Here is a 288358-nt window from a genome sequence, read left to right on the forward strand (position 1 = left end):
GACACATATAGATGTCCTGAATAAAGTATCTGTGAGTGTGATCATGATGCTGTTGTTTAAGGATGAACAGCAGCAGGTCTCCGTGGCTCAGTCTACCTGAACTGTGTGTGTTCATGCTGTTGTGTAGCTAAAGCTCTGCCACCTGCTTCTCTCTCCGGCACGGTGCCATCTGAGAGGTGACTCAGTGTGTCCAGGCCACGGCTGGGTAAGCAGCGCTCGCCATTAACACATTAAACACACACTGAGACACATAAACACAATTGATTTGCATGTACCTGGGTATTGTACCCGTGTGAGCAAACACACCAGAGTGCCATTAAAGGTTCCACTACGTCTGCTGACGAAAACATGTGCTAATCTCTTCAGAATGACTCAGTCGGACGGTTAAAAGCTCCTGCGTTTCCTCTGACATCATTTAGTTGTCCATCATTTAGTTAGTCCCCTCCTCCATATGCTCATTATTACATCTTTGGACATCTGAAGGTCAAATCCTGCTCCATGACTGTATCTGTCTGGTGCAATTTTACGATGCCCTCACCAGCAGTTAAAAAGAAAAAGTTCCCCCCTCTGCTCCTGTCCTCAGCAGTGATTTATGTGGCCCTGCAGAGTCTCTTCCCACATAATTTATCATACGCATAAGTGAATAATAAAAAGACATTTTGGGGTTGATTCCACTGTGGAAAGACCAACCTGAACATTACCTGCTGTTCTTTTCCTGAGAACAAAACATAACAAACTGTTCTGTGGATTTTTTTCAGAACAGTCTATGAAACATTTTGGGCTGTTTTGATGTGTTGTATTATTGAAGGAGGAAATCTCACTCCATGTAGGGAAACCCTGTCATGTGGTTATTGATAAGAGTGTTTTCCAATGAAACCACAGCAATAGAAAAAGAGAGAAAGTCAATGTCTGAGGATAAAAATGGCAAAGAGAGCATGTATTGGTGAGTTTGAGTGATGAACTGAAAATCTGATAGAAGGTGACATGATGGACAGATGACAAAGCTTTTAAGGTTTGAAGATCAATTTGAGGTGCAGATCAGCACTGTGTCAAGGTATTCTCGTCAAAAAATCTGTTCATCAGTTGATTTAGGGTTTAGAACATTTGGATATGACTAGTCCATTTCCATACTCAATTATATTTGATAAGTTGTTGAATACCAAATTAAGACACCAAGACCATTAGGAATACCAAAGAAAAATCCATGCTGTCATTTGGTTTAAAAAATGAATGACATTTTTGAGATTTCTGTGTTTTCGGCGATTGGATGGCAAGCACTTCTGTACTTCAACCTGCTGAGAAACTCCCTTATTGTCAATATACCTAGAAAAGCTGCACATCTTCTGAATGCTCTTTCATGAGGCTGTGATTATCCTGGAGGTCACAGCAGCTCATTTTATACAGAGGTCAAGTTTTTAAAAAAAATGCTCTCACTTCACTGAAATGCTAGCAACCTGGTCTCACAGAAATCGGTGAAATAGCCACGGATTTTCTTAACTCAAAATCCGTGGAATAGCCACGGAATCACTCAAATTTCCGTGAAATTGACACGGATTTCGCTACAATGCAAGTTTATGACAGTCATATCCCAACGTGGTATTTTTTCCTATTGGTTTGTGTCCAGGTCACGTGACTTTCAAGGTTCTGGCGGTCGGAACGAAAAACATGGCGGACAGTTATCAAATTTTTAGTGAAAAAATCAATATTTTGACTTTGTTTCTGCATAAAAATGGATTTTGATTACATGTCTAGCGAGAAATATATGTTTTATTTTCTAAATATTCACTCAGTGAATGTACATAATCACTTTGTGGCGAAGATCTCGCCAGAAAAAGACGATCCGCTGTGTTGAATGCTACTATGGGGGCTAACATCATCACACATGAATAAAATTGGGCTCATTGAATCCACAAGGGTCTCAGCTTTCCAGTGATACTCAGTTGATGCAATTCACTGTTTAGGGACCCCAGTATGCAGAAATATTCATATGCAATAGGACAAAATAACACATTTGTATAAAAACAGCACTTTCCCCCCCAAACTGCATGTCATCAGAATACGGTAAACTGAAACCTACCATGCTAGCTTACCTTCCTAAAATATAGCTTTATAAGTTTTAAGTGTTATTTCTCGCCCTTCCAGACAAGATTCCTTAGAAATAGTCATTTCATATGATACCAATATCTCATCTGGAGCCACAAAACTGAGTCTGCTACAGCCTCTGAAAGAAAGAAATCTGCAAAAACTCCTTTGGGGTTAACAAAGTAGGTTTATTTGCCAGAAATTAGGTAAAAAATCAGAAAAAACTGTCATATGAACATTTTCTGATTCTTCAAATGTTCATATGAACATTTTCTGTTAAGTCTTCAAGGGGGCCATGTAAGAAAATGCTTACATAGTTTACAAAAGATGATGAGAAGTAACTTAATTCATTGTTTAGGTTGGACCCCAATTTAATCCAGACCGGCGGCCCTGATTCATCCCTACATCACCACCTCTTCACTTTCAGAGCTGCTGATCGTTCCTTTCCCTCTTCATCTTCATGTAAACAGGAGAACTAATCCAGGATTACTCCGTCTCTGTCCTCCTCCTGTCTCCTCTATCCACTCTTTGTCTGAATATACTGAGGCCATTCGTAGTGAGCCAATGCGGGGCCAAACACAATAAGGGTATGAGTAATTTTATAAACAGAGCAGCTCTGGTTCAGAAGGCTAAAATTCTGGAAATCAGTTGTTCACAGTGGGAACATGTGCTGAAAGGACACACAAGGAATGGAGCGGATGAAAGAGGCTGATGGTTCTGATTGCAAACAAGACTTTAAAACTGAAATCAGTTTGAGTTTTTAATGTTCTGCTTACATCACCGTGTCACAGCTCTCCTTTTTAGGATAAATAGCAAATTATCAGAGGGAACAGAACTTTTAGATTTGATGACATGTGACAAGTTGTGGTTAGTTTAAGAAATTTCCAGTGACTGATGGAAACATCAGTGTGGGTTTTTTTTCAGACGGGTGGATTGTTGTGGTTATGATGTAAGTGCTAAATGTTGCACGGTTACATACTCCACCTGTGCTGCGTAAGCCTGTGACAAAGACTTGTTTCCCCAAACAGAACAGGAAGTGACATCAGCACGCTGTGTAGAGCTTGTGTAGAAAAACTGAAACCTGTCTGCAGAAACTAGAATCAACAATACATTTCATTTATATTTATTACATGGCAGATATGATGCATTCTTATCATACACACATTTTTTCTCTTACTTTTAGGTTTATTTAGATGTAGATTATTTAGGTGTCATGACCCAGTTACTGAAGATCATCCACAATTTTATATAGAAACTGTTTTCTAAGAGTCATTTTAGGTTTTTCAAATAATCTTTGATGCTTTAAGCACCGAGCGAAGTGTTATCTAGTTCCATTATGTCTGAGAGAAGGCCGACATCTCCAGCACTTAGTGACTGACATCAAACAAATCTAGATTGATAAATAGCACTATAGGTAAGAGGAAATATGTGTATTATTTTTTTTTGGCACTGGTCTGTTCTGTTAAGATTCCATCCAGCCACCAGAATAAATGTTGACATTATACGCTTCTGCAAAGCACAGATAATACTGAATCTCAAACATGTTGAATATATCATATCTGAACTGCTGCAACCCATTCACACTGCACTGGTGATAGCTGTACTAAAGATGTTTTAAAGACTTTGAAAACACTTGGTTGAGCTAAGGTAAAAAGAAATGCAATTAGACATAAAAAACAAACAGTACTTGTGGACAAAACAGCATATGAACTCCCAGTTTAAAGACCAATGTTTGTTGGTTCCTTCCTCCAAAACAACAGTGGGCAGACAACAAAGAAAAGTCTCACAAACATACACTACAAACTGAATGAACCAAATATTCAATATTTTGACTGACGTTTGTGTCAAGCGATAAACTTTGAAACAATGCTCCTGCAGTTGTGGCTGTGGCTCAATTGGCAGAGCGGTCGCCCACTGATGGAAGGTCGGTAGTTCGATCCCTGACTGTGGAAACCTGTATGTTGAAGTATCCTTGGGCAAGATACTGAATCCCAAAAGGGCTCCTGATGCTGCGTTCATTGGTGAATGAATGAATTCCCGATGGTGGCAGCTGGCACCGTTAAGGATAGCCTTGGCCTCTAGTGTGAATGTATGTGTGAATGGGTGAATGAGTGCAGTCCATTTACCAGTTGCCTCTTGCTTTCTGTGAAACCTGAGAAGTGTCAGGATATTATTATTTGACAAAGCCTCATAAATGTATTTCACTGTTAACACCCTGTAGCTCCCATCACCTCCTATTTAATATCTGTTAAGTGTTAGTTAATATTGTCTGTCTGTGTCAGCAGCACTCTTCCTCAACCTGCAGGGACAAACACACAACACCAAAGTACACACACACGCACACGCACACGCACGCACGCACACACACACACCAAACTCATTATTACTTGACAGGTTTTAAACAAATTCAGAAATATTCAAATTATCTCTAATTAAACTGAATCAGCCTCCAGTCTTTAATGTACCAGATTTTTACTATTCCAAATACTCTTCCAATTTGATAATGCTGTGGTGTCTCGATCTCACCTCTATGTTAGTTCAAACATGGCTGACGGCTCTCTAGATAATTAACTTAAATTTAGCTGTGGTAAAAGAACATTAATGCTGCCTGGGAACAGCAATGATGCAAATTTTGGTGCAGGTGAAAACGGCTCTTAAATTTATTATTTTTTATCTTGAGTTAAAACTTAAACAAACAGAACTTCAGTACAATTTATTTCAGCTGCCATCAACAGAAATTTAAACTATAATATACACATAAAAAAGAAGACAGTGTTTTTCAAGTGAAAAAAATTATGAAGAAATATGAAGCACACAGTTGGAGGATCTTTGGGACCATCAGGTTGATCTGATTAATACCTTCCTCCTGTTACTTATCTATTTACTTTATTTATTTACATTGTTATTATCAATTATTTTAAATATTTTCCCCCTCTTTTCATCTGTAACTTCAGAAAGTATGTTGTGTACCCTCTGGGATGTGTGGAAGGTTATTTCAGGTTGAAACAGTTAAACATGTTGGGAAATTGGTGGATTTCTTACTTACGTTTATATCTGTACAGTTTGTTATTTGAATACATTTAAAGAAAGAAATATTGTGTTTATTAAGTGTACAACAGGACTAAAAGTTGCAATTGTTTTTTTTTCTCTCCAAATTGTGCATCTCTGTCTGCACTTTTATCCGAACAGGAAGTCAAACAGAAAAGTCCTGAGACTCCAAAACTCTTCAGCACATTAAACATAGAAATCCTCAAACAATCAGGTGTTTGTGGGTTCCTGTGTGAAACCAACAGACAGACGTCACCTTGGTTTCATTCTTTTTTGTGATGGTTGTAAAAAATCCCCACAGAAACATCTCATTCAAGATTCTTATGAATATGAAATAAGAAGATCTGGAAACACATGCAGGAAGTAACTCGAAGCGACAAACTCTAAAAAATCAGTTAATTAATTTATCTTCCATCAGTCTGTGCAGTGAAACAGATGATCGGTTTTGAAATATAAAAAAAACTCCTAAGTTGCTCTGCAGGTTCAGTTTGCACACAAACTGATAACATGGACACTCGAGATCTCTGTGAGAACATTAGGTGATTAATGTGTAAATGTGTAGAGGATGGAAAGATGAAAATAAGAAACTTATCTGAAAATGTAATTAATTATCATTCATATTGGTAGTAGTGAATAAAAAGGACTATTAGAAAATTTAATATGAAACTACAGACTCTTCATAAAACTTTGTTGCCAGTTGCCACTATTTAAAAATAATAATTTGATGTCGTCCCACAACAAAAATAGCTCATAATAGTTTCATTTAAGAGCTGATATCTAGCCATTTTTCATGGTTTTCTTGATAATAACCAAAATGATTATCAAGAAAACCATGTCTTACATTTTATTTGAGAATCATATATAATTTTAATAAGCTATAAATTTAATAGCATGTACATGATGTTCTATTAGCAAGGTAAATCTACACCACAGTAAACATTATTTAATTATGTGTATGGATTCTACCATCTTTTTTATTTGCTCAGCTGTGATGTAAACTCTCATAAACTTAATGGCAAGAAAATGGACTTAAAATTTATAGTGAGTTGTTGATCTCATGCCAGCTAACTGAAGGCATATCATATGAATATGACTCAGCTCAATTTTACTGTGTTTAAGATTATTCCTGACATTTAATAGCTTTTACTCATATGCAGCTGGTGCCTCGAAAGTCATAAAAAGGGGAAAAAATGTCTGAATATCATGAATCATTGTGTTAAAGAGCTGATATTTCACCCAGATAACCATTTTTGGATTCGGAAACATTATTTCAAAGTTAAACAATTGCTTCAGAGCAGACTCAGTGTTAAAAATGTAAATAAAATTAATTCTTTATGGTTGATCGTGCAAACACTACATGTAATCTTAATTCCACAGCAGCTCAGTCAGCGAGTCGAAGTGTTAAACAGACGAACACGAGCTGATTCAGCCTCAGTGAGAAAGAAGAAGTTGTCTGTGAATAAACAGAACCTGCCGCAGAGAAAGGTGCTTATTAGTGTGTGAGCTGCCAACTTGGAAGAAGCTGCTGTGTGTTTTGTCCAAACTCTCTGCCAGCATCCCGGAGTGATGTGACAGCAGGCCGAGCAGCACAAAACACAATGTTTTGTTCTTCAAACACGTCTGAACGGCGCCGACAGAAAATGTTTCCTTTCATTTAAAATGCTGAACTACAATTTATGTATCTCTTACACACAGCTCTGAGTTTAATCAGCATGTTTACGTGGTGAGATTTACAGTTTTGGTGCCTTTTTTTAGGACTCATTGTTTGTATGAAGCAGTTGTTTAGTGGCTGGAGTCTGGTTCTTATTGGCTCCAAACACTAAAGAATCTCTGAAATCCGTCCAATTAGGTCACTCTGCAGCTGAACTGAAAAGGCTGCACTGAGCACGTTTACCCTGTATGCTGTCAGCCGATCATAGTGTCAGTGTCTAGCATCATGTGTTTATATTTTCTTTTCCATCCATTTTCCTCACTCGTGAACAAGACCCCAAGATACTTGAACTCCTTCGCTTGAGGTAGTACCTCTCTCTCCACCCAGAGGGGGCAGTCACCCGTTTTCCGGCAGAGAACCATGGCCTCAGACTTGGAGGTGCTGACTCTCATCCCTACCGCTTCGCACTCAGCTGCAAACCGCCCCAATGAGTGCCGGAGGTCCCGGCTTGATGAGGCCAAAAGAACCACATCATCTGCTAAATGCAGAGATTCAATTCTAAGGCCACGAAACCAGATCCCTTCCACCCCCCGGCTGCGTCTTGAGATCTTGTCCATGAAGACCACGAACAGAATCGGAGACAAGGGGCAACCCTGGCGGAGGCCAACACCCACCGGGAACGTGTTTGACGTTGTGCCGAGTATGCGGACACAGCTCTAACTTTGGTTATATAGAGACCGGATAGCTCGTAGCAACGAGCCCGGTACCCCATATTCCCGCAGTACCCCTCACAAGACTCCCCGAGGGACACTGTCGTAGGCCTTCTCCAAGTCCACAAAACACATGTAGACTGGATGAGCAAACTCCCATGACCCCTCCAGAAGTCGCGCAAGGATAAAGAGCTTGTCTGTTGTTCCACGGCTAGGACAGAAGCCGAATTGTTCCTCCTGAATCTGAGGTTTCGACAATCGGCCGGAGCCTCCTTGCGAGCACCCTGGAGTAGAATTTTCCAGGGAGGCTGAGAAGTGTGATTCCACGGTAATTGGAACACACCCTCCGGTCCCCTTTTTAAAAATGGGAACCACCACCCCGGTCTGCCACTCCACTGGCACTGACCCAGACCTCCATGCGACACTGAAGAGGCGTGTCAACCATGACAGCCCAACAGTGTCCAGAGCCTTCAGCATCTCAGGGCTAATCTCATCCAACCCTGGCGCCTTGCCACCGGGCAGCTTTTTGACTACCTCTGCGATTTCTGCCAGGGATACTGATGAGTCTTCCCCTGAGTCTTCAGACTCTGCTTCCTCCACAGAGGACGTGTTGGCTGGATTAAGGGGTTCCTCAAAGTGCTCTTTCCACCGTCTGACGACATCCACAGGTCGGGTCAGCAGGTCTCCGCCCCTGCTGAACACAGCTACACAGGCCAAGCCCTGCTTTCCCTTCCTTAGTCACCCGATGGTTTTCCAGAACCTCTTTGAGGCTGACCGAAAGTCCTCCTCCATGGCCCCTGAATTCCTCCCATACCCGAGTTTTTGCTTCAGCAACTGCCGCAGCTGCAGCCCTTCGGGCCGAACAGTACCTGTCTGCTGCGTCCAGAGACCCCTCAGCCAGCCAAGACCGAAAGGCCTCCTTCTTCAGCTTGACGGCCTCCCTCTGCCCTGGTGTCCACCTGCGTGTTCTTGGGTTGCCGCCACGACAGGCACCGACGGCCTTCAGGCAACAGCTCCTACCAGCTGCATCAACAATTGAGGCTTTGAACATGGCCCATTCGGACTCCATGTCCCCAGCCTCACCTGGGATGCTGGAGAAATTCTTCCGGAGGTGTGAGTTGAAGACCCTGCAGACAGGAGCCTCCGCTAGACGTTCCCAGTTCACCCTCACTACACATTTGGGTTTGCCAAGTCTGTCCAGCAGCCTCCCCCGCCACCTGATCCAACTCACCACCAGATGGTGATCAGTTGACAGCTCTGCTTCTCTCTTCCAGTGTGTGAGTATCCAGAACATGCGCCCGTAGATCTGATGATACGATAATAAAATGGATCATCGATCTTTGGCCTAGAATGCTCTGGTACCAGGTACACTTATGAGCAACTCTATGTTCGAACATGGTGTTCGTTATGGACAAACCGTGACCAATAACAAAACACGACTCGGGTTCAGATCAGGCAGGCCGTTCCTCCCAATCATCCCCTCCAGGCACCATCATCGCTACCCACGTGAGCGTTGAAGTCTCCCAGAAGAACTATAGAGTCCCCAGGCGGTACCCCTTCCAGGACACCACCCAGAGACTCCAAGAAGGCCGGGTACTCCGAACTTTCTCTCCGAACGTTCGGTGCATAAGCATAGACAACAGACCTTCTACTTGCGACTTGTAGCCGCAAGGAGGCGACCCTCTCGTTCCTCGGGGAGAACTCCAACACATCGGCGCTCAGCCGGGGGCTTGTGAGAGTCTGGCTCCAGGAGGGGGCCCCGGTTTACCCGTGCCGGGCGAGGTACACCAATGTTCTTGGATCCACTTTATAGGGGTCTTTTGAATCGCTCTTAGTCTGGCCCCTCACCTGGGACCACTTTGCCATGGGAGACCCTACCAGGAGCTACTGCTCCCGACAACACAGCTCCCAGGATCACTGGAGCACACAAACCCCTCCATAAGGTTGCGATTTCTTTTACTAAGATTATATATTAGTTATTTAGCATTCCAAAAATGAGTTAGTTTGGTCAAGCGAAGATAAGAGTAATCTTAAAGAGCAAGTCTGTTATTAGGTTTTTATATTATTTCAACATTCCTTACAGTATGCATTCAAACCCAAACAAACACATTTTGCTATTTTCCTAACCAGCCCTTCTGAAAAATGTTTCCCATGTGACCTGATGATGCCGTTGCTCCATATACATCTTATCCATAACCAGTGTTTCTTACAGACGGCGGACGGTTTGGAGAAGCTCAGCAATGTAGTGGTGTGGACACCACATTAGTTTGGATCTGAGGCCGAAAGTCTCACAACAACAGAAACAAACCAACAGATGGAGGCAGCAGTGGTCCAACAGCATCCTGTGTTCTGTGAGGTAAAATTAATGTTTGTGTTAAAGGAGTCTGGTGGCTTTGAAGAAAGTGGCAACAAAAAATATTTTATCCACCAAAATTTCTTTTTTATATTAAATGTAGACTTTAAAACTTTTTTCACCTCTTTACCTTGTCATCAGACAGCTCTTTCTGATTTGGAACTGAAGTCCTTTGCTGTTCTCTTCTAAGCCACCAGACTCCATTGAAAAAAAAACAAAAATTTTACCTCACAGAACACAGGAGTTGCTGACTACTGGAATCCTAAAGGGGCAGAGAAGTGGTGGAAACTCTTGTGACACATACAGCAAATTATTCTCAGTGTGCTTCAGGGTATGTCACTAATTTCAAAATCTATTGAAATGAGCTTCAATGTTACTGGTCTTTAGTCAATTAGAAAATTGGGAAAATCTGATCAAATGACCGCTGTGTAGCAGTTATATCAGTATGTGTGGCAGTTATATCAGTATATCAGTTTTTCAGGGCATAAACCAATTATCTGTTGATCTTCTGAAAATCTGTTGATGATCTGAAAAAAATCAGAGTCAAACAACAATAAAAGCATAGCCTTCAGTGCTGATAAAAAAAAAAGAAAGTTAAAACATTTTTAGTAGATTATCAGAGTGATTACACTAAAAGTCATGGCAAATTATCCAATAAATATGAGATATTTCAGTCTGGACCAAAGTGGTGGATCCTTCCTCAGGGACACAAATGATAAAAACAATTTGAGCAAAACAGTAAAAAGAGAGAATAAAACAAAACTATGAATAGAAAATTAAAAAAAACTTATTTTTTTCAGAGTGTATTTGATATTTAGTGTGTGAACTGAAATATATGGCACATTTATAGATAATAAAACTCTTAATTTATCTTCAATCTGACTATTTGAATTTCTAGAAATCTGACCCAAGTAAACTTGTTTTATTTGTGAGGTTTAAAAGCTCTTGCTCCTGCTCATCTGTAAATCAAGTAGACATATCAAAATACAATAGATTTTACTGTTTTAAAAGAGTAATACTGATATTTAATAGCTTTTATTAAATATGCAGCCCATGCCCATCACTATAAAAGTCCTAAAAAGGGTTAAAATAGTAAAATGTGGGAAAGAAAACCTCTGAATATGAGTCCCTGTGGTAAAGAGCTGTGTGTCATTTATTTTGATGGATTAGAACTTCGATGTATGAAAAAACAAAGTTTAAAGATCAACTTTTAGGGTTGTAACAACAATAAACCTCTTTACTGTCAGGGCTTCACATAAAGTTAAAACACAGAATAAGTTTGTTTCTGATCACTTTTCATAACATCTTTATTGAATTTGTGTCTCAGTTTTAAACATATTTACAGATACTTTAATTTTATTTATTTTTTTAGTTCAGTAAAAATACAAATACAGAACACTCAGTTTTTCAAAATCAGTGTCGCTCCGCGGCAACTCGATGTCCGCCCAGGTGCCTCCGCCCGGGCTCCCTCCCCCCGTCAGATATAAGTGGTGATGATGTCAGCGTGATGTTAGAGAGCAGGGAACAATTCGGAGAGCAAAGACTGTACTGCATTAATGTAATGTTGAGACTGATGACAGAGAAGATGCACGATGGAGAGAAATATCCTGTATGTACATTATGAGAGCTTCCTCAAAACTCTAAACCAAAATTTGATTTGTTGTTGTTTTATTTATTTAAAATTAATCACAGATCAACCTGAACACTGGCCAGAAGTTTGGTCAAAGCTGTTTGGCTTCAAACCCAAATAATAATAATAATAATAATAATAATAATAATAATAATAACAACTTAAATATTAAGATACTGTTTTCAAAAAAGTCTTAAAGCAGCAGACAACAAAAATATTTAAAGTAGATATAATTTTGTATCTTTAGCTTATTATTTCTTATTTTTGTTCTACATTATTGCAGATATTAGATATATGTATAGTTTTTTTTTGTATTCTGATTCTATACTATTGTCATCCAATCCAATAAAAACACCAAAACCAACAAGTTTGAGTCCCTCAAAACTGTATCCATTTCCCAACTGTGTCTGTGGCTCACAGCACAAAACCAATTAATAATAATAATAATAATAATAATTCAAAAATTCATGTTAAACTCAAGAACTAAATGGGACAAACAAACAAAAACAGATGGGAACTGCAGCAGTTTGAAGCAAACAGGAGGAAATAATACGTCTGAGGACTATTTTCAGCGGCGGATTAACACACATTTGGGGCTCTACAGGATGCTGTATGAGTTCATGATGATGAAGAATATGTTGACCATTATTAATAGTTTTTGGACAGCAACATGACTCAGAGGTACAGATGAAGAAAATGTCATTTGGATCAATTAATATTGGTTTTGGTCTTTTAATTGGGATTATTTGACAATAAGAAAAAGAAAAATATATCTCCAGCTTCACGCTCTAAATGCTCTAAAAGTTTTTACTAGGCTGTGGAACACATTGTGCTCCGCTTGCAAAGAGCAGCTTTTTGACCCAAACTGCTTTCAATTTTGTCAATAACTCTGTTTAGATTCACAAAAAAATCTGTTTTTTGCACTTATTCTGAAAAAACAAAGACAATATTCCTTCTAAATGTTTGCATGGCTAATTAAAATGAATATACGACTATTATTCCTGTTAACCTGCAGCTGTGCAAACTGATTTATGTTAAATTTAAGGCTGTGTTTGACGTTCGTCAAAATATGGAGAAAAAATTGAGCTGCTGCTAGAGCTGATTGTGCTGTTTTGCTTCTTTGCATCAAAATAAAACATTTCAACGTTTTCTACACAGCCTCCCTCTTCCATTCTTTCAACTGTTTAATTAGTGTGTACAATGCACAGAGCTGACCATAAACAGACAATAGTGTTGCAAACTGCAGTAAAACCTCAGACGCAGTTTCTGCATGTTCAAAAAAATCCTCCTAAAAACTGAATAACATCAGCACACCCCACATGTATTTATGGGTAATTGCAACATTTTGCCTAATCTATCAACTTCTACATGATTTTATTGACAGACGAGCAGCTGGATGACAAATGTAGATATTTACTACTGAATATGATAATAAGTTTTAAGAGAGCTTTGGTCATGTGTCCGGGCAGTAAACAAACCTTTTTTTCTATCATTTTGCACTCTGAGCAGTTTGCAGACTGTCCTCGAGTATCTGCACATCAGAGAGGACAGACGATGTTTGTGCAAACAGAAACAACAGGAACAGCCGTGTGTCATCAGGATGTATTACAGAACACAAAAGCAAAGGACGTGAAAAAAAGCACAGTATCGGCCAAGGCCTCACACATCTGACAATAAGGCTTGAAAAAGAATCAAAACAGACACACAAACAAAAACTTCTTGGTTTTAGTGCAATTCCTACTCTTCAGCTTTAACGCCTGCATGAAAATAAATCATCTTTAGTAGTCGAATCTGCTCATTTCCTGTCTTCTTCTAAACCGAGACGATGATACGCAGAGTGGACACACATACAGGCTTTTATGAGCTCACGGAAAATATCCAAATATTCAAAATGCACTCTTTCTCAAAATCACACACAGACATTGCACGAGTCACTGAGCCCATCATTCAGCCTGTCATTTGTAGTTTTACAAGGGACATTTTAAAAAAGCAAAAACATCACGGTGGAATCTTTACCAACATGTGTGGTAGAACATACAGTTCTAATTTAAAAAACAAAAAACAAAATAAAAAGCATTTGGCTGATGGAGGATGTATATTTTGACAAACAGCAAAAACACAAAGTGGTTTGAGTGAAAGTTTGACTTCTGAAAAGACACTTGTTTTATCATTGGGTTATTTAACCTCAACAAAACTCCTCCGTCTTCTCCTCTGCTGCCATTTTATCTCCCTCCTCCTAAATTAAAAAAAAAAGTAACCCCTTTATCTGCTTCTGCTGTCATATTTTAAATCTGCATCATTAGTTTTTACTTTAAAAAAAATCTTTTAAAAACAAACTTTTTATACAAACTTTTCAAGCAGCACGTCTGACTCTTCTGCAGCTTCAGTAAAATATATTTCTTACACCTTTATTGTCTGTCTCTGACATATTTAGTAGCATTTTTGTAGCGTTTGTGTGGACAGATTTATTTAGAGAATGTGGCCTCAGAAAGTCACAGAATAAGATATAGAGTGGATTATATTAAGTGTAAAAACCTTCAAGTCCGTGTTCATTCAGTTAATCTCTCTGGGCTGTTTCACAGTCGAGTTGTTTTCTTTGTTTGCCAAAAAATATATATTTAATAACAGAATGTATCATCTATTACTGGGCGACTAGAGCAGTAAAGTAAGTGTGTGTGTAAGTGTGTGTGTGTGTGTGTGTGTGTGTGTGTGACTGAGCAGACGCGTGGTGTGTGTGGTGGCTCTGACTTCACTCAGTGAGGCCACGCTCCTGATATATCACAGCATACGGAGCAAACTTACTTTTCTGACTATCAAACTTTTACAGAGAAGAGAAAATACATAAATACTCAGCAAAGGAAAATGAAACAAGTTAAAAAAAAGACTGATTTGCTCTAATTCAGGATTCTCCCAAGCCTCAGATTTTGAAGTTTATTTCATGATATGTCGGCTTTTTAAGGTTGTTTACTATAAATTAAACAGGTGAATGTCTGTATATTTGAGGTTAAAAACAATATTTCAATATTTTTATGCAAAATAGTTTGGATGAATAAGAGATTATGCAAACTATCCAGACTATTTCTAGACTTTATTGTGAAGGTTGAAGTTAAAAGCAGAAAACCTCTTTTGTGACGTTTTGATGTTTAGTTAAAGATATGTCAGCTTTTTAAGGGTGTGCATTTTAAACGGGTGAATGTCTGTATATTTGAAAGTTAAAAACAATATTTATGCATATTTATTAATACTTATCCATAATTTATGCAAAAATAGTGATCAAGAGATTATCCAAATTATCCAGACTATTTTTAGATTTTTTTATCATGGACATTGAGAGGATAAAATGAAAGCAAGAGGAAAAGAAGTGAGAAATGTGAGATAAATGCAGAAAATAAGATGAGGGATTGTAGAAAAATAAGTGGAGAATTTAAACATGATGAGTTCATGCATCTTATAGTTTGCTGGTCCAAACTGGAGATATTTGGGCTGAACAGAGTGAAAGTTTTATGGGAGCTCAGCAGGGAGACTTCATTTATTTAGCTCTTTCTTTCAGTGCTTCACTTCTATTTTCCCCTACTTCATATTTTTTCCCATTCAAAGTGCACAAATAAATGATTTACAGCAGGTCGTACAACCACACACGCGCACACACACACACACAGCATTGTTGGGTTCAAGCCTGAAAATGATTTATGAAAAAGATGGGAAACAAGAGGATGTGTATTGGAGATTAAAAAAGCAGCATCCAAACGAGTAGCAGCAGAAGTTTTACGGGTTCTGGCTCGTTGACGTCTCTAACTGGAGGAGAGAAACTGGAAAGATGTGGAGGTGGGGAGGGCCTGCTGCTGTCCCCGTGTCCTTACTGTTCCACTTACGATGGTCCGCTTTGCTGAAAAAGGAGGATTAAAGGAGGAGGAGGAGGATCCACAAACCTGCCCTCGTACGTGATGATGTGACGAGCTGCGAACAGTTCCAGGTCAAAGTTCATCTGATGAAGATTAAACAGGAAGTGGAATGGGGGGCGGGGTTTAGGGGAGAAGCAAAGGGCTTTGATTCAACCCTGTGTCCCCTTTAACGATTTGTCCAAACAGAAGAAGAAAAAAAAACCCCACACCTTATCAACAGACCCTGCAAAGTCCTCAAGTCTGCCTGGAACAAAAAAAAAAAAAAAGACACTTCTGTCTGTCAGTACAGTGTTCTTCACAGAAAGCCCCATAATGCACTCTGAGTGCCTCAGCTTGAGTCTGTATGGGAGGAAAAGTTTGGTCAAATCTCAAATAAACACTAAAAACAATAACAAAATAAATCAAGCCTCCGGTTCCGGAGCTCGGTCCTTCAGAGTCACTGTGAGGCTGAGCAGTGCACCCACCGTCTTTCTGATTCAAGCAGAAAAACAGAGAGATCAACAGAGTAAAACAAAGAAGAAGAAGACTCTCAGCCGTCCTCTGCCTCCTCTGGTTGATGTCTGCAGTCCAAAAGCAGTCAAAAGTCTGTAGAGCTGAATGTAAGTTTGTCCAGTGTTTGTTTGGTGGGTGGGTGGGTTTTTTTTGGGGCAGGTAGGCAGGTAGGCGGGCGTACAGGTGGTGCCCCCTGGTGCTGTGGTGGAGGAAGATGACCCTGTCCATCTACAGCTGAGCCGGCTCGCTGCCGGGCAGCGTGATGTTGCCCAGGTGGAGGACAGGAAGTGGGTGAGCCTCCGTGTTGAAGACCCAACTCTCAAACGGCATCAGGTCGTCGCTGGAGAACAACAGGTACAGATACCTGAGGGGGGGAGAGGTGGAGGTTCAAAGAGGGAGGAATAAAGGGGTAAGGATGAGGAGGAAAGTGAAGAAGAAGAAGGAAGTGAATAAACAGAAAATAATTTGTTCACCCTATGAAAGTGTTTTCTTTTAAAAATGTAGAATGCAGAGAGAAACTTTAAAAACAGGCATTATCCTTACATTTCCTGACAGTCCTTGAACGGATCATGTGTTTTTAATGATTTTGTTAAAATAAGTAACGTGTGATATTTATGTCAAATTCACTTCATTGTACATGACTCAATTAAAACGTGTCCAAAAAGAAAGCGTTTGGAATTACTAGATCCTGTTAAAAACATTAAATTCTGCTCCTCAGTAAATCTGTTTACACAGAGCTGAGAGGAGAGGAGAGGCTGGAAACATGTTAATAGTTCAATATGTGGAGACCCAATTTCTTTTTTCCCACATTCATGACACTTCATGATAACTTATATATAATTCATATATAATTTATATGACATAACTTTATATGACATATGTTTTCTTGACCATTATAAGACTGTAATCATGCATTATACTGTTTTTTTCCTGCTAAAAATTCTGCAAAAGAACTACCTGTTGTGTGAACAGACTTCAGTGTATATCAAAAATCAATAAAGTTCAGATTAAGACCTTCAATTTAAAACCTACTCTCTTTTTTGTGCTTCTGAATTCTGATTAAAATAAAAATGTGACAAACACACACACGCTGCTGAAGTAATTAAGCTTCACAAGTGTTTGGATGCTCCGTCTTTGTGCAGATCTGCGTGACTTCCAGCCAATCAGCAGCCTGTTACTGTATTGCTTAAATGTGATTGGCTGGCAGCCAGCGGGGGCAAAGACACAGATAGGCACTAAAGGCTGCAGAACACAGAGGCATTCAAATGTCAGCGTCTCAGCGAGCGTCCAGCCAGTGTGGCGAGTGACCTTTAATGACTTCATACACCAAAGACAGATTTGACTGCGTCTGACGCTCTGTGGGTTTTAATTTCAGACACATTTAAGTTTAAAAACGGAGGGCAGATAAGCAGCTTCCTGCTAACAGAAGGGCAGGCAGAGCAGCCAGTAAAACCTCCGTTTGCTCTGTTTTATGATTATGTTTGACACGTCACACTGTTTGATCGTCAGGAACAACTGTGACTTCCATCTGAACTGCCTGGAGGAGAAACATTCACAGAGCTGCCAGCAGGGGGAGCCAGAGAGCCACATTACAGGGTCACAGACTGCAGTTTCCCCCTCACCCATCACTAAAGATGATGCACCACATTCACCAATACGGCCTTTTGTATTAATCAGCATTTAAAACACATGTGGAAAGACGAAGGAATGGAAAGATAACAACAGATCAGTCGGTGTTTTAACTTTCAGCATGAAGAGAAATGCTGATGTGCAGCAACTGTACAGAAAGCGAGGCTTATGTGGTCACATGACTGGCTCTTTAATCCTAACATATAAGCAAAAATTGAAGATGTATTTGCCAATAATATCATTTATAAATCTTCTTTGAATAATACCTTTTTGGAGACCTTAAATTTAAATAATTTGAAAGTTTTCACAGGATCAAAAAGTGTCATTTATGATCCATCATTTGTTCTGGAGAAGCTTTTTCTTATATAGGTATGATGCTGTATGTAAACAAAAGCTTGTGCAAGTCATCAGTTAATAAAAATCACCCCAAAACATGGGGTAACATGATGCTGGCAGTAAGGCTGGACCAACTGACCACTGAGCCCAACATTATGATTTAAAAGCCTCCTGTCTCAGTCCTGACAATTGTTACTATAACACACAGAGTTGGAAGTTAAAGGTTTATGTCTGGTGGTATTAACGCATATTTTTGTGCATTGGCTCTCATAACCAGTCGGGTGGTGGGTGCATATTATCAATAATAGAAAGAATAAGTAGCTTACAGAGAGACCAGGCAAGGAGGTGATGATGGGCTTCAATGTGTAAAAATTAAATATAGTAATTGATCCCCAATGTACAGCACTGTGCAAAAGTGGAAAAATGCTGTAAAATAAGAATGCTTTCAAAAAATGAAATGTGAATAATTTATTTTTTTATCAATTAACAAAATGAAAAATGAGTGAACAGAAAAAAATCTTAATCAAATCAATATTTGTTGTGAACATCCTTTGCCTTCAAACCAGCACCAATTCTTCAAGGCTTTTGCACAGCTTGCACACTTTCTTTTATAGTTTTATATGCATGTACACTACATGAATATAAAACTATAAAAGAAAGTATATAAACAACAACTATACCATCGTCCATTGCAATGTTTGCCGGATGTCACATTTAACTCTATATCTGTCCTGTCAAGATAAAATACTGAAGATTCTTATGTTTCTACTTTTAGTCAGGTTTTCTTTTTTTTCTTCAAGGAATACTAATTATGTATTATTACATATTAGTTATTAGTTAGATATAGATATTTCTCTGTAATAGTTTTCCTTGTTGGTGGCAAAATCTGCCACTCCCACACTGGATTAAAACTAGAGCAAGGCTGACAATGACACCATTTCTAAATAATGGCAAAATAATAGCAGTCCAATGTGACTAACCAGATTAATCCAGGTTTTTAGTATATTTTTTATTGCTACATGGCAAACAAGGTACCAGTAGGTGCAGTAGATTCTCAGAAAACCAACAAGACCCAGCATTCATGATATGCACGCTCTTAAGGCTGTGCAATTGGGCAATTAGTTGAAAGGGGTGTGTTCAAAAAAATAGCAGTGTCTACCGTTGACTTTAAAAACTCAAAACTATTTTGTACAAACTTTTTTTTTCTATGATTTAGCAATCCTGTGATCACTAAACTAATATTTAGTTGTATGACCACAGTTTTTTATAACTGCTTCACATCTGTGTGGCATGGAGTCAACCAACTTGTGGCACCTTTCAGCTGTTATTCCACTCCAAGATTCTCTAACAACATTCCACAATTCATTTATATTTTTTGGTTTTGCTTCAGAAACAGCATTTTTGATGTCACCCCACAAGTTCTCAATTGCTTCATCGTTAAATAGAGGCCACCTGATTCACACCTGTTTTTTCACAAAATTGATGACCTCACTGATTGAATGCCACACTGCTATTTTTTTTAACACACCCCTTTCAACTAATTGCCAAATTGCACAGCCTTAAGAGCTGCATATCACGAATGCTGGGTCATGTTGGTTTTCTGAGAATCTTCTGCTGTTAACTTGTTTGCCATGTAGCAATAAAAAAATTACTAAAAACATGGATTAATCTGGTTAGTCACATTGGACTGCTATTATTTTGCCATTATTTAGAAATGGTGTCATTATAACATAGTTTATAAATAAAATCTTCTTTTCATTACACCTTGTATGTACAATGTATAATAATGTAAAATAATGACAAATTTTCTTAAAGAAAATTATTAGTTTAACAAACCCGCCGTCATCTCTATGAAAAATCAGTGCACGATCCACACAGAAATAAGAGCATTTTCATTCCAGCTCCAAAATTCACTTCAGCTACCATATCCGTAATCTGTGAATTTTCTTCCTCTAAAACTCTAATATTGGTTGGACTCTAATTAAAAGTGATTCCACACACGGGGGATTCACAGGAAGCCAAGAGTGCATGTAATCAAGCGTTACTGATTTAATTTTATCTCACTGATATCAGCCTCATTCTTTAATGTTTTCTCTCCTCGCGAGCAAACCAAACATTTCCTACTGCTGCTACTTCTCATTACAATCATTAACACGGGCTGGATATCATTGTGGAGCAGACACAGCGAATGTAATCCATATTTTACATCAAAAATACGGCCACAAAACAAGAAAATTGTCGTTTTTCTGCCTTTGTTTGAGAGCAGATCATTTGTACATACTGCAGGGTGTGAGCTGGAGTGAGATAAAGAGCTGCAGGTGAGAAACTGAACACGTGCAACTCCTCAGCAACAGAACAGCTGTTTATGTGTGGAAAACTACTTGTGCCATGTGCAGCATGACATCCAACCAGGTTGCTCATGTAAGGATGAAAAAGCACCAATTACTGACTGATAAATATATGTGTCGGTGACGTAAACACTTTTACTGCTCTACTGTTGTATTTCTGACAAAGTCGCTGCTGACAGAGTGTTTTTGTGGTTTTAAATCGCACTTTTTTATTTAACTTTTATTAAGCAGGTAATCGTATTGAGACACAGGGTCACATTCTCAAAATAGACCTGTTCATGACACACAGAGATGACTCCCGCACAAGAGACATAGATTTATGCAACAATAACGAAATTTAAACAAAACGAACCGCTGCAATAAATAGATGTGCAAAGTTTTTCCTGTTTTGACATACAGTAATATAACACAAAGTTACGACATAATAGTACATTTATACATTTTAAAGAATTTTAGAACAATAAAACTCTAAATATGAACACAAACGGACTACTGCAGACGTTTTCTCCGGAAGGGGTAAATCAAGCGGGAAAGCTTTAGTTTCCTGCTTCCAGTTTAAAGTAAGAAATGTGGAGTAAGAAAAGGACTTTCTACCTTTAATTCTGTATGGACTGAAGGGACAGAAAAAATCAAAAGCTTTAGGAGTGTAGGCTTGCTAATACCTTCAGTAATCACTGATTCGACTGAAATCTTACAGACAATAACTTTAACCATGAGTAGATTTTGTGTTTCAGGCTTGCTTTAAAGTTGGAAGTCCTTTTACCTTCCATAACTTGTTTAAAAAACCTCTATTGAACGTCTGTGACTGACATGCTGCAGCTTTTATCTTTCCGTAAAAAAAAAATCTGCTGACTTATTTAAAACAATTCCACAAAATATGACCAACTAATTGTCGCAATCACTTTCCTCTGACACATCCTTTCAATCAGCCGAACCCTCCACACACCCACCCACCAAATAAAAAGTGATTAATTAATTATCTAAATGACTGATGGGTCATAAATCAGGCCAATTAATCAACCTATTACTGCAAAGTGTTGGAGCACTTACTTGAGCGTCTCGGCCAAGAAGAAGCTCTGCTGCACGTCGTCGTAGGTCGGGTTGGACGAGTAGACGTCCTTCACCCCTGAGAAGCCTCCGCTCACCCTGCAGTATTTATCGATGGCCTGGAGGGCGCGTGGAGGGAGGGAAGGAGGCAAGGGAAGGAAGGGGAGAGGAAGGAAAAGGGAAGGGTAGAAGACAGAAAATGGTGGGATAAAAATTGACAAAAATATAAAAAAGAAGGCAGAAAAGGAGGAAAATGGTAATAGAATGACAGAAAAAACAAGAGAAGAGGGGCAAAGAGAAAAGGTGGGGGTGGGAAGGAGAGCACAATTTTAATAAGCTTACAAAAGCATGCTATAATTAATTTCTTTGCTTGTGACAGATTAGAGCGAGTCCTGGGGAGACCCATACAGGAAACAGCAGCTGCAGAAAAAGAAGATTACCACAAACGCCTACCCTGCATTTTAACATTTTATTCTTTTAAAATGTTCTTTTCTACAAGAGCAGCTTTATAATAAAGGAACACACTGTTTTATGTAAAAAAAGTAAAAGTTGTCCTTTGTGGATGTTGCTCAGGGGTCAATTTTACAATCTAATCAGGTCGATTTCCATTTAACAGCATGCGTACAGTTGTTACAATGTTTCTTTCATGTGTCTTTTGATTTCCCTTTGATAAAGAAAACATGTAATCTGTGCATGCATGAAGGGTTTAAAGCTACAGTCACAATCTGATTTCTTTAGATGCCAGATTTTCTTTAAATCCCAACAAAAAGACACATGGTGTCCAGTCCTTTTCAGGACAAATTTAAGCCACTTTCGTAGGTGGTTTTGATTGGGGATGTAAAATCCCTCTCTGTGCGTTCCCTCTGGCTTTCGAGGGTTTATCTCCGATCCGCCGCACACGACAGATGTGATGTCAAATGTTTCCACCACAACAAAAACAACAAATATGGAGGACGGCCAGTTAGAAAACAGCAGAGCCCGGACTATTTAAACAGATAAAGCTGCAGTGACAGCAAATGTAGACAAGCACAAACCTTATTTAACATCTACAATAACATAAATGAATGTAGATATTGATTTGTAATGTCCCTGATAAATTGAGCAAAAATATGTATGATTTTTTTCATTCTATTATCAAAAAAGCATTTTCTAACGCTAGCTTAGCAGCACTCCAAATAAAAGATTTATTCATTAACTAATAAATCATTAAACTGCAGTGCGGATGATTTCTATTTTTTAAGATTTAGCACCATGCTATATAATGGAAGGTATTTTATGTAACTTTTCCACATTAAAATCTTTGAAAACGACATAATATTTGTTATGTATTTTGTTGAGTGTTCACTTACTTTATCCCAAAAGTTTCTAATAATTTTCAAACCAGAATAATCTGCAATTTTAATCAAATTAAGAGTGTTTTCTTTGGATGCCTTCTTTTTTGTGCTATGCTTTTCAAATCTTGTTTGTTTTTAACTTTAGATTTTATTTGAATGAAGGATTTTAGTCACAGAACGTCTGGATCTCAAGTTATCAGAGGAACAAGATGAGCTAAAGTTAGCCAAGCCACCAAACAGCTTGGAGAATAACAGATTTTTTTAAGTGAAACTTTTCATTTTTCACCCCTGAAACGCTCATATTCCAGCCATTTTACTGGTTTTAATCACTAGATCTGTCCCTTTTAGGGAAGAGGAGACTAAAATCTCCTGAACATCTGGATCTTGACTTATCAGAGAAACAAGCTGAGCACACATCAGCAGCATCAGAGAAAACACAGATTTTTTTAAGGCCATTAGTGTTTAAACTGGTTTTAAATTTTGGATCTGTTTGTTTGGAGAGGAGGAGACCTCTGAGGATAACTCAGCTCCCGGTAAAAACCTGGACACTGAAGGAATCCAAACCAGAGAAGCTGACTGTGATGACAGCAGAAAATGACATATTGTACATTGAAGCAGAGTGCATTGATTTTCTATCACATTCTAACATCCAACAAAACCAGATGATCCAGATAATAAAACAGATCATCCTATAGTAATTATGCTATTTATTTCCCCAGAAATCTGAGGTCCAGCAAACCCAATAAAATGTCTTCATATATATTGGCAGTTTCGTCCCCTCAGACCCACATCATGAGGACGCCCCACGGCTAAATGTCAAGAGCTGTTGGATCCTTTAGTTGCGAGGTCTTAATTGTGAGCAGTTGCCTCGCCTGCCTGCACACACGCTCACACGAGTCGGCAATAGCTCATTAAAAATGCAGCGATCGTGCAGCTGGTGACACAGACGGGACGCCATTACCTGTGTGCTCTATTGATTTGCTATGAGGACTTGTTACAGTGAAATTGGTGTCTCCATAAAAATTGTGGCTGCATTACACTCCCCACCCATACCTTATCGACTCTCACTATTAACGCATGTAATGGAAAGCATTATCTGTGTCCTTGTCTTTCAGTGTCTCACACACACACAAACTCAGACGCAGTTGCACACACACAGACACACACACAACACTCAACACACGTCTTCTCCCTCCGCCCCGTCCTCGATTGACCATTTTTGCTGTCAGCAGATTTCTGTCGCAAGGAGTTTGGGCCGTAATTCATGTTATTCATGGACTGCTGCGCCCGATGTGCGTTTGCCCTTCTGGATTTAGACTGCAGTGTCCCGCAAAACACACACCAAGTCTGTCCTTCATTATGTCTGGGCAGTTAAAAGACACAAAACACACAATCAAACAAACACTGACAACTTCAGATATTCTTCAGGTGTTACAGTATACCTATACATGTAACACACACACACACACACACAATGACCATCTGTGTAAATAAATTATCTGATAAAAAGTCTACCTGTAGGAGGAGGAGAAGGAGGAGCAGTGTGTCTGCAGCTGCTAAGTGAGGACACATTTCAAACTCCAGCTGGGCTTCACTTTAACACACTGACACACACATGGGTAAAACTGCACGCACACACACACACACACACACACACACACACACACACACACACACACACACACACACACACACACACACACACACACACACACACACACACACACACACACACACACACACACACACACACACACACACACACACACACACACACACACACACACACACACGCTACTGTGAAAAGAGGAAGCGTGACAAACAGAGGCAGGTTTAGTGGAGCAGATGGATGCAGTTTGGGTGCACGGGGAGTGTGTGTGTGTGTGTCTGTCTGTGTGTGTGTGAAGGGTGAGGAGACCAGTAGAGGGAGAGAGGACACTGAGCTTCGTGTGAACATGTAGAAAGCCTCAGGGCGTTGTGTGAGAAAAAAAGTTGTATGTGAGTGAAAGAAACAAGTAAGAAACATAAAAAGACATGAAAATTATACAAAAAGCTACGTTTTTAGAGATGGAAAAGTGCAAAAGAGGCAGAAGAAAAAGCAGGAAGCATAAAATAAGAGCATCCAAGATAGCCCAAATCCATGCTAAATACTTTTGAGTATGCCTACTATTGATGAAGACTATTTTGCCACAAAGAAATGCAAATTGAGGAGCTGTTCGGAATAAGAAAAAATGTTCATACTGTATACATTTAGTACAGTATGAAATATGGAATTTGGACAAAGCAATAGAGATTCATACACGTTTCCACCCACAGTGCTTTAGACTACATGTAGTTATAATGTATGTTGTTGTTTTTACAACATGTTGGACTTGAGCAGTCAAGTTTCATTAAAAAACAGCTGCTGCATTAGGTAACCACACTGGCATTTACAGGGTTAAAAGTCCAAAAATTAATGGCTATTTGGTAGTTATATTCAGGACTGAAGTCGGGTAAATTTAAAATTTAAATATAATTTAATTCAGCAAAATTGAAAAATAATATCTATACATGAGTTGTATAAATATATAAAAGCAGTTCTTTTGATGCAAACATTTTGTCCTATAAGAACATCAGAGCAACTTTTTGAAAGTGAGGCACAAAGGCTGAATCAGTCTCTAAACAGCCACTACAAAACTAAATAAAATCAGTCCAACATATATGCTCCGTTGTGTGCATTAGTATGCATGTATATATAAAATATTAAATAATGAAAGCGAGGCAGAGACAAGCCCTTCAGCAGTAGCTCTCTTTAGTGTCACTCATCCTCAGCACAATCACACATCATAAACACACTCTGCCAAAGTATTTGCTTTCCACACGAGTACTTACTCCCACTCAGAAAAACAAAGAGAAGTAGTTTCACTGCTTCAAAATGGAGGAAAAATAGGTGGCAAGAAGATTGGCAGGAGAAAAAGGGAAAAGAGAGAGTATGAAAAGAGTGGGAGAGGAAAAAAAGAAAGTGTGATGAACAGGGCGGTCGGAGAAGACACGAAGATGAGCTCTTTAATCCTGTCAGGAGAGGAGCAGCCGAGTGCTTTCATTTCTGTTCTACTTTCTTATTAAAACACAAAAGGAAAGAATAAATAACTAATAAAACCTGAAAGACCCACAAGCTCTCACGAAACACACACAGAAAACTAAAGTGTTTCTGTACATTAGTGGCCACTTGCAGCAGCATCATTCCTGCTGTCTGCAGCTCAGTGACACCTGCACTAAATCTGGTTTTCACCAGCTCAAATGAAGCCTAAAACAGTTCCCTGCCACAGGTGTCACAGCCACAGAGAGGAAATGCCACAAAAAACACCTTTTCATTTCGCTGGAGATAAATGTAGACTCGCAATTACACACAGTCTGATCTTGTGACTGAAAAGTCGATATTAAATCATAGTTTCAAACTGCAGCTCCCCGCACTGTTTAAATACTTTCACTCTCCACGAACACAAAACATAGAAAATAAATATAATCGGGAGCTTTGACATTTACTAATTTCAAACCACAGCATCCACATCAAATAAAGAAGTCATTATTTTATATCAACTAAGATATTAAATTATGTTTATTTCTAATAAGAAAGCTCAGTCTAACAGCTCCTTTTAAATATTTTTCTACCACTAACATTGCTTCAGGCGAAGAGAATGAACCTGATATTAGTGCCGTCTGCTAATAATCTTTTATTTAATCTCTGACTGTGCTTTTCGAACATCAGTTCATACCACAACGAAAACTGAATGTCTTTGTATTTTTAAGATCAGCACCAAATATATCCTTAACAGCACCATATCCTGTTCTTTCCAACCCCATTCACCTGATTTATGCAAGTGTATTACCTGCGTTGGACCTCAGTTTAAATGTACTGCACTTATATAGCTTTTCTAGTCTTTTGCAACCAGTCAAAGGGTTAGGGTTACACAGTCTGTAACACTACAGACTGCGCTCATTCAACACAGTCACGCACACATTCATACTGGTAGCAGAGGCTACCCTAAACCTGTCACCATCAGGAATTCATTCACGCACAGATGAACGCAGCATCAGGAGCAGTTTGGGCTTCAGCATCTTGCCCAAGGATGGTTTGACACGTAGGCTGCCATGGTCAGGGATCGAACCACCCACCCTCCATCAGGTGGCGACCGCTCTGCCAACTGATCCACAGCTGGAAGCAGATTCTCACACTTCACTTTCAAACTAATTTATATCTGATAACATCCTGGCATGAATAGAGGAACAACTGCTTTAGTACCTTTTCAGTTTTTGGCAGCCCACCACACAACACGACATGTTCAATACAGTGATTAAAGATGATGATGATTTTTTTTAAGCAGACTTCTGATTCCTTCTGCAACCGACGTATTGGTGCGTAATTGTGTGTTACGTTAGCGTGCTACTTTATGTTTGCTTTTAAGTTGATTATTTACCATTTATAATGTGTGTTTTCATGGGTGCTGCCATTGTTGTGTGATGTCAGATAACTCCGTCATGAAGTCAGGGTGAATGGATTTACCTCGAGTTCATGACGAAGGGACTCTGACTTTGGGCGCTGTTCCATTTTTTATGTTTGAAGTTAAGAAAACAGACGAGCCAATCAAACTGAAGCATCAGCTCTGTCCAGGGTCCTACCACTGCTGCTCTTCTCCATAAACTCTAATGCAATAATGTCAGATTTGCTTTATTTTTAAGCTGGTTTTGCTGATTTTTCGCTTGTCATGGTTCAAACATTTTGTCTGATGCACAACTAATAATGACACTCATTACCCAGAGAGGTTGGAAGGAGATATACGTTTCTTCTGATCAGAAGGGAGCATAAAACCTGTGGTGCTAATATTAGCACAGTACAGAACATTTATCATTAACTAGCACTTCATTGCTGCCATACCAACTGAAGGTATAGTGAATATACACACAAGCTGCTTCTGCCTTTTAATGATCCCAGCAGTGAATAAAATAAAAGATCCCTACAGAGAAGAACTCGTTTGCTAAAGACTGTAATAATTTTCTTTAAATAGAAACGGCACCATGTTCGCCGAATACACAAGACTCCATTGACAAAAATAGTAATTTTATGGTGTCGTAGAACACATTTCAAGTCGACAGAAAGAAAATAAAAACTCATGAGGGGGGAAATAGATGTCTCATGCCGTGCAGAGGTCTATCTATAGTCATTAAACTCAAAATGAATATTGGATTTATTTAAAGATTTTATTATTTACCTGTGCTGCCTCCCAGCCCCACTGCCGATATTTGGGGTCGTGGGTGAACCTCCACATGTACCAGTATGTCTCGATGACCTCCGGCCGCAGGATGTAGTATTTCTCGTTCTGCCGCACGGCCACCGCCTCCAGGCCGCTGTCGAACTTAAAGGCCTCCGGGCCGAGCTTCAACACTAGAGGGAAGAAGAGGAAGAAGAAAAACAGGGAAATGGAGGGGGACAGAGGAGATGGTGACACAGAAAAGAAAAAATAAATGGATGGAGAAGAGAGGAGGACAAATTTGAAGAATCAAAAAGAAGATGGCAGGGAAATGCAAATAAGGTAAAGAAGAAAGAAAAAGAGGGAAGATAAAATAAATAGATATGGGGAGAATAGAAAAAAGGATACATTTGAAGAATTTGAGAGGAGATGAGGGAATTGAAAATGGTGAGGAAGGAAAAACAGAAAAAACAAGAAGGAAAGAGTTGAAATTAAAACAAGGAAAGAAACCAAAAATAAAACAAAGTAGAAATGAGTGAAAGATGAAAAAGGGTGAGTAAATGATTGGAGAAACAGGGAAAGAAGAAAACAGGAGAGGAGATAAACATTATCTTTACTTGATATAAATTCATGCCTGATAAAGCCTCAGATCTGTTGATTTTACTGGATTTACAACCACTATTTCCCCTGCCAATTAAGTGTGATGGGCATTAAGGCTGTGGAAAATTACTGAGGAGTTGATGGGATGCTGACAGGAGTGTATTTGTAAGGATTTACACACACACACACACACACACACACACACACACACACAATTAACAACTAACAGGCCCACCTAGACAGCCTGACCACTGCTATAAAACTCCCCACTACCTAACTAGAAACCTCTCTCTCTCAACCCCTCTCTCCCTTCCTCTCCATCCCTCTCTCTATCTCCCCCCACCTCCTCTCATTCTCTCTCTTCCCCTCCCCCCCTTTCCTCCTGCCCTCTGTCTCACACGCTCGCACTCTCCATCTTCATTTGTTGCCAAGGCAACGTCTCCTCTTTTCTCAGAGCAACGACACAATATCTATCCACACACACTTACACATACAATCATGATGCAAGATCAGACGCTGGTGTTTCGTTGCTGACAACTATTGATCATCGTCGAGGAGCAGGTTTTTTTTTTAAAGGTTTCCTTCTATTAGATGATAAATTTACGCTTCCAGCGACTGAAAATATAATAAATAAAAACGTGACCGATCAACCTACCAGTCTTTAAAGATATATATAAATAATTCCCGATACAGATTCACTGGATTTATGGTGCTTTAGGGTGAATAATTGCTTGCAATCCTTCACAGTGGACCACTTACAGGCTATTTTTTTAATAAAATGAAGCAAATACAAATGTAAGTCTTGTTTGAAGCCTTGAGGTCATACATGTGCATTTATAGAACATGATACTGTAACAATAAAAGAAAAATTATCAAAATTAAGAACTAAAAAAACATAATACAACCCAGATACCAAATAAGAAAACCGAATGCATTAAATCCTGAATTCAAAAGACGGCAGGTATGACTGTCAACAGCATCAAAGATAAAGATGCTGCTTTTTGATTATGTAAACTGTTTTTCATACTGTTTTTTTGTGTAATGCACAGCGGCAGCCACCAGAGTTCAGTCTACAGGCAGTTTAGCTGAGAAACACAGCGACTTACAGGACTATTAAAACTAAAACAGATGCAATGAAGCATGTTTTAATTCTCTTAATCGCAACAAGCCGTTTCAGGGTTTTTCCCCGCTTTTTTACATTCTACTCACTGTGTTCTCTTAATTATATAAGTCTTGCAGCTCTATGGAATCAGCACAATCATGGCTGAAACATGTCTTTTGTGCAGTTCTGCCTGACTATCAGTGAATATTTGTCTCGAGACTGTTCGTCTCAGCAGAATCAATCATGGCTTCACAGTGTCACACAATTTTATATTTTTAACAATATTTAGTTATTTCATTTTTGGTATTAAATGAGACATGTAGAATTCTGAGATTTTGACAGAAATATCACAATTTTAAGCTTTGTTTTGGGTAATTGCAAAGAGTTAAATGTCATTATATACACATAAGTGTCTTTATGCAGTTTTCAATTCAATATATGTCAAAGGATCATCAAATGATCACATTCTGTTTGGAATCAGGGCTGTAATAATGGTTTCAATGTAATAAACACCATTGAAAAAAATTTAAAGTTATATTCAGATTGCTGCTATTAGTTTATTCACAATAAAAGTAAACGTGTGTGTGTGTGTGTGTGTGCCCCTGCTCACCTGTCCTGTCGTAGGACTCGTGGCAGGTGTGTGCGATCTCAGCTCCCAGCTGCAGGTAGTGTCCCGCCTTGTCGTCGGGCGAGCCGTCAGCGCCCAATGCGAACATGCCTCCGGCGAAGCACGCCAGGTGGCCCATCTTCCTCTCCAGGTGGCCGTTCTTCCACTCACCAATGAACGTCAGGCCGCCGTTGGACTTGCGAATCAGGTGGCGCTCAATTGCCTGGAGGGTTGGGAGTGTGTGTGTGTGTGTGTGTGTGTGTGTGTGTGTGTGGTAAATTATTAGGTGTTGTGTTTTGTGGTAGGTTTTCAGTGATAATGTGAACAGAGGATGAAAATGTATAACGAAGCGTACATATATGTGTGTGTGAGTGTATTTGCATGCAGGTAGTGATTAAAACAGAGCATTAGGATGTGTGAAATGTATATGTTGGGTGAGAATGTTGAGATAAGGTCAGAAAAGGAAAGGCAATGACACAGTATTCAGTGCATGTGGATGGAGGTTATGAATGGAATATTAAGTGATTGTGTGTGTTTGGGGGTGAAGAGGGTCAAAAAGAAGACAACAGAAGAAAAGTGGTGAGAGCAGAATTTAAAATCCAGCCACATCCGTCACCCTGTGCTCCGCAGCATCTGTTCTGCTCACTCTCTTGCACCCTTAATGATTGACAGACATCTTCATCAGCTAAAGACCACGAACATCTGCTTCCTGCTAAATTCAGTCCTCTCACATTATTTGAAACAAAAGGATATCTCACTCTTGGAAAGATTGGGACTGAAGACTGTGAGCAGAGAGTGAGTTTAGTGTTTTTAATTCGATGATAGGGATATTGCGGTTCTGAAACCGAGTCAGAAAAGCCATAAAAAACATCCAAGGATCTTGCATTTGTGGTCTTGTGAATGCAGCAGCTGCAGAGACATATTCTAGACACAAATGCAACAATCACTTGGTGCACAGACGTCGTGGGCGGAGAGAGACCTTGGGACGAGTGGTAAGAAGACAGGAGGGGGGTCACAGTGCTGGTGAGCAACAGGTGGTGTAACAGCAGCCACATTACTGCTAAAGAAAGCAGCTATAACCTGATATAAAACTGCTGAAAGTATCCGTCCATATTATTTGTCTTTGTTTTGTTTATATGACACAATCAGCTCCTGCAGACGTAGTTAATGACCTTGCCCACTCCGTTATTGTGCCTTTTCATACTGCTTTTCTGCAAAAGTACCATAACGAGCTCTGCCGTCATTTCGCCTTAAGACATACTGATTCTGCAACAGCGTAATAATTGGTGAATCTGTGAATTAACATTGCGATGTGGCATTACAGAACAAGGTGAGAGGAGACGGCAGCACTGTGTAACAGAGCAGCAGCAGTATGTGAACAATGAGCGGCGACAGGGACGAGTGCATTCCAAACAATAATGGTGGTAGAACTGCACATCGTGTTGTTTCTCTCTGTACAGATTCTACATACAAAGCAAAGAGGTCTGAACCAAACAGCCTTGACAACTGGAAAAAAATTAAATAAATAAAATTAGAGCTGTTATTGTTCAAGCTGCTGCAGGTTGAACCATGACTACACGTCTGAAACATTAGTTCAGATATTTTGGTGATGCTGGGCCTGGTTTATGTTTTTTATTTATTTATGTCCATTAACAAAGATACACAATGAAAAACAATTACTTTAACTGTATATTTAGTGAAATCAAATGTTGTCCTGTATAACCAACATATACAGTACTGCGCAAAGGTTTTAGGCAGGTGTGAAAAAAATGCTGTAAAATAAGAATGCTTTCAAAAATAGTGTTAATAGTTTATTTTTTATCAATTAAAAAAATGCAAAGTGAGTGAACTGAAGTAAATCTTAATCTATATCAATATTTGGTGCAACCAACCTTTGCCTTTAAACCAGCATCTATTCTGGCATTTTTTCACACCTGCTTAAGACTTTTGCACAGTACTGTACATATAAACGTAAAAATAAAGCATGCATATTTGTTGAATGAAGAATCAAATGATAAGTTTTACTGTGATGGTTTATCTCTCTCTGCAGCAGAATTTTAAACTCGTGGTTCAAAGGATAAATGGCTGCAAATACATTGTTGTTGTTTGTTTCCCTCAGATTATGCACACTGTACTGAAACAAAGTGTCTTTTGTTTAGCAGCTGGCATCTGTGGAAATAAATGTGCAAAGAACTGCAGACTGATTGTACCTCGATGGCGTCATCGTAGGTCTTGCGAGCCTCTGTGTCCGTCTTGTCTGACATGAGCCACGCCTTCAGCAGGTACTCGTAAAAACTGTCCCCAAGTCCTCCGACTGATGTGTGGTCTGTGGAGAGAAAATGAGGGAAAAAGAAAAAGGGTTAAAAAGAGGAAGGAAGGATAAACAGCAAGAGACGGAGAAATAAGAAAGCCTTTGTGAATTATTCATTCTTCGACTTTGCCTGAAAGTCGTTGGCAGTGAGCAACATATGGCATCAAAAGCATCTATGGAAACCCTGCGTGCTCTTTCTTCTCTACTCCCACAATATATTGGCATCGTTTTTCACACTCATTCCCCGCTTTTTGTTTACCGTTTCCCTGATGGGCTCACATTTCACTGTCCCCAATCGTCTTCTTGAAAGTTGACACAGCTTTCATGGCTGTCCTAATTTGCAGGACAGCACATAGAGAAGATGGGACGCAGCCAGTGCTCGTTCTGATCGCACTATGAAAATAACTTATGTCCTCCGGAGGGAGTTTGGAGCCCACTTGATCTCATTTTTAATGGCACTCTGGTCTTTTTCCGGGGCAATTTCACTGACCTATAAAATATTATTGAGAATATTAGCAAAGGAAATCCATCTGTCAATCTAAGACTTGCAACCGTGTGCCATTATGACAGTAGATACTGTGAATTCTTAACTTTTCTGAAATGACTGGAAAACCTTATCTTCTTCACAGTTTGATTTGGTTATTTTGGTTTTGTGCAGGACAACTAAACCATTTACAACATTACAATTGCCTTCCTGTTGGTTTTGCAGTTAATCAGAGTAGATTTAAATTTAGCAAATTAAGTAAATAGGTGGTAAAATGTTTCAATTTCAGGAAGGATATTTACTTTTACACTCCTTTTTGCCAGAAGTGGAAGAATACCCACCTTTTTTGTGAATCATGCCATGTGACATCTCAAATGTTATGTTTAATCAGGCCAACAGCTGAAACATCTGCAGCTATTCATTTTATTAGCATATATGACAAAGAAAAGCATCAAATTCTCTCGTTTTGTCAGTCAAAAGTTGAATATTTGCCTCTAAAATGTAGTGGGGTTGAACTGTAAAGTTAGACAAAATGGAAATACTGAAGTAGCTCAAACTTGTACTAAAGTACAGTACTTGACTAAATATAATTAGTTACATTCCACCATGGTTTATAAACTGCTAAGTAATTTAATCGATCACAAAACTGTATATCATATTTGACTGTTTACTGTTTATTATTAGTATTGTATTATTGTAGAGTAGAAGTATAAAGTAGAAGAAGTGGCATTATTCAAGTTAAAACTGTACAGTACTTGAGTAAATGTACTCAGTTACTTTCCTCCACTGCCTGTTGCAGCATCATGATCTTAAAAGTCCAGCTGAGGAAGCAGTCCCTGATGAAAACAGGTTCATTTAGCTCCGACTTTACTGTGTGAAACTGCAATATTCCTCATCTTCAATGAATAATTATCTCTTCAGCCCCATAAAATCATATTCATAATCATATTCGATATCTGATGCAGATGCTTTTGTGTGTCATCTAAAGAGCTTTTTTGTGAATGTGATTAACAGGCCTGTAGGTAAATGGAGAGATATGCAAAGACGGGGAGCGATAAAGATGAAGAAGCGATGAATTATTCATCTTTTGTCACAGAGAGAGAGAGCAAGAAACATCACAAACAACCTTGGAGTCATTACTGAGGCCAGAGTGAGCTGTGTGTGTGTGTGTGTGTGTGTGTGTGTGTGTGTGTTTATGCCTTTCAGTGTGCATGTGGGTGACTGAGTTTACACAGAAAATGGCAGGTAGTGATTGAGCACTTGTGTGCAGGAAACACCGAGAAGCTTGGCACTGATAGGCACAGATTAACTCACATTTGGAAACTTAATTTATTAATAAATGAGTTGAAATCCTCTTGAAAGATGTCAATTTTGGGGGAATAAAATCGTTTAGGTGAGCCAACTAAGATGCAATTATGACGGCAATGGCAAGGCTTTTATTTAATGTTTTTTAGGACTCATATAACTGGCATTTTGCTGCAATAGATATTGTATTTTTCATGTTTTATGCAGAGCGTTCATGCATCATCAGCAGCACTAAAGCACTCACAATGACTAACACTTTCTCCGGGGTGTTATTTGGCAGTTAACGATGCATGTGTACGAAATGAAATTATTTTTCAAATGCGTAAAAAAAAATGTCATTAATTCCCTCCTGATCCAAAAAGGGGAAAAAAACCCAGACTTTTTCTTCTTACACTATTCTACCTTGGGTGGAAGATAAGCAGCAGGCCCAGATGAATGCTGGTATATTTTGTATTCATCTTGAGTATTTCTGCTCTGCCAGCATCTGGCAGGTCACCAGCCCTCTTCTGGTGGCTGTGTTTTTATGCCAAATTATCATACTTGGTTGGTGAAGTACTGAAAGTGGCATTTGGGTATTTTTTTAGTCTGGTTATAACAGCACTGCACCTCAGTTACATTATGGAGCTCCGATGAGTGTTTAATCAGCTACTGAATCTTAAAAAAAAGAAAGAAATCCAGTGTACAAAAAAAAAAAAAGAGCATCTGACTGTCTGTTGAGTCGACAGACTGTATATAAAGATGGATAACATGGCAGCTCCCAACTAGTGAGGCGGTCTTTTAAAGTTTCCTGGAAGGGGCAAGTGTCAAAATTATTTAACCTATCCACTGGGGTACCTCAAGGGTCAGTACTAGCTCCCTTCTCTTGTGAATCTACACCACTGCACTTGGCACAATCATTTGCAATCATGGCTTCTTATACCATTGTTATGCCGATGATACCCAGCTGTTCCTGCCCTTCCCACCAAATGACCTCACAGTCTCGGGAACAGCTCGTACTGGCTCCTCCGCCACTGAAAGGCTCTACGTCCCAAACCAGACTCTTCTCCCCTGTAGTGCCCCGGTGATGGAACAACCTTCCAAACTCCATATGATCTGCTAAATCCCTCTCAATTTTCAAAAAGAGGCTGAAGACCAAGCTCTTTACTGATCACCTACACACAGAATCAACACACAGCACACACAGAAAAAAGCAAAACAAAACAAAACAAAAAAACCTGTACTTGCATCCCAAAAACACTTACGTCCTCAAAGCACTTACGTCCTAACAGGACTCATCGTAATATATGCCACTTATTCTTGCATATTCTTGTATTGTTTCTTGACTTCATCCTTGCTTGTGTTGTATGATTTCTCAAATGCACATCGCTTTGGATAAAAGCGTCTGCTAAAGGACATTGTAGATTGTAGATAAGATTATAATGCAAGTACACTCTTTAAAAGAACGGAATTTTAATTCACAGATTAATTTGAAAAAAACTATTACATTTCCTCAATGAATAAAAAGAACAGGGCAGCAATTATATTTAATTTTGTTTGTGTCTTGGTCTTATAACAATGGGTAAAATCTGCTTTTTGTCAAACATCATGTGACATTATTAAGGAAACAAATCAACATTTAATGTCTTCTTTATTTTATGTTTATCAAGTTTGTTTGTTTGTTTATTTATTAGTTTTTGTTTTTTGCCTTTCGTGAAATAAAAGAAACGAACTATAATGGACAATTACACGGACAATTCTATTATGGAAACGGATTTTCTTCCTCCATATGATGGACTAGATGATGATGAACTTGGAGCAGACGCCGAGATTGAAAACACAGGATCGCAAAGTGTGGATTACAATCATGTGGCAATGAACTATGAAGAGCTGAACCTGAAAACATTCATCTTCTCAGAACAGAAACTCTATGAACCCGAGAGCAACATTGATCCAGAGAACAACTTCTTCAACAGCACCAAGAGCTATTGTGAGTATTTTACAGACGAACAGTTCAAAAGTAATGTATCAATGAATGGTAAGCTTTCACTGATTCATTTCAACGCTAGAAGCCTGCACAGGAACTTTGAAAAAATCAAGGACTGTTTGAAACAGTTTAACAGGTTCAGTGTCATCGCAGTATCTGAATCATGGCTGACGTATGAGAAGGAGTCTGATGTCGAGCTAGAGGACTATGAATTATTCACTACCAATCGAATTTAAAAAAAAAAGTGTAGAAAATATTATGGAAATAGTTACAGTAGAAATTAACATTGATAGATATAAGAGTATAATTATAAGTTGTGCATATAGAACACCGGGGTCCTGCCCTGACACATTCAATGATAAAATGGGAGATATATATGACAAGAATGTAGAGAAAAAGAAGATATTTGTTTGTGGGGACTTTAACATAAATCTCCTGAATACAAATGAGCACAGAGAGACCAGAGACTTTTTGGATTCAATCTTCTGCTTAGGTTTATTTCCTACCATCCTTAAACCTACTTCTTTCTGTATATCTTTACCAACGACATCGGTAGTAAAGTTGTAAGTGGGATACTTGTGAATGACATCATGGATCATTTTCCTGTTTTTTCAATTTTACAGAATGCAAACTGGACAAAAACGCAAACTGGAAGTACCAAATGGATTCGCAATAGATCTCCTGAAAACTCTGGGGGGCCTCAAAAGTGATTTATCTAAACGAAATTGGAACTTGGAATTTTTTTCATGCTATTATATGATAAACATTGTCCTCTGCAACGACAGAAAAAACTTTAAATATGAAGAGAAGCTGTGGATTACAAAAGGCTTAGACAATGCCTGTAAAAATAAAAATGTACTGTATAAACAAATTTTTAAAACGTAGAACTAAGGAAGCAGAAATTATTTATAAAAAATTACAAAAATAAATTAACTACAATTATGACATCCAATAAGAATATTCTGAATACAGTGGAAACTGAACTTCAAAAAAAATAAAAATATGGTTTGATGTGAACAAGTTATTTCTGAACATAAGCAAAACTAAACGTATTATTTTTGGAAATCGTTCAATTAATCAAAGAGTGCAAATTACCATTGATAATGTGGAAGTGGAAAGAGTTTTTGATAATAAGTTCCTTGGAGCGGTTATTGACCATAAGCTGTGCTGGAAGCCACATATCAACTTCTTAAAGAATAAAATATCAAAAACTATGGCAATTCTACATAAATGTAAAAATATCTTAACAACAAACTCATTAGAAATTTTGTATCAATCCCTAATAAAACCATATATAACTTATTGCATAAAAGTGTGGCGACACACATTCAAGTGAATCACCAAACCAATTTTTCTACTTCAAAAAAAAGCAATGCGACTTATAAACAAAGTCGATTATAAGCATCCAACCAATCAATTATTAATTAATCTAAATTAACTCAAATTCAAAGAACTGGTGGATTTCAAAACAACACAGTTTATGTTCAAAATTAACAACAACATGCTGACTGACTGTATTCGGAAAATATTCAATCTAAGACAAAGCCATTATCATTTCAGAGGGGTGTGTATATTCATAAAGTTAAAAACCAGAACTAACACCAAATCACGATGCACAACGGTAACAGCTGTTAATTTATGGAACAAATTGGAGAAAGACTTAATATACCATTAACTTATTTTAAAAAATACTTAAAAACAGGATGATTAATTTATATAAGTTAGAGCAATGAGTGGTGACACGTGCTATGCGGCTACTATTTTTGTCTTGTTTTCTCTTTTGTGACTGCTTATCTCTTTTATTAATAAATAACAGATTGTATATTTCAAATTTTCAAATTAACTTGAGTTGTAACAGGGTAGGCGTAATAGGCTATGCTTCAGCCTACACCTTTTTGGTCCAAATGTCTATTATCAATTTTCTTTCTCCGTTTACTTTGTTCAATGTTTTTTTCTGGTTTGTTACTTCTCTTTTAATGACATGTATTGACCGATATAAATGGAAACGAAAAACATGAAAACACAACAAGGTCAGACACAATGATACTGGTCATAAAACTGATAAGTTCATATTATTAGTATTGTGACAGGCTGAGGTGCCTCCTTGTTTTTTCCATCTGCTAATAAACAACAGAAAATGTTTAACAGCTGGGTGGTTTAATGGTCTATCAAAACCAATAACTACATTTCTTTTAAGCTGACGAACCAAAACACAGAGTCTTTTCCACAAAAGTGGATAGAGACGTGAGGCGTCAGCAGTAAGAAAGAGAAAACTGTGACAGAATGCCAGCAAGCATTTTGTCACAAAGTCAGTTTGAGGTGTACTATATTTTTGTAAGTTCGGCTAAATCATTTTGAAAGGATGCAATGTTCAGAGGCCTTCCCTTAGAATGTTTCCTGGACTAGGTAGGAAACCAAACAGCTGGATGATAGAAGCACTGTGCTGAATGTCAATATCATCTCTTCGACTACAGCTAATGTTCATTCCCAGCAGCCTGAGCCCCATGTATCTACATTTTTATTTATATTCAAAATGTTCATGTAGGTGATATTGTAGTGAACTTTGAAGAAACTTTAAAAACCATGAGTTCCTGCAGATAACAGACGAACAAAAGTTTAAAAAGTAAACTAGTTTTAGAGGGGTGAAGCTCTCGTCAGAGGACAGAGCTCCTCTCTCTTTGGATTGGGATTGGAAGTCAATACCCTTCTGTTCATGCACAGAATAATTCATTAGCAGCAGAAAGCCAGAGTGACAGTAAATCCCCTGTAATACAGTAGGAATTATTTCACTGTAACACAGCCGTGATTTAACGATAGTTTTAACCATGAAGACCTTGAAATGTGCGACTGGCATCCAACCTACAGATTGTATCAGGGAGGTCAAAAATAAAAAGGTCAGGGCAAGAAAAGAATGTTTAATGTTATTTTTTTCACTTTTTCACAAGATAAAAGAACATAAAAGAATGTTAGTTGTATTCAAGGATTACCTTAAACCCCTGAACCCCAACAAGTAGGGTGTTTTTTTGGTCTTTTTCCGTTTTACTCACTGTGGCCTTGTATTTCACTGTGAAATATATAAAATATCCATAAAATCTAAAAGTCCTGCAGCTCTATGGAATCAGCACAATCATGGCTAGAAGTGAGAACAACTCAGAATTTTCTTTTGTGCAGAATAACACAATTATAATGACATAAAACATAAAAAGATGATAAATAATACAATTGAAATATTTTTTTAAAATTGGGGAAAAAATGGAATTTATATATACAACACTTTCCTGGGGTCCAGAGGGTTAAAATTGCATTTGCGTCTTTTGGTTTGTGTTTTGCAATATCTCACAAATAATTATTTATTTTTTTCAAGTGGCTGACTTTGTTTTTATTTACTTGGTTTAATAATTATTACTTCTTTTTTTTTTAACCATGATATTATGTATGTTTTAATAAATATTTTTGAATAGTAGTATAGTTTTCCAGAGCTTTAACAACACCAGTAAAAAAAGTCTGAGATAATACATGCTACAATTTCCTAAAAATGGTTGACTCTGTGCTCAATCTTTTGTGAGAGGTACTTTTACATTTCAGCCTGTAAATAAGCAGCTTCATATCTAGGTTAGAGGCTCTGAATCATTTCTTGCTGTGCTCATCTTGCATTGTTTCCCCTCTCTCTCTTTCATGTTTGCAGATTTCTTTTTACTGACTGAGCTGTAATTTGATTTTTTTTACAATAAAATATGTGAAAACACATCTGAGGTGATTGCACATGAAAGAAAACCCACTTGTTTCAAACATTGGCCCTGATGCATCACAGGGAGCGCCACAAAAAATATAAAAGTGAAAAAAACGCATTGGACCAGAAAAAAAGATAATAAACCACCCATTGCTCCGACTGCCTTTTCACATAAGAGAGATTTTGAATGTAAAGAGGGAAAACGCAGATTAAAATACAAATAGGAAACACAAAAAGTTCCATTCAAATTCTGTCTGGTCTTTTTTTGTGATTTTCCTCTCATCCTTCTACCTTTTTCTGTTTCACCATCACCTCCCACACTCTTTCAACTCAACATCCACCCACACACGCTCCCTCAACTGCTCTCCTCTCCATCATTTTCTGCCAACCAAACAGGTCCAGTTCATGCAGGCAGCACCTGTCAATCAAAGGCCGGGTGTGCTGAGAAGGCGTGCACTTAAACCTTCAGACACAGTTGCATGTACACGAGCGGACGTCTTCACAAAGCTTCAAACACACGCTGGTTTAAAACACAGGTCGAGGGCACAGGCTGCTGATGTAATACTAATAACCTGTGTGTGTGTGTGTGTGTGTGTGTGTGTGTGTGTTATGGAGGGCGACAGTGAAAGTCGTTGCTATGCAGTAGCAAACCCGATGAATAACACAACAGTAAAGGTCAGCCATGTTTTAGTTCTTGTTCATGCATCACATCAGTCGTTCAGACTGACAACAAATGATTATTTACAAATTCTGTTCAGTCAGCGTCTACTCAGACGCTATTTTCTAAAAAAATATTTCAGAGCAAATCGGAAAAATAAATATATTTTTCCACTGTTTTCAACAATTGATTAAAACTTATTTTGTTTTTTTTATTGAATATGATGTTTTGCATTGTCATTAAGATTGTGGGTGTGGCTGTGACAGTAACCACATCGGTCATGTGACACTGCGGTGATGAGGTCATCACCGCATTTCTTTTGGATGAATGCTGATTTTTTTTTTTAACCAAAATATTGCATTTTCATCTATATATTTTTTTCAATCACCCATCTATTCTTCTCTCCCATTATTAGATTTTTTTTTGCATAATTCTTTTCGCCCTTAATCACCCATTAGAGGCTTTGTAAATTACTGTAAAAAAAATACAATTAAAAAAGATTTGATCGTTTTTTTTTTAAATAAAATGTTTTGGCGTCATTTCTTTTTCACCCCTTCACTGTTGTTTTTGTCACCCAATAAATTCTTTAATGCAACAATTTTATTTTCACCCATCTATTTAAATCACCCATTATTTTATTCCTTTAGTTTTATGTTTTTGTCCCACCTGTCCCTTTAGGGGTTCCATAGATCAATTAAAAACACTCAAATCAAATTTAGAGTTTTGTTTTTTAAGAGTTATTTATGGAGTTTAGTTTTTCTCACTTATTATTTCTCCGACAATATTATTATTTTTTCACCCTTCTGGCTTTTATCCCCATCTATTCTTCTCTCCTATTTTTTAAAATTATTTATATATTTCCTCCCCCATGTCCCCTTTGGTGCTCTGTAGAATAATAAAAAAAGTTTTTTTTTCAATAATATTTTTAGGCATGATTTTTTTTTGCCTTTCTATTTTTTCTCCCTTGTTATTTTTTTCTCAACCTTCGAGCTTCTCTCCCTCATCTATTTTTTTCAAACCCATTTCTTAACCCACTATTTTATTTCCACACATCTACTCTCCTTCTCTCCCATTATTTCTTTCTTCATTCTTCCATTTTCATAAATATATATATTTTTTTGCATTATTTTTTCGTTCTTCTATTTTTCTTCCCCATTATTTTTTTTTTCAACCTTCTCTCCCTCATCTACTTTTTCCATCCATCTATTTTTTTTCTGTTTTGAGAAATAATCAAGGAATTTTCATCTGGCCCACTATAAGTGAACGAGGCCGTACATTAGCGAATTTTTAAAAAATCTACAAAAACAAATATTACAATTGAGATTTATTTCTGTTTCAGTAACAATTAATGTTGCTTTTAGAAATCCAGAGTGTTTAACAGAGTGTCTTGTGTGTGTGTGTGTGTGTGTGTGTGTGTGTGTGTGTGTGTGTGTGAGAGAGCAAAGAAGAATGTTGGTGAGTAGGTTAAAAAGAGGGAGTGGGTGGTGTGTGTGTGTAGGCAGAGGAGTGTGTGGTAATAAGGCTGTCAGTCACAGCAGGAACTCATTAAGACAGAGGAGCTCAGCCTCATTCCTCATTAGTGTGGCTTAACTACTGTCTTCACACCTACACTCCACAATAACACACACATACACAAACTCATACACAGCGGTACATTTGCACACACTCGACACATGCTTCCCCCCTTCAAACACTTCGCACACTGTCTCAGGCACACATTCACATATATTTCTCACCCAATATTTACAACTATTCACAATTTAAATGTGCATAATTCAAACACACACATCAGAACCAGGGAGTAAGACAGTTATTTGCATGTGACAGGCAGTGAAAATGGAAAAAATGCACTGCTAATTTTATATTTTTACTGGACTTTTTAAGAAGATGACAAAACCTTTGCAGCAGCTGATACAGTAGAAACACTCCAGCCACAAACAGATTTTGTGTTATGGTGTTTTTTATGTCAATTTTGTGCCCAGATGTCAGCGCACATAAATCTAACATGAGACAGACAAGCTGCCTCTCTCTAGTGCTGGAAGCTCAGTCTAAATGGAGCTGAAGTGAAATGGATGTCCCTGTTTTAATCTGCAGTTACAGGTGTTCAAAAATATGCAAATAACAAACCCACAACAAGTTTTAAACATTCTGTATTTATCTGAAAAAGGGGCTTTAAATGCACAGTCATTTTCTGCCTTACTGACTCTGTGAAAGATAATCTCTGCATCACGTCGGCGCCTTGAGCAGCGACTGAAGAAGATCTTTGTTGTTGATTTGTTGAGGTGTGTTTTGTTAATTAAAAACATTTCTAACAAGAATAATGATGTAGCGATGTGTGTCTGAAAGTGTCAACAAATCTCAAAACAACGTTGAACATGCAAACATACAGAGCCGTGTGTAGATGGGTGAAAAAAATTGAATGAGGGAGGGAATGAGCAGCAGCGTTTTGAGGTTCATGTCTGCCATGCAATGCACGCCGCCTCTCCGGCAGTGTTTGGCTGCGAGCCAGAGCATAATGCCGCCCCTCAGAGCTTTCTGCTCCAGTGGACTCACAGGCTGAACAGAAGGCCGGCGGATCATCTACAGCAGCCGTGACGGAGCAGTGATCTCCTGTGCATCAACCTTTCTGTTGATGCAGATTTATAAATTAAGTAGTTAGACTAAGTAGTAAACTAACAAAGTGGAGTACTGAACTCCTGGATACAACCTAGATTTTTCCACAGCTCCATTATCAGCAACTGATATGCTCCATGCTCTTATTTCTTCATCTCATACTGTGAATTTTTGCACCGAATAGAATAATAAAAAATCATTGGACTCAGTGTGTAAGGCTACTGTTTTTGGTTTGTATGACAGATTTAACAAAAAAAAAAACTAAAAATATGGTCTTGGTGTTCAAAGGTCGTTGAGCAGATTTTTGCAAAAAAAAAAAAAAAAAAAAAATTAAGCTAAATTTTACCCCCAGAATGCATTGCAAAGAGTCCTCAAGCTATTGGCTCACAACAATCCACAGTGGACAAGGTTACAGTTCATGATTGCTTCATAGCTACATAAATTAACTGCAAATGCGGTGAAATTAAGAAAAGTTTTCTAATCATCAGAAGCACCTTTTTGCCTTATCATTTGTTATTTTTGCAAGGATTTATCAACATTCAAGGGCATTTTTGCTGCGAGCCCCTTTGGGTTTCACATTAATTACATTCCTTTCACCCAGCTCTCTCCCTCCTCCCTCCTCCTGCACCATGCAGCCTCCTCATGCAGAGCTCAGGGGGGCTCCACCGCAGCTCAGGCTGGTTCTGGAGCATCTATGGGCTTTAATTAAACCAGTGCTGCTTTGCTGTAATCAACAGAGCAGGTGAGGGCAACAAGGTGGGATGGCAGCTAATTAATGAGACCGTATACACATTTGTAAGGTGGTATTTGTGTTTGTAAGACTCAAACACACAGTAGGCTCCACCGGGCTAGTCGGTGTTACTGGTGTTTGGGTACACAACGATTACATTGTGTGGTTTATAGATATTATTTTATTTTATTGACTTATCTCATTGTATTTATGTTGTAACATTTTGCATTATTTATTTTTTCATTTTCCCGTCATATTTATCCCTCTTTTAGAGATTATATTTATTTTGGTCTTTTATCAGTGTCACTAGTCTTTTATTTACTTTTATTGTTATTATAATTTATATTGTTTTGTCTTTTTATCTAATTTGCAATTTTTATTTCACTTGGTTTTACTATAATTACTCTTCTTATAGCTAGGGAGGGTTTCTCTTCTTTAATTTTAAATTTTTATTTATTTATTATTATTATTACATTTGAATCATTTCTTTTTATTTTGTGAATTGGTCTCTAGTTTTTTTCTATTCTTCTATTCTTTTCTATGATTTTTATGGTCTTTGGTTGTTCTGTCTTGTTTTTGGTGGATCATGGTCATCTATGAAGCGCTTTGAACTGCACTAACCCATATGACATGTGCTACACAAATAAAGTTCGATTGATTCATTGATTGGATACTTAGGTCAATAGATGCAACAATTATAAACTGAAAGTGTCTGCTCCAGGAGCATCATCACAGAGCATTCCCAGTAGTAAATCCATGGCTGACATTGCAATGTAAGATTACTGGAATGTCTGAAGTAATATGTCCTTTATATTTGTGGGTTTGGGTACATTTTATGAACCTAAAAACATCAGGTTATTGTCTCACGGAGACCTCTGTACGGTCAACACCAGGCAGAGCTTCGGAAAGCTGGGGCCAAGTGTCAGATCTGTACAGAACACCGGAACAAAAACACCAGGGGCCTCATGTATCAACGCTGCGTACGCACAAAAACATGTATGAAAAGTGAACTTGCCGTGAGAATATGCGGACCACTGCGCAATCTTTCGAGGTGCCGTGAGCATGCGTGGTGGCACCACAAACTTTTGTCTGGCGGAAACTACTGTCTTTTATGCTCTATTTAAAACGTGTATCATATCTAAACTCAAACTACAATGATAAATGCAGTTTACCATCCCCATGATGGTTTAATATGGAGATATTAAAGCTGCAGGACCAAAGCGATCTATGACGCACAGATCCCTCTCTACTAGGAGAAAAAGCGTGTGTGAGATGAAAGCTACGCACTCTTTGATACATGAGGCCCCATCACATTCCTGTCAGTATGATCATAACTTACAGGTGCATCTCAATAAGTTAGAATATCATGGAAAAGAAAAGAATTCCAGTAGTTATAATAGCCCCAACCACGTATTGAGTGCATATAGATGTGCATACTTTTCAGAGGCCAACATTTCCATATTAAACAGACTTTTTAAAATTGGTCTTTTGTAATATTAAAATTTTATGAGACACTGAATTTTAGGTCTTCATAAAGTGTAAGCCATAATCATTATAATTATAAGAAATTAAATAAATTAAGACATGAAATGTTTCATTCTGTGTGGAATGGATCTATATAATGTGTTATTTCCACTTTTGGAATTGAATTACTGACATGAATAAACTTTTCTGTGGTATTCTAATTTATTGGGATGCACCTGTACAAAAATTACTACTAATATTCATTTGGCAAATACAGCATGATGCACTGTGCTTCAATTGCACTCTCCGGCTAAGGATGAGCACTGATTCACCACATGAGAGAACACTGGTGTTAACCGATGGAAAAACTTCCTCACCGCTGCATCCCTCATACACACACACAAAGACCTGAGCCATGTGCACACACACAGAAAAAAAACACAAAACATCCGTCATCACCTGCCCAGCCTTGCAGCTCGCCAGCTAACTATCCATCTGTTGATGCACTCATCCGTCCATCAATCAATCCACCCTCCCTCAGTTCGTCTTCCGTCCATTTATTTTCTCTGCGTTTGGCCCAAAGTCTGTAACTTTAAAAGTGCATCAGACCGGCTGCCAACCCACCTTTCCATCCATTAATGAGCCCCTCCATTTATCCATCCATCCATGAGTGCTCACCATTTGTTTTGTCGACAAGTAAAATAAATAAAACGTTTCATCTCACTAGACCACGGCAGTCATTAAAAAAAAAAAAGACAGTATTTTGAGAGTGGTACCATCTTCTGTTTAGTTTTGGTCCATAAATGTGCACTGTCTATTTCCCATTTACTTGGGAGAGTTGTGAAATTGAATAGACCCAATATGAGTCTCTCTTGTGCAGCAAGTCATTCCCCTGGACAAATGAAAACAACACATTATATTCAATTTTAAATAGATTTCATCTTTTCATTTCCTTTCACTGAACTAAGCAGCACTGAGCAGATACTCATATCTGATTGACGGGGGAAAAAATTACTTTCGAAGGAAAGTGCGCATGCACAAAAAATAATATTTTAATATCCACAATGCTTTAATATTCTGTTGGAATGTTGAGATAACAAATCTCTACACATCTGTCACCCAGCATCTTAGTCGCTGTTAAACGCTTAGTCAGGTTTAAAAAGTCTCCCTACTGAGATGTTGCAAAATAAACAAGAAGAAATATTAAATACTCCCTTGAGAATGCTTGGATGATCAGTGAGCACCAAGACCCAGTCGCCACTTACTCACACAGGACAGAGCCAAAAGCAGAGACCAAGAACCCAATTAGAAGTAGCAAACTCAAATGGCCAAAGTCAAGCGAAGCAGAAGCATGGCAAACACTGGACATCAACCTGATCAAGACTCTGGAGGAATCATTGCGAGGAGGGGTGGAAACCAAGCTCAATCAGGGACATCCTATACCAGGTCTGCAAGGACAGGTTTGGCGAGGTGACCTCCAACCAGAGGACCACCCAAAGAGAGAAGGGAAGGAGAGAAAAGGAGATTGACCATCTAGTGCGAAGGTGCTGGAAACTCAGTAAGAACTGGAGGAAGGCAACATTGGCTGAGAAAGAGGGCCTGAAAATCCTGTGGGAGGATGTGAGGCAAAGACTGTCCAGGCTTCGCAGAGCTGAAAGTATCCGCTAGCGTAGCAAACGGAAACAAAAAGAACGAGCCAGCTTCTTCAAAATGGTGTTGACAGCTGCTGGAGGAGAAGAAGAGTGGGAAGCTTGAAACCACCAGGGAGCAACTGGAGCAGCATGTCAAAGAGCAATACAATGATCCAGTAAGAACCGTCCCATTAGGAACACCAGGGCATGTACCTCGGCCTGCACCTCCAACAGCTTAATTCAGTACCATGCCCCTTGAAGCTCAGTGAAGTCAGGCAGGTGGTGAGGAAGGCAAGGTCCTCATCAACACCAGGCCCCAACGGAGTCCCCTACAAGCTATATAAGAACTGCCCCAAGGTGCTAGAGGTACTATGGTACCTTATGAGAGCTGCCTGGCAAAAGCAACTGCATCATTCCATCTGAATGGCAAAGGGCTGTAGCGGTCTTCATCCCAAAGGAAGCAAACTCCAAAGGCATCAGCCAGTTCAGAAACATCGCCCTGCTAAATGTAGAAGGAAAAATCTTCTTCTCTGTGCAGGCCAAAAGGATGACCACCTACCTGCTGGTGAACGGCTTCATAGACACCAATTGCCAGAAGGCGGGTGTACCAGGCTTTCCAGGGTGCGTTGACCAAGCTACAATAATCTGGGACCAGATCCAGAAGGCCAAGCAGGAGAAGACAGACCTCCACATCGTTTGGCTCGATCTTGTGACACATATGGATCATCCCACACCAGCTGATCAACTATGCCATGGAGTTCTTCCACATGCCCTCCTGCATCAAGAACATGGTTGCATCCTACTTCAGTGACATGCAGATGTGCTTTGCCCTCCAAGATTTCACCACCAGCTGGCAGCAGCTAGAGGTAGGAATTGCTATGGGGTGTGCCATCTCTCCCATCCTGGGATCAAGCTACCAACCGGGCAGAGACTACCCCCACTGAGGACATATGTGGACGGTGTCATCAGCCACCTTCAGACAGCAGCAAGTACATCAAGACTGCTGAAAAGGATGGATGAGCTGATGTTGTGGGCTTGGATGAGGATCAAGCCAGAAAAATCACGGAGCCTGTCTCTCAGAAGAAGAGTCAGAAATGACAGCACCATCTTCATCGTAGGGGGTGAGAAAATCCCACTCCTTTCTGAGCAACCCATTAAAAGCCTGTGGAGGCAGTACACCGCAGAACTTTTGGAAAAACAGATGGGGAGAACCGTGTTGAAACAGCTCTCAGAAGGCCTGGCAAAGATCGACCAAAGCCTACTCCCCGCGGAAGTATAAGGTCTGGTGCTACCTATTTACACTCTATCGGAGGGTGATGTGGCCGCTGAAAATGAGTGATATCCCCTCGTCCACTGCAAGTAAGATGGATAGAAAAGCCAACTCATTCATCAGAAAGTGGTTGGGGCTACTATGGTGCCTCTCAGAAACAGGCCTCTTCGGAAGGAACACCCTCCAGCTGCTGCTGCAATCCATCAGTTTCAGCTATAAGCAGGAAAAGATCAGGCTTATTCTTGAGTTGAGAGAGTCCACTGACCTGACCATTAGGAACGTGAACATCAAGATTACGACAGGCCAGAAGTGGAACGCTCAAACTGAGGTTGAGGTCGAGCAGCATGAAGAGATCGTCGGCAGGGTCCAGGCAGGAAGAGGAGGCCTAGGGTGGGGAGAAGTGCCACGGTTCTGGTCCAAGGCCGATCGCAAAGAGAGGAAGGAGATGGTGGTGGCGGAGGTGACGAGGATGGAGGAAGAGCGCTACAAGATCAAGGCCGCATCACAGGGCCGACAAGGAAGCTGGAAAACCTGGGAGGGAGTCATCAACCGAAATATCAGTTGGACAGACCTCTGGAAAATCCTGCAAGCAAGGCTCAGCTTCCTCATCCGCTCAACATATGACACCCTTCCATGTCCTCGGAACCTTCACCAGTGGTTCAGGAGTGAGGAATGCTGCACGCGCCATGACCAGGTCCTGAGGAAGCTGGCAGAGATGCCGGAGTGCTGTCGACAGGGCAGCAAGAGGGTACCATCAGCAGAGAACTATGGTTTCGTCACAGAAGGTGGGGGGAGAAGAAACATCAGGTCAAAAGAAACAGCTAGGCTGTTTTCCCCCGATCAGGAGTGGAACATGAGAGTGGACCTCGACAGGCATCTACGTTTCCTGGTCGAGATAACTATTACATCTCTCCATCCTGACATATTGGTGTGGTCCACTAAGGAAAAAATTCTGTGCTGCTCATTGAGCTCACGATACCAGCGGAAGAGGGGATCGAGGGTGCCTACGAGCAAAAAAAGGCCAAGTACTCTGACAGCTGAGTGCCGGATGGCTGGCTGGAAGACGACCATCTATCAAGTGGAAGTCGGATGCTGAGGCTACGTGGGGCTGTCAACCAAACACCTTCTGAGGGACGCAGGAGTGACCGGAGGGAACCTAAAGAAGGCAATCAAAGAGTTGGCAGAGGAGGCTGAGAAGGGGAGCTTTTGGCTCTGGCTGAGGAGGAAGGACAAGAGCTGGCGAAAGAACAACTAAACCCAACAACAGCCGCAGGAGGGGAACACATATCAGCTGCAGGGGGTGACAGGGAAACGTCCCTGTCACTGCTCCGCCACCAGGAGATGTTCCAGGATTAAAGGAGCGAAACATTGGTGATTGGTGGTTCCTGGCTGAAGACCCTTGCAGCTGACCCTTGGGCACCAGAGGAGGTGCAACCGGAATGTGTGGAAAGAAAATGAAAGAAAAGAAAGAAATGCGATGTGTGGAAAGAAAATGTAAAATATTCTGTATAAATGTTTGGAGGATAACTCAAAGGAGTGTCAGTTCAGCAACACTCTGAAAAATCTCCAAGATGTAACATTATTAAAGGTAATTTTCTTCACAATTTCTTTGGAATAAGACTTTTGACCCGGCCTCGTCATTACCGACATTTTGAGATCATACTGTATCATAACCTTTATTTCGAATCCTATATTATTCTCAAATGCTATGGTGGCACATCCTGTGACACTATACTATTATGTCTGACGATATAAATGTTTCATGCGTTTTCATTTTTTGCTTACTTTGTGCTTCTGACCACAGTTACTCTGGGTGTTTGTCCGTTTCCAAGCATCAAGCCGAGTGAAATGCTATTTTTTTGTTGGTGGAGCAATCAACTCGTGGTGTTAGACCCCCTTTAATAATACACTTGTTGTGCATTACTTTAAGCAGAAATGACAGGTTTCAGGGTCAGAATAGTGTGTTACTGCATGTCTAACTTTACTTAGTGAGCTGTTAATTTCCCCGGGCAGAAGGCCAAAACTTAATCAATATACTGGGAATGCCGTGTTCCCTCTCTTATCTTCTTCTACTTGCTTCAATTTGTTCTCATTAAAGACGATCCATTCTGCTCCTTCTCTTTCCTTCACTTTGTGTTAATTTCTCCTGTTTCTCTTCATATAGCAGCACATCTGAGTACAAGCTCACTTAAAGCTGACAAGAAAAATCTTCTCCCAGCTGGCTGCTTGTAAATCAATGATCCAGGAGGTTCAAATGTGTGATAGTTTCACAAAATGTGCTATTTAGGCTACATTTTCATTTACTTTTAACCACAAAAGAGCAGAAACATGTATGTAAAAGCTTTTGGAATTAAACTCGGGACTTGTATCAAGACTATAATGTGAAGCAGCGACTTAACGCCAAAGTGACTGCAAGATAAAATGTTGTGATGCCGTTTTAGGTCTACTTACGTTGACCCCAGCGACCCGTACGAGGGTTCAGGTAGTTTGGGTAGAGCCCGTTGGGTCGGTCCATTTTGGCAAGCAGCTTCCGGATGTGCATCACCTGAGATCAACACAAGAGTTTCAATCATAAAAAGATAATATTTTTACTGAAAAAAAGGAAATAAAGTCATCATATTTTCACACCAGACAAGTCTATTTCATGATATTAATATTGTTTATGTCTTCCTCAATTGATTTAAACATTTTTTTTAATCAAACTGTAATATTTCAATACACAGAATATCACTTTTTCTTTGTTTTTATGCAATGTTCTGCTATTCAAAGTAAACCAAAATGCATCAAATTCAGAATGAGTGTATATATTTACAAAAAGTTTATCATTGTGAACAGCAGATATCTTGTCTTTGAACTGTATTAAATTTAAATTGATGTTGAAGGGGATTTAAAAACAATTCTATTCTGTTTTTATTACTTCTTTTTTTTTTTTACAGCAACCCAACTTTTATTGAAATTCGGGTTTTACAAGATATTTAAACTCTATCACAATTTTTTTTTTTTTTTTTAACTTTATTTTTATTCAACAAGAAAGAACATGGTACAAAACATTCCTTGACAACAGCACAGAGTACACATGGCAGTGCGAAATAAAACTAAATAAAAGACAGAAGACATACTGGGTTACAGCAAGCTGAATAATAATGAATACAGTATAATTAAATAAATAAATGAAAGAATATTGGACAGTCAGGACAGTACAGCACAGTGTGAGATCCCTTCAGCTAGAGAAATACCTTGCAATAGGTAGCCACCTCCTCTTAAAGATATCTGACCGTAATTGTAACTGAGCAGTCAAAGCCTCCATTCCATAAACCTCCCTCAACTTCTGTTTCCACTGTGCCACTGTAGGTGGCCGTGGATTCCTCCATTTTATTGTCACCATTTTTCTAGCAGTCATCAAAAGTATGTGTAACAAGTACTTTTGGTCCTTGGTGTAAGTGTCGCCAGGAATTAGGTCAAAGAGAAACTGACTTGGGCTAAACAGTAAATCAATCCCCAATACTGTATCGATCTCGGTCTTTACCCCCTCCCAAAAAGGAAGCACCTTTGGGCAATCCCAAAATATGTGTGAGTGGTCGCCAACCATCCCACATTCTCTCCAGCAGTATAATGCAGCTGGCTCATCTACAAATTTGGAAACCACCAAAGGTGTCTTAAAGAATCTTGTCTTCATTTTCCAGTCAAACTCTTTCCACATGTTACTATTTATACCCTTATGACATCCAGTGCATATTGTTTCCCACTCCCCATCCTCAATTGTAATATTTAACTCCAGTTCCCATTTATTTTTTAAATAAAGAGTATTATCCGATGTGTCTAATAACAAGTTTCTGTATATGTGGGAGACATGTTTTTTGTTTGGTACTTGATGTCTAATTATATTGATAAAGTACATTTCTGTGTGTGACGGGGCACCTTTAATTGTATTCCAATCTGCCTGATTTGTGATGTAATGCCTAATCTGAAAATACCTGAACATATCACTTTGAGGTAAAAAGAATTTGTCTTGGAGATATGAGAATGGCTGTAGAACATTATCACAGAACAACTGGTCAATAACTCTCAAGCTCAAGATACTAGACCATAGTCGTTAAGATTTTGTAAAAGAGCTGGGATTGATTGGACGGGATTTTCAATAAATAATAATATGTCGTCAGCGTATAGAGCTATTTTATGTTGGTGCCCACCCTCATCTCTTATCCCTTGTATAAGGGGGTTGGATCTAATCAATTCCGCAAGGGGCTCAATGCTGAGAGCAAACAGGGCCGGCGAAAGTGCGTCCCCCTGCCTTGTCCCCCGTCCCACATCAAAGAGATCGGAGCATTGACCATTAACTCTGACTCTAGAACGCGGGTTCATATAAAACACTCCAATCCAATGCAGAAAGGTTTCGTTAAAGCCCATACGAGCCAGCGTTTGCTCCAAAAATGTCCAGTCCAGCCTATCGAATGCTTTTTCGGCATCGAGGCTGAGGAGCATTGATGGGGTCTTTCTATTAGAAGCAATAGATTGTAGATTTAAGGCTAACATTATTAGTGCCCTGCCGTCCGGAAATGAACCCTGTTTGGTCCGAGTTCACTAATCTTTGAATGCATTTCTGTATTCTATTAGCCAAGATGGAAGTCAAGATTTTTAAATCCTGACAAAGCAAACTTATTGGCCGGTATCCCATACATTGAGTGGGGTCCTTTCCCTCTTTGTGTATAACCGAAATAATTGCCTCTGACCAGGTTTTTGGGGGATCCCTTTCATCCAGAGCATAATTATATACACGACATAAAATTGGGGCTAGCTCGTCAACAAAAAATTTATAGTATTCCCCAGAGTATCCATCGACACCCGGGGATTTATTGTTCTTTAACTTAGTAATACTATCTCTAACTTCCTGTATAGTTATGGGGGAGCTTAGCATCCCAGCCTCATCTTGTGATAACCTATTCAGTTGTATCATATCCAAAAGTTTTGTTATTTTCTCCTTCTTCCCTAATAATTCTTGACCTTCATACAATTTTTTATAGTATGCAGCAAACGCCTCTGCAATTTCTTTCGGTTGAGAGGTAATTTTATTTGTGTCAGGATGTTTAATTTTGGGTACAACACGGTTTGATTGAGCCTTCCGTAACTGAAATGCCAATAATCTACTTGCTTTGTTACCCATTTCATAATATTTCCTTTTCACAAATCTGAGCATTCCCTCTGCTTTATATGTGAGTAGGTCATCTAATTTTTGTCTCTCCTGTTTTAGCAATTCCAGTATATTCCCCCTTCTTGATATTTTGTGTTCCCTTTCTAACCTCCTAATTTTAGTCTCCAATTCTTGTCTCCTGGCTTCTCTTTGTTTTTTAATCCTTGATGTAATTTCAATGATATGTCCCCTCATAACAGCTTTGGCACCATCCCATAAAATAGACAGAGTAACATCTCCGCTGTCATTTATAACCATATATTCTTTTAACCTGTCACAAAGTTCCTGTTGGATTAGGGGGTCATTCAATATTGAGACATTAAGTCTCCAATATTTGAATGTTTTTTCCCGACCTAAATTTATTTTTCATTTTAATGGGGCCATGATCCGACAAGGTTATAGGTTCTATCTTGCACTCTGTCACTCTGTCATCTAATCTGGAGTAACTCCCGTGAACCTGGGACCTATATGTATAATCTTTGTCTCTGGGATGATGATAACGCCATACATCAATCAAGCCCAACTCATCCATCATTCCCCGAACAGTTACTGATTTTCTAGTTCGAGGTCCCTTCTCAACAGGTAGTCGGTCCATATTCTGATTTAGTACACAATTATAGTCTCCTCCAACCACTATGATTCCCTCCCCTTCGTCTGCCAATTTGGATGCTATTTTCTTTAAAAAATTTGGACAGTCCTCATTTGGTGCATACAGGTTCAGGAATGTAAACCTGTTGTCCCCAATCGTACCTATCACCATGATATATCTGCCATCCTTATCTTCGAGTACCTTTTCATTGTTAAAAAAGACATTCCTTCCAAAAAGAATAGCAACCCCTCGTTTTCTCCCTCTTTCATAAGATGCGCTGTATATTTGTTCCACCCAATCCCTCTTTAATTTAAGATGTTCTGCCTCAGACAAGTGTGTCTCTTGTAACATTGCAATAGAGCAGTGTAGAGCTTTAAGTTGATTGAGTATTTTCTTTCTTTTAACCGGACTTCCCAGACCCTTTATGTTGTAACTAACCACAGTCAACCAATCCATAGGACACTATTTTTAATCTTCGCTGTCATAATGCCTTGCATTCAGTTCAAAAGTCCCAGATGCACTGTCACCATTTGTAAAAGTCTTATCAATTGTCAAGGAAGTAACATATGAAAAAACAGAAACTATGAACAATTTCCAACAAAGAACATCAGAAAACAAACACATCAAACTGGCTTCCAAGTCCTCAACTGGCCTAACTCCAGGAGTGACCAGTCCCCGTGTGGAACTGGGCGGAGGGTGGCGGAGTCCCTCCGGGATAATGTCACATTGTGCAGCAGTCCCACGCCGTCGGGTAAACTGCTGCGGCCTTATAATGGCTGAGTGTAAATCACTCATATTGAGTCAAGAGCAGCTGATGCCACCACCCAAAACGATTAAATAATATGCTATTGTTATATTCTAGCTCGGCATAATATAGAGAGAAACAAATATATAAGAAGAATAGTAATATAAACTTAAAATAAGTCTAAAACATATATGTACCCCAACAACACCACTGTAATGGGAGGTTAAGGAGAACATTAAACTTTTTTTTTTTTTTTTTTTTAAACTTAAGTCCATCAAACAAAATATAATTCACAGCTGTACAAAGCTGTCTAATGTAAGGGAAAAAGAAACCCTTTACTTCCCGCATCACATGCCCAGATATTTCAGGGGAAGAAAAACCTGTAGTCTTCTTCTGTAAACATGCCGACTTTCCGTCCGCCTCGTTTGCCGTCCCGTCTCTCCCACCTGTGCCTGGTCAGCTCCCGTTCCACTTTATCCCGCTCGTCAACTCGGACCTGGATCTTTAAGTCCCTCAGTACCGGGATTGCATCCATCACCGTTTGAAAAGTTTTTTCCTCCGAGTCCACCGTCATCCTCAGCCGAGCCGGGTACATGCACTTAGCTTTAATATTTTTATCCTTCAGCTGTTTAACAACATATCTGACCTGAGCACGTTTCCTCTGCAACTCCGGTGAGTAGTCATTATCGAAGTAAATCTGCCTCTCATCCATCTTGACTATGCGCTGTTTCCAGGCTCGCTGCAGGATCTGTTCCTTCACCGCGTAGTCCACGAACGCAATCACGATGGAGCGAGGGGGATCATTACCTTTCGGTTTCGACATAGGCACTCTGTGCGCCCGTTCAATCCTGATGTCATCCTCCGTTAGCGGCCAGTCTGTCAGCACCTTCGGCAGTAGTTTTTTAATGAAGGCCACCATGTCACCTCCCTCGCTTCCTTCAGGGACCTGATACAGCCTTAAGTTTCGCCTTCTCGCCCGGTTCTGAAGATCCTCACACCGTTCCATAAGTTCCGCCTCACGCTGCAGTAGGAAGCCAATGGCTTTCCCGTGAGCCGCGGTCGACTCCTCCGTGGTTGTTATACGCTCCTCCGCGTCAACGACCCTCTTCTCAAGTTTCGTGAGTTGTGCACTTAAACCTCCAACTGATGTTTCAAGTCTTGTGAATGATTCCTTGGTTTGGCCTTTAAATTCCTTTACATCCATTCTCATCTGTAAAATGTCCTCCTGATATCTCGGTTGGATTGGACGATAGCTTGCAGCATCTCATCCATATTTTTGGCCGCTGCTTGAGCACCTTTGCTAGTGCTAGCTGTGTCAGGCTTAGCAGGCTTGTTAGCGTCAGCTGTTTCTACTGACTTCTCCTCCCCTTCTTTGTTTCTTAATTGATATCTGGAGAGTCTATCGGTAGCGTTTGTCTTTGTGGTGTCGTTGGGCATGTTTTTTGCCGGGTTTAGTTCAAATGTCGTTTGTTAGGGTGGTTAATCAGCAGAGCTCAAACTTTTGCGTCCTACATGAACATGGCGCCGCCGGAAGTCCACAATTTTTATTAAGGCATTTATTACTGCCATGAAACCTATCCCCTCAGCAGTATTTATATTGCATATTTGACTGAAATACAGGTTTATTTACAAACACTGATAAAGAAGACTTGCAGACATGCTGCACACCGGACACAACCACAACATGATTAAACCAGCGTTACCTTCTGGTAGTAGGCGGGGTTTCCTGTCAGGTAGGTGAGGTGAACGAACTCCATGTGCAGAGTCCCAAACTCAGCCAGGATGCTGCTGCCTGCTGACGCCCAGCCCCAGTTACGACCAACGCCACTGGAAGAGGAAGAAGCTGTCAGTCAACCTTCTTTATATACAGTTATAAAATATATATATATCACTGTCTGTGATCAGGACCCTGAAAAGGGTCTCTCTATGCTAAAAAAAAAAAAAAACCTCACTAATATGAGGTTGTAGCATCTATAATGAAGAAGAAAAAGACTAAAATCTTGATGATTGCAACTTTAAGTATGCCTATAGAAAACATGATTTATGTAAATAATAAGGTTTGGACAGGTATTTGCATATCCCTGCAGGGCAGGCTAAATAAGGCTTAAAATGCAAAAGTAATTGTCTCTAAATGTAAGACATTTTCTCAAGCTGAACTCCCCCATATTTATAATAAAAAAAAACTCCAACAGAACATATACTTAAAAATATAGCGAAACACCACACACACACACACACACACACACTCACAGTGTGTTAGTGTAGGATTTATTGCAGCCTGTTCAACAGGTTCACCACCAGTTCAGGAGTTAGTCTTGGTCACATTTACACAGGACCATATGTGTCACAGAAGGCATCTGGAACCGCTTCAATTTTACATGAGAGCATGTAAAATTAATGGGTTGCAACTCGTGTGTGTGTTTGGCTGTGTGTGAGGAGGAAGTGTGTGTTTGTCTGAAGCAGGAAAAGAGACACTGTGTTATATATGTGTGTATTTTGTATGTGTGTAGATTGAGTTTCGCTGTGTACAATTATTCCTGTGGGGGATTAGTGGATGTATAGACATGTGTAGCTGTGTTTTTTACTCTGTGTGTATGTGTGTATGTGTGTTTGTCTGGTGGGAGATGGAGACAAAACATTAAGTGTCGGCTCTCTAACAAATTGAAATTACCTTCTAGAAGAGGAGATACTCTCTACACACACATCCTTAACAATACAATGCATATAGCAGGATGCTGGTAGCCAGGGCTCTTAGCAACAAAATGGCCTGTAGGTTAATATGGCAATTCTACTTTATTTTATTGTTTCACTCAATGAATAAGTAAATTGATAGCACAGAGAGAGAGAGTTGTGGAGGGTGGAGGGAGGTAGTAAGAGCACACACTCACACACTCTTTAGAGGTACAATGATATGAAAAAAAGGCAACAAAACCAATCAGAGGAGCAGAAAAGGATGTAAATGTCATGGTAATACCACTGTTACAAGCTTAACAGCCACTCCATCTTTCTATGCGTTTAATTTAACACTTTTTGTTTTTTGCTTTTGCTACCTTTTAAAACAAAAATTCACCCTGAAATCTATTTTGATTCATTCCAACTGATTCTTTTCAGGTTAAAGTTAAGTAAAGTCATGTTAGAATAACAAAAGGGCACCAGAATTCTGTAAAAATAATGATGAACGAGTAGGTATAGTTCATACAAACCCACACAGTCCTGTGAAGAGGTCTAATGAGGCAACAACATTAAAAACACCAGTGTGGGCGGACTGAATTATAAAACCAAAAGACATTTTAAACAGAGTTGTTAAATGGGCAGTATACAAAAACCAAGATGCATTTGTTCAAGTGCCAAGTGACTGTAAGGCAAAAATATTGTATGAAAATCTTCTTAATGATACATAAACCCAGCTGCTTGTTAACACCGGAGTGGGAGGAACATAAGAAAACTTTGCAGTGAAAACAATCATGATTTTTTTTGTGTGGGGCAGCTGTGGCTCAGTTGATGAGCGATAACCCACTGATCGGAAGGTTGGTGGTTCGATCCCTGACTGTGGCAGCCTACATGTCGAAGTATCCTTGGGCAAGATACTGAACCCCAAAAATGGCTCCCGATGCTGCATTCATCAGTGTATTAATGAATTCCCAATGGTGGCAGGTGGCACCAGTGTGGTAGCCTCAACCACCAGTATGAATGTGTGTGTGAACGGGTGAATGTGCGCAGTCTGTAGTGTAAAGCGCTTTGGATAAAATCGCTATATAAGTGCAGTCCATTTACCATTTTACCATTTACATTTGAATATCCTAGCTGACTCTAAGGCAGCAACAACCAATATGTTTATATTATCAATGGATTACATGATTACTTGCATGTAATGAGTTGCTGAAACTAAAATACCCACACACAGAAGAGCACATTTATTGTAGTTAAACATAGTTTTAATCCACTTCTTTACAGTCATTTCTTTCCTTGAGTATTTCCAGTGTATGCCACTTTATAATTCTGCTCCACTATAATTTGGAGGCAAATATTTTACGTTTTACTCCACTACCATTAATACAAAAACTAAATCAACTAATAAATCCTCACCTGATGTATTAAAGACTGAAGTTACCCAAAAGTGTATAAAGTTAAATGAATTACATATTTACCAGCTGGCTGGGTGGATGGATAGATGGATGGATGGATGGAAGGAAGAAAGGAAAAAAGGATGGATGGATGGAAGAAAAGAAAAAAGGATGGATGGATGGAAGAAAAGAAAAAAGGATGGATGGATGGAAGAAAGGAAAAAAGGATGGATGGATGGATGGATGGATTGATAGAAGGAAAAAAGGATGGAGGGATGGATGGATGGATATAGATAGATAGATAGATAGATAGATAGATAGATAGATAGATAGATAGATAGATAGATAGATAGATAGATAGATAGATAGATAGATAGATAGATAGATAGATAGATAGATAGATAGATAGATAGATAGATAGATAGATAGATAGATAGATAGATAGATAGATAGATAGATAGATAGATAGATAGATAGACAGATAGATAGATAGATAGACAGACAGACAGACAGACAGACAGACAGACAGACAGACAGACAGACAGACAGACAGACAGACAGACAGACAGACAGGTCGATAGAGGCCCAATCACAGTTGCGTTTTTTTATATTTTTATGCTTCCTGCCTTTCCTTGGTGACCCTGTGATTTAATACCACAATGCTATGAATTCTGGGTAATTCCCTCAGGCAAAGTCTGCAGAATTGAGGACTTAGAGAAAGTGTGCATAAATGGCTCAAAATGACAGCCTTCAAGCTCCTGACGATTTAATGGTGGGACAATCCTAAAACCGTGGACTATGCAGGAATGTGTCTCAAAGTTGTAGCCGGCTGAAAAATCTTTAGGTAAAGGGTAAAGCTGAAATTGACACAGCATTCAGGCTGCTCGGTCGACTGTCATTGATCTTGAGTGGCACATCTCACCTCATATGAGTAAAGGGGATGGTTTTCACTAACCTCTTCAGGTTGACCATGGCCCAGGGGATTCCTGTCGGGGTGTTGAAGGCTGGAAGCAGCTTCTCGGCGAGCTGGACCGCCTTGAGCTTGAAAACCTGGAGAGAGAGGAAGAAAGAGTTAACTTTAAGACTGGTTAATTCTCCCGTTTCTCACGTTCACCTGAAATATTCTGCCACCCATCAACCTTCCCTGCTTAAAATTCTTCTCGCAGCTGACAGTTACAAGCATAAAACAACTGCCAACCACCAAAACAAATGCAGGATGAAGGCAAAGGAGCCCAAGTGAGATGTCAGGAGACAAACGATTGCTAAATGATGGCCACAAAGTGTCAGAGCTGAAAAGATTTATGGAAAAGACTGGCAGTCTAATATATGCAAAACTTCCCTTCAAACCACGCTGCAGTAATATGAAATGTTGCAAGAATACCACTGAGATGTCTAGAAGAAAAGCTTGGAGGTCAAACCGCAGCGAACGAGCAGAGAGAGATACCAAAGTACACAGTCAGAGTTGAGTTTCTATTATCGTGACTGGCGTCTAATTTATACAGACTGATGGAGAGGAATGGACATGTGTTCGTTTTGAGATTACACAAGTTCTTGCACTTGTTTGACAGATGAAGGCTCAGAAAAATCGGGTGAGGCCTTGTTCTTTTCTCAGAGTGCCAATCAAAGAGATAAAAGGAAAACTAAGGTTATTCTGCTGCTGAACAGCATACGAACATATGCTGAACGCTAAAAATGAAACTGTGGATGGTGTAAAGCTGCTTAGAAGACAGACAACTTATGATAAAATCCAAAAAAATAGCAAATAAACAAAAGATTATGAGTGAGTGACTGAGTTTCATTCTTCCAAATGTTGATAGAACCCATTTTTGTTTTGTTCATGGTTAACAAAACTCACATGAACACTGTACAGGATTTTTACCACAGTTTTTCATGCACAGAGAGCAGATAGAAACCACTCCTTTGCTTGAAAATACTCAGTTTAATAACAATATGTGTAAGTCAAGCTGAATTTTCATTTCAGGGACACCTGTGGAGAGCGGAATGAACCCACTGAAGTATCTGTACAAAGGTGTCACATTTATGTCCAAACAAAATATGAGCGCTTATTTAAAAAATCTAATTATTCACAGCTTGAGTTGCAAACCTAGATGAAAGTAAACTAGACGTTCACAGCGGGACATGGGCTGTTCGAGCTCGATCTGCTTTTAGACAGCTGAAGAGCACACAGATGAAAAATAGGCCTTCATAACCCATATAAGGAAAATAATAAAATCTTAAACCAACTAAAACAAGAACTAAAGGTGGTGCAGAGAGAAAGAAACTGAGCTGATAAAGACATACAGCAAACTGACATCATAATAAAAAAATGTAGTTGCTATAGTGTTTCTCAAATACCACCTGATGCTTCTTTCCTTTTGTCCAGTATTAATATATAAAATGTAATTTTGCGTATCCATTCCGACATCAAGGCAAACATAATGCTTAAAGTTGAAGTTCAACTTGACTCTTTGTAGATTATGATCACACACAAAAATAGCCAATAGTAAAATACAATAAACTTAAAGTCAGTCGCTATAGTGTTTCCCTAATAGATATGTAAACGTACGACTTGATGCTTCATTTTCTTTTCTCCAGTTTTATATTTTGAGATATAGAATGTAAGCAAATTATCTTTAGTGCACTGCAGTTCACCAGATTATGATCAAACACATAATTGTCTGCCAGTGTTTTTGTCAATTTATGCTAAGCTGCATTAGTGCTTTATAAAAAATTAAAAATTTAGATGCACAAACGACATGAATGCACAAAAACCATGTGTGCAACTTTTTCCACATGTAACTGGTATTTATAAATATGCAGGTGAACAGGTTTCTTTTTTTTCCTCCCCGGTAGGTTTATATTTTGGACGGTCAGAGGACTAAAGGTGTTGTATCCTTTGCAAACTGTAAAGCCCCTCAAAGAGGATTTGTGAAAAAAAAAAAAAAAAAAAATTGAAAATTCAAGGTGAGAGATGTTTCTTTAAAATAAAACATTGTTTTCAGTTTGTTTCAAGTCTGATTTGGCTGGCTGCACAGCATTCAGTCAAATGTCAAAGGTGCATTTATACACTTTATTTTAATTTATTATTAAGTAATGTATCTTTTTTAAATTTCAATTTGAGCTGACAACGCTTTTGATGATCATTTAATTTGATTCCTGAATTGTGAAGCACTTTCTAAAGTCAGTTTGAACACGAGGGCTTTATATAAATCAATCTTTGATCATCCTGCTGTTTAAGAATAATAATTCTACTAATAATGATGGTTTGCAGAAACGTGATGCATTAGTGTTACAGATGGCACAATAAGCCACAGCTGTGTTTGATGACACCTGGCACTGTTGCAAAATCTCAAACATAGTCGATGAAATGGCACTTTTATTTGCTGTATTTCTCACTGGCAGGTCAAATGAGTGGTGGAGTGACACAACTTTTTATCTGAAAACAGAGGTTAAGAGTGAGGCTCATACAGGTGAGCTCAGTTACATAAATAACTGATTTATAAAACAGAATCAGCAGAAAATAAGGTGGTTTAGACCTGAATCTGAGTTATGTGTTACTCTTTTACTAACTTACAAAAAAACAAAAACATTGTGTGTGTAAGCTGGTTGAAGGATAATGACAATTGTTTTTAGAAATCCAGTTTTACTGCAGAATGTTCAGGAGACGGCAGCCTTGATACCAGACTGCCAGCAGAGGTGTATCAAAGAGCCCTTTACACTTTCCAACCTGTCTCAACGATGAGCTAAATTTTGATCCAGGCTGTCAGAAAAGTCGAGAAGAAAAAACACTGACAAGCAAATACTTCCTGACTGTCAGTCCCTGCCTTCTTAAGATGTTCAATTTCCAGTCTTTGCGATGTATATTTTACTCCTGAAGGACAGTTGTGGGATAAATGCACAAAGAGGGAGTTGTACGACTTGCAGACAGCAGTCAGGCAAAGCAGGGCCACAGAGAGAAGCACTTCAGCGCGGGGCAGACGGAGGCTGATTCATCAACACAATCTGTCAGGGCTGAGCAGTTTTATAGAGAGACCAGATCTATGGAAAATTCCTGCTGTCTCGCAAAGTGAGAGGGAGCAATAACACATGCTGGTGTTTGCAGAATACTTAAGCAGCCAGTGGGACATCTTACTGACGACTTGGAGGTCAAACTGTGGAGTTAAACATGGGAGGAGTACAGACAGACAAGGGGAGACACACCTGCCTATGAGGACGATATGAGAGGAGATTAGTGAGGAGAAAGAAATGAATGCTTTCTTTCTACACTATTTTATATTTGTGCGTAAAAAAAACCATAGAAGCTGAAACACTGAAAATTCTAAAATAACATGCAAAAATTAGAAGGTGCTATGAGAACAGACTTGACGAACATAAATGTCATAATCACCACAAAATAATTATCTCCTTTTGCTGATATTCTGAAAAAAATAGTAAAAATTTGAGCTACATTTGTAAGTAGATCTGGAGTCCTGAGGGATGTTTTTAAGACTGCACCTTCCTCCAAAACACCTGTCACACATTCAGGAGATCTTTTCAAAACATAAACGCTTGCAAGGCTTTTTAATATATAAGTTATCCTTGACAGCAGCAGAACATCACGATCAGTTTGGGCACAACCGTAGCTGACGCTGACAGATGGTTTGTTAGACAGAACCGTCTGAGAAGCCGCCACTGGGAACTGTTGGAAAAGGGCAGGCACTTTTTTAAAATAGTTGGCAGGTGATTGGATGAGCCATCTGTCAGTCTACGTCACCGTCGCCCCGTGTCGCTGCTAAACCACGCCTGAAGCTGCCAGGAGCTCTTCATACAACACTGATCAGCTGTTCAGACACGTTTACTTAAACCTGACAAGATGGATTTGAGTGATGTTGTGATAACATATACACTCACCAGCCACTTTATTGGGTACAACTGTTCAACTACAAATTAATGCAAATATCAAAACAGCCAATCAGATGGCAGCACATCAATGCATTTAGGCATGTAGACATGGTGAAGACAAGCTGCTGAAGTGTTTCACAAACTGCTGATCTAACAACCATCTCTGGGGTTTACAGAGAACGGTGTGAAAAAGAGAAAAATATCTTCTCACAACAACACACAACACGTCTAACCTTGAAGCAGACGAAGACCACAATGCCACTTTATTAAGTACACCTAATAAAGTGGCCGGTGAGTGTATTTGTTCACTGATATTATTGGATGATACCAGACATTCAAAGTGATATTAGTATCCATCAGTATAGACTTATATTCTGTCCAATTTGTGCCAATATGCAAACTTTTGTTAAAACATTATATATAACGCTGAATACAATGTTTGGGGTCATTTAGAATTAGTGTTAACTATCTATATTATCTATTCTATATTTTCTCAGCGCATCATTTCTAGAATTGGTTGACAATTTAATACATTGTATGTATCGTATATATAACGGTATAACAATGCATAATAATGATTTCAGATTTCAATAATCCCAGAAGGGTAATTTAGTTCCATAGTTTACATTTGTGATACATATACTTTAATAAAGTTATTTGATTAACAAAGAAGACTTCAGAGTACCTTTTGATATCGGCTTATATTTTGTCTGGTCTGCAAACTTTTTTTTTAAACAATATATAATGCAGAATACAATAATTTTATACACGTCTTGAAATGGTGTTGACTATCTATTTCATCTGTTGTTTATTTTTCATTTCCCAAGTTATCATTACTAGAATTGGTATAATTGTATTGTAATGTTAAATTCTATTTAATAAAGTTATTTGTTTAAGAAAGCAGCCTTTGGAGTACATTTACAGTGCCTTGCAAAAGTATTCATACCCCTTGGAATTTTCACCCTTTTGTTGCTTTTACACATTAAATCATGGTTGATATAATTTGGCCTTTTTAAAAAGAATTTGCAAAAAAACCCTCTTTAATATCAAAGTGAAGAAAGATTTTTACAAAATAATGTCAATTAATTAAAAATCTATAAGGTAAAATAAATGAGTGCATAAGTATTCATACCCTTTAAAGTAACTGAACTAATTCAACAAAGTTCCAGCTAGTTGATGCAGCAGAGTCTCAGTTAGTGTAATGGAGATCACCTGAGTACAGTTGATGTGTGTCAAGTGATTATAGTATAAAAAAAACATGTGTCTGGGAGGTCCAGTCTCTGGTTCATCACTAATCCTGCTACAATAGTACCATGAAGACAAAAGAACACTCCTAGCAACTCAGAGAAAAGATCATTGAACAGTGGAAGTCAGGAGATGACTACAAAAAAAAAATTAAACTCATTGGACATCACAAAGAGTTCTGTTAAACCATCTTTAAGAAATGGAAGCAGTATGTCACTTGTTTAAATCTGCCTAGAGATGGCTGTCCTCACAATCTGAGTGACCTGACAAGAAGAAGACTGGTCCAGCAGCCTTCCAGGACCTGCTGCTGAGGAGCATCCTCAGACCATGATGCTGCCACCACCATGCTTCACACTGGAGATGGTGCGTTTGTGGTGATGTGCAATGTTTGGTGTTCGCCAAACATAGTGTCTAGTCTGATAGCCAGAAAGGTCAGTTTTTGTCTCATCAAACCATAGAACCTTCTTCCAGTTGACCCTGGAGTCTCCCACATGCATTTGGGTGAATTCCAGGTGAGATTTGATGAGCTTTTTTTCTCTCCTGCACATCTCCGACTGGTGAAGAACCAGGCAACAGTTGTTGTATGTGCAGTCTCTCCCATCTGAGCCACCGAAGCCTATAATTCCTGCAGAGTGGTCCTAGGTGTCTTGGTGACCAACCTCTCCAGTCTTCTTCTTGTCAGGTCACTCAGATTGTGAGGACGGCCAGCTCTAGGCAGATTTAAACAAGTGCCATACTGCTTCCATTCCTTAATGCTGGTTTAACTGAACTCTTTGTGATGTCCAGTAAGTTTTTTTTTTTTTTTGTAGTCATCTCCTGACTTCCACTGTTCAATGATCTTTTCTCTGAGTTGATAGGAGTGTTCTTTTGTCTTCATGGTACTATTGTGGCAGGAATAGTGATGAACCAGGGACTGGACCTCCAAGACACATGTTTTTTTATACTATAATCACTTGACACACATCAACTGTACTCAGGTGATCTCCATTACACTAACTGTGACTCTGCTGCATCAACTAGCTGGAACTCTGTTGAATTAGTTCAGTTACTTTAAAGGGTATGAATACTTATGCACTCATTTATTTTACCTTATAGATTTTTAATTCATTTATCCTATTTTGTAAAAATCTGTTTTCACTTTGATGTGAAAGAGGTTTTTTTTGCAAATTCTTTTTAGAAAGGCCAAATTATATCCACCATGATTTAATGTGTAAAAGCAACAAAAGGGTGAAACATCCAAGGGGTATGAATACTTTTGCAAGCCACTGTACATTGTCATATTGGTGCACAATCCACATTTAAAAGGTTTTCATTCCATCTTAAAATTCTGCTGCCATAATAGCTATTGCTAAAATTTCCCCCTTAATATGGGGTTTCAGATCAACCTAAAATCATATTTGTCAGGTTTTGCTTGTAATATTGCAAGAATCCAGCTACCATGAAAGGTGAAGTTCAACTGGGGCCGAATCAAAAAGCATCCAAAAACGTCAAACTTCAGCTCAGACTATGTCGGGATTTAAAGAAGGAATCTATTTGTTATTATTGTGTGTGTGTGTGTGTGTGTGTGTGTGTGTGTGTGTGTGTGTATGTGTGTCTGTGTGTGTGTGTGTGTGTGTGTGTGTGTGTCCGTAGGGATCTCTGTGTGTGTACTCATGTCCGCCCCGTCACCATAAACCCCTCCATTGATTCGTGGCCTGTCTGCTGGCCGCTCTGAAGCCCTTAACAAACTCCATTGCGTTTTATTGGCAATCCTGCTGCTGATGTCATCAAGCGGGGACAGGATCCAAACGACCCATCAGAGGAGCCGGCCAGCCGCCTTCACAGGTAAAACTCTACAGTTTATGATAATCATCTTCCTCTGCTGCTTTCATCCACAGACAGGGTCAGAAAAAAGGAAAACCACAAGGTCTTCTAAAGAAGCCCTGTGTTATTGTTGCTTGTTAAAGGAAGTAAACCTGCTGAGACTGAGAGGAAGATAGAGCGGCTGCTTAATTAGTGCCTCAACATTTTCCTTATCTTGTTTAGATTACTGTGGAGCATTATTACACTTGAGACACAAGTAGTGCTCTGACTGTTTTCACTTGTGTAGCTGTATTCAGTGTTTAGCATCTGCTGTGAAGAGTCTCAGAGGACAGGCAACAATATGCTGCAAGCTTAGCCACAGAAATGTAGCCATTGTTTATGCAAAAAAAAATGTGATTATGTGATTTAATATAATTTTAGATGAGTACATATGCATATATGTGCATCATGTGTACCAAACACAAACAAACACTTTCTGCAGCACACAGTAACTGTCAAGTTATAATCTTTGATCAAACATCTTTTTAATTTATATCAATCAAAAATGTGTTTTTTGATTATATTTCGTAAAAGTATGCTTTTGGGGGGTTTGATATAAGTTATAAGCAAGAGAACTTGCCTGTTTTTGTCAGTTTGACTATATTATTTAGAAAAATAGTATGGTTTGTTTGGGTTTAGATACAATTTTTCATTTGAGAACTTGACTTTCTTTTGTCCGTTTTTATATATTATATTGGGAAAAAATACCCAGCTATGATATCTGTTCTACATGTGAGTATTTCACTGACCTTTTTTCCCCGAAAAATATGTATGTGTGAACCATAATCCTTTTCACTTCAGTAAAAACCATTAACATTCAAGCATGATGAGGCTTTTTGTTTCACATTGTCATACAAATTAAATAAATATCTTTTTCTGTATAGAGTCATATTATTTATTTTTATGAACCATACTATTTATTTAGCAGTGTGTTATTATTGAAATTCAATAATAGCAGAATAGTATTTTTTTATTACACTTTTTTAACTATCAATAGGGCTGACTATTTAATATACATTAAAGGTTTTTTTATATATCAAACACACATGCAAAATGAACTTTGAATCTGATCACTACCTTATTCTATAATTTTCACAGTAACCTAATAATCTGCACCACCCAAAAAAAGAGTTTCATCCAAAGTGTGTTGGAGATACAATAGACATGAGGAACACACACAAACATGCAAAACAGAAATATATAAGTTATATAATTTTTGATAATAAATTGTGTTTGGCGGACATTTTTCACTGTGCTCCTAAACATTTTTATTTAGGAGGACAAGGACTTGTTGCTAATGAAAAGTTAGCGTTTTATCAAATAGAGCAAAAACTGTGCACTTAATTGATAAAACTGCTAAAAAATTGAGAAAACAAGGCTTGTCTCATATGTTTTATTATTCAACCTCAAGCTGCTATAAAACTCATATTCTGGTTGGAGCTACAGGTTTTTAGCAGAAATAATACAATAAAGGCTTCAATGTTCGACCTGGGCTATCATCAAACAGGCACTGTATTTCCCAGAGTATATCCTCATTTTGCATTCTTCATATCGAATGAAAGTTATTCAGCCTTTTACTTTGACATTCTGTCCTTTTCTACCAATGACGACTGAATTGCAAGACTGTTAAATTATTAACAAAACAAAGTGAAGTTTGTGTCCTGTTCCTCCTTGACACATCTCCAAATCCTTGCAGTGATATAACCACAGGGCCCATGTGCATCTATCCTGTTGACATCATATTTGCTGTAGCAAGAAGACAAGATTGCAATATTGAGAGCTTTGAGGGTAAAAAAAAAACTCCTCGGGGAGGATGAGCCCAGACAGTTAGCTGTCTGGCGTTCCCCGACTTGTTTCTATCATTCTCCCTCTAGGTCTGACAGCTTTAGTGTTCAGCCTTTTAAAATGCATTACAGCACACTTCAAAATCGATCACTGAAGGATGTGCTCTCTCAGTGACACACACGCAACACACACACGCAACACACACACGCAACACACACACACACACACACACACACACACACACACACACACACACACACACACACACACACACACACACACACGCATAAAGATGTAGGAAACAGGACAAGGTTAGGCAAAACATTCTGTCTGAAAGAGCACACACTAACATCACATGGCTGCGATGACATCATTTAGAGCAAGACCGATACATCGGCCAATCATAGATACATCAGTATAACTCTTGTCTAACATGCACCAATACAAAAACTTTTTACAAAATACATAAACAACACATTAAGGTTGGGCACGATGATAGATAAAAGTAAATTCAAATGCTTTAGATTTGTAGATGTGACAGCCCCAGAGTGCAGCTTTAGCGGCTCTCACAAAATATGTCTGTGCACCATTAAATAAAACAGAATTGATACTTTTTAAGCACTTAATAAATGCCTCTGAAACACACACCTAGGTGTGGATGGGGGATTGGCCTTTCAAATCACAATGTTGTGCTCAGTGCTTAATGACATTTTGGTTATCGTTGAATATTGGAAACTGGTATCAGTCTCAAAAAGCCCATATCGTCAATTTTAATTTTTCACAGACTTACTCAGAGATCAGTGACGAGAACATTTTTTTTTACATTATAAATTATAGATCCCCTCCAGACTAAGACATACAAATATTCAGTTTGTAACAATAACCAATGTTTTTTTTCTGCACAACCTAAGTATAATTTCCTCTATTCTACCTAATTAAAAATTCCAGAATATGCTTAGGCAAAATGTGTTTATTTACAAAGTTTTCCTGCAAAACAAAAGACGTCTCCTACCTCACTTCAACCCCCTGTCTCAGTGTATGCGCACTGGCTAGTTGTGATTTCACAGATAATAATTTTTCGACCCGCCCCTTAAAATCAAACTATTCAGCAGTTAAATGTGAAAAAAGCATTCTTGTGTCAAACTCTGCACATGCATCATTCTGCATGGTGAAGCTCACGCATCAAACAGGAGGAACACGAGGAAAACAGTTTTTGTCTTACATTCCGGTAGCCACTGAAGCCTGATACTTATACACACATCTCTATTCATTCTTCTCTGCTTCTCTTCCTCCGTTTCTCTTCTGCCTGTTTCCACTTATCTCTCTCTTCTTCTGCATTCACCCATTAGCAGTGTATTATCTCTCTTTCAACACTCTGCACAGCCCATTTCTCTTTCCTTACAAATCTATTCTGCATTCTCTCCCTTTTTTCGGGATTAGCAGTGCCCCGAGGTTGCTTGGTTGTTTGTTTCAAAGGGCAAAATTCCCAGACAGCAGATTTAGAGTGCAGCAGGGAAGGGGGACAGGGTTAGAGGGGGACACAGGCTGGTTTGTGGCCCTCATGGGAGAGAATGACGTTAACGCAGCCGGGGCATGAGGTTTGACTCCCAACTGGGACCTGCCGCGCTAAAACATGCGTGCAATGGTCCCGTAAGGAGCTTTTGGATGGAATCGTCTGCCAAATGACACATCAATGTTACGTTCCCAGGGACGGGGAGAGCTGTAATCCGCCACTCAAACACGTTCTAAACTCAGCCAGTGATCCAGTTATTACACATGAGGATATCATTTGTAAGCTGTGAGCAGCTGGGGGAAGCGGAAATCGCTGTAAAGCAGAGAACGCTCGGGTAGATTTGAGAGTCTAGACAGGAAAACAAAACAAACAGTGTGTACAAGTACAAAAGTCACAAATAGGGATAACAAAAACACACTGATAATAAACTGTGCTGTATCCTGAACTGAAAATGCAAATGCAGCGGAAAGACACACAAGTGGAAGAACAGACAACATTTTCAAATAAACGACTCCGTATAAAAAATGACGAGGCATCTCCACTTCCGCTCACTGTACAACATTGAGGCCTAAATATCCAGATACAAACGCTGCCATCTTTTTCTGGTGATGTCACTGAGTCTGCGCAGTAGTGACAAAGGGTGAAGCAGCGGTATCGAGCTCCTGCCCAAACATCTGCCTGACCAACCACGAGTCAATTACATCTGCCAATCATGACGTTTCACAACTGTTCAGAATCAAATAACTAATTATTTAAAACTGCACCAGGGTTGGAAATTTTCCTAATTCACCAGTCACTGTGGCTGACTGAGTCGGAAGGCTGCTTGTTTCTCTTGGACACTGTAACAGGGACACACGGGGGCGGGGTCACACAACTCAATCCTCCAGATGCCCATGGCTAACTTTTTAGCAAATAGGTAAGGCATTCATTGCAGTGGTGAAGAGGCCTGCAGATAAATCTATACAGGAGGAAACTCAGACCATTGAGTCTAACATCAAAAAGGCAAGCCAGATAATGTGCGGAGTGTAGCCACTTTGGATTCCAGTAAGAAAAGCAACATTGTGGGGACTAAAAATCTTATTAACATTGCATGGCAAATGTTTTTAAGTGGTAGAATGAAAAGTATTCAAAAATGGCAAAAATAGCCCTAAACTCCAAAGGGTTAATAAATTGAGGTTATATTAATTATTCCAATCACTATCTTGGTCTCTCCTGATTGAAAAACCCTCCATAACAAATACACTGTGTGAAAAGAACTAAGACTAATAATAAAAAATGACTTAATACGATTTTTCACACTGCAAAGAAGCATCAGTTAATACAAACAACACACTGCACGCACACACACACACACACACAAGCAGACACACACAGTCTCTGGTGTAAGCACTGGGCCACTGTTGACATGTAATGGAGCCTCCTAAAGGGATTAAGGGGTAGACTGTGAAATGTGCTGAATGCGCCTGCTTGGTAAGAAGGGCCCGCAGGGCCAGCAGGAGAGACGGGATTAAGTCACCCGCTGTGTTTGTGTGTGTGTGTGTGTGTGTGTGTGTGTGTGGTTACTGTGTGTCATTTCCATACTTTGTCATGCCACTTCGCCATCAGCTGATCCTTTTGCTCATATTGTTTAGCATCCTGTGGGGCTGCATCAAAGGCAGGAGGCACAAAGACGAGCTGCCATCAAATTAGCTGTATGATTCCAGCATTTGTTGCCTTCACACCGTATCACGCTGACTGCTGTCAGCGCTGACAGATACTTTGCACCGAGCATTAATGGAAATGCTGGTGAAGTCTCCAAAAGGATAGCACTAATGAGTAATTCTGCCTTCAGCGTCCAAACTCTGAAATAAAATGTGTCTCATAGTTCTGCTGTGGAAGTCCCACCTGATGTGCTTATGCTGCATTAGTCCTCTAGACTATCCTTGAATATTACTGTCTCCCCCCCCACCAATCGGAGGATGGCTGAAAATAGAACAAAGCTGTAACTTTTTCCAGGCAAGAAAACATTAAGTAAAATTATAATGTTAGACATCCACCACAGTGAAATGCAGGATTTATAGAATACTTGCAACTGGATGTTTGGATAACATGGTGTTACGTTTAAGTCAAAGGCAAAATGGTTGGGATTTTCCAAAAAAAAAAAAAAAACAATTCATAGAATATATACAGAAAAAATAATCCCTCTATCATCACTTATAACACACTAGAAGTGGACGCATGGTGAAAGGGCTGGACTCTACATTTGAGTAGCGACCAGGTGCCAGATAGTAAACTTGCATCCAAGAGTTAACTATGAAAATGATAGGCGCAGCATTGGAAAAACAAAAGTGAAACTCGTTGCAAAAGGAGAGTGAACCCGCTGGGGAGCAAAGTGTTATTGAGCTGGGGAGGAGGAGCCAACTTTAAATGATGTGTTCACAAACTGCAACGGGAAAATCATACTTATTGTGCCTTGAAGTTTCAAGTTCAGGTTTATTTATATTTGTGATATGTAGGTTAACCCAGGGTCACCATTACAATAGAAAGAGGAGTGGGTCAGCTCAGCAGCATTCAACGGTTTTAGAAACACATTTAGCATGGATGGACAAATGAATGAATGGATGAATGAATGAATGAATGAATGAATGAATGGACGAATAAATGAATATACAGAAATACCCCTCCTCCATATTGCTACTCATTGTTGTTTCTAGTATTGATACTAGCATTATTATTATTATTATTGTCTTTGCTGCCATCATTCTTTCCATTATCCTCGCAAAGAAAGCACATCATCTTCTCCTCTCTCGTTTAATTATCATTATTAGTATTATTGTTACTCATGCATGCTCTTTAAAAAATATATATATTATTATATTATTATATACGCACACGCACATGCACACGGGTACCATTATTGTCATTGTTTAATATTCACTCCCTGTCTGTCTATGTCACTGTATTGCATTTTTGCACTATTTGTCTGTCTGTCCATATCACTGTATTGTACTATTGCACAATAAAAAAAAAGAAAATGAAAAAAAAAAAAAGTACAGAAGCTATTTAAAAGAATAACACATGTATAATCAGATTTTCCACCCAAGCCGTACATGAATTAACAGGGAAGAAAATCAACTGTGGCTGGTTTGTGTTCAGTTACTTTTTCTGTACCAGTCCTGTCTGCAGGTTGGTAATAAATAAAATAAAAAAGACAAAACATACAATTTTCAAAAAAAAAAAAAAAAAGAAGAAACACATTGAGCATATATATAAATATCAAAAATACCTATTTTCTCTATACCTGTATTGCTATTTCTTAGTCTAGATTGTTAAAGTTTAAGCTGCAGCGATGTCTGCCTTCTCTCGATTATGAGACACATTGTAGTTGAGCTTTTCATTTTTTTGGTTCTTTGTTCAACACAAGCAAAGTGCAATTTAGTTTCATCGTATTTGACGAAAGGCAGATATCTACGACACTTGACAAACCAAAACAATTTAGATAAATAGCAGTACAGGTAAGTGAAAATACGCATTTTAGATTTGGTAGTAAACTATCCCTCTAACATTAGTGTCATAGTTTTTTTAGTACTTCCTCTAGTGGAAGTTGAGTGATTCTTGATTAACTGAAAAGTAGAACTTCTCATATGAACTCCTGCATATATCTGCATGCGCTCACTATTAATCCACACAGAGAAATCTTTTACCACTCTCCATCATTCTCGTCTTTCCCTCATTAACTTAATTCACTCCCCCTTCTTTTTTTCCTGTATTCAGTACATGGACCATTTACCCACATCTTTCTGCTTGTCATCTCCATTACAAAAATCTCTCACTCTTTTTCTGTCCTCTTCCCTCTCTACATCCATTTCTGTCTCTTCTCCACACCTCTCTGACTTGATCTCATTTGCAATGTCTTTTAACCTTGTCGCCCTTCCAACTCCTCTCCCGGTGTTACTTTTGCATCGCGGTTGAATCAAATTATTGCATTTTTTGGTAAGATGGGTACCTTGTAATTTCCCCCAGGCATGGTGAGTCATTTGTTTGCAGAGTGGAATTCATAAAGCTGTGGTGAAATTAAAATTTCTCTCCTGCTTTTTACACCGTCTTGGTTTTCCCTCATTCTGTTGCTCTGTGTGTGTGTGTGTGTGTGTGGGTGTGTGTGTGTGTGTGCCTGCCTGCTGGCACAGCAGCAGCTAGTTACTGAGCATGTCATCACAGCAACATCTGCAAAGGGGAAAAGGACTCCCAGGGGAGGCCAAACGACTGTTGCTAGAAACAATTGGGGTGGCCTCAATATGTGCTGCTCTCTTACTTGCAGGAGAGTCAAAGCATGAAGGTTTCCATATTTAAAGCTGCTGGCTCCTTTACAAAAACCCTGCACAAATTGTATTTATATCGTCAATTCACCTGTTTAGCATCATCCTTATGGATGGATACATATGCTATGTTCATCATCGCAACTATTCTCCACACTGCACCTGAACAGCAAATGTAACCACAATCAGAAAACTCTAGTTATACTCAATGAGGAAGTTATAATATGATTCACAGAAAGCAGAATGTGGGTAGAGAGCCTGTTTCATGCTTCTTGCCCTCAGCATGGAACAATATGGACAGTAGGGTTGGGTACCAAACTTTTAAGGTAACCAACCTTTTAAAGTACCAATTCACGTTGAAACAATCAGTACCTAATTGCTGTAGATGAGCTCATGTGGTTCGAAGACTAATTGTTTTTGTTTTTTACAATAATTGGAAATAAAATTTATGTTAAAAGTTATCTATCACATTTTTGTTATACAGAGAGCGTAGAGTAATGAAAAAAGCTACTGAAAGCTACTGGTATCGGTTCAAATGTGGATTGAACCCAACCCTATTGGACAGGGTCGCACAGACCGCGCTATAGTGACTGGCTAGCTACAGGATCCGAAACTGCACATAAGCCGATTCAAAACCAGACTACAGAGGAGAAGAGGTCTGTTCTTGGAGTCGCTCTGACAGCAAGTAGTATGAACGAGCAGACGTCTGTGGGGAATGTGCATGCCACCTGCACCTTTGCTGCCCGCAAGATGCATGAAACAGGTATAAGGCTGCAATTAGTCACATCTCTCAAGTGGCATTCTTCTTCCCTCCGTTTTGCAAGGTCACTACTATATCGAATTAGTATCACCCAAGACCATTTTGATTGGTTTAAAGAAATAACGACAAGCCGTAGCATCATTCCGGTGGAGCCAGGCCGTTGTTGAGTGCTGACACAGACCTTTGGAGGCAGGTCTTGATGTGCAGGACTACAGGCCCTTACACAGCAATTCATACCAGCAACGATGCAAATTTGCGAAAGTTGCCACTTTTATTCAGGGTCGATTTTTTTGTTACGTAATATTGGCTTTCTATGTGACAGTACTCATGACAAAAATAGCTGTTCAAAAAATATATTGAAGTACAAATTCATTGCACAAAAAAAAAAAAATGCCCCCGATGGGTAAAGGCCTCGAATATGTCCTAACATATTCCCAGTGTCAGAGAGCAATACAAAAGTCCTTCTTTCCCCGAGAATAAACAAAATTCTTCTTTCTACTATTGTACATCAGCTGCTCCAACCTGTATGTTCAAAACTAGTGAATGAGTAAACATTTTGACTTCACTTACACGGCTGCAAGATTGAGAGTGGAAAGCCTCAAGCAGCTGTTAGGACACATAATAACTTTATAAATATTTTACATTTCTTTGACTTGCTTTGAATTCTCCAGTGAAAACCTTGGCACATTCTCCTCCTCACAAGTTTGCACTGTCTCAATTTTTTTTTTTGCGATGCATCCCAGATTCCTTTCTAATTCGTAGTGAAGCCAATCCCAGCCTTTCCTTTTATCCCATGTGTGTCTTCCATCTGGGCAGCAGCGGAGTGGCAGTCAGTCAGAGGGAGTGAGATGCCCTGAATTTGTTTGACGGGTTCAGTGTTTGACAAAAAAATATGAGGGAATCAAATGCTCCCTGGAGAGATCAAACAGACCGCCAGTGTACGTAGTGCAGCCTGCAGTCTTATCAATCTCTGGACAACAGCCGACTAAGCTCCATATCACAGTGCAGACAGACAGAGTGAGAGGGGGGGGGAGGTGTGGGGTCATGAAAGACTTACAGGGACAGAAGTGAGAGGATGAAGGAGCAAGACTGACAAGACTCTGAGGGAAGGAGGGAGACAGAGGGAGGCTTCAAATCACGATTTTTGAAGGTGTGTAAACTGACCCGTTTGTTGCCGTTCAACACAACATTTTTTGTCTCAATCTCCACATCTCATTTTACTCCAAAGTCCCCAAACTAACTTTCCTTATCCTTCACCCATCCCCATCATTATCTCCGTCCCCTCTGTCTCTCTCTACCACCCTCCTCTTCATTTGATGTCCCATTTCTGTCATCCTCCTATCTCTTTATCTGCTTCCATCCCTCCCTCCGTTCCACAGGACGGTTGTGCTGTAGCGTTTCCGCCCACAGAGTGCAGCTTTTCTTTTCCGACGCTCTCATCTCATTATCCGACATTACAGGGCTCGGCTTGCTCCCCTGACCTTCTCCCTGCTCTGCACAATCTGCTGTTCCTCACTCAAATCATCCCTGTGGTTCCAGTCACTCTGCTTTTTCTTGTTTGAAGGAACAAGGATAAAAAGTCCTGCAGTTTTATTTCCCCCTCCTCACATGCATAATGCATGTTAGAAAAACAAAAACTTTAAACCAGAAGTGTGCAAACTTAGGCCCAAATGGAGAAAAAAGTAGTTCTTTGTTCACTTGAATCTGCAGTAAGATCATTTTATCTCTATCAAGTTTATTCACTAGTGAATATCACTCCTAATGAACTGTCAGGGCAGGTTTTTCGGTCTTGTAGTGGAAATTCAAAGTACCTCACTGAGTCATCTTGAACCTCAGCCTGCTCTGGATCAGTGTCATAATCCTTTTAGCACGGCGCCTCATGTCGGGGAAATCTGGACTTTTGTTTATAAGCTCCATCTGAAAGTTGTCCTTTATAGGTCCGCCACAATAACTACAATATCTGTTTATCAAGATTGGATAAAATTATTGAGGTCATGTCAATTTATGTTATGATAAAGTTGTGTTACACACGAATGTCACCAACATTTTCCTTTTTTGGTTGTGCTGCTTTTGTCCTCTCCTCTACTTCTGTCCTCTCAACACAATTAAAACTTTATTGCTCTTTTAAAAGGTTGTAATTGCATTACTATGCTATTATTTCATCATCATCTCAGTGGCATTAAACTGTCTTAAAAAGACAATAATATCATTTATAACACTTATTTCTGGGAGATCTCATCCAACAAAATGTGGTTATTATGACAGGCCTAGTCCTGTTTTACCCACATCAAAAGCCTTGCGAAGAGATTAATGTCCTTCTTTATGGCAGTGCTGGTTGAATTCCTTGATTAAAGACATGAGCAAAGTCTAATATTTTGGTATTCTTTGGTGTTATGGAAACCTGGAGATAATTTCCCTCAGAGTTGTGAAGTGTGCACAATCACCATCACTGATCTGCCTCACAGAGTCGAAGCTTCACAACAAATAAGTTTGTGAGCTACAACACAAGTCCTCTTCTCCTTCCAAGCTCTTGTTCAGTGTGTTCAGATGGCCAGTGAGATCAACTGAAGAAGTGAAGTCGGCCAGACACTCAGGGTTTCTCAATTTGAACGAACAAGTCAGCACATAGGAAAAACTGACTGAGGAGCACTTCCAACAATAGGTGACAGACACCAGAGTGATATATGTACTGTTGACGAAAATCAACCTTGTTGACACTGTTGACAGCTCACCTGCCTGTTTAGAGGACACTCTGCAGTCTTTTAAGTTTTACCCTCATATCTGCTGTAACAACCTGAGAATATTGTGTCTGGCTGCAAGTTGAACACCGAGCAAATGTTGCAATACTGTGACTACAACTGCAAAGTTACTGCATTCATAAAAAAGATGTGATAATTAGCTGCAATTATTGGTGAAACAAACTCGAGAAAAAAAAGAACCCGCACATTTAATCTTTCTTTCTTGCAAGTTTCTCCACCTGCCAGTAAAAGTAGCTGATGTTTTTTTAGATTCATCAGGTGTGACAGGCTCTTATCGGCTACTTTGAATGTAAATGGAGAGCAAAATAGCTCCCAGACACAAGGGTGTGATTAAAAACACAAAAGACACCAACAAGTCCAGGAAAACCTCAAAATGTCAAAATATGGATCATTGTGGAGCATTTTCTGCTCTTTCATGTTCTCAACCTCTTGAAATATACATGTATTATCCAGAGATACTTGCAATATGTGCAACGTTTGGAAAATCAATTGAAATACTAAGGTTGCTTCTCTAAGATGTGCTAATTCCTTAGATGTTCTGTACTTTGACCAAGTGGAAAAATAGATAACTGGCTGCTCTGTATAATCAACTGCAGATCAAAAATCTGTCAGCTGCTCTTGAAAAATGGAGGAAAATAAGGATAAACAGAACGGCAATGGAGGCAAGCCACAAAAAAATGACAAGGAAGGAAAAAAACTTTATTCTAGTTAAATAAAACACTGAAGGAAGACCTACATGCAGAGTGGTTTTAAATATTTCTCTCACTATTTCTTCTTGTATTTTTTGGATCCTTTGATTATCTTCCTGTTTACACGGTAAAAAGTGGACTGTGAGTCACACAGAAAATGTTTTCCCCAATCCATTAATACTTAGTTTTGCTGTCTACATTGACAAACAGCAGTAATTATCTAAAAATGACCAACCAGCTCTGACTAAACCCTTCTGTAGTGCATCTGCATATTTTACAAAAATACTAATTAGCAGGAAAAACAACACAAAAAACTGCCAGGTTCTGAGAGTCGGTAAAAAGTGGGTAAAAATACAAAGGAGAGTGTCAATAAGTGGTGAAGAAAAAAGCAGCGAGGAGGTAAAAGGACAAGCAGTAATGGAGTTCTCAAGGAAAAGACGGACAGAGTAGGATAGTAACAAAACAAGACAGAGCTAAAGTGAAAAATGAAAGGAAGGTCAAGTGAAAGAGAGAAAAGGAAATTTAAAGAAAAAGGATGAAAATGGGAGGTAAGGGAAAAGGTAGGGGCGGAGAGTGGGCTTTTAGAAAGGAGGAGGATGTAAACTTGACGCAGTAATTAGGAGAAAAGAGGAGAAAAATATATTAGGGACAAAAATCAGAAATCTGACAGAAAGATGGATCGAAGTAAGGAGAAAGTCTAAAAAGCATTGGAGGTAATAAAATGAGGAAGACGATGAGGAGAAAAAGACGGGGAATTAACAGAGAGAAAAATAGAGGCAAAGGGCAGATGACAATGGAGAAGAGAATGAGGAGAAGACACAATAGAAAATGAAGGGCAGAAGAAGACAAAGCAGCAGAGGAGAATGAAAAAAAGAGGATTAAATAGAAAAAGGAGAAAAGAAGAGGAGGAGAGCTGAGAAACACAAGATAATACGCACAGATGGAGGGAAAGGAAGGAGGAGAGGACACGATACACAAAAAAAAATCATGAGGAGAACAAAAGAAGAAGAGTGGAATATAGAAGATAATTAACAGCCTGGAGACGAGAGAAAAGCAGGTGATCAGTGCAGACAGGTGGCCCGGAGGGCCGAACACAAGACAAAGTGTGAAGAGCGAGGAGAAGGTGGTGAGGACATCAGAGAAAGAGGTAGAAACAGAAGAAGAGAGTAAAGGAATAAAGCCGGGGACAGACAAAGAAGTAAACACAATCCATCACTGCTACTGCGCCTCCACTCCACCAGACCAACACCTCCTCCTCCTGAATGCTGATCTCCGACTCTCTCTTTCTCTCTCAGAAACTCTCTTTTCTCTTCATTCTTCTACGTTTACTTCTGTCCCCACTCTCTCCTTCTCCTTGTATTTGGTCTTACATCATTCTCCTTCTGTTGTTTGTGCTTTATCCTGTTGGTCTTATAACAAGATTGTTGCCTTGGAAATCTTTTATCACTTCCATTGTTTTGTCATTAAGAGCAACAATAACAGAGGCGTTTATAGGTCAGAACATAGGGCTCCAGCCCAGTGAGCCCTTTTGAAGCTCTTTTGAAACTCAATTGCTTATGCATGGTGTCTTCATAAGTCTTCATAAAGAGCTTGTTGCTGTTGTTTTATTATTTGGAAATCTGATTACAAAGACTGAGACTGGTCCTGCGTTCCAAGCTTCCGATTTCTAGTCCACTTCCATATACAGAGACAAAATTTAGCAATTTCATTGAAATTAGGTTACAAAACCAATAATCTAGATTTAGGGCAAAAAACGTCCTGTTTAGGCATTATAAAAGACAATTTGACAAGTAAAAACATGCATGTAAATGCCAGGAGTGAAGTAGTTACAAGATGACGTGACTAGTAGAGGTGATATCGTTACATAAAAACGTGATGCATGGATGTTCTGTGATGTTTAAATCACATTATTTACTTTTGTTTTCACATGGGACACGAAGTTCTCCTGGGTGAAAGTCCCCGAGCGCAACTCTCGAGGACAGTCTCAAATGTAAATACAGGTGCATCTTAATACATTAGAATATCATGGAAAAGTAAATTTCCAGTAGTTCAAGTCAAATAGCCCCAACCAAGTATTGAGTGCATATAGATGGACATACATTTCCATATCAAATATACTTTTTAAAATTCGTTTTAGTTTTTTGAGACACTGTATTTTAGGTCTTCATTAAATGTAAGCCATAATCATTATAATTAGAAGAAATTAAATAAATTAAGACATGAAATGTTTAATTCTGTGTGCAATGGATCTATATAATGTGCCATTTCACATTTTTGAATTGAATTACTGACATAAATAAACTTTTCTATGATATTCTAATTTATTGAGATGCACCTGTATGGGTTGTATTTTGCTGCCAGTACAAATGATCTTTGGGGTCATTTTTGCGAGGAGACCAGTCTCTAGAAAGCACAGAGCATGGATGGATAAGATTTGATTCATGCCAATGCCATTACTGATTCTGCTTATCAGTCTGATTCTTTGTTGATTCCTGGTCAACTTTCTGCATTGAAGGAAAGTCGACCTACAGAGGCTCTCAGGTCGAAAATCTGCAAAACGTGAATTTGTGGGGCTAAAGTTATTATTTCAGTATATTCATCCTTGGGAATGGATGTGCTGCTCAGTTTGGAAGTGGAAGTGTCAAATGCACAACATCTCTGAGATTCAAGCCCATGTTGCAAAGAACGATGTTTTTGCAAAGAACTGTGTTTTTGCAAATTGCTGTGGTTTCCACATTTACTTGAAATTACATTTTTAAAGACATTACAAACTGCACTGCTGTCATTTTTCTGTATGAAATGAATGTGTTGGAACATTTCTCTGTGCAACAACTCCTTCTTGTTGCAAGTTTCCAGTAAGGAAGACAGTTTAATTTCATCAGTTTGCAATGCACAACTGTCAGAAAAACATGCCAGCATTGATGAAAAGGAACTGATAAGCCCGGGGACATATAATTCCATTTGTTTGGACAATTTGGAGCCAGTTGTCAACTGAAAAACAGGCAAATGGTTGTGTTGCAGTGTCTCTCCCTGGCTGCAGCCCATGTGCATGCAAGATAAACCCCCTACTATTATCAAGTTTTAGGAGTAACCGATTCGGTGTTTGTGCATGTGAACTTTGGCAACTTCCAATTCTGGTTCACATAATAGTCTGCAAAACAAAAAAATTTATGAAAAATATTTCAAAGTGTATGTTCTCACAGAAGTATATGAAAGATGATGATGGTGAATGAAAAAGAACACATAAAAAATAAAATATATATATATATATATATATATACGGTATATACACACACAGAAGCAGTTGAAAATGTGTACGTTTTTGAGAGATGTTAGAGCTACAGCAAATTATCGTTACCTTGGGAATTTTCAAATAGCTTTTTTCGTTTCCGTTTACTTTGCGTCCCATCTATATTTACATCTGTTTCCTTCTGTTCTGTATCTTTCAATCTTATTTCCTTCTTAACTTCTGTTTTACTTCTCTCTTCATTTGCTTTTCATGCCATCTGTCTCATATTGTTCCCTGTTTCCTGTCTTCTTGTGCCCTGATGTCTTAATACAGGTCTTCTTCTCTTGTTTTCTCTCTCCACAGTATCCCTAACAACATGCTAACTTCCAGTTGGGAAAGAAGCTGATAAACTCCCAGTCCATGGGGAGTATAGGCTTCATATTCACACAGTTACACACACTTTCCCCCGGGGAGTTGCCCGGTAACAATCACTTATTCTGTGGCTGGTTGACTGAGGCAGTTGAAGGGTTAAGTGCCTTGCTCAAGGACCTGTCCAGCTAGAGTGACGAATGACTCTCACTGGCTTTTCTCCCCCCATGGCCATTCATCATCCTCATTCTCCCCTCCCATCTCTTTATCTGTAAGCATCACCTTCACACACCCTCGGCTCATCCTCGCTGTTGTTCCTCTATCCTCTCCTCCGCTCCCTTCATCACTGTCTCTCCTCGGAGCCCTCCCATGCTCCATCTCCCTCCTTCCCCACCACCCACTGCTTCTATTATTGCTGGAGTGGGCTCTGATGAATGACTGAGTTTGATTTTTTTTGAGGGAGGAGGTGGAATCGAGTGAGGGGGAATCGGAGGGAGAATAAGAGTGACTTTAACTTTTTACCTGTGACGCACTTTAGCGTATGTTGTTATTCAAAGTGATTTAAAATCAGTTTCAAAAATTCAACCCACAACATTTGCATTGCCAAGTGTGCTCGGGCAAAGTTTAATGGGTGTTTTCAACATTAAGGGCGTTATTCGTGGGAGGGAGCCAAACTTTGAGGTGATTAGATCAGCTTTTCACTGATTTTTAATGCTTTTAACAACTGATGGATGACTAACAAGTTATATTACCTGACGAGGCGAACATTTATTAAGCTCAAATCAATCTAAAACAACAAAAGCTTTTCTCAGTACAAAGAACACAGCTTGATAAAATCAAACTGTAAATAAATAATTAGTTTATTTTCTTCTTTTCCACAGAACCCCCCCCCTCCCCGAATAGTTATACAACTGTCAAAACAAGACCAAGTCTCTTTTGAACTGTCTGACAGGCCTACATCATTATTTATTCCTCTCTTAATCACAAAAAACCTTTTCACTTTGATTGTCACAATGTGCTTGTTTCCAAGGAAACACTGTTCAAGTCTGCAATTTCTAATTAGATTTTTTTTTTTTTTATTTAATAAGTCATGACTGGCAAGAAAATACCTGCTATTATATATTCTGCTTCACTAGTGTAAAATTAAGCTGAATAACCACTAATGAGTTCCTTTCAACACCAAAGACAAACACATTCCTCAACTTTAAATGCAGTGTTGAGTCAAAGGTGCAATAAAAGTAGCAATAAACAAGTTTTTGTTTTAAAAAAACACAATTACTGATGTTTATCTTCAATGCACCTGACCTACAAACAGGGATGCACTGATATTTATACTGATACCTGGGCTTTGGCTACCAGCGTACTATTGAAAAAGCTGTATATCTCACTGTGTGGAAGTGAGTAACATCATTCTTCTATGTTATTCTTATATATATATATATATATATATATATATATATATATATATATAAATTCACTGGAGCGTTAATAATTAGTAAAATAATCAATTCTGCACAAGCAACTTGGTAAAATGAACTGGATTCCAGCTGTCTGAGTCAGTATCAGTCCGATATCTCATATCAGTATCAGTCCTACAAATCCTTCTCTCTCCTGCCCGGTTAGTGTCAGAATCATCAAACTGCACTGACAAAATGTTAAAAGTTGACTCAAGTCTCCTTGACTGATGACTGTAATCAACTTTTAACCCGGGTTCAGACTAAAAACCCTCAAAGATTTGAAATCCAGTTGCATCACACACATCAGGAGAATCTTCACTCCAATCTCAAACATGCACATACTACAAAATCTGAAAGTAATGATGCATCACACACTACACGATATTATTAAGATGCTAGAGAAAGCAATGCACCACCTCACGGGATCTCACGGATCTAAACAAGACTGACGCAATGCAACAACATCCAAAAAACAAAGCAGAAGGCAGTTCGGACGACGCGTTGTCTATTCTTCAACAGAACTGGAGGTGAGTGTTTAACTGTATGTTGTAATCACTGTCAACAATAATACATTAACATTAGCCAGAAGTTGACAGAGCATGTTTATCGCTGTTGGAAACGTGGTTTCTCTCTGAAAATGAATGACGTATCATCCAGATTTTAAATCCTAAATATCAAACATGTTTGATTATAAAGTAAATAAGTGTAAGATTGGATCTGAAAACCAATCATACCAGACAATCTGGGCCGAACATCAGTTCCAACCAAGTTTCCAGACGAGAGATTTCTCAGTGGATTGTGTGGAGGGTGATCGGGGTTAAATTTGCCTGTAACTCCTTTAGTGGGTAGCCCTAATAAATATCACTTTAAAAATCAGTGCACACCAACACACCCACTGTTTTTTCACATTGCTAATATAAATACTGTGAACTTGCACATTCCTGTTTGCACAGCTCCTTCCCTCATTTAAACAACTCCATATCTGTACATGTTTATCATTTTATTCACTTTTTCTATTCTTCATATTTTTCTATTTAAACTGCTGATTTCTGACTGAAGTGCTAGCCTTAATGATTAAGGCAATATAATATATACACTATATAGATAAAGGCTTAATCTATATGTGGATTTTAGTACTTTATTTGTTCTTATGTACCAATACACCACTGCAAATTTCTTGTATGTGAAAACCAACTTGGCAACAAAAAGGATTCTGATTCTGACAGTGATTCACTCGATCACAACACCGCATGTTTCCAGTATTTTAAGGATGCGCTACAAGGCATGTTTCACAGATATGGTAACCAGAACTAAGACACAAAGGACAGGATCTGGTTTCACACAGCTGACATTGAAAATCAGTAAACATGTTTTTAGGCAGTGTTTTAAGTAAAATTCTACTACTCTGTTGCAAAAAAAAAAGCGTACAATAACAATGTGGAGCACAGTGGACGTGGGTGTTGTGCTGAACACATATTTGATGTATTTGCTGCCATTAGAGAGGGAGCACTGCTTGGCAGGCCATGAAAGCTGGAGTGGATAGGATGGACAGAGAGAGGTAAACAGAAAGAGAGTGGTACATTCCACTCGAACACTCCCGAACCAAGAGCCAACATCTGCCTGCTGGCCTTAATGGGAAAGGAGGAGAGGACGGAAGAAAAAGCCTCCTTGCTGCTCTTTCTGCATCCCTTCTTCCCTCCAGCTCAGGTAATACACACACACACACACACACACACAAATCAGTGCTCACTTCTTGTCCGGAGAGGTAATATGCAGCCAGCAATCCTCCAATGAAACGGATGTTGACCTCAAACACAGAAACCTCGGCATTCTGGGAAAACAAGACCACAGACAAAAGACAAAAAAATTGTTATTCATTGTGTTGGTTTTATACCACTCTCTCTGGGAAGTTTTAATTTCCCATGAAGAAAAAAAAAGGGATTAGCAGATTTCGTATGAGCTCCTTGTGGGTTTCTGTAGTACCTGCACAGATTATGTTTGGTTTCATCTCTTTTCTGACAGTGATTGTGTCAACTGGTTTGTAAAACCTGCCAAAACAAATCAGGAACCCACAGGTAGAGACAGGGAAGACTGGCATTCTTAAAGAAAAAACTGAATAATTACAGGTTTCACACACCTTCACACCTTATCATTTAATCAAAACGTTATAAAAGGCAGATTTACACGAGGAAAAGACACAAAGTAACCTGTGCTACAATGGTCTGTCACTCAGGCAAACAACAGTATTTGTGTTTTAGGAAAGAGACAAAACATTGATTGCATTCTTTGTATCCATTTTAATATTCAGGGAGAAGAGTACTGAGTACTATATCTTTAGGGTGGGTAAGTAATTGGGGTTTCACAATTTAAATTCTGAATCAAATTGATTGAAATGAGATTGCAATTTCAATTTTCAAAATCAAAAGCAGGATAGAAAAAAAACTGACAATTTTACTTTTATGACCATACGGCACACAGACCTGATAGTATATTCCAGAGACATGTTAATGATATCACACCTGATAGAATATAGCCTTTCTTTTAAAAGAATAATTTAAAAACTGTGAATCAAAGTTGCCAGGTCATAAAACCAATGATCTGTTGATCTTTACGAATGAAGACTTCATAGTCTCAGTGATGAAAAAAAAAGTTTAGAATGGAAATTGAACAGAATAGTAACCTTTAAATCCAAAGTCTTATCAAATGATGGATTTGGGAAATCGTGATACCCCTATTAAGTTAATCTGCTTAGTGGTGATATAAAAAAATAAACACAATGGCAGACAGAGAGACTTTAACTCTGATAAACACTTGCAGCATGGTCTCCATCGCTGTTCAGCCAAGTAGGAGGTTGATTGTGAATATTTTAAATCTCCATTGGAAATGCTATTTGTATTCCGAAGCAGAAACTCTAAATAAAGTGATTCTTGGGTCACTTGTGTCAATCAACAAATATGTAACCTCCAGACAGATTGACGTAGAAGTGTGTGAGAGCTTCAGAGCTCTTTAGACTTTAAACTAAAGCCAAACATTTACTACAAGTAAACTGTGTGTGGATAAACACTGCACACAACGTCTATGCATATTTCTTCCACTAATTAAGCTCAGAGTTGTCACCATGGCTATTATTCTGTAGCTTGGGGTGCTCAGAGGGAGGGGAGAGAGTTTGCTGTTGTTCAACCCCAATTTTCTTGTTTGCAGAGCATGGCTTAATTGGGGATAAATCACAACAAAATCCTCTATTTTCCACTCTGATGTACCCCAAAGAATAATCACCCAGTCTTCTTCTAGTGTAGTCAGCTTCCACAGAAACCACAGCAGCCTCGGTGGTCTCGGGTCAGCGTTTTATTGAAGACAACTTTATGCAAAAACTGGAGTAAAGTAAGTAATTTAGTAAAGTAAGAAATGTCTCTGTGATGGACAAGTGCCTCAGTGGCATGTCAACCCTGATGCAGGAAGAGTACACCTTTCAGCAGTGTGGATTTAAATGCTGAGAGCTGCTTGCAAATTACACTGTGACCCTGCTCTGATATTTTCACTCAAGAAATGAAAACATACAAGAGATGACGACTTTACCTGCGCCTCTCTCTAAAGGGCGGGCTGAATGACCTCGATTCACAGTAAATGCACTCCACGAGGGAGGGAAGGAGGGAGAGAGAGAGGAATGGAGGAGGAGAACAGGAGGAGTATTTGAATTTTCAAAAATGTGGCTTTAACATGTTGGAAAAAATTACCATGATTGCGGTTTTTGTACTAATTTGTGCTCTCCTGTTACTGGATGAGGTCTTTCGTCTTTAGTCAGAAGCAGGTGACCACAGACAACATTCATAACCTGTTTCGATGCTCAATCATAACATCCTCTAGTTTCAGGTCAGCAGTCAAATCACTGTCCATTTGCCCTCAACTTCCAGATCACTCAATCCCTTAGGTCTTTCTGCTTCTTGTCTTCTTTTTCAGTTTCTTAAGCTAAAGACAGAGATATTCCTGCTGTCAACTACAAGTACTAATGATGGCTGCCTTGTGCATCTTTGGCTGTGCATGTCGAGTATGTGTAGGAGTAGAGCTCAACATTTTCATGATTTAAGCTTGATGCTAAGTAACATATCGTCTACGCCATGATCTCAGAAATAAGAAAATAGTAACCACCTGGATTGTTGCCATGTTTATTAACATCCTGCAGATGTGTTATTTCTATACCACAGATTATAAGGAATGACCAATGCATCTCCACTTCCTCCCACTGTACAACATCAAGGCCTAAATATCCAGATACAGTTGCTGCCATCTTGTTCTGGTGACATCAGCCTGCACAGTTCTGACAAAGAGTAGCTGCGGTATCAAGTTCCCACCAAAACAGACACCCATCTGTTAATCATGACCTTCGTCTTATTGAATCAAATAACTAATTAAAACCAAACTTGAACAAATATCAGCATAATAAAAACGACCTACAATGTCAGAAACCATCTTTGGGGAAAAATGTATTTGACCTCATGTCCTGGGGGGTTTATAACCTATACTGCAGCCTGCCACCAGGGGGCGATCTACATGTTTTGGCCTCACTAGTATTGAGCTGTCATGTCATCTATCTTGATAACAATCTATGGCCTATACGGTCTAAATTTTCTGATGTGCCCTTTAGTGAAAAAAACCTCCAGTAATGCGCATTGGCGGTAATAAACTGTCATTTTGCGGGGGAACAGTTTGTGTTTTTGGTACCCCTTCTTCCACAGGACTATTAATTTTCACCACAGCATTATGTCTAGGGACAGAGCTATGTGAATCATGCGTAGGTTTCTGTAGTTGATTTTAGCCTCTTGGTCGTACCAAATCCGACTCTCTCCTGAAACAAAGGGGACATTTCTATCAGCGTCTTCACAAACCGGTTTCACTCCAGTGTCAGCACCAGACAGCAGGAGCATAGGGACACCTTCAATCGACCTTGAGTTAAAGTGGTTTAGCACACTGTCAGAATGTGTGATAATGCACCCGCGTCACCTGCAGCTGGGTCCCCCCTCAGATCCCATGTGTGCAGTTGTTCTGGCAGTAGAGAGTGTCTTATCCTGACTGTAAAAGGAATGAGGTGAAGAATGGCTCTCATCTCCACAGCTCCACCTAGGTTATTTTCTTCCTGAGTAGATTCCACTTTGTCCAAGACCCCTGAGAGCGTACCTCTACTGCTCTTGTTTTTTGTTTCTTTCTCAAGGTTTCCCCTCTGTTTTATAATCTCTTTCTTATCTGCATACTTTATGCATTTGCTAAGAGGTCAAATACAAATGCATCGAGCTTGCATAGAGCCAGTCTCAAAGTCCCACTGCAGACTGTTCTCTCTTTAAATTGAAACAGTGGAGCAAAATTAGCATATGTAGCGATTGTCTCATTTTCTCAATAATTAACCCCATTTGTTTCACACTAAATTATAGAAATATTGTAGAAATGAATCAAATAAAACACAATAATGAACTTATTATAGTAAGATATTAATATTGTGATTTGAGACGAGAAATAATATTGGATTTTGGATATCGTAATATCATAAGTGTTTGTGGTTTTAAAGGCTGAAATACAGTAAAGTGATGTCATTTTCTGAACTTAACACACTTTTCAATTATTTACCTTATTTATATATATATATACACATACACATACACAAACTTATAATAGTCAACCCTACAATAACGTAACATTATTATTATCAATGTATTTGGTCAAAAATATCATGATATTTGATTTTCTCCATGTCTCCCAGCCCTATGAGGCAGCAACAGACAATTTTCAGCTACCATTCATCATTGAACAAGCCACCATACAATTCAACTAGTATTCAACTTCAGTTCAAGCGTTTCCTTGAAACCAACATGTCAATATAATTAAACTATAATGGAAGGAGTCCCTCTGTGTCCTTCGGTTTTCTCGACAACTATTCACCCAATCAACTTCACACTTGATGGGTGTGTTGCTGAGAACCTGAGGAAGTGCAATGCCAAGTGGAAGCTCTTGAGCTCTAATGGACATATTTATTAGTAGCGCACAATGTACAAACTATGAAGTGTGTACATATTAATAGAAGAACCCTAGAAACTGTTAACACAACCGAATGACATGCTGTGTACAGCTCACTCTGCGTAGCTTGCTAGAGTTAATTCAAGAACAAAGTAACCAGAGAGAACAGAGGTGTTACATTGTAGCAAATTCAAACATTTCAAGCATCAGCGAGGCTATTGGAAAAATTATTTTGTTCCCACTAGGGATGTTAATAATTAACCATGTAAGCATTAACCAAAATTACAAAGTTTGATTTAGTATTTATCAGTTAAACATCAATATTTTTTAATAAAATTGTCCAAGAAAGCAATTAAAGAAAAGTTTGTTGCATGGCAAAAGAAAGACATGCTATACAGTCAAAATGCATACATACTATAGTGGGTGAGAGAGAGCTGGCTCTCAACAGCGATATGAGGTCATGGTGCTTGGTGAGGCTGGTCACTCTAACAGGCTTTAACTCTGCAACACAGGTACTGTGTTGACACACCACATGGCTCAGACATACTTTTGTTCCAGTGCTGTCCAGTAACTTCTAACTGCTATGCAGATGGAAATGGGTGATCTGGATAGGTCTGGGGTTTCACACCATGACAAGCTGTTGCTATTACTTAGAAGAAAAAAAAAGATTCTGTGGTCCATTTTAATCTGGTTGGTTAAGGGCTATTGGCCGGTTAACGAGGAACGAGGTCAGTAAAAGACGTGTACACTCTTGAATTGCTCGGGGACACATCTATGTCATGGCCGATGTATCGCTCAGGAGCCAGAGAAGTGTAGTGTGAAGCTGTTTGGACGAGTGATCCTCGAGAAAGCTTCCAGCAGCAGTACTGCAGCACTGGAGGCCAAGCAATTTGTTTCTATTAAATATCGAATGATGAAAATGGGAACATCTTGTTTTTTTGTTGATTTAAAAAAAAAATGCAACAGCACATGAGGAGGCAAAGAGCAGAACAACAGGGGCAGCTCGTCATGGGGAGGATGTCGTGTTGAACTGAGTGATGAAGGGATGGGAAGGTCTCGTCGTAAAGCTCAAGGCCGGCTTTATTTGGCAGCATCCATCTATCTAACTCCCGCTCTGCCAGTCATCCTCACTCATTAGATATTTACTACTGGAGCCCAGTGAGGAGTGGAGCCATAAAACAGCCCCTCATTTAAAAAACACCTGCAGTGAACACAGATAGGACAACTAAGAATCATATAGGCTGGGAGATGAAGCATGACAACGACACAAGAAGAGACGTTTTGATTGAAATGAATTGTTTTGTTCTGCAACTACAAAATAAGACAGCGGAGTGATTTCACTCTCTGATCTCCGATCATAAGATAGCTCTTAATGACATACTGTGCTCGCTCTCCTCTGAGAATTACATCCACTTCCTTCACCTTTTCTACTTTCTCTATTAATATCCACCACGTACCAGAATAAACAGAAACCTGTCAACACATCTTATGAGCCATTTTCTTTTTGTGCAGTTTCCTGTCACAGATAATCACTGTTGTTTATTTCAATTGGGCCCTGTCACTACTGTAAAAGTACCTTTCACAGAAATATTTTGATTAATGTATGGTCAACATCATTTTGCTGCTCAATCAATTGAAGCTTTTCCTCTTATAACTCATCTTGCTAAGCAAAAGATACATTTCAAAACATTGTTCCAACAAACCAGAAATATAACAGCGGCAATTGTGATAGTCAATTCATTTCGTTTTGAGTGAGTTTTAAAGAATATATGCTACAATGCTCTGATCCCAGCTTCTCAAAAGTTCATATTTGCTGGTTTTCACAGTTATCTTTAATAATAAGTGAGAAATCTTTGGGTATTGAACAGTTGTCAGACATTGGAAGCCATCACCGTGACCATTTTCTGACATTTTGGAGGCCAAATGATTGAGGAAATAACAAAAAGATTAATAGGTGATGAACATTTATATTTCCCAACTGCTGAAATTATTAGAACATTTATTTTAAAATGTCAGGTTTATGCTCTGTCCCATAATTTAACACCATTAAGCGGCAGAGAGAGAACAAAAACATGAAGCTGATGTTCGTGTCCTTGTTCTCTATCAATAGCTTTGTCTCAATCACACTGTTCCTGACTTAACAGGAAGATAATAGAACTGATTAATATTAAATTATCATGTGAGGTAAAATGAGTTTTACTATCTTCTCTTCAGTGATTGATGTGTGTTTTCTCTGTGTTCTTTCAGAGGTTGCAAACACCTTCATCATCCATCCTTCATGCAAAAGTATTAATCTATTTTCTTTGCATATAGGCCTTACACAGTAATTGCAATATGGACTTACTGAGCTTGATAATTTAACATTTACATAAGAATGTCACCAACATTTAAACCAACATGATGCAATAAAAAAAGAAAGAATTTTAAATAATAAAAAAAAGATTGAATTGGCAGTACATTGCCTGTTAATGACTCAGTATACCCCTGTGCAAAATGCAAAATATTTAATTAAATGCAATTTTAATTTGCTAAAAGAGCCTGAGCATTCATTTTATTTATTTTTTTATTTTTTTATTTTTTTTAAATTTTATGCTATTTTTTTGTCAGAATTACCAAGTCCATTGCTCTTTGTGGGTACATGCATTACAATGATATTTTATTATCATTATATCATCTTAAAATCTTTATTTACATAAAATTGTCAATAACATTGTCTATTTTTATATGCCATCCAACAAAAAGTACCTATCATGGCAGGCCTGCTTGTATCTGTGTTGCATTTTCCCAGCAGAAAAAGAATATTTTCAACACAAGCGATGCAAATATGTGACATGATTTCTTTGTTTGAATTCACAGTGTGTGGTGTGTATCTGTGTGTGCAGCATGTAGCCTTAACACAAGGCTGGGCTCAAATATTTTACTAGAGCGTGACACAAAAATGTGATAGTCCTTGAAGTTTGAAGGCAAACAAGTGAAAAACATGTCACCCGGGCGACTCGGCTAAAATATTAAATTTTTGCAATGACTTGTCATTCCAGGTGACAAGATAAAGGAACACACAGAGCTGAGGAGCGCACTGTCAATGCCTTACACCCTCAGCTAAAGGCTCAGGGGGAAATGGGAAAGGATGGGAGAGTGGGTGTCTAATCATGACAAACATGACGGCTCTCAGCGTGTAGGACTAAGAAAGTGCTGCAATGTCATGGAAAATAAACAGCAGAATGTTACTCATGAAACCATCTTCTATGCCTCTCATGTGTGAAAGAACTCAGGGTCACATGTAATGTTCAAATGCTGATGTTTTCACCATGTAACCTGCAATTAAGACATTCAAATGAGGAACTTTTGCTCTTTTATGACCAAATCTAGTTAATCAAACTGGGCTCGAACATACTTTTTGACACCTAGCATTAATTTATCTCTCCATTTCTGCCTCATCTTCTCTGATAAAATCTTCAATTTAACCAGCGGTATCAATGCGTCAGGTAACCGACTCCATTAATTTGGTGGATCTTTGAGCCTGGCGATGGATGCAGACCTCATCCATCATGTGAGGGCAGGCTGCAGTGCGGGGGCTCCACCAGGACAGAGACTCCAACAATGACTCACTGCTTGGCTCAACATGACATGGCAGCTATTTAATCATTCATTAGTGGTGTGACTGCTGGATGTGCTGGTGGCAGGTGGGTGGCTGAATTGGGATGTGTGGAGGGAGGGTGTGACACACACAATAAAAACATGCATACGTTTGTTAAAGGCATATCAAAGCCATGAAAGTATGATTTTAAGACAGGACTACTTGTCATGAACAGGACTAATAGACGATAGGGATGACTCCATACTAGAAATTTAGTAGTATATCAGTGAATTTCCATAGCTAGTACAAAACAAAACAATAAATCCCATTTTAAGACAACAAACTCTGGCAGTCCGTAAGAATAAAATAGAAAGTTTTATGAATTGTGGATGTCAGGAGGATTTCATCGAACCTTAGTTGAGCAGAGAGTCCGGTGCACCTAATGTTTATGAGAAAAATGTGGAAAAGGAAGGAAAGGAAAAAGAAAATCTCCATTGGGTAGCTGGGAATAAATTTCTTACTCTTGTGATCCAAAATGTTGTAAATTTTTTGTCAATACTTTTCTGATAAATTAAACAACTTCTGATCAACCCAAATATTATCAGACTAAACCCCGCCTAAATCGAGAACGGATACATATAATTTATTGTTCTGAACCAATACAGATAACTGTGTACACGCTCATCTCTACTTAGCTACTAACAAGATCTGCAACCTAAATGACAGAAGAGGTTGTGTCAGCACCACCCATAACGATGCACGAGAGCGGAGGGGAGCATTCGGAAAATGGCACACACTCTTTTAACCTTACCAGACAGTTTAAAGAGTTGGAAACAAAATGTACGTAAATCCTGGAAGTGAAGGAGTTACGAGGACGTGACTATTGAAAGTGACATAGTTACATGACTGGTAAATGGAGTGCACTTATATAGCGCTTTTATCCAAAGCTCTTTACACTACACACTAGGCTCATTCACCCATTCACACACACATTCATACTGGTGGCCGAGGCCGCTCTACCAACTGAGCCACAGCCACCCCAAACAAGTCACAAACCCTGTTGTTCTCGGTGAAAGTTCGACATCTGTTCGACTTCAAATCAGCACAATTATAGTTTATTACAACTTCATTTAAACTGGTTGTTGTAACATTTGGGCTCCAGCAGCAAGGGCTCATCACTATCAAGAAATCAGACGGGTAAAGAAAGACAAACGTTATTTTGTGTAGTTTTTCTGAACAAAGCGTGATTATTACAGATATTAAATCCAAGAAAGTGGGTTGGGTTAACTGGTAACATGATTAATTACTGCACATAAAACAGTGTTTCTATTTTTCCATGAGTCCCTGCTGGAGTGACATGTTCTCTGATCTCAGCTGAGGACAAAGTTAACTTGATGTCAAAACGACAATAATAAGAGGGAGGAATTATCCTTGAGAGGAGGCGGGACAGTGTAAACCCGACAGTACTACTCATTCAAAAGACATGCACATTTAATCCAAAGTCAGTCCTGATCTTCAAATATTTTTATAATAAAGTGAAAAACGTCTTCAGTATAAAAGGTCAAACTGGCTCTAACACACCCACACACACCCACACACACAGACACACACACAGAGCAGCAGTTAAGGTCAGTGTAACGTTAGCTACTTGCAGAGTGATTAAACTTGACTAAGAGTGATGTCTTTAATCTCCTACATGGAAATCCAGGCCATGCCCTTATTCCAGCCTCACAGCTCTAACTACAGAGCCTGGGTGTGGCTGCACGCTCTGGGTTGAACAAATCTTTGATTTTCACAAGAGCCAAGCTTAATAACACTTTTGCTGCCAATTACAGTGCCAGGCCACTGCTGATCTGAAAAGTATTGCTTCCTATGAGCCGGGGAATTACCTGTTTTGTAAAAGGCCTGAGTGAAAAAGCCAAAGTAATGCCACGGCCATACTGCTGAGACTCAGCCAAAGCTAGCTTAACATTTCATGAATGTTACAGTAGCTGGAAGCTGATGCCTGAATCCTGTACCTAATGCATGCAGGTATAAAAGGCATCAAACCAAGCCGTTAATGAAAACATAGCGACACACCTCCCTCCTTCTCTTGCTCGTTAACAGCAGCTTCAAGCCTCATCCTCTCCTCTTCTCCTCCCTCTAATCTCTCCTCTTCATTCCCTCTCCTGTGGAACTGGAGGGCTTCTCTCTCTTTCCTCTCCTGCCTCTGATTTTTATTACTTAATTCAAACACATTTGCTATTTTTTTCCTCATCGTCTCATATTCCTGTCATTGTTATTGCATTTGTAATGCTCTTAATATTTCTCCACCTTTTTCATAAGGTGCAAATCTCATATTGTTTGTCGCTGAGGCAAGTTTTATTACAGCAGCTGCTCCATCAGGAAATTCTGATATCGCAATGCTAGAAAAATCTTTTCGTTGTACAATTTTAACAAGAATACTTTGATTTAATGACTCAAACCTTCACAATTACAGGTATATGTGTTGTAGTTGTATTCTTATCTTCCACCGTGTCAGGAGGAACTCATAGAACATTTAAGGGTTGACCCAAATCTGATGTAACAAGTATCCAGTACAGATAATGTGCTTCTTTTTTTTTTTTTTTACATGTACGAGCATCATCAGAGTAAAACTAGTGATGAAACTAAATCCTCACTGGGCAGCTGAATATTTTAAATAATACTCTTATTGTTGTGATTAAAATGTTGAACTGAAGCTCAATTCTGAGTCAGATCTTATAATTTTCTAATAAATAATACATTGTATTTTTTTTAATCTGCATCTTATCTCTTTTCATTTTCTACTTAAATATACCTAAATATTCCTTTGAACTTCATAAGAACCACATGGAAAATTGAAATCTTATACAGCCTGGATTACAAAGAAGTTGGGACGCTGAGTAAAATAAAATAAAAAGAATAAACAGAATGCATCAAATACAAAAATGAGGGCATAGATTTACAAAAAAAAAAAAAAAACTTTCCTAGCTTGGGAATTAAAGAAATTGCTGATTGCATTGTCTTTTGTCCATTTATGTCCAGTTTGTGTCTGTAACACCTGTGTTGTCATGAGTTTATTAACTGGTGGGAACATTTCCTTCACTTTTTGTCAATAAAGGGAGCAAAGCAAAAAATCCTTGGGTTCAAAGGTTCAATTGACTCTCTCTCTCTCGTTCACCTAGACTCCGACCCAAATCATCTTTCTTTCCTTCTTTCTTATAGCTTTCTTTACTGCCCATTTGTGTCGCCCTCAACCTGTCGTCACAGCTTCTCTCTCTCTCTCTCTCTCTCTCTCTCTCTCTCTCTCTCTCTCTCCCTCTCTCCCTCTCTCCCTCTCTCCCTCTCTCCCTCCCTCCCTCCCTCCACACCTCTCTTGCTGCCTCCTCTGTTCTTTACGCTCCGTATTTCCCTCTAAGCCCTTCTCCTCTTTCTCTCTCTCCCTCCTCCGTTCTCCATTCTCAACTCCTCCCTGTATCCCTCTTTCCCCTGCTCAACCACAGTGATCCTGAGGTTAATTAGCCCTCCAAGTGTCAGACTGTTAGATCCTGCTGCCTACCTGCTAGCTGCCCTGTGATTGCCTCAGTAGGGGGACTAACAAGCTCAGGAGTAAGAAAAAAAAAGGAGGGAGAGCAAGGAGAAAGCATGGACAGAATAATGATTTTGTTTTGGGTGGGTTTAGAAGAGACACGTGTGACAGAAGGGGAAGAAGCGAGGGATGACAGTTTAGCCATAATGAGGAAGCAGAGAGACAGGGGAGGAAAAAGACAAGAGGTAATGTAGAACAAAAGAGAAGGGGGTGTGTAGAAGAGGTGTGAGAGCAATGTCAGGGGGATGGATAAATGAAAGGAAGCTGGTAAGTTGTGAATGAATGTGAGGAAACCAGTTGGAGGATAGAAAGAATAAAAAAAATGACGAGAGAAAGAAAAGGTGAAAAATGTATAATTTGGCATAAAGTTGGAAATGCAAATTAGTTTTAAAGCTCTCACTTCATTTTCAGTTCAATGGGGCGTTATCAATGACATAGATTAAAATTCAGAAAGTAATTATAGCAATGAAACATGATGCTGAGCGTCCAGTAACCAGGTCGGCCTGGTGTGGATGGCCAATCACACTTAGTGCAAAAATAACACCTGGGTGATAGAAAAATGCAACACAGTGTAACTTTTAAGCCCATCTGAAGAACAGCATACACATCTTTCTTCTCCAAAATAATAGTAAGTGTATGTGATTGTTTTCTTTTAGATTAGATTACATTTTCCTTTATTAGTCCCAGAACCGGGAAATTTCCAGTGTTACAGCAGCAAAGTGGATAGCAAGACTGATAGGAGTTTCAATAAAAATAACTATAAATAGTAAACAAGCAGTATAAACTACACATATAAAAAGGTATTAGCAAATAAACAAATAAAAAAAAAATAAAAAAGTATAACCAATTTACAATTTAAACATAACAAAAGGATTAACAATTTAGAGTGTGTGTGGTCTACTGGGAGCAGTGCTCATTGTAAAGTCTGACTGCTGCAGGAAAGAAGGACCTGCGATAGCGCTCCTTTACACACTTGAGAAAATATATCGTCCAGTTCATTCAATACTAATGTGATATGGCTTCGACAGAAAGTTCCACATCAACTGCAGCCGTCTTGGTTGTATTTGAAAATGCCTCAGCGGAGTTCCACTTTATTGTTTTAGTTTCAGACATGCCCCACATTAGATGAAATGGTCGCGATTGCCTCATCGGATCTCAAGTTACAAGCAGACGTGTCTGCCAGAGCAAATAAAACATGAGCTTTCCCAGACTTTCCCAAACACATATTTCCCAGGACAAGGACAGTGACGGAGTGATAATGAGGAAGAGAGATAGTGAGGGGATTGAAGATAGAGGGCAATAAATAAATGGAAAGGAAAAGAGTGAGAATTATGGAGGAAAAGGGGATAAAGGAAAAAACGGGAGGATGGACAGAGGGTGAAAATGATAAAAGAAGTTACAAGCAAGGCAGATGATGGATAGAGGGACAGATAAAAAATAGTGATTGTCAAATGTAATGAAAGACCGGGGATAGGAGGCAATAAACGGGTCATGTCCAGAGACTACAGAGAGGTTATAAAAGAAAACAGAGGGAGAGAGAGAGAGACAGTAAAATAGAGAAGAAAAAAAGAAGATGATAAAATAGTAATGTAGGATGGAAGATACGAGGTTGTAGGAGCATGCAGGGACCACAGTAAAAACATAACAGAAGGGAAAAGGGATTTGACGGAGGTGATTGACAGAAGAACAGAAGATGGTAATGGGAAAGGAGGAGTGGAGGAGACAAATAATTGAGGAAAGCTGCAGATCTGATCAACAAGTGAGATGGAAAAGAGAGGAGGATGTTAAGAGTGTGAAAGATGATAGGGGGGGCTAATACTGGAAATATGAATATATTCTATCATACTTAGTTGTAGCAACATGTCACACACAAGGAATCATGCAACCTTGTTAAAAAATGACTTAAATGTAGAAATGAAGGCAGTTTAGTTTTTTTTTGAGTCAAAATAAAGTTATATTTTGACCCATTCAACATTTGCAAAAAAATGATGTACAAAGTGTAAATTAGGAGAAGTGTTTGTATTTTGAAATTGTTTTGATACAATTTGACTGAATCCTACTAAATGCAACTTGAGCAACACCTGCTTATACCATCTCAGGTCTAATGGTTCTCGAAGGCACTTTTCAAGAAAATGACATCAACAGTATAAACTCTGAGTTACTGTTACATAATTATTTGTCTCTCAATGGATGCTCAGGGCTAATCTATCAGCCATGGCTCTCATCAGAGAGGGTAAAGTGATTGGCCAAATGAAGCATTTAGCTATTGACCTTGATGAGAAATGATAATTTGTAATTTCTAAGGTCTTTCTTGTCGTGTTCACAGCAGGAGAAGGTAATGGAACCATAAAGTGTTTAATCCCACATCGCAATAATGCCAAATAACTAACACTGAGGTCACAGTGTGAATCTGTGTCCTCTCATAAACCTTTGTGCAGTTTGTTCAGAGTGAAAAAACATCAACAAATACAACATCAAGCGTAAAGAATTCCTGAGCATGCATGCTCCATACATTTCATGCGTATTAAGAAATTTAGCTACACACCACTCCGAAGTCCAGATTCTGCTCGATCCACTCCTGCCCGTCCTTGAACTCCTCGTGCAGTCCCATGATGTAGAGGGTGTCTAAGGCATCCACAATGGTCGCCCCGAGTTGGGAATTTCCTGCACAAGACACACGGTGAAACAAACAGGATAATGAGATTCATTTGTCCAGTCACGCACTAACTAATTCGCTTCATATAAAACCTTGCACCTCCGGGAATTATGAGTAGAAAACTAATCACGGAACACAAAGGGCCTAATATGTGAAGGCGAAACGAGCGCATTTGTTGCACTGAAAAAATAAGAAAATACTGAATTGTAGTTTATGCAATTGAACCGTTGCTGCAAACATGGGAAGAAACATGCAGAAAGAGATGAAAATCATGCTCAGACAATCACTGAGAGAACCAATTAATATGTTAAATCCAGATGAGTCACAACATATAACGAATAAAGCCATTTCGTCCAAGCAACAAAATCTGTGTAATGTTCTCCCCCGACCAGTATTGGGCGCTGTGACATCAGGGCAAAGCTGATTTCTGAATCCTGTACTCTCTCAAATATAATTTCTGTATATTCTTTCTCCCCCTTCCTCTGTGGCTTCACTCATGAGGCTCAACAGAGGAGAAGAAAAACATGCTGGTGTGGATGCTTCATTAAGTTACAGCTGACCAGAAAATCACCCCTCTCCGCCTCCCAACCCTCCACCCAGAGCTCTCAGTATAACAGAGGGCCGGCAGAGAGCTGCTGAACAAACAGACCGTTTGTGTCGAGAACCAGAAAGAGAATATATTGGCAGATGAAAGTAAAGAGGATAAAGCAAAGAAAATGAAGAGCAGGCTAATAAAGTTACTTGTTGATCTGATATGACTCCTTGTGAACGGTAAATAGTTAAATAGTTAAATTTCTTTTGATAAACTATATATTATTACCTTGATAATAGCAGCAGAATATTTGTTTTTTATTAAATCATTTCACATTTTCAAAATTACTGCTGCTGTTCTTTAGAATTTATTTTGAACGATGATGTTGACCGTGGCTCAGCATCTAACAGAGCTTTGAAATGATCAAACCTTTCAGCTTTCTCTGGTGATACTGTGAATGTAACATGAATAAACATTTATAAAATACTTATAAATATTTACACCTAAAAAAATAGCATAAAAGTGTCTGCGCTTTTCAAACAACGTGACAATATCATAACATAATATGCCACTCCACTAGAAACAACGCAAAATGCATCGTAAATTATTAGTTAGTTTAAATCACCTTAACAACAGCAGAGGGAAGAAACAATTATCAGTCAACCCTTTAATCATCAACAACTGATCTGATGCCTAATCAGCCCTAGCCTCATGACCAGAGATAGTGGTTAAAGAAAGGACAGTGACAACAGTTAGCCTATACTGCTAACTATAATTTTAGTTATTCATTGGGCAATTTATCAAATCCTCTCTACTCCTACCCTAGTATTTTGTCTAGTCTAATTGATATCTGGATCCTCAAAGACACCCCAGAGGAGCATGTGTACAGGAGAATACTGAAATCTATAATTAATCATATGATTAGTATGCAAAAGATTCCTAAATTTCCCAGAGAGCTCTCCACTCGTCCATTTCTCCGAAGCGATACCTCTTGGTGTGAACTCAATCTGGAAATTCAAGAGGCTGCAAAATACAGTAAAAATGGACATGCATGCAGCTGTTGCTAAGTTGCCCCTGAGCGAAGCCCTCATCAGAGCCCTGCAGGTTTGAATCTTTCAGATCAAGATTTAAATTAATATTTGAACAGCCTTTATATGATGTAGCCGACCTGCATCTGTGACCAGCGGGAATTCAAATATCTTTGTGCCTCATCTCATCTACATCCCAGTGATTACAGTAGTCTTTAAATGACACAATTAGGTCAGTGCCTTGCAACAGAGATCCTAAACCAAGCTAATTAGTGCACGGATAAATCAAAGGTGTCATATTATCATATAATTAAAATCTGTTATGGAAATTACTGATAAAAACTGTTGTGATTCTGTTCCAGTTTAAAAGCCAGATATCTCAGAAATATTAGTTATTTTGTGCACCACTGAAATCAAACATTACTCATTGTCCCTTTAAGTAAGTTGCAACTCTGTTGGCTCCAAGCATTGCTGTATTTTCACTCTTCATACTGTTCCTAAGTGTAATATTACTACAGCAGAGCTCAGCAACTCTCTGCCTTCAGCTTTGGGACTGTTATCTCCTAATAATGCACAGCCATCAATGTTGAGCTTTTAAAATACTACAGGCTTTGAATGTATAGTCAGAATCACATCCCCTCAGGGTCAGGGATTTGATTGGGGATGATATTAACAATCAGAGATTCAGTGAGTCCTTGTTCTTTACCCTGAGCAGCTTTTTAAACCCATCAAGTTTTCTTCTTTCATCTAGTTGTAGTGATGCCTGATAGCTGGATAAAGTTTATTAATGTATCTCTTTGTGCTATTTGTGCAGTCACTGTTGCCCTTTCTCTCACAAGTGATTAATTGGACCTGTACGTTTTCATTTCCACATAGACTAAACACTCATGATGCAGATGTGACAATCAAGGATGTTACTTGTATTTACAGAAGACAACTGTGAATGTTAGATTGTGCTGCACCACCCAACAGTCTACTTCTAACAGCAGGGGATTATTTATGATGGAGTAAGAACTTTGTCTGACAAAAGGCACATATGATAAAATTACTTAAAATACAACACATTTTACAGTTGGGCTGCCAGTCAGAACTGTATTTTGTTGTAAATGGGTTCAGTGTTTCCACAATATACATTTTGCATTTTGATTATTATTGCTGCGACTTCAGAACTTTACCTCAATGGTAGTGGACTGTATCTCCACTGTGGGTTTGAGCAGTTACAGCACATCAATCAGTCACAAAGTCATCAGAAAAAAACCCCAAATAAACAGCAGCGCAGGTACCTGACTTGGTGGGTGCCAACTGTGGTGAAGTGAAGAAATAATGCACATCAGTGTTTATTATTTGCTATGGTGTCTCTTACTTGGTCAAAAAGCAGTTAGCCACCAGCTAAGCACACAGTTGTGCAGCAGGGAATTATGTTTATATTCTGTTTGTTTGAATGTTTGTGTGATCATCCGCTAAACAATGGACAGTCTACTGGCTTTGAGTCGCATGGTGGCCTCTAAGCCACTGCATCATAAATCACACTTGCTGCAACGTCACAATGCACAAATACACAGAAATAAAAACACAAAAATACATACATACTTACACTCATTATAAAAGTACTTAAATTCCCGTTGACTGTGAGACAGTAATTAGTCAAATAAAAATTAAATACAGCAGTAAAATACAGTTTTACAGAAAGAAGTACAAACATAGCACCGCAACATTAACATTGTCTTTTAAACTGTATTTTAAAAGACAATGTTAATGTTGCGGTGCTATGTTTGTACTTCTTTCCCCTGAAGCAGTTAGCCGCCAGCTAACGGCACTGTTTTGCTCCAAGGGGGAAAAGTTTTGTTTTCATCAGATCAGGTTTTGACAGGTGCCTTTACTCTGTATGTCTTCATTACTTCCTTTTTGAGGTCTCTTTGCTTGTACCCATGATTGTGCTATTGCAGTGAGAAACAAGGTCACCGTGAATAAAATGTGACAGGAGCAAAAAGAAGGGCCTGAAACTGCTCGGGGCATTAATGACCTAATCTCCTCTTTAATATGTAAACAATGCATCAAGATTAGGGGTGTGACGAGATCTCGCGAGAATAAACTCAACGATATTTCTCATCACGTTAAAAATCTGTCTCGCGAGATTTGTGAGCTGTAAGAGTAAGAACTAACCGAAGCGGCACAGTCCTCCTGCAGCAGTCTCTCCCAGCTGCAGAGCCGAAGTCTGCAAATTGCTAATAGGCTAACAGTTAGCTCTGTAGCAGTACAGTGTGTATGTGCTGCTGCTGCAGGAGGTGTTCACTTGGCAATCTCTGTTTGTTTACAACGAGCACCGGACACTTCGTGTAGTTTACGTTGCCAGTTAATTCAAGATCGCTATGTTTATGATCAGCAGAGATGCTGTGCATAATTAGCCATGCTGCTATGTTTTGATCAGCTGCTGATGTTGTGCACAGTAAGCGAAGGCGGCCACAGTTGCTACTCCTGTGTTTAATCCATCGCTTATGTGATCACGGCCGAAACTGTTGCTAAGCGATTACGAACGATTGAAAACCATACGTCACCTCCGGAGTCTTGTAAATCCCTCTGGGAGCCTTTTTGTCATGGAGTTATGCAGAGTGAGTGGACATTTGAGAGGGCGTGGCCTGAGACTTTACCGGTGGCCACTCTTCCCCCTAAAGGAAGCACGGCTTATATTGTTTGCACTTGAAAAAAAAAGAAAGAGATATTTAATTTTATTTATCATATTTTAACTTTTATAAATTTTAATTTTAGATTCAATTTGTGGAAGAAGTGTATTAAAAGCTCATGCCTACATCATGCATGTAAAGAGTTACAATAAAACATTTCAAAATGCATGTGCAACTCGGTTAAATAAAAGTGTGTTGGTCCAGTCATATATTGTGTCATTGTAATTTTCTTAAAGTCTCGTCTTGCTCTCGTGAACCCAATATTGTGTCTCGTCTTGTGAGCTGAGTGTATCGTCACACCCCTAATCAAGATGTTTCAATGTCTCATCAGATGATCTCCACCCCCCTCTAGCACTGCTCACTGTGTTTGGTTCAGTCCAAAGCATGTTCATTCACAGCATATAACCATGGTAAAAGTCAGTGGTGTTGCCCTTTAAATCCTTCCCCATTTCATATCAGCTACAGCGCGTGCTGTTGGAATTCCTGAGCCTCCCCGCCATCCCTTCTTATCTTTGACTCCATTCAAAAAGAGAGCGCCCGGCTTCATGCGGGAGCCGCAGCGTTATTATCATTATAGACAGGAACCTCTAAATCACTCTAAAAATACACCGCAGTCGGGCAGGCCAGGCTGATAGCAAGATGCCCTGGCCGCCTGCCGGATCTTGACAGATTGGCCTGACTGTTGGTGGAGCGGGGCCCCCTCTGCTGCACCGCGCAGCCCCCATCTCCCTCCCTTCTGTCACTTTCATCACCTGCAGGTACGCTGTAGGCAGTCGAAGCAATGTGACACCATTGAGGCAAAGATAGAGGCCTGTCAAAGTTCTCGAGTCAGAGAATTTTCCATTGATGTCAAGGTTTTGTGTAACAGCTCCGGAATGCAGTGGCTCCTGTTTGTTCACAACAATAACACAGAGAAAGAAAATGTGATATTGACATTGAGTTCTTTACCCATGTTTTCCTTTTAAAATACCAAGACGCGCATTCTAAATTGCTCGACCCTTTTCAGCACATCTCTGAGCTCTTTTAGTGCATTCATGCAAGAAAAACTACAAACAAAATCACCAGACACAACTTTGTCCTGTTCTGTCTTGTTAGGGCTGAGATCTGAGACTGCATTCACTATAATCTAAGCCTGTATCATCTTATCACTCATTGTGGACAGTAACAGTAACATTATTTAAAATCTCCATCTGATAGAATGCACAGCATAGTATAATTAGGGCAAGTATCATTCTCCTCATTGCTGTGCTTTTATTAACTGTAAAACTCCATCTGCATTACACTGTACATTGTACAGTTGAATATATAATTAAGTTTTGAAGGTGTGTTAAAAGTCTTCCATTTATAACGTCACACAGTCTGCGTTTGAATAATGTTTTAAATCTGTGATATTTAGAAATGTTGTGTTTACTTACCTGTTGATGAAATACTTCCAGCAAACCTGATTTGAAAGACCAAAATTATGACTAATAGCTTTCCATATCAGCAGGGGCAGAGCTAGATGTAAACATTCAAGGCCAAGCCCAAAGCTAGAGGAGTCTGGGGGGTATACTCCCCTGGGGAGATTTTGCACTATTTTTTAAGCCATTTGAGATAATAGAATCATAAAAATCTGATAATCATTTGGGAAAAACATGATAGTTGCCAAGGGTGACAAACAAATCATCATGTAGAGCCTTTATCCTATTCTGTATCTATTTGTTCTCCAAGAGTCCTCATCGTTCCAAAACCAGAACACAAAAAAGACGATGAATCATTTTGACTTTTGGCACGAAAAGAGGCAAAAAACTGTCTGATAGTACTGTAGGAATTTGGCGTAAAACAGCATTACAAATCTGGAAAGCCAGTACTATGCTGGAATAGAGTTCATAAAATAAATGTTTAGTTGGCAAATGTGCTACATTTGAACCCATCCCATAATAATCTGGGCTGTTCTGATTGCAAATCAGAGAGTAAATCCTAGAGTAAATCTTCTCACTTCTTTTATAGTCTGGATCAGGCCAAAAGATCAACATTAACCCAGTTATATTGATGTCTTTAGGGAATGTAGTAGTAGTAATACATTTAATTTAAATTTTAAACAAAACAAAAGCAAGAACATGTCGAGAAAATTTGTACTAAAAAACAGCTTCAACAACTAAGGACGATAAAAACTAAGAACAGTAAGAACAATATCTGTAACAATAGCATATATGTAAAAACCACTAAGTACTTGTAGTAGTAGATTTGATAGTATTAACATAGAACAACCCCCACATACCAATGTTAGGGTGAACCTTCAGTAGGAGATATTTCCTCGTTAATAGAACTTTTGCTCCATTTATTTGCAGGTCCAGTCAGAGAGAAGGAGGGGAATTGACACAAAGTAAAAGGTATTTTTAAAACCTTAAAAAGATTCAAGGCTTTTAAGAAAACATTTGGTATTAGAGGAACCCAGCCAATCCAACACCTGTCTATCATGCACTAGAAGCACAATTTGGAGCATATTATTTTATAAAAAACATAACCAGAAAGTTATGCAATGTCCTCATAAATATTCTTTGTTCAGCCCAGTCTCCTATCTATCAGTAACATCTTCTCCTCTGACACCTGGCTCTCATTTATTTATCGCCCTCCCCAATTTGTAATTTCAGCTGTGACTTCAAAGCAAAAGGGAATCTTAATTTGCAGTTTACTTGACTTTTTCCCCCGACTCTGATGTGGGATGTGTTTGGCCAACCTTGAGAAGTTCGACTCACTTTCATGTTTGGTTATAACCTTGTGATCATACCTGAACAGTCTCTCCTCTCCATCCCCCTTTCTGCTCCATCACACCCTCCATCTTTTCAATTGTCCCTCCTTCTTCTACATAACCATCTGTTTGTTCTCATTCATCACTGCTTTGCTGTTTTCTTCCTAATCTTCCTGTAATTCTCCATTCAAAACCTGATGCATGGATATTCCTTTCACTGCACTTCTCTGTTGCCGAGCATTCTCTGCGCACCTCTCATTTCCCCTGTTTATCTGCCTGGACCCTGTCTCTGCCTGTCTTCAGTCCTCATATCTGGCCTCGTATTGTTCCACTGTTCTTCTTGTCAACACAACACTGCCTGTTGCTGTCGGCTCCCACCATCTGCCCTGCATCTGAATGCTGTGCGGCCATTTTATACAACGCCAACTGCATCAAATGAAGCCGATTTGGCACTTCCAAAAGGTGGGTTTGGGGGTTGCCAGACATTGCTTATCTGAGACAAATTGGCCAGGATGAGGATTATTTATTTGCGGAATTATAGACACAGCCTCATGCATACACACACATACAACCCAACTCTCTTCCTCTTAACTTAGATACATGTTCATGCCTTTTCCTTTGATTGAATTTACACCACACACCTTCTTACTACCTCTCCGACTTCCTCTCACCATCTATCACAATCTCACCCACATCTCTCTCTCTCTCCCCTTCTTCTACCATCTCCCTCTCTCTCTCTCAAACAGTCCCGCTCCCTGTGCCAGTTTCATTAGACAACAGGTTTCAGAGCTCTCTGCTATGAATTCACACGAGGCAGGAAAACGTGATGTCATTATTCAGTCTCCATTCTCTCTGTCTTGTAAACTGTCAGCTGTGGGAGAGTGGGAGATGATGGAGAGCTCAGGTGTGTGTGTGTGTGTGTTCTTGCACTTCCTACATAGTGAGGACGGAAACGCATTTTAAACCAACAGAGTGAGGACATTTTGGCTTTCCTCACTTCTTTAAAGGCTTGTTTAAGAGTTCAGAGTTTGTTTTAGGGTTAAGGTTACAATTAGTTGTGATGGTGAATGTTAGGTTAAGGGCTAGTGTAAGGGGCTAGGGATTTCACTATTCCAATGACAATGTGTGTATGTGTGTGTGTGTGTGTGTGTGTGTGTGTGTGTGTGTGTGTGTGTGTGTGTGTGTGTGTGCATGTTGAAGAATTTCAAACAAAATGCATTTCAAACTAATGGGATTGGAAGAAAGTGTAAAGGAAACATGAGGAGTTTTTGTAGTTCAGACAGTTCTGTTTAGTGTGCACTTCTTGCCTCTTTTTTAGCCTGTGTTCATGTGTGTGAACATGTGAGAGAAAGAGTGGGTTTCTCAGCAGGATCTGATTCAGATACTGGCTGGAGAGAACTGGACTGAGCTCCAGTGTTATTGCATTTACTATAACTCCCTCGCTCGTACTCACTTCGCACCTTTCTAGTAGCCTCTCTGATTCTGCTTTCGACCTCCTCCTCCATCCCATTCAGTCTGTAGTCTTTACTGTTTAGCTCCTGCTGATGCCACAACCTTCTGCACTGGCTTCCCCTCTTCCTTCTGCCCACTTTCTGTAACATCCTCCACAACTGTGACCTTTAAAGCTCAGCAGGGACTGAGTGGAGAAGAGTACAATCTTCTTTATAATAGTTTATTTGGAAATATGGACCAATTTACAAGCAATATAAGGTTTTCATTGTAACACGGTGAGGTCTATGCATATCCAGAACAACCAGGACATTGTTTTCTTTTGCACAAGATGCTGCAGCTGATATTTTTTAAATGCAATTCATTTTCAAATATATTTCCTTTCATCATATTGCAAAACTGTCACAAATCGATATTTCATAAACCAGGCAAGTAAACCAAAATACTGAAAATACTGCCATATGTTGACTATTGCTATAAGATATACTACAGTATATTGCTATTAATACGCTTTTTTATTTAACTGCATACTATGTTCCCCAAGGAAAAAACTTTGTTTTGAAATAAAGGCTGTTCATCTTACTACAATGACATTTTATTACAGCAAACTGTGATTGTTAAGCAACGAGACTGGTCAGCACATTCAATCATACATGTTACCTGGACCTAACAAACTGAAATGAACTGTTTGCACAACCCTAACAGTGAAAAATATTATAAAAACAGAATGCATCCAATTCAGAAGTCAAAGTTTTATGATTTTAAAAATTAAATATAATTAAGCTTTGCGCAGCTTTCAATTAAATGTATGTAAAAAAGGATTAAGAAATTATTGCATTCTGTGTTATAAACATCCCAAGGTTGTTTTATTGTCTATATAGACCAACTTCACTGATGCAAACATGTGAACAAAGTAACTTCTTTTAGTTAGTTTTTTTGCAATATTAAAAACTTGACATCCATGTATCAATACAATAATGCCAAACAAATTACCACAATATTATGCTGTAGTAGACACAACTTGGTAAATTATAAAATGCATTTTTTTGTAATTCTGGTGAAATGGCCCTTTCAATTCATACACAATATTTTTTTTATCAGAAATTCTTCATATTTGCTTATAAAAAAAGTGGCCATTAACATTCTCTGTACCAACATCAGCTCAGCTGCAACACATTAAGTAAACTATGTAATGATTTAAAAAACAAAACCACCTAAAATACAGATATAAAACAACTTTGCTTTCAGAAAAAGATGGTTAAATTATCAATAGTCATAAGAACAACTTTTTATATATAATAATATGACAATAACAATTATCTTGAAGATTACTTAGTATTTTGTATTCAGCCCTGACCTTTCAGGCTTCGTTCGACTGTGTTAGCCAGTGTCAGATTAAAGACAAGTAACACTTGCTGTCACAGACCGTTGCACAATTTTATAAAATTTGTATTGCATCTTCTCCGCCTCTGTTGCTCCAGGTCCACCATGGCATTTCAGCCTGTTTGTAATGAGCCCAGCAGCGATAAACAAAGCCAGCCCCAGGGTGAATCAGTCCAGTCTGGCTGGCACTGGACAACTGGTTACCAACTTATTTGGCAACGTACTGAAACATCTGCTGTGTTCTGTTTTCTGCCTCAGAGGGTTACTGGTCAGACTGGGCCTTCCGCTAAACATGAGCTCCCTGACTAAACCTCAGCCTGAATGCCCGTCTCCAGGCCTGGTGCCAGAAAGCCAGAGTCTGAACTGGTTTTACTATAGCGTCATTTGATGACATTCACTTATCTGCACAAGGAACAGGAAACTAATAAGTTCCTTGGAAACTGTGACATGTGTAGCTTGTTTTAAAGGAATATGCAAATAATATGTTTATATATAAAAATTCAGAGTTGAAGCATCAAAGGATCACTTAAACTTTGGTCTGAATTTCAGTGCCACATTTGGTAGGACGCTATTATATACAATGTGTCCAAAGTGTGCCAACGCTACAGGCCAAGCTGGGATTAGACTGAATCACACAGCACGAATCCACAGGCTGTATGCTCTGTGGGTAAATCCCTGTAATACTCGTACAATATTCCTACAGGGATGCATATAGTGCATCTTCTATAGCAATGCATGTATTCACTGTAGAGTCTACTGTGAATACATGGTTGTAATAAACGTGGTGGCACTGTTATCTTCTGGGTTTTTGCCTGGTTAATTTTGGACGGAACAGCTGCTCAAATAGATAGAGTCAATGAGTGCATCACTTCAGCTTTTTTTAATCATTTCCTTGATTTCCTTGGCACTTTAATGCTGAAATGCGCCCAAATGAACATGAAGATTTTTTTAAGCGCAGAAAAACATCCAACAAAACAAATTCTGTAAATATGAATCCAAACACATTTTAGGGATCACTTGAGATGAGACAGTTGAACAAAAGTCAAATAATGGAAAATGAGAAATGTTTTCCTATTATTCCTTGCTGCTCCCTGTGACATCAAATAAGCACTCAAATTGTTCAACACAGTGTGAAACAATATTGTATATGGAGATTTCAACCAGCTACAGTTATGTTGTCATCAACTGAAAAACATGTATTGCTTCAAGGCAATAATCTCCCACAAGGACACAGTGAAAATACAAACTTGACAAAGAATATTTTTCATTATGCACTCCATCTCTTTACTTCTTCATGAGAAAGAAACCCAATAAGCCATCTTAAGTTATCCATCTGCCCAACTATGACAGAGAATATGTGGGCTTTGAGCTGGTAACTGGAGAAGTAATTGGCCCTCTCGTTTCCTTTTGTACACTGTGTTACTGCGATCTAGGTCTTTGAAATGTCCAATTTGTGCTCCCCTCACATGCAGCGGGTCTGTTTAGATGAAAATATATAGTGCAAGAGGTTAAAAGTAGGTCTGTGTCGCTGACAGATTAATAGAAAAAGAGTACCTAGATCAAAGTAATTTGGGAGAAACAGTGAAAGCTGTTCAGAATGCAAATTGGAAGTGATGGAGTGGAGGGGAGGAGGTGGGTTTTAATGCCCTCACCAGCTTAACTAGAAGAAGGTCAGCTAATAATTCAAAATCCAACAGTAATATACACATGGTCGTCTGACTGGCATATTCAGAACTCTGATTACATAAATTGATCATAGCCAATTACATAAAAAATGTTAAAAAAAAAACTAAGCTACAAAATGGATGCTGATCAGTCTATCCAATAAAAGGACAGAAGGACATGTTCTTCTTCATCCCAATTCCTCCAATGTTAATAATTAATAATAATAATTTACTTGTGTAACTGATGGTAAACAGTTCACTGTAGGCAATAAAACTACTTAACTAAGCTTAGGGTAAAAGAACACAGTTTGGCTTAAAAACAACTACTTCTGCACTAAACTACTGGATGCAGTTATGCAGGTAAACTCCAATTAAACACATTGACCCTCATTTATCAAACGAGTGTAGAAACGAGCATATATTTCGTCTTACGACAGGGTTCATGTTTTTATCAAACGTTCGTATCTCGCCAATCACAGTGTAACAATGGTCGGCTGTTGATTGAGAGTTTACGACACAGAAGGATGCAATACGGCCAAAAAGAGTATTTTTTTCTTTTCTTTTTTTAAAGTCAGCTTTATTAGCAGAGTGCACCGTCACAAATAACAGGAGCGAAATAGACATTTTACAGAAATACGCAGCGACAAAGGTTTATGAAATAAAAGTAATTATAGTCATTAACTCAAAGACGCTCACTGAATATTTTACATTTGGAGCACAGACTTGAATTTTCCACAGCTTTTTGGTTGCAGCCAGGAGGTAAAATTTTTTTAAAGTAAGTTTAAAATCCAAAAGAAGAGGAATTTCTCAGAGGCAAAAGTGAAACGCTGACATCCAACAGGTGCAACAGAACAAACAGGTGTTTTTTTTTGCAGCATAAAAAGTGAAAAAGGTAAAATGCGTAGAAATGATCGTACGCCCACTTTACACTGACTTTCTGGCGTACTTTCGTATGATAAATGAAGGCCATTGACTTGTTTTCACACGGGACATGAACACTGGTCTACAGGGTCAAAGTCCAGGGTTTGTTTGACCCATTCACCACACCATCTCCTGCATTTTCTTGTAAACTATAGTGAATTTGAACCACAATGTTCTATATTCATAACATATTTAATTTATAGATTGTTATGTGACATTTTGAGTAGAGAAAAAAAGTTAATTGCATCAAACAGCAATTTGACTGTATTTACCATATCAGGAATAATAGAAATATTGTAAAAATATATAATTATGATACTGATTCAAACCATATCAGTATATTGGAACATCATGGACGCTGCAAAGAAGATGTTGTTGTATTTCCATTCATGTCAGTTGTATATGCACAAATGAACAAAAGTCCATCTGCGGCATGCTTCTGTCCCAACTATGTGTTGTATATTATTGCTCAGGAAACTCATTTTCCGATTATTCCTACACCACATGAATGCAGATCTGCTACAAAACGTAATGAGTTCTTTCTTGACCAATGCTCCACCTTTCCACCAAGTTTCATAAAAATAAAACCAGTTCTTTTTCCATCGTCCTGCTGATGGATAAATGTCACAAATTATTTCTGTATGTCCACAACAGCCAGATGCTGCCACCTACTAAAAGAAGGAAATGCAGAAGGAGTGTTGCTATTAAAATTATTTTTAAAAATACTGTATAGGTAGGTAGGTAGGTAGGTACGTAGGTATAGGTAACACAAGTCACAGAACTCTGCAAGTATATACCGAGGCATGTAATTAAAACAATTAAAGCATTCAAGAAATATGTCACTTAGCCCTGCTCTTGAATTTCCACATTAACATGGAGGTGAAAAGGGGAACTTCTTTTTCACAGCTTCCCACTGCCACCGCAGCATGGCCCAGCCACCCTGAGCCTATAACAGGCTAGTTATATTAATATTAATAGAAACCCTAAAAGTCTCAAGAGTTTGGTAGAGCTGCATTGTGGGTAATGGTTCTAAAGTAACTCATCCAATTATTCAGTGCCACTATTTTGTAGACTGCAGCTTTTATCATTATCTGATCACATAGATGGAAGATAATAAAAAAAAAAAACTAAAGCCTATGGGTATGAACTTACAAGGTAATGTTTTTCATAAAACGTCCCCCTTTTTTCTCTCCTCTGTTTGAAGGGCTTATGCACATTCCTGCTGGACTCAGCAGCAGGCAAATCCTCCTGTTTCCCTCCTGTCCAATTTGGCACCGGCAGCCTGCTGAAAGTTTAATCTAAAAGGAAAGACGGGAGTAAGGGAGGGCCAAGTTGGAGAGTTCTAGAGGAATTTTTGACGTCTTGTTGGGACCTGAATTCAATTCTCTCCTTAGTCCTTTTTTTAACAGCAAATGTGTCTACCAAAGTCTGCAGAAATAGAAATAATGTAGAAGCCTAACCCATCAGAATTGGAAATAAACCAATTACAGCTAACAGAAGCAGATCAGGCCTGAACTCGGCCTCAGAGAGTTCTGATGGCATGGGGAAAATACTATAAAAAGAGACATGTTTGTTTCAGGTGATTCAGGCCTTACTTGTTTTATGGTACGTCACATTTAAAAACTGTCTATGTATTTAAACTTTCATTGAATACTTTATACTTTTCATTATTCTATAATACTTACATCTAGCTGAACCCTGCAATACAGGGCCAATGCTTATTCTAAATGGACATCAACTATGGATTTTGTCTTCTTACATGGGATCTGAATCCTGTTTTTATCCTTTAGCCATTTCAACATCAGTACACAACCCTGAGTTATTAACGTTTTATGTATGTGGCATTCAAATGCATATTTATGACAATTTTTAGGGTTTTCAGTGTTGATCAATTGGATATATTAAAAGTCAACTGTAGATAAAGTTTCCAACGAGCTCAAAAAGTAATCATTATTTAGCCAGCTAGGTACAGAAGATAAAATCTGAAAAGTCAATTTTGCAGAGTAGGGCTGGGCAATATAGTGATATAAAAGATATATCAATATATTTTTAATTGTGATATGGAATTAGATCATATCGCATGTATCAATATAGTTCTTTCTTTCTTATATAAATGCTGCCCTTATTAGGGTTTGTCATATTTAGTTCTTTTGTAATGTTCGTTATTCTTTTCTCATATAAATATATTTATTTCGGGAAAATATTTTTTTTCTTTTATTTAAGATATTTTTCATTTAAATGTCCACTTTATGGAGCTTTGATTTGAAAAAAGGTACTCCTGTTGTTATACAGTATTTATGTTCACTTATATAAACGGTTTAAAAAAAAAACTACTTGTGACATGTCATATTTGACTTTGACTTCGACTGAACATTTGCTCTCACTTTGCGATAAAAACATTGGGATATATGAATTTTTGGTCCATATCGTCCTACGATATGGTCCTACTTCAGAGGTATTCGCAATCTGTACAACATCCTCCATCCTTAGTCATATGCTTTGAATGAGGGACAAACAAAAACCTTTAAGAGTAACCTTAGAAAGAGCAAAAGAAGAGAAATCCCTGCTCAGGAACAGACAGACGTGCATTTAATGTGATAAATATGTGAATAAATGAGCTTTTGTCTACCTTTTCCTGAAATCAAGGATCCATATTTGCAAAAATCACTACAAAACTGCCACCATCATCTTTGTGAACTCCATACATGCTTTGTCGGGCTGTGAAGCTCAGGGGTCAAATTAATACCAGCCTTTTCTCGTATATAAAGCAGCTTTGGGCCCACAGGCAGTCATTTTAAAGTGATCATCAGTGAACTCTCTCTAGCCCACCTCCATCCCTCTGCCACTCATGAAGACATCCAAGTCTATACCTCAGGCTGAGCTGAAGAAAAAGGGCAAATAGCTTGATGTGTGGTCCATTCAAGCATGTCATTGTTTTCAGTTTAGCAGCTTGTCGCTTTGTAGTTCATACAACAAGGGAAATCATTGCATTCATTACCTAGATATTAACCAGTTCAACAATATTCCGCCATTAGTCGTGAAAACGTACATTTGTATAATGGGAGATTTTAATCAGAGGATAACTGGGGAGCTGTGGAGCTTATGAATATGAAAGAAATTAGGAAATATTCCTGGGGTGAAGTTGAAATTCATCAAGCCAATATCCCCAAAGGTTGCTGGAAAACAGAACTACTGAAGCTGCTCATATCGGATACAAATACACAGTTTCAACTTGCTGTTCATTCATGTGTGTTAGGGGACAACTTAGCCACAGTAGATCTATTCAATCAGCGACAAATGTCCTAAATATGGATCTTGTGACTGTGTTGTATGACTTCTTTGGTGTCCTATATTTCCCTCTTTATTTTTGAATAGAAAAAAACATTAGGAGGTTTAGTCCTTACTGGAATAACCCATGATGAAAAATGTATACATTAATGGCTAAGTAAAGTGCTTTGGATGAAAGAATCCAGCTGGCAGCGTGCTGTATTCATAGAGTTTAAGATAATCGCTGAAGAAGTACTCTAGGATTACTGTCTGCAGGTCATTTAATATCTTGCCTTGCAATCAATCCATCCTGGCAGTGCACACAGTGAGCACTTTATTTCAATATGGATTAATTAACTTGAGCTTGAGACAATTGGCACATCTTAACTTCTAAGAATTTCCCTAGAAATAAATGGCTCAACACCTTAGACTCATGTTTTCTCACTCACTCCTTTTCATCAACATAGTAAGTAAGAAACTCTTCACATTCAATTCACTCATGTTTTTATTCACATTCCTTCAGAAAATTGTCTGAATGCTTAGGCCTGATTAATACTTTAACAGCCACTTCACAGTGCTTTCGAAGGGGGATTACAAACAGACCATGCATACCAAGAAAAACGCCAACTGAGGCCACAGAAATGTCAGGGACAAGACAGGACAGGAGTCCAGCAGTCATGGGATTTCATGCTCTCTACATCCTGTTGGGAATTTGTACAGCTGAGTAACAGTGAAATTGCCTAAAATTGTAATTTTGTAGTAAATAGACCAAAATAAAACAAATTGGCCACAATCCAGTGGACAGAAGACAGTCAGCTGGTCATGTATTAGGTATTGCAACTGAATGCATTTTCTTCTCAACTTAATCATGCTTTAGGTGTACCTGTCTGTTCTACAGGTTAGTTCATATGATGCAAGACCATAAAAGGTGTTTTTATGGTTCTAGACTTGGTGATTCTGGGTTTCCTGACTCAGTAGCTGCACATACATTTGTCATTTCTGTTTCCCTGGCCTTCACACCCATGGGTACATTGCCATGGTGCCGCCACGCAACGCTTCCAGAATGTAATGCACTGATTTGCCCTGGGATCCCGTCACGTGCAGACATGACCCAGATGCTGCAGGGGGGAAAAGTACAGCTTCATGGCTGTGAGCATGAGTGGACTCCTGACTACATGGTCATCACAATGTCCACATGTACCCTGCAGAGGTTTTCTCAAGAAGGAACAGGCATCCAATAGCTCAACAAAAGATTATACTCTGCAGTGTCTATCGATTAGAAAAGCTGTGGAATAAAAGCAGAATCTAGTTTGGTATCGTATTTTATGGGATTCTGACTGAGGCATTATACCAAACACATTGAGTTTCCAGAAAAACATGTGATCTAACTGAGGTAAAGTCAAAAACATCTGTACAGGGACTTTTATGGTTTTGCTGTGATTTAAAATCAGTGAGCTCTAATGAAGCAATAGCGTTCTAGTAAAATGCTTAAAAATTCAAGAAAAGGGAGAACATTAAAATTACACAAAGCAATGACACGATTTTCACCATGTAAAAGCATGTTTACATTACTTGAACCTCACTTCAAGCAAAAACATGATGTACAAAGAACTAAAGTTATCTTATAATGGACAAAGCAGGATCCAGGGGACCAGTACTGGGCCAGCAGAGGCCAGGTGTCCAGACCTCAGCACAGTTTCATCATCTCCTCCCACCTAACAGGCTTCTAGCAGCTGCATGCCTGAGGCACTGTGTGATATCATTTACTATGAGCATGTCAAACCACTGAGAAGCAGAAGATTCTCCACTCAAAATTCAGATTAAAATCATCAGATGGGGAGCTTTCAGGGAAACCAATAAAGCAGTAACAGTCAGTGGGTCGAGTGTGGAGGACAGGGCTCATACTCAACAGTGGGTTCCCTCATGTGCACACAAGATTAAATCCACTGAAATCACTCCAATAAGGTCACTAAAAGCCACACATAAAGGAAACAGACAACCCTCCACGTCCTCTATTGTTAGATAAAAATATTTCTTAGGCAAAAGCTGAAGCCATCCTTCAATCGCCAAAGAATAATATTTAGCTGAGACACAACACAATTGTCCCTTCTACTAAAGAAGCTTCTTTCACTGCCTCCTGTTCTTTAAATTATATTTTGGTTTGGTGGCACATGGGGCTGCAATCAATTATAATAATTTTAATTTCTGATTAATCAGTCTTATTCAATCAATTAGTGTCACTACCCTTATTCTATAAAGAGAAAGAAGATTCTATATTCAACCTATATTCAATTATTGCAAAGACAAGACAACTAATGTGGAAACTGGGAAAGACGTGTGTGTGTGTGTGTGTGTGTGTGTGTGTGTGTGTGTGTGTGTGTGTGTGTGTGTGTGTGAGAACATTTTTGTTCTAACAACTTACATGATTTATTGATTATCAAAATTGATATCATTAATACTCTGCTGATTTGTATAGTTTAGCCTCATTAAGACTTCAGGATATATTTACAATCACATCTGTTACAGCTGCAAAAAGATGATCCATGCCTTATTTCAGCTTGCCTAAACTACTGCAACTCAGAAACAGGAGGGTTTGTAAACTGCTCTGACCACAGAGGGACGGAGAGATGTCGGTGTGGATTTACACTCACGCTGAAGTCCTGATCAATGTAAAGTGACCTGACTCCCCTGAGAGTATTTCCCAGCAAACACTGAGGAGTGTGTTTAAAGATCAGAGCTTGTGCCATCCATCTACAATAAACAAGGCCACTTCAGCTGCCTGCGAAGGCCGGCCTTTTCTTTTACTGACCCACAACCTCGATAAGGGTCAAATGCTTTCAGGCTGAATCAATGGTGGCTGATGCTCCTCATTCAATTACACATGGGTATCATTACCCCGTGTGTGTGTGTGTGTGTGTGTGTGTGTGTGTGTGTGTGGTACAGAGATGAATAGAATTGTCCATCATCTGATTGAACGGGCTAACTGCTGAGGACAGAGTCACTGTGATCAAAGCCACAAGACACAGAGAGCAGTCATGCAACTGGCAGCATGGTGGCGGTTAGTTCTGACATGTGGGTTATTAAGACTGCAACCACAAATCATATTTTCATTCGTGATTAATCTGCTTATTATGTTCTACATCAACTGATTATTCGTTTAAAGAAACACCTTAAAAATGTCTTAATTTGTCCATTTACTATCGTAACAAAGGGGAGCTGCAAATCCCTACATTTACTGACACGATAAATCAATTAATTTTCTTACGCTCGATTAATCTAAAGCTCTTTGGATCATACAATAGCGCACTTTTGTTTTAAAGTGGGGGTCCTGACCTCCAGAGGGGTCACAGAAGCTTTGATATATGTTTTTTAATACATGTCTTTTAATATTTGTATTTTATAACAGAAGACACTGAATGTAATGAATAAAAAGGCCTAAAAAAAAGAAAAATTCTAAAAGGAAATATCTTTACTGTTAATATTACCGTTGAAAATTCAGACAGAAATGACAAGGAATGTTTATAAATGAATGTATGAGGAAAATAAATTAAGAAGTTGCATGTTTGATTTGTCAAAATTCGAATCATAATGCAGCAATAAAAAAGTACTTTACAATACAAGCAACTGACAAATATATATATTTTTTGTACATGGGATTGCATGGTAGTGCTTCTGTTTTTACATTACCTACTGTTAATTGCATTTGTAAATAAAAAATAAAATGTGTGTGATGCATTAAAATTATTTATTCTGAAACAGACTTGAACAGAAAACAATGTGCAAGAAATGTGTTCCTTCTTCACTGAAAACATCATCACTTCCCTGTGTCAGTGTGTGTGCGTGTATATGTGTGTGTTTGGGTGGTGTGTTGGTATGTGTTTGGGTGAATATAAGGTGGCTTGCTGTGTCTGACACTGCTTGAATTGTGCTTTTTCTTAACACAGTTTGAACTGCATTTTTTTTTTACAAGGCCATGAGTTCTCCTTGCTTGAACCGCTTACCCTCAAGACAAAGGCTGTGTTTGTATCTGTACTCAAAATCAGCTCCACTCATTCTCCACAGAAGGAAGGAGGAAAAAAAGAAAAAAGACAAAACAGGGCCAGGCAGTGAACTCAAGGTTATCTGAGCTGGGTGCCACAATGAGAGCCACAGTCCTCTTGTTACCATTCTGGCCTCTTCTCTTCACTTTGGACAGATTAAGGCTGAGCTGTAAGGCGGAGAGCAAGCACACACAGCTTTGCCCTTTGTGTCTTAACAACTTTACTGGGAGAATGTTTAATAGAAGCAAAGTGCACGGAAATGGCTCTATAAATGTAAAGCTTGTGTCAGGCAGAATCACTGCTCATTTCTAGCCTGGTACAGGACAATAATGAACCAACAAAAGGACATTTTTACACATTCAGTCCACAAGGTCAGTTACAAAACTCAAGTTAAAATGGGTATAATTGTCTTGGATTGATTTTACTGTCAAAGTATAGTGCAGTAGAGAGTCAGCATCTCCGAGTCTGAGGCCATGGTTCACTGCTGGAAAACAGTGCATTGCTCTCTTTAGGTTGAGAGTGAGTTACTGCCCCAAGTGAAGGAGGTCAAGTATCTCAGGGATTTGTTCATAGGTGAGGGGAAGATGGGGCGTGAGATAGACAGGTGGTTTGGTAACCAAAAGAAGGTGACTGTGGATACAAGAGGCTGAAATGAGTGCCCTCTATAGGGTGGCTGGGCTTAGTCTTAGAGATAGGGTAAGGAGCTCAGCTTTGTGTTGAAAGGGGCCAGTTAACTGCTTTTGATTGGGATGCCCCCTGAGCACCTTCGTTTGGTGGTTTTTCGGACATCTCAATTGGTAAGAGCACATGAGGTAGATCAAGAACATGCTTAAGATTTTATATCTTGAACGCCTCTGGGTTTCTCAGGTGGAGCTGGAAAAAGTTGCTGGATACTGAGACGTCTAAAATACTTTGCTTAGCCTACTGCTTTGGGTTTGGGTATTGAACTTGGCGCTTTTAAGGGTACTGACTGACTCATGTTAGCTGAATTATTGGGGGAAAAGAATCAATGCTGAAAGGTATCTACCACGTTTGATGTCATTTATGGTTGCCCAAACGTCTCTGTCCTCTCCTCTCCAACCCCACTACTACCCCTTCGAACCTGTCCGAGAAAAGTGGATGAAAAAGGATGGATGGATGTCGCAGCAGGATTGACTTCAATGACAAAACATCAAAGTGATTTAAATCCACAATTCATAGTCTATCAGCAGTCCCTGTTTCCATTCAATCACTAAGCCTTTGTGCATGTGTGTGTCCCTCTGGTACAAGCTGTCAATGCTCCTAATAGTTACAGCAACAAGACTCTGCTGCATCTACAATATAATGTTTTTTTTCCTTGTGCTACTCTCCTTTCAGAGAAACACATGAGCACACACATAATCAATATTGCCAAGTTCTGTAGGAGGACAAAGTACGCCTCATCAATAATGGAAGTGTGTTTGTGAAGAGTGTGAAGGTTGATTTCTGCCTTGTGTCTCGCTTGCGTTTTACTGGTCACCAAATAACATGCACACTCGACCATCTCACACACACACACAAAACACACACAACACACACACACACACACACACACACTATGAGGGGTAATTCATGCCAGCGAACTATACTAAAACGCCTTAACTGCGTCGCCTGTGCCAGCATAAAGACTTATGAATAGGCGTGCGTACAGGCACGTGTATTGCGAGTAGACCAGATGATAAAGGGGTGACGGTTGAAAAGTGTCATGCCACTTGCGAACATAGCGGACGCTTGTGCTCACGCTCGTCTCAATGTACAAATAATTATTTATTTTATGATGACAAATTTTAAGTTTAACAGCCGCTTTGCTTCACAATTAAAGTGGTCCATGTATCACCAAGAGAGACCTATGAGACAGTTTAGTTTCAAGTCTGCACGTGCACATGTTAAGGCGTCTGAAGCGTTGGCTTTAGGACAACAACACATACGCGCTAAGGCGTGTCACACGTGTGCGCCTGTAACAGTATATCAGGACTGGACCATTGCTCAGGCGCCAAACTGAGGAAGAGGCAGACAGTTATTCATTAGGGCTACGGGGCAATCGCACCGAGCACTGGTCCCAGGGAAGTGGAAGTCAGCAAAATTGTACTTAACAGTCACGCGGGTCTTCATGTCATGTATTTGAGGCGTAGTTCACCCTGCGCAACAACGCATGTGCGTGACGCCTACGTGACGCCTACGTGACGCCTACGTGACGCCTACGTGACGCTCGTCTGTCCATTGAAAGTGAATAGAATTTATATACGCACATTAGAGGTTTGATGTCATCGCATAGGCGCTGTACACGCATTTTAGCATAGTGTGCTGGCATAAAACACACACAGACACACACACACACACACGCTGCATATGAACAGTCAGACAATCAACAACACCAACAAATGGAAACACACACAGCATCTATCTACCATTTAGCAGCAGCTCATAAAATAACACAGGTGCCTCCGGCCAGTTTGCCAGACGGAACATTTCAATTTGACACAAAAGCCTCATAAGCATGCATCCTCACACCACACACACAGGAACCCAGGGCACAAACAAACACACAGAAACCCAGGAAAACACACAAATCAAACTGGCAACTGAAACACTCAGATAAACAAGCATAAAGCGACATCTTCACACGCATAAATTCACCCTAAGCAAAGACCAATGTAGGATGTCAGGCATCTACAACAGCATGGATTATTCAGAATTTTTAAAAAACAGTGCATCTATTGATATGTATATATTGATCATAATTCAATTATGAGTTCAAATAATTCTCTCATATGAAAGGGGAAGAATATACAAAGGCAAAGGATTCCTGCAGCACACACAGCCGTTTTATCCAGCTATTGCTCATCATGAAATGTGTTTATTAATAATCTTTATAAAGCTGGGGCTGTGGATCTCTGGATATTTTTGCACCGTTTTTATCCACTATGACAGGTACAAGACCACAGGGGAAGACTTGCAATTGCATGACAAGAAAGGAAGGTGTAGTAGCAGATTAGGCCAAGGAGACTACAATGTGCTGATTTTTCTTTGGCTGTGTTGATGGCAGAAGCCAGTGGTGTATTCCAGTTTGGTGTGTTGTATCCACCAGTGTTAACATGTGCCTCTCACCACTGCTGATTAAAGGGTTTAGACAGAAAACCCCTGATAAAGAGGCACCTATGCAGTTTTCTTGTATAGAAATGACAGGTATGTCTTGTATACAAATAAACAAACAAAATTTACATATTATTACTGACAAAACCCACTGTGTTATGGGTTAACAAAAGCCCAGTATTGTTTACTAGCTTGCAGTCTTCTTTTTACATGCTTTTGCTGGCACACTGTTGTGTATCGTGGCGTGTTAGAGCCACCTGATGATCAGTGCAGCATCCCTGTATAATCATTCAGTAGTGGTGCCCCATCCCTACAGAATTATGAGCCCTGCTACTAAAATTTTGCACCATCAAACCATGGCTCTCGAGTCGAGTGAGGGGACGAATATAAGTTATCGGCAACTGGCAGGTGTTTTTTGTTTTTTTGTTGTTGTTTTTTTAGGGGGGAAACATTTGGGACTATTTTCCTTCTTTTTTAACTAACTAAATCTTGAAGAAATAATTTTAATTGAATGACCTACCGCCAGAGATTGGCCATGAGAGCTCTGGAGGCACAGCACACGGTGGAATCCAATCCAACATTACCACTTAGGCTTTTACCAATTCAAATTGCCAGAATATGCTCACTATTCCAATTTTCAAGGGAAAATAAAGAGACTGCTTTGTTGTTACTTGTTGTTATACTGTTTTGCTCTGTGTTCAGTGACAAAGCTTAAGACTGCAGTGATTTGACTGACGATTTTTGGAGGACAGCCTTGGTCTACCATCACTTTAAACTAAGTATATAATATTTAATATTTTTTTCTAATATAATTTGACAGGGTTTCCCATTAATTACCGAGAGTGTGGCAGCCCGCCAGTCCTGCCAGAGTCTCTTGAGCTGCGCTAACGTCACATTTCAAGCAATAGAAAGTATATTTACACAATTCATGATATAAAGTTATTTTGCATTATGTTGCTGTTGCTCAGCAGAGTGTCTGTCGCCTGTCAGTCAGTCAAATCCCCGACCCACCTCTCCGTCCTCCTCCAAGACATGCGCAAGCATTCACACACACACACTGAATATATCTGTTTCAAAACAATTCAAGCATGGCAGAGAAACGTGTCTACCTGTCTGTATCAGTCCCGTCCCCACATCATCTCTCCGTGTGCCTGTGCCTATGCATGCGGCAAACTAAATATTGTAAACCTGTACAGGCCGGTCAGATCCAAACACACTGCTGCATTATGCTGTTAATCACAAAAAGATAAACTGTGACGAATTGTTTCCTGTTGCTAAACACATGCAACTTTCAAAATAAGATTACACTGGGTTAACAAAATCCACCACAGAATTTGCAAGAAGACTGTCAAAATGAGATGCCTTAAATAAAACATAAAACAACCCTTACTCTGCCTTAAAATAATTCTTAAAATATGCAATCATTAAGATTAGTGTATATGATGGAATAGTAGCATTAGAATGTGCAAGGGGGCACCAAATTTGGGCTTTTGTGGAAAAAAGCATGTTGACAGCAATTAAAAATGACACAGTAAAATAACAATAAAGATTCTATAATACAGTATCTCCAGACTTTGAGAGCTAAATGAGAGCAAACACGTCACATAACATTTTTCAAAGTGCACAAGATTGATGCATTTTACTTAAAAATGTACAAAATTTCCCCCCTGACCACCCGTGATGGTTCGGTCCCCCACCCCAGACTCTCATAAAATCCTGTGGGAAACATTGTTTAATCATTTTAAAAACCTCTAAGTTTGAAATGTGCATTTCTGTGAAAATTCTCCGGCCACAAATAGTGCAGAGGAAGTCGTGCGACCTGTGCTATCACGGATAGCAGCTGCAGAGGCGGGTACCAAAAGACAGCCTCCAAAACACAAATCACAGATGATGAGAGGCTGCGCTGGGCTGACCTCTCTTTGGGAAAAATAATCACTGCCAATGGCAACGTTTTCTCTCTCTACAAAAAGAAAGTTCCCTCATGACTGGACCCTGAAAAAGACCTTACAAACTGTTTGTATCTCTCCTGACTAAAGCAAAAATCCAACTATGTTACATTTTACAGAGTAAAGGCTACTGAGAAATTAGTAGCACTTCAAACTCAATTTATTTTATCTGGCATTTCCGTAAAGTATTCTTTGCTTGTGGTTTCCATCATCTTTGGCTTCTCCCAAAGTGATATGCATCCTGCTGGAAGACATTATCACATAACCTTGTCCACAAGGGTACAAGGCAGGGCGTGTCAGTGTGTGTGTGTGTTTGTGAGAAAGACGGAGTGTGTGTCCAATCATGCATGCATCCATATGTGATTTACAACTGTGTAAGCACACTGCCAATGGGCACAGACAGCAGTGGGAGAGAGGGGCCTGGCTTACCAAAGATATTTGTGGAATGTCCTTTCTTGGCGAGGGGCTTCAGCTCGTTGTGACCCCAGCCGTACTGTCTGTAGCTGTCCCACGCATGCTTCATCATCTGAGAAAACAAAAATGAAAAAAAACAGCATATTAGAAGTCTGGTCACTTATGCAAAGAAAAAGTGTGACGTTACAGCCAGAAGTCCTGCATGATTATACCTACAGATAATGATTCGGTAAGGATAGTTGCATAATGATGTTTAATTTCAGTGACAACAACTGTTAACCCTGGAATCAGTCAAGCTGTCGCTGAAAGCAGTTAAAGCATCCACAAAAACTACAAAAATAATAATCGTTATATACTTTTGTTTCTCAATCATCAAGATGAATTAAAGTAATTTAGTGTGATTGCTAGGAGTGTAACTGTACATTAATTGGTATTCATAAATCAATTCCATGATCAATGATCCAATATTATTAATGCAACATAATGTCCATACATATCTTAAAGATCTGCCTTTATTTCACCATTTTTACCACTGTATATTAATGATTTTTATCAAGAAAAATAGATTATTTTTCATTGAATTGTCCGGAAGAGCTCAGAAAAATAATATTTTAGTTGCATTTTGTGATAACTGCTTCTGTTAAATGAGCATATGTATTTACCCTATATTTTAATCATGTGGCAGATTTTGTGATATCAGCAAATATTGTATTGGTGTCCAAAGAAATTATATAGTCGTATATTGCTACTTGAGGAAACTTATGATTTACACCCCAAATGACTGCATATTCTTGTCAAATAATAATACATAGATAATGCATATAGGATCTTCATTCAGGCTTGCTGCTGAGGTAGAAAGACCTTATTTTAAACCTGGCCTTTTTATTCTTTCTATCTTAAATTGATCGACACCTCTGGACAGAACTGGTAATTTATCAATTAATCAACTGCTACTTGTCTTGCATAAACATGATAATTTTCAACCTTCTATCAATGATGTTGGTGAACTGAAACCAAATAATGGTAGAAAATGAAGACTAAAGATGAAACAGATTCCTAGGAAAAACCCACGCACACACACACACTTTTACTTGTGTCACTTTCGGGGGCATTAGATAAACTTACATTTATTTCCTGGAGACTCACCCTTACCCAAACCATGACCACGACTTGCCAAACTCTTAACCCCTCACTTAAACCAACTTGACCAAAAAAATCAGCTTTTTTCCCCAATGAGGATATGCCAATTGTTGGACGGCTGTGGCTCAGTTGGTAGAGTGGTCATCTACTGGTCGGATGGTCAGTTGTTCGATCCCAGACCATGGCAGCCTACATGTCGGAGCATCCTTAAGCAAAATACTGAACCCCAAATTGCTCCCGATGCTGCATTCATCTGTGTGTGAAAGAATTCCCAATGGTGGCAGGTGGCACCAGTGTGGTAGCCTCGGCCACCAGTATGAATGTGTGTGTGAACGGGTGAATGAGCGTAGTGTGTAGTGTAAAGCGATTTGGATAAAGGTGCTAAATAAGTGCACTCCGTTTACCATTTATTGTCCCTACCATTCTCAATTAACTGGTATGTAGCCTGAATTGTGTCTCTAAAGTTAGGAACAGAAGCACATACACAATGAATCACTGGTGGTTTAGAAGGGCTGACCAAAGACTTTAATCTGCAAGATGATGCCGCCAAATCAAAGATTGCCATTTTGTCCCCAGCGTGACGTAAAGAGTCTGCCTCCTGCACGACTCAGCAGGTCATTCAATAAACACAAATGCAGGTATGATAATAAACACATTTTGAAGCTCTCTCATTCTATTTTGCTTTAGTGGATTGCTCTCTGTTTTCTGTAGACATTTGTCTACCGGATAAAACAAAATTCTATTCTTCATTCGAGGCTGAAAGAGATTGGCTCGTGGAGGAGGATGAGGATAGAAAACAGCCAGAGATTGTGAGATGAGCCCTGACATGGAGGCTGATGCTGAGAAGAGGCGCTCCAGGGCGAACAGAGAAGATGACACAGCCAAGGAAGGAAAAAGTGCCAGCTTTTACTGAGGCACTGCTGCTCTCTTTCAATTTCAAACCTTTTTTCCTCCACCACAGCCCTTACTCAAGTGGCATCGACAACCTCAGGAAAGTACATTTCCTGTCTATGCGGCCGTGTCAGTCACTGTCTGTAAATTTCTTCCTCTATATTGTCCCTGTAGCTGGCAGCTTTCCTATCTGTCCATTTGCCAGCCTTTCTGTCTCTACATGCCTGTCAGCTTGTCACTTCATTTCTATGATGACCTTGATAATGACTAAGTTGGCACTGGTGCCCTGCATCCCGCAGCACACAGTTGTTCTTATTGTGTTTTTGTTTGTGTGTTTACTTTTTTATTTAAGCCTCATTGTTATCAATGTTTTATTCTTTTTTGGCCACAAAAGGCCCAAATGTCATGCCTGAGTCTATGTATGGCGATCCATCTCTAAAAAGCTCCCGCTCAACTTTGTATAACAGAGTTTTTGCTTTTTTTATTGAGGGTAATTTCATGTTTTTGGTGGGGCCGGATTAGAGATGTAGAGAACAATTATCCCATGCAATGAACAGGTCTGATATGGTCAGGTTGTCACTAACCATGAACCTCTCAAAAGGGAACAATTATGTTAATGATATTGATGGAGGAGTTAAGTGCTACAGACAAAAAATATTTATTTTTTAATAAGGCTATGAATAAATATAATACAGTTCTGCTGTGTGTGCTATTTCATAAAATAAAAGTCCTATTCCTACAGAAACAGAATCATGATTCATATTTGATGATTTCAAGGATTGATCTGAGTTTTCTGAGTTGCGCTGGATGCCACACATCTATCAAACCTGCCTTATGAGACAGAAACAATTGTGATTGGTCTGTTCAGAGCCTGGATGGCTGGAAATCAGTCTGAATGGGAGAGTCAATGGGCATGTCCTCCTTTGCAAATAAAACATGAGCTTGGCAAATTCATTTTTTCATACAAAAAATATGACTTTTAATCTAACTGTCCAAAATCATCTGAATGCACACTAGTTATAACGGTATCTAAAATGTAATTGGCCTCTATTTCAATTGGAGGAACCTGCAAAGACACAAAGTATGGCAGCAGGTAGAGGATCTCTGTAGCAGCAAAGCTCTATCAGCATGTTTGTGCATCTGTTCCTACATAACTTTTTTAATTCTGCAGTATGGTTAGAGATCCCTGGGAGCTCAGTATCAGAGGACTTCTGTGTGTGCTGCACCAGACAGAAGAGTAGAAACCAAACAAGCAATCAGCAACACACACAGGTATTATGTGTGTGTTGCACTGTATCACATCAAAAGATTTTAGCTGATCAACCACGTTGTATGTCTCTCCCACCTTGCTATGCCTGTTTCCCTACCTGCCTTACTGCTTGCCTCTTTACGCCACTATGTGACTCAGTACCCAGATCCTCCTCCATCCCTCTCTCCTTGGGGCAGGCAGGCAGCCAGCCAAGCTAATAAAGAAAAGGGCCAGGAGCTTCATTGTGTTCTTGGCCTCTTGGCTTTCCATGACGCACTCCATGCACACACCAAGGATTATAAATCAAATTAATACACACCGTGACATGGACACTTAAGTATTGGCTGGCTCCCTGTGATCTGTGTTGATTGGATGCTTCATCAAATTTTGATTGGCCCATATGCCAAGGACGAGAGCAACAGTGCCGGGTGCTCAACAATGTTGACAAACTGCTTATTTAAAGGACCTTGGAATACTAATTGGACATTAAGCTACAAAACCCTGTGATTGATTCTGACAGCTACCTCTTGCCATCACGGCATCTTGGGAGCCACAAAGGAAAGGATGGGAAATACTGGTTTGCATTGGCCGAGGTTGCTGGTTCATTCGACTATTGGAACTAAACCTCATGGGTAATGACTGCAAAACGGGCTGCAGAGGCAGCCCAGAAAAAAATAGGAGACTGGGTTTAAGTTATATCAAGTAGTTGCCATATGTGTCAAAATGTAAGGTTCAAGGTTTATTTATTCTCACTCTACAACACAACGCAATGCAAAAATAGTAGTGCATTCTTAGAATTTGCATTAGAATGAATGTAAATAGCAGGAACAAGAACACTCGTGAATACTTTCAACTAATATGTCCAGCATTTTAACATTAAAAATTTGTCAGGGAACCGTTGTTTTCCAACTTTGACTGCATTTGAGCACCAAGCATCCTGATGTAAACATAGATTATAGTATGTATTTCTTTAAACTAATCATTGATGCATTGTCTGTGCCATGCAAACTAGACAGTGGAGGCAGCAGAAGGCGAAGAGCATGCCATGTAAGAGATGTACCCAATGGCAGAGTTAGACTCGTGTCCCCTTGTCCCACTGGAGTCCTGCGCTCTGTCGGTGTGGAACGCGTTGATCTGGGAATCTAAAATGGAGCCAGGTCTCTGCAAGATGTTGGTACAATAGTCTTCGATCTGCGTTGCCAGCCTGAGTACTATTTCATCCAATTCACTTTTCTGTAACCAGACATCAACCAGGAGCAGGCTGGGTAGGGGAACAGCCCTAGGTCCTAGCTGAGCCAGCCTAATTCTTATTCCGGCCCTCTTCCCGGCACGGTCACGACCCTCAAGCAATTATGAAACTCTGTTAAATGGCGGAGCTTCTTGTTTAGCACTTTGAGATACAAGCCATAAATAAATTCAAGTGTGACCCTGAGACAAGCCTCTGACACAAGCTATGACAATGAAAGGATGGTTTGTCGATTACTGAGGGGAGAAAATAACTCACAACATGACCCCAACATGGCAAGATGAACTTTCCAATAACATTTCTTTCACAAGACTAATCACTACCGTGAAGGTTTTCTTTTCTAGTGGCTTATGTCTGCACAAAGGAAGTATTTCAAAGAGTTTAAGTTAGCCCATACAGTCATTACAACTGTAAGATCTATGAAGCCTGTATTCTCAACAGCAAATAAAAACTTTTGCTTGTTTAGTAAATTATTACATTTAATTATTTACTCTTACGGGCAGCACTCACAATCCTATATCCCATATCCATAACTTGATATGCATTGTTTTTGGTTGCAAGTCCTATCAAATGCCTATGCTCACTCTGACTCACCTGCCTCTTTTTTAAAACACTGAAATTGTTTCTACATTGGTGAAGACCCCAAAAGCCAAAAACATAGTCACTCAGGATCCTTTATTCTTTGGAAAATTACTTCTTTTGAGCTGATTTCAATCTGCTGAGGAGCAGTTCTTCACAAAATATATCACAACTTCCATGAGACTATTATTGCCTCTATCTTCATACTAATAGAATATCTTAAGCTATGTCTTTAAACTAACCCAAATACAAAAATCCCTTGCCCCTGTGAGAACCAGTACAGGAAGGGTATTTGCACTAAATAAACGACAGTCCACCCACATCATGTCAAAGGTCCTGCATCCCTTATGTTCACTTTGTGCTCCGGTGGCTTCTCCGTCACACTCAGTTGTTACTCCCAGTGAGTCCTGGTGGCAGTTAGTCCTGTTGTCAGTTAGCACCCACTGTGAATGACTACATCTGGGACTGCGGAGCATGACGACAACCAGCAGCTTGTGGTGTAGGATGAAGAGAGCCTGTTCAAGCCTGACAACTCTCCAAAGTAACACAGACAGACAAACACAGTCTGTTCCTTTGCATGATTCATCATCTTTTCTGTGGCAGCTGTTTGGTAAGGCTGGGATTCACTGTAATCCTTTCCACAAATACTGTAGATACTTTATATTTATTTGATACTATTCACATCCTCTTAATACCTTCATTTTAATTAGGCAGTAAAGTGAAATACCCTTTTGACTTCAAAATCAGGACTCAACAATGTGCAGTGGCATTAGCTTCTATACTTTGTTCATAAACAGTAACGGAAAGCCTTGGATGCCGTTTTATTAAGTTTAATTAAGAGATAAAGAAGAGGGGGTTTTTGTTTGTTTTATCTAAATACCACAATGTGTGTGCAGTTTCTCCCTTTGAGTTTGCTACTTTTAATGTGTTTATTGTAATCTAACTTGGTGCAGCCTGGTTGCAAGTCTTAAACACCTTCATTTGTACCAGTCTTGATTAACTACACATGGCACTGTTTCCAAGAGTTGATAATCTCGGAAAATTACGTAAAATGTAGAAATAAGATCATTTAAAATACTGTCAGCTTTCATTGTTGCCGCATTATATACAAAATTTGTATATAAATTGTATATTTCATACTAAGTTGAGGTGGTTTTGCCTACATTCCACATAACAGTAAATATTTAATAATAGATGTTAAATATATGCTGTATCTCTCAGTGCAAGTCAGTGCAAGTCTTTACTTTTAAGGCCACTGCAAGAGCCCCAAAAATATGAGTGATGTTTGACAATCCAGGCCACGCTGTCAAACATTGCTGATATTCATGACCATATTTTGTTTTGAGGCGACATCAGAGGCTGCTTGGATTGCCACCTTTGGAAAATCTGTCACTCTGCAGATGCAGTTATCTTTATGTAACTATAGATGAAACAAACCTTTCCCTCCACTTACCTTGATCTGTTGCTCCATGTGTGTTTGTTTAACTGATAAAGGGAAGTGTGCACTCTTTGGTTAACATGCAGTGGCGTTGTTAAGGAGTGCCCTGTAAAAATGTACATGACAAAAGGCATCCTTTTTAAAACGGATACAAATGGTATTGCCAAATCATGGGGTTCAGTGCTGGTTTACCATTCATACAGTCAGTATACCATACACTCTTCTTTTTCTTCTCCTCGTTAGCATATAGCACTCCTGTAGCGATTACAGATGGCTCTTAAAGTTATGCACTTACTTGATTCCTGTGGTCTAAGGCTAGTACCATCAGGTCGAATGCACTTATTGTAAGTCGCTTTGGACAAAAGCATCAGCGAAATGACATGTAATGTAATGATATATTTTGCAGTTACTACAATACACCTGCCTGATCACTTTATTGTCTTATGTCTTTGTCTCTTGTTTATTCAAACTGATCAGAACAAATTAACAAACTAAATTCCATCAAGTGGGTCATCATTACATCACATCAGACGACTGATATGATGTAATGATGCAGGACTCCATTAGTTTCATTTGCTAGTGTAGTTCTGATTGCCTCATTACCTTGCAGTTAAACAGCATAATGAAACTGTTGGATTGACTTAAAAAGAGACACATCTTTATTTTCATCTGTCATTCGAAGGCTAGTCCATCTCTTGTGTCTGGAGGTGACCCCATTGTTGTATATATTGTATCCTCATCAATCAGTATACTTATCTCAATCAGTGCTGTCACCAGTTTAAACACATAAAGAAACACACTCTCACATGTGGTATCTGTATCTCCATCTACTGAAAAACGACTTATTTCCATGTGGCCCAGTCTCTATATTGCCACTGTAAATTTATTAATCATGCCACATTATACGCTCGAGCTCGCTTTAGAACGAACTGGCAGCCCAGGAGTGGCCCTGTGTTATTAAGGTCAGGCTCTGAAGGAGATGAAAAACCGCTCTTCCCCTCAATTTCCCCATCGACTGACGAGCCTGAGAGTGAAAAGTGAAGTCTCAAATATGGTGCTGGGTTTTTATGAGAGAGCCAATACTGTTTCTTATTTGATGTATTTATCTGGCCTGCCAAAATATTCCAAAGTCCAAAATATTTCTTTGTATTTTCACAGCATTGGTTCAAAAATTTCCAAAGTACAGATCGATTTAAAAATCTCAGAGAATGGTGCAATAATGTGCCAGGGTGAGATAGGTTGGATACTTATTGTTACTTTGCATACATTTCTGGATGCATATAACTTTCCAAGGGTCAACCACAACAAATAAACACTCACAGCAAGCTTCATTAGGACTGCTTGACAATTGTTTGACAGTATATTCTAATATGCACAAGAACCTGTTATTAGATAAGTGCATTAATGCAAATGAAACAGTGCTTGCTTGCATATCCTTTATGCACAGCACTTAGATCTTTAATATAAATGAAGCTGACTATTTTTGACAGGTTGCCCAGTCTCTTGATATCCAACAAGATTGCACAGTCTTTTAGGAGCTGTGACCTTCACAATGGCCTGCTGGCTGCCTGTTCTAGAAAAGAAGCACAATCTGCCCCCAGCCATGTCTTTCCCAAAGGACCAACAGCCATGATTCATGCACCCTTAGCCCTGATGTGCCACACTGTCACACATATATACACACACACACACACACACACAATAACAATGTACGGACACACACAACCACAGGGCAGTGAAATATTTATAAATCCCCTTCGAGCCAGAGGCTGAGAGGAAGGCCATTACTTTTGCCATTGTTTGAAAAAAATAAATAAATAAATCAGCTTAGCTCCCACAGAAGTCCCAAGCTTTTGGAGGTTTGGGGAGCTTGAGAGCTGATCTGGAGTTATGTGCTGCTCTGACTGACCTCCAGAGTCAGTTTGAATGATTTGAAGCACCCGTCTGCCCGCCCTCGTCTTTCTCATCTCCTTCCAACTCGCCCCATGGAGGTTTCCTATCTGGCTTAGCGAAAGGCCTTTCAGAAGATGCACGAGGGTGGTGAGGATGTGACATCTGAATTGCTTCTTGCAGTAAATACATTCATGGCACTTAGGCAGAGGGTGGTAATAAATTCCCTGTGAAATCGAGACAGTAAAAGAGTCTAGATAGCTAGTCCGAAGCAAAGAGTTCAAACAGATAATAGCTCATGATACTGTTGCAGCACTACAATGTATGGAAACAACTCTAACAATTGGCTACTATGTCAGTACTCAGTTTCAGGATCAATATGCTTAAATGTTTTTTATATTTAGGGGACAAGGACTATCTCTAAAAGAGTGCAATAATCCAAGTGATGTGGATAAGTAACCAAAGACATTAGCAGGGTTCTGTTTATAGGTAGCTATTATTTTAATACAGTATTCTGCTATAATAAATAGAGTTTAAAATCAGTAAGTAGGACCAACCCACGTCTATAGTGGATTAAATGGGTTTTTGCCATCACCAACTTTTATTTGTTAGGCACTCCAGTTCTGTACGCTTTAAGCAGCATGATATTGTACCATAAAGTCTGCTATTAATGCAGGCTTTAAATTACTCTCTTTTTCTTTTTGGTCAACAACAGAGAGATGAGTAGCTTATTATTCAAACTACTAAGCATACATTTTCTTTAAATATTTACTTAGAAATAATGGTCTGTGATTGATTTAAAAAACTAAAGCAACAAGAGTTTCAACAAATGGCAAATGGCACAGTCAGGCAGCATGCTGACGTTCTCTGATCCTCAAAAAAGGTATAAGAGAGTCATCCAATCCCTTTATACGATCAAAATTACATTGCTTGAAACCTAAAATAACATTTTTCTAGTGAGCCAATTTGAAAGGAAGAGGATGAATCATCATAAGTATAAAGTGTATAGTGATAAAAATATTGGGTTCATGTACGTCACAGGTACTAAGTTTTGCTGATGGCTACCAGGCTGAGATGTTGTCTCCCCTGAAAAACAAAAGTCTGCATCAACACAGAACTCCAAGTGATAAAACTATAACCATCTTTGAAGCCGTTTAAGATTAGATGATGACATTCAGCCTGGCATCGTCAAACAAACTGGCAAATGCATATTCTTAACCCATTCTGTTTTTCATTTCCAAGGGGCATTATCAAAGAGCAGAGACCAAAAACCTCTGGAAAAACACATAACCAACCAGAGCAATGAAACACTTGACGCAGCACTTCGTTACACATGCAAGTTGGGGTGTTGTTTGGTCTGTTTTCAAGCAGGTAAAATAAAAGTCGCCAATGGTCTGTCTAGGGCCAGGACTGGTAGAAACCTGCCACAGCAAATAACGAGTGACGAGGAACATCTTGTGAAGAAATGCTATTTCACAGTTCATGGCATTTCAAATACTGCATAACTGGAAATCTGACATTCTTGCATTGACATGAAATTGTTAACAAAATCCAAATACAGAATCCTGTCAAAAAGTTTGCTCCTTTCAAAATAAAACAATACGCAGTTCATGCAGCCTAAAACTACTTCACATTAACATTAGGTCTTGACCGCGGGCACCAGATCATCAATCAATCAATCAATCAAAGGGTCTTAGAGGGTCGGAGACATGGACGACAAGAGTCTGATTGTTGAAGTGGAACAGCATACAATCATTTATGACATAACACATTCTTTTTATAAGGATAGATGGTCAGATCAACAGATCTTCCACGTCGGAGAAGCAAAGAAAGCTGTTCGTTGTTGTTCACTTTATACACAGTTTATCACGGGATCTTGAGGTCTCCCGTGCGTTCAGGATTATCGCGTGTTCTCGTTGCCTCGCGTGTATACGGCTGGCTCACTACGGTGCAGTTAAGCGCCCGGTGGGAACTGACGCCGGGCAGAGGACGGAGCAAACCTGCAGCGGAGCCGTTACGCGCCCGTTGGAATCCAGATCTAACTAAGTTTTTTTTGTTGTTTTTTTTTTAAACATGATTAAAAAAAAAAAAAACCCGAGCCAGATTTCCGGCACGGTGCCAGAGGTCTTCAAGCCCTGCATTTAGTCATTTAGCAGACACTTTAATCTAAAGAGACTTATAGACAAAGGGCAAAATCAAGGTATAGTGCGATAAGAGCCATTAGTGCAGCAATAAGTGCTAATGACAATTCTTAAAGGACTAGAATTGTCATTTGGTGCTAGAAGAGAAGGTATTCTCTGAAGAGCTGGGTCTTCAGGAGTTTTTTGGTTTTTTTGGTTTTTTTTTAATAAAGGTAGAGAGGAACGCCCCTGCTCTGGTAGGAACTGGTAGTGGTTCCACCAATGGAGAACAAAACCGCAAAGAGTTTGGATTGCCTTGAACGTGGCAGAGCTAAGCACCGTTAATTGGAAGAGCGCAGGGGTCGTAAGGTAGTGTATGCCTGTATCAGGGCGTTCAAGTAGATGGGTGCAGTACCGGGGACAACTTTGTAGGCAAGCATTAAAGATTTGAATTTGATGCGGGCTGCAACAGGTAGCCAGTGGAGCTCCATGAGCAGTGGTTTTAAATGTGACCTTTTTGGCTGGTTGTAAGACAGGCACGCCGCCGCATTCTAGATCATCTGAAGGGGTTTCACTGTGCAGGCTGGCAGGCCCGTCAGGAGAGCGTTGCAGTAGTCAAGTTTTGAGATGACGACAGCTTGTTTCAGGAGTTAAGAAGCATGTTGAGTTAGGTAAGGTCTGATTTTTCTGATGTTGTAAAGTGTAAAGTAGCATGACTGGGCAACTGAGGTGACGTGACTGGAAAAGGTGAGTTGGTCATCAATCATCACCCCTAAGTTTCTCACCACCCTGGTGGGGGCGAGACACAGGGAGTAAATTTTGATGTTGATGTCATGGTGTAATGTAGGTTTAGCAGGGAGGACCAGCAGTTCAGTTCAGAGGTTCAGCTGGAGGTGATGTGCCATCATCCATGTGGCAATGTCTGAGAGGCAATCAGAGACTTGGCAAAGACCGATGGGTCATCAGGAGGAAATGACAGATAGAGCTGAGTGTCATCTGCATAGCATTTGCTACAGCAGAGTGAAAAGAGCTGAACAGCAACCTCGCTTCTAGCTGTCACTAAACCCTATACACAGCTCTTTTAATGCAGAGAACACCATGTGATATAAAACAACTCAATAAACGCCATAATTCATGTTATAAAAATTAGAAAATGATTAATGCTGGAAGTAAACGTTATACACAATTTTGGCTTCTTCTTATTTCACTCCCTTACATACCAGTAGCTGCTCAATGCAGGTGCAAACACCAACAGTCTCAGAAACAGGTTTTAGCAATGACAACTTGTCTTATTTTCACATGTTAAGTTTAGTTTTTAATCCTATGTTCATCCCTAGTTGCACTAATTGCACACTCCCACCATGTTAAATATCAAAGCATCCCACACATGCAACTTTTCTCTCCGGTCCCTGAGGACCTGCAGAATCCCATTCCTACATTGCAGCCACCTTGGTCTTTGGCAGCCAATTCTGAAATGTCAGACATCAGAGTTATTGAAAGCATAAAATGTTTCCTGCCCCGCCTGCTTGCTCTTGAGAGAAAAAAAATGTAGCTTGATCTATGATGCCCTTGCATGCAGGTTACTGCTTCTTTATCTCCTGCAGTGCTGCACAGTTACTATGACAAAAGCTGTCCAGGCAGATCATCCTATTAATTTATGATATATACACACGCATGCACGCACACACACACACGTAGGCATTTTACAAAAAGGGGAGGGGAATGCTCAAAAAAAAGGATGGTCATGGTTTTATTCTGTCTTTTCAAAGATCCAGCTTTGTTTCCAGAGGAACAGAAAACCATTGTAAGATGATCCTGTCCTCTGCCAGCTTCACTGTCTCTCTCTCCATCACCTGAACTCCAATTGATGAGGCTCATCACTCATGAACTTGAAAAAACACTGAGATGCCCTCTGCCTTACACCTAATAAAGAAATTTACCACCAGTTTACCAGTCAAACACAGCTAAGGTCTATGGATTGGCTGAGAGTTTGAAAAAAAAAAAAAGGTTCATCACAGGTTAAAAAAAGAGACATCTCAAACTTGCATTTTATGTGCATGTTTTGTTTTTTTTTACCTTTATTTAACCATACAAGTCTTAAAGCACAAATTATCATCAACAATGGTGGCAAGAGATAAAGAGGAAGCAAAAAAAACCCAGCATCTACGTGTTATGGTTTGCATCTTGCTTGGAATTATTAATTTAGAGACCTCATGAGAATAATCACAGCATTTTATTTAATTAGTGAGTGATTGTCATCAGAGTTATTTGATTACCTGTGGCTTAATTGTGCTGTCTGTTTATAAACTACTCTGTCCTTACATTGAACTGTTGCCTTCTGGTGGCCTTTTTACATACATCCAGTCAGGGTTGACGAATTGCGAAAAAATGAAAATGGAGCTCAAATGTAATCACACACACACACACACACACACACACACACACACACACACACACACACACACACACACACACACACACACACACACACACACACACACACACACACACACACACACACACACACACACACACACACACACACACACACACACACACACACACACACACACACACACACACACACACACACACACACACACACACACACACACACACACACACACACACACACACACACACACACACACACACTGTGTGTAGCTGCTACTGTAGCTCATGCATCATTTCCAATATATGGTACCAACAGTGCTTATCTTGATAGTGCAAACACTGATTGGTCAGAGAGAATAGTCACTAGTGCAACGTGGGACATCCTGGTTAAAACAATAAATAAATAAAATGTTCACAAAACCACGCTTTGGTTAAATGACTTATTGCAGACATTCGTCTGATTGGCTGCTGATGAAATGATCCAGCATGGAGCAGCAAGGGCCACTGTGTTGCATGATGTTAATGCAGTTTCATGTGTCATCACTATGGCAGCCAGCTAAGAGTCCCAACTACACCGACAGGATACTATCTGCAGTGGAAAACCAAATTGAGAAAAGCACCTGGTACCAAAAGTGAGTCAAGTAGAGTCAAGTTGAGCTGAACCATGCAGAGGAAATGAGAGTGTGCACCAAGGTCTAATGGAAATAAGACACAAGTCAATTGAGGAAGAAAACCCAAGCTGGTATGCTCATGTCATTTATCTTAAAGTGTTCCAGTAAGCTATATGATTATGTATTTATCTTTAAAGGAGCTTTGCACAACATTGATAAACAACAATTTGCTCCGATATGCTCTGAATTCTGTACAAACGTACAGCCACTCTAACATTGTGTAAGCACTTGTAGGCAGTAGTTTTGCTGTTGTTGCATTGTATTGCATTATACTGTCAGGTGTCTCAAAAGACAGGACCTTGACATAAGCTGTAAAAAACATTTCTCTTACCCCAGTATGGACATGTTATTGAGAAAGACCAAGGAAGGAAATACGATCAAATGATTTGGGAAAGGAAGAAGTATTTCTTTTTTCAAGGCTAAACTTTATTTAAGCAGAGACTGGATAAAGATACAGCAGAGGGAGAGGGGATATAATACTGCAAGGCTAACAAATAAATGAATGCAATGCTTTTTGTACAAAATAACCAGGAGATGTAACAGCAACTGAGGTTTACTTTAATGTTGAAAACATGTAAAGTCACTTAAGGATCAAGGGTATGGAAATCATGCATTAATACATATGGTTTTAGTTACAAATATATCAGTCTTTAACTTTAAGAAGAGAAAAGTGGGGAATGTGTGATTGAAAGTATAGGTTCTTTAAATATACTTATCATAAATCTTGGAATCAGCTTCACAAGAAGTTTGAAAAGTTCAGGATACCAACTTCATTGTGCCAATGTGTTTTGAGAGATCTATGTATGTCTTTTTTCAATAGGTGCTCTACTTTTCAGCTACTGTGTTTCTTTATTCTTTCATTACTTCTTTTTTTATTTCCTTTTATTTGGCATAAGCATGTCTGTCTCTGAATGATCACAAAAGCTGTGCTAAAAGTTTTCCCCAATTATGGCTATAAACCCATCAATAATTCCATTGGTTAACTGATGTATGGTAACAGTAACAATGCCCTAAAGTTGCATTCACACAGCAGGGGCAGGATGGAAGAAAGAGTAATCCTGCAGTTACTCCAGCTTGGGACTGTTCATGCATTATTCCAACATGTATTAATTTTCCCAATAAAATATTAGCTGCTTTTGTTCCATTATGCATTTAAGGCAGTTTTAGAAAAAGTAAAATCCAATGCAAACAAACAGGGTAAGGCTCCCTTTGAATTATCACTCAAAGGTTAATACCTGTATTCAGGAATGCATTAAACAGCTAGGAGCCCAGCTGACATATAGCACCATACATTATGTATACGATTGTATAATGGCTTCTGCAAAGGTTGTCAAATGTCACCTCTCTACCACATACTACGAAAGGCCTGCTTGCAAGAGACCATTGAGCAAGACACGACCAAACACAGCCACAATCCATGTTTAAGATGACATAAAATATAAATAAAAACAGGAGGACAGATTGTCAACCTTTACATACTCCAATAATCTTATTTTTTTGTTGTATCCATTCTGTTAGACACAAATATATACTGTGTGGTCTGCAGATAAGAAGTGCTCAATGTTCAACAAAAATCAATACAGCAATCCTTATAAAAATAGATGATTTTATGAGCCTTGTAAGAGTGGCTGGAGGAGGGATATTCCTTCGAGGGCTCTGCCAAATGACACTGAGCTAAAGAGAGACAAACGGGAGGAGGCTGGCAGAGAGCAGGAGAATAAAGGGATGGCCAACGAGCAATATTTAGAGGAAAAAAAACAAGAAAGAAAATTGAAAAGAGTGACAAGACAAAGAGAAAGCGAGAGGAAGAGAAAGAGTTAAATACAAAGACACGAGAAAAGACAAGGATTAAGAATTAGAAAGAGAGGAAGGGAATGATAAAAGCTGAGCTGTGCCCTACCCCGAAGGCGATTGTGACACACACACACACACACACACACACACACACACACACACAGAGAGAGTATAGGCCTGGTGTGCAATCAACATACAATGCCATCTGCCAAGCACTGTCACGGCTTCGTACAGTGCGAGTGAGAGAGGATGAGGGTGGATCCGAGAGAGAAAAAGAGAGTTAAGTACAAGGGATGGAGGAGGGGATACTCATTCCACATCTCCATTGGAAACCTTCACTGTGTCTTTTTAGGCCAATACATCTGGATAGCAGCACCATTTAGACCGCTTAAAGAAGACTGCTTCGGCCACCGATTTATCTGGACTTTACGGCCGCAGTTCATAGCTCTCTGTAGGGAGACATATGCACACTCTCTCTCTCCCTCTCTCCAATGCAAGCCACAAATCAGTAATCGTGTGCTTATCACTCAACAGTCACAGCTGAGTGACTAGCGAGCCAAATCGGCAGTCGGTTCTATGGCCTTCGAACGTTATACAGCCTCCCGACGAGCCAAAGTAGGCCACGAGACGCAGATCTTAGAGATTCCTCTTTTCTTTTCAAGTCTGTCGTGATTCTGCACTGCAATTGGCAATCAGCTGTCAATCGAACTCTGTCGGCTCAATTTCCCTGCAATACCTCATTATGTATGAACAGGGGCCTTCACACATACAGATATAAAGATTTGGCTTCCCATAAAGCTGCAGCTGTGTGTACCCTGAGGATTTAATTTATATACTTGGCCATGACTGTACAGCTGTGTTCTGACATGTATGATGACAGAAAAATAAGTCAACGTGCCTAAACGCGAACCAGTTCCTTGTGCTTCGGTAAACTGGTTCCAGATTGGCACCAACTCTTTGCTGGTCTCGAACCACAAACTGCTTACACCAGGGGCTAGGGATGAGATTATCGTGACCAACAAGACCAACTAAGATATTCTTCATTAATCATTCATTATCCTTAACCTCTTATCCGCACTCGGGTCGCGGGGGGCTGGAGCCGATCCCAGCTGACATTGGGCCAGAGGTGGGGTACACCCTGGACAGGTCACCAAACTATCACAGGGCTGACACAGAGACAGACAATCACGCTCTCATTCACTCCTACCGGCAATTTAGAGTTACCAATCAAAGTTAAAGTTAAATTAAAGTGCATGTTTTTGGACTGTGGGAGAAAGCTGGAGTACCTGGTGAGTTTTATTTAATTTGTTTAACTGCAATATGCTTGATCGGGCTAGTGTCAACGGACTAGCATTAGCTTACAACACAGGCTAAGATTAACAGTTTACGTTCAGTGTTAATAAGAACATAATCACCGTTCATAGCAATCAAGACAAGCAACACAAATGTGTTCTACATGTCAGGTTTGGATGCCAATGTAGGCTCGCAAAGTCAGGAGCAACATTTGTAAAGAGACGATGTAGCCCGCCATTGTTGTTGTTGTGCTTGTGGCGAGCGGAGACATATAGTGAAGTAATGACGTGACTCTCAAGCCTATGGAAAAGCAAACCAGTTCTGAGAAGGTTCATAAGTTGAACTAACTGCAAACAGCCCCGGCACAAGCCCAGCACTAGGATTAGGTTTGCCTTGGTTAAAAATGGGTATCAGTGGACTAAGGTATGGACTAGGGATATGCATCGATTTTGGAATATTCGAATAGTCATTAAATCATAAAAAAATCAAATAGTTCATCATATCTGGAAAAAAAAAAGAGTTGTATTACTGGTGCCTTCCACACGGGGGCAGTGTAGCATTTGATGATACACAGTGTGGCGGGCTAGATGCCAAGCTGTAGAATAAGAAACAAACCAAGAGAATGAGAGAGGGTGTTTTCCGCGACAGGACTTTTTAGCCGTGTTTCGACCATTTCAACTATGGGGGAAAGTGGCCACCTGGGAAGTCTCAGGCCACACCCTCTCATTAGTCCGCTCACTCTGCGTGTCTCCATTACAAGTCAGCCCCCAGAGGGATTTAAGAGACTCCGGAGGGGACGTATGGTTTTTGCCGTCGCTAACTGTGCAAAACGCCAGCAGCTAAAAGCAGCATGGCTAATTATGCACAGAGTCTCCGCTGATCATTAACATAGTGATCGTGAATTAACCAGCATCGTTAACTGTGCACAGAGTGTCTGTGCTTGTTGTAAACAAACAGATCGCTTGTTATTATCGAAAATTCGAATATTAATCGATTCGTACCCCAGGATTATCGAATAGTACTTTTGCCTGAAATGCACATCCCTAGTATGGACACGGCAACATTTATCCCAAAGCAGGAACAAAGCTTACTAGATTCAATACATGTGAGTGTATTTCACATAAACAAAAGTTATATTAAAGACTCTTCAATGAAAAGTAATTCAAATCTAGGGAGAAAAGCATTGTTTCCACTATAAGATTAAATCGCTTTTGATTCCTGCATTACCGACTCTACAAATTGTGGAGACTAACTAGTGTTTTTCCAAGATTATTGATGAGCAAACCTTATTGAAATGAACTGCGCCTCTGTACCACGGCCCATTAACAGCAGCAGCCAGCTTATTTCAACAGCTCTGGGCCAGAAATAATTCATGATGTGACAGGTGAATAGTACTGGAACAGTTAATAGTCGAATTCATTCCATTCCATTCCTTTTCTTTTATTGCCCTAAAGCACTCTCCATCTCCAGACAAAGGTTTAATGGTCGCTAATGTTCAGGTTGCGTAATTAGCAGAGAGCAGAGCTCTGAGCTGATGGAAGTGGTAGAAAAGGAGAGTTATTGTGTTCTGTACAGTCAGTGAAATATGTATTTGGAAGGCATTGGAGGAACAAAGAGCCTGAGTGGCATAAACACATAGCAACAAAAGAACCCTGCTGGATGAGGCCAATTTCCCTGATTTCTCTTCACGGTTAATAGACCTGGAAACCAGGGTTATTTCTTTTACAAATCCTATTGCAGATGAAGACGAAAAAGAAGCTGAAATAGACACACAAAGATGTCAGGAAATAATATTTTTAAGACTCATAAAAACTACAATGTCATGGTAAATGGTAAATGGACCTGCACTAACATATCACTTTTCTAGTCACTTTGCGACCACTCAAAGAGCTTTACACTACAGACAGACTACACTCATTCACCCATTCACACACACATTCATACAGGTGGCAGTGGTTACCCTAAACAGTGCCACCTGCCACCATTGGGAATTCATTCACACACCAATGAACGCAGCATCGGGAGCAATTTGGAGTTCAGTATCTTGCTTAAGGATACTTCAACATGTAGGCTGCCATGGTCAGGGATCGAACCACCAACCATCCAATCAATGGAAGACCGCTATACCGACTGAGCCACAGCCACCGAGTCATCAGATCAAGGCTTAAAAAAAATTATATTTTCGCAGTAATTGTTTGGGATGCAGTAAATAGTCAATGTAAATTGATAAGCCAGGTAAAATGTCAATGAAATAGCTGCATAACATAATTTGTGAGCATGAAATATTGGGAAATTTGAAGAAAAAAAAAATAGCAATATCTTTAGCCCATGTCTTTGTACATCCACTCAAGGTTAACATAATTTTCATTTTACCTTAATTCCATCAACTTAATATAGAAAATATAGTGTGGGCTCAATAAGATAATTATATGAATACGACAGCTCCACAAAATGTTGCAACAGCTGCACAAAGTAAAAATCAAAAACTAAAACCACTACATTATACACTATATTTTACAATAAAAAGTTGATAGCTTATGTCAAAGGTTTTACTTTGACTGGGCTGAGCTTTATCTTTTTTTAAATAAAATTTGTTAGAGGTCTTGCTAATGTGTTTGTTGCTGTTTTTTAAAAATTGCCCACACACAGCTAGAAAAATGGAAAAAACATCCCTCCCTCCAATCATAACTAGAAACAACGATTGCAAGCATTGATCCTTCACAGTGATGAACTGTGCTCAGGGCCAATTTTGTAATCAAACCAAAATAACCCGAACAAGAAATGCAGGAAAGATAGAGGGTCAGATAGAAGGTATAATCCCATAGACACACAGGATTTACAGCTACCACTGCCTCAATTACATCTTACTATCTACATGAAACATAAACAATGACAAGAAGACGGATGCTGATAGTCCTCCCTGGACTTGCTGCATCAAAATGCGGCTAAATGTGTGTCTCGTAGTCTGTTTTTTTTAAAGACAAAGAAAGCTCCAGTCTTTGGTCACAGTTGTATGCCTGTGTGCGATTATGATTTCTCCTTGGAACCACGAGGCAATCAGGGAAAGGAGAGTGTGCTGTACTGTGCTGTGGCCCATACAGCTGCTATTTTCTTGCTCATTTGGGAGGGTACGGCATTCTATCTGAATGGTAATTATGAAGTGAACAAAGGGGCATTTAGAGACAAAGGCGGGTTTGGAGTGAATGGGCCTGCTCCCATGCACGGTGAGTATTGTGACTCCAAGTGCTGTTTCAAGAGAGACGATATGAGGTAATTATGCAGGAGAACTTGCAGGGGTGGGAGAGAAACGTAGAAGAGGAGCTGAGAGAGAGGGAGATAGGCAGGGGTTGGCTTAGTGTCTATAGAGAGTAACACCAGATTGCACCATCTGCATTCTGCACAGGCACTGTCCGTCTGGCTCGCTGTTGCCTTCAATAAAAGCTGGCGCCGAGACAGACAGCAGGCAAACGAAACATTCAGATGTACAGTATAGTCAAGCACAAACTGGCCCTCACAAACACACTGGGATTTAAATTTCACCAACCATCAATCTTGTGACAACAAGCTTTCATCCCAGTTCAATTCAATTCATTATATTTATACAGCCTTGAATCACAAATCACAAATTTGCCTCAAAGGGATTTCCAGTCTTGTTCAGAATACGACACTCTCTGTCCTTTGACCCCCATCTATTGTAAGATGGCCTTCAAAGAGAAATTAATGTGAAAGGGGAGCTGATTTAGCGAAGCTTGCCAAAGTACAAAGTACAGTGGACAAATGCCCTAAATCTTGTGTGTCTCACACTGGAATACATAAACTGAATTTACAAAATATTAAGGGCAATTGGGCGGCTGTGGCTCAGTTGGTAGAGCGGGTTGCCCACCGATCGTGGTTCGATCCCTGACCATGGCAGCCTACATGTCGAAGTATCCTTGAGCAAGATGCCAAACCCCAAAATTGCTCCTGATGCTGCGTTCATCAGTGTGTGAATGAATTCCCAATGATGGCAGGTAGCACCGTTTAGGGTAACCTCTGCCACCAGTATGAATGTGTGTGTGAATGGGTGAATGAGCGCAGAGTGTAGTGTAAAGCGATTTGAGTGGTCACAAAGCGACTAGAAAAGGACTATATAAGCGCCATTTACTTGCTTTAGTGGCACTTTCTCTTTAATAAAAGCTATTAATTCTCATTAGTTTCACACGTTAGATAGTTTGCTCAAGATGCAGATATGTAAATAAGGACACAATTAGTTGAAGGTTCTAAGTGAAGAAATTTACATGTATTAATCACTTTGTATTGCCAATGTGTGAATGGACTGTTACGTAACTTAAAAAATTACAAATTTTTTGGTTGCCTCTAACAGCTTGTGGACTGATTTCAGTAAAGCCCGTCTTGCCAAACAGGAATGTGACCAACATCAGGGGAAAAACTAGGATCAACCTGCAAACACGCAAGCAAGCAGCGGGATGCTGACTGCAGTTCACTTAACATCCACCTGTCTCATTATTAATAGCTAGGGATGTCCCAGTCCAATCTCAAAGACTCTGTATCGGGGATGATCTTGGCCTTTTTAACTGATCTGTATGGCTATTTGGACTCAATATCAGGGCCTAACCAGTATGGGATTTTTGAGACCAGTACAGTTAGCGATTTCAGAGGGGAAAAATTCACAGATCACAATATATTAGGTGATATAAGGAATTTAAGAGCTGGAATGAAAATATGTGAATTTTGCACCAATTTTTTTTTACCAATGTGACGGTACTCCAAATGGTGCCTTTTTGAACAAATATAATACATTGTACAAACAATATTACATGGTTGGATAGTCCCACACCTTACTGTCCGTTCACTGTTGCTTTTAAGCCATCTTTATCTCACATAGGTCATAGAGGTAAGAACAATTTATTTGTCCAGTGCTAAGTTACTGACTCCATCAGTAAAAAGTGAAATTACCTAAATTCAACAGTTCTCATGTACATCATCCAAAGTTACACAACAGAGGTAAATACCAGTAAAAGTTCAATATTATCTACTTATCAACAAGAAATTTCAAAAGGTCATCTTACCTCTCTGATCTTGTCACGTTTCTCTTTGGCGTCAGGCTCTGGTGGCTCACCGTCACTGACGCCCACCACTTTAGGCATGGGGACAGGTGGCAGAGGTTTAGGCCCCGCATCCTTCTTTTTCAGGTCCTCCACCACTTTGTTCTTCTCTGTCTGAATCTCAGCCTGCAGCTCCTCACGTGACTTTCTCAGCTTCTCCTTTGCCTCCTGCAGTGCTCGCTCATGGTCTGCCCGAATCTTGTCCCGCAGGCTCTCCTCCTCTTCCCTGTAGGAGGCAGGTAAAAGGCAGAATGTCAGCTTTTTTGTTATGTATTTTAAATTATTTTTATAGTCCTTGTTAAGATCCCAAAAAGCTTCCACTAAGTGGTTGCAACTCTTCCCTAGGTGAACAATAAAATACTTATTATATTAAGTCTCCATATGGAGAGGAAAGGTGTGCAGAGGGCTTTCTTTTTTTAATTATTATTAAAAGATTAACTCTGAGAACAACCACTGAACCTCTGGGAAATGCATGTGTGATGAAATAAGGAAAAGTTACATGTTTGCTGTGTGAAATAGTACTCTTTACCCTGAGGGTCAAAAAAATAATAAATGATTACGATGTCAGCCGAGGTGGTCACCAAATAAGCAGGTTCAGAAGCCTTTGCAGCTGCAGCTGACCCACCTCTAATTCACATCATTATTGAAAGATAAAACCATCAGTCTCTCCTGGGAAACCAGCCCCCTGCCCCACTACTCTGCAATTACAACTGCTCCAGGAAATAGGACAGGTGTAGAGGAAGACAACGAGAAGGCAAGCAGTGCTAGAATAAGAAACATCATCTTTGGTTTCACATGGTGATCACAAGCCCCAGGGTGTTGACACAACTGTATCCCATGAGGATGTGGGTCAGTAATGAAAAACAAACACAGCAGGTTGCTGAAACAAAAGGTGACAAGAGGACAATGACACCACTGTTCTTGTGCTGTTACTGAAGGAAGATAGATTTTACAATTGTCTCTAAATTTTTCGGTGTGACATTTCAGGGTACATCACCCTGTGTTTGCTACATGAAGACACAAGCACTAAATGACAAATAGCCTTGTGTTCCGGCTGGGAAATACTGTACCTTAAAATGATTATCATTACATGTATGTAGGAGATGCAGCATGGGTTGAAGCAAATTCATTCAAACGTGAATTTTATGTTTTCTCAGTGTCAGTGTACCTCTTACTGTTAGCCTTTTTTGACATCTTGTGCTCATCATTAAATTACCGAACATAAACATGAAATGAACAGAGTAGGGAAGAAAGAAAGTAAGAGCACAAACAGAAGATTAATTTCCCATGACACTTGAGTCAGTCCCTGAAGTGTTTATCAACCCTGTTGTATTGCTGAAGTTGCCAGTTCCAAATTACTGTGAAATATCAAGGATCAGAGTGTGCGGCATAAAGCCTTATAAAATTTGTCAGATGTGAGTTCAATAAATATGAGAAGTCTTGAAAATAACTGAGTGTCATCTGTGCGCAAACACGTGTCTGTTTATTAATGACCTTCTGTCTGATAAACACAGGAAATGTGGGAGGAACTGACGACCTGCTGTGATCCGTGTGGACTCAGCTGCAAACCTCCACAGAGCTGCACAGCTCCAGATCTCTGAGAAAACAACACTGAGGATATGTGTGTGCATGTTAATTCAGACCATACACATGAATGGCTTTGAGATATCAGATACCAAAGTATGTGGATCTCTGTTCTCTTCCAAGAGAACAACAGTACGGGTTGCTGTTAGGAGTAGTTTTTATTTTTTATAAAAAAATGATGGCTTTGTGGGTGGTTAAATTTAACATATTTGGCCATGTTTGTGGACAGGCATGTAATCCATTCTACCTAGTAAAGTTTTTGGTGTAGCAAGACCAAAGACATGTGTGCAATCACGCCTAGGGTGTTTAGTTTGTGTAAAAATGTTAATAAAATAAAAACAATAAAATTACAATATTTTATGCAAGCGACAAATGATAAGAGGCTCTCCAAACATCTTATTAAGTGTTTTTTTACAACCCATACATTATCATTCGGCTCTCATAGCCTATACATAAGTCCGTAGTTCTCCCAATGGCACGGTTGGACTCATCATGACACATTTTGCTAGAAAAAACATGTTTAGGAAGCCTCTGTGTGGGAAGGAGGACATGTGCTGCTTTAATGATTTGAGATCATGCTGCCTATTCAGCGATAGGTCAGAAGCTGCCGGCTCGTTTGGAGCGACTTACAAGCAGCTCAAATCTCTGAAAGTGCGCAATTCACTTGTGTATATAAGTATAGATAACATCCTGTTTTCACACTTTGGATGATGAAGTTTGCAGACACAGTGACTCTCTAAAGGCTCTTGGTGGAGTGTGTTCCAAAAACTTTAAAAATGGCTGAAAGTGTGACTGTAAAGGTGATTGACACAAATGTTATTTCTCAATGTGTAACACTTTCAGACTGAGTCAGTGTGCAAACACCTTTAGCCTGTGTGGATTCTATTTCTTTCTTTATCACAGCTTTATGTCCTGAGAGCAGCAATTTAAGGTCAGGATTTATATCTTTTCCCCTTTGCTCAGGTGTTTTACATGTGCACATGAACATTCATACACAGTCTAAAATTACTGCAGATAAGATGAAAAGGTAGGAGGGAGAAGTAGAGTGAGATGCGTGTCAGACTACATTAGGGCAGATGTCTTTATTGTAGACCTGGTATGGTAAAAGTGTATGGGTCAACTTGAGCCAACTTCACCCGAGTAACCATTAAAAAAAGGTGTGTTTGGTGGAATATCAGAGGTACGCGGTGCATGTGAGTTAGCACAACTGCCGCCTTCAGATGGCTATAAACTGAAAGTAAAGGCCTTCATGCATGGGAGCTGTTGACCATAACACATAAGACTAAGACCCAGTTCCGTCTTTCTACTATTATTGGAAAGAAAACTTGTGTATGCAATTCGATACTGGTTGGAGACTGTATAATATAGTGAAATAAACAAGCAAAACATGCATAACGGGGGATTTTGTGACATCCACAAATACAATACACTGTTCATTAACTCCAGGCAGACGAACAGGGGAACAAGCATTCATTCATTCTTCCCAATAACATTCATGGTGAGTCACCAAAGTACCAAACAGGCACAGGTGAGAGAAAAAAGAAAATACTTATTGTACCTTTGAAAAAACACTTGGCTGTGCTCCCTCCAAGTGGCAGAGCATCCCTACTAAAATAAATCCCAATGAGAGAGTATGAAAGGGAACAAGGGACTCCAGGGCTTGTTCATACTTCTGTGTGACAACAGGTAACACAGGACTGTGCATGCATGTGTGTTAGTGCATGTATCACAGTGGCTGTAAGTCTGAATATTTGCAGAAATAAAAATATAACACAATCAAAGTTTGAGCAGTAAAGTTGCAGGGAAGGCAGGGAGAGTAATGGAGGCGGTAAAGAGATAAAAACAGAAAATATAATGTTAAAAATATGTATAAAAATATGTATAAAAATTCCTCGGGCTACTCGTGGAGGAGAGCTGGAAGAAAAGATGTGTGATCAACAAGCATCAACTATCAATTTCACTTATAACTTATCCTGTTCAGGTTCAATTGGGGCTGTTTACCAGCATGTACTGGGCAAGAAAAGACATGTTAAAGATTTGTAGAAGAAATAGTGAACAAATGCAATGTGAAAGAAAGCGATGAGCTAAAGAACTGAGACGGATGAGACGGGAGAAACGCATGTGCAAGAGGAACAGAAAAAGAGACAGACGTTTTATACTAATTATCCCTCACACAACACAATGTGCATCCATTTTATAATTCTATCATGACGCCGAATGTGGGGCCAACAGAGACCAAAATAAACAGCTTCCGAGTTACGCAACATCGCCCTGGAAACAACTCATAAATATTCATATCACAACTCAGCGTGTCTGACTTTAATTGATAGAAAACATATTTTGCAACACCGAGATGGCAATTACTGCATATGTGCTGGTGCCAGTTAATACATGCATTTTGTGTTTTCTTTGTGAGGATTTAATGTTTATGTGTAGTACATGTGTGTGTATTGTACTTCCCAGCTTGCGTGTGAATGGGTGTGTGTCTAATACGCCTTTCAATTCTCTGTTGAATGTCTTTGCACGCATGTCTGTGTCTTCTATTTCGAGGTCGGTGATGAGATTTCTGAGTGCAAGTGACGGCAATCTTGAAATTTGTGTGTGTGTGTGTGTGTGTGTGTGTGTGTGTGTGTGTGTGTGTGTGTGTCTGCCTGTGTCTGCACCCAGGGGGTGTCACGCCTCGTCTATATGCCATCCTCTGTGCCTCTGTGAGTTAGTGTGCCCTCAGCAACTTGCATTTAAATGTGATATTTAGATGTTGCTGATGTTAGATGATGGGCTGTGTGTTACGAGTGTGTTTATATGTTGCATGACAAAAGAAAATTAGGAGGTTAGGCTGACACCATCATCTATAATCGGTGCAGATTAGTGCCCGACAGATATATCGGCTGAAAGACATTATCGACTGATATTGGCCGATCAAGTGCATGTCCGTATCGGTGTATATGCTGTCCGATATGTGCCGTTATGAAAACATTTTTTAAATAATAAATAATGCAAAGTTGCACAGTAATGATGTTTATTTAGCAATTTATTTTATTCCTATTTATTCTTTATTTTCTCACTTACACCCTCTAAAATCAGTATCGGCATCTGTCTCAAAAATCCGGCTTTAAAATCGGGCTTTAGTGCCGATTCTGCTCCATATATGTGTGTAAGAAGAACATCAACGAAAAGGCTAATGCCATCATACAAATTACATAAATGTGCAGGTTTCAAAACAGTGCACACATCAGCAAATCTGCTGAAAATTCATTCCCACATGAGCAAGCATTAGCCTTCTGCACCCGTATCTCCCTGTTCACGCTCCTCTTTTTCCTCCTCCTCCTCCTTTAATCTCATGTCACTCTTTTCTCTTCCTCCGAGCCATTATCATACTCACTCTAGCATCGCCAAGGATTCCCTTCTAGTCCCATATCATGTCAAACATGCAATTAAGAACACATCAACAGCTGCCTGATTCAATTACCTCGACAAAGACAGAGCGTGGGCCGCAGCCACTGAGCACCTAGGTGACCACGCCAAGCCTCACCTACACCTTAAAGCTTATTCACATATTCTCACATCCCAAAAAAATTTTGTCTGGAAAATACCACCTCCTTAATTAGCAGCCATGTCAGTATCACTTCCTGGTTTTATCAGCCTCCCCTTCTGCCACACAGTTTTTTTCTGTCATGAAATCTACTGCTCAGCAAAAGCCGGCACTTTCCATGGCAACTGGAGAGAAGCAGCAGCTGTCCATCTGCCTGGTGTGGTATCTAAGAGCTTTTTTTTTTTTTTTTTTGAAGTTGTGGAAACACAAGGCTCCAGGGAGAGCAGCACAGGCTACATGCCATGTAACCATGGCAACCAATACAGATATATACACGCACACACAGGAGGCCATAGACAGCAAGTCAAGTCATTTATGCAAGAGAATAAGAACTGCTGGATTATTAGTGACTGCGCAGGATTTGAATGCCAGGGTACTCACACACAAACGTGGAGACATTATCATTTTCAGACAAATCAACACATGCAACAGATTAGCATAGATAATGAGAAGTATTCCTTTTTTCAACAACATTGGCTATGAAACCTGAAAAAGCAACTGCAACATATGCTAACATTGTGGCCGGAGCAGCTTTCAGAGGCAGATGAAAGCACAGCAGTAATGTCACTATTGATGATACATTCCCATCAACATTATCTGTATTTCAATTGCTCTTACAAGATATTAGCCCCTTTCAGACGGCCGTTTCAAACCACGATATTTACTCTGTGCCGGCAAGATGAAAAATATGTCATGTACATTGTTTGTCTGATCAACACTATAAGTAATAAGAAAGGAAGTATCATCCGAAATACGCCTTTTAAATAAACTAATAATAATAACTTTTTGGCAGCTTTTCTTTCAGAGGCTGAAGTGAGCTCAGTTTTAAAGCTACAGATATTGGTATCATATAAAACTAAAAATGCTCATCATCCATTCACCAAAGAAATATCCAAAAGAAAGATTTTTTAACCATTTGTACCAACTTCTACATTTTCACCAAAAAAAATCAAATGTGAAATGTATTAAACAAATCAGAATGCCAGTTATGCTTACACTTCTACATTTGTATTAAAATAAATAACAAAATGAGTGAAAAACATTATGTCCCTGGGGTGGACATATGCAGCTACAGCTGACTATGTCATTACAGCCCATCGCTAAAGGTCATTCTGCCTCTTTAGCAGCACCTTGCAGCACCTTGTCCCCTTTGTGCTTACGATATATTTTGAGCCTCCTCAACTCGTCTCAGAAACACCATCTTATCTGAAGAGACAAAAGCCATTGTGCATGATTGCTTTTGCTTCCTGACAATTTATTTAGCCATTTTAGGGGGTTTGATTTCCTCGTCATTCAGAATGCATCGCAGATAATTACAATAAGTCACAAAGAACTCAATTATACGGTCATTTCACAGACGGCCCATTATTATAGTATTGTTAAATGTCCAAAGAATAGAACACTTTCAAAACAGTCTGTATGAAGTCAATTAGCTTATAAAGTCAATCAGCAAATGCCCTTTAATAGCTTCTATAGCATATTTGTTAAATTAATAAATAAATAACTATCTTACAATATATTTTCAGTCAAGTTCAATAATGTCCTGTCAAAACATTGGCCTTAATGAAGCACAGAGATAACATGTTCCTGAATCACAAAGGCTTATGTACAGGAGCGACTGAATGTTTTAAGTCAACAAACACAAGTTTTCATCTCCTTTGCAAACCAATGAAAAACTAAATCAACAACAGATTTCTGAGAACTCATCAGAGATTTAACAATTGTAGCGCTTCTTGCCTTTGTCAATGTTTTGTGCTTTTTGTACAAGTTAACAGCCATATCTTCTTCTGAAGGAGAATAATGGAAAAACTTATGGTGGGTGGGACATTAAAAAAAAGCTAAGAGGTGCTCTTTGGGCTAACTACAGTCCAATGAAGGTGAAATTAGGGCAGAGAAAAATGGTGCAAATAAGTTATAGCTAAATGCTTAAGATAAAAAATATAGGAAAATGGCCTTTCACCATTTGGAAAGGATCTGCTTAAAACAACAAAATCCATAATCGTCCCTCTTCATATTGAACCTATAAAACTAATGCAAATTGACCACTTTAACTGCCGACTTGCTGCCAAAATAAAACTCCCATTTTCAATCACATACTGGCTGAACTACTCCATAGTCCCAACCAAGTGAATGTCAATAAAATAAAAGATAAAATGTATTATTCAGAGTTGAGTAATTAGTTTAACATGAGTTAGTGTCCCTTCAGCTGCTGATAGTAACAAAATAAATATCAGCTACCTCATTGTTTGACTGTGATTCTGCAGCTAATGATTTTAAAGTCAAGTTTGCATAAGCAATATAGTTATATATTATGGTCATGTTTCATAAGTATTAAATCTGAGATGGGTAAAAAAACAATCCATTTAGAAGATTTTACCTTTTCTTAGCTTCCTGCCCGAAATTGCAGGCCACTGCAACATCCTCCAGTTAACACATAAACAAATTATTTGCTGTAATTTCTCTCTTGTGCTAGTCTTACAATTATCTGCTGTGCAGGTGAAACAGTCAAATAAAAAAGAAAGAAAAGAAGAAGACAAGATCAGTAAGTTTAGGGATGAGATCCTTGAGAAAAAAAAATACAGAATCAAAAGTCAGGTCACATTTTTTGAAGCAATTGTAATGTTAAGTGTTGATGATGAAGGTCGGGTGAAAGTGTGTGAATCTATACTGCAGTATTATTCTTACAGAGTGACAATATCAGCTGGAACATCCTGGGCCAGCCAAGCTTTTCCAGATCAAATTAACGACTGATTGACTAATGTGACAATGTGCACGTTTAATAACCCGGTGCTACAAACAATGATTAGATATACAAAGTGATTAGATATGGTAACGGTCCATAATTAAAATTCCAACCTGTCAATCATCTCTACACACGGCCGTATGGTGATCAAACTGCTTAGAACTGCCACATTCAACATAAAAGACTGTGCTATATATAGCCTTAATTTAGGATAAATAGCAATGTTAAATGATTAGTCAATTAATGGAGTAGTCGTTTGACAAAAAAATTATTCCCAACTATTTTGATATTCGGTTAAATATTAGAGTAATTTGTCATACAGCAAATGCGGTTTTCAGCCTCTCAAATATGGAGGCTTCCTTCTTTTCTCCATTTTATATCATAATAAGCTGAAGGTCCTTGGGTTTTTGGCTGACAAAACACTACAATTACATGTAATAGCTTGGACTTTGAAAATCTGGGATGAATGTTTTTAATTATTTTCTGACATTTCTGACTGCAGCAAAGCCCACACATGACTGGAGTATCACTTTAATAGACTGTTGCAAGTGTTCAGTCCCCAAAGAGTCTTGGTGGAGTTTACTTGTTCAGCTGAGTATACAGAGACCATCAGCCGCCAGAGGTGAGGCAGACGGGAGCAGCCCTGCATAACCTGCTGTACAGGGTCTTTTTTGCCAACGCCCACTTTTGTCAACAAGCTGCACTACATTAAACCTATACGAACCAGCTATGTTAAGGTGATATCGGAGACCAGGCTCCACGAAAACTTAGCTTGTGGAGCTAGCAGTCTTTCCCTGGATGGAGATTAGTCTTTCCGAGGACCCCTTCATTGCAACAGTGTCTTTTTTGGAGATTCTCAGTCTAGGTGTCTTAATTTTAGTTTGAAGGTTTGCAACACACTTTTGAGGACACTACAGGTCTATTGCATGCCTAACTGTACACAATCTTGAACAGTGTCATTAATGCATTTAATAAATCATGCATTGCTTGCACAAGGTGAAATACTGCCCCCTAAATTCTTGGGTGAAATTACAGATTGCACCTTTAAACACATGAAGGTTTGAGAGCAGAAATAATTGCCAGCGTAAACATCCTAATCAGGCTACAAGCACATGAAGGTGGGCTTATCAGATGAATGTTATCCCTGTGTGTAGGTAATTAAAGTCAAGGCTTTTTTCCTTCTTCCTAAAGTGTGACCTTAGTCCATCTCTGGCATGTGAACACAGAGCGTTTGCTTCATGTCAAGCATCCCTAAGCTAGAGAGCTCTCATGGGAACAGTCCCCTGAGTTTCAAGTGATGTGGACAAGTATGCCTCCCCGCTGGCCCATAAACACAATAAGTGGAGAGAAGAGGCAGTTGGTAAGTCGGCACGATTTCTGTTTCTTGTTCGCTGTAGCTACTGGGTTTCCATGAACCATCAGACAGCTTCTATGTCCTGCTTTTTTCCCTATGACCCACTTGGCTCAAATAGGAAGCTGCATTGCTGTATGTGTAACGGCTTTCCCAAGATTAACTGTGTGTGTGTGTGTGTGTGTGTGTGTGTGTGTGTGTGTGTGTGTGTGTGTGTGTGTGTGTGTGTGTGTGTGTGTGTGTGTGTGTGTGTGTGTAATAGCATCCTCTCTCTCATTTTCTTTCAATTCTCTCCCTGCCCTAACAGTGTCTTCCCGCTAGCTACAACCTCTCAGTGACAAATACACACACCCCTTTTTCTCAAGTGTATTCACAACTTCTCAATCTCTGGTTTCTCCTGTTCTCTTAGCTGTCTCATTCATCTTTGCATTATCTTGGCCCTCCTCCTCCTTCTCTTTTTCCACTAATTTGTCCACAACTCTTTCCTCCTACTTGTCAAGTATTATGCATATCAATTATCTGAATACTGTCAAAGCAAATTAAAAAAATATGGTCATCAAACCCCATGTGTTAACAACACCAAGCTTAATTACCCTTCATGAAAAGATGTATACTACAGTGCAGTATACAATGCATCTCCCATAAAGCAGAAATGCCCTGGTTCTCTTTTTCCCTTCATCATTTCTGTGCACCTCTTTCCTCACATGTGTACAAAGACATTTATATTTCATCCGTATTTCTCACTGTATGTTCCAGGTGAACACCTGAGCCCTCGGTCTGTACCCATGTTACCCAGCCCTTCTGACCTACATCACGGCTGGCTGACTAATGCCTTCATACCAAACACAGGAGTCCATCTCCGGCAGCTAGCACAGGCTGGCAATAAAACAAATAAGCTCTAAGCCCAGTTAGTTGCTGCCCAGCAAGATAAGGTTTTTTTCAACTGTGGAAAAACACTGATGATTGAGAGGTTCAATCATCAAACCTTTAGAGAGAGAAACATCCTTGAAGATGTTCCCATTTTCCCATTTTGGCCCTGACAAAAACAATGCACTAGAGCAATTTTGTCAACAATAGAAGACAATTTTCTTTGCATTAGGATAGTTGTGCTGTTTATAGGCCACTAAAAGGTAAGGATGGTTGTTCGGTGGAGTCAGAACAAGCTCAAAGTGGCATAAGAGAAGAAAAATTGGCATAAACTGAACTTAATGGTGAGCTATGGAGTGTCTCTTTCTTGGTTATATTATGTAACTTCTTGCTGCTGCAAAAATAAACTTTTCCTGCAATGACCCTCAATGATCATTTTCTTTTCAGGGTGTTAGTGGTATAGACAGTTAAAATAATTATCACATGCTTTTCAACCTCAAAACACATACAGAATTATAATTATTTTTATATATAGATATTATTCAAAACAAATGTATGTGGAAATGTCAGCTTTGCTTCTAAAACAGTTGACTAACTAATAACTGACATTATAATAAGCCAAAATATTGGCACTGTACATTAGTTCTCATTGATTCTGTCCTTGTTTAGTAAACCAACATCAGGCATTCCTGCAGATCTTTATTGCCTCTTAAGGTTTCCCAAAAGTCATGGTACAGAGGAAAAATCCCCATAAGAACAGAGATCCCATTTCCCATCCCCAGGCCAATCATAAATCCAACAGCCGGCGTGTTACAGCACTCAGTACAAGGCACATTTATTATCAGGCCCATATGGCTCTAATACAGCTTGTGTGGCTGTGGAGAAGGGGGGGGGGGGGGCGAATTTGCCTGTGAATCCAGAAAGGTTTATTTGAAATTCAAGCCTTGGAAACCTGAGGGCCAATTCTTAATTTGCCGTTGAGCGATCTCACTTTGATCCCATTGCTTTAACTGACAGGGAGCCATTGTGCAGTAAGGCTGCAGCTCCAGTATTTGGCAGGGATGGGATTTGGTGAGAAGCTTTGTAGTTAACCATGGTCATATCGTCCCCGAGGACTAAAAGTCTCTCTCACTCTTTCTTTCTCTGCCTCCCTCTCTCAGGTCCACTCTCTACTTTCTTGTTCTTCATTTTGTGCCTTTTTACTGGGTGTCTTCTTGTCCTTCTGTTACTAAAAACTGACTGTGTGGCGCTAATGCAAACCAATTCAAACAAGTGTCTTTTTTTTTTCATTTTCTCCGGCTTTCAAAAGGTCTTGTCACCACAACTGCACTCCAGGGAGATGACACATGGGAGACAGAGTGAGGCACATTCCCAATGGGCACTACTGATTCGTTTCACACATTTCTTTCTCACACACACGCACGCGCACGCACGCATGATGGCACTAGGGTTGACACTGTTTGACGCTTGTTTATTCTTTCAATTAACTTGTAATGTAAAAAATAGCACATAGCAAACAGTCCAAAAGTCCTTTATTTCTCTATCTCTGTCTCCCTTTCCACTCATCCATCCTTAATGTCCACCTATCTGCTTCCTTCACTTGTTTCCTAGAGGTTATGGGGTAATCAGTGGCCAGAAATTGTGCAGCAATAAATCTCAAAAGCTGCAGTGATTATTAGCTGGTTTTAGGCTCAATACCGAGCATTCACTTAGCTTTGGTCTAAATATAACAAAGAATGACCACTACCTAAGGTGCTTCCCATGTATGTTTCTTCCTATATACTAGCGGTAACTTATTACAAAAGTAATTTTATCAGGAGCAGAAACTCATTACATCTTGCTCTACGGTGATACACCTTGCACAATTTACAATTATCTACCGAATTCTAGACACATCTTTCTCAGCTGCAGGTCTCTGTGAGTGATTGCAGGGCAGCTTTAAAGATCAAATGATATTGCAAACAAACACTTGTACTTTTCTGGATATGCACACACAGAGTAAAACTGGTGAATCACATGTCACTATATATAGTAACACAGTACTTTCTATTCTATTTTTATTTAGGAAAGAACTTTCTAATTTTCTGTTACCTGACCTGGTTGGCTTGTTGCAAACTATCACAGACCCCCAACTTCCTTTAACCACGCTGAAAATATAAAATGTACGTCATGAGTTACAGAACATTTGATTCAACTCCTCACAATCAAAGCTCCTGTTTGTCACTTTTGTTATCACTCTCATTTATCATAAATAGTGCTGCAGCTGCATGACTTTCTGAATGAAATGGCTGTGGGTGTTAGGGACAATTGCTCTTGTAAAAAAATCCCTGTATAGGTCCAGTGATACCATTCATCACGTCAAGCCTAGACATGCCAAAGGTCATGGTTGTAGAACCCCCTTGTTTAAAATAATGATCTTATTCAGTCAGGAAATCCAGCTAAAATCCATTACAGGGCTGTGGTTTCTGCTGATACTGGTCATGTGAGTCTCAAGCTCATAGTTTATTTACTTTTATTTATATAGTCTCCAACGTTCTTGTTCTTACATTTATTTGTCCTAAATTGATCTTTTTTTGGTTGTCATTTTAAATCACATTCTTTATTTATTTAAAAAGTTTCATGGCAAAATAAATAATATATAGAGCTGATAAAACTGTATTGCTAATCACTATTCAGAAAAAGTCTTCAGATGCATGACAAACCTGCACTTACATTACCACTCTGCTGAGTGTTTAAAAATTAATTCAATTAAATAAGGAAAATAAAACACTTGTCCAGAGATAAATACTGTATCCAAAATGCTTGATTAAGGGATTGTTGTGTTATTTTTCCTCTATTGTTCTTTGGGAATAATCAAATGTGCTAGTTACCTTCTTAAGACTACCATTTTATAAAGGGATGATATTGTGAAACACAACCCCATAATGTTACCACACAGATTATTCTGATCATATTCTCTTTGTCTGGAAACAGTACTTTTTTTCACAATTTTCTGTTACACAAAAGAAGCAGCACAGTAGCATGTATCATGTGTCTATTTTTCCTGATATGGCTTTTGATTTATCTTTTTTTTTTTTTAAACTTACAGCTGACATCTAATCTCCTCTTCGGTGTGTGGAAAATATGGCACGACCTTGTGACTAACCGCGGATAATGAAATGTGACAAGCCCACACAACAACACATACAGCTATCAGAAAGGATGTCCTAAAGGAGACATAATGATGCAGTACTGACATTTTCCTGCTCCCTCCACTCTGGCCTGGGTCACTTTGTGTCTCATTATTTTATAAATGTCAGGTAATACAGTCAAACATACAGGCTGTGCTTGTATCAAACAAACTCAAATTCACCAAAAACAATGGCTGTATTGCATCCTTATTTGTATCAGTTTATATAAAAAACAACATCTTCTTTATGCTGCACATATAAATATTTAAATTTACAAATTTCAACCAGATGTTTTTTGTGGGAATTTTATTAGGAATTTTATGTCGTACGAAAAATTCACTGTTGTACTGTTGACTGAAGGTCTGACTAAACAGAGAATTCCGCCCTTGTGCAGTAGTAGATAAGAGGTATGCCAGTGTTCCCATAAAAAAATAACACAGTATAAACACAATAAGGTACAATAATGTATGATACAATAAAAACGTGATTTTTACACTTTAATTAATTGAGGCCCCAGTGATAATTTATTTCAAACCAAAACATCCCCTAAATGATGATCGGTTGTCCATTAAAGTGACTAGTGAGCTCATCTGAACTCTGATAAAAGGCTACTGCAGCAAAAACATTGCATTTTACACAAGAGCTTTGTCATACGCTTGGTTATGTTTCTTCTCTCAGTTCTTATGTTTTTAGTCTTCTTAATTATAGCCCTGGGTGGGCAACATGAAGTCAAAAACACATTTTCTGCAATTACTCCTTGAATGAGGAATAAGGAGTGCATAGTCCTTATATAGGGTTAAGAGTCTAGTTATATTATTCTGGCAAATAGTTACATTTAAAACAAGGACATTTATGTTAAAATTATTGCGATGGCCCAAAAACATTGGCCTAACAGTGATACCTTGATGATCATAGATCAGCACACCCTTACTCGTAGGGGGGACTTAGTATGGTTGAATATGTCAAAATATTACTTCTTTTTTTAATATCAAGTTTTCATGATCAAAAATGAAAACGACGATGAAAGCCAATCTTGCAAATGCATCAATGATTCAAACTGCTTGGCCAACACTGTACATTGTATTACCATAATAAAACATACTATTTGTGATTTAAATTGCGTGATATCTGGTGAAATAATACTAAGACTTAGAACACAACTTAACATTCAATGCCAACTTTGAAAACTGAATATTTTTCTGTGTTAAATACATAATTCAGTCAGTATTGATCATAGTTTGATACCCAACAGAGGTCTTAAACCATGTGTTTTTGTTTTAACAGAACACTCCCACAGGGGATTTCACTGACTTGTTCCTCCTGTTTTACTCAATGAAGGCTACTCAGTGAAACCAGAGACTGCATCCTTTGGCATGAAATCAGAGTGAATGAAAACCTGTGCGCCGCAGCACCGCCTCTGAAACGTAAGCTTGAATAAAAACCCTGATTCACAAACAAACAAAGATGTGCCCCCTATCTCCTCCATCACACACACACACACACACACACACACACACACACACACACACACACACACACACACACACACACACACACACACACACACACACACACACACACACACACACACACACACACACACACACACACACACACACACACACACACACACACACACACACACACACACACACACACACACACACACACACACACACACACACACACACACACACACACACACACACACACACACACACAGCTCTTCAGCCAATGTGAATGGCTGCAGCTGTGCCCTACAGAGAGAACAACATTATGATCACATGAAAAAGATGGAAACAAAACAAGAAAAAGAAAGAGGAAATGAGACACACAGAGAGCAGATCTGATAAAAAGCAGCAGTGTTAATGAGGAGATTATGCTTGATGGAAGTCCACTCGCCATTCTGCCGGTTGTTCGCTCTAATACCAACTGTACCAGATGAAATCTCCTGACAACAGACAAATTAATTAGGATGAGTCTTAGTACAATTACTATGAACATGGATCTGAAGGATGGATTTATATTGATATCTTATTCTGTATGTGCCGATATCAACTCTGAAGCCAACAGAACAGAGTTAAAATAGGCATCGTAATAAGGACTGGTAAAATAAAAAAAGGCATTGCGGTTATAGTGATTTATTTTGCTCTTTTAATAATTACCCTTTACACTCTTAGAAGTGCATGTGATGCTGAATGTTTGAAACTCAATTATGCTTTGAAATGTCATATGCACTATATGGTCTATACACCAAGTCAGGTCATACCACTAAAGTGAAACCTTCCTTAATAATTTAGATGTTTCGACTCCAACAAGTTAAAGTCTGTGGGCATTTTTTGGCAAAGTTTGAGTTAATGGAAATCAACACACTGGGGGGAAAGTCAGAAACTACTGCAGTAATCACTACTTTTGAAAAATAGAGTGGAACAACACCAGAAAGAGAAAAGAAAAACTGCCCAATGCCAAGTCCCTGTCACAGCTGGAAATTTAGAGTACCCTGCCAGCCACTTGGGCGAGCAACCAAACATCATTTGGAAGGTCTATACTCTCAAAATCTATCTGGCAGGTAAACAGCAAAAAAAGGCCATAGCCGTTTTATAATTTACCAGCCCAGCGGGGAAAATATATATATTTGTTTCATGGCCAGCACAATGAACTTCAAATGTGGCTTTGGAGATGTTTTTTGAGGTTGTAGCAATCACATGATGTGATATAGGTCAGTATGATAAAGTATAATTTTTTTAAATCATATTTTTCGAAAATAACAGGTGCCCTCTTTTTTTCAGAATGGAAGAGAAACCTGCAGTTGAGCTGAGCAAATGCACCGCTGTGGTTATTCTTTTTAAAAGCAATCAGTGATGGGACAAAGCTAAAATTGCAGTGATGTTATCCTTTAAAAACTCCATTTAAGGTTCACAAAAATCCAACCTCAAGCTTGATACAGCCCCATTTAGCCTGGCTTTAGACAAAAAATTGAAAACAGCTCAACAGTGGCAATGGATGTGTGAAAAGCCTCTCTTATACATTCATGCTATGGCCCCTCTGAATCAACAACTGGTATGGATGGTTTCATGAGCCCTCTGCACCGACTGAAATGCCTTGGTATTATTTCCAGGTTGAGCTAACAGTGTGTGTGCTTGTGTGTGATGGGGCGAGGTGCACTTACAAGCCGGTGTGCTGTATTAGCACAGAGGTTCTTACACACTAAAGCATTCACGAACAAGAAACAAACAAGGCCCATTTGAGATTTACTTTACAGATGACAGGCCAATGAAGCGTGAAGACACAGAAATTACATTCAAGATCACACTAAATATGATAAATAAGTGCACTTTGATGTCGGCCCATGCCTTAAATATGATCTGTGGGGCTTTGATGCTGATTTATGGCCGCATCAGAGCGCAAAAGCAAATCTACGGCGCTACAACACTAACAATAACTGGCAAGGCAATAAGTGCTGAAACCAGGTTATTTGCGGTCACAGCAGTAAACTGCATTATGAGAGGGATGAAGTGTGAAAAGGTTGTGCTTGTACATTTTTCTCTACCTTTGGCTGTGTTTGAACATAACATGAGTCACTTCTCCTCACAAGTACAAAAAAACGAAACAAACAAACAACACCATAGTGCACACACCTAAAAGACGGGTTACCACTGTAGATATTTGAACTGATGTATGTAGAAATGCTACAGTGGCAGATGTATTTGCCACCAACATTGGATGCACTCAAACTGCAGCAGCACATTAATATAATGACTCCAAAGTGTCATCATCAATGGTTCCGCTTGTCTCAGAAATGTTCACTGACAGTGTTGTCAAATTGCCTACTAAAGTAAAAGTGCCAGCAGCTTTTTATTTAAAAAAAAAAAAAAAAACTATTTTAGCTGCTTTCCAGTATCAAATGTCACACTGCTTGGAGCCATTTTTCTTAAATTGGTCATCTAATAGCATGAGGTCTGGGCTTCCACTGCCAGTAGCCAAGAGTTGGGAGTCATTTGATGTCAGGGGTTAGGACACGTGGGTAAAGACAGACTGACACCTTTGTACAGAGGTTTTTAGTGGAATAATTTAAAGCTTCAGGAGAGATGGGAATAGTCTTCACAACGTTTACTCTCAAACCTTCTAGACACAAGCCTCTCCATCTGTATCTTATTATTTTTCAGGCAGCATTTTAAGACGGAGGAGAGGAAAAAAAGCAGAGTGGCAACTATTACATCTTGCATGAGCAGTTCATATTCATGCACATGCAGAGGCAAGTTCACTCATCCACTTGAAGAGCCACTGGTAGATGATCTGATATTTACTGGACCATGGGGCCAAATAATCATTCAGAAAACAGGATATTGCAGTATTGACTCAAGCAATCCCTGAACTGCAAGAGGCCGCTTTTCCCCTCAGTTGTGAAGACGATCCTGACTGAATCCTAAAACTGGCACTTCAGTGCTGTATAAAATACCAACTCAAGTTGCACAGCAGAGAAAATCCTTATTACAATGAAACGACATATTTCCCTCTGCCCGTGAAAGAAAGCACACAATCTACATTTTCCATAAGAATACACAGCACTAACTTATTCACTAAAAAACACAACTACAAAGCCAAATTCTGATTCATTTTGGTGGCAGATGGCATGCCTATCAAACCTACTGAACACTTTGGCAAGTACCCAGCCTGAATGTTCATGTTGTCATTCCCAACCTGGACAGAATAGGACAATTCAGTGATCTTCATTTGGCTGATCAATGTCTGAATGGACAATAGAAATAATACAAGAAACAATGGTTGATATAACATTTCAACTTTTTAGTAAGGTAGTAAGGCTGGTTGATAAGAATTTTAATCACTAATAAAAAAAATATAGATGGATCATATTTTGGCAAAGACAGGGCTGCAACTTTTCATCATCATTTATCATTTATCATTTATTTAACACAATTTCTCATAGCCCAAGGTGACATCTACAAATACATGTATTGGTCCAACTTGAAGTCCAAAGATATTAATTATGCAATTATGTAAAACAGAAAAAAGCAGTAAATCCAATTTTTTAAATAGTTGGAACAAGTACATTTTTGTCATTTTGCTTGAAAAATTATTCAAACTATCAATCAATTATCAAAATGGCTGTTGATTGTTTTTCCTGTCGCTTCAACTAATCGTCTCAGCTCTAGGCTTCTTCCATCAACAACACCTGAAAAATGGTGATATTGCCAAAATTCTGCTAAAAGTGGGTAATCAATAATGATATCAAATTATTTCCCAGCCCTGCTTTCTATGCGTTTTCAATGTCTCTCAACCTGCACTAGCCTCAGCCATTCATTACCTGTTAACGTGGTGGCATCATTATTTATGCTACCTCTCTTACTGAATATTATGCTTGATGTTCACATGTCTGATGATCATATAATAAAAAGGGATTTTTTCCCTCCGCCTTTTTTATTGCCACTGTACCGACTGCCTGCGGCTGCTCTGTTGCTGAAATGTCACTGCCTCTGTCAACACGTCAACTTGCCCCCCTCTCAGAGGAAGAGTACTGCTCCTGGCTACTCCTTTATTGTTCGAGTCAGACCAAAACAAAACCCAGGCAGAATCATTAACGGCCTCACAGTATTTTTGAGCTGGACAAGGGCATTAAAACCAAGTGATTTCTAGCATTCCAGACAGCCATCCCAAGGTGTCCCATTTCAGTTGACCTTTTAAATGGTGGACTATAGGATTCTGGCTCTCCATCCTGAATGATGCATCAGTCTGATAACACATAAGGTCACATTTAAGCAACCTCGTAGTTACTTGTGAACAGATTGTGTCTTTTATGTTCCAATGTACAAAAACAGGCAAAACATAAAGTGCTTGTGTTGGAGAAAGCAACAATAGAACTGTAGCTTAATATGGATTAAGTAACTTGTTGAACTTCTGTAATAGCTATAAGCATATTTTTACCTAATCATGGGGTGGGGAAAAAATTTCCAGAGGGCCATACTGAACTAGATAAAGTAAGTGAAGAGCCACACATTGGGTATTTGAATAGAAACATGAAACATAGTGCTAAATTACTTTAAAGTACATGAATATGTAACACATGGCACATTATTATATATTACATTTTTACTTCTGTAGCCAACTCAAACCTCAGTATCATGGTACACACCTGCATGACCGAATGAAGAAAAAACAAAATTATTGTAACTGAGATACATTAGAGTAGCCAGTGTTACATTATTAAAGGCCTAGTTACGCCACAAGTCAATCACTTGGTGATGGTGAGCAAAAGTCACCTTTAGGTCTTTAGTCCAATGTAAACAGTGTACGATTTTGTAATGGAGTTAAATAGCAGTACAGACACATTGTAGTCATTCACCTTAAGCTTTATCAACATAATGAGGGCCCTGGAGCCACATATTGCCCATGTGTAACTTTGACTGATTGCTGATACTGTATAGATATCAAAATCTTGCCTGCTGTGAACCTCAACAACAACCACTGAACCAATTAAGGCATTCAACAATGGATGTTCCTTATGTTCAAATTAGACAAAACATTACTGCTAATCCTTCTAGTGAATTTATATATTACATCTGGGTGATCCATATCGATCCCTACTTACCCCCTGTCGTAACTAGCCATGCAGATAGTTTTAGCTTGGTTTAATGAGGCTTTGAGATCTATCATGCTGAGACTTCTGTTGCCACCCCATAGGAGGCTGAGACAAGGCAGGGCTAGCTAGTAGCAATAATCTCTCTGTACAGAAGATCACTTTTCCAGCACTCATCCGAGCAGTACTCTTCCTGTACCTCCAACTGTGTCAGAACCCTATGGGTGACGTCACGGAGACTAAGTCCATATTTTATACAGTCTATGAGAAATACTCAGCCGGCAGTCATACTCAAGTAGAAAATTGTTCTCAATAAGGGTGGTTGACCAAAAGTCTGAGGGGCTGATACGAAATGCCAAAATCCTTTGTTATATTGGACTAGTGTCCTCAACATTGATTGTACATCTTAAAACATCCCCGATATAAACTAAAACTACTGTATAGCTACATGGCACAAAAAGCTACTTGTAAAACATATTTGTTCGCAAGTTGGTGACCTGTTCTTTTGTTAACAGGCCCAGAAATGGGATGTTTTTTCTAGAAATGAAAAAGTGGGGGATCATATGATATGACATTTATTTATGTATTCAAACCCGCAGAGTAAAAGAATCAGCTCTTGTATTGCGAGAGAGTTTTGTATTATGGGTTGTTTGTAGTTAAAATGCTGAAAGGTCAAATCATCTATCAGCCCCAAAAGCTTCTAGTAAAACCAGTTAAACCCATAAACACTTTGCAGGCTCATGTTACATGTGACTTCTACAAAGAACAAAAATTCCTGGAGACCATTTTTAGAGAGCTTTACCACAGATACAGAACAGACAACATCATATTTCAAGCAGCTATGACAACAATGTCACAGAGAGACATATTTAAAAAAGGGGAAATGTGGACAGGTGAGTGGGTGAACATGTAGCTGAAAAATAGTGTAACTGAAGGCCTGATATAAAGTATTTTCTATGCAATTTGGGGCTAGGTGATATGGCCAAAGTCCCCTACCCTGTATATATCATTTTTTATCATGATAGAGTAATTGTTCTGTGAATTCAATTAGGAAATATTTTAAAATAACCATGCTGTCCTTTAAATAAAAAAATAAAATGAAGAGACTCAAAAAAATGTAAATACAATTCTTTCAGAATGGAAGTTTTCCAGTTCCTGAGAAAAATCATCTCACATGTTTCAGGCTTTAACAGGATGCCTCCTCCTGCTCTGTATATATACAATCTCACTCTGTCACATCTGTCCAAATCAAGTAACTTGCAAGTAGCTGGATTCTCAAGATCAAGTGAGAATTATGAGATCATGAAAGATTACAGTATGATGCAAGGATAGCTACTGTGGTAGAAACATTGGACAGTATAGTCCAATTGTGTCAACCATAATAAAAATATGTATATAAAATGTTCGAAGAAATCAAGATGTGAGCCTTTGTGCCTGAGCCACAGGATCCTTGTGAACAGGACACAACACTAAGGCCTTGTATCAACAAGAGTAAACAGCAAAGCACATGCAACTGGTTCCCAAATGTACAGCTTACAATTTCTCCAATGTCTCAATGCACAAAAATGTGGTCCATTGCAAAATAAAATACAGTATTATACAGCCAAACAGCAAAGGCCAGATGTATGAAATGCTCTTTAATCATATTCTCGGGCATTTTTAATTATTGTCTATATCTAAAGAATTAACTAGCATAGATGGATTAGCCCACAGTAAAATAGAATAATAACCTTTGCTCACTCAAAAGCTTTTATAAGACTATTAACAGGGTGAACTTGTGAACAGAGAACTGGTTCTGTGGGGTTTTTCTGTTGCCAAATAAAGTAAAGGTGAAATTATTACGAGCCTGCCTGTGCTCCTGAGGGTCTCTTTAAATGCTAGCGCGCCTCATTTTCCGGGGGCTGTTTGAACCCTGGTCCTCTGGAGCACACAATGATGACTTTAAGAACAGCTGAGGCAGCCATAACAAAAAGCAAATTGAACAAATTTCCATAAGCTGCTATAAGCGGTGAAAAAAATAAAAACATATCACATCACATGAATGCTTATGTAAGGTTAAACGCACAGGGAGCATTTCGAGAAGAGAATTTGCATAAAACTAATTTAAAGAGATCTCAAAGGTTTTATTCTGCCTCCTCGAGCCCTTAAACTGTCATCCCAGGGACATCTCAGTGGCTTCTTCTTTTATCCCACTTTAACAAGCCAGTTTGGACCATTACTCTTTAATTCAATCAGGAATGTGCTGGGATATTTGTTATGTTTTGTTGAAAATTTTTGAAAACCTGAATTGAATGAACATGCTCATAAATGCACGTCATACATGTGCATCATACCTTATTTTCACAATTCACAATTAATTACATTACACCCATTTAGAGGAATAAATCTGTAGCTGCACCTGAGACCCTACACCTCAATAAAAAATCCTTTTGGTACAGTATATGTAGATGAATATCGAGGCTTCTGGAAAGAACAACAAACGCTCACATAAGTGTGCAAAAAAAATAATTGTCTGGGATTTAACAGACAGAGTATGTGAGCATTTCACTAGCCAACACCCGGAAATGCAACCTGGTCACGTTTTGCTCCAAATGCTTCTGTATTCCATCACTGACTCCCTTCCCATCCCTGCTATAAACTGCCATCTCTGGAGAAGAATGAACATCTCCAAGACCCCTACCTTTATGTTTGACAAAACCCTTGTGGTTCCAGCTATGACTCACAGCACCACTTGAGCCCAATACTGTCTGCTCCTTCCGAGTCGCTGGACTAAAATAATTACGTGATTTCAAGCAGGCAGAATCCCGAGCTCTAGAAGGCTTTCAGGGTGGAGAAATGAGTGGAAGCACAGGGGACGAGGAGGCAAAACTCATTGGTACCCACTGTGAAACTGTTTGAGAAATTGCTTTAACACCTCTCCCAGCACTCAGTAAAACGAATGACCTCCTACAAGCATGGAGGAGACCTTAACCTATAAAATTATGTTTTCCACCTAGGGTTTGCATTTTATTTCAGCCTTAAGACTTTGTCATTGCAAAATAAATTCAGAATGATATATATATATATATATATATATATGTGTGTGTATGTATGTATGGGTTATGCCAAACAAATGGTACTGTATACATAACAAGAGAGAAAATAATACTATTTTTAAATCTTTCCTTGTGTGGGTAGTGCACTAACAGAGGCTCTGAACACTCAAAAAACCTGACATTCAAAATGCAATTAATCTGAAAATATAAAAACTGCATTTTTATTTTGGTGGTAACTGTTCAACAGTTAATCTTGACACATAAACAGCTATTTAAATAAACAAACACATCAGGATTCTAAATATGAAGTTCAAATTTTGTTAGATGCTAAAAAATTAAACTTAGCTTTTACACTACAAAACAGCCCCCAGAGCTGATTTACTGGCTTACAGTAAGTAACTAAAAATGTATTAAAATGTAAATCTAGTAGAACACACTTTAAAGAAACTCAAGTCAGTTGAAAATAACATTTGGTAATAAGATATTTTCCAACACAGTGGCTCTCAAATACTACAAGATATTTAGAGTAGCCAAAAATTGAATTTGATTTAAAAGGGGGAAAAGACCCTCAAAGCGACGACTGGCTACCAGCCAAAGAGGCTGGACAAACTAAACGACAAATGTAAAAGCTGCAGCCAAAATTTTACCAGCATTTGGCTTATGGCGGGCAGTAATTCCCAAGCCCGTTTAAGCAGTTACTAAAGCTTTTCAAATAGTCTATGTGTTCTACATCATCAAGTTCAACCACATCTGCCCGTGGGACAATGTGAGAATATTGCGGCCAAGGTGATAAAAAATTCTGTTGTACAAGAACTTAAACAATTGCACCCCACGGAGACACAAAGGGTGAGTATTCAGAACAACCCCAGCTGCAGAAAAGGAAAAAGAAGAGGGAGGAAGAAGGAACTCCGGTGCTGACGTGTAGCTAAACCTTCAGGAGAGAGAGTATCATCCTACAAACTCTGCAACACCCTTGGGTGTGACAACACACTGCTGCAGCAGTGATGAGTGTCAGTACACCTGCTTTCATGGCCTAGAGGAAATACCTGCAAGTGTGATGTAACTTGATAAGAAAAGATCATCTTCTTAAGCTGTGATAGGGAAGTACAGATATAGAAAAGAAACGCCTCATCCTTACCTGTGTCTGTGCTCATCATGTCCTCCCTGTCCATGTATGACCACCTGTCCAGAGGCGTGCTTCCCCTCTTTGGGCGAGTCAATATGAGGGATGAGCACATCCTCCAAGCCCAGGTCAAAGCGCTTGTGCTTGGAATTGTCCGGGAGAAAGAAGAAGGCCCCAAAGCATAAGGTTATGAAGGCACTGAGAATGAGGAGGAGGATGAACTTCTCTGAGAGCCTCAACGTGGCCCTGTGGTGCGGGAAAGAGGAGGCGCCCGGCGACAGAGTGGGTATCCTGCGGCCTGACAGCGGCAGGAGAGCCGGTGTCGTCATGTTTTGACTTGTTGACTTGAACTTATCTTGGGGAGGGGTTGGAGAGGGGGGGCAGGGTAGGGTGGGTTTACAAGTGCCACAGGTGTTGTTGTAGCAGCATGAACAAGCTCGTTGACTTTATTATCTCATCTCTGTATTGATAAATCCAGAAACCAAAAAGGGCAGAGGTCCCTCAGTAAAGGAGTGACTGGTCAGCAGACAAATGTTCATGATGATTCTGAAAAAAAGGACATCAGAGGGAAAGAATTAGCACTGAATGCAGAGTTGGTGAGTTATGGTGAGTTGTAGAAACCAAACTACAGCGTACTTACCGTAAACTTGCCACCATTTTTTAAGAAACTGATCTTTTCCTACTTCCTTTTAACCACCCTATCTCAACACAGATATGAATATGTCAAGATATGAGAGACAATACCCTTTGTATGCTTTCTTTTAGTTATGTCTTCACCTTTGCAGCTTGTTGCCTTTAACCAATAGTATCATCTCAACAAGCACTCTCATCGCTGAATTTACAGTATTTTAGGAAATGTACTTCCCATCACTGCCAATACCACACTGTAAAAAAAAACTCTGTTGTGAGTCAAAGTCGAGCATCTGAAAAATTTACTTAAAGTACACAACTATATTCTCTAAAATATTAAAAGTACTCAATGTTGAAAAATACTATGAGACTATAATATATTATATCAATACATTATTATTACTAATGTGTGAATGTAAAAGCAGAATTTTACTGTTAGAACATTTTAATTATGATGAATAGCATAGTGAAAAATAAAGAATATGTCACATATCTAGCGATCAATCAGAAATATTAGAGTAATAAACAGTCCTTTCATATGCCATGGTGAATTTAATAACATGTCATTTAAAAAATAAACACCCCAGATTCTCCCTCTTTCGAACTCTCTCTTTCTCTCTCTCTCACACACTCACACACACACCACTTAATCCTCTGGCCATGAGAAAAACATATTTTCTAGAGGCTTAAGGTATCAAGAGATGTGTGCAATATCTATGAGACCATCACCACCTTCACTTTAACTGCGCATACTGGCATCTCTGCCATTAACTAACATTGTAGAATGAATGCCGCTTTCTTTTCTTGCCATTTTATGGCATTGCAGTGCTATATAGCTTGCTATCTGCCATAATATATATCGTGATAAAACGACAAAAAGGATGACAAAGCGCTGAACATCACAAATCCTCCACCAGAGTCGACTAGAATGACAATTCACAGTTTGTGTGGCAACCCCTCTGCGAGAGGGGGCTGGACATGCAAGCTAAATACACTGCATGCACGTCTCTTGTGCATCTTAACTCCAACCCCTTATAGGAAATACCCATGTGGATGTATAAGAAAAAGGCGCAGGCTTTATTCCCCGTGTGGCCGCGTATGTAGAAAGAACTGCCTTAAAAGGGGGATGGATGGAAATCAAACGAATAGCCCCTTTAAATACCAACATATGCAGCCGTATAGATACCCAACGGGTCGAGGGTCTAATGTTGTAAATATGAGCCTATTTTATATTTTAGTTTTCCATCGGGTCTGTATGGGAGTTACGATGTCTCCACACAGAATACCAAGTTCATTCTCACAGTGCCAGTCTGTGTGAGGTGATTAGCCGATACGAAATGCTATGTGGCTAACAAGCGGCTAACTTATCCAGCTAACCGTGGCTAGCAGAAAACACGAACAGCGGATAATAATCTGGCAGGCCATACTGGGGTAGAAACGCAGATACTGAATAACAGTATTCGGAAATACGTGTTAAAGCCTGCTGTCATTTTAACCATCCAGTGGGTGGCTAACTGAGCTTAGATTATAGCCTGTTGTAGGCTATCCGGCTAGGTGGCTAACGGGTAGCTAGCTAGTTAGCTGAAGTGACAGAGGCGGTCTCTTGTGTGCTGCATCACCACCTTTCTCATTTGCTCGGTGAAAAACGGTGCCAGTCAGGATTCCCGGTCCGCCTTTTGGAAGAAGAAGTGTCCGCCGTGGCAGGTGTCCTCATGTCCACGAATGTCCACGCAGTCGTAAATAAAAAAGAGAAAGAAAAGAAAACCCCAGGCTTTCGGTTTCAGCAACAGCAGCTTCACAGCCACATAGCGTTAGAAGCTCCGCGGACGCCGAGAGATGTTGATGAGTGGCCGCTCTGTCGGGCTGCAGCGGCGGACTGGCAGACTGCTGCTGCTCGGCGAGCCAGCATCAACTACCAGGGACCGTCTGACAATTACACCAGGCTGAATGACTGTATATCTCCATTTATAACAAGGCAACGTTAAAAAAAAATAAGGATAGGCTAAATTAAATTATATTAAAACCTCCCCTTTAATCCTTGGTGTTGTTCGTTTTTTTATTATGTACCCTCTCCCAAGTACTTAAATAAGGGTACTTGTGGTTGTACCATATTGTAATAAATACCCAAGTAAAAGTCCTGCATACTGCAATTTTACAAAAGCAAAAGTACATAATAATAGTATCACAATAAAGCCATTGTACACTGAAAAAACTTTTGCAGGCATACACTGTGTTTTCTTACAATTTCTTACTGTAGTAATAGCAAGAAACAAATTTTATTACTGAATGATTGCAATTCTTCACTGGGTCGTTGTAAGGCACAATACAACAATAGAGTTATAAATATACAGTAGTAAAGTATATTTAAATATCTATATATATTAAAAGTATATTTTAGCACGGTATATTTAGAGTAATTTACAGCAACAGCCTACCCCAGTCAGGGACCGTCTGACAGTTTCAGGCAGAATTACTTTATATTATGATTTTCTAACAAGGAAACCTAAAATAATAATAATAATAATAATAATAATAACAATAATTTAATTTAATTTAATTTAATTAAAAGTTTATCTCCAATTGAATTGAGATAGGGAAAAGGAAAGGGATTGAGAACCCTTACTTGAGTAAAAGCACTAGTAGCTGTAACACAACTCAGCGTGCCCCAGCTAGAGACCGTCTGACAATGTCGTCAGGCAGAATGACAATTTACTACGATCTATAACAAGGCAACGTTAAAAAAAGAAAAGAAAGTCATACCCCCAATCTGATGTAGGCTAGAACCATCTGTACCTCCCCTTGATAATCTTTATTGCTGGGATGCGTTATTTCACTTTTCACTTTTTCAATTTTTGCTCAAACTATGTATCCTCTCCCCCGTGGGAGAGTTCCTTCACTTAAGTAAAAATACTAGTAGTTGTACCACGTCGTAAAAAGAACAAAAACTTAATACAATTCAAGCATTCAGAATTTAATTTCAGTAAATGTACAGAAGTATTCCCACAAAATGTACTGAAAATATCAAAAGTCAAAGAGCTAACTTCAGGCTACAGCATAGTGACCACTGCCAGTATTGATAATCAATTAATATAGTATATAGTATATAGCATAGTATATAGTATATTTTATATTCATTGATTATTTTTACTGATGTATACATTATATACATTTTTCTAATATACTTGTTCAAAGTGTCCCGACTAAATGTAAATGTAAATTCTACTCCTCAAAGAATTTTTTTTCACTTATTGATGCACTAATAGCTCTTATTGCAGTATACCTTGATTGTTTGCTTTTACTCTTCCTGTAAGTCGCTTTGGATAAAAGCGTCTGCTAAATGACTAAATGTAAATGTAAATGGTAAATATGTGTGCGACTCGAAAACTGTACTTAAGTTCAGTACTTCAGTAAGTACAGTTACTTTTTTCTGAAATGTCACACATGATTGCAATTTATAATAATAATAATAATAATAATAATAATACTGAATATTAAGAGCTGGAATGATTATTCAATCAACAGGAAATTAATCTGTAACAATTTCAATAATAATAGATTAAGAATAATTATTAATTTAGTTAAATCTAAATATTTGCAGTTCTAGACAATTTTGGGGGTCTTTTTAGTTATATTTTTAGATTAAAAGATTAGGTGATTGCTAGTTGCAGCTCTATTAGTGTAAACCATTGGAAATCTTATCCAAGGCTTCTCAAATATATGCATTGGACAATAATGAGGTTTGAAGTTAAGCCATTATCCTGTTGCCAGACAATTATCAAACTATTCCATATTAAAATAATGGACTGGAACCCTTCGGCCTTCTAACAGACAAGCCACTGAGTTGATCATTCAGCCAAAAAATTGTCAAAAAATGCAATCATTAAAATCTTGGTTATTTCATGTGACATACATCTAAGCAAACAAACATTGGGGCTGTTGTCAGATCCTGTTAATGAGGCTCGCATTTGGCAGCGATCCCACAAATACTTGCAATTTTCTGTGCATAGATTTTCTGTAGACTGCGAATTACTCGACTGTAGCGAGAGCAAAACAGGGCAGGATAAAATAAAAGGTCTCTGTTGCCATCATTAGGCTAATAAGCATCTCCGCACACACTTAAAGAGATTTTATGGAACAACTGAGAGCAAGATATCTTCTGCTTCTTTCCTGAATGTTCGACTTCATTATACAGACAGTAATGAAAAACGTTCAATGTCAACTTTAGTTTGACCCAGGTCAAACTGTATTTGTAAAACAATAAAAGGAGGGAATGAACATCAGGTTTACTGTCACTGATGTCATTTGCTTAATTAGAAAGGAACTATATATTAGGTTAAATTGCTAACATTGTATTTAAACCGGTCTCATTGTAAACAGGACTCTCCTTCAACAGAAACCTGAAATATATTCTGTCTCACACTGTAAACAAAAACTGTAAATTTACACTGAAATCAGAGCAGCCTTCTACTGTATTGATGTCATATTGCAATACAGTCTGGGAGAAACAAATACAAATACACTTTAAGAAAATGCCATTATTTACAGGAAATTACTATAAATTTAAATGTATGTATATATACATATATGTATATATATGTGTTTTACATTGTACTGTAAATATTTGATCATTTACTGAAAAAACTGTGGACAGCATTTTGTGGTAAATTTACAAGAACACAGTAATATACTGCATATTTATTTATATAAATACACTGTTTTTCTAAAAATGTAGTAAAAAAAACTGTAAAAATACAGTACATTGCAGGAAAATCTGCTGCAAGTTAATTAATATAAATTTACACTGAGAAGTTTACAGTCTGCTGTAAATATTTAGTACTTTACTGACAAAACTGTGGACAGTATTGTGTTGTAAATTTACAGGAATAAAGTAATATACTGCAAATGTATTTCTAGAAATACACTGTTTTTCTAAAACATAGTTTTAAAAAAAAACGTAAGAAAAAACAAAAAACTGTACTTAACAGGTAAAGCTGCTGCCGGTTCCTGTAAATGACACTAAAAAGTTATATAATATACTGTAATATATTCAGTATAAGTATATTATTCAGTAATATATACTGCATATTCATTTATAGAAATACACTTTTTCTAAAACAGTTAGAAACAAATCCAGTATTTGCAGGAGCTGCTGCCAGTTAATTGCTATAGATTTACACTGAAAAGTTTTACAGTGAAATAACCACAATTAAATGACAGAGTTAACACACACAGCACAGTCCATTTACTCATCATGTAACTACTCAGCCTGAAAAACAGTTGTATAATGCTTTCTGTCTTCTTTGTCAGTTGTGTGGAAATAACCCTGATGACGTCATTGTGAAGTTATCATGGTTGTGTCAGCTGAGCGTCTTCAACAGAAGGCCTGTGTCACAACTGGAGTGTGAAAGATGTATGTGTTTACCAGGCAGATAATCTCCAATGAAAGAAACTGTTGAATTGCATTATGGGAAATGTAGGATCAGGAACTTAACTCACACTAGGAATGAAAGTTCAAAAGATCCTCATTACCTCAAAGCGTTCAAGTTTTTACACACTCAATTTTCATGAATGTAGAAACATGTAGCACAGACTGAGGAAGAACCCTTTACCAATTAATTTTCACTTTCATTAACATTCCGAGATAGGCCATTTGTTCTGCTTTCCTGTGGTGTCGGAATAATCAGAAATGAGTTTCCCAATCATATTTCATGGCTTACCTGATCTGTTTCCTTTGCTCTTTGTTGTCATGCAAATACTGGAAACAGCTGTCAACATGTTGATTAAACACTGAGCAATTAGATATAACACGTCTTTGCAGAATCCTTTTTTTCCACATGAAGACTCATGAAAGTTGGAAGAACTGGGACCATTAGACGGTTTGTGCTTTCAGAGTGCCGTTTTATTTATTTATTTTTTGTCTCTTGTGAGTTGCCTTACTTCATGAAAAAGCAATACTACATTACTGAAGCGCTACTCTAAGTTTGATCATTTTTCAAAGTAACTTTATTTGTTAAAAACATTGTATTTAAAACTGTTTTTTTTATCAAGTCCAAAATAAGTATAGGTATTAACATCCAAACTGTTTCTTTTTACTGTTTTTGACAGGAACAGGGAGCAAATATAACCCTGTGGAGACACCGATCGCCTATCAAAAATGAAGAAACGCATAAAACCATGCCAGCTTTTGTTTGATGATGATATGCCAAGTAAAACCGGAGATAAGGTCAAGAATATAAAATAGTATAAAAATATAAAAACTAGATGTTCTCCTCATTTTACCTCTTAAATGTTATATTTGTAATCAACATTTAAAATTCTTCATTGAGCAGGACTTTCAAAATCTGATTTTCTTTTTTTTTTTTTGTGTTCAAAATGTTGACCCAGTAAAATCAAAGTGAAAAAATAATTATCAGGTCATATAGGTGAGGTTGTGCTGAAAAAAATGATGCCAACGTGGCATGGTAAACATTTAAGTACTATATACAGGCAGACTAAAAGGCATTAAACCCAAAACTCCAAAGGGTTAAAGCAAAAAGTAAAGAGGACAATCCCAGCTTCACATACAAGATAAAACATGAGCGTACAGACAGAACTGCTGACCTCATGATGGTCTTGAGTTTTGCATAATTATAACCCTTGTGCAAAAATTAAATCAGAAAATAACCAGATTGACTAAAAAAAAGCAAATGAGACATCAGAGAGAAAGAGATTGGTGCTTATGTCTTTGTCATGTTTTGGCAGCTTGGTGCAGCAGCTCTATTCACCACAGGGCCGCGGTATGAACATCATCAATGGGTGCCGCACAAAATTGAAAAATCTTATCGAATGCACTCTCCTTTATCAAATGCAGCACGAGCAGCAGGAAGGACACAGTTCATCATATTAGTCCGCTGGTGTTTTTCCTTTTTTTGCCGCTGACAGCGATCGCTCCATCTCCTGCTGCACAGAGACACCTCTGAATATGGGACAGGTGTCCCTTTGCTTTCATGAGCGTTCTTTCAACTCTCATAGCAGTTTTTCTCTGTCGACCTGGGCCAAGAACACTCTCCCAGCCAAGAGCACACTAGGCTTTCTCCACAAGTGAAGGGTGTAATTTGTTAGGAACCTCAGCGATGACACTTCTCCTGCTGCTGAATAGCTCGGCTTGCCTGTGGTGTGACTTGGGTGAGGGCCACAAACCTGGCTCAACCACAGACTCTCAAAGACACGCCACCGACAGAAGGTGACCATGATTTGTTCCACTAGGTCGAGTCTTTGAGTCTCTCACTTTGAGTAGAACGAAGCGACCACGTAAACATACAACCCACCATTTCAACATAAGCACATATTATACAGAGATGGATGATTTAAAGCAGGAATAGGTTGGCCGAGATTAGTGGCAGGGTAAAAAAAAGCAAAAGTACTGTTGTAGCAGAAGCCAACTGTGATGATCTTTGAACAGCTTTCAACAACAGGGAACAGGGACTATTTCTTTGGTAGAAAGTCATTCTAATAAAAACCTTTCCAGTTGGAGATGGACGAGGCGCTCAGGAAACCATGAACCATGGACTACAGTAATAGATGTCTTCTGCTATCCAGTTGAATTGCCTTTAATTTACTATAGATATGAATGAACAAAAACAATATTTATCTGTACTTTATGGCCATTAATTAAAGCTGTACTAGACTATACTATAGACTATGATGTACTAGACCAGGGGTCAGCAACCTTAACTAACAAAAGAGAAAAAGTGTTGTAATTCGAAACTTTATTTTGAGCCTTACAAGGCCTACTAAGTATAAATTAACTTACAAACATTACTAATAGGCCATAATGAGCATTTATTAATATAATTTTTTCAGAATGCAGTGAGGACCCAAGTGCAAATGGGAGGCTGGACACCGAAAAAAAAACTTCAGGAGATTTGGAATTGAAAGCTAGCCTTGAGAGGGAAACTGAAAACTAGACTTGAAGTTGGCAAAATATAGAGGTTAAGGCGCCAGGCCGTAGACTTGCACATGCACATTTTAGTTGACTTAAAATGTTAAGAAATAACTGTTTCATTTTGTATAATTTTCACAGCACAGGGAGCCACTGAGGCTGGCCTGAAGAGCCACATGTGGCTCCAGAGTCTCAGGTTGCCCACCCCTGTAATAGACAAACATGCTTTAGTAAAATCCATGCTCAGTTTCAAGACTATAGCAGCGCTAATATTACTTTTTGAAACTAGCCTATGTTTCAACTATGTGCTATATCACCTCTAAAACTACAGGTCCTTAGCAAGGATGTGGACTTGAGTAAGTAACCATTTTCATACTGCATTTCTGCACAAGTGCTGCAATAGTGCTATAACAAGCTCTGCTGTCATAACACCTGCTTAATATTGGTGTCTGTGAATTCACATTGCAATCCGACATTGCAAAACGAACGCGACGTTAGTGGTGTATAACAGAGCAGCAGCAGTATGTGTACAATAAGCGACAGCAGCAGCGAGTGCATTCAAACAAAGTTTCTCGACTCAAAAAAGTTGTTCTGCATTTCGCTGAACATGATTGATGTGACAGAAAATGAATAATTTGTGACTTGAATGACATAGTTAATTTTAAGATTTCATTTAAATATTGAACAAAAACTCCAAAAATGTTCAATGTTGTTAATGCTGACATTACAAGTGTATTTGTGACATCAAACTTTGTTTGTCATCTGGAGACTCATTCGGATGAGCAAATCTGCGAGGGCGGCTAGCTAAAGTTACCCTGGTTACGTTAGTTCAACATTCTGCAAACTGCAGGTTCATTGAAACGCACTCTCGAAGTTAAGTAATATTTTTAAAAATTGTTGCATTCCACATTATTTGGCTGTTATCTGTTAAATTATTATGTTTTTATGTGTCTTAACTAAGGACTCAACTTGCCCTCCCAAAACATGACTTAAGACTTGCTTGAGATTCTCTCACAATTTCTTTTATCAGTGGCTTTGTGGGGGTTGTACTCCAATATAATATTAACTCTGGAGTTTTACATTTATTTGACTTGAAGAAAGATACACAGGTACTCATGGAAGCAAATACTTTGCCTTCTCCTCTATCATAAAAGAACATGATATTTTGTGGGCATTCTCATAAATACCTATTGTATCTTTGACTCAAAAACCCTCTGCTGCTCCGCTCGATTAGATACAACTAGAGATGAGAAAGATATTTCCTTTTTTGTTTTTTGTAAATGTGGACAAACTGAAATTTTAGTTAGGTGTGAGTAAAATCAATGGCATATCTACAACAGTGTGCAGATCTATATTTGTTCTCAATACTCCACAGCCGCTCACTTTACCAGAGGAGGATTGTATTTCTTGTCCCTTTGTCTTTCACTGTGATTGCTCCATATTGAAGCAGAGCTTAGCAGGCAGTTAGTCTGCACTGTGACACTATCAGCCCACATAGGAAAGTGAGCATTTCTCTGACAGGTAATCTATCCATGTATAAAGTTCACCCATAAGGACAGTGCTGGAGTTTTGCTGAGTGTGGAGACAGCCCGCCACCGAGTCCATCAGCTGGTCCTTGAGCTGCCACCGGCTGCGGCCTCTCAGCAGCAACAACAGGACCGCTGGGATGTCTGATTTACAGGACACCCCTCAGTGAGTGAATTAGTGGCAGTGCTGCAGCGTGCAGTGTCGTAATCACTGTGAAGTCCTCCCTTCGGAGAGGCATCACTATGAGTCACCCTCTCTCGCTCAGCGAGGAGGGCCGCTTAGGTTTGACGCCAGGGCCAGTGTGGGTGCAAGGAGACACACACACACAGAAAAATCCCAAAAGAGCTGAGCAGACACAAAAAGGCTGACAGTTTCCAAATCACAGCCAAGTTGCAGAGAAGGAGGGTGTCCTTTGCTTCAATGCATCTTTGATTATCATTGTCAGAGGGATGGACTGCAGGACTGCGAAGGATTTATTGCACAATTCACACCCACAAAGAACAACGCCACAAAGACAAAACACTCATTCTTTACCCCTATGAGTATAGGAGGAAGAATCAGCGGAAAACAAAAGGGACACAAAATCTTTACAGGAGGCCTTGGAGTGATATGAGAAGCTATATTTCAGCTAGTAAACATAACCAAAAGCTGCCCCGTCCCTCAGCTCCTCGCTTGGCAGGATCAAACTTGTGAATTATGATGTGAATGACGTGCCGCACCAGAGCACCTGAGGAGCCCGCCTGTCAGTGCAAGGGCAAGGTCAGCTGCAACCTCTGGCTCTGGTGGACAGCGGCATGTGTGTGCGTCCATAGAGGAAAAGTGTGTGTGGGTGTGAAGTGTCAATCCCACGGTCTAGTGGCGATAACTGCATATAGTGCTGAGAAGGGGCTCTGTGACACACTCTTGATTTTTGACATTCCAGTTAATGGTGCGGTGCAGCGCCTTTCCACACCACCAAGAAACGGTGATCATGAGTCCCCGCAGGCAGCGTGGCATGATGGGTAGATAAACAGAGCTCTGTCCATGTAGTGGTGTAAAGCACATCTTTATATGTACGGATACTTACCTATCAAACAAATGATACAGGAGGATGGTGAACAAGTCTCTGCCACTGTGAGGCAATGGCCAAACCTGTAATCTGAATTATCTAAATTTTAGGTTTAATTGAAATAAAGACTTTTTAACAACCAATTATCTCAATGATTCGAACAAAAAAATGTAATCAGTGAAGCTATAACACTCTGCAAATGTGTGTTGCTCAAACAGAGAAGCCCTATACCAGTCAGAGTAGATTTGTCATTTTTTAAATTGACAGCAGCCACATTTTGAGCACCCACCCAAAATCCCTTCATACAATTAATAAGAACTTATCCTATCGAGTGTTTTGAGCCAAACCAAGCAGACACTCAACACACAATTTGAATGTTTTCAATCAATTGAATGGGAGTTATTAGTGGTTATTGTCCCATTGCTATGGGAAATCTGACTGGTCTCTTGCAAAAAACAACAAAATAGGGTTAGGGTTAGTTGTTTGTATAGGCAGCAATATACAGCTCATATTTTCATTTGAGATTGTGCCTTGCTGCTGTCTTGCTGACGTAGTAGTAATGATTGACAGCGATGCAGGGTTAAAATGGTGGATGTCAAACCCAGGTAGGGAGGGAGGGAGGGGAGGTAGATGGGTCGAACAAACAGTGGAATTTCACCCAGGAGAACAGGGTTTGCGTACCATGTGAAAACAAAAGTAAACGTTTTTGCTTCTGTAACTTATGTTTTTTGTGTAATTTCAGTGGCACACGTCACCCTCGTAACTACTTCACTTCCGGCATTTACGTACATTTATTTACTGTTTAAACTGACAAACAGATTTCTGCCCTAAACCTAGATCAGTGGTTTTGTAGCCTAAATTAACAGAAACTGCAGCCTTTTCCACAACTGCGAACTGTACATGTATATAATGGTCTAATTTTTTAGAACGCTCTGCTCTATACCACGAGCCGCAAAAAACTCATATGGGTCGTCTTGAGAAACATTCATATGGATCATTATGCGGTATTGTGAAACGGTCTATTCTGTCGTTTAGGTTGGAGATCTCGTTGGGAGGGTATGCTCTGCTCCACCCGCTAGACGGGCCAGTAGGTCGTTATCAGCTCATTGAATGGGGCTGAGGACATGGGTTTGAATCTGACCTGAGGTCCCTTTGCTACATGGCTTCCTCTTTGTTTCCCCTTCCATTCTCTCTGTCACTGTCTAATAAAGCTTGCAAAAAATTGTCTTAACAAACAAAAGGACTTTCACCCAGGAGGTTGGGGTCCGTATTTCATGTGAGAAGAAAAGTCAGTTATATTATTTAGAGTCACGTCTGTGCATCTCATTTTTATGTGACCAGCGTAATATGTCACTTCTGAGACTTATGTCTGCCTCGTAACAACTTTATACCCAGTATTTATGTGCATTTATTCTACTTTTTAAACTATCTTTTATAACGCCTAACCAGGAGTTTTTTCACCCTAATCTTAGAGAAATAGTTTTGTAGCATAATCGTAAGGACGCTGCAGCCTTTTAACTAAAAGTGATTGAACTGCCTTTGAATGGGCTGATAACAACCTCAACCTGCCAGCAGGTGGAGCAGGTCTCTACACGGCCATTCGGAAGGAAACATCGCAATCATTGCACCATAACCATGAGCAGCTGGAGCAAAATAAAGTGTTTTCTAGTTTCCCTTTAATATGTCTATATTTATCTGTCTTTGATCTACAGTGCAACGATCAATCTAAATCATGAGATGTTTACTATCTCACTCACACACACACACACACACACACACACACACTTACTGTTACTACATCATCACTATCTCTTGTGTTTTCCCGTCCCTTTAAACTAGTTCAGGTCTGCTGTTGTTTTCTGATTCTGCTGCTCCGAGCCGGTGTGATCAATCATTCCTGTTGCACCACAGTTATATTGGAAAACGATACGTATCCATTTGAAAACACATCCTCACCCATAATCCCACCATTCAATATCTTTAAAATATAGAGGTCCCCGGGTGAGATAAGGTTATTGTGTTGTCAGTGATGTATGGCTCTGTATGCTGGTAAAGGTGGAATGACAAATTACACGTAATCTCATTAGACTCAGTAACTTTCTGTTCCCTTGCACTTTTTGTAGTTTTGTTGTTTTCAGTGAGTTTACTTTGAATTCTGTTAAATACCTGAACTCACATGATTTTATAGACTCTTTTTATTATTATTATTATTATTAATAATAATAATAATAATAATAATAATAATAATAATGATAATAAATGTATGTGTGTGTATTATATTGATACATTTATATATATATATATTGATACATTTATATATATATATATTGATATATTGATACATTTATTTATATATATATATATATATATATTGATACATTTATATATATATATATATATATCAAATTTTATTTATATAGCACCCTTCAAACAAATCTCAATGTAATTCAAAGTACAACAACAACAACAGCAACAAGAACTTAGAATATTTAAGAAAAGGACATGGAGACCAATAAACGCTAAGTAATAAAATATGAGTAGGTTAAATTTGAAAAGATAATATATTTACACTATATGGACAAAAGTGTTTGGCCACACCTGTTAATTACTGAATTCAGGTGTTTCAATCACACCCCTTGCCACAGGTGTATAAATAGTCATGTGCATTGGCAAACATTTGTGATGCAAAATGGGTTGTTCTGAAGAGCTCAGTGACTTCATGCGTGGTACTGTAACAGGATGCCACCTCTGCAATAAGACAGTTTGGGAAATTTCATCCCTGCTGGATATTCCACGGTCAACTATAAGTGATATTATTAGAAAGTGGAGTCATTTAAGAACAAGAGCAACTCAGCCACAAGGTGGAAGACCACGAAAAATCACAGATTCGTTAACGACTGCTAAGGCTCATGGTCTGTAAACGTCGTAACGGTCTGCTGATTCCATAGCTGAAGAGTCATGAACTTCCATTGCCATTAATGGGAGCTTCATGGAAGGGGTTTCCATGGCTGAGCAGCTGCACGCAAGCCTTACATCACCAAGTCCAATGCCAGGCATTGGATGGAGTGGTGTAATGTACATCCTCACTGGACTCTGGAGCAGTGGAAACAAGCTCTGTGGAGTGACGAATCACACTTCTCTGCTGGCAGTCAGATGGTCAGGTCTCCTCAACCCCAACAAGCACCTTTGGGATGAACTGGAACGGAGATTGCGAGCTAGGCCTTCTCGTCCAACATTGGTGCCTGACTTCATAAATGCTCTACAGAATGAATGGGCACAAATTCTCACAGAAACACTTGGAAAGCCTTCCAAGAGGAGTGGAAGCTGTTATAGGTGCAAAAGGGGGACTAACTCCATATTAACCCATAAGAACCCAGACCTATTTATTCTTGAAAATAAATTATGGGGGATATACCATAGACCAAGTGGACCAATTTGAACACATTTCTGATGTCTTTTTTAGATAGAACAAAATAATAATAAATCAATAATAAATAAAAACAAATAACAAACCCTAATAGGATTAAATGCAATAAAGGACACCCTATTAATGGATTAGAATTGTTAAATGGGTTTAAACTTAGCCTAGTAACAAAAAACAAGCTTTTTGAAATTAAGTACTTTTTTGCATTTCTGTTTCCAGTCACACCCACGTTTTGAAGAAGTCACTTCTTGTCACAGTCACATGACCACCACACCAGGGTGTTGAGTATGTTTCGCTTAGGAACGTGATGAGTTAAGGTCAAGCATAAAGCTGAATATGGGAGATTCTAGGACATTTAAAGTGTTTGTTACACCTGTGTCACCGTGGGATCTTATGGGTTAAAATTTATGTATTTGAATACAATGTCATTGCAGTCCCTGTTGTTGGTATAATGGTCAGGTGTCCAAATACTTTTGTACATAGTGTATATGAATACATGCATACAAGAATTGATAGAATTAAAATAAACATTTAATACAAACAATAAAATAAAGGTAAAACAGATAAAAGCCATTAAATAGAATATATATATATATATTATAAAAACAAAAACAAAACAAAAACATCTTTTAGAACATAAGTGTTCAATGGAACTGGACTTCAGCCGCATTCAGACTGCAGGCGAATCTGATTCAAATCAGATTCCTACTCAAATCCGTTTTTTAGGGCTGACTGTCCACACTGTTTTTACCAAGTGTCCAAATCGGATATGGCTCTGTTCAGACTGGGCCACATTATCGACTGATCTGACAGGTTGCTGTAGTAACGGCGTCAGAGCGTCTGACATCATATAATTGCGACAGCAACAAGAACAACAACAACAAACATGATAGAGACAGGTCACCTCAGTATACTGGCCTTATCACTGTCCAGTAGAGGTGCAGAACATCTCAGACGCACCGGGGGAGAAACCGGGCGGATGGACGCCCCCGTCGGGCCCGCATGAGTCGGGCGCGGCTGCCGGTGGACACCTTGTCTCCGTGCTGCCCGCACTACGAGTGCCGCGTATAGTTACGTCATGGACAGTCAAAACCGAGTGTTTGGAGTGGTTCAGACTGAGACGCTGTCCAAATGCGATTTGAAACGACCTCCCGAAAGTGGTTTCGATCTGGTCTGCAAAAATCGGATTTCATGTGATTTGTGACTGTTCAGACTTCAAAAGAGCCATCCAGTTCCAATCTGGATGGGCTAAAAATCGGATTTTGGCTGGCAGTCTGAACGAGGCCTTCATGATGTCACATTCTAGAACACTGCTGTCAGTGCCTCACACAGCCTCCCTTCAAACCACAATCACTAGTTCCCGGTTGCAGACCAGAACATAGACCGTTCAAAGAACTGCTACGACAACTCAAGCCTTCGAAAGACAATTTTGATACTTTTAAAGACAAACTCGATACTTTTAAATACGAACTCAAGTCTTTTAAAGTCAATCTTGAGTCTTTAAAGACAAACTCTAGTCCAGTCTTCTGCACAAAGCCACTGCAGACATGGACAGAAGACACAACTGGGGAAGCACAGTTGGCGGTCCTCAGGACCACCCAGCACCTCATCAATCCCACGAGGAAGATCCTCTTGAACAAGCTTTTGAGCTGATCCATGATATCAAACATGAGATATGCTACCTGGAGGAACATGAGAAGCGATCCCAGAGGAAAAGGGGGCACAGGAATGAACATCTCAAGGAACTCCTGGAGTTTAAAGAGAGGCAGTTTAATGCCGAATACCAAAAGAGCTCCGATATCATCTTAAGGAAAGAGGCCAAAGTCTCCCAGCTCAGGAAAAGTCTGGTCAGGTCACCCTGCACCTAAGCAACCGGGAATATGACATTACGATTGCAAAGTATGAAACTGACAAACAGTTAGTCCAGAAGAAGGTGAATCAGCTGTAGGACCTGATCTGCCAGAGGGACACTGAGATCCTGGACCTAGGCGAGGAGAATAAGGGTCTCCGTCAGAAGATCACGAAAACCGAAAGCTTGCTGGAGAAGACAGAGACCGAACTCCTGAACAACAACAGAGCTTTGCAGTAGTAATGTATTCGGCTCTGGAAGAGAAGCTCAGCCTCAGAGAAGCTCGGACCTGGTCAATTGTGAGGTAAAAGTCCAGCTGATGGAGACTCAAGTCCAACTGATGGAGGCAAAAGTCCAACAGGTGGTGCATGAGAAAAAAGAAACTGTCTGAGAACGAGCAGGACTGGATGGCCAGCTATGCCATCTGCCATAAAACTCAGTTCAAAAAATCTCTGCACAAGAAAGAAGTGCTCGAGAGGAAAATCAACCTGATGGAGGATGAAAGAAAAGAGCTGCTGGACAAATTCAGAGATGACCTGGCAGAAAAACAACAGAGCTTGGAAGTCAAAGTCAACAGTTGGAGGACGACAAAAAAGATCTGTCCGAGAGAGAGGAGCGCTGGAAGAACAGCGTAAAAGCTTGGCAGGGAAAAATCCAAACTCTTGATGGGAAGTTCAAGCAGGAGGTGGCCAAGAATCAAGACCTGGAGAGAAAACTGCAACAGGTTGAGGACAAGAAGAAGGACCTGGCAGAGCTCTGTCTCCAGATGAAGAAGAAGAGTAGAAGCTTCTTTAGCAAGATAATCACAGAGGACAGAGACACCGCCCTGGAGAAAATGCTCAACAAAATGCACAAGGAGAGGGACCAAGCTAAGCTGGAAATGAAAGAGAAGTAAGAGAAGGAGAATGACAATTCACGTCAACTTTAATGGAAACACAGCTTTAGTTTTTCTGCTTTTTCTGCCAAACAACAAATAAACAAAACAAACGGAAAACATGGTGATTCAAATAACCAACATCCATAAAAACTGCACAATCACTAACAGTCAACAACAAATAAAACAGCATCACTGAATTAAATTAGCCATTATTTTATACCTGCACCATTTATGTCAAACTGAAATGTTTTACAGTCACTGCCAAGGTAAAGGTTGTTTTTTTCTGGCTGTATTAATTGGATTGCACTTTATTCTTCAGTAGCGACTGTGTGTAGTGCTTTTCTTGTGACCCGTCCTTTAGTGAGCACCCCTGCTGATTTCATGTAGCTGTATAATCTTTTATGAAAAGGTAGATGACATGTTGCTCCATCAGCTGTAACTCCGAGACAAACAAGCTTCACTGGCTTTTACCAACTCCACTATTTTCCAGTGGGAGCTGGTTAGCCTCCATTTAGAGCCCAGTAAGTATATTACTGTCATGACTGTGGCCTAACCTCTCTGTCTGTAATCAGATTACACAGTGTTCACACTGAATGACCTGCAGTCTCTCAGCCTCTGTTGATCACACACACACACACACACACACACACACACACACACACACACACACTGCAAGCTTATTCTGAAGACACAATCGCTCATATTGTTTTGATTTTATAACCATTTCTGGGTCAGCAGCAGTGATTGAAGAAGTTAAAAGGACACACTAAAAATAATCAAGTAGTACAAGTAAAACTCCTGCATTAAAAATATTACTTTAGTGAAAGTATGTTAGTATACACAGGAAGATGTACTTTAAGTATTAAAAGTGAAAGTGCCCGATGAAAAACAAAAAAGACAAAAATATATATAAAGAAATTAAAATAATTAAAATGAAAAAAGCAAATGTTCACATCTGTGAAGCTGGAACCATGAAATGATTTTGCATGAAAAATACAAAGTAGTTGTCAGAATTTCTACCATATTGCACAGATAAAAGACAAGCATGCCCACAATCATGTTAGCCAGGTGTAAGTAGAATTATATCTAATGAATTGAAAAATTGACTGAATGGCTGACAACAATAGCTGCACCTAATAAGCATGAGCATTTAAAAAACGACCAGCATGAAGAAAGTTAAGATGGCCAGCCTATATGGCATTGCATCATGTTTTCTCAACTTTTAGGCTAGAAGGGCACCCAAGAGGAAACTTCATCACGTTTTATCTACCATAGGGCAGTGTTTTTCAGAGTGGGAGTCCCAAAAACTTTGATGTGGACTGTAGTGAAGAAATTAATGAATAACAAGAGAAAAATACTAACTAACAGTATAAAAATATATGTATACTGTTAATATTACTGTTGGATATTGTTAAGACAGGAATGACAGAGTGCTTATAACAAAAGACATGTAATTAATAAATAAGCTTAACAAAAAAGAAAAATTCTAAAAGAAAGCATGTTTACGGTTAATATTACTCTTGAATATTAAGACAGAAATGACAAGGAATGCTTTATTTTTTACGACTAAATGTATTATTCTGATAATTGTACTTCGACTATAACATTAAATCCAACACGAATCATTAGCATACATTATCAGAGTACCCATTTGGAATGTTATCAGAAGATTGAATGGGCGTTATCAGTGGTTACAAGCCCATAGAGTGAGTGGGTTGGGGCCTGGTCCACCTGCTGGAAGGTTGAGAAGGTTGTTATCAGTCCATATCATGGTCGCTTACGATAAAACAAAGTGGTTACTTTTAGTAAAAATGTAGGAGTTTCACTTCACGATTACGCTAGAAAACTAAAGGTTTAGGTCCTAAAGGTTAGGGTCCTTCCTGGTAAGGTGTTACAAAAGAAAGTTCAAAAAGTAAAATAAGAAGTAAACAAGAAATAAACCCTGGTCCCCTGGGTCAAAGTCCTGGATCTGTTTTCATTAATATTGGAGTAATATTTGACCAGGAATTTTGTACTTTGTCCACCACTGCATGTAATGAAACAGAAATATGAAGTGGCATTAATAGGGTTTTTCCACCGCCTTCGGGTTCCCGGCCGGTGCCCTGCCAGTGCCCAATTTGGAACTGTTCTTTGGTTTTCCACCTCCAAAGAGCCGACTCCCAGCCGAGAAAACGGGTTCCACAGCGGCACCAACTCTCTACTGGTCTTGAACCGCGAACACTATGTCAGGGGCTATCTGACCAACAAGACCACCAACTCGGTGCCATTGAGAGAGAACAACTAAAACGTGAATCATTCATTTATTTGATTTGTTTAACTGCAATGTGTTTGATACTGGCTAGTGGGCTAACGCTAGCCGTCTAACGCTAGCGGGCTAACGCTAGCGGGTTAGCCTACAACAAAGTCCAACATTAACATCTTACATTCAGTGTTAATAAGAATGTATTCGGCGTCAATAGTGATCAAGATGAGCAGCACAGATGTGTTGTAGAGACATGTAGGTTGCCAGTTATTATACTTGCCAAGACGGCGTAGACACAGACGTTAGCAGTGATCCAGTGACGTGGCTCTAGAGCCTGTGGAAAAGCTAACAGGTTCGGAGCTGGTTCGCAAGTTGAACAAACTGTGAACCACGCGATCGGGCACCGGCCCCCGGTCGAAAACCCTTAAGAGAGAGAATATACTCAAGTCAAGTACAGGTGAGTAAATTATGTCCTCAGAGGTTTACCAAATGAGAATAAAATTTGTCTTTGCTTTATTGCTTTTTGGGGACCAAGTCTCAGGTTCTGCTGGAGTTTGCTTCATTTGTTACATAACTCGCTCTGGAAACTAGAATCTGTGACGCCCATGAATTATTGACAACACACTAATTTTAACAAATCAAGATGAATTATTCACAGCTCGACACACAGGGATTCTCCAACTGGGAATTCAGTAACAGCATGTTCTTATTCTTAAGGCTGCCTTTCCCAGAGTGCATTCCAGGTGACCTTCAGTGTATGCTCTGTGTGTGTGTGTATGTGTGTGTGTGTGTTTGACAATGATTGAAGCCAGCGCTGCTCTCAGAGATGAAGTGTCTCTCATAGAAATATGTCAGGTGCTGTCACAACACTGGACCTGAGCTGACATGATGCTGTTACCTGCATCTCCGTCATCAGCACACTTTTTCCCCCTCTCTTTCTATTCTTCTCATCTGCATCGTGTCTTTAAAAGTGAACATTATAACCAAGTTTTACAAAAGTATCAGCTCCAGTGTTGAATAAACATTCACAATATGGTGAATGGTAATGGTACACTTGACCCATTTTTCATTTATATTTCAAACTGAATAAAAACTAAAAAAAAAGAGAGCGAGAACAGGACGAGATGAATGAGAAGCGAAGACGTGTCACACCTCAGTTCCTTAAATCTTGCATGCATCTTAAACCGACCTACTTGCCCTCAAAACTTTAAACCCAGTGTTAAAGTCAAGTCAAAGTTTATTTGTATAGCACATTTAGTTGCAGAGGGAAAGAGTGCAGATATATGGAGTTCAAATAAACACAATATAAACAATAAAAGGTTATCATTATTATAATCAGATGTTTTCTTAGCTCTCCTTGCTTCTGTTAGATTGATAAAAGCCTCCAAAGTTCCTCTGCAGCTGAACTTTCTATAACTCTCTCTCGAAAAGAAGCGTAACAGGCAAAGCATGACAACATAAAAAGCACCAAATGTAAAAGATTAAACAAAAGAAAAGATGTCTGTGAGACAATATTGTATCACAAGCGATGCTTCTCTCGATTACAAGGAACATTAGTCGAGAGCTCAATGGCGGGTGAAGGAGGTTTATGAGGTCTGGCAGAAGTCCTTCTCTCCGGGGTTCACAGCCACCGTGAGCACCCTGCATTTACAGCACACTGTGTGTGTGTGTGTGTGTGTTTGTGTGTGTGTGAGGGCTTAGTTCCTACTGGATTGACTTCACTGAAAGCAGGGAGGGAGTGAAGGATGTGAGAAATCAATAAATAAAGACAGGTTTCAAACTGCTCCATCATCTTTAACCCACATCTGCCCTCAGGTAATCACAGTGTGTGTGTGTGTGTGTGTGTGTGGCTGCAGTGACCTCCAAACTGAACAACCACTGTGTTTGATTAACGAGTGCCGCTGATGTCACTTCCTGTGTGATGGGTTTTAGTGGGATGCTCCCCGTTCATCAAACATTTACATTAAGAGAGCCGATCTGGAGCCGCTTAAGACATTTTTCATGATAATGCAGAATTCACCAGCAGCCTCTTAACTCGCAGCAGCTCCGGTAAAGAACGCTGATTATGAATGATTTGTAGGAACAAGAATGGAAACGTTAATGTCTCAGGCAGAGGGAGCTGATTATTAAATAAACAGAGCAGCTCTCTCCTGACACCTGGTGGTGTGGAGAGGGATTTTCAAGCTCAATAAACTCTGAAAGGCTTCCATTAAGTGTTAAAATATGCAATAATTAAAGTTCTCCTGCAAAAAGCAGTTTATATGCATGTCAGAGTCAGGGTTCCTACGCCTTTTTAAATTCAAACACTTTGCAAGCATTGCAATGCACATTTTCAAGCTTTTCCAGCACCATACAACTGTGGTAAATAACATTTATAAACAGTACATACAGCTAATGGATTATTTCACTTTTTCATCACATTAAATTAGATGTTACTGTGCTATAAAATAAACAAAATTATGTTTTATCACAGCGTTCTACAGAAAAATGACAAATTACAACACAGCAAATGTGTTTTTCATGTTTCAAACGAATATTTTAGGGAGTTTCAGCACCATATTTCGAAATCCAGATTTTTTTTTTTCAACCTTGAAAATACCAACGCCATTAAATACAATTATTCTCAAGGATTTCCAGCACCTACAGTGTAAAGAAAAACATGTCTTTCTCATTGTTCAAAATCCTATTTATCCACCTATCCACTTTTAAAGTTTGATTTACTTATAAAGATCTCCACAAAGTTTATCTATAAAAAAGGGGAAAACTGGCACTTTTTCCCTCTTCATTAAGATAGTTTAATCACTAACTGCACTACCACGCACAAAACAAAGTGTTAGGATTGCTTGAGGAAAGTTACTTGTGTTTGAAAAGAAACAAAAACACCTTTATATTAATAATCGTCTTCAACATAAACATTTTTTTTTTGTTGATTGTGTTGTTGAATATGATGCATGTATTTTGGTTTTGTTCTCATGTCGTTGCCTTATGGTTCGATATCAGGAGAGAGATGACGGTCGATTATTTCACAAAGGATGTATAAGAGTCCAACTTTGAATTTTGTTGTTTGTCAGGCACTGTTTTACTTCAGAAAGGTGTAAATGCAAAAAAGCAAGAATCACCTGTTTAAGGAATACTTCACCCTTAAAAGAAACATTTTTGGGGGGAAGTATTCACCACAACACAAACACATTTCATTTACTCACCTAGAATTCTTGAAGAAAACTCTTGAACAAAGAATTCAAAAACGAATGAAACATAGTAGACCTTAATCCTAAATTAATTGAAGGAAATGAGGTTTAACAATGGCAAAACTGTAGTAAAATATTGTTCAATCTCTCACACAAATCCAAATCTTGTTCATCCAGTAGTTCCCAAAAGAAGAAAAATCGTATTATATACAACCCTTTCGCCACTACCATCTCCACTGGATTGTGCAGGGACTCTGCAAAGTTAAGGAAAATAATTTCAAAATCTTCAAGAATTCAAGGTTAAAACACGGGGAAGTATCTGATATACAAATGGTTTTCTGGTGAAGTATTCCAGCAGTTCCATTTAGGAATGAGTCAAGGTACGCAAACTGAGAAATAAGTGTTTATTTTGATTGCACAGGCTTAAAAGTTTCAGTAACAAGTGAAATGTGAAGCAGAATAAAACACTAATTAGATTAATTTACAGTGAGTGTGAGCAGCAGCAACGTGTTGATTATTGGACTACAGATAAAAAAGATTAGTCCTCAAGTATTTGCATAGGTCTATTTCACGCTTCATTAGCAGTAAAAAAAAACAAAAACAAGATATGTGGACTCACACTCAGGATGCAGAAAATACACAAAGGCATTCAGAGGCTCATTATGAGCTCCGGGGTCGTGTGTTTAAGTCGGCGCGGTGCCACGGGCTCTGGAGAGGAGCAGCTCTGTGCTCAGACAGGAGGCAGGTCACAGTGTTTCACAGATAAAGTGAGTCGGGCTGTTAATGAAACTGGAGAGAAAACAGGATTCTGTGCAGGTTTGACAGAATTTCTCCTCATTAAAAACACGAATACACTTGAGATTGATATGTAAAGTCTTTACGTGCTCAGAGCAGAAGCCACAGGTCGTGATTCACATTATTAAACAGTCTGAAGAATAATGAGTTTACAGGCTCTGCTGTCTGGATTCAGCTCACCTTCCTGCTGTGAATATGACAATTAAAACACAAATATCCACAAACAGAGCAGGGGAATTCATTTACTAATCAATGGATTATAATCATAATAAGAGTATGGTTGCATTCTATTTACTAGCTATTGAAAAGATAAAGATATTTTAACCAACTGTAGGTGAAATATCTTTAAGGCCTATTAGGTGCAGTAAATAGTATTTGTTTTTTACTATATCACACTATTTGGTGGGTAAGTATTTATAATCTGAATATTACACAAAAATATAGTTACTAGTGCTAATGCTTCTATTTCACACAATAATTAAAATTTTTTACTAGAGAATTTGCAGTGATTAAAAAAGGAGAGGAAAAAAAATTATTACTTGAAGTAAAGGATGGGTTTTAGTATAAAGTATTGACTAAAATTATTACTTCAGTAGTGAGTAGAATCAAAACTTCTCCAGTCACTTTGCAAGCATTTTTAAGCTTTTCTATCACCATACACTTGTGGTAAATAACATATTCATATACAGAACATACCGTAAATGAACCGTTTCACTTTTTCATCACATTAAATTTGACATTATGATGCAATAAACAACCAAAATTATGTTTCATAACAACATTCCAAGTAAAATTGATTGATGTTTCAAACTGTCACTGGTGCAAATGCTTCTATTTCATATAATCATTACCAAGTTTTACTAGATAATTTGCAGTGATTTAAAAAATAAATAAATAAAAAGTAATTATTTAAAGCAAAGGTTGGTTTCAAGTAAGTAGTATCAAAACTTCTTCAGTCAAATAACATTTGATACTTTTGTGCCCAGATCTGGTCGTGTGTAAAATAAATCTGGATGAGGTTTAATGCTGCTGGTGGCATTTCATGATATTAAATGTTTTTATTCACATGACGGGAATCGAATGAAATAGCAAAAAATGTTTCAAATGAAGTATTTCATTGGTTTCTGTAACACGTTAAGGCTACTGGTATCTTAAGCATTTATTTGACACCTGAAGTAGAAGAAATAATAAAGAAGAAATAATAATAGTACTCTAATTACTTGGTATTTATTGGGGAAATTTGTTGATTTACCAATAATGTATCATGAATTAACATTAAAATATATTTCTTAGAACACAACAGTTTCACTACTTGGATTTCTTCAAAACAAACATTTTGAAAAGGTTACCTTACATTTGGATATACATGAAAGAGTAATGAACAAGGTATTCATATTAGGGCATTTTAAAGTTAGAATATAGACTCACCGTCTGTGCTCTCTGTTGGAAAATCACCCGAAACAAATCATCAGAATTTCAGTTCTGTAATTTATTGCTTCTTATTGGCTCAGATATTTGCTGATACAAATAATCTGCAATTATCTGAACATTGGCTGATAATATTTTATCTGGCAGGCTCTATTTTATACCAGTAATGACTCCAGAATCACTTACTGGATTACTGTAATTACTGTACGAAACCATCCATCATATTATCCTTTTAAGAATTCCTTTTTAATTTTTTCTTGACAGTTTTTCCTATTTATTCATGTTTTGTCTTTGATTTTCTATAACTATGTTTATTGTTATGCACCAAAACAAAAAGGCATATTTCTTGTATTTAACCTACTTGGCAATAAACCTGATTCTATGTTAAACTATAAACATGATGGGTTATCCTGGATCACAGCTTCTCTTTTTCAGTGTACTTTCAAATAACAACAATCAGTGAAGATTAATAAAAATTATTTTTCATATTTTTTGTGTTTTTGAGGCACAATATTTAAAAAAAGATACTGAAGGATACAAAAAAATACAAAAAAGTTAAATACAGTTCAACAGTCTGGTGATTCTCAGTGGTTCTATTTGAGATTTAAAACAGTGATTTCAGCAGTTTTAAGGTAAAAGGACGTCCGGTGCTCCGTCTCTGCTCAGATCGATTGATTTGCCTTCAGCGAGGCTTTTAACAAGTTTGATTCAGGAGGCAACACACACTGCAGCTTTTCATTTGCCTTCTCACAGGCAGAGCTTTGACACAAAAGGCACTCTGAAGCACAGGCCATGTCCATGTTTATATGTTTTCATTCTTCAGACAAAAAAAAATTATTAAATGATTTCCATCCACGTGAATGTTTTAGCATCGTTTCAGAAATAACAAGAAACAAACTCATGTTAACATACCTGAAAACATATATCACATGGCCAGTTCTGGCCACAGCAATGGTCTGTAATGGCTCAAATAAAATCTTTCCTTCTGCACACGTAGCTTTGAAAAAAAGCAAAATGACTGACATGAACAACAAGGTCAGCAGCTCGTCTAATTCTTGATATGTGTTGAATCAAGGCTGAGGTCTGGACAGGAATCATAATAGTTAGTCAGTTATTGATCTATATCCATATCTATATCTATATAGATATATATATATATGTATCCATATAAATATATCGCAGGTTAAAATCCAGTTTGCTGCTCTTCTGTGTGGAGTTTACATGTTCTCCCTGTGTCAGTATGGTTCTCACCGGGTCCTCCAGCTTCCTCCCACAGTCCAAAAACATGCAGCTTAGGTTCAATTGGTGACTCTAAATTTCCTGTAGGAGTGAATGAGAGCGTGAATGGTTGTCTGCCTCTGTGTGTCAGCCCTGTGATAGCCTGGCGACCTGTCCAGGTGGCACCCCACTTCTTGCCCAATTCCAGTTGGGATCAGCTCCAGCCTCCTGCGACCCGAGTTCAGATACGTGGTTACGAAGATGATGTTGTTTGTTGTGTTTTGGAAAAGGGTCAGAATTAGAGGCTGACATTTTCTCAGGAATCCTAGTAACAGTAGGTCCATTTATAAATAATAATAGTCACTGACAGACTTCATACCTCCAAAAGTGTGAGAAACAGGGATCTAACAATTGGCCAGTTATAAGAAAAGCTGTACGGACCTCTGGACATTGTGTTTTTTTATGTTTTTATGTCCTTTGGGAAATGCATTTTGGATTTTAATACGCCAACAGCACGGGACAGGAGTCTTTGCTGATGACGGGACAGGTTATGACTGAAAGTGAAGCAAATCCACCAGTCTGCATTATAGTTTTCAAAAGTTACCATTTCTCCAAGTCAGGACTTAAACACATTCCGGAGTTTTCAAGAAGAAAAAGTGAAGGGAAACCTGGCCAATGTATTTTTTATGCTTTTGTGCCTGATAGAAAAGGCATTTTGGTACAAGATAAAACTTTTTGTGTTACTTTTTCATGGGATCATTGGGACTTAACAGGAGTTCTTTTGTCAGGATAGGATGGGACAAGAGTGAAAATACACTGTCATGATTGAAAAGCAGGAGGCGAATGCAAGAGTCTGCATTATAGTTCAGCCTGTATTCACTAAAACACAATCCAGAGTTTTCAGAAGTCTCTGTTTTAGGGGATTGCTGGAGTACTGTGGATAAAGTTATGTGTTCAAATGAAAACATATTAGTGTAGACGCAGCTTCAGTCTTTAGCTCTCAGTCTGATGTTTGTCTCAAACAATGAAAAGTCCTGCCTCACTTTCCATTTCTGACCTTTTCAGGATTCACACCAAGGTTTTCAGGGCACTCTGACCTTTCTGTTTCTCCCGCCCATTATTAACGTGCATCCTGTGGACAGGTCCTCGTCTCTATGTCCCCTCACAGCTCCACTGTCCGCAGGTGGCCGCGGGGGGAAACTGCGGCCAGCACGCTCTGAGGCAAACACTCAGACTGCTCCACTGTGCAGCCGCAACAAGACCAGTGGGGCTTCCCGGGGTGTCCTTTATGACCGTGACCACAACCTTTAAATCCTCCTGCAGCCAGAGACACGGGGAGGAAGACAGGTGGGCATTAGATAAAGAACAACTCTTTGGTTTGTAAGTCTTTCCAAGACAGAAGAGTGGTGAAGAGATAACACTTTAATCATTTAAAGAAGACATGTTTGATATCAATGTAGCTTATTATTATGCAATCAGAAAGAAGCATTTGTAGTATGCAACCAAGTACATTTACTCAAGTGCAATTTTGAAGTACTAATCTACATATTTAGATATTATATATATCAATATATGCATGTAATGCCTTTTTATATTTCGACTGGAAGCCAATATTTCACTTATATTTGGCAGTATTAGTTACTAGATAATTTGCAGATTCAGATAATTCATATCATAATAAAACAACAAAAAAATTATAAAATAATGCAGTACCCAGCTGTATATAATGTAGCTGAAATCACCTTTACCTGATGAAACATTAATTCGAAAAGTGCATTAAGTAAAGTGCAGATCTGTACATGGTGTGTCTCCCTCTCTGTCAAGATGGCAAAGAACAAAACTTGTATTAGTCTTGTATTTTAGTGGATCATAGCATATCTGGTATGGAACAAATCTGCAGATGCTCCTTTTCAAAATGACACCAAACTTTTTCAAATGATGTGATTTGAACCGTGACAAAGGCCAAAATTTGGACTGCAACAGACAAAGGAAATCTTTCTTTTATCCCTGTCAGGTTTATGCAGGGCCTAAATAATGATGACTACCTTTAATTGCGTCACTAATTATAATCTAGTGATTTTATACATGTTATCTTAAAAATGAGCCTTCTGCATCATTACCACTTTTACTTTTGGTATTTTTGTATATTTTCATGCTAGTACTTGAATTTAAGATTTTGAATGCAAGACTTTTATTTGTATTTTTTACATGGTAATGTCAATATTTTTACTGAAGTAAAAAGTCTGTATACTTGCATCACTGAAAAGTACACACAGGTTTTTAATAAGATTAAGACTAATTACTTTATTCATCCCACAATTCAACCTTTGCATTTAACCCATCTTTTTTTACACACAAGTGAACACACCATGCAAGGAGCACTGGGGAGTTAGGTGCATTGCTCAAGGGCACACTTCAGTCCTTGACCAGTCAGTCCTGGGATTCGAACCGGTTTACACCAGTTACAAACCTGATTCCTAACCTCTATACCACGGACTGCTCTCTATACATGAAAAATATTATTCAGTTCAAAGAAAATCATCCTCCAAGATATTCTCATCATCAATTTCTGAAAACTGTCACCATCTACAATCCATCATTCCTTTTCTACTCATTCATCACTTTGTGGAAACGCTGAGTTTAGATGGAGACAGAAATTATGTTGGTGATAATGACAGGGAGAGTTTCTCGGTGAGAAAATTGAGCCTCCTTTCTTAAAATATCTTTTGGCTGCATAATTCCAAAAGGAAATAAACCAAAAAAGCTTGATAGCTTGATAGCTTTTTAAAGAAGTGAAATTTAGCCTTTCTGGGGTTTATTTAAATGCAATAAACCGCACATGGAGACTAAAGATCAGAAACGAAACCTTTTTCTCTCAAATAACCGATGATAGTAATAAATTGTTCATCCGTCTGTTTTTCTTCTCCAAGTGTGCGATTTTTCTGGGTTTCTTTATTGTGAAAAACTGAATGAAAACTGTCTTTCTGCTCAGATATTTTTAAAGTCCTCTCTGTGTACCTGGCATGGTTCCTGCACAGCCACAGCGAGCCTCTTTGGCTCCTCCACTGGAGCAGAAAGAGCAGCAGTGAAACGTCCCGCTGTGGCGCCTCAACTTCCTCTTCACGTTCAGAGGAAACGGAGAACCCTGCAGGATGAGACGGGGAAGAATCAGCGAGCCGGTGTGTGTGTATGTGTGTGTCTGAGTGTTTTGACATTAAATCAGAACAGAAAAGCGGCCACAGTCTGACAACTCAAACTGTCTTTTTCACTTATGAAGCATCCCAGGAAGGAAATTTAACATCAGAGTTGTCACAGACAGCCAGTGTAATTTAGTTTTTGCCTGAAGAGAATTTTGTCCGCATTGATTTAATGTGTCAGGATGATGTTAACAGCCCTGAGGCGCTGCGTTGTGAGCTGCCGGCAGCAACACCACACCTCAGTCCAACTTTATATTCATCTATTCTAACATGCTGCAAAACATCAGTAACAACAGTTAATAAAACAATATCTGCTTTGAGAAAGAAAAACTGCATTCACTGCATTGTTACTGAATTGCTTTTGTACCTTGACGTGTTGAGCTTTGACACAAACCCACACTGAGTAGGCTCCAGGTTCTTCAGGTGTGTATGAAACACTGTAGGATCCATCGCTGTTGTCAACCACTGTTGTCTCCACCAAGCTGAAGGAAAACAAAACACATCTTCTTGTTAATTAACCCTCTATCCCCAACATTCTGCTGGCTGGATGTTTCCTTTGAAAAATTGCCAAAAATCCGCTCTTTATCATAGAAAGGAACTGTAAAAACAGGCACTATCGTCTGAAGTCCAACTTTCTGACGGTCCTTTGAACAAATCATTGGTTACAATAGTTTCAACTAAAAAAAGTAACCAAAACTAAGCTTAAAAGTGTAATAAATAAATATATCTCTCACTTTATTCTACATATCTCATTTTCATGTCTCTAAAATAAAGCGTTTGCACTAAGTCCTGTAAAAAGATTAAATTCTTCCCCTCAGCGACACTATGAAGGCATGATTAATTCCGCTGAGACGAACAGTCACTTGGCTAATATTCACTGAAAATCTGTTTACACAGAGCAGAGAGGAGAGGACAGGAGAGGCTGAAAACATGCAAATCGTTTAATATGTATAGCATGTGGAGATGTGAAGAGGACATCTATGAAACTTGTGGGCACTCCATTTTAAAAAAAGAATAATTTATCCTAGAAATTAAACGTATGTTTTATGTCATTATATGTTATTCTGCACAAAGGACTATTTTGCGTTGTTCCCACTTCTAGCCATGATTGAGCTGATTCCATAAAGCTGCAGGACTTATATATGTATGCATTATATATATTTTATATATTGTATTGAAATACTAGGACACATTGAGTAAAACGTAAAAAGAGCCAAAACAGCAGATAAGACAGAGATAACGCAAGTGAATATCAACTCTGCTGTACAGAATTTAAAGCTGGGGTCGGCAGTTTTCAGGAAAAGAGTAACATGTACGTACATATGTTTTGTCCACGTTTGCTTCTTAAGTTCTTTGTAAATGAAATAGACTTGACACAGCCTGGTGCTGGCTGCACTAGATGTGATCAAGGTAAACACCAGGAGGGTGGGTGTGAGTCACTATGGTTTAATAATGCACACCTCTCAGATTACATGCTGCAAATGAAACACATGGCACCTTCGCAGGGCTGTGACAGTTAATAAACTTAAGATAAGGCGGTCATGCACAGTGAATAACTGATGACGGTGAGTATGAGAGATTAATCAGACATTACTCTTCCTGGCAATGACATTAACAGAATAAAACAACCTTGTCCGCTTGAAGTATGTTTTATTAAAGTGAAACATGTTTAAAACGGTGCGGCTTCTCCAATTTAATCAACACTGACACCAAAACTGCAGCCTGTGGCTAGAGGGTCAATAATAATCCTTCTAAAGAAAGAATAAAATAAAACCTCACTGTGCCCTGATAAAAAATGCAACTTCTACTTCTAAAAAGGTTCATTGTTACCACAGTGGTGTGTCCAGACTTTAAAGTTAATTTAAAGTTTTATTATCTACCTGGCCTGAGCTCTCTTACTTGGTGATTCAACATATACTTTTTCTGAACTTATTTGAAATATACTTTCCATCTCTTAAAAGACACAGTTAACCATCGCATCCTCCTCTCTCCTCTCTCTAAAATGGGCATCTCTAACTTGGCTCTTTCCTGGTTTGATTCCTACCTGACAGGACGCTCATTCAGTGTATCCTGTCGTGGACAGTTGTCAACTTTGCATCGCCTCACCACAGGGGTTCCCCAGGGCTCAGTGCTGGGGCCCCTGCTATTCGCTATCTACACCACCTCTCTGGGTCAGATTATCCGCTCACATGGCTTTTCCTATCACTGCTATGCAGATGACACTTGGCTCTATCTGTAATTTCCTCCAGATGACCCCTCTGTCTCTGCACGGGTCTCTGACTGCCTCTCAGACATTGCCACATGGATGACGGCACATCACATCCACCTCCACCTCCCTGCTAAACCTACAATACACCATGATATCAACATCAAAATTGACTCCCTGTGTCTCGCCCCCACCAGGGTGGTGAGAAACTTAGGCGTGATGATTGATGACCAACTCACCTTTTCCAGTCACGTCACCTCAGTTTCCCGGTCATGCCGCTTTGCACTTTACAACATCAGAAAAATCAGACCTTACCTAACTCAACATGCCACTCAACCCTTGACACAAGCTGTCGTCATCTCAAAACTTGAATACTGTAACGCTCTCCTGACAGGCCTGCCAGCCTACACAGTAAAACCGCTTCAGATGATCCAGAACATGGCAGCGCGCCTGGTCTACAACCAGCCAAAAATGTCACACCGCTGCTTATCAAGCTCCACTGGCTACCTGTTGCAGACCGCATCAAATTCAAATCTCTAACGCTGGCCTACAAAGTTGTCTCCGGTACTGCATCCAGCTACTTGAACGCCCTAATACAGGCATACGCCACCTCTCTTCTAATGGCTCTTATTGAACTATACCTTGAATGTTCCCTTGTGTTCTGTTAGTCATTTTGGATAAAAGCGTCTGCTAAATGACTAAATGAAAATCTCCCGTAAATCGCAATAACTATTTTTCGAAAAAGACAAAAAACACCTCAAGCGAGTGTAAAAACTATTATGCACATTTTTGAGTTTTATCGAATTTTGGTGTTTCCATCAAGCTTTTCTCATGCGAATCATCAACATGCGCATCAAAATTTGTTGATAGAAACACCACTACTGACACTCACCAGTTCTTCTTCTCTTTGTGAACGATGCTGACCAGAACATGATCTCCACCTCTCTCCACCTGCTCCCCAGCAGAGTCTCGGCACACCAGGGTGAAGCTGCCCTGCTGACCCTCCCGGCCCCTCTGCAGACCTGGCGGTTAGAGGTCAGGCCATGAGGATGTGCTGACATACACACATATTATTACATATACACACAGCATTACATCAATGCATAATGACGATATATAGACTAATGTGTGTGCTGACAAGACTGACATGCAAAAAATAATTAATTAAAAATAGAAGCAGAAACACAGTCACACACACAGATGGAGAAACTTAGAAGAACTTCTCTCTGGTCCCACATCATATCACCAAAAAAGAAGCACTTCATCACTGAGACACACCACAAACCGGAGACACTTTGTCTTGCGTCCCTACAGACTGCAGAGACACATCATCTCACCCTCAAAACAACCTCCTGCTGCCTGCTGACATCGACACTTTCTCCCTCAACATATGGCGTCTGAGTGTGACTGCAGGCACAGCTGAGCTGCAGTGCTGCTGACCACGGTTTATCCAAAATCCTCACATCATTATTTAGTGTTTCATTAACTTGTAGCGAGGTGCTGTGGGGACACAGTCGTAAAGATATTCATCAGCTGTTGTCTTGTTAAAGCCAACATCGTTTGTGTTCATATCAGTGATTTATGTTGCTTTGCATTTCCTTGTCAGACTCCATTAGCTGCTGGATAACTAATGATCCGACATTGTGAATTCATCTGTTATTACTCAGATACTTTTCCAGTAGCTGCAAGAGATCTGTTTATATACCGCTGAAACCAATTCAGTTTCTACTCCATCTGTTATTACTACAATACTTACAAAATCCTTATTACAAATATTACGGTTTCTGAAGCTATGGATGCTAATAGCAGCCTTTGTCAATTGGCACTTGGTGCTTTGGTCTCTGCTGCAGTTTTGTACTGGACCTGTGAGTCTAATCCATGAGAAGACTTATTTCAATTAGAAGACACCAGTCTGTGAATTTGTGTTTGTCGGGACAGTAAAAGTCAGTAGCTTCAGAGAAAATACAAGTGTGCACACGAAACAGACCCAACACACACAATTGTAAAGTATTTATTAAATTGCTCACTTAATTCCTGTCCTATAGCCATTTAGTACACTTGGAGTCGCATTTCGTCTGGTATCAACAGTAGCTCATGGTGGCTAATTGTAGCTAGCCACTATTGTGCAGCAAAAGACACAAAGTTACAGAATATGAACATGAGCGCAATGAAACCACTTTGTATGGCCTTGTTGCCAAGGGTGCTATATAGATATCTTTATAATCTTTTTTTAATAAAGAATGTCTTTATCTTTTTTTATGTAATTAAAAGCCTTAAACACTAATTGTGTAACCACACAGATGATCTAATTAATTCATCTTTATTTAATTGACATTTCTCAGACTTTCCTGTTAGCTTAGGATGGAATAAATTACGCTACCTCAATCCATTAACTGTTATATATATATATATATATGTATACAGTGTATACACGAGGATTTTTCTTTAAATTTCTGTTACTTTTACTCAGACAAAGGCGTCAGTGCATTAATTACTACCGCTGCCATCATTAAAACCTCCTGCTACAACTCGAATTACTATCATCTGGACCATTAGTCTATTACTACTATCAGTGCTGCTGCTAATGGCTGTGAATTAACTGTAAATGTATTTGTGTGTGCTCTCTAAGCCGAGTACGAAGCAGCTGTCAGTGTTACAGACGCAGCTGTTCTGACCCACATTCCACCTGTGCTGCCGTCCAAATCCACCTCTTCAAACCCCTCTTATCACACAGAGAGAGAGAGGGGGGATAATCTACGGTAAGCCTGTGTGATTTCTGCTTTCTAATAGTCAACACGGGAATCTGGCCTTCATCTGGCCCCTTAAATGAAAGAGTCAAGCTGCGTGAAGACGATGAAAGTTAACTGAGGAGAGACATCAACTTAAAGCTGGTTCAGCTGATGAGTCGATACTGTGGATTTATACAGCACAAACATACAAAAAAAAGAAGAAGAAGGGTAAACACGGAGAGGAAGTGTGGATAAATGGAGAGTTAACTACAAACACAGGCGAGCACCCAAACAAACGCTTGACACAAAACACGGCTGACATTTTGACAAACACTACAACAATCCACTGTGACACCCAGAGGACTCAGCGGAGCAGTCCTTATTTGCAGAGGTTTTCCATTTCCCACACAGGTAAACACGACTTAAAGTCTTTCATTCAGACAAGCTGCTACAACTCTGTGTGGGTGTGTGGGTGTGTATTCTTGCTCTTCCTACATAGTGAGGACTGTAGTTTTTAACCAACAGAGTGAGGACACTTTTGGGCAGTGAGGTCTTTGAAGGAAGTTGAGGGTGAAGAGCTGGTTTTAGGTTTAAGGTTACAATCAGGTTTAGGGTAGGGTTAGGGTAAAGGGGTAGGTAATGCATTATGTTATTCAGTGTCCTCATAAAGATCAAGTACAAGAATGCATGTGTGTGTGTGAGAGTTCTTGCACTTCCAACATAGTGAGGACCGCAAGATTTTTTTGTGGCATTTTTCATGCTTTATTTGATAGTGACAGAATGGAAGGGAAGACATGTGGCAAAGAGACCTCGGGCCGAATTTGAACCCGGGTCCACTGTGGCCTGCAGTTTAAACCAACAGAGTTAGGACATTTTTGGAAATTGAGGTCCTCACTTCCTCAAAGGCCTGTTTGAGGGTTAAGACATATTTTAAGGTTAAGGGGACCATAAGGTTTACGTTAGGATTAAGACATTCAGGCTAAACTTTTGCTTTCACTCAAGGTTGTGTGCTCTGTGGCTTTAAACTGCGGCAGCATTGTACACGAAGCAAGGCAAAAGACGTGAGTGAATCTGGGGTTGGCATTACAAACTACAACAGATAAATAATATCAATTCTGGCTTTAAAAATGAACGAATGAATCAATTATGGGTTATGGATATTTCCCCCCTTATTTGTGTTCATTTAGATGTTCATAGACTGTCAGACAGAAAGGAGAATCTTACTGTGTGTGCGTGTGTGTGTGTGTGTGTGTGTGTGTGTGTGTTTTAGTTCCATCATGAAACCCTGGAGGTTGAACTATTATTTCTGCCACTCGAAAATGTCCTGTAGCCACTTGCAATGTCACTTGTAGGTTTTCTCTCTTTTACAGTGTGTGTGTGTGTGTGTGTGTGTGTGTGTGTGTGTGTGTGTGTGTGTAAACATCCCCTCGCTACCTTCAGGCCTGTTCAGTCTCCTCAACATTCCTTCTGCCCCGCAGGAATTCTCTGAGTCTTTGAGTCAAAGCACCGAGGAAGGTAACAATAGTTATTAGCTGCTCCAGGAGTCTCCCTTCTCCTCACCAGACTACCTCCACCCTCCCACCAGCCAACTTCTCCCACAGGCTGATCTCTAGAAACAGTTCTGGTTTTCCTGCCAGGCTTAACAGCACTGTAGAAAATAAATATCTCATAATAAAATCCTAATAACCTATGCATCCACTGCTTTAAAGTCAAAAAACTGAAATGATCGTATTAAAAACAGTAGCAATTTTAAAGATACAACCATTGCCAAACACTTCATCCTTAAAATATTTGATTTTGCAATTTATTCCAGGACATTATCTTCAATATTAACCTGATAAAGATAAAATAGCTTTGTAAGTTCTTAGGATCAAATTGTTCTAGAGTATATTTCAGTAAGTGGTGCAAAAAAACAAGAAAAAACATCTTTAGAAAGAACAAGTGGAGGGAAAAAAACAGAGAAAATGACTCTTAAAACAGAAGATTTTTTAATTAGGGCTAGTTTACCTTCACCTTCGATGGTGCACTTGCTGAGGTCCACTGTCTTGGAGTTAATGACCCCGATCACTGGGTATCCGTCCACCTCCCCTGCCGGCACTTTGGCTATGAAGCAGATACCGTTGCCGTCATCGGGGGCAACGGCTGCCGGGTGGGGGTTGTAGCCGCTCTCCGCCAGGCTGGTCAGCCTCCTCAGGGTCACCCCTTTGGCGCTGAGGATCTCTGTGTCCGAGCCACACATCAGCAGTCTCTCTGCGAACTCCACGCCGCCGCCGATATCCAGCAGAGCCTGCTGCAGCTGCGCCCTCTGCAGGTGGAGCTGGTTCCTGCGGGACAAAGACACGGTGAATAATCTTCCATGCACGCTATGAAGAGGTTTTTCTGCACGGTAAACCACAGAAACCTCTTTGTATCTTTAAATGTGAAATACTGTAGGATGTGTATTTTTCTGTGGCAATACAGCATGCCTAATGTTCCCTGAAATAAAAGAGCAGGTGGTTGGGTTATTGTCTCATCACGCTCTTCTCTCACCTTTTAAAAATGGCCTTATTTTCCAAAGATCATTGATTTTTTGACTGCATAATTGCACTTTTTATTAATATTCTGCAACACTCATAAGGTGCAGGCAGTGTGGCTTTCAGCTTGCACTGTCATGGTTAATTTACAACAGATAATAGTTTTTTTCCCCCAGAAATAATAACATTAACCACATGGACTCTATCAGCTTCACTACTTTTTAACCTGGACCCATATTTTCCCATATTTCTGTGTCAAAGCGACAAATGGCAAGGCAAGGGAAGGCAAATCTATCTATAGAGCACATCTCACACACAAAAGCAACGCAAAGTGCTTTACAGATTGCACACAAACAAATTGCAAATGATAAAAAACATAAAACAAAACAGGCAAAAGCACATAGAATAAGAACAATAAAAAGAAGCATGCAAAAATACAGTAAAAAATTTAAAATGAATCTAAAAACGAGAGAATAAAAACAATAAGACTAGGAAAATTAATTTAAAGCAATGGTAAAAATATCGGGTATTTAGCTTCAGCTTAGCTTGACCAATTTCCTAAACATGTTTAGTTACTTAGACTTAAAAACATGGGAAATAGAAAGCAGGTTGAAGAACACTGTTTTAAGGTCCTCCTGTTTAACACCCTGAGATGCAATTCCAATCTTAATAATAAGTGGATCATATGTTAAACTTGAGGTTGAAATTCGGCAAAACACTCACTCAAGTTAGCTACTTTGCAAAGTAAGAAAGTTTATAAAAAATGAGTCATAATATGTCAAACTGTTTCACAACTTTTGTTATTCTCTGAAGAAATGTTCAGAAAGGTCAGAGGTCAGGAGCAGCTACTTCAATCTTTCAATTGCTTTGAACCCAGAATAAAAATATAAATCTTAAATGACAACTTTTACCCAGAGCATTACATGGAGGAATGAAACGTGTGTTTTCTTTGAAAGAGCCAAAAATACACAGTTTATTGCGGAAAGAAACTGAAAAAAGGCATTAATTAAGTCAGTATTTGAACTCTCCGCTGGTCCCGGAATGGATAATGAGTTACAGAAGTTTGCGTTAGAAGAAGTAACCAAAACAAAGCTTAAAATTGTGATATTTCAGTCAAGATCACTTTATTCTACATGTCTCATACAAAAGGTCGCCACAAATAAAGCATTTGGAATAACTAGATCCTGTTAAAAACATTAAACGTGACAAATATTCACTGAAAATCTGTTTGCTCGGAGCTGAGAGGAGAGGACAGGAGAGGCTGGAAACGTGACAATAGTTCAATCTGTATAACATGTGGAGATCCAATTTCCCTCCCCCTCAATATTCGTGACACTTGTATGCACTTGGAAAAGTGTTGAATATATATATAAATTAAATTTTATTCCATTTAAAAAAACTTGGCTTTGTCCACAGAAATGTTGGTCTTGTCTTACCTGCGTTGGACGCGGAGCTCCTCCAGGCGGTGCAGCAGAGACAGACAGTGTGCCTCCACAGCGCTGGCATATGCTCGTGCAAACGCCCTCACCTCGTTCGCTGTTGCATCTACACGAGCCTGCAAAGCCTCCTGGGATACCTCCACCTGTGACAGAGTGGAAACACAGAATCTTGTTTAAAAAAATAAGGTGCTTAATATTTACCATGTGTTACCAAAGCTCTTTATTAAACTAAAGCAAGGGGGAGTGCCCCTGTGAGGGTTCTTGCCGATTGGTATGCCCATCAGCAGATGCACATCAAATGGGGGGGTAGCATATCTGCCCATTTAGAGTATCCAATGGTGTTAGGCAGGGAGGAATTGTGTCCCCCGTCTTATTTAATTTATATATGGATGAGCTGTCTAGGAGACTGAATGGTTGCAACACTGACTGACTGATTGGTGGCATGCTGGTGAATCATCTTATGTATGCAGATGACCTTGTTACTATTAGTCCGAGTGGTGCTGGGCAGCAGGAGCTTCTCAATATATGCTCTGACTATGGTGTCGAATTTGATATAAAATATAATTCCAGCAAAAGTGCTGTTTTAATATGCTGAATGAAACAGGATAAAAGGCTTAATTTCCCTGTGTTCAAACTATCCAATAATTGGATGATGATGATTAATTAATGATGATGATGACATATACAGACAGTGTTGTAAGCTATATGCACAGGCAAACTCCAAAGCACATAAGTTTAGCTGCTGTTCTACTCAAGTTAAAGTGTCTCTGTTCAAAGCTTACTGCACACCTCTCTTTACTGCCCATCTGTGGTCTTCTTACAAAAAAACAGCATGCAGAAGTTACAAGTTGCCTACAAGGATGCAATGAGAATTTTACTCAAGGTTCCCAGAGGAGGGAGTGCTAGTCAGATGTTTGTATCTGTAGGAGTTAGCACACAGAAAGCACTTTTAAGAAATTTATTGTTTAAGTTTAAGCAACATCTGGATGAGTCCACCAACAGTATCATAGTGGTACTGTCAGATGCCTTTGTGAGCTGCTCCAGGTACACATCCACACTGAGTACATTGGCTGAAATGTCTGTATGTATTTTAACTCTTGTATTTGTTTTTCTTCTTGTTTGTTTGCTTGTCTTGTTTTGTTTGTTTTTATCTGTCCTGTCTTGCGCCTTTTGGACATGAGTCTGGCAAATAAACTGAATTGAATTGATTTACCAAAAAAAGTGAGGGTGGTTGTATTTCTGTGTCACCTTCTGCAGAGATTCCTTCAGACGCTCCGTCCGAGGTCTCAGGTGCAGCGTGACCAGCTCCCGAATGCGGTCACCATGACGATCGATGACATCGTGGGTGGGGCAGCAGCGGTGGTCGCGGTGCAGCGTGGCGGCGCACTCCAGGCATATGGGCAGGTCGCAGGGCTGACAGAAGAGCCGCAGCTCCTGGCCCGGGTGGAAGGAGCAGAGGACGGGACGGCACAGGCGACCTCGAGACTTCAGCTCCTCCAGACACTGAACGGAGTGAGACGCTGTCCGCTTCTGACGCCTGCAGGAGGAGAGAAGATACTCATTTATTATTCACACATGCCAGGGCAATGCTGGAATAGATATATAAATACAAAATAAATAAATAAAAACAATTTTTAAAATGTTGTGTAAAACACCTTGAATCTTGTATTTTTTGTAATTTAATCTCATTATTATGTTTTTATTTTTATTTTTTACCATTATCAAGTTGGTTATAATTTCACTCTTATTTTGCATTAATTACATGGCATCCTTCTATCCCAGTTTTGATGTTCTTCATATGTCCATGGAGCATGTAATGTTCACATTATGGTAAAGTGAATTTAACAGTCCATCCTAATCATTATGTTGTTTAATCTTTTTTAATGTTCATTCTGTCAATTTTTAAGCAGGTGATGTACAGATAAAGTTTGTTATCAATAGAATTATTATTTCATGTGTGGCAGAGAATAGAATAGAATTAAGTCTATATATTAACCTGAGAATACAATAGACTAGAATAGAACAGTAAAGACTAGACTAGGATATTATAGACTAGAACAGAATATACTAGACTAGAATATACTAGACCAGACTAGAATATACTACAATAGAATACACTAGAAGAGAATAGAGTAAACTACAATAGAATAGAACAGAGTCTACATGTGCACCTGGTAGCAGAATAGACTAGAACAGAACAGAATATCGCCACACTGTTAAAATAAGCGGTTTTTTTTTTGCCTAAATCATCTCATGACGCCGGCCACCTATGGTAAAATCGCCTACATCCTCAGTTGATCAGATCATGTGATTTTACCCCTTTAACATCATCACTTCTAGAGGGAGATTGTTTAGTTATCAGTTTAGTTTATCAGTGATTTATTGTTGACACTAATATTGGTAATACTTTACTCTAAGGTGTCTACATAAGAGTGACATGAGCGTGTCATAAACATGACATGGGATGTGTCATGAACATTAATGACAATTTGAAGTAACATTAATGATCATGATACTTGTCATGTCATGTTTCTGACAGGCTTGTGTGACTCTTATATAGACATCTTCAAAATAAAGTCTTACCATATCTTGCTTAAGTCACAAAGGCATGTTCAAAAAATTGTCTAAGTCATTTATTTCTCTTAAGTTACATAATTTACACACAGTGTTATTACTATGCCAATAGCCATCCTTTGTTACATCCTTTTTGAGTGAAATGATCAATAAATGTCATACGTTACACTTTTGGTGAAGTTTTTTTGTGTTTCCTGCAAAACTTGAAAAAATGAGTCAGGCGATTATTTTAACAGGGTGACGATATAATAGAACAGACTCCAACAGAATAGAATAGAGTAGAATAGAATAGAAGACTCTACCTGTGCGCCTGGCAGCAGAACGCGCACAGGTTGACGGAGCAGACGTCGCAGCGGTTCTCGGCGCCTGTTTCGCCGCACAGGTCGCATCCCAGCGGGCCGTCGGTCACCAGGGTCTCCAGGAACACTTCGTCCAACGCCAAGTGGTCGGTGCTCAGTCCGGCCGGTCCCGACGGAGGAAGGTCCACCTCGGAGTCGCAGTCAGGGCAGAGCACCGTGACGGTGACGGCGGCCCGGTCCTCCCCCGCCGCTTCGCCCCGGCTGCTGCTGCTGCTGGTTTCCGCGTCGTCCCGTTGGCTGCGAGAAGAGAAGGGCTCCAGCTGGCCGACACAGTCTGAGCAGAAGGTGTGCAGGCACGGGAGGATTTTCGGGTCCCGGTACAAGCGTTTACACACGTTACAAACCGCTCTGGGGTTCACAGAGACTCCGTTGTGTTCATGCTTCGAACCTAACGTCGGCTGCGGCGTGTTTTTCTTCTCCTCACACTCAGACATTGTGTGTTTGTGTTGACTTCTGGTGCCAAAAACAAACCAGTAAATGCAACCGAGCTCCAAAAAAAACAAACCCGTCAGGACTGAAAGAAAACTTCTTTGGAACTTACTTTCTGCATAACACGTTAAACACTAAAGCAGCAGATGTATACCTTGTGCTTAAAACACTTCAATTTAAAATCGCTGGTTAAATCCCACCGGGAAGTCCTACTTTTCTTTGGGAGAAGTTGGCTGCGTTCACTGCTCCCTGGGACATATGACACCTCACTCACCACGGGACCAATGGGAAGCCTCTCAGGACTGTCAGGGGTGGTCCAAAGACTTTCGAGGACTCTTTACTTCCAGTCTGGGACTCTGAGTGTCCCCATCTACTGGCAGGATAGAACAACTGGTTTTTATGGTACTGATGGACAGATTTTCATGGGAATATATTCACTGTATTTTTGTTTACAAGAAATATAGCTGTGTCGTTATACTAATGATGTGTTCATGTGTAGCTTTCTCTTATAAACATGACCAAAATATGAGGAAAGAAACATCCATACCAGCACCTCAGTGATAATTAGTAGATGTATTAATTGCTATGTCTTTATTTCTATAGATTTGGAAATAAATCCACTCATTTTCAAGCAATTAAAAATGCATTAATTAATCAAAAGGGTATTAATTTGATAAGAAACATCTTTCTAATAGTCCTGGTCATTATAAATGTTGAAAATCCTTGACAACTATTGTATTTTTTTCCTATATTGTGTTTTACAGACAGACAAATAAAAATGAATTTACTCAAAGAATTTAGGATTTCAAAAAATGTTTTTTACAAACTTTAAAAGAAATCCACCAATTTCAGAGCAGTAAAAATCAATGCTTTTATTAATTAACTCAGTAATACAAACAATAGGGTACTAATTTGATAAAATACATCCTTTCTAGGGGTTTCATTCATTATATATATGCTAAAAATCCCTGTAATCTACTGTTTTATGTTTTATTCCTTTGCAATTCATCCTATATTAAATTACCTTTTTTTCTCCAAATATACCAAACTCTGAAAGACATCCAACCATATCAGAGCATTACTGACAAATAATCGAGATGGAGCCTTTACTTAAAACATCTGAGAAAGCGAAAATAAAAACATTGACTGCACCACAGAGGTTAATTGCTGTTACATAGTAACAACACCCACTGTAATAAATTAAAAATCAAATAACCTAAATCTTCTGATATCACTGCTTTTATGAACTATGGACACACACAAAAGATTCTTAGTAATTATGTGAGATAAAAGCTGCAGAGCACAGCGGTCACGATGCTCAGGTACGATGATGCCAGCAGAGATGATGCAGCACTGAACATGAAGTACGTACTCCCTGAAACTCCAGAGCCTGGAAAATATAAAAAGAGTTTAAATGCAATAAAATCTGTTTTTTTATTTTCATGAAATAAACAGCATGTGGCTACTATATGTTGTTATCTTATCGGCCTCACTGACATAAAACCTGGATGAACAGCAACTTTCTCAAACTCAACTGCAACAAATCAGAAATCATCGTCATTGGCCCCAAATCCCGCCTCCCCTCTTCCCAGGACTTCTCACTGAACATTGATGGACACACAGTTACCCCCTCCCCCTCTGTCCGAAACGTCGGCGTCACCATGGATCCAACTCTCTCCTTCAAATCACACATCAAGAACATCACCAAAACATCCTTCTTCCACCTCCGCAACATCTCACGTCTCCGTCCAATCCTGTAATTCATGCTTTCATAACCTCCAGACTGGACAGCATTCTCTACAGCCTCCCCTCCACCAACCTTCAAAAACTACAATATGTCCAAAGATCAGCTGCCCGATTGCTCACCCACTCCCGCTCCAGAGAACACATCACGCCCATCCTTCAGCACCTTCACTGGCTCCCAATCCAGCACAGAATCCACTTCAAGATCCTGCTCATCACCTACAAAGCCCTCAATAACCTTGCTCCTCCATACCTCACAGATCTCCTCCAAAGTCACTCCCCCACTCGCAACCTCAGATCTTCTGACACCAACCTACTGACCCCCATCATCAGGCCCAAGCACCGCACCGTTGGCGACAGAGCCTTCTCCACTGCTGCCCCAACCCTCTGGAACTCCCTCCCTACTCACATCCACAATTCAGACTCACTCCACGCCTTCAAAAATCAACTCAAAACCCACCTTTTCAAAATAGCTTACAAGACCTGAACTCTTATCTCTCATCTCTGTTTAGTTCTGTTTTCTTCTGCATTTTGTGTTTGTGTCTGTCAAATTCCTGTTATGTTAAGTGACTTTCAGTACCTTTAAAAGCGCTATAAAAATTGAATGTATTATTATTATTTATTATTATCTTAATTTTTGTTTTTGTTTTGATTTACAGTTTATATCAATTAATATACTTTTATGTAATGTTTCACCAGCTAATGACAAGAAACCATTTTAATTTAGCTTTTGTTTTGTTGTTGTTTTTTCCACCAGTATTTCAGATTCTAGAGCTAAAAACTTAAATAAATATAATATATATATTATATATAATATAAATAAATCTGTCATTGTATTTAGAATCATGAATTAACAATTACTTTTAAAACTTTATAGTTAGACTTATCTTCATAGTTATCGTTCTTGATGTGGACGGCCCTTACATCCAGGAATAGAAACTACATTTCCCATGATGCAACTCAACCATGTCTTTTATTATACCTCCCTGTCTGGTAAAAACTCCACAATCCAGTTTGTTAACCGTCTTTTTTTCAACAACTTGAATCTCCTTTAAAGCCACAGTAGACATTATCCCTGTGTATAATCAGTGAAGTGTTTGCATATACAACTATTCTATTAAAAAACTACAAATAACTATACAACTGTACCTGTTGGGATCGCCCGAGAGACAGCGCTCACAAAGTCGTTCTCTATCCTGCAGTTGTAGGTGTCGCTGACGTTGACCGACAGCAGTGTGCTGACGACGCTGTATATCCCCCCAGAGATCGCTGTGAAGCTCGTGTTTCCTGTCAGGACTTCTCCGTAAAAGTTTGACCACGTCACGCTTGGTTTGGGGAACCACCTGCTGGCCTCAGCAGCCAGGACGCCATTGGAGAATTTAAATGCGGGGGCTGTAAAGGCTGTGACAATAAAAGCAAGAATCCACTCTGTAAGGTGTATCGTAACTTTTCAAATAACTCCAAGGCAAAAAGACTCAATTTTAAATGAATATAATGCAAGTTGTAGCAGCAAAAGAGTACAGAAAGGAAAGACCTTAACAGACTACAAATGTTCTCATTAAACCTTTACAAGCATTTACAAGCAGTTAAAATGTAGCATTGTTTTCTCCTTGACTTTCATGAGACCAGACTTCTTTTTGCAGCCAGTGGAGTCGCCCCCTGCTGACCATTATAATGAATGCAAGTTTAAGGTATTTCCGCATTTGCTTCACTTCTCAGACCTGAGGGATTCAATTGATGATTAACTATTTATCAAATTCTGATCGAATATAAACATTTATTTGCTTAATAGAGGGACCCACTGGAAGCAGCATGTATATGTCATATAGCTGAGGTTGTGCTGAAAACAATGATATCAACATGGCATGGTAAACATTTTTTAAAGTGGTATATACAGGCAGAATGAAAGGATTCAAAGCAGCCAAAACAGCTCAAAACTCCAGAGGGTTAAAGTGTAGTTCTTTCGATGTTCTCAGAGAGATTCACTTTCAAAGCAAACAGCGAAACAGGAAAGACGAGTCGTCCTACCTGCTGTTCTGAGGTGAATGTTGACCGTCCCTCCTCCGTCGGAGGAGCTGATGCTGCAGGTGTACTGCCCCTCGTCACTGCTCCTCACACTCCTCAGCATCAGGGAGGCGTTCCCAGCTCCCAAAGAGTCAGGAAACAGCTGAGTTCTCCCTTTGAACTGTGAGTTCTGGTCTGCAAGATCTGGAACTCCATTCTGGTACTTGTAGACGAGTCCCGACAGGTCCTCCTTCCACCAGGTGACGGACACGTCTTGGAGCCGTGTTGATAGAGTTGCTGTGTTCAGGAGGCAGCTGAGAAGTTTATCCTCGCCAAGGTTGGCGATGGGGAAAGCGTTGCTGCTCGTCACCTCCGACTTGGAGCCTACAGGACACAGACCCATATTTCGTCACACTGTTAAAATAATCGGCTAAGTCATTTTTTGTCAAAATTGTTTTTTTTTTTTTTTTGCCTAAATCATCTCCTCTTGACGCCAGCCACCTATGGTAAAATCACCTACATCCTCAGTTGATCAGATCATGTGATTTTACCCCTTTAAGATAATGGCCAATGTCAAGTGTGTGACTTAAGCGGATTTATTATGCCTAAGTCAAAATTAAATGTGACTTAGGCAGTTTTTTTAACATTCCTTTGTGACTTAAGCAAGATATGGTAACACTTTATTTTGAAGGTGTCTACATAGGAGTGACATGAGCGTGTCATAAGCATGACATGGGATGTGTCATGAACATTAATGACACTTTTAAGTAACATTAATGCTCATGATACTTGTCATGTCATATTTCTGACAGGCTTGTGTGACTCTTATGTAGACACCTTCAAAATAAAGTGTTACCATATCAAGTCACAAAGGCATGTTCAAAAAATTGCCTAAGTCATTTATTTCTCTTAAGTTACATAATTTACACACAGTGTTATTACTATGCCAATAGCCATCCTTTGTTACATCCTTTTTGAGTGAAATGACCAATAAATGTCATATGTTACACTTTTGGTGAAGTTTTTTGTGTTTCCTGCAAAACTTGAAAAAATTAGTTAGGCGACTATTTTAACAGGGTGACGATATGGAAAATATATCCCGATTAGCAGCTTAAATATTAGGGGGTTCAATTATTTTAGTCCAATATTTGGCACAAATTAACCCTCTGGGCCCTTAAAAGCCGTTTCAAGGCATTAAAAAAAATCTTTTAACATTTTACTCACTGTGGCCTTGTATTTCACTACAGTATATAAAATATATAAAACATAAAGTCCTGCAGCTCTATGGAATCAGCACAATCATGGCTAGAAGTGGGAACAACTCAAAAATGTCTTTTGTGCAGAATAACAGTTATAATGACATACATCATAAACATTTTTTTTCAAAATTAGAATAAAATGGAATTTATATATACAGCACTTTTCCAAGTGACCACAAGTGTCATGAATATTGAAAAAAATAAGTCTCCACATGCTATACATATTGAACTTATTGCATGTTTCAAGCCTCTCCTGTCCTCTCTTCTCAGCTCTGTGTAAACAGATGTCCAGTGAATATTTGTCATGTGACCGTTCGTCTAAGCAGAATCAATCATGTGTCGCCGAGGAGCAAAATTGAATGTTTTTAACAGGATATGGTTATTCCAAAAGGTTTATTTTGGTGACATTTTAAATAAGACATGTAGAATTGAGTGATTCTGACAGAAATATCACAATTTTATACTTTGAACACATCCATGTTCCCCCTTCAGGCCCTGACAGAACCATCTCTAATAATGACAAGCTTTCACAAGGATTTGAGTCTTACCTGAGAGGGACAAGGATAAGATGAGGATGATGGCAGCTGCAAATAAGACGATGAGGGCGATCATGCTACACACAAAGAGAAGCACAGAAAAGTGTTAGGAAACATTGACACACTGCAAATGGTGGAAGAAGTATCATTTATTTAAGTTAAAGTATAAACAATACAATTACAATTACTCCAAAAAGATGCCCCTGAAATGAATGCACTTTTTTTTTAGCAGATTCATGCACAACACTGTCAATGGAAGAGGACAAATAAGTATATTCTGCTAAAGAAATCTGACTTTTTGCTAATCTTTGCCTTTTTCTTGTTCTGTTGTTCTTCTTTCATTATCTATTGAACCAGAAAGTTCCCATTGAGATGCAATATCTTTTCTGCCAGGGAGGTTTGGTCAAAATAAGTTCCATAGGCGCCATCTCACAAAAAACACGCACAAAAAAACACACATAGCAGACACGAAAGAAGCAGGAATCAGTGAGCAAAAGAACCATGTCAGGTAATAGCACTTGTTACGAGCAATACGTTGTGTAATATCTGATTTGAAAACATTTTCAAACATGTCAAGAGACGGTAAAGATTCCTGTAATCACAAGTGTTAATCCAAAGATTACAAGGCATAAAAGAAAGAGGCAGGATTAGCCAGCTCTGGGAATTGTCCATAATGATCAAGAGTTATATAGCTACTACAGTTGTACGTCAAATAATTAAATATGTTCTGCATTAATGCTTTTGCAATAAAAATGAACATGGGTTTTCTCCGTAAACACAGTGAAGTCCAGTGAACCATTTCACAAAGTGAGTTGCAGTGATGTCTTAGGAAGCTTGCACCAGTTACAAACAGCAAGGCAGTGAAAGCGAAAGACTACATGTGGTTTTTGCAAAAGAGATGAAGATACATGCAGTAGGGGGGCATTCTGTGTAGTCCGCTTGAAACAAACTCTGGTGCATTTTGTCAGATAGTCCATTTGGATTTTGCTGGTGTGAACTCTGGTGTGGACCAAAGAACCGAACTAAGTTTGATTTCACATATAAAGTGGTGAAATTGCAACAAAGAGCTGACACTTTACAGAAGCAAATCACAGATTTGAATGTTTTTTTATTGCTTATATGTGGCATTGATCCACTGTGTGATTGAATCGATAAGTCACTGTTCTGTCACTGAATCATTTGAAGACTTTGTTGTTTTTGTTTGTGTGTTCTGTGATCGTCTGACCATGTTTGGATAAGAGCCTTTACTTCATCAGAGAAGCTAACTCTGGTGCACTTGGAAGCAAACAGAGTTTGTTTGAGCGTTCACACCAGTAAAAACCAAACAGACTATCAGACAAAACGTACCTGAGTTCATTTCAAGCGGATTAAATAGCTCAGGTTTGAAAGCCCCCTAAAAAATGGGAAGTCTCCGTTTATTTCCATGTGCACCAGAGTCAGGTTCTCCGCAGATGAGAATGCAGTCTGAACCAAAGGAAGGAAGCAAAACAAGACACAGAGCACTTTGGGTGGAATTTGGGTGAAAATTAAAAAAAAAAAAAAGAAGTTGAAAAAATGTCTCGTGGACGGACTATGAAGTAAAGGCCCTTATCCATATATTCACACCCTAACAAGCATTTTTGGGGCATATTTTGCTAAGTCCTGCAGCTCTATGAAATTAACACAATCATTAGGAAAAGTGGGAACAACTCAAAAATATATGCAACACTTAAAAGAAACTGTCATATAACTTAGGAAAAAAAGAGAAAGAAATGATCAAACAAACAAAGAAATAGTTACAGAAAATAAAGAACATCCAACTAAAGGAACTGACAATCAGCCTATTACATGTTTGAAAAGGAGTGAGAAGAAGTACAATGTTATTAATTCTCATGAGAAAGTTAAGTAAAAAATGCAATATTTTCCTCTGAAATTACAGAAATACCTGTGAAAACTACAAGTAACTCAAATTTGCACTACCTATAGTTACTTTCCACCACTGAAAACAGCTGAATGTTTCCTGAACTGATCAGCAGAGAGCACACTGTAACCTGCCACACCTGTAGAAGATGATCTGCCCGAGGGTAGCCATGTCTGCTGACCAAAACTCCTGAGAAGAACAAACTATTCGATCCTGATGTTGAAGTCAAATGTCCAGTCATTCCATTCCTCCTAAATATCCACAAAAACAGCCTGAACACAGACTTTGCTGCCGAACAGACTTCTTCCACTCCCACAGTGACTTCTGTTTTATTTCTCTGTGGCCTCACAGCACTTTAAACACAACACCATGAGTAAATATTACCTTTAAGGCGTGTGCTTCACTTTGTTGACTTGTCGTCACAGCAACTCATTTAACTTATCAGAATAAAAGTGTATTCTGCTAATTAACAAGAGAAAAGGCTCTAATTCAGCAGCTTGTTTCCCAGAGTGACATTTTATGTGTGCAAACTTTGAAACAGGTTAGGTTATTATTCCATGGCTGATATTACGTGAAGATAATCAGTGTGTGTAATGGCAACAGAGTGAAAAGTAGCCTGGGTTTCCTCCAATAATTTACTCAAGGTGGAGTCAACTTCGGTGTGTCATGGTGTAAAAGCCTCAGAGACGGAGGAAACAGCATGAACTGGAGGACTAAATGCTTCATCGAAACCCCCCAAAAATTCATTATCTTAATTATCTTGACATTTTACTCACTGTGGCCTTGTATTTCACTCCAATTTATATAATATATATATAATATATAAGTCCTGCAGCTCTATAGAGTCAGCACAGCCGTGGCTAGACGTGGGAACAACTCAGAAATTTAGAAACATTTTTTAAATCACTTCTTAAAACCTACTTTTATAGACTTGCTTTCATGTAATGCTTTCTATCTTACGACTGTTGTTTTTACTTCTTTAGAATGGACCCACTCAGATTTATATATATTCTAAATATATCATTAGATTATTTGTATTTATGCATTTATGTAAACAGCATTTTAATTTTCTAAAGGTAGGGCTCATTTTAACTACATAATATACTTTACTATAATGTCTAATCACTTTAAATGGATCATATTTGTTGGCTAAAAGTAGTGGAGTAAAGCGTACAATATTTGCCTCAAACTGTAGTGGAGTAGAAGTAAAAAAGAAATTCTAAATTAAAGTGAGTTGAGATAATAAAAGTAAATGTTTTTTGTATTTGTAGTCCTGGATCATGTATCTAACAAACCTATTTTGTCAGATCCCCTTTGATAAGACGATTCATTTCACCTGAGTCATCATATCTGTAATACTGAAATAATCAAAAGTCATGTGAATATCTGTGTCTGTATATCTTTCCATTGACCACAGAAACCATCAAATCTGCACGTGACAGATGTTGTGATATGTGCAACAGTACATAAACCTTTCTCACACATATCAGCCATGGGAAATAAGAAGATGCATTCATCTTGGTTTATGTAAAAAACCCACACACAGAACTGATTTCCTGTAAAGACGGAGCGTAACATTTACTTCACTGTCTGCAAAATGCAGTCACAAATCATTCCAGGTGCAAAGTTTAGATCAAAAGAAAGATTTTAAGTGTGGTGAGATAAGATGTCTCTGCTGGTGTGATCTCGCCAGGAGATCCTCTACAGATTTTTTTCTTTAACCATGTGAAAATTAGAAGTTCTCTCTGTTCATTGTGCAGAATTAAAATGCCTGTGAAAGTCCTCCTCAGTTCTTTGAAAAGTGAAAGAAAACACTGCCATCATCATGACAGGATGGCACATTGTGGTTAACCACTGTGCCATCGAGATGTATTTATGAGAGAAACTGAACGCAGAACTTTGACTTTTGACTCAGCCGGTGGAAGATAGAGCATCCTCTGTTGGAGAAAGATCTTCTGAGACTAAGAAATACAGTCAGCATGTCTCACCCTGCTCATGATATCCCTCCGAAACTTTTTGAATTCATAAGAAACACTGTTGGTACGCTCCTGCTCATAGTCCTCTTCTACATTGTGCAGTACATATTCGACTCTGACTTTGTATGCTCGTGCAAACCAACTGACAGCATACATCCAGCTGACGTTCTGTACCTGTTGGTGCCTCCTCTGATCCTCACTTGGCTTGTCAACATCATTGAGTCTTTCCACCAAAAGAGGAATTTTTCCAGATTGCAAAATCTCTGTCACAACAAAGCCTGCAGTTATTTTCTTAAGGTTTTGATCAACTACTTCAGCCTGACAGCTGTATGGACAGCAGCTGTTTTTATTGATGGAGATTGGTACTTGTGCCTAGTGACAAACCAGAACGGCAACCAGACCGGACTTCCTTGCAAAAAACAAGAAAATCTGAGCGATGAGGAGAACGCCATTAAAGCTGCTTACAAGTCTGACTCACATGTAAGTAACAACGCACAATGATTAAATATGCCATACAAACCAAAATAATTCAAATAAATTGGACTTCAGAGAACCAAACTCTGGTGCATTTTGAAGAGAATCGAGACCCCCAATTTTTAGCGGACCAGTGTTCGGTTCCTTGGTCTGCACCAGAGTTTGTTTGAGCGCTCACACCAAGTTGACCAAACAGCTCTGGTGTGAAAACCTCCTTAGTAAGAATCTGTATCTAGATTGGGATTGAAAAAAATACTGAAACCACAGAAATATTGAACTACTACTAACTAAATAAATCCCTTTTCTAAAGTTGAACTTGTTTTTTTTTCCCCAGGTCATCGGCTTTGGTCTCATGGGTTCTGTTATTATTTTTTGGACTGTTGTTGAATTCTGTCGAAGAATAAGGACGAAAAGGTGCTGCTGGTCCTACTGGGAGAAAAAGTCCCCTCCTCAATACAAAGTGGTTTATGAAGATCGTCTCGAGGAGCAACTGGGTCAACGTTTAGAACTGGAGCTCACAAGAATCGCAGAAGAAAGAGCAAAAGCAATCTGTGAGTCCCCCCTTGGTGTTATTGAGAATCACCATGCGTTAGATAACGCAGGTGATGACAACAAGGTGGCAGAAGCTTGGCAGAAAATTTCTGCCTCCGATTTCTACTTGATGGAACAAGTGAAATCAAATCATCATGATATTTATTCCTAATAGGTAAATTTATTTTAATTTAAGACAATTATTCAACATACTTTATACTAAACATAATACAGAAACAGTTGCAATATCAGTCAAGGCTCAAAAGGCCTTTGACCAGGTTGAGTGGCCGTACATGTATGAGACCATAAATGCATTTGGTTTCGGGAAGGTATTTGTAGATTGGATATGGATTTTGTATGCTTATCCAACTGCAAGTGTTATTACAAACCAAGACGTCTCCTCTGAATTCCCACTACTTCGTGGAACTAGACAGGGGGATCCTAGCTCCTCCTACCTGTTCGATTTGGTTGTAGAAACGCTAGCTACAAAAATACGCCAGCACCCCAAGATATCACCTGTCTCTATTAAAGGGCAAGAACACCAGCTGTCGCTCTACGCGGACGACATATTATTGTATGTATCTAACCCAAAAGAGTCCATTCCGTCAATCATGGAGGTATTTAACCACTTCGGCTCACTTTCAGGCTTTCAAATAAATTGGGATAAAAGTGAATTAATGCCAGTACATTTAAATCATAACAGTACCACGCTGAATTCTGTTCCCTTTAAAATTGCTAAGGACAGGTTCATATATCTAGGGGTGCATGTTACCATGAAACCTAGCCTGCTATTTGAGGAAAATTGGAACTTAAAAATGAACCAACTGAAGAAGAATATTGAATTCTGGAAGACCCTTCCACTATCACTTGTCGGGAGAATAAATGCCATTAAAATGGTAGTTCTCCAACGCTTTTTAAATATTTTCCGATCAATACCATCCTGTATTCCACAAGTATACTTCAAGAAGCTGGACACAGTAGTGATCCCTTTTCTTTGGCAGAATAAAGCTGTGCGTATAAACAAAAAACACCTCTGCAAATTAAAAAAAGGGGGAGGCTTCGGTTTACCAGACTTCAAATGTTTTTATTGGGCAGCACATCTAAATATTCTGGCTTTCTGGAGGAGCTCGTAACTCACAGAGGATACAACCAATCCACCTCCTGCCTGGCTTTCTTTAGAGCAGGCAGAATGTGGAGGGACCTTGCTTCTAGCCCTATTGAACAGCCCCATCAAAATTAACAAATCTCTGTACAAAGGTAACTTTATGATACACAACTCAATAAAAATTTGGAATCAAATTAAATCACACTTGAAGGCCCCAAATATGTACAGGGATACACCAATCTGTAACAATCATGCTTTCAAGCCTTCTGCTGGAGATCCAGTGTTTGCTCGTTGGAGGGAGAAGGGTTGGGATCTCTGAGAGATCTGTACCGGGGGGGGCACCTGATGTCATTTGAACAACTGAAAGCTAAGCACAACCTGCCAGCCTCACATTTTTTCCGCTATCTGCAGATCAGAAATTTTATTAAGAACCATGTGTCAACGCTGTCAGAAATTCCACAACACCCTGCACTTGAGAGAATAGTTAAAACTAGAAAATTTCCTCTGGGGAAATTTTGAAAGGGTCGCAGGGGCTACTGCCGGTGTGTGTACACTATGATGAGATTCTTCAGAGATTTCAAACTATGCCCTTTAACCTCAAAATGTGTGTGTGTGTGTGTGTGTGTGTGTGTGTGTGTGTGTGTGTGTGTGTGTAATTAAAATCACATAAAGTTACTGTGTGTGTGTGTGTGTGTGTGCGTGCCTGTGCGTGTGTTTGAAGCATGTGTATGCATGTGTGAGGAGTGTGCGTGCTTACGGGCGTGTGTGTGTGTATCTGTAACTGTAATCACATCAAAGATCAAAGGCAATCAGATCAAAGCAATCAACAGAATTAACTGACACATGTTAATGTCCCGGAACATTGACAGGTGGAATTTCTGGCCTCGAACAGAAAGCATTTTTAGCAAAACCATAATACCTATCATTGATCCGACTTCACTTTGAGCGTCCCAAGTTCTTCCTGAACGCCTACATATGATTTTTTTAAAGAAAAATAAAAAAATAGCTTTGTTAGAGCGATCTAAAAAAATTGTTCCATCTTCCTTTTTTCCGAAATCTTCCTGCGTTTTTAATATGGGAGCCAATGAGGCTGTTGGTGGTGTTGGTGCCGCATCTGTGCGTCCTACTCCCAAACTATAACTCTGACAGCTTTACCAGAGGATTGTGAGTGAGAAGACAAATTTTCCTGCATTTCTATGTATAAATTATTTCTGTAGAGTGGAATTTGCGGCCTGGAGCGCAGTTTTCAAATTTATTTTTTGACAATTTTTTCTCTCCCTCACACTCTGGCAATGATGTCACACACTATGACACGAACATTCCGTGCAATACACACCCATTATAATCTCAGAATTTCTCCAAAAATGATCATGGTCATTGAACAGGGATTGATAAAAAACTATATGACCTATCGAAACATGGATTAATACACCAATACACAAGACTTGTGTCTACTGTTTAAAGTTTAAATGGAGTCTCTAGGTGAAATTATGCCGGAGAAGTAGACGTTTAAAAATCTCCAATTATTGTTCTTTTTTGCTCATTTTTTGTCGGCCGTCCCATTCATTTCAATGCAAAATTTTGGGCAGTTTTTTAAAAATTTTAATAAAAATTTGTATTCTGTAGAGAAAAGTAATAGCATACCGATCCCGATCAAACCGCACGTTTTGATATATAATTTGTCCTGCAACTCTTCAAGTTGTAGGACTAGTAGCGGGACGAAATTGCGTCTGGAAGAGGAAGAAGAAGAAATCCACAGTATAACAGTAGTGCTCGGTGCGATTGCCCCGAGGCCCTAATTATGCCAGGTAAAAAAGGAGTAGTATCAAGTTCATACCAGACACTCTTCAGTCAGATAGAAAGAGTGTCAGTCTGAGCTGGGAGTCCCCCTTTCTACAGAATACTGGGACAAATGTCTTGAATATCCATCGTTGTTCAATAAATGCTAGGCACAAACTAATTCAGTTCAAAATTATACACAGATTACATTATTCAAAGCTAAAGATCAACAAAATGTATCCTAATATATCAGCATTGTGTAACAAATGCAAGAACAAGGTTGGAACACTCACTCATCAACTCTGGACGTGTCCCAGTCTTCACTCATTCTGGTCTTCAATATTTGATTTTTACTCAAATGCTTTTAAAAGGAGGTGTGAACCCTGCCCCTTGGGGGCCATTTTGGGGTCAGCGGGTGATTCGACTCAGTACTCTAACAGTACAAAGTCTGTACAACAGTCTATCTGTTTTGGTGCCATTTTGGCTAAAAGACTTATCCGAAGACACTGGAAGTCAGATAATGTTCCTTCAATTGAAATGTGGATGAGGGAGCTCAGTGAGACCTTATGTATGGAGAAACTCCGATATAAAAACGCAGGCAGGCGGGCAATTTTTTTTCAAAGTATGGAAGCCTGTACTAAAATTTCTGGAGGACCTGAGAGAGGTTCATGTTAAAATTTGAATGATTCCAGTTATGTGATCATACTGACTGGAAGCTGATCCTTCCCTCTGCCATAATGTATGGATTTCATTTGATGGCAAACGCAAAGCTCCATTTTTGTCTTAGTTGCCGCTGCTGTCCTGTAAATCTCCAGTTCAGGTCGGCACTTTCCTTTTTCTTGTTGCTGTTGTTTGGCCACTGTACCCAAGCTGTGTGGTAATCCGCCATATTGTCATATCTAATCTATTTATGTTTAAAGATGATGCCGTGTTGTTGTTTGTTTTACTTTTTGTTGGTTTGTTCGTTGTTGCTTTTTTTTTATGTTTCACTTTTATTCTTTTCTTTCTTGTATACCAAAAAAGCATATAAAACTATGATTGCTTTGTGAGAAACATGTATTCTATCCAATGTGAACTTGGCAATAAAAAGAATATTAAAAAAAAAAAAAATCATAATTTTATGTCCATGAAATTACCATGTAGATTATTGTGAGGTATTTGTTCTGTACTTTCCATGTTCTGCAACTTTACTCTTGTACTCCTCTACATTTCTTTAGTTCTTTATTTGCACGAATAACTGTGTGGTTTTGCCTCAAACTGCATGCTATCAGCATAAAGTGGGCATGTCTGTAAACAGGAGAACACATTTTTATGAATGTATCTTATGGTCAGAGGTCATAGGGGCGCTTTGAAAATGGCCATGTCAGTTTTTACTCAAATATTGTATTTTTTACTATAAAGGTTTTCTATGTATAAATTCCATTTTATTCAAATGATAATAAAAAATGATCAGAGAAATTCAACTTGTGTTTTTCTCTTTTGAAGATTTATGTCAATACAACTGTTATTTTTATTTAGGTTGTTCCCACTTCTAGCCATGATTGTGCTGATTCCAGCTGCAGGACTTTTAGATTTTACATTTATTTTATATATTGCACTGAAATACAAGGTGACAGTGAGTAAAATGTAAAAAAAAAACAAAAAAAAAACGCACGCACACACACGCCCTGGAAAGGTTGTGAAACGTTAGCTTGGCTTTGCTTGATATACAGGGGCGAGTTCTTCCATCAGGAGATCCCAGGTTAGGTCAATGAGCTTGTTGCTACTTTGACTTTGACACACTGCAGCACTTAATGATCGCTCTTGTGTTGTAAACAGTTGGCTTCTGATCATGTTGATTTGATAGTTCAGTCTGATTAAAGGAACCACAGTGCCACCTGTTGGTGTTTCTGGGTAAAATATATTTCACCAAAATGGTGGAGTTGTTACTGTAATTTTACTATCTAGGGACCAGAGTATGCAGACATTTTCAAATACAGGGGGCAGAAATAACACATTTGTACTGCATGAGTAGAAGTGTGTGATAACTTTTGCTTCCAGACTTTTTTTTAAACCATTTAAAAAAAATGTTTTTAATGTATTTTTTAAAAAATGTTAAATTTAAAGTTTTAATGTTAAAAACTGAAAATTGTCTAAATTTTATATTCATTAAAAAATGTGTATTTTTTTCTTTTACCTATAATTCCCATTAATTTAACATTTGAGACCATCAAGCAATTCAATAATACTGTAAATAAAAATAGTAAATCTGTAATAGGTTTCAACTTCCATTTTATGACTAATGTTTGAAAAAAAAAGTTTGTTTTTTTACTTTTTTCCCCTGGAATTTGCCAGAAAAACTCTGGAAAGTAATACTTTTCATTTCTGGAAAATAACTTTTCTTGACAGTAAGTGGTATTAATTTTACATTCATAAAAAAATGTGTATTTTTTCTTTAACATATAATTCCCTTTAACCATTTTATGGTTAATATTTAGAATAAAAGTAATACTTCCTTACTTTTTTTTCATGGCATTTGCAGGAAAAAAACCCATGTAAAATAATACAGTACATACATTTCTGGTAAATAACAAAAGAAAAGAAAAAAAAAGTTTTGACTTTAATATGACGGTAAATGTTTGGCAACTTTTGCTACATGTAGCACATGCTACAACAAAACAGTCTGTGCTATGGATGACTTTCCATTTTAGCACCAGTTTCACCTTATTTGATATGTTTTCTAGAGTGTGGCCCACAGACGAGGTGTTTGTAAGTACAAACCAATGCTAGAGATTTTGTGGATTGTGCAACTAAAGTATCAGCCTCTGTAAACAAAAACATTAAAAAGTCCATCAAGTAATAGTAAACTGCATCATTTATTTTAAAGGTATTTTAAAAACTATATAGAGGATAATATAAAGTATAAAGTAATACTATATCTATCTATCTATCTATCTATCTATCTATCTATCTATCTATCTATCTTTTTTTGACTTTGATATTACAGTAAGTGTTTGGCAACTTTTGCTGCCAGACTTCTTTTTTTCCATATTTTAATGTTAAAAAGTTTGACTGTAAAAAAAGAAAGTTGTCATAATTTTACATTCATAAACATTATGTATATTTTTGTATTTTAACATAGAATTCACTGTCATTTAAAAGTCCCAACATATACATTTACAGATTTTACTACATTTTGTATGATTTATATTTGTAATGAAAATAATTTCCTTTTTATGGCATTTGCAAAAAAAACCCCTGTAAAGTAAATGTCTGTTTTTATGTTATCTCGTCTGCAGCGTGCAAATTACAGTCACAAAACATTCAGGTGAATAGTTTAGATCAAAGATTTGAAGTGTGGTGAGATAACATGTCTCTGCTGAGGTAATCTCGCCAGGAGATCGTCTACAGATTTTTTCTTTAACCGGCTCATAGATCATGACAAAACAAGGGAGACCACCAGGGCCGGTTCTAGGCAGGCATATATGAGGGGGCAGTCAGAAATGTGAAGTGTACACATCATGCTCCAGCACTTTTTTTTTCTTATAGTAACGATGCTTTCTTCATTGAAAGGGGTCTATGTGTCCAACCCCAACCTGGAGAAGTGGATTACACATTGTCAGGCCTCTACCTTCAGACCTTTCCAGGTGTCCCACCTGAAGACTAACCTCCTGCTGGTTTAGCTCTTAACGTCACTGAGGCACGGAAACCCCCTGATCACAGTAAGGTGGCAATCCCTCAGGGTGGGAAACTGAAAAATAAAAATAAAATAAATGAATAAAATAAAATAAAATAAAACATGCTTTATCTAGATTTCAACTAATAATCGTGTATCGTGTGTCCCTTTTTCGGGAGATTTTTCCGCTACTGCAGATAATTTTGTCAAATTGTAATGTATATTAATTTTGTGATTATATTAAAATGTGCTTTCTCAAAATCAAAAATTTTGATTTGAGGGGGCAAGATAAATGTCTTGCCCCCTCAAATCAAAATTTTAGAGCCGGCCTCGGAGACCACGCATATATTCAAATGACAATTAACAAATATTTATTTGTCAAATAAAAACAAGACAAAGAAACTCAATTTTGTGAATCAGTAGATTAGTGATGAGGTGTGTGCATTCATGTGGTGCAGGTGAATGAGATGAAAGTAAATCTGCCAAACAAGACTGAACTAGATTCAGATGTTGTTCCTTCTGCAGACTGGAGGAGTGGCATTACCTCCTACACTGGAATAAAAACACTACAACATACCACAAAACAAAGAGTAAGAGGAGATCATCACAACAGTCATCATGCCTCACCTTGCTCATGATTTCCCTCAGAAACTTTTTGAATTCATAAGAAACGCTGTGGGTACGCTCCTGCTCATAGTCCTCTTCTACATTGTGCAGTACATATTCGACACTGACTTTGTATGCTCATGCAAACTAACTGACAGCATACATCCAGCTGGTGTTGCATATTTGATGGGGCCTCCTCTGATCCTCACCTGGCTTGTCAACATCATCGAGTCTTTCCACCGAAGGAGGATTTTTTCCAGATTGCAAAATCTCTGCCACAACAAAGCCTGCAGTTATTTTGTTAAGGTTTTGATCAACTACTTCAGCCTGACAGCTGTATGGACAGCCACTGTTTTGATTGATGGAGATTGGTACTTTTGCCTTGTGACAAACTGGAACGTCACCCGGACTGGAATTCCTTGCAAAAACCAAGAAAATCTGAGCGATGAAGAGAACCTTATTAAAGCTGCTTGCAAGACTTTCTCACTTGTAAGTAACAACGCACACTGATTAAATATGCCAAATAAACCAAAACATTGAAAGAAATCGGACTGCAGAGAATTTTAACCCTGGTGCATTTTGAAGATAAGCGAGACCCCAAATTTTTAGCGGACCAGTGTTCGGTTCCTTGGTCTGCACCAGAGTTTGTTTGAGCGCTCACACCAAGTTGACCAAACAGCTCCGGTGTGAAAACCTCCTTATTAAGAATCTGTATCTAGATTGGGATTGAAAAAAAATACTGAAACCTCAGAAATGTTGAACTACTACTAATTACATAAATCCCTTTTCTAAAGTTGAACTTGTTTTATTTTCCAGGTCATCGGCTTTGGTCTAATGGGTTCTGTTATTGTTTTTTGGACCGTTGCTCAATTCTGTCGAAGAATAAAGATGAAAAGGTGCTGCTCGTCCTACTGGAAGAAAAAGTGCCCTCCTCACTACAAATTGGTTTATGAAGATCTTCTCGCGGAGCAAGTGGGTCAACATTTAGAAGCCCAGCTCACGAAAATTGCAGAAGAAAGAGCAAAAGCAATCTGTGAGTCCCCTCTTGGTGTTATTAAGAATCACCAACTGCCAAGACAAAACAATGGACCTTGTGACGATGCTGGAGCTGGTGACGTTGCTGGAGCTGGTGACGTTGCTGGAGCTGGTGACGTTGCTAGAGCTGGTGACATTGCTGGAGCTGGTGACATTGCTGGAGCTGGTGACGTTGCTAGAGCTGGTGACGTTGCTGGAGCTGGTGACGTTTCTGGAGTTGGTGAAGTTGCTGGAGCTGGTGACATTGCTGGAGCTGGTGAAGTTGCTGGAGCTGGTGACGTTGCTAGAGCTGGTGACGTTGCTGGAGCTGGTGACGTCCCTGGAGCTGGTGACGTTGCCGGAGCGGCCGACATTGCTGGATCGGCTGACATTGCTGGAGCTGGTCAAGTTGCTGGAGCTTGTGATGTTGCTAGAGCTGGTGACGTCCCTGGAGCTGGTGATGTTGCTAGAGTTGGTGGCGTCCCTGGAGCTGGTGATGTTGCTGGGGCTGGTGACGTTGCTGGAGCTGGTGACGTTGCCGGAGCGGCCGACATTGCTGGAGCGGCCGACATTGCTGGAGCAGCCGACGTTGCTGGAGCTGATGAAGTTGCTGGAGCAGCCGACGTTGCTGGAGCTGGTGAAGTTGCTGGAGCTGATGATGTTGTTGGAGCTGATGACTTTGCTGGAGCTGGTGATGTTGCTGGAGCTGGTGATGTTGCTGGAGCTGATGACGTTGCTGAAGCTGGTGAAGTTGCTGGAGCTGGTGATGTTGTTGGAGCTGGTGATGTTGCTGGAGCTGATGACTTTGCTGGAGCTGGTGATGTTGCTGGAGCTGGTGAAGTTGCTGGAGCTGGTGACGTTGCTGGAGCTGGTGAAGTTGCTGGAGCTGGTGATGTTGCTGGAGCTGATGACTTTGCTGGAGCTGGTGAAGTTGCTGGAGCTGGTGATGTTGCTGGAGCTGATGACGTTGCTGGAGCTGATGATGTTGCTGGAGCTGATGATGTTGCTGGAGCTGATGATGTTGCTGGAGCTGGTGATGTAGCTGGAGCTGGTGATGTTGCTAGAGCTGATGACGTTGCTCGAGCTGGAGCTGGTGATGTTGCTGGAGCTGGTGACGTTGCTGGACCTGACAAAGTCGTTGGAGTGGCCATGACGCTGCAGGAAGCCTGGCAGATGATTTCAGCCTCTGATTTCTACTTGACTGAATTAATGAAATAAATTCTTTGATTAAACAGACCATACTTCTTAGTAGGATATATTCCATCCATCCATTTTCCAGGGGCAGGATAGTAGGATATATTTATTGTTATTTTTGCTCTTGTTGTGGAAGAAAATATGGAATATCACCACTTTGTTGACAAGATTGATTAAAAAACATAATTTCATGTCCATGAAATTACCATGTAGATTATTTTGAGGTAATTGTTCTGTACTTTCCATTTTCTGCAACTTTATTCTTGTATTCCTGTACATTTCTTTAGTTCTTAATTTGCACAAATAACTGTGTTATCAGCATAAAGTGGGCATGTCTGTAAAGAAGAGAACACATTTTTAAGTATCTTAAGGTCAGAGGTCATAGGGGCGCTTAGAAAATTGCCATGTCATTTTTCCTGAAATACTGTACCTTTTACTTCACTTTCTTAAAATTGTTTTAATAACTAACTTCTATGTATATAAATTCCATTTTATTCCAATAATAATAATAAAAATGATCAGAGAAATTCAACTTGCTTTTCTTTTTTGAAGATTCATGTCATTATAGCTGTATTATTCTGCACAATAGACATGTTTGAGTTGTTCCCACTTCTAGCCATGATTGTGCTGATTCTACAGAGCTGCAGGAGTTTTAGATTTAACATTTATTTTATAAATTATATTGCAGTGAAATAGAAGGCGACAGTGATTAAAATGTAAAAAAAAAAAAAAGCACATGCACGCACGCACACACACACACACACACACACACACACACACACACGCCCTGAAAAGGTTGTCAAACGTTAGCTTGGCTTTGCTTGATATACAGGGGCGAGTTCTTCCATCAGGAGATCCCAGGTTAGATCAATGAGCTTGTTGCTACTTTGATTTTGACACACTGCAGCACAAAATGATCGCCCTTGTGTTGTAAACAGTTGGCTTCTGATCATGTTGATTTGATAGTTCAGTCTGTCTGAATATCGCTGCCTCATGACTGGAGACGGCAGATTGAAGGCTGATTAAAGGAACCACAGTGCCACCTGTTGGTGTCTCTGGGTAAAATATAATTCATCAAAGTGGTGGAGTTGTTTTGTTGCTGTAATTTTACTGTTTAGGGACCTCAGGATACAGAAATGTTCAAATACAGTGGGCAGTATTAACACATTTTTACTCCATGAGTAGAACTGTGTGGTAAATTTTGCTTTCAGACTTTTTACCATTCTTAAAACAAAAAATATATATTAACCATGAAATGGAAGTTGAAATCTGTAAATGATTGCAATTATATATATATATATATATATATATATATATATATATATATATATATATATATATATATATATATAATTGCAATCATTTACAGATTTCAACTTCCATTTCATGGTTAATATTTAGAATAAAATACATTTACTTTTTATGGCATTTGCAGGGAAAAAAACATGTAAAATAATACAGTACATACATTTCTGCTAAATAACATGTTTTAGCTTGAATATGATGGTAAGTGTTTGGCAACTTTTGCTTCCAGGCATTTTAATTTTTTTTATGTTACATTTTTTAAGTTTGACTGTAAAAAAAAGACAGTTGTCTTAATTTTTTTTTTTTTTTTTACATAGAATTCACTGTAATTTATTATTGAAGACCACTAAGCAACTGACCGTACGCAAAAATCCTCCCTTGAACGATCCTCGTACATTCCGACCTTATCAACCGTTACTAAGAGGCGGCCCGTCAAACTTATACCTCTGAGCAACATGGTGAAACGGTCTGACACCAGGCCGAGTTTAGAGGCAGGAGTCGTTTTTTTTCCCATTTCCAAAGTCCACGCCCAAAACCTAAGAAGAGCATTGCCGGCTGTGGATTAAACCGTGTGGGAGAGCCCTCTCCCAACTTAATATCTCGAAGATCAACAGACACACATATGTTTGCTCCAAGGTAAGTTACGCTAACTGACTAGCTAGCATACATGAGCCAACTAACAATTGTTTAGCTTTGTTAGATTAGATGCCCAGCTAGAATTGGACGTTTCAGCTGGAAGGTTTTCTAGCATATATTGCACCTCTTTTTCCAGTTTTGCCCTTTTATCAGGTGAAACAAGGTAAAAAAAAATTGTTTTATTGATGGTGCATCAGCAATGTCTATATTGTGTTCCATAAGATGCATTCATGACGCATCTTATGGAACACATTGTTTCTGAAAACAGCGCTGGAAAACTGAGAAACCAGCTCATCCAAATGCTCAAGTATGTTTGGCAATGACTTCAATGTCTCAGTATTGTTCAAACGTACCTGCAACACTCCCTCATCAGTTGGCCAATCCCCCTCCCCATTACCTGCGCCTGCAGGAGAGGACACCTCCATGTTTAAGCACAAGACCTCTTTAAAGCCCAGGGAAGATGGTACACATGCATAATAAGGTTTGAGTAAATTAACATGACACAGCCTAGATTTACCTTTAGGCATAGCAATCAAATAATCATGTTCAGAAACTTGTTTCCTAACTGTACATGGACCAGCAAAATGTGCCTGAAATGGCGAACCCACCACTGGCAGAAGAAACATAACCTGATCTCCAGGACTGAATTGTTGCTGTAATGCTTTACGGTCAAACAGTGATTTCATTTTCTTTTGAGATCTTTTCAACCTTTGTTTTGACATTTGTCCCGCCATATACAGTCTATGCCTAAAGCCATTCACATGATCAATCAAATTCAGAGGCAGCTCCAACTGTTGGCAGCCACTTTGCAAAACGGCCAGCGGTCCATGCACAAGATGCCCAAAAATGAGATAACTAACTGGACTGAATCCTGTGCTGACCTGGTCTACCTCTCTTGCAACAAGCAACAACCAAGGAAGACTCTCTTCCCAGTCCCGATTAAGCTGTGTGCAATCAGCGCGCTGGAGTGACTTCAGGGTTTGTATAAAACGCTCTAAAGCACCTCAACTTTGGGATGATAAACTGACGCCTGGTTGTGCTAAATCTGAAGACTGAGGACGGGTAGCCTGGCACATAACTGTCAACAAATATTGACTACCCGATATTGAGGGAGACAGTGAACCTACACAATCCATAGTCAAATATTCAAATGGTTGATCCAAAGCTGGAATAGGACTTAGTGGTGCTGGACTTATAGTCTGATTGGGTTTACCGGTCAGTTGACAAGTATGGCAGGTTTTGATGAAAGCAGCTATGTCCTTTTTCAATCTGGGCCACACTCATATGACCAGCTACATCATCATGGGAGGCTTTCATGACAGACACTTTCTCAGGGACCACAATCTGCACAATTGGTTTACCCACAAAATCATCTCCCTGTGCAGACCATCAGTTGTCAAAAGTACCCCTGAGCTGCAGTTATCCCTTGAGGGATCAGTTTTTTGTTCTTTCACAAGATCCATCTAAAAAGATATACGTCAGAGGCTCAGGTAAAGCCATGATTTTTGCCTCAGCTTTTGAGTGTTGAGTAGATTTATCTTTTACACGACTCATTGCTTGAGTTACTGCACAAACTAGAAACAGCTCAGCCTCAGGGTCCAACGCTGTCTTAACAGCCTGTGACACAGCAGGCAGAGGTACAGAACCTGGGTCACCACACTAGGGGGTGGAGCATCAGTCCAAACTCGATGGCTGGTCATTCAAAAGAATTATGTCAACCCCTTTCACAGGCAATGAAGGGCGCACCCCCACCACCACTTCACCAGTCGCAGACACTCAGCATATCTCCATTCTTTGCAATGGGACTGGGATAACATTCATACCAGGCGGCAACCTCTGGGTCTGAGCAGTGAGGCAAACAAGGAAGTGCCTTAAGCTGCATTTTACCGAAAAACGGGTGCTGACGGGGGCTGCAAAAACATTTGCCTCCATTCATTTCAATTCAAAATGAGATTCTTTTTTAGGACAACATTATGGTCTCGATCGCTAGTAAAAAATCTTCAAGACAATCTGATGTTAATAGTGTAAATAATGGCCCCATTTAGAAGAAAACAGAAGATAATGAATAGTGTGATTTGGGGCGTGGCCACCTTTGATTGACAGGTGGCTAACAAGGCAAGCCGTCATCAGGAGAAAAGCAGAACAATGCGTATCCACGGCACTGTGTCAATAAGAAGTTAAGATGACATATATATTTTAAAAAGGACCTTTACCAGATTGGTCTCATAACTTTGACCATTTCACACTGTATTTTCACTGAATGACTGTTTATTTGAACGTTTTGTTCATTAAAAATGTCTTGTGTTTCATAAACTTCAAAGAAACAGTAGAACATGGATTGGGAACACAGCTGCTCGTGTCTCTGAGACAGGATTTAATTACTGTGCTGTAAATATTTATTGCTTTACTTTATAATATCTTTCCACACTTCCTCTGAGGCTTATGTAAAGGGCACCTTTTGTTCCTTTATTTCCTGTTATATATGAACAGATGACTGACCATTGCTATTTTAACTATTTCCATCAGATTGTGACAGACCTTAAATGAGAGATAATAATCGGATTATATGCAAACTTTACTAATCATTCCTCATTTATTTTATTTCAGTGTGAATTATGGAGAAAAGATTTTTGGATTCCATCCATAGGACCATCCCTGACACACAGAATTTGGAGTTTGATGTTGAAATTTTAAAGGAAAAGCAATTCATCTGTGGTTACCTTAACAAACTCCAAAAGAATAACCAGGGAACTTTTACCTGTCAGAAAAATAAAAAAAACACCAGAGGCTACAACCAGTTCCTGTGTAAGCGATCAGGGAAACCCAAGGGGAAATCAAACGGAGATCCTTCCTAAACACGCTGCAATTCTTGCCCAGCCGACGCGTTCTTGCCCAGCCTACGTGTTTTGTGACAGAAAATGGATGAAAAGCTGCCGTAATCCGCAAAAAGCTTTTGCACACTGGGCACATCATTGGTGAAAAGTCCCAAGAGGGAAAAAATCATATAGATTGAGAGTTTGTGTCTTTCATAAGAAACCTCACTGCTTTGAATAAGAAGGCTAATGACATCATTGTTGAAGCAGCTGATTGGTCAAGCAGCAGAGGTCATAATGACCCAGGTGATAGACGGTTCTACCCAACACCTGAAGATATCAAATACATCACGAAAACATTCAGGGGTGAGGGAACCCCAAAACCCATCTGTTTTCTTTAAAAGATCAACAGCAATACATAGCGGGCTGTTTACACAGAGCAGAGAGGAGAGGACAGGAGAGGTTGCAAGTAAAAAAGCAAATAATTCAATGTGTTTTGCATGTGTAGACACATTTTTTTCCTCAGCATTCATGACACTTGTGGGCACTCGAAAAAGGGTTTTTTATACAGTACTGTGCAAAAGTCTTAGGCAGGTGTGAAAAAATGGCTAAAAAAATTGATGCTGGTTTCGAAGGCAAAGGGTGGTCACACCAAATATTGATTTGATTTAGTGATTGAGATTTTTCTTCTGTTCAATCACTTTGCATTTTGTTGATTGATAAAAAATAAACTGTTAACATTTCTATTTTTGAAAGCATTCTTATTTAACAGCATTTTCTCACACCTGCTTAAAACAGTACTGTATAAATTCCATGTTTAAATAAAAACATAAAAACAATTTATCAGAGAAATTCAACTTGCTTTTTTCTATTTTTTATGATATTTATAACACTATAATTCAGCACAAAAGACTCATGCAGAAATGTAAAGATTTGAAATGTTGCACGAGCATACAAAGTCAGTGTCGAATATGTACTGCACGATGTAGAAGAGGACTATGAGCAGGAGCGTACCCACAGCGTTTCTTATAAATTCAAAAACTTCTGAGGCAAATCATGAGCAAGATGAGACATGTTGTTAGGATCCCCTCCCACTATGTGTGTTATGGTTTGTTGTGCTTCTCTTTCTGTGTAGAAGGGGCACAGGTAAGTGTGTAAGTGTGGTTAACCACAATGTGCCATCCAACGCTTTCATGTTTGCTTTCACTTCACCAAAATACTGAGGAGGACTTTCCCATAGAGAACAGAGAGAACTTCTTTTTTCACATGGTTAAAGAAAAAACTGTAGACGATCTCCTGGCGAGATTACACCAGCAGAGACATCTTATCAAACCACACTTCAAATTTATTTTGATCTAAACTATGCAGTTCAACTCTGGCTGACTACGCTTACACTTACTCTACACAAACAAAAATACAGGAATGCAACCACCCATAAACTAGTGAGACTAACAAAGGTAATAATCGGAGTGTGGTGTGAATAAATGTGAAAAAGAAAAACTAAACCTAATGCCCAATAAACAGTCAAAGATAACAATACGAGTGCCTCAATCTCTAGTACACACACTAGATTTTCAAATACCTTATAACCAAAGTCAAGAGACACACTTCACTTTACTATCTTCCTTTTCGGTTCCGGCGGAAGTATGCGAGCGTACTAGACGCTCTTGCCGCAGCTCCCTGCTGAAATATATTACATTGGTGTTTTTGCAGACTTTTACCAATTTATCCTTATCCATAAATGGTTGGACACTTTTGAGACTGAAATATGCCAGATACGAGACAGAAGACTAAAGATACGTCACCTTATGCGGCTGTCTCCGAGTCTACGGCTAAGCCATCCAGCTCGCCCACACCGGTGATGAATGCCGCTGCTGATTTCCAAGCCGCCATCGACAAACTGAGGAACGAAAACCTTGAGTCGCTTGCAAACTTTCAGAAAGTGTGTGGAGCAGCCATCTCGGCTCTGCAGCAGACAGTGGATGTACACGGGAAAAAGATTCAGGCGGTGGAGGAATCCCTAACCGATACCTGTGACCAACTTGCGGGGCTGGAGGAGACGGTAGCGCGACTAACGAAGGAAAACGAGGGCTTCAAGAAACAGCTTGATTACTTGGGCAATTACACACGAAGAGAGAATATCCGCATTATTGGCCTGCCGGAATCAGTGGAGATGCCTGAACCGGCTGCTTTTGTGTGTAACTTACTCCGTGAGATTTTTGGCCCCAGTGCCTTTGAGATGCCTATTATTATTGACCGCGTTCACCCTACCAGCGCACCCAAATCTTCAACTGAGGCCAAGCCAAGACCACTTCTAGTTCGGATGCACAGCTACAGAGTACGCAAACTGGTGCTGCGTCTCGCCAGCCGCTATGAGGGGCCGATTCTTTACAGAGACAAGCGGATTCACTTTTTCCCTGATGTCAGCCCAGAAGTGGCTCGGCTCGGCTCCTCGTTTACCGGTGTGAAACGCAGCCTTCACCAGGCTAACATCACCTTTCGTCTATACCATCCTGCCCGTCTGGTATTCACGTGGGATAACCGAAAGGTGAGCTTCACCGAGCCATCGGAGGCTCTCAGCTTCATTAACCAACATATGTCAGTGACCACCGGTGACTCCACCAACGCAGCCGACACTTGACTTGAATTCTCAGTTGCGGTGAGCTAACATGGCTTAACCAAGTCAGTTTGCTATTTAGATGGCGTTTAGGGACACATGACTGTTTGTGCACGCTTAAAATGTATGTATAAGTTTATTGTTCCAAGAGGACTCCTACTACAGTCCGTCTGCACAAACAGCTGTCAGTACGTGATTTCAACCTAATGATCTTGTTGTTGTTTTTTATTTGGGTTAGTCATGTGACTGTTTGTTAAAAGTGACCTATCTGACGTTAGCTGTTGGGACTGAACCGCGGCGGTATGTTTAACCTTTTTTTTTTTCTCTTCTCCTAATTGTTTTTTCTCTATTCTTAGTGACCGCTTGCTTTCTTATATGCTCTTCTGTCCACGTGTAAATTTGTGGTTACGTTTGTTTTGTTACCTGTAAGATGACAACGTCAATTTACCTTTCATTATGTGGGCTTGAATTAATCAAGAATACTATGTTCCCAGTTTAAATTCAACTGGGTTTAGCAATTATAAGGTAAATACTTTTTACTTTTATTGGCTGATGCTGGGAGTAGCTGTTAAATGCCCTTCCAGTGTTACATTGCCTCTTGAGGTTTGCTTCTGGTCGCTTTATTGTTTTTGTTTTTTTGTGTGTGTGTGTGTTTTTGTTGTTGTTTGAAGATCTAGCTAATTTTATAAAATATTTGTTATAAATACAAAATGTTTGCTATTGTCTTGTTTTGATTTCTACTTAGCCAGATTGCTGTTAAAAAGGCATCGCAGTATGTATATACATACAGTTACCAAGTGTTGTAGGGTAGATTGCTTTGCACTGGGTGAAATGTATTTTGTTGTGTTTCAGTTTTTTTCTGCCACTTTTTATTTTATTTTTTATTTTTTTCTCTTTTTTTTCTTGTGTTCTTTGTAGTTGCGTCTTTGTTTCCCCTTCCCTATCCTGCCCCACCTCACAGGTCCGGTTGCTGCAATTTCCTCACCTCGGTGAAAGGTTATTACACCAATTTGCACTTCCTTTATGAAATTACATACAAATTTAGTTAGCTGGAATGTAAATGGTCTAAACAATCCTGTAAAAAGAAAGCGTGTATTTGACCATCTTCATCACCTGGAAACAGGCATTGCCTTCTGTTACAACCCTGGCTCAGAGGTTGCAACAAAGGAGAGAGGGGACACAGAGATTTGAGGATAGTTACAATATTTATTGATCAAAAAGAAGCATAACGTGTGTGTATCAGTCAGTGTAGATGGATGTGTGTGTATATGTGTGAGAGTAGATGAGATAATCAGGTCGTCAGCCAGAACAGCAGCCAGCTGCTCAGCCAGGAGAGAGGGAGAAGACTGACTCAGGCAGCCTTTTGTAGATGAGACCACACCCTGAGGCGTGGTCTGCTGAGGACGGCCCACTGCTTCCTGGTAGGGACTGAGGGGAAGCAGGCAGATGCACGGGGCCGTCACATCCCCCCCCATAAAGACGAAGAACCATAGGCTTCTGAGATACTAAGGGGTAACCGATCAACAGGTCATCTTCAAGGAAATAACCGTGTGCCACACTCTCCATCTCCTCCACTGGACGCACCTGCTGGAACAGCTCAGTCAGAGCAGCATCTCCCTGCTGCTCCTGTACCAGTTCAGCTTTTGAGACAGAGAAGGGAAAGGCAGGTAAAGGAAATTGGACATGTGGAACATTCTTTTCTTTTACCACTAAGTCATTCTTGACTAGAGTCTGTGATCTTGTGACCGCACACACTGGGAAAATCTGTTCATAGTCATCACACTCAACCTTCACTTGGCCCACAGCTGGAGAAGAGGTAACAACCGGTGAGGGAGAAGACACTGGAAATGGACCATCAATCAGATCATTCCCCAAAATCACCTGCACTCCCTGAATTGGAAGAGCGGGGCGCACAGCCAACGACACCTCCCCTTTAACTAGATCTGAACCGAGGACAACCCTATGCAAAGGCACTGGGAACACATTCAACCCCATACCTTTCACCAACACAAAGTCTCCAATGGCAAAACAGAAGCTACAATGAAAGAGTCCAGTGCACCAGAATCTCTTAGGATTTTGACTGGGACTTTTTCCTCACTCCCCACCAATGAAACAACCCCATCACTCACATGTTTACGATAACCAGGGTCAATATCTTCAACGTCGTGTTTTTGCTCTGAAGTCTCCACAAAGGACTTCTCAAGAGAACACAAATGCTCTTCAAATGAGAGGCGGGAAGCCAGTGCAACAGGCTTAGTGTGCTGCTGTACTGCAGCGATAGCCTCAGATTTCTCACGCAGCACATTCACTGTGCCTCGCACAGGAGCAACTAAGGCCGCAGGTTTAACAGGGCGAGAACCTGGGTGGGACGTATGCTCGGACCTCAGAACAGGACAGTCAGCTTTCCAGTGACCTTTACCCAAACAATAATTACAAGTCCGACTGGCATCCCACTTACCAACACTGCTAGTGTAATGACCTCTCTGAAGAGGGAAATGTTAATGAAAAGACAGGACACAGTTGAACCCTTTGCCAGCTTCATTACAAGTCAAAAAACATCATTTATACATTTAACATTCTCATGTACTCATTAATACACAAGAGAATAACCTTACTGAAAATATACACACAATATTTCTCTCAGACTTTAACACACGCGCACACACAGTACTTTCCCAGACCTGAGAATATTAACCGGGAGCCACAGGTGGCTAGTTAGCTTAGCTACTGCTACTTAACAATGCTTCACTAGCGACACACAACAAAAGATACAAAATAACACTTCCGACGACTCTCTACTTTACGTCCGGGCACTCACGAATTATGAACAAAATATACCTAAACCACATTACACAATTACTGTGTTTTTCATACCTGAAGAGGGAAATGTGAATGAAGAGACAGGACACAGTTGAACCCTTTGCCAGCTTCATTACAAGTGAAGCATCGATCGGCAAGGGCTCCCTCTTCAGGCCTGTAGGCAAAATTAATCAATCACTGAGAACACAGGCAAAATGAATCAATCACTGAGAACACATCCTCTTAACAACACTGTGCACTGTAATGAAGTTTTTACCATTTAACATGTATTTTAACGCATTTTACTCAATTTTTAACCCATGAACACATATTTTTAATACCTTTAATGAATTATGAGTTTTTAACCCTTTTTAACATAATTTTACCAAACATATAAACATATTTATTCTGTGTCTTTAACCACACATGAACTCATACTATCACACACTCCCCTGCAAAATTAGATGTCGTCCCGACATCACATACTCTCAAGATTCAAAAGCTTGCATACTGATGCCTTAACTATCGCTTGAACATAATATCAACACAATGACAATAAGTCTGGATGTACTACCCAAGCATAATTTCACTAAGCATAGTGATTCTCTTTCTTTAATCCAATACCCTCTGTTTGTGCTAAAACAGTTTAACTTAGTTTTTATGTCTAATATCCATGCATATATACAGGCTGGTAAAACTGAAGTGGATTTGCCCACATTGTTGGTTGAACTTCTCTATATGACCCAGGTTGGTACTGGTTGAATATCTGATCTGCCTGTACTCTATTGTAACATACTGGAGTCCCAAGTTGGTCATAGGTGAACACTTTTGGAGCTCTCCTTTCTCTCATCGGCCGCTGTTCTCTTGGTTCGTCCTCGTTAGCAGTCTCACTGTTCGTTGGATGAGGGGAGGGCATTTCCTCTTCCTCCATCACCTCATCTGGTTGTCCTTCACTGTAAGACTCATTACTTTGTGTCCCAATGTTTACCTGATCTTGATACTCTTCCATCTCATGTGCTTCCTCAAGTTCAAACTCTGTGTTGGTCACTTGTGTTTCCAGTTCTTGGTTCTCTGGTTGGTCAGTATGGATGATGTCTCTCCCTCCTTCGGTTGCACAGGTTGGTCTCATGTTAGGGTATGCAGAGGGCTCAAAGAAGAATCCATCCTCCTCTTCCTCGTCCTCTTCCTCCAAGTTTGTACCTGTGGCAGGAGTGGCTGATGTGTTTTTCTTTCTTTTAGGCTTTGTCTGGAGATCTGTTTCCAAAGGTAAGTGATCACATGGTAACAATAGATTTCGATGTAGAACTCTTGATCTTCCTCTTCCTTGTTCTGGCTTCACTTCATACACTGGGATTCCTTCGCCCATTTGACGAAGCACTACATGAACACTATCCTCCCAGTGATTGCGAAGCTTCCCGGTGCCACCTCTAGGAGTCAGATTCCTGACCAAAACACGGTCACCTGGGTACAGGACAGAACTTCGCACTTTGCCATCATAGTTCCGCTTATTTCTTTCTGTCGCTTTTCTCACATTCTCTCTTACTATGTCATAAGCCTGTTGCATTTCCTGTCTCCATTTCTCCACGTATGTCTTATGATCTATGTTCCCACTTTCAGAGTCACGACCAAACATGACATCAACTGGTAACCGTGGTGACCTCCCAAACAGTAAGTAGAAAGGCGAGAAACCTGTCACCTCTGACTTGGTACAGTTGTATGCATGTATGAGTTTGTTGAGTGAACCCTTCCAGTTTCTCTTTTCTTTTTCAGTAAGTGTTTTGAGCATCTGCAGGATTGTGCGGTTAAAACGTTCTACCTGCCCATTTCCTTGGGGGTGGTACGGTGTCGTCCTTGAGCCTAAAACACCGCAATGTCTCTTTAACTGTGCAAAAAGTTGGTTTTCAAACTCACCACCTTGATCATGGTGAATCCGGGCTGGGAGTCCAAACTTTAAAACATAGTCATTAAAAATCTTGTCCGCCACTGTTTTTGCAGATTTCGAGCTGGTGGAATAAGCTTGGGCGAAGCGGGTAAAATGATCAACAATGACCAATATGTACTGCTGCCCGCCTGGACACTTATCTAGATGAAGAAAATCAATTGACACTAGTTCAAAGGGCTGGGTAGTGACAATGTTAACCAGTGGGGCTCTCGTTCCTCTAGGGGGAGTCTTCTGTTTCAAGCAGGTGCATGTTCTGGTGACATAATGTTCAATTTCTTTTTGCATATATGGCCAGAAAAATCTCTCTCTAATTAGTGATGTTGTTCGATCGATGCCCTGATGGCCCATCTCATCATGCAACTGCTTCATCACTGTGGCCTTATATTGCTCAGGTAAAACCAGCTGAGTGTCACTTGCTACCTTCCGATAGAGAACGCCATCCTCATCTAAATAGAGTTTCTCCCAGCTACGTACAAGACACTTACTCTGATCACTCAGGGCTCTCAGTTCACGTGTTGATGGTTTTATGTCTGTGAGTTTGAACTGTACTACTGGGCTAATGTGTTGGTCGTCTCGCTGTGCTTGCCGGATATCAGCTGTTGAGAATGATGCTAACCTGTCTCCACAGTCAGTGGCGCACAGCAATGGTGACGTGATCATTGTGCAGGCCCAGGGTATCGAGTCTTGGGTTTGAATTGCTTGAGTTGTTGCTGCCACACAGTCAGACGAGAGCTCCTCCGTACATTGACTCATCATTGCTTCTATGTCCAAAGGCATCCTGGACAAACTGTCCGCGTCCACATTCTCTCTGCCTGGACGGTAGCGAATGGTGAAATGGAAGTCTGCGAGTTCCGCCACCCACCTGTGTCCGGTGGCGTTGAGCTTGGCACTGGAGAGCACATACGTTAAGGGATTATTGTCACTAAACACAGTGAATGTGGGGGCGTAGTACAAATAATCTCTAAATTTTTCCGTAACTGCCCATTTTAGTGCTAAAAACTCTAATTTACCTGAGTGTAAATGGTAGTTCTGTTCTGCTGTGGTCAATGTCCTAGACCCATAAGCTATTACTCGAAGTTTTCCCTCTTGATGCTGATACAAAATGGCCCCAAGTCCCTGATTTGAAGCGTCAGTATGTAAAATAAAAGGTTTTAAGAAATCTGGGAACCCTAGCACTGGCGGCTCAACCAGACAGTCTATTAACTGTTCAAGTGTAGCTTGATGTCTATCAGTCCATACAATTGGTGTATGTGAGGGCACACCTTTGTTTTTACTTTTTGCATGTCTTGTGTTTGCGTTTGCGTTTGCCCTGTTCTGTTTCTCTTTGTCACTGTCTGGTGTTCTTTTTAACAGGTTGTAAAGTGGCCCCGCAATCCGAGAGAAATCTTTTATGTACTGTCTGTAATAACTCAATAAACCCATTATTGCTCTCAGCTGCCCCACTGTACTTGGTCTCTTATCTTTCAATGACCTCACAGCTTCTGTGTCAGCTGGGTCTATTTTGCTCCCTTCAGCTGAAACAATTCTCCCCAGGTAACGAACCTCACGCCTGAAGAGCTCACATTTGCTTGGCTTCAGCTTTATCCCATGCTCTCTCAATCTTTGCAGCACCTGTCTCACATGGTCCAAATGACTCTCAAATGACTGACTGTATACCAATGTGTCATCCAGATATGGTACACAGATATTGTCCCGCAGATCTCCCAGACACTCTTCCATACAGCGTTGGAACGCCGCAGGGGCGTTCATCAGTCCAAACGGGATTCTTATCCATTCATAAAGGCCCCACGGAGTCACAAATGCAGTCAGGGGTCTGCTAGCCTCGTCCATAAAACCTTGATGATATGCCTTCCCCTGATCTAATACTGAAAACCAGCTGTTGCCGCCAAGGCCATCAAGAATATCCTGCACCCTCGGGATTGGTTGTCGATCTGGGTGGGTTTTCCTATTTAGCTCTCTGTAATCTATACAAAGACGAAGGCTACCGTCCTTTTTTCTAACACACACTACTGGCGAGGCGTAGGAGGAGTCTGATTTTTTAACCCACCCCTGTGCAATGAGGTTGTGGAGGTAGTCTTTTATCTCTTTTGTATAGCGGCTTTGGAACAGACAGGTAAGTGCGTGCTACTGGATCCATATCTTTCAGGGATATGCTCATTTTCAGTGTTGGGATATTTCCAATGTCATCATCAGATTTTGCGAATGAAGCACACTCCTCACGCAGCATCTTCTGCACCTCTACTCTTTCTGTTGAACTGAGGTAACTTACGTCGACAGGTGGGTCCCACACACTGTCGTTCAGTCTCTCACTGCCAGCCTCGACCTCGTTCACTGACACTGTAGGAGGTGGGATGAATTTTTCAAAAACACTCGCTGGATACACCGCTTGCACTTGGTTTAGGGTACCCACCACAGTCTTCCCTGACAATGTGATATCATGATCTGTGGGGTTTTGAACATCAAGTACAACGTAAGGTGGGGCTCCGCTTCTTAGAGTCACCAGTGTCTCACAAAATTCAAGCCCTTCACCCCACTGAGGGTTCACATCTGGCTCAAATAGAAGTGTGACATCTCTTTTTTGAGGTCGTGTCTGTACTTTACATTCAATCTGAACTGAGGTGAGCTTTGGGATGTTGACTCTTTCTTTTGTTGTCTTTACAACATAGTCACAAGATGTTTCAGCACTCACTAAATCTACGAAAACTGGAACACTTGTCTTTCCTAAGCTAGGGAATGTAGCTTTAAGGAGTGCGTGTAACTGTTCTCTGCTTGTCTCATCTGGGTGATTTATAGCTGTTGTCACTATTCTTTCGATAACATTATAGCCTATTATGGGCTGGGAAAGATGTTGACCCCTCATAACTAGCATAGGAACAACAACTTCCTCTGCAACAGCGCCACCTGCAGCTAGTTCAAAAGTGGTCTCTATCCACCCTATGTAAGGCATGTCCTGCCCATTAGCGGCTGCTATTCTTAGATCATCAGGCCCATCAATCAATTCAGACACATTTCTCAATTTTTCAGCAGGTAAGTATGTTTTTTTCCATTTCTCATTTACAATAGAAACTTGGGATCCAGTGTCCCATAATGCCTGAGTCTTGGAACCCTGAATGTAGCAGTCAATGACACAGCGTTTTCCTACAAGATCAACTAGCTGAGGCTGTCTGTCTTTTCTTGTTGTGTGACCTTGTACTCTAGGATGGTTCTCAGATCTACATTGTTTCTTATGTTTAGACCAATGTTGTGCTTGACACATCTTTGAGCAGTAAGTGCCCTTCTTACAAGATGAACATACTCTTAGTTCCTGACATGTTGCAGAGACACCACAGCGCAAACAGTCCTGCTGGGACACTTTATCACCCCTGGTTACTCCCTGTCCCGTGGGGGTAACCTTTGCTCGTTTAAATATCCTTCTGGCCTTGTCTCCCTGAACCTACACCCAGCAAGGTAGTGTTCCCCACTGCCACATCTGTAACAATGAGTACAGTATTCTACATTATGTTGTTGACAGCCAACACATTTTCTCTGGCGTGCACGTGGTGATGGGTGATAGTAACGCTGTCTTGCAAACCCTTGTTGGTATTGTGCCATGTGATTTCTCACTCCTGGCCCTGGGGGAGGCCAGTGATTTGGTGATAGCTGTTGGAACTGAGGGGCAGGGGTATACTCTTGCATGACTGGTGGAGATGGAGTTTGCACTGGCATGGGAGAGGGCTGTCGGATTGACTCTTTAATCTGTGCCACTTCAGCACTCAAAGTTTTTAGTAATGCCATGTCTGAGCGCATTGCTTTCAGTTCATTCAGTACATCTGGTTGTGTCTTGCCTGGATTGTCTCTGTTTGGTTCTTTGTTTTTCCTCTCCAGGACGGAATCATCAGATTGAGTTGCATGGACAGTGGCTGACCGTTGCTGTGTTATCTGCTTTCTTTTGTTTTGTCTTTCAGTTTCGTTTGCACAGGCAATGTTCAGTTTTTCGAGGAGCAGTTCATCACTACAGGTTCGTTGCTGTAAGTATGGGAGGAGGTCGCTCCTGATGCTCTCGTTCTGTAAACCAGTGAGGACAGTGTGGAGGAACATGCTCTGCACGAGGACTGGATCATATCTTAAGGGTGACTCAGCTTCTTGGGAGGCGAATAGGATTTTCTGTCTTAAGTCAAGGGCTCTGATCACAAAGTTTTGTGGGCTTTCCTTGCTACCCTGCACTTCTGAAGTTAACTGTTTGTACAACTCTGTCGCACCTTTTTCCTGATAATGAAAGCGAAGGATTCGCCTAAGCGTGGGTAAGGTCAAATCTGCTTTCCCTTCTAGGTAGCTGCGGAGCTGTAAACCTGGTGCAATAGCCCTAACCACAGCATCAACTATTTCTGCCTCAGTGTACCCCTTATTTATGCCTTGCTCAATTTGGTGGGCTAGACTGGAGAAACTGAGTTTTTCTTTCTGACCTGGTTCACCCACCTGACCGGAAATCTTAAATTCTCTGCCCCACTGCAAGGGGAAGCGTCCCTGTGGCATCCGCTGCTGAGCAAAAACCTGATCTTGGCTAGTACTGGACCCACCCACACGTTCAGGTTCCTGACTCCCATCTTTCTGTAATGATAACTTCAAAGCTAAGGTTACTGCTTCTAGCTCCCTTTTTAACCTTTGCTCTTCTGAGACCTGAGATACTTGTTCCTGAATTTCTTCTATCTGCGCTTCACCTGAATCTGTTTGATTTGGTATGTTAGTTTCAGCAGACTCTTGTAATTCACTTATTTTGTCCCTCAGCATTAACAACTCTGCCATGCCCTCATCTTCTAATTCCTGCAACTCATCTCTGTCAAGGTACTGTACAATATGTGCAATGAAAAAGGAGCGTGTTTTCTTAGATAAATCTAGCTGTCTCAAATCCTTTATGTCAAGGGCGCAGCATATTTCTAAAAGAACATCTTTTGTCAAAGTATACAGTGTTCCTATAACTTCAAGTTTCAAGTCCTCTGTTTCTGATGAGTCCATTTTTGTTGATTATTGTTTCGGTGTGTGTGCCACTTATCTCCTGTGTTATTGTTCTTCCAATGCCTTTTGACGTCCTCCTGCTGTAGCTGGTCCCCTGCAGGCTAATGCTGAATGTCCATGGGCTGGTGTCAGAGTTCCTCGCACTGTCGTTGGTAGCCAGACGTCGTTGCTGTTGTCTCCCCGCTGCCTCTGGAGCACTGCTGTGGTGGTCTACTGCTCACCGCTGCCAGGCCTCCACTGCTGCCGCTGGAACACTGCCGGACGCTGCCAAACCGCCACACACCGTCACCGCTGAACCCCCGCCGAACTGCTGCCACTGAACCGCTACACACAGCTGCCGCCGAACCGTGCACACTGCAACCGCTGCCGCTGAACCCCTGTACACTTTGCGTCGTTGATGTGGGTAGGGATGAATAGAGAGAGGGCAGTCACCGTCTGAGAAACTGGCCCTGGTCACTTTCAATCCCAGCGGTGCCTCCAAATGTAATGACCTCTCTGAAGAGGGAAATGTTAATGAAAAGACAGGACACAGTTGAACCCTTTGCCAGCTTCATTACAAGTCAAAAAACATCATTTATACATTTAACATTCTCATGTACTCATTAATACACAAGAGAATAACCTTACTGAAAATATACACACAATATTTCTCTCAGACTTTAACACACGCGCACACACAGTACTTTCCCAGACCTGAGAATATTAACCGGGAGCCACAGGTGGCTAGTTAGCTTAGCTACTGCTACTTAACAATGCTTCACTAGCGACACACAACAAAAGATACAAAATAACACTTCCGACGACTCTCTACTTTACGTCCGGGCACTCACGAATTATGAACAAAATATACCTAAACCACATTACACAATTACTGTGTTTTTCATACCTGAAGAGGGAAATGTGAATGAAGAGACAGGACACAGTTGAACCCTTTGCCAGCTTCATTACAAGTGAAGCATCGATCGGCAAGGGCTCCCTCTTCAGGCCTGTAGGCAAAATTAATCAATCACTGAGAACACAGGCAAAATGAATCAATCACTGAGAACACATCCTCTTAACAACACTGTGCACTGTAATGAAGTTTTTACCATTTAACATGTATTTTAACGCATTTTACTCAATTTTTAACCCATGAACACATATTTTTAATACCTTTAATGAATTATGAGTTTTTAACCCTTTTTAACATAATTTTACCAAACATATAAACATATTTATTCTGTGTCTTTAACCACACATGAACTCATACTATCACACTAGCTGGTTTGAAAACAGGAGAACCCCTCTCTGAACTCCTATGATAACCACTAGCTCCACCCCTGCGTCCTACGTCCCCTCGGACTTTATGAGTCAGAGCATATTCATCAGCTAACACAGCAGCCTCAGATAAAGTGTCAGCACGTCTCTCACTCAAATAAGTGGCCAGGTTCTCAGGGAGAGTTTCTCTAAACTGCTCCACCAAAATCAATTCGCACAAGTTATCAAAGGTCTTAACATCAGAGGCCACCCTCCAACGGCCAAAAAGAGTGGACAGCTCACGTGCAAACTCAACATACGTTTCACGTTCCTGCTTCCGGATATCTCTGAACTTCTGCCTATATGCCTCTGGCACGAGTTCATAAGCTTTTAACACAGCCTGTTTGACCGTCAAATAGTCTTCACTGTCTGCCACCGACAATGCAGAATAGGCTTCCTGGGCCTTCCCAGTTAGCACACACTGGAGCAGCAAAGTCTGTTCTGAATCGCTCCACTTCCTGTTTCTGGCTAACCGCTCAAAGAGTAAGAAAAAGGTGTCGGGGTCCCTTTCTGAGAACTTAGGCACCAACCGCAAACAAGTAGACACATCAAAATTTGAAGACCCACCAGGTCCATGATCTCCTGATGTCACCATCTTACCTTCATTTAACAATTGCAGCTTGTAGCGTTCAAACTGCTGCTGTTCTCTCTGCTGCACTAATTCAGTCTCACGTAGATTGGCCATGCATTTTAATTTCTCTACTTCAACAGCATGTGCCTGGGCATGAAGAGCCAGGGCCCTCTCCTGAGCCTTCTCCTCACGCTCCAACTCCAATTTATGCTGCAGAGTCAACAACTCTTTTTGTTGCTCAAATGTCAAAGACGAGGGACTGACCTGGGGAAAAACAGTAGGTAAGACAGGAGCTGATGCACTTACAGCATCACCACCTCCAACAACAGCCACCCTAGGCAAAACCCCCAACTGCACCAAGGAGTCCTTAACAGTATCATAGACACAATCCTTGAGCAATTTACCAGAGACTTCAACATCATAGTGGGCAGCCACCTTAACCAACTGATCCTTAGTGAGGAGATCCAACAAATCCTCACTTGGACTCTGCAAAAATTTGTCTACTGCAGACATGGTTCAACCCACACACAAAAAGATTCAAGGGGGGAAAAAAATTGCTCCCTGGCAAAACTCAGATCAACTAACCTGCACAGCACAACTCAACCCTCAAACAGATTCACCCGTAACCCAGTGCTACAGCCACATGTGGAACATCCTTTCCCCTGGCTGACCAGAAACTAGCTAGCTCTCTCAACCCTGGTCTTCATGCACCAGCCTTGGTGGGAGATTTAAACGCAAAGCCCACTGACTCGGCCGGGCAACCATTTGAAACAGCGACCCACCTGGACAGTCAGGGATACGTACCCAAACAATTGTTTGTTGTGGCCACGCTGGTGCACCAAAATAACAAACTAAAACAATAAACAACGATCCCCCGTGGAGGTCGTTCTGATTCCTGAATGGGAAATTAGTTCCACAAACTTAGACTGTTTACAAAGCACCGCAAGGATTAAGGGCAACAAAATTGCAGGCAGGTTAGCACTGATCCAACAACCTCATAGCACACAACACACTGACCCAACACACATGTTCCTCAGAGATGTGAAGAACCTCTCCCCAAACAAAAGTTTTCGCAGGCTGCAGCAACAAACACTCACAGCAGGCCTCGGTACTCACCATGACAAACCTCTGATGAAGCAAAACACAACAAAACTGAAGCCCACCAAGCTACAAACAGGATTCAAAAATATCCCGGACGAGCCCCCATTTGTTACAACCCTGGCTCAGAGGTTGCAACAAAGGAGAGAGGGGACACAGAGCTCTGAGGATAGTTACAATATTTATTGATCAAAAAGAAGCATAACGTGTGTGTATCAGTCAGTGTAGATGGATGTGTGTGTATATGTGTGAGAGTAGATGAGATAATCAGGTCGTCAGCCAGAACAGCAGCCAGCTGCTCAGCCAGGAGAGAGGGAGAAGACTGACTCAGGCAGCCTTTTGTAGATGAGACCACACCCTGAGGCGTGGTCTGCTGAGGACGGCCCACTGCTTCCTGGTAGGGACTGAGGGGAAGCAGGCAGATGCACGGGGCCGTCACACTTCTTACAGGAGACACATCTTCGAATGTTAGACCACTTTAGGATCAGAAAGGGATGGGTGGGGCAGATGTTCCACTCCAATTTTCATTCTAAAAGCAGAGGTACTGCAATCCTCATCCATAAAGTGTTCCTTTTTCTGTATCCTGCTCCATTTCAGCCTCTTCTTCTATACGCTGGGAAGCTTTAAAGGCTTTTCTGCGGGGACAGATAATTTCTTATACATCCCATGTAAACAAGCTTCACAAAAGTAGAATCTCTGACCTAACTTCTACTATTCTCCTTTTAGATCAGCAATATGCAATAAATCCTACTCCTGAGCTCCTTAAAGAAAGGATCACCTTACAAACAGAGTTTGACCTCTTAACAACTCAGCACGCAGAGGAATCCCTATTTAAATCCCCCCAAAAACTATATAAAGGAGGTGATAGACCTACCAGACTTCTAGCCCACCAGCTCCACCAGAAAGCTGCCTCCCGTTCTATTCCTGCTATAAAAACTGTCTCTGGCTCGATTACTTTAGATCACAAGCTCATCAGTGATGAGTTCAAAAAATTTTACTCAAGCCATTATACTTCTGATTCTCAGCTTAACCCAAACCAATTTGTAGATTTCTTCAGTAATTTGAATGTGCCCAAATTAAGTCCTGAGGATGTTCTGTCGCTTGAAGAAACTATCACTCCCGAAATGATAAAAAAATCTATTGCCTCAATGCAAAGCGGGAAGCCGCAGGGCCGGATGGCTTTCCAGCCGATTTCTATAAAAGATTCTCAGATAAATTAGTGCCCCTTTTACATATGATGTATACTGAATCCTTTCAAGCAAAAACTCTTCCTCCAACTTTGTATCATGCTACTATTTCACTCCTCTTAAAAAAGGACAAGGATCCCCAGTGCTGCTCTTCTTTTCATCCTATAAGCCTCCTCAATCAGGATTTTAAGATTCTAGCTAAAGCTCTAGGTCTCCGTTTTGAGATGATTCTCCCCTCTATCATTTCTACCGATCAAACAGGTTTTGTCCATGGTAGACAGTCTTTTTGTAATGTACGACGGCTGCTCAATATCATACACAGCCCTTCCCAACACTGTGGTGCTGAAGCTGTAATTTCGTTAGACGCGGAAAAGGCTTTTGACAGTGTCGAATGGGATTACCTTTTCTTTGCTTTAGAGAAGTTTGGTTTCGGTCGCAATTTTATTTCTTGGATCAGGTTACTATATGCTTCACCCATGGCTTCTGTACTTACTAATTATCGACTGTCTGACTGTTTCCATTTAGGTAGAGGTACAAGACAGGGGTGTCCCTTAAGTCCCCTCCTGTTTTCGATCGCCATCGAGCCACTTGCCATAGCTTTGAGACAAGATGATAGGGTAGAGGGAATTATTGGAGGTGGTCAGACACATAAGGTTTCCCTTCCTTTATGCAAGAACACATCATTTTTAAAGTAACTTGAATTCTCGGTTACAGTCTGATCACTACTCAACACGGTAGCGCAGCATTTACGTAAGCTCTGGTCCACCTTTCAAGCAGCGACAAGCCGCGCACGAGTCACAGGCAGCCTTGGTGCGTCGGAGGTTGCGGTGCTTGTGCCAACTAGATCAGTTTTAGCCTCTGATTGGCTCTTATCCAAACTGGTCTCAGTGTTGTCCTGCCCTGCAAAAACCTTCATTACCACACTATCGGAGCGATCAATAACTTTCTGTTCCTCCGAAACAGTTTCAACACAACCCTTCTGTGTTTGCGCACGTCTAATTACGCATGAAGGAAACAGATGCGGCTCGGAAGCCTCGGTATCGGCAAGAGACGGCGCCGCATCCAGTACCTCAAGCGCAGGCATGACTTTACCTCCTGCAATGTCATTGCCCATCAACAGAGTAATGCCACGAATCGGCAGCGCGGGGCACACCGCTACATTGAAAAATCCAGCGATTCATTTTGAACTTACATGAACGCGGTGCAGCGGCCGAGGGGTGTAGCCCATTTCAATGCCACTGAGTACGGTGCTGTAACCACATGCAGACTTTTCACTGAAAGGCAACACTTGTGAGAATGGCCGACTGTGAACATCCAGTGTCCCTCAAAATCTGAACTGGCAATTGGTCTGAAGCTTTACCTGTGAGCGACACTAACCCTTCAAAAATGAACAGTTGAAAACAGGGATCAGGCTTTTCACTCGGAAGCAAGATTTTTTCATCAAACCCTGAATGGATCAACCCAATACCCTTTTCCTCCTGCATATTTTGGGACTGTTGTTGCTCCTTTCGTTTTAGCAGAAAACAGTTTGCAATAACATGACCGATTTTGTGGCAATAGAAGCATTCCCTCTCCTCTCTACGACCAACTGGATCTCAGCTAGTGTTACTCGGAGCAGGAGTACCTGAACGAGGTTGATCAGGAATGGAGGGATAGGTTACTTTATGTGTTAGCACAAACTCATCAGCTAAAACAGCTGCAGCAAACAAGGATAGAACCTTTTGTTCATTTATATACACAACCACGCGGTCAGGAACACATCTCTTGAACTCCTCTAGGAGCATAAGCTCACGCAGAGCAGAAAAATCATCAACCTTACCAGCAGTACACCATTTGTCAAATAGATTCCCCTTATCCCTGGCGAACTCAACATAAGTTTGGGTGGGCAACTTTTTGTGATGTCTAAATTTTTGCCTGTAGGCTTCTGGCACAAGCTCATAAGCACGCAAAACTGCGGCAAAGACAAAGGAGGGGCTGTACACAGCCGCACGAAGCTGCTCTTAAAGGCCGAGCTGGAGGCAGGTGCGGCAGGTGATTGGACGCCAGACCAATTGAGTCGACACAGGACGGGGCCAGGGGAACACTCGATCCGACCTTCGGTGGAGGCGTTACCCAGCGGGGATTCCCTCTTACGGAGGCCGTGACGCTGCTGCGGTCCTGAGGCACAAACAGGGCAAAACCAAAACACACACAACATACCCCAAGGACGTAACATTCAGTCATAGACAGCTGACATGTGTACATTAACGGACTTTATTGGACATAAACTAAGCAGAACTTAAACGAGATGAAGTTCTGTTTTTTGTTTTTTTTCAAACTCTCAGTACGATGTCATATTATATAGTTTTGTAAAAAAGAAAAAAAAACACCAAAAACACACCCATATCAGACATATACACATTATAGAGTGGCCACGGTTTATTCAGTGCTGAATCTTACAGAAACAAACCACACTGATGGCATATAGAAGAGCAACGGATGTTGCAGTTAAATTTTTTTGAGGTTGAATTTTTAACGTTGAAAAACATTCAGATACATAATTTCAATGCATAAATATTCAGTGCTAGAAATTCAACGTCTTTTTTATTTCAAACTCCGATGACACAGTTAATAATACATTACTATACTATTATATAAATTTCTAGATTTCAACTAGCATTTTATGTTTAATATTTGTGATAAAAATAATTTCCTTTTTATGGCATTTGCAATAAAAAACCTGTAAAGTAAATTTCTGGAATATAACTGTCTGAGGCGTCACAACTTTGCAAAATGCAGTCATAAAACTGCATAGTTTAGATCAAAATAAATTTGAAGTGTGGTTAGATAAGATGTCTGCTGGTGTAATCTCGCCAGGAGATCGTCGACAGTTTTTTCTTAAACCATGTGAAAAAGAGAAGTTCTGTCTGTTCTCTATGGGAAAGTCCTCCTCAGTATTTTGGTGAAGTGAAAGCAAACATCATGACAGCACTGGTGGCACATTGTGGTTAAACACTGTGCCATCGAGATGTATTTATGAGAGAAACTGAACGCAGAACTTTGACTTTTGACTCAGCCGGTGGAAGATAGAGCATCCTCTGTTGGAGAAAGATCTTCTGACAGTAAGAAATACAGTCAGCATGTCTCACCCTGCTCATAATATCCCTCCGAAACTTTTTGAATTCATAAGAAACGCTGAGGGCACGCTCCTGCTCATAATCCTCTTCTACATTGTGCAGAACATATTTGACTCTGACTTTGTATGCTCGTGCAAACCAACTGACAGCATACATCCAGCTGGTGTTCTGTACCTGATGGTGCCTCCTCTGATCCTCACCTGGCTTGTCAACATCATTGAGTCTTTCAACCAAAAGAGGATTTTTTCCAGATTGCAAAATCTCTGCCACAACAAAGCCTGCAGTTATTTTCTTAAGGTTTTGATCAACTACTTCAGCCTGACAGCTGTATGGACAGCAGCTGTTTTTATTGATGGAGATTGGTACTTGTGCCTAGTGACAAACCAGAACGGCAACCAGACCGGACTTCCTTGCAAAAAACAAGAAAATCTGAGCTATGAGGAGAACGCCATTAAAGCTGCTTACAAGTCTGACTCACATGTAAGTAACAACGCACAATGATTAAATATGCCATACAAACCAAAAGAATTCAAATAAATCGGACTGCAGAGAACCGAACTCTGGTGCATTTTGAAGAGAATCGAGAACCCCAATTTGTAGCGGACCAGTGTTCGGTTCCTTGGTCTGCACCAGAGTTTGTTTGAGCGCTCACACCAAGTTGACCAAACAGCTCTGGTGTGAAAACCTCCTTAGTAAGAATCTGTATCTAGATTGGTATTGAAAAAAATACTGAAACCACAGAAATATTGAACTACTACTAACTAAATAAATCCCTGCTCTAAAGTTGAACTAATTTTCCAGGTCATCGGCTTTGGTCTCATGGGTTCTGTTATTGTTTTTTGGACCGTTGTTGAATTCTGTCGAAGAATGAAGACGAAGAGGTGCTGCTGGTCCTACTGGGAGAAAATGTGCTCTCCTCACTACAAAGTGGTTTATGAAGATCTTCTCGCGGAGCAAGTGGGTCAACATTTAGAAGCCGAGCTCACGAAAATTGCAGCAGAAAGAGCAAAAGCAATCTGTGAGTCCCCCCTTGGTGTTATTAAGAATCACCAACTGCCAAGACAAAACAATGGACCTTGTGACGATGCTGGAGCTGACAAAGTCGCTGGAGCTGGTGACGTTGCTAGAGCTGGTGATGTTGCTAGAGCTGGTGATGTTGCTAGAGCTCGTGACATTGCTGGAGCTGGTGAAGTTGCTGGAGCTGGTGACGTTGCTAGAGCTGGTGGCGTTGCTGGAGCTGGTGACGTTGCTGGAGCTGGTGACATTGCTGGAGTTGGTGTAGTCGCTGGAGCTGGTGACGTCGCTAGAGCTGGTGACGTTGCTAGAGCTGGTGACGTTGCTGGAGCTGGTGACGTCCCTGGAGCTGGTGACTTTGCTGGAGTTGGTGAAGTTGCTGGAGCTGGTGACATTGCTGGATCTGGTGAAGTTGCTGGAGCTGGTGACGTTGCTGGAGCTGGTGACGTTGCTGGAGCTGATGACGTTGCTGGAGCTGGTGACGTTGCTGGAGTTGGTGAAGTTGCTGGAGCTGGTGACATTGCTGGAGCTGGTGAAGTTGCTGGAGCTGGTGACGTTGCTGGAGCTGGTGACGTTGCTGGAGCATGTGACGTCCCTGGAGCTGTTGCCGGAGCGGCCGACATTGCTGGAGCAGCCGACGTTGCTGGAGCTGGTGAAGTAGCTGGAGCTGGTGACGTTGCTGGAGCTGGTGAAGTTGCTGGAGCTGGTGAAGTTGCTGGAGCTGGTGACGTTGCTGGAGCTGGTGAAGTTGCTGGAGCTGGTGATGTTGCTGGAGCTGATGACTTTGCTGGAGCTGGTGAAGTTGCTGGAGCTGGTGATGTTGCTGGAGCTGATGACGTTGCTGGAGCTGATGATGTTGCTGGAGCTGATGATGTTGCTGGAGCTGGTGATGTAGCTGGAGCTGGTGATGTTGCTAGAGCTGATGACGTTGCTCGAGCTGGAGCTGGTGATGTTGCTGGAGCTGGTGACGTTGCTGGACCTGACAAAGTCGTTGGAGTGGCCATGACGCTGCAGGAAGCCTGGCAGATGATTTCAGCCTCTGATTTCTACTTGACTGAATTAATGAAATAAATTCTTTGATTAAACAGACCATACTTCTTAGTAGGATATATTCCATCCATCCATTTTCCAGGGGCAGGATAGTAGGATATATTTATTGTTAATTTTGCTCTTGTTGTGGAAGAAAATATGGAATATCACCACTTTGTTGACAAGATTGATTAAAAAACATAATTTCATGTCCATGAAAATACCATGTAGATTTTTTTAAGGTAATTGTTCTGTACTTTCCATTTTCTGCAACTTTATTCTTGTATTCCTGTACATTTCTTTAGTTCTTAATTTGCACAAATAACTGTGTTATCTGCATAAATTGGGCATGTCTGTAAAGAGGATTTTTTGAAGATTCATGTCATTATAGATGTATTATTCTGCACAATAGACATGTTGGAGTTGTTCCCACTTCTAGCCATGATTGTGCTGATTCTATAGAGCTGTAGGACTTTTAGATTTAACATTTATTTTATATATTGCAGTGTTTTGTTCCTGTAGTTGACCAAACAGCTCTGTTGTGAAAACCTCCTTAATAAGAATCTGTATCGAGATTGGGATTGAAAAAAATTCTGAAACCACAGAAATATTGAACTACTACTAACTGATTAAAGGAACCACAGTGCCACCTGTTGGTGTCTCTGGGTAAAATATAATTCATCAAAGTGGTGGAGTTGTTTTGTTCCTGTAATTTTGCTGTTTAGGGACCCCAGGATACAGAAATGTTCAAATACAGTGGGCAGTATTAACACATTTTTACTCCATGAGTAGAACTGTGTGGTAAATTTTGCTTTCAGACTTTTTACCATTCTTAAAAATAAAAAAAATGTATAACTTATTTTATTAAATGTTAAAGTTAAAGGTCAACTGTAAAAAAAATATAGTTGCCTTTAATTTAATATTAATAAGACCATTAAGCTATATATATATATATATATATGTTATTACAATCATTTACACATTTCAACTTCCATTTTAAGGTTAATATTTACAATAAAGTAAATTTACTTTTTATGGCATTTGCAGGGAAAAAACATGTAAAATAATGCAGTACATACATTTCTGCTAAATAACATGTTTTAACTTTAATTTGACGGTAAGTGTTTTGCAACTTTTCCTTCCAGGCATTTTAATTTCTTTCATGTTCAATTTTTTAAGTTTGACTGTAAAAATAAGACAGTTGTCTTCATTTTAAATTCATAAAAAAAATGTATATTTTTGGTATTATCATTATTATTATTATTATTTTTTACATAGAATTCACTGCAATTTATTATTCAAGACTATTAAGCAACTGACCGTACGCAAAAATCCTCCCTTGAACGATCCTCGTACATTCCTACCTTATCAACCGTTACTAAGAGGCGGTCCGTCAAACTTATACCTCTGAGCAACATGGTGAAACGGTCTGACACCAGGCCGAGTTCAGAGGGAGAAGCCGTTTTTTTTCCCATTTCCAAAGTCCACGCCCAAAACCTAAGAAGAGCATTGCCGGCTGTGGATTAAACCGTGTGGGAGAGCCCTCTCCCAACTTAATATCTCGAAGATCAACAGACACACATATGTTTGCTCCAAGGTAAGTTAAGCTAACGTTACTAGCTAGCATGCATGAGCCAACTAACAATTGTTTAGCTTTGTTAGATGAGATGCCCAGCTAGAATTGGAGGTTTCAGCTAGTATGTTTTCTAGCATATATTGCACCTCTTTTTTCAGTTGTGCCCTTTTATCACGTGAAACAAGGTAAATTTTTTCTTTTATTGATGGTGCATCAGCAATGTCTATATTGTGTTCCATAAGATGCATTCATGACGCATCTTATGGAACACACTGTATCTGAAAACAGCGCTGGAAAACTGAGAAACCAGCTCATCCAAATGCTCAAGTATGTTTGGCAATGACTTCAATGTCTCAGTATTGTTCAAACGTACCTGCAACACTCCCTCATCAGTTGGCCAATCCCCCTCCCCATTACCTGCGCCTGCAGGAGAGGACACCTCCATCTTTAAGCACAAGACCTCTTTGGAGCCCAGGGAAGATGGTACACGTGCATAATAAGGTTTGAGTAAATTAACATGACACAGCCTAGATTTACCTTTTAGGCATAGCAATCAAATAATCATGTTCAGAAACTTGTTTCCTAACTGTACATGGACCAGCAAAATGTGCCTGAAATGGCGAACCCACCACTGGCAGAAGAAACATAACCTGATCTCTATGACTGAATTGCTGCTGTAATGCTTTACGGTCAAACAGTGATTTCATTTTCTTTTGAGATCTTTTCAACCTTTGCTTTGACATTTGTCCCGATTAATCTGTGTGCAATAAGCATGCAGGAGTGATTTCAGGGTTTGGTGAAAACGCTCTAAAGCACCTCGACTTTGGGATGACGCCTGGTTGTGCTAAATCTGAAGACTTGTGAAAACAACTGAGAACAAAAATTGGAACCTTGATTAGGATGTATGACTCTGGGAATGCCAAACACAGAAATGAACTGAGACAATGCTTTTACCACAGACTTAGCAGTAATGGAGGTAACGGGTACCCTGGCACATAACTGTCAACAAATACTACCCGATATCGAGGGAGACAGTGAACCTACACAATCCATAGTAAAATATTCAAATGGTTGATCCAAAGCTGGAATAGGACTTAGTGGTGCTGGACTTATAGTCTGATTGGGTTTACCGGTCAGTTGACAAGTATGGCAGGTTTTGATGAAAGCAGCCATGTCCTTTTTCAATCGGGGCCAAAATAAATTATTCAGTAAGTTTTATGAACACTCATATGACCAGCTACATCATCATGGGAGGCTTTCATGACAGACACTTTCTCAGGGACCACAATCTGCACAATTGGTTTACCCACAAAATCATCTCCCTGTGCAGACCATCAGTTGTCAAAAGTACCTCTGAGCTGCAGTTTCCATGTCTACCACCGGAGACCCCAGATCGAACAAAGCCTTCCCTGAGGGATCAGTTTTTTGTTCTTTAACAAGATCCTTGTAAGAGATATACTTCAGAGGCTCAGCTATGGCCACAACTTTTACCTGAGCTTTTAAGTGTTGAGAAGATTCATCCTTTACACGACTCATTGCTTGAGTTACTGCACAAACTCTCTGTCTTAACAGCCTGTGACACAGCAGGCAGAGGTACAGGAACCTGGGTGACCACACTAGGGGGTGGAGCCTCAGTCCAAACTCGATCTCCTGCCAAGTCCATCCCAAGAAATATGTCAACCCCTTCCTGGGGCAATGCAGGTCGTACCCCCACCACCACTTCACCAGTCACCCACCCACAGCATATCTCCATTCTATGCACTGGTACTGGGATAACATTCATACCATGCCACACACCAAAATTAAGTCTTCTGTGTTTGTATGGGAAAACAATGGAAGAATTGACTGACAAACAAAAGTATGTAGTGCACCAGTGTCCCTCAGTATTTTAACAGCGACTTCCTTCTGACCCACCAGCGACAGAAAACCCTCTGAAATAAAAGCAGAGTAGTCACATTCATTTTGAAACATTGACTTACACACAGTGAGAAACAATGTATCGATTTGCTCCTTTCGAAAGATCCATGTTTATGACAACACCGGTGCAGCCAAAGCGACAGGTTTCACTTGTGAATTCGGCTTACCAGAAAATTGTGCTTTATATTTAAGTGCAGGGCATTCACTTTTCCAGTGCCCTTTTGCTGGCAGTAATTATCGTGAAACTCACAGTTAGCCCGATGCGTCAGAACATAATCATCTGCAAGAGCAGCGGCCCCTGCAGCAGTCCTCACTTTATGTTCATTTACATATTTTGCAATGTGACTGGGAACAGAATTCTTAAATCACACAAATCACACAACCTATCAAAAGTGTCTACCATGGAGAAATTGTACAACTGCAGTTCTAGTAGCATAGCTCTTACTCCCAGCCATAGACAGAGCAGAGTAAGCCTGTTGTGCTTTGCCAGTTAACACACACTGGAACAGCAAGGTGCAGTCTTCATCATCCCAACCCTGAGTAGTCTCAAACAGTGAAAAAAATCTGTCCGGGTCTTGTTCACAAAACGGAGGCACTAAACGCAGACTAGTGGCAACATCAAACAAAGGTGCACCAGGAAACACTTGAGCTCCACGTACTGAGCCACCAGGTGCACTCAAGCTCAACCGGCGCTCCTCTATTTCCAGCTTGTACCTTCTAACTTAAACATTTCCATCTCTCTTTGTAATAATATTAATTTCCTCTGCTGCTCAAACCTTAGACCTACATTACTACCAGCATCACTAAGGCCACACAAGGTAGATGCTACATCTGTACTTGGAGTATGCACTTCAGAAATGACAGCGGGTTGTGCCATACCCAACACAGATCAATTTTCCTGAAGGACAGATTTCACACTCTCCTTTAAACGCTTATCCCCAACATCTAGTTCAAAATGTTTTACGATTCTTACCAGTCTTACCAGCTCCCTTGAACAACAATCCAACAACTCCTCAGACAGACCACTCAGAAACTCTTTCACACTAGCCATGACTATAAAACAAACAAACAAACAAAAAACTACAGATAAAGTACAGGTCAATGCATTTATCCCACTACGCCCAAACAAATCCAATGATACTACAAGTTACTGATTAGTTAGAGACTAATTGCAGTGGGTAATTACTCACTAAAGCACGATTTTTGTCGCAGCACGGGACCCCAATGCAGCAACCAGCAGCTTCCTGCAACTCCGGATCTGCTCCGAAGACAACTGCTGAAAACCTCTTTCACCCCCACACTATAAACCCCCCAAACGAATTCTAAGGGAAACCGCTCTTATCCTAACAGAGACAAACAATGGCAGTTAACAATGGTCCTGCATGTGAATGCTTACTGAGTCACAGACATTGCAATGATCAATGCTTTTTAAACCTTTAAACCAAACTGAGTAAACAAGACTAATCAAAGTCAAAGCTGTTTCCTTTAAAACAAAAACATGTGTATCACCTATAAACAGTAAGTAATCTCACAACTAAAGTGGTATGGAAACAAACTTTCACAGAGGGTCTCTGACTGCCTCTCAGACATAGCCACTTGGATGAAGGCACATCACCTCCAGCTGAACCTTTCAAAAACTGAACTGCTGGTCCTCCCTGCTAAACCTACAGTACACCACAACATCAACATCAAAATTGACTCCCTGTGTCTCGCCCCCACCAGGGTGGTGAGAAACCTAGGTGTGATGATTGATGACAAACTCATCTTTTCCATTCATATCGCCTCAGTTACCTGGTCATGCTGCTTTGCACTTTACAACATCAGAAAAATCAGACCTCACCTAACTCAACATGCCAATCAACTCTTGACACAAGCTGTTGTCATCTCAAAACTTGACTACTGTAACGCCCTCCTGACAGGCCTGCCAGCCTGCACTATAAAACCGCTTCAGATGATCCAGAACGCGGCGGCGTGCCTGGTCTACAACCAGCCAAAAAGGTCACATGTCACACCGCTGCTCATTGAGCTCCACTGGCTACCTGTTGCAGCCCGCATCAAATTCAAATCTTTAACGGTGGCCTACAAATTTGTCTCCGGTACTGCTCCTACCTACCTGAACGCCCTGATTCAGACATATGCTACCTCACGACCGTTGCGCTCTTCCAATGAACGGCGCCTGGCTCTACCCCCCGTTGGTCCAAGGCAATCCAGACTCTTTGCATTTCTTGTTCCCCGCTGGTGGAACACACTGCCAGTTCCTACCAGAGCAGGGGCGTCCCTCTCTACCTTTAAAAAACTCCTGAAGACCCAGCTCTTCAGAGAGCATCTTCTTTCCTAGCACCACACGAATTAAAGAATTGTCACAAGCACTTATTGATGCACTAATAGCTCTTTTTGCACTATACCTTGATTGTTTGCTTTTATTCTTCCTGTAAGTCACTTTGGATAAAAGCGCCTGCTAAATGACTAAATGTAAATGTAAATGTGTGATGAAATGGAGGTGAATGAGATGAAAGTAACTGCCAAACAAGACTCAACCAAACAAACTAAACCAAACGAAGGTGGTGGCTGTGATGAGAGATGAGGGCTAAGCTCCTCTATATAGCCTCAGGACTAATTATGACTGTATTCAGGTGTAGTTCCTTCTCCTGACACTCCTCTACCACCCTGTAGACTGGAGGAGTGGCATTACCTGTGGCCCCTCCTACACAGAAAGAGAAACTTATCATACCACAACACACAAAGTGGGAGGGGATCATCACAACCGTCAACATGTCTCATCTTGCTCATGATTTCCCTCAGCAACTTTTTGATTTCATAAGAAACGCTGTTGGTACGCTCCTGCTCATAGTCCTCTTCTACATCGTGCAGTACATATTCGACTCTGACTTTGTATGCTCGTGCAAACCAACTGACACCATACATCTAGCTGGTGTTGCATATTTGTTGGTGCCTCCTCTGATCCTCACCTGGCTTGTCGACATCATTGAGTCTTTCCACCGAAGGAGGAATTTTTCCAGATTGCAAAATCTCTGCCACGACAAAGCCTGCAGTTATATTGTTGAGGTTTTGCTCATCTACTTCAGCCTGACAGCTGTATGGACAGCAGCTGTTTTTATTGATGGAGAATGGTACTTTTGCCTGGTGACAAACCAGAACGGCAACCAGACTGGACTTCCGTGCAAAAAACAAGAAAATCTGAGCGATGAGGAGAATGCCATTAAAGCTGCTTACAAGTCTGACTCACAAGTAAGTTATGGCGCACACTGATTAAATATGCCAAATCAAACAAAAATAATTTAAAGAAATCTAATATTTTTTTAACTTGCAAATGCAAATGATTTATTTCAAACATGTGTTATGTTTAACCGATGAAGAAAACTGTATTTAATACATTAATCCAACCAAAGACTTCACATGCTAGCTGCAGATTTTAGAGAATTTTAATGTTTTGTTATCATTTATTTTGTCATTTGAGTCAGTCTTTCAGCATCTAAGTAGATTATTATTTACTCAAGGAGCTTTCGTTTGCAGTCTTTGCATGAATACCAGACTCCCTTTAGAAAATCACAGTGTCTGGCAGTAAACCACGCTCAGTCCTGGTTCTGATTTTTTTAAGTCGCTTTCACATATAAAGTCTGGTGGACTAAATGGTAAATGGAATGCACTTACATAGCTTTTCTAGTCTTTGCGACCACTCAAAGCGCTTTACATTACAGATGGCGCTCATTCACCCATTCATACTGGTGGCAGAGGCTACCCTAAACGGTGCCACCTGCCACTATAAGGAATTCATTCATACACCGATGAACGCAGCATCAGGAGCAATTTGGAGTTAAGTATCTTGCCCAAGGATACTTTGAAATGTAGGCTGCCATGGTCAGGGATCGAACCACGACCTTCTGACTGCTCTACCATCTCAGCTAAAGCCGCCCCCAGTGGTGAAGTTGCAACATTTTAGCATTTTTCATTTGGTTTGATTTGCTTTCACACTGTGCTTTATTGTTTGTATGTTCACACCAGCAAAAAACAAACAGACTATCTGACAAAACACACCTGAGTTTATTTCAAGTGGACCAAACAGGTGTGAAAGCCCGCTTAGTAAGAACCTGTTTCTAGATTGGGGTTGAAAAAAAAGACTGAAACAACAGAAATGTTGAACTTCTACTAACTAAATAAATCTCTTTTAAAGTTGAACTTGTTTTATTTTCCAGGTCATCGGCTTTGGTCTCATGGGTTCTGTTATTGTTTTTTGGATCGTTGCTCAATTCTGTCGAAGAATAAAGGCGAAGAGGTGCTGCTGGTCCTACTGGGAGAAAATGTGCCTTCCTCACTACAAAGTGGTTTATGAAGATCTTCTCGCGGAGAAAGTGGGTCAATGTTTAGAACTGGAGCTCACAAGAATCGCAGAAGAAAGAGCAAACGCAATCTGTGAGTCCCACCTTAGTGTTATTGAGAATCACCAGTTAAATAACGCAGGTGATGACAACAAGGAGGCAGAAGCCTGGCAGAAAATGTCTGCCTCCGATTTCTACTTGATGGAACAAGGGAAATCAAATCGTCGTTTTATTTATTCCTAATAGGCATATTCATTTTAATTTAAGACGATTATTCAACATACTTTATACTAAACATAATACAGAAACAGTTGTAATATCAGTCGATGCGCAAAAGGCCTTTGACCAGGTCGAGTGGCCGTACATGTATGAGACCTTAACCCATTGACGCTGGGAAAGCATTATCGCATTTCTACCATTAAAGCCGGGATCGCTGTTGCGTCACTCTACCATTAAGGCCGGGACAGCGGATATGTCATTTTGTAGTATTTGTATTTTTTTCCACCTATTTTCGGTCTCTTGGCCAATGAAATGCATCAGAACATGATCAGAATACATGCGGGAGTGTCGTAATGCAACATCGGACTTTTCCAGAACTTTGAAATCATGGCAGAAGACGATCTGATGAAAACAGCGCCGATCATTTTATTGCTGATCCGGACTTTGAACCCTCGGAACCAATCGACCGGCATTTATGGATGAGGAATATGTTTTTAGACGACATATTTTCACCGAAGAACAGACAGATTTGTGGCCATCTGGAGATAATAATAATATATTAATATATTATATATTATATATAATAATAATAATATATTAATAATAATAATAGGCTAATTGATTGTGATGATGATATAAGAAATCATGACTGTTTATGTCTTATATTACTTTATGCGTCGTTGAGTACCCTGAAAAGTGCAATATATCAAATGTATTATTATTATTTATTATTATTATTATTATTATTTTATTTTTTATTTTTTATTATTACAGTAGGCTAATGAGAACTATGTCTTGTTCTTCCAGTGGTCATATCATGTTTGCATCTTGCTAATGTGCATGTATTAGTATTATGCATAGGATTTTTTATTCAGTCAAATGTAACATTTGCTGAGTTTGTTGATTTTTTAAAAAACTTTATTGAAGGTTTGGACAAATAAACTCAACTTTGTATGAAAGCCACGGGTATAAGCTCTCAAATACTTTTTGAATTTCATTTTTATCTGCTACAGAGGCTGAAAAATCTATTATTTAGTAGGTGTTGAATTTCCAGAAAAACTTGAGGTTTTAGGGGGTCATTTGAAAATCGCCCATAGGTTTTCCAGGCATTTTTTTCCAGGCGCTTTAGGCCTTAATGGGTTAAATGCATTTGGTTTCGGGAAGGTATTTGTAGATTGGATATGGATTTTGTATGCTTATCCAACTGCAAGTGTTATTACAAACCAAGATGTCTCCTCTGAATTCCCTCTACTTCGTGGAACTAGACAGGGGGATCCTAGCTCCCCCTACCTGTTCGATTTGGTTTTAGAAACGCTAGCTACAAAAATACGCCAGCACCCCAAGATATCACCTGTCTCTATTAAAGGGCAAGAACACCAGCTGTCGCTCTACGCGGACGACATATTATTGTATGTATCTAACCCAAAAGAGTCCATTCCGTCAATCATGGAGGTATTTAACCACTTCGGCTGCCTTTCAGGCTTTCAAATAAATTGGGATAAAAGCTAATTAATGCCAGTACATTTAAATCATAACAGTACCACGCTGAATTCTGTTCCCTTTAAAATTGCTAAGGACAGGTTCATATATCTAGGGGTGCATGTTACCAGGAAACCTAGCCTGCTATTTGAGGAAAATTGGAACTTAAAAATGAACCAACTGAAGAAGAATATTGAATCCTGGAAGACCCTTCCACTATCACTTGTCGGGAGAATAAATGCCATTAAAATGGTAGTTCTCCCACGCTTTTTATATATTTTCCAATCAATACCATCCTGTATTCCACAAGTATACTTCAAGAAGCTGGACACAGTAGTGATCCCTTTTCTTTGGCAGAATAAAGCTGTGCGTATAAACAAAAAACACCTCTGCAAATTAAAACAAGAGGGAGGCTTCGGTTTACCAGACTTCAAATGTTTTTATTGGGCAGCACATCTAAATATTCTGGCTTTCTGGAGGAGCTCGGAACTCACAGAGGATACAACCAATCCACCTCCTGCCTGGCTTTCTTTAGAGCAGGCAGAATGTGGAGGGACCTCGCTTCTAGCCCTATTGAACAGTCCCATCAAAATTAACAAATCTCTGTACAAAGGTAACTTTATGATACACAACTCAATAAAAATTTGGAATCAAATTAAATCACACTTGAAGGCCCCAAATATGTACAGGGATACACCAATCTGTAACAATCATGCTTTCAAGCCTTCTGCTGGAGATCCAGTGTTTGCTCGTTGGAGGGAGAAGGGGGTGGGATCTCTGAGAGATCTGTACCGGGGGGGGGCACCTGATGTCATTTGAACAACTGAAAGCTAAGCATAGCCTTCCAGTCTCACATTTTTTCCGCTATCTGCAGATCAGAAATTTTATTAAGAACCATGTGTCAACGCTGTCAGAAATTCCACAACACCCTGCACTTGAGAGAATAGTTAAAATTATGCCAGGTAAAAAAGGAGTAGTATCAAGTTTATACCAGACACTCTTCAGTCAGATACAAATGAGTACAGACAAACAAAGGTCTGCGTGGGAGTCTGAGCTGGGAGTCCCCCTTTCTACAGAATACTGGGACACATGTCTTTTGAATATCCATCATTGCTCAATAAATGCAAGGCACAAACTAATTCAGTTCAAAATTATACACAGATTACATTACTCAAAGCTAAAGATCAACAAAATGTATCCTAATATATCAGCATTGTGTAACAAATGCAAGAACCAGGTTGGAACACTCACTCATCAATTCTGGACGTGTCCCAGTCTTCACTCATTCTGGTCTTCAATATTTGATTTTTACTCACATGCTTTTAAAAGGAGGTGTGAACCCTGCCCCTTGGGGGCCATTTTGGGGTCAGCAGGTGATTCGACTCAGTACTCTAACAGTACAAAGTCTGTACAACAGTCTATCTGTTTTGGTGCCATTTTGGCTAAAAGACTTATCCGAAGACACTGGAAGTCAGATAATGTTCCTTCAATTGAAATGTGGATGAGGGAGCTCAGTGAGACCTGATGTATGGAGAAACAATTTTTGATAAAGTATGGAAGCCTGTACTAAAATTTCTGGAGGACCTGAGAGAGGTTCATGTTAAAATTTGAATGATTCCAATTATGTGATCATACTGACTGGAAGCTGATCCTTCCCTCTGCCATAATGTATGGATTTCATTTGATATCAAACGCAAAGCTCCATTTTTGTCTTAGTTGCCGCTGCTGTCCTGTAAATCTCCAGTTCAGGTCGGCACTTTTCTTTTTCTTGTTGCTGTTGTTTGGCCACTGTACCCAAACTGTGTGGTAATCCGCCATATTGTCATATCTAATCTATTTATGTTTAAAGATGCTGCCGTGTTGTTGTTTGTTTCTTTTTTGTTGGTTTGTTCGTTGTTGCTTTTTTTTTTTTCTTAACTTTTATTCTTTTCTTTCTTGTATACCAAAAAAGCATATAAAACTATGATTGCTTTGTGAGAGACATGTATTCTATCCAATGTGAACTTGGCAATAAAAAGAATATAAAATAAATAAAAAAAATCATCATTTTATGTCCATGAAATTACCATGTAGATTATTGTGAGGTATTTGTTCTGTACTTTCCATGTTCTGCAACTTTACTCTTGTACTCCTCTACATTTCTTTAGTTCTTTATTTGCCCGAATAACTGTGTGGTTTTGCCTCAAACTGCATGCTGTCAGCATAAAGTGGGCATGTCTGTAAACAGGAGAACACATTTTTATGAATGTATCTTATGGTCAGAGGTCATAGGGGCGCTTTGAAAATTGCCATGTCAGTTTTTCCTCAAATATTGTATTTTTTACTATAAAGGTTTTCTATGTATAAATTCCAATTTATTCGAATGATAATAAAAAATGATCAGAGAAATTCAACTCTCTTTTGAAGATTTATCTCAATATAACTGTTGTTTTTATTTAGGTTGTTCCCACTTCTAGCCATGATTGTGCTGATTCCAGCTGCAGGACTTTTAGATTTTTACATTTATTTTATATATTGCAGTGAAATACAAGGCGACAGTGAGTAAAATGTAAAAAAAAAAATTGCTTGATATACAGGGGCGAGTTCTTCCATCAGGAGATCCCAGGTTAGATCAATGAGCTTGTTGCTACTTTGATTTTGACACACTGCAGCACATAATGATCTCTCTTGTGTTGTAAACAGTTGGCTTCTGATCATGTGGATTTAATAGTCTGTCTGAATATCGCTGCCTCATGACTGGAGACGGCAGATTGAAGGCTGATTAAAGGAACCACAGTGCCACCTGTTGGTGTATCTGGGTAAAATATATTTCACCAAAATGGTGGAGTTGTTACTGTAATTGTACTATCTAGTGACCAGAGTATGCAGAAATTTTCAAATACAGGGGGCAGAAATAACACATTGTACTGCATGAGTAGAAGTGTTTGATAACTTTTGCTTCCAGACTTTTTTTTTTTAACCATTTAAAAAGAAATGTTTTTAATGTATTTTAAAAAAATGTTAAATTTAAAGTTTTAATGTAAAAAAAAAACAGAAAATTGAAAATTTTTACTTTTTCCCCCAGAATTTGCCAGAAAAACTCTGGAAAGTAATATTTTCATTTCTGGAAAATAACTTTGTGTTTGGCTGCTTTTGCTGCTGAAGTTTTTTTTTTTCTTTTTCCTTAAAAAATGTTTTAATTAAATTTAAGGTTTAACTATTAAAAACAGGAAGTGGTATTAATTTTACATTCATAAAAAAAATTGTATTTTTTCTTTAACATGTAATTCCCTTTAACCATTTTATGGTTAATATTTAGAATAAAAGTAATACTTCCTTACTTTTTTTTCATGGCATTTGCAGGAAAAAAAACCCATGTAAAATAATACAGTACACACATTTCTGGTAAATAACTTTAAAAAAAGTTTTAACTTTAATGTGACGGTAAGTGTTTGGCAACTTTTGCTTCCACGCATTTCAACTTTTTTTAATGTTAAATTTTTAAAGATTGAATGTAAAAAAAAATAATAGATGTCTTAATTATACATTCATAAATATATGTTTATTTAAAAACATTTTTCATTATATAGAATTCACTTTAATTTAATATTCAAAACCATTGAGTAATTGACAGCAAAACTCCTCCCTCGAACGGTCCTCGTACAATCCTACCTTATCAACCGTTACTAAGGTCCGTCAAGCTTTGAGCTCTGAGCAACATGGTGAAAGCCCACTCCCATCTTAATATCTCCAAGATCAACATACACACATATGGATGCTCCAAGTAAGTTAAGATACTAGCTAGCAAACATGAGCTACCTAACGATTGTTTAGCTATGTTAGATGAGATAACCCAAACCAGATTTAACAGCTATGGTTCCTGTCAACTAGTATTCTTACCACTACTAGTGCAGAACGAGTCCAAAAACTGATGTTAAAGACACGTGTGTAAAATTAGCATGCTAATATAGCTAGCAATGTTGCTAGGAGCTTAACATAATACAGGGCTGTACAGTGCTACATGTAGCACATGCTACAACAAAACACGCTGTGCTATGGATGATTTACCATCTTAGCACCAGTTTCACCTTATTTGACATGTTTTCTAGAGTGTGGCCCACAGACAAGGTGTTTGTAAGTACATACCAATGCTAGAGAATTTGTGGATTGTGCAGCTAAAGTATCAGCCTTTGTAGCACCAGTGCTATGAGCAAAAAACGTGAATGTACAGCCCCATAATGTATATATCAATGTTGAACATAACGTCCCAACAGGCCATTATTCACTTATTTTATTTTAATCTTTGTAGCATTTTGTGAATGGGCAGCCTACCTCAACAACAATTTACTTTCTGTTTGGCGACCTCACCATCAAGTTTGATTGGCTGTCACAGCCAAGTGCCTTTGAATTTCAAGAAGATGTTAAATGCATTTGTGTGTCATGGTCGGAAGATCATCTGGGACAAGTTTAGAGAAGGTTAGACAAAATTTGTGATAAGAGAGGCCTTTTAAAGGTTTTTGATCAAATCAAAGATGGCAGAAAATCCAATATGGCCGAAAAACCCCATTGAGGATGCATTGAGCTCGGATTGGCCCAAGGGTTCCAGTGATACATCCTTTGAGAAAAACGGATGAACAGGTCAAAAGTTAATAAACATTCAACTTTTACCTGTTGGTGGCGCTAGAGCTCTTGAGCTAGAGTTGCCTACACAGTATCACCACTTGAAACCAAGTAATGGGTGGTCTGCTGTTAAATTATTACAATATTGGGGAATTATTACATTATCAGGACTTGCGAAATGAAGGCTAACCTGATAATGTAATAACCTCCCATTAATGTAATACTTTATTACAATATTGGTAAAAAGTGGATTACATTATTGGGAAATGCACTTTATTACATTATCGGGAAGTTATTACATTATCAGGTTTTATTACATTTTCACTGGAGTCAAGTACAGATTTTTATTACATTAACGGGGTTATTACATTAACAGGAATTTATTACATTATCAGGTTGTACATGCCCTCTTATCAGGTGAAACACGGCGAAATCTGAAAGCTGTCGGCTAAAGAGTAAAGAGTACAATATTTGCCTCTGTTCTGTACTTTCCATGTTCTGCAACTTTACTCTTGTGCTCCTCTACATTTATTTAGTTCTTTATTTGCACAAATAACTGTGTGGCTTTGTCTCAAACTGCATGTTATAAGCATAAAGTGGGCATGTCTGTAAAGAGGAGAACACATTTTTATGAATGTATCTTAAGGTCAGAGGTCATAGGGGCGCTTTGAAAATTGCCATGTCAGTTTTTCCTGAAATATTGTATTTTTTACTCCACTTTCTTAAAGTTGTTTTAATAATTAGAGGACAGTTGTCTTTTTTGACAACTTGTTATCTTTGCAATCACAGTCTTCTTATCTGCGGTCTTTTTTTTCCACATGCAATCTGCATGTGCATGCATTGTCAATGTTTGTGTACAAATAATTGCTCTATATATATAGCATGTGGCACTCTTGCCTCACAGAAAGAGGGTTGCCTGCAGCTCTTCTGTGTGGAGTTTGCATGTTCTCCCCGTGTCGGCGTGGGTTCTCACCGGGAATTCCAGCTACCTCCCACAGTCATGCACAAACATGCACAGGTTTAATTGGTGACTCTAAATTTCCCATAGGCGTGAATGACAGCGTGAATGGTTGTCTGTCTCTATATGTGTGTTTCCATTAGGGTAAAAAGTGGCTGCTGGGAAAGTCTCAGTACACGCCCTCTCAAATGGCTGCTCACTCGGCGTGTCTCCATTACAATAAAAGGCCCCAGAGGGACTGACAAGACTCCGGAGGTGATGTATGGTTTTCAATCGTTGCGTAATTGCTTAGCAACAGTTTCAACCGTGATGTCACATACGCGACGAATTTAACACGGGAGACATGCCAAACGTAAACAATAAGGAAGGAGACGCCGAGATGGAAGGAGCAGAGCTTGCTGTGTTTCTTGTCGCTGTGTTCATGCACATGGCGGTGATGATTATGGACGAGAGGAGACGAATCCTCGAAGAGCAATTTGATAGAAGAATGAAGGGGAGAGATTTTAAAAAATGGTATGTGTTGTTGTGGCGTCGAGTACTACGTCACATCCCGCTTAGGGTTCTATCCAATCAGCAACCAGGCTTTTTTCAGGGGAGAAAAAACGGCCTTGATTGTGCTGATTCCTCTAGAGCTGCAGGATTTATAGATTTTACATTTATTTATAATTTGTCATCGTAAAAGCACTGTCATTGAAAAAAGACAGACATCAAGAAAAAATGTAAAGATTGAAATTGAAAAACCAATCATAATGCATAAAAATATAAAAAATGAAATAACATAACATGATTGTGAGATGTCAGTGTCATGAGTTGTCAATGTTTGTGTTTTATTTTTCAGTTAAACATGTTTCAGTGCCAAAACTTTTTGTTTCAATGCCAATTTAAAAAAAAAATATTTCAGTTAACTGTCACTTTTTAGCTCCATATAAAAGCAGCTAATAAAACTGACATTAAGCATCATGCAGCCGAAGAAACAAAATAATATAAATGGTCTTTATTGTGGAACTTGATGAGGCTTTAATTGAATACAAAAGACATAAAAAAGGACGCTAGTCCACAGGCCACAACAGCACAAGATCGTTCCTCTTACAGTTCAGCATTGATTGGGTAACAGCCTACAGCGTTACGTCCTGCAGTCCTCTGAGATCTGGAGGAGATTCAAGGAGATTTAAAAACAGGAGCAATTACATCTCACACAGCAGTGGTTTGAGTTCAGTTCAGTCATGATAAAGAATTAACCCTCTGATCCCCAACAAGTCGTTTCAGGGCGTTATTTTTGCTCTTTTTACTCACTGTGTCCTTGTTTTTCGCTGCAATATATAAAATATATAGAAAAAGTTCTATGTTTAAGTAAAGTCGAGGTTACAACAGTTATGATGATATCATTTAAAAATAAGAAAAAAGCAAGTTAAATTTAGCTGATAAATTGTTTTTCATGTTTTTTATGTATAAATGGAATTTATACTGTAAAAGTTTTAGGCAAGTGTGAAAAAAATGCTGTAAAATAGAAATATTAATAGTTTATTTTTATCAGTTAACAAAATGCAAAGTGAGCGAACAGAAGAAAAGTCTATATCAAATCAATATTTGGTGGCCTTCAAACTAGCATACATTTTTTTAGCCATTTTTTCACACCTGCCAAAGGCTCAGTTCTGAATAAAAAAACACTTTTCTGAGTGCCCACAAGTGTCATGAATGCTGAGGAGGAAAAAAATTCTCCACATGTTATACATATTCAATTATTTGCATTTTTACTCTCCTGTCCACTCCTCTCTGCTCTGTGTAAACAGCCTGCTATGTATTTCTATTGATCTTTTAAAGACATTTTTTTGGGGTTCAGAGGGTTAAATAACTAGAAAATACTGGTGACTTTCTTCAGATTTCTAGAATTAATCTCATTACTTGACCTTGTTAGGATTTACAGGTGGCGAGTCCGTAGCCAAGGCAACCCCATTCGTTAGTCATTTCCATGAAGCCCGGCATGTCAATGAGTCCACTCGCTAAAGAATGCAAATGTTCATCCAAAAAATGAGACTGTTGCACATTAGACCAAATACTCCTCAGTCTTTATTAAATATAAAACACAGAGCAGTGTGCATGTTTTCTGTGTGAATTGAGGTTAAGTCACTCACCTGCCACCAGGTTGTAGAGGTTGCAGTAGTTGAGGCCATAATCGAGACGACTGGAGGCAGTGAGAGAAGTGGACTGAGCCTGGGGGGGAAAAAATAAATACATTAAAATTAAATTCAAAATATATGATACAATATAATACAATATATGATAAAATACACATACGTGCATACACACATACATACATACATACATACATCAAATAATTCATTAATAATGTAATATATTTTTGAAAATAATGAACACAACGATAAAACCTTAAATTAAACATTCTTATTATTACAATTTTATATACATATATAATTGTATTTATTATATATATAAAAAAATATTTTTGTATTTTATATAGATTTATTTTTTGAAGTTGTAATTACTTTTTATTGAGGTAAATTGTTTTGTTGTTTTTACTTTTTATTTAGGATTTTTTTTTAATCTCACCTGCACAACTTGCTAATTTTTTCTATGTTGATGTGTCCTATTCCTTGTTTTATTGTACAAAAACTTAACATAATACAATAACAAATACTGAAATAATAATAATTATAACAATCCTGACCAGTAACTCTTTTAGATCTGATTGAAACATGAGTAACAGTTCTGAGCTGCTGTGTTGAAAGCAAACATTTATGCCAATAATTCCCTTGGTTCCTGACATACCTTGATTTATTTTATTTTAGCTACACCAGTAGCTTACCTATCAAAATATGCAATAATATTAATAAATTTTGAGCTGCTAGATTGTGAGCCGATGAAATCCCACACACCCTAAAAAAACCCTGCAGTTATAATAAAGATTACAATAATAGAGAATATGCAGTAATTAATGCCAATATTGTACAATTATTTGTAAATCAATCAATGAGCTCTATTATTGTCCAAAAACTATTTCAAGTACATTGAATTATCTAGAATATGAGTAACTGTATTCTGTTACTGCCTTGTTGTGAGTTTATCAATGTGTATTTCCCTTCTTTTTCTCCTTGTATATTGAAGTTCATTGATGTAAAACAAACCTCAGTTATACTTACAGTTGCACAGCAGCCAGTAGGCTGACTGGTGGTACGTAACCTGATGGTTAAAGTCTGTGTCTGAAGGTCGTCGAGGGACGTGTGGTTGGCTTTGATGGTGAGAGGGGTGGCTGACACAAGCTGGAACAAGAAGGCAACATAAATGTGAATAAATTAATTATCATATTAGTGTGATTGATTGAAAATAATTGCCAAAAAATCAGTGTATTGCAGAAAGAAACTGTAAAACAAGGCATTGTTGTCATAATTTGAACTTTCAGACAGTCCTTGAACCAATCATAGGTTACATAAGTTTCCATCAAGCCTCATTTAAAAAGTCCCAAAAAATAAATTGTCTGGAATAAATGAATTCTGTTAAAAACTGGTCACGTTGACAAATGAAAATCTGTTTACACAGAGCTGAGAGGAGAGGACAGGAGAGGCTGGAAACATGGAAATAATTCCATATGTACTATGTGGAGACACACTATTTTACCCCAATATTCATGACACTTGTTGGTGCTTGGAAAAGTGTTGAATATATAAATTCCATTTTATTCCAATTTTTAAAAATATATTCATAAGAGAAATTTAACTTTTTTCAGGTTTTTAAAAAATAATTTATGTAATTATAACTGTTATTCTGCACAAAAGACATGTTTGAGTTGTTCATACTTCTAGCCATGATTGTGCTGATTCTATAGAGCTGCAGGACTTATACATTTAATAAATATTGTATATATTGCAGTGAAATACAAGGCCACAGTGAGTAAAATGTAAAAAGAGCATAATATGCCCTGAAACCGCTTGTTGGGGTTCAGAGGGCTCTTGGTTCTTACCTTGTACTGACATTCTTTACAGCCACTCATAAGGCTGAAGGCTTCGATCTGTTCCACTAGTGTGGAGCTGATTTGTTCACAAGGTGCTGCAAAGAGCCTATAGGAGATAATAGATAGTTTGGACACTTTTGTGTTAAAACATAAAATCCTGTCTAAACTCAAATACAAAGGCACAAAACTGTGAACCACCTACCACAAGGTTTGGCAGAAAGGATTGTACGGGATGGGTTCGGCAGATAAAGAGCACAATAGTCCGCCAATCAGAGCCGAGGCCAGCAGCAGAGTCCTCATGGTGACGATGAAGTTGTAGGTTTATTCCTCCTGTAGATGAGAGAGTGGTGGTGGCTGCTCGCTCTGCAGACTGTGTACTGATCTGAATCTGGATCTAGGACTTTGCATTTATCCAGGCTTTGTCATGAGAACCAGCAAAGATGCTTGAAATTGATTTGATCGAGGGGAGGACTTCTCTGTCATGTGCTGATTGTCTTATTTGTTGGTCTTGTGGTGTGTCATCCATTCATTATCTGTGACTTTTTATCCTTTAAGTGGAGGCTGAAGTTATCCCAGCTGACATTCACAGGACTGGCACTTGAACCTCTCAATTTAGAGTGAAATAATGCCTTTTTCACACTAGACGGCGTGCTGTCTTGTGATTGGGAGTCTTGTTAATTCTGAACCCCAACAAGCTGTTTCAGGGCCTTTTTTTTTTGCTCTTGTTACATTTTACTCACGGTGGCCTTGTATTTCACTGCAATATATAAAATATAAAGTGCTTAACACATATATTAGTTCACCGGTTTATGCCACAGCTGTCCTAAATTAACAGCATTAGTAACTACCAAAATCGTTTTTTATGTTTCTGTAATTTCGGTAATGTTAATACACCAGTATGTAGAAGCTCTATAACCCAAATAATATTTTTAATGCTAAAATATAATTATTATTGTTATCCATGATTTTTTTTTTCAAATTTACTGTTTTCCCCCAAAAAACTGTAAAAATAGTAAAGCACATTAGTATTTCTTGATTAAGATGTCAAATTATTCACTTGCATTCCGGAATAGAAAACTTAGTTTTAGTGGTTGAATGAAAATCTGGGTATAAAAAGGTGAATTTGGTTTGTTATTTGCCAAATAAATAAAAACATTTTAGTTTTAAACAAGCTTTTGAAAGATTTTGAAAATATTTACTGTATGGTTGCTCGTTTTTATGACTAGTGGCTTAATACATTTGTTAAGCATTGTATATAAATCTACATTTTACTTACTGTGGCCTTGTATTTCACTGCAATATATAAAATAAATGTAAAATCTATAAATCCTGCAGCTCTATGGAATCAGCACAATCATGGCTAGAAGTGGGAACAATTCAACATGTCTATTGTGCATTTTAACACATGTATAATGACATAAATCATAAAAAAGTAAAAACACCAGTTGAATTTGTCTGATAAATTATGTTTTCAAAATTGGAATAAAATGGAATTTAACACTATTCCAAGTGACTACAGGTGCCATGAATATTGGAAAAGATTACTGGGTCTCCAAATGATATGCATATTGAACTATTTGCATTTTATTTGTAGTATAACACAGTTATAATGGGATAAACCATTAAAAAGGTGCCCATTCAATTGTCTGATGACATCAGAAATGGTTGCAAAATAATTTATGACATAATTTTACTTGTTATACACTGTGATATTTACTTTTTCCTGTCAATTCAATAAAGAAACTGTTTCAAATAACCACACCCTGTGTCATTACTTATGATTGTTTTATTTATTTTATTTGTAACTTCTATACAAGCAAAAACAACTGCCTCACATGAGACAGGGCATGAGTTAAAAACAGCAGATTGTCAATCTAAAATGCTCTCTCAGGTCATTTTCTCTCATATAAACGGGTGTTTTTTCTCTCCTCCTCCTGAATCTGTATTGTCATGCTGACATTCAGTTGACAAAGACAAACCAGTCAGCTGAGGTGGAAATCACCAACAGGCCCTTTTCAATGCGAATGTAGAACAAAAGTGATTTCATGCCTATTGATGCTAGCGAGGTCACTTCCTTGGTCTTCTGTGATACGATTTGGAAACTTTGGTGGATACTTTTGTACAGTTAAACCCTTTTTAAGTTTGAGGCACAAGGCTGAAGTGACTCAGTTAATTTAGATGTATTTACTTTTAGACCCACAAAATTAATTAAAAGTTATTTTAATTCATGTCAGAGGAGAGGGCTTTAAAACATGGGAAATAAAATAATTTTAGTGAGGAGAGAAGAGAAGAGAAGAGAAAAGAAGAAACAGAAGTTAAGAGCTTACTATGAAAAATTAGCAATAATAATCAGAGCCTTTTTTTAAATAAAGAACTGAGACTAAAGGAGTTGTGCAGGTAAATGATTTCAATGTAAGGGTAAACAAACTTGTCTATTGATATTAATGATTCAGTGTAGAAAACACTGAATGTTGCCCCGTCCCCACATCATTACTAACAAAGCTTTTTCTTGTTTTGTTCAACCTCTTCCCTTTGAAAGAGGGATCAGCTGATCGGGGCACAATGACGAGATGTAGGGGGCACTTTGCATAACATGTGTGATCCAGTCTCCTCTTTTTTTAAATAAAAGTGTCTCATTATCTGTCTATTTGTTTCTTGATTCATGCTCAACATTTTTCAGCCTGGGCGTGACGGGAAAAAGTATGGAAACTACTGCACTAACAAAAACAGAGCTGTCTCAACCCTTTTTTAAAAGTGTTTTTTGCTCTTTTTACATTTCACTCACTGTGGCCTTGTATTTCACTACAATATATATTAAATCTATAAGTCCTGCAGCTCTGTAGAATCAGCACAATCATGGCTAGAAGTGGCAACAACTAAAAAAATGTCACTCTCAGAAAAAGGACCTCACTCTGTTGGTTAAAAACTACAGTCCTTGTTGTGTAAGTAGTAAAAGCACGCACACACACACACACACACACACTTTAGTCTTTACCCTCAAGTAGACCTAAAGAAGAAGTGAAATGTTCACACTACCCAAAAGTGCCCTCACTCTGTAGGTTAAAAGCTACCGTCCTTACTATTTAGGTCGTGCAAGAAAACATACACACACACTCACACCCAAGCTGAAATGAAGTGTATAAACATTGACTCTGTGGTGGCAGTTTATTCAAAGACCTTTCATAATCAAAGCATGATTACATTTAGGATTTCCAGATAAACACCAATGTTAAGCTTTTTTCTCACAGATCCACCACAGAGAAACTCCACACGGCTGGTCATTCCAACCAGTCTCAGGTATGATGTGTGCACAGTCCTCTTCACCAAGCGATGCATGTCCACCACCATTATCAGGCTGGTCCTTCTTCCAGTTACTAACATGTTGGTCAAAGGAGAATACTGTAAATCTCTGACCATAACAGAAAGAGTGACGCACTTTTATAAACAGCAGCTACTGTCACACTGTGCAAAAGAAGAACACGCCTTTTCAAAGAATTCTTTTAACAGTTCATAAGGAACTAAATGACCACGTATCTACTTCATAGAAATGAGAAAAGAGAATACTGTCAATCTCTGACCATAACACTGTTGTCCAATAATGCATAATTACTTCCCAGTAAAACATTATTAAATCATCTAAAAGTAAGCACATTTTTATGTCTCTGAAAGCTTTAGAAATGTTTGGCATTGGATGAAGCCCCTTAAGTCAAGTCTTTTTTTTTTTAAAATGATCATCTATAGGGGCATTTCAAGATTGCACTATAGCTGCAACATATAAACATTATATTCACATATTTATTTTTTCAACCAAAGCAAGGCCTTACCTCAGAGTCAGAGGCGTTCCATCGATCCATTTCCAGGTCCCCTCTTTAACTTTGTCATTCAAACCAATCCAAGTATGTTCCTTGGTGAACTCAACAAGAAACTTCTGCTCAAAATAAAGAAAACCCACCTTACATTTTAGGTTTATCCACAATATATGTGCAGGTTGACAAACAATTTCCCCAACACATCTATGAGGAAGAAAATAACATAAAATCTATTATTAATTTAAACCCCTTTTAAACCTTTTATTATTATTATTATTATTATAAAATTATTATTATTATTATAATTAAAAATTACCAAGAAGAAACGAAAGAGTTTCAAAAAATTCTGTGTACGATCAATATACATAGTGTGTTTTGCCAAACGCTGTTCACTGTGAAATTTTAATTAAGTTCAAGATCAAGTCAATAATATTCACCGTTTATGCAGAAAGAAACGGTACAAACAGGCATAATCATCGGAATTTCAACATTCTGTCCTTGAACGGATCATAGATTGGAAAGACACATGCACACAATCACACACCCACCAGCCCACATCTTAAAACCAATTCTTAACCCTCAAACAGGTCCTTAAATCAGTGTCCTGATGTCCTAATTTCCCAAAAGTCTTCTCTCTGTTGGTTAAAACTATGGTCCTCGTCCTAGGTAGTAAAAGAAAAACACACACACACACACACACACACACACACACACACGCTGTACCTGTTCCTTAACGCTGTCGATTATCACCAGATCTGCTCCTCTGTTCATGCAGTCGTCTCTACCTTTGTCCCAGGAATCAGCTCCATCAGAAAGAAGATAACAGGCAAAACTGAACATTGTCCATCCTGCAGGACAGGTTTTTTCTGTAAGATACAAACAAGAGACATAAAACATCAACAGGACAAGAACTCAATTAAAACTAAGGATTGAGATGATGATGCTCATTTAAGTCACCTTGTTTGTTAGTTTGACACTCCAGCTCTTTAGTCTTATTAGTGAGTGTGGCATTCAGCAGGTCTCTCTCTGAGGACACAGAGGACAGCTTGTCCTCACTCGCCTGGAGACGCTCAGTCAGGTTGGTTTTGATAGCGGAGAGATCTGCAGCTGAGACGTGATCTGAAATAATCAAGAGACAATCCTCAGAAACTAAAATTAAGTAAAAATAATACAAGCAATAATACCGATCAAGAATGAAGGTGTCTGTGTACATGTGTATGTGTCAAAATAGAAGTTTGAGTGTCAGTGTGTGTGTGTGTGTGTGTGTGTGTGCGCGCAAGTGTCCTGGGTTACATACAAATATTGACTTCAGTTGATGAGATGGTAGGTGAGCATCTTTATTGTGTTAAAACATTAATGAGTGGGGTCCATGTTTCTACAAAGTTTACCATTCGGTAATTGGTGGAGGCTCATTATTTTTTATTTTTTTAATTAATATGTTATCTGTGGTGTTAAGTTTTTTTTTCCAATTCAGGAGAATTGTTTTCTTTTCTGTTTATATGGGTTGGGTGGGTGAGAGCTGATAGGTCACAAGGGACAATTTTTCTGTTATTTTCCTTTCTCTGGTTTATTTTTGTTTTTTCTGCTCTGCTCTGTTATCCTTTCTGTAGCTGTGACACATATATACACACTGAAAATCTATGGATAAAATTCAATTTGGATACAGCACCAAAATAAAAATGATGGCAGTGATCTAGCTTTGCTTTCTTTCTTCTCATTTGAAAAATGTTAAGGAGCAGACAGACAGAAACAGAATGTGAAAAAAGGTTTGGGGCACACACATCGCAGGAAAACATGTACATTTTTCAGATTTGAAGTCTGTTTTTAACTTGTGTATGTGATTTAGACTCACAGTAGACAGAGAGGCCAATGAGCCCAGCCAGCAGGAAAACACTCAGCAGCCCCAGACAGAGAACTACAGCTCCATGAAATCTTCTCTCAGAGCTCCTGGGACCTGAGAAGACTATTGAGTACAGTTAGTGATACAACAGCAATCAATAATAATAATAATAATAATAATAATAATAATAATAATAATAATAATAATAATAATAATAATAAAAATAAAAATAATAATAATATACTGACAGACTGAACATTCTCACCCGTCTGATTCTTCAAAGGTGTTGGCTTAACAGACTTGATATAATCACCATTTGCATAGATTTCGTCCTCCATCACTCAATACGTGTTTACTATTTCCTAAAGATTTAGCTCTGCAGTACAGACTGGACTTATATATTTGTTGGTTCCCTTTTCTCATCACTTCACATTGTGAGGAAGTCACGCGTTTCAGAGGTGAGAAAAGTTGTTTAGCGACACAGACAGGAAGAGTGACGCACTTTCATAAACAGCAGCTACTGTCACACTGCAAAAGAAGAACACACAGTTTCAATTAATTCTTTTAACAGTTTATAAGGAACTAAATGACCATGTATCTACTTCTCAGAAATGTTTTTGGTTTATGAACCAAGAGGCCCCTAAAATCCTTCAGTTCATCTATGGCAGGTTGGTGGGGTTCAGAGGGTTCAAAATAAAAAACACATTTATGTGTGAGGACATCATTGGTTAGAATGATCTACGGCACAACAGGGAGTCTCACAGATTATAAAAAACCCAGAATCTCCCTGCTTCAGTCTCTTTATTCTTGGTAGGTTTCTCTTTCTTCACTCATCCTCTCTGGGGGCTCCAGAGAAGAGGGCCTGTGGCCACACAGCCTACCCTGGCCTCTCTGGACCTGAACCGCTCTCATGATTCTTTTGCATGTGGCCTGCTTGGCACAGTAGCCAAACAAAGCCTGTCTTTTGACTTTGATTAGTTAACACACAGCTAGCCTTGAGCGACAAGTTAACCCCATAGACCACGGCACAAATTCTGTTAGCTAACTTTAAAGGCAGCAGGAGCCAACAGAGTGACAACAACAGTGACCAAAATGCAACTGGAGCAAGTAAAAGACTGGACCCAAAGAGGAGGAGGGTCCCTCGGGGTCGTCTCCCACGTCCGAGACCTTGGGGGATACGAGAGGAAGCAGTGGCTGGGAGGGTGTTGTCCATGCTCTATGGACCTGACCCGACTTGGATGGTTGATCCAGATAGCGCTGTTGGAACTCTTGGATGAGACAATGGTCCAGTTTATGCTTCACAAGAACCCAGGACCTCTCCTCAGGACCACAGCAGTCCCAGTACATCGGACCATGTAGGCGGGACCCCCATCTATGAGGCATGGCTACACTGCTTAACAAGAGCACCTATGTACAGTCCCATTATGACTTTATTCCAAGAGTTTCACCTTGACATAAGACATAAGAAAGGGGTTGATAATGTCATTGCTGATGCTCTGTCTCGAGTTTGAGTCATTTAGTGACATGATTAATGGTGTGTAACTTCTGTGGTGCAGTAAGAACATTTTCTTTTAAATGTTCATTCTTATGGGAGGGGGTGTTACGGCTGTGGACTGTCTCTAAGCCTTTTTCTGGAGGACAGGTGTGTTCTCCTCTCTCTTAGTCCCGCCCACCGGGGATGCATGGAGAGACGCAAGTGAGGGAAGCGAGGAGAGGAGAAACGATTTAAGACAAATGGGACGTCCTTCCCTCCGGAGCGTCACGTGAAGCGACGTCCGTTTCTAATGACGGCGGCAGCAGATCACAGCTGGATCAGCTGTCAGTCGCTTTAACAGCTGGAGACATGCACTAATAATAATAATAATAATAATAATAAGTGTTTTCTCTGTTTAACAAACACCTGCACATGAATAACAACCTCCATTGTGTATTTATACTGTGAACTGTGTCCAGCTCAGGGGCACGGGAATGCCTTCATATTATTTATTTATTATTATTTGCTTCTGTATATATTAGGACGACTATTAGGGCCAAGTATGAAAAAAAAAAACCGACCCAGGGGAGGGGGATAATACTGGTCCATGCCTCACTGGGTCCGTCCGGTACCACACACATACACACACAGACAAACACACACACACACACACACACACACTTCAAAAGGCACACGCTTCATGGCACGCGTAAAGACGCATCACATGAGAATGCCCGTGAGGAATGAAGGCTGGGAACAATAAACCTGCTGCTGTGAAATAAGTTTAGACGAACGTTACACTGTAACTGACAACAAGAAGCAGAGGAGGTCTGAAAGAGAGCGCTCCGTGTGAACGCGAGGAGGAGGGGAGCGTCAGTCGGATCACTCTAATAAAACATCTTAAACAGAGCGAGTGATGGAGAAGAAGAGACATCCCGCAGGTAGAAAGGAATGAAACGTGGTGATGTCATAACATCACCTCATGTTATCTGTTTTTAATCATGCCATGGTGGCTGGGTCCCTCTCCCCTGGGTTCCTATTTATTTATTTATTTATTTTTTCATATATTGCCCTAATACGCCGTCGTAGTAGACGATCCTGGTGATAAATTAATTATTTAATATACCAGAACATGATTGTGTCCGCTGAACACCGGCCAATATTTTATTAGGTTAGATGATTAAGGTAAAATGTAAATTATGTCACTCAGTAATGATCAGCCTCGCGTGGGACGGATGAAAATGACAAACAATGTAAAAGTGTTTCTTGCTGACAGACTCTCATACTCTCTACTGTTTGTTTGTTTTTTAACTTTAATATATATATATATATATATATATATATATATATATATATATATATATATATATATTATATCCATAATAAATCTGTACGGTGGAAAAAACAGATCACGAAAAGGAAAAAAAGGAAAAAGGAAAGTAACTTCTAGAGCGATCTTTCTCTTAATTTATTATAAATTAGAAATATGTTTGTGGTGTTTTTGTTGTTCAGAGTCACAATAAAACAGATTTTAATTACATGGTGAATCATATAAATAAAATATAAAACTTGTGGTGACACACTTTAGTTTAATCTTTGATCTGTCTTCACTCCGGTATCAAACTACAGCGATGTTGATGTATAAGATCAGTCCGATCAGCTGCTGCGTCCATTCAACGAGTCAGGGGGCGGGGCCACCGCTAAAAGACTTCCGCATAGGATTCTCTCGTGTATCCTCGCTTGTGCCTCCTCCGATATGCCTCCTCTATCCTCTATCCTCTATCCTCCGATTACAAATAAGAGCTTTGGGACGGTCTTAAAGATGGCGCCCGCGAAAGAACTTCCGGTTCAAGCGAGGATAGAGGATAGAGGAGGCGAAACTTAAGGGCTTTGGGATGCAGCATCTGTGTGTTTCAGGTCCTGCCACGCCCCTCTCTGCATACCTGTTCACTCACACCTGAGTGTGATCTGCTCGTCAGGAGAGCTGTTATCTACCTCCAGATCCACTGATCACCCTCTCTCTCTTGCCACTGATCTGCTCTGGTTGACTGCATACAGTTTGTGTTGTAGCTGCTCTGTGTTTTGTCTCACAGCTACATATAGTCAGTATAGTATAGAGTCAACTTGTTAGTGTCTGGAAGCCTGGTAGGGGTTCTCTGCCATTTCTGTTAACCTGTTTTCTCCTGTTTTTGCTTATTTAGGGAGCTTAGCATTGTCTGTTTTGTTTGGTAGGTTTAGCTGAATCTTATTTTCCAGATAGTGATTGACTTTTGTTTCTTATTTTGGCCTTGGAGACCCTGAAGATTTAGTTGCTTCCTTTTTCTGTGCTACTTAGTTGGTTTATCTCCGTTTATTCCATTTGCCTGTTAATAAATATTATAATTGTTCAACTTTGAGTCCATGCAGCCATTTTTCTGCATCGTTTTATGTTTACCAAATATGTTACTGCCTGTGACCCCTAGACCTCTAACTAAGGTCGTAACAATTACCAACACTTCTAGAAAGGGTTTATTTTCACAGGATTTTCACCAAGCTGTTAAAAAAACAGCTTCAAAAGGCAAAAAAGATTATTACTATTTTACAGACATTTTTAGTTAACTAATAAGGTAAAACATTTTGTTTATGCTGCATTTTGCTGAACTTTTACTTCCCTTTGTATTGTGCGTCAGAAAACCTTCAAAACAGCCTAATTAAGCTTCAAAGTTTTTTGGCCATATACCATATAAATAATGGACGTACTCACCGTGATATCACCTACTGGTTTGTGGACTGCCGGTTGGAAGCATCGAGTTCAGCGTTACACTCCTGTCGCCATCTTGTTTCTGATACGGGGAGCAGACCATATTTGGACTGTAGAGGAGTGAGAGGGATCTGACGACACTGACTAAACGCCTCTCTACACTGATTGAGGGAAGTCACTGCTAATTCATGTTAGCATTAACTGGAGCATTAACTGGGATGTTAGTTTTGACAAGCAAAAAACAAAAACTAAATGTATGTTACTTAAGAAAACTGTACAGCAACTCCTTGGAGTGTCTGTTAGTCCAACCAAACACTGAATAATAAGACATTTGTCATGAACAAAATGATCAAATAAACTGTCATTAAGTGAAATATATAGTGTGAAAGGGTCAAAGTTATGAGACCAAACGGGTAAACATTGTTATTTTCTTTTTTTAAACTTTATTCACACAGTGTTGTGGATACGCATTGCTTTCCTTGTCTCCTGATGACGGCTCGCCAAGAGCCGTCGCCTTGTTAGTGACCTGTCAATCAAAGGTAGCCACGCCCCAAATCATATGATTCTTTATCTTCTATTTTCTTCTAAATGAGGCCATTATTTACACTAATAACATCAAATTGTCTTAAAGATTTTTTTACTCGTGATTGAGACTATAGTGTTGTCCTGAAAAAAATTTCTGAGGTAATAAACCAAGTTAGAAGTTTTCTCATTTTGTATTGAAATGAATGGACGGAAATGCTTCTGCAGCAGCCGTCAGCACCCCCTGCTGGAATTTTCTGGAGAATGCAGCTTAAGCACTTCCTGGTTTGCCCCACTGCTCAGACCCGGAGGTTGCAGCTTGGCCAAAACTTAAGTTTATCACGAGATACGTACGAGATAAGACTTAGGTTTTGGCGAACAATGCCAGAAAAAAAAGGACCTTGCCTTTCAGGGCTCCCGTAAAATCCAACTTGCGTTTTTTACTTTTTCTTTTCTGACAATTTATGTTATTATAACTGTTTTTCTGCACAAAATATATTTTTGAGTGGTTCTCCCTTCTAGCCATGATTGTTCTGATTTTACAGAGATGCACGACTTATAGATTATATACATATGTACTACAGTGAAATACAAGGACACAGTGATT

At 39.4% G+C, this 288358-nt stretch overlaps 4 protein-coding genes across 4 annotated transcripts; all 4 read right to left on the minus strand.

The window, feature by feature from the left end:
* Positions 1-11455: 11455 nt before the first annotated feature.
* On the minus strand, positions 11456-173045 carry man1a2 (mannosidase, alpha, class 1A, member 2). Its single transcript, XM_059343553.1, has 14 exons — positions 172783-173045; positions 170546-171076; positions 146435-146696; positions 124676-124772; positions 99383-99501; positions 85419-85499; positions 59800-59894; positions 56484-56607; positions 50710-50803; positions 32310-32425; positions 30103-30322; positions 27812-27984; positions 21232-21347; positions 11456-16232 (listed from the first exon to the last, which is right to left on the minus strand). Exons 2-14 carry the CDS (start codon positions 170857-170859, stop codon positions 16097-16099), a joined length of 1947 nt encoding a protein of 648 aa, XP_059199536.1. The 5' UTR covers positions 170860-171076; positions 172783-173045; the 3' UTR covers positions 11456-16096.
* A 20613-nt stretch (positions 173046-193658) lies between these two features.
* Positions 193659-212137, minus strand: trim45 (tripartite motif containing 45). The gene is made up of 8 exons (XM_059343380.1): positions 211638-212137; positions 210010-210298; positions 208759-208904; positions 206817-207133; positions 202973-203102; positions 200242-200356; positions 199696-199822; positions 193659-197994 (listed from the first exon to the last, which is right to left on the minus strand). The coding sequence occupies exons 1-8, from the start codon at positions 212126-212128 to the stop codon at positions 197840-197842; spliced, it is 1770 nt and encodes a 589-aa protein (XP_059199363.1). The 5' UTR covers positions 212129-212137; the 3' UTR covers positions 193659-197839.
* A 640-nt stretch (positions 212138-212777) lies between these two features.
* On the minus strand, positions 212778-219736 carry vtcn1 (V-set domain containing T cell activation inhibitor 1). Its single transcript, XM_059343381.1, has 5 exons — positions 219705-219736; positions 217678-217742; positions 215895-216254; positions 215016-215267; positions 212778-213513 (listed from the first exon to the last, which is right to left on the minus strand). The coding sequence occupies exons 1-5, from the start codon at positions 219734-219736 to the stop codon at positions 213401-213403; spliced, it is 822 nt and encodes a 273-aa protein (XP_059199364.1). The 3' UTR covers positions 212778-213400.
* Positions 219737-280520: 60784 nt separating this feature from the next.
* Positions 280521-287393, minus strand: LOC131979206 (CD209 antigen-like protein C). The gene is made up of 7 exons (XM_059343144.1): positions 287233-287393; positions 283281-283543; positions 283028-283138; positions 282133-282294; positions 281899-282041; positions 281191-281294; positions 280521-280740 (listed from the first exon to the last, which is right to left on the minus strand). Exons 2-7 carry the CDS (start codon positions 283351-283353, stop codon positions 280596-280598), a joined length of 738 nt encoding a protein of 245 aa, XP_059199127.1. The 5' UTR covers positions 283354-283543; positions 287233-287393; the 3' UTR covers positions 280521-280595.
* Between the last annotated feature and the right edge of the window lie 965 nt (positions 287394-288358).

Source organism: Centropristis striata, chromosome 10 (assembly GCF_030273125.1).
Source record: "Centropristis striata isolate RG_2023a ecotype Rhode Island chromosome 10, C.striata_1.0, whole genome shotgun sequence".
In the NCBI taxonomy this organism is placed as follows: Eukaryota; Metazoa; Chordata; class Actinopteri; order Perciformes; family Serranidae; genus Centropristis; species Centropristis striata.

Bases quoted from the DNA above. Each gene is read 5' to 3' on its own strand.
- man1a2 (XM_059343553.1), bottom strand. From the start codon at position 170,859: ATGACGACACCGGCTCTCCTGCCGCTGTCAGGCCGCAGGATACCCACT. The intron at 99,502-124,675 runs GTAAGCCAGGCC...TGTCTTGTGCAG, and splicing joins ACATTCCACAAATATCTTTG to GAAATTCCCAACTCGGGGCG. The intron at 27,985-30,102 runs GTGAGCAGGGGC...TCTTCCCTCTAG, and splicing joins CGAGTCCTACGACAGGACAG to TGTTGAAGCTCGGCCCGGAG.
- vtcn1 (XM_059343381.1), bottom strand. From the start codon at position 219,736: ATGGCTACCCTCGGGCAGATCATCTTCTACAG. The intron at 217,743-219,704 runs GTGTGGCAGGTT...CTTTGTGTGTAG, and splicing joins GGGCAGATCATCTTCTACAG to CATGATCGCCCTCATCGTCT. The intron at 216,255-217,677 runs GTAAGACTCAAA...TGTGTCCTGTAG, and splicing joins CTTATCCTTGTCCCTCTCAG to GCTCCAAGTCGGAGGTGACG.
- LOC131979206 (XM_059343144.1), bottom strand. From the start codon at position 283,353: ATGGAGGACGAAATCTATGCAAATGGTGATTATATCAAGTCTGTTAAG. The intron at 283,139-283,280 runs GTGAGAATGTTC...TGTACTCAATAG, and splicing joins ACCTTTGAAGAATCAGACGG to TCTTCTCAGGTCCCAGGAGC. The intron at 281,295-281,898 runs GTACAGCGTGTG...TATTTTGAGCAG, and splicing joins TCGACAGCGTTAAGGAACAG to AAGTTTCTTGTTGAGTTCAC.
- trim45 (XM_059343380.1), bottom strand. From the start codon at position 212,128: ATGTCTGAGTGTGAGGAGAAGAAAAACACGCCGCAGCCGACGTTAGGT. The intron at 203,103-206,816 runs GTAAACTAGCCC...TCTAACCGCCAG, and splicing joins GTGCACCATCGAAGGTGAAG to GTCTGCAGAGGGGCCGGGAG. The intron at 199,823-200,241 runs GTACAAAAGCAA...CTCATCCTGCAG, and splicing joins TCAAAGCTCAACACGTCAAG to GGTTCTCCGTTTCCTCTGAA.